At 39.3% G+C, this 235,582-nt stretch overlaps 9 protein-coding genes and 3 long non-coding RNA genes across 12 annotated transcripts; 9 read left to right on the top strand and 3 right to left on the bottom strand.

The window, feature by feature from the left end:
- The first annotated feature begins 19,820 nt into the window (after positions 1 to 19,820).
- LOC134667283 (WD repeat-containing protein 13-like) lies at positions 19,821 to 29,835 on the top strand. The gene is made up of 11 exons (XM_063524623.1): positions 19,821 to 20,013; positions 20,164 to 20,219; positions 22,647 to 22,766; positions 23,240 to 23,350; positions 23,789 to 23,942; positions 24,932 to 25,098; positions 25,694 to 25,754; positions 25,970 to 26,052; positions 26,499 to 26,662; positions 27,602 to 27,801; positions 28,718 to 29,835. Exons 1-11 carry the CDS (start codon positions 19,932 to 19,934, stop codon positions 28,816 to 28,818), a joined length of 1,299 nt encoding a protein of 432 aa, XP_063380693.1. The 5' UTR covers positions 19,821 to 19,931; the 3' UTR covers positions 28,819 to 29,835.
- Positions 29,832 to 122,464, bottom strand: LOC134667279 (uncharacterized). Its single transcript, XM_063524618.1, has 19 exons — positions 122,080 to 122,464; positions 93,213 to 93,346; positions 59,325 to 59,348; positions 56,190 to 56,469; positions 55,447 to 55,514; positions 54,696 to 54,902; positions 53,716 to 53,846; positions 53,149 to 53,260; positions 52,336 to 52,442; positions 48,261 to 52,236; positions 47,585 to 47,744; positions 46,610 to 46,760; positions 44,538 to 46,534; positions 43,819 to 43,976; positions 42,342 to 42,392; positions 40,160 to 40,327; positions 34,936 to 35,059; positions 33,879 to 33,989; positions 29,832 to 33,338 (listed from the first exon to the last, which is right to left on the bottom strand). Exons 1-19 carry the CDS (start codon positions 122,177 to 122,179, stop codon positions 32,548 to 32,550), a joined length of 8,850 nt encoding a protein of 2,949 aa, XP_063380688.1. The 5' UTR covers positions 122,180 to 122,464; the 3' UTR covers positions 29,832 to 32,547.
- On the top strand, positions 38,247 to 39,899 carry LOC134667623 (uncharacterized). The gene is made up of 2 exons (XR_010098667.1): positions 38,247 to 38,419; positions 39,184 to 39,899. It is a non-coding gene; the product is annotated as an uncharacterized LOC134667623 (long non-coding RNA).
- A 308-nt stretch (positions 122,465 to 122,772) lies between the features above and the next one.
- On the top strand, positions 122,773 to 139,754 carry LOC134667282 (ribonuclease Z, mitochondrial). Its single transcript, XM_063524621.1, has 18 exons — positions 122,773 to 123,213; positions 123,996 to 124,182; positions 124,729 to 124,850; positions 125,862 to 126,076; positions 126,718 to 126,786; positions 128,102 to 128,169; positions 128,440 to 128,605; positions 129,096 to 129,231; positions 129,782 to 129,926; positions 130,412 to 130,507; positions 131,689 to 131,843; positions 133,095 to 133,313; positions 135,932 to 136,074; positions 136,557 to 136,726; positions 137,486 to 137,663; positions 138,408 to 138,538; positions 139,036 to 139,134; positions 139,302 to 139,754. Exons 1-18 carry the CDS (start codon positions 122,954 to 122,956, stop codon positions 139,587 to 139,589), a joined length of 2,847 nt encoding a protein of 948 aa, XP_063380691.1. The 5' UTR covers positions 122,773 to 122,953; the 3' UTR covers positions 139,590 to 139,754.
- A 12,841-nt stretch (positions 139,755 to 152,595) lies between these two features.
- On the top strand, positions 152,596 to 157,332 carry LOC134667621 (uncharacterized). Its single transcript, XR_010098666.1, has 3 exons — positions 152,596 to 152,717; positions 156,896 to 156,991; positions 157,231 to 157,332. It is a non-coding gene; the product is annotated as an uncharacterized LOC134667621 (long non-coding RNA).
- A 2,125-nt stretch (positions 157,333 to 159,457) lies between these two features.
- On the top strand, positions 159,458 to 161,693 carry LOC134667620 (uncharacterized). The gene is made up of 3 exons (XR_010098665.1): positions 159,458 to 159,529; positions 160,598 to 160,690; positions 161,577 to 161,693. It is a non-coding gene; the product is annotated as an uncharacterized LOC134667620 (long non-coding RNA).
- Positions 161,694 to 164,405: 2,712 nt separating this feature from the next.
- Positions 164,406 to 165,697, bottom strand: LOC134667232 (26S proteasome non-ATPase regulatory subunit 4). The gene has a single exon (XM_063524558.1). It carries the CDS (start codon positions 165,603 to 165,605, stop codon positions 164,517 to 164,519), a length of 1,089 nt encoding a protein of 362 aa, XP_063380628.1. The 5' UTR covers positions 165,606 to 165,697; the 3' UTR covers positions 164,406 to 164,516.
- Positions 165,698 to 165,861: 164 nt separating this feature from the next.
- Positions 165,862 to 167,507, top strand: LOC134667277 (putative ATP synthase subunit f, mitochondrial). The gene is made up of 4 exons (XM_063524616.1): positions 165,862 to 166,020; positions 166,096 to 166,194; positions 166,347 to 166,463; positions 167,328 to 167,507. Exons 1-4 carry the CDS (start codon positions 165,942 to 165,944, stop codon positions 167,354 to 167,356), a joined length of 324 nt encoding a protein of 107 aa, XP_063380686.1. The 5' UTR covers positions 165,862 to 165,941; the 3' UTR covers positions 167,357 to 167,507.
- A 435-nt stretch (positions 167,508 to 167,942) lies between these two features.
- On the top strand, positions 167,943 to 170,044 carry LOC134667278 (putative ATP synthase subunit f, mitochondrial). The gene is made up of 4 exons (XM_063524617.1): positions 167,943 to 168,043; positions 168,736 to 168,834; positions 169,389 to 169,505; positions 169,981 to 170,044. The coding sequence occupies exons 1-4, from the start codon at positions 167,965 to 167,967 to the stop codon at positions 170,007 to 170,009; spliced, it is 324 nt and encodes a 107-aa protein (XP_063380687.1). The 5' UTR covers positions 167,943 to 167,964; the 3' UTR covers positions 170,010 to 170,044.
- An 885-nt stretch (positions 170,045 to 170,929) lies between these two features.
- Positions 170,930 to 172,973, bottom strand: LOC134667275 (mesencephalic astrocyte-derived neurotrophic factor homolog). Its single transcript, XM_063524613.1, has 2 exons — positions 172,324 to 172,973; positions 170,930 to 171,088 (listed from the first exon to the last, which is right to left on the bottom strand). Exon 1 carries the CDS (start codon positions 172,863 to 172,865, stop codon positions 172,338 to 172,340), a length of 528 nt encoding a protein of 175 aa, XP_063380683.1. The 5' UTR covers positions 172,866 to 172,973; the 3' UTR covers positions 170,930 to 171,088; positions 172,324 to 172,337.
- Positions 172,974 to 173,234: 261 nt separating this feature from the next.
- Positions 173,235 to 184,709, top strand: LOC134667248 (dynein axonemal assembly factor 5). The gene is made up of 12 exons (XM_063524577.1): positions 173,235 to 174,001; positions 175,093 to 175,276; positions 176,165 to 176,382; positions 177,347 to 177,504; positions 177,788 to 177,988; positions 178,883 to 179,033; positions 179,705 to 179,869; positions 180,598 to 180,789; positions 181,277 to 181,438; positions 181,919 to 182,107; positions 182,856 to 183,047; positions 184,220 to 184,709. Exons 1-12 carry the CDS (start codon positions 173,362 to 173,364, stop codon positions 184,351 to 184,353), a joined length of 2,586 nt encoding a protein of 861 aa, XP_063380647.1. The 5' UTR covers positions 173,235 to 173,361; the 3' UTR covers positions 184,354 to 184,709.
- A 441-nt stretch (positions 184,710 to 185,150) lies between these two features.
- LOC134667251 (poly(A)-specific ribonuclease PARN-like) lies at positions 185,151 to 234,600 on the top strand. The gene is made up of 14 exons (XM_063524583.1): positions 185,151 to 185,302; positions 185,375 to 185,725; positions 186,640 to 186,772; positions 188,083 to 188,238; positions 189,329 to 189,461; positions 190,171 to 190,292; positions 193,227 to 193,345; positions 194,514 to 194,750; positions 195,842 to 195,928; positions 196,357 to 196,496; positions 196,884 to 196,924; positions 230,678 to 230,706; positions 233,796 to 233,938; positions 234,362 to 234,600. Exons 1-14 carry the CDS (start codon positions 185,284 to 185,286, stop codon positions 234,575 to 234,577), a joined length of 1,926 nt encoding a protein of 641 aa, XP_063380653.1. The 5' UTR covers positions 185,151 to 185,283; the 3' UTR covers positions 234,578 to 234,600.
- The last annotated feature ends 982 nt before the right edge of the window (positions 234,601 to 235,582 follow it).

Raw genomic sequence — 235,582 nt, 5'->3', positions numbered from 1 at the left:
CCGTTGCATCTCTATCTGACAGCCAAGGGATTGATTATTATAAGAAGCGTGTAAGTCGATACCTATAACGATCGTTTCAAATTTCAATCTACAAGTGTGTTTCCATGAAAAATATAATAGTCCCTTAAGAAACAGAAATAAGCGTTTCCCGGTAGAATAAATACGGATTGTGTCGTAATTGGGGGTCACCGACTTCTCTTTACGCATTCTGATTATTTATAACGACTCGCTAGCGCGGGTTTACGTCCCAGAATAACGCCTCGGAACTTCTCGGTATCACAGCGCCGCCGATTCCGAATCGGAAATAAGGATTCCGGGAAACTGCCGGCCTCTCGTCTCTCGCGCACGCGAGTGACAAGGACGCAGCAAGCTTTTTGTGGCCCAATGATAAATGGCTTTTGCACGGGCCGTGTAAGGTGCTTCGGTTATCTGGAAATGTTTAATGCGACCTTTGACACTGACTTTTATTGGAAACTCGTTCTTGGGATTGTCTTCGGTTTTATTACTTTTCCGTGTGGATGATATGTATTGAAAGGTGTTCCGCGGGTTTACAAAACGGTTCACAGTATAAACCCACAGCAGAATTGTACCGACGTTGATACAAAATGCTAAGATAAATTGATTGCCTGAATTCAAGTTACTTAAGATTCTAAGACCTTATTAAATGAAATATGAGTCTACTATCAACTTGACATGTATACTTGCATCTTAAAGAACTCATTTCTGCTTCGCTTATATTATTGGGAGAGAGGTCAGTTAATCTGTGGATAATGTGGTTCATACCTTATTATAATGATGTGTATGGAGTATTTTTCCCCGTTCATGAGCTCCAAGCGTAGCTGTCAGCTCTAACCTGATCATATGCCACCACCTGTGTAGAAAACAGATTTATGACCATGGGTCACTAAATTATCCCTAGCCTATATAATATTATAACACATATATAATATCTCAAGGCAAATGCAGAACATTGTAACATGTAGGTATATGTAGGGATAGATAGCCAGAAATTCATATTCATAGCACGGATTTAGAATTAATAATCCGGATTGTGCACACTGGCCAAAAAGTGTGTCCACATGAGAGGTTAAACCTGAGCCCTGCATCTCTTTCTAATTAGGGTGACCATAAGTCACATGAATGTGGGATATTAGCATAAGATGGATTATATAGTTTGGCCAGGTTCTTTTCTCATTCGCACATAATCAGAGAGAATAATACTGTATTTTCCCTATGCTAGTATAATTGCCCCAGAAAAGAGATGGATAGTCATTTTCCCTTCTGTATTGATTGATTGATTGATTGAAAACGCTTCACACAACCTTACTTAATTTAGTCGTTATAAAATCTATTACAGATGGGATGAGCGTATTGGATCGCGATCAATGCGATCATGGTCGATTGTGAGGAAGGTGGTGCGCCGTACGTCCATCAAAGACACAGCTATAAGAGAGAGCGAGACAGATATCCAGGGTCGGGTAAAACGTTGTAGTTGCACTAGGTAACTAGGTAATTCGCAAATCGTATCGATCAAAAACACTGCCATCGGTCGTGTTTTAATTAATCACCACTCATTGCGAATTTAAATCCTACTTTTAACACTTGTTTCGCAAATAACTTTGTAGCTATTATTACTATGCCGACTGGTTATCGATACTAGTCATTTTGTCAAGCCCTAGCGTTGCGTAACAATTTATGTTTTTACACGAAATTATCTTGATTATTGACTAAAATGATAAAATATTAGCACACAACGAAATAAAAACTTACATTTAACCGTGTAAACCGGCATCTTACACTATTTATGCTCTTCATAATTTAACAAAATACCTATCACTATCAATATCATACTCATGGTGTGTTAAAATACGTGATGACTTCCCTTTTGCATACTTTAGCTATTCTTTAAGCGTAAGCGTCATCGTCGATCTGTAATTGCAACAAAATTTTCAAATTTGCCGCCGTTGTATACGGACGGAAATATGTGTTCAACCTATATAGAATCGATTACATATATATAAATAGTTAGAATTAACGTTTCAGTAATTAAATAATATGTATAAATATGAGTCTGTAATGTCTAAGGACTTTGGATTTAATTTTTGCAATTATTAGCTCTCATTACGTGAACCGAATAATTAATCATGCCGAAATAAGTATAGTTATCTTTATTTATTTATTAGTATACTATTTAGGTACCTAAACTTATTTTTACATTAAGTACGTAATAATAATTCTGTAAGACCGATCTAACTCGTACCGACATCATGGTCACCCTAATGAGTTTGACAATGTATTCTTGTATTTTTATCGTAAAATTGAATAATTGTGACCAACCTGTAAAAGATATTCCACAATCAGCGTAGCTTTCACTTCTAGAACCCCACACACAACATGTTTTAACCATGTTTTAAAATATTTTATGAATAAATGCTAAGCGGCGCCATTTACGTATTTTGTAAATACACGAAAAATACGTCATCCAGTTGGGGATACCAATTAATATTCAAATTACTACAATTTCTACCATATTCAATTTACTGTTTTTTTTTGTTGTACACATGCTTGGCTTGATCAGTTAATAATATTAACATCATAATAATTAACAAATTACTTAAAAGATATCAGAACTGTAATCGGAATATAGCACTAAAATATTATAAGAAGATAATGAATTTCAGTAGTATATTGATATAATTTCTACCACAATGGTATCTTTTTAACATTGGCAACATGTGCGAGTGAGACACAGGGCTCGGGTTTTCTATCTCATGTGGACCGTTTTCTCTAGTCTGGTACGAACAACTTTCTTTCTCGGTGATAAAGTTCAAATTAGTGTGGCAAAAAAAGTGACAAATCGCTCCAGTTTAAACAATATAACTTCATGATTCATAGTAAGATACCACATTGTCCCGCAGGACTCAAATATACATATATATAGGTATGCACGTCTGCATAAGATAGTCACAATTCTCTATGTCTCAGAAAGTCTCATAAGTTAAACCTTTGCACCAGATAAGGGGTGCTGTGACCTGATCGCAACCAGTCACATCTATATACGGATCTGACGGCACACAGTTCTATCTGTGTCGCAAACCTAGCCGCGCTTTTTTTTTTTTAATTTATTGAACAATAAGCTAAATAAAGTAAATTATTATTACAAGACCCATCGTGGGCAAAACCTTGAGGAGGTTTGTATGCCGATGGGGAGTTCGAGAAAATAACATGACAATATACATATTTATCTTATACTAATTAAAATTCTTAATATATGTAACTAAAGTCGTTAGATTGTAACAAGTGCGTCTTAATTACTTTTTTTCTATTTTTCCCGTTTACATATTTTAATCTAGTATCTTCTAGCAAATCATTTAATATTTTAGGCAATATATATGTATACAGTCTAGTGCCATAAATGTTCTTATATTTGGGTAAACAATATTTGTTTTGGCTCTGTAAACTTCTTAGTTTTGTACATCTTATAATATTCTTTTAGTTTAGTAACATGGTGATATTCTTCAGTTAGTATGGCTAGTTTACATTTATTTTGAACTGGGAGTATATTACAGTATTTGAAAAGTTGTGCGTAGTCTGTTTCGTGTTTCTTTTTTATATGCTTAGGTACAATTGTCTTCAGTAGTCTTATCTGTAGGTTATATATTTTTTCTATATATGTTTTAAAGGTTCTACCATATGTACTCAGAGCGTAACCGATCACAGAGTCAGCTAGGGCTAAGTACAGCATACGCAAGGTTTTGTACGGTAATTTGTACCTTAGGGTTGACATTTTACTTAGAATTGCTCTTAATTTATCGCACACATAATTAATATGAGGTCCCCAGTTGAATCTATGGTCGATTATGAGCCCAAGATACATGTGTTCTGTGACTACTTCGATTTTATCACAGTTACAGTTTGTGATATTATGTTGGTGCAAGCAGCTATGTTGGTATGCAAACACAGTAATGTCATGAGTGGTTTTATTGTGAGCCGAACGAATATGAATTATTTTCGTCTTTTGCGCGTTAATTACTAAACCGACGTCGTGCGCCCATTTGCAAAGGGTGTTGAAGTTAGATTGCATTGTGCGCTCGGCGGCCGCTATGTCACGGTCGGCTGTGATAATGCATGTGTCGTCCGCGAACTGATAGACAGAGCCCTCGGTTATTATGTTGCACATATCATTAACATACAGCAAGTACTCAGTTGGGCCGATTATGGATCCTTGTGCCGTGCCTTTTTCGGTTTTTATTTCGTCACTGTATGTGTTGTTTATCTTTACTCGTGTGTGTCTATTTTTGTGATAGTTTTTCAGCAAGTTAACTAAAGGGCCCTGTATACCGCTCTGCTCTAGTTTGCAATACAACGTTTCATAATCTAACATTTCAAAAGCTTTGCTAAAATCAATGAAGACAACGAGTACATGCCTTTTTTCATGCATGTGCTCGTTGATTTCATTGTTAAAGTCACAAAGTAGCTGAGAGGTACTCCGGTTTTTTTGAAAACCGTATTGTTTACTGTTTATTATATTGTTTTGATTCAAAAAGTTACTGATTTCGTTACCGAGGTATCTCTCAACTATCTTATCGATACACGACAATATAGTAATAGGTCTATAGTTGTTATAGTCTTTATGCGCTCCTTTTTTGTAAATAGGGCGTATTATACCAGTTTTGAGTTGTTCGGGGTATACAGATGTGGCAAGGCAGGTATTAATTAAGTGAGTAAGAATTGGTGTAATGTTAAGACAATTTTTAGTGTTCCGTACAAAACTTTGTTTACGGAACACTTATGGGATCACTTCGGTCTTGCAAATCAGTTAAATACGTTTTTCTCAGAGACCGTTTGACATAGATACCTAAAATTTGGAACAGTTATAGCAATTACCACCACTCATATTGTAAATAAGTCAAAACTGCTTATTTCTTATTAAAGGGGGAAATTTAGGGGGTTGAGAGGGGTAGGCTGAAACTTTATTCATTTGTAAGAATCGTGTGGGGTACCATTAGAAAGCTTGCAAAAAATTGAGTCGATGGACTGATTTTGACTTCATTTTAGACTGCAATAGTTTCGTCAAAAAATGCATTTAAAGTTGCAAGTTTTCATACAAAAAATTTCATCTCTGTCCTGGCGATTTTCGCGAAAACTATAGCTAACAGGCAGCTGACCAGTCAATACCCAACTTAAAGAAGCATGGAGACGGCGGGAAAATTATCAGCTTAACTTTATCTTTATTAGTTTTTCAACTGCAGCTTGACCTTTGGTTGCTTAGGGCTAGCTAACTGATGCTTACACTGGTCAATTCATATTAGGCGAGAAACATCCTTAGTTAAAACTTTGGCATTGAAATTTATGACTTATGTCTTTGACACAAAGTTTAATTCTGCTTGCTTATTTTTGTGGGATATTTAATTTTATCTCAATAGCCTACTATAAGTATGAGAGAGATCTACAAAATACGACCTTATTATATTGCAAATAAGTTTCAATTTCGAAAGGGCTTTCCAACCAATGGACTAGGCATCTCAAAAATCTGAAAAATTCAAATTTAGAATTCCGTTCTTGACTGTCGTTGTGTTTTTTTTTTCCACAATAGGACACATAGAATTAGTAAGGCGTATAGAGATAATAAAGTCATTTAATATTTAATGAACAGCTTTGGCCTCATGTATAGATTTTATTGAGAGTATCTGATTCGTCGAAACAATATACACAATATTCCTTTTCATTAAGTACCATTACATTTCTGTATTAATTGTATAATTATAATATCTATTAATTATATTCAGTTCTTATGTATATTTTTGAACGGATCGGTGAGCAACAAGATTCAGGGCTATAACCGCGAAAATAGAAGTTAGCAAATTGCGAGCATTTTTCTCTGTCACTCTAATTACGCCTTCATTGGAGTAAAAGAGAAAGATCCCCGCAAATTGCGAATTTCGGTTTTCGCGGTAGCCCCTCAGTCCTGTTACGAGAAAATTATTTTGGAAGACAATAGTATATGACAGTTAAATATCACAGTTTTTAGAAACAAAGGTAAAATTGACGAAATATTTAAAGTAAGCCGATCTTGTTTTTTAGCAGTTCTAAATAATATTAAAGTCTATATATATGGCATAGAACTAGAAACAAAATCAAATAAAAAATAATAATGAGTTCTAAATTCAAATTGAAGGCGTATACATTTAACCTTCGAGCAACACGGAAGGGAGGCGGCATTCGCACTATTTCCCCTCTGCCGAGGTACAAGATTAGCGCGTCAATATAATCTACCGCGGGTAATAAAACTAGTTGCACTTGGATTTTTCACTAGACCGAGTCCAGACGCGCGCGTGAACACTGCTGCACAAAAATGCCTGTTTGCTCGGTTTTTTGCTATAAAAAGAGGTCGGGGACATCAAATTTACAAAAAGAAAGTGTTACATTCCACATGTAATTTTTTTTTTACATATCATACGTTAAATTACATTTAAATACAATTATTATATTTTAGTCTCAAGTATTTATTGGATTTATCGATTTTGTTCGCTCAGTACAAATTGCGGATCTGTCGAGCGACAAATCCGACTTCTCATCTCTCAGAATACAATGACATACTTCAACGAAAATGTGTTAGTGTGCGTGTTGTGACACTAGTCACTCGTCCGTACACAAAAAGAGAACGACGTTTGCAAGATTTGTCTTTGACGTGTGTCATTTTCTATGTATTTGTGTCGTCATTACAGAGGGCCTACCGCGAACCACGTTTGACGTGTTGCCTCCCTGTCACACTTACGTATGAATTTACAAGTGCCATAGAGAGGCAACACGTCGAACGTGGTTCGCGGTAGGGCCTCTGATTGGATTTTGTATGTAAGTGTGTGAGAAGTGCGACTGTGTGCACCTTCCCCCCGCGAAAAATGGCAGAAATATTTGTACGGTGAGATATCGCTTGGGCCCCTCCCTTCCGACGTGTCGGAAGCCGGTGTTGCTCGAAGCATTTAACCCTTAATCAAATACAGTAGAGTCCGGTTACTACGACTTCGCATATAACAACCAACCGCTTATAGCGACGTAAGTATAGGCACTTGTTTGGTTTTAGTACAAGCTACTATGAAAGCTCAACCGTTTATTACGACTCCGCTTATAACGACCGATCGCTTTTAACGACGGAAATTGACTCAAAATCCGTCCGTCAAGTCCGGTTACAACGACGAGCGACGTAACTTTTACAAATACATTGTTGGTAAGAAGCTTACTCCGTCCCGCGCACCCAACTCCCCTCCCCCTTTTACCTACTCGGAGCAAGATATGAATAGTCATGTGACTTTTCGTAGTCTTGCAAACTAAATAAAACGATTCCCATTATTCAATTGAGCTTTAACTTCACATACAATGAGCTACACTATAATGAGCTTCATGAGCTACACGAGCTTATTCCACCGTCCCCATTCTACCATCGGACTTTTAGACGCACGGCCGGTTTCCATCCTTACTTGGTAGATATTCCACCAATTCGCACGAAGCGCTTTGCTTCTACTTTCCTTATGCGCACTGCCAAGGAATGGAATTCCTTGCCGGCGTCTATATTTCCGTGTTCTTATAACCCGGCAACCTTCAAATCAAGAGTGAACAGGCACCTTCTGGGCGAGCTCGCTCCATCGTAGGCCACGTCTACGCCTCGGCTAGTCTGTGGCCATGAGTAAGCCCATTCATAATAATAAAAAAAAAAAAAAAACATACATAATTATGTTAGTTGGGTGACAATGCAATATTTTGGTAGGTACCTTCGAGCTGATCTGATGATGGACACAGGAGGTGGCCATAGGAACTATGTGATAAAACAACGTCATATTGATTAGATCCCCAAGAATTAAGACTTTTTATTTTACGGGTTCGAGTAATTTGCGGATGACGAGTGGGTACGCGTACGTTGAAAAGTGGCTTCTTCTAATAAACACACAAGTCTCTCCATTTAAGACAAGGTGTTGTAAATTGTAATACTAACGTAAATAAATATTTTAAAACAAATGTTTTTTTTTCTTTGATTGTCGCATAAGTATTAATAAATACAAAATTATGTAATTATTTTGATTAATAAATATATTAATATTGACAGTTCGTTTTGTACAACGTGCGGTTAGTACGACGTAATATCAGCGGTCCCTTAAGCGTCGTTATAACCGGACTCTACTGTATCGGGAAATTATTTCCCACTTCATTCTAATTTACGAAATATTTTTTATCTTTTTAAAGGCAGCACTCAGCGATACCAACCATACAGATTTAAAATCTTAGTAACATTTTGAATTTGAAAAATGGCAACACTTTTCTAATGGCCGCCATTTGTGACCATACGTCAAAGTCAATGTCAGTTGTTGTGATTTTTTTTGCAATAACGACAATTTTTTTATTGTTTTGAGGTTAAGTGCGAAAAAAAATCTTGTAAGTGCATACACTGAATACTATCATAAACTAGACTTATTTTCCCTGCGTTTTTCTTGAAAAGAATTGTGATAACGATATGATTTAGCCAAGATTTTAAGGTTTTAGTAAGTGGGTAATTATTTCCCATTGTTTGTTCCTGAACGTACGATTCACAAAAAAATTGGCAGGTTTTATCAAGTGGGAAATTATTTCCCAGTGTTTGTACTCTACTTAAAATTTAATTGGTTTCCATAAATAAAAAGATATGCCCGTTTGCCTGTTACACAAAAAAATCTGTGCCTGTTTTTGTTTTCTTTTTTCTTTTATTTATTTCTTTGATTTTTGAAGATAACGTTAAAGGATCATACTTGAATTCCAAGCAAAGCCGGGGGGAGCTACTAACTAGTAAAAAGTTCGTAACCGTATCGGACAATGGGAAACTATTTCCCACTTCATTCAAAATTTTGCTATTCCGTAACGGATAACGGGAAATTATTTCCCACCGCAAAACCCCCCTTTCCCCCCACTAAAATTCTTTTTATATATTTTTTCGTAATCTACGCACCCAAATTATCTAAAAACCATTCTTAGTTTTCAAAAATCTCATAAAAAGTGTTCCGTTTGATTAAGGGTTAAGGTATTATAGGCCAAGCGCGCACCACGATATTAATTTTTGCGACACGATTTTAGAATCGCGCTGTAATATATCGTAGAAAATTCACTGCGCGCACTGCGATGAAAAAGTCGACGATTTGTTCATTCTCAACATGGATTTCGTACCAGTCGCTTGTCATGAAACGTGTCTTTAATATGCGATTGCTGTATGACTTTGAGCATTTATAACACAAAGGTGATCCCCGTCTATTTCCATAATTAAATGGTCAACATCTAGGGTGTCATTTTGAGACTCCATTGGAGATGCAGGTGCCGAGATGTTGGGGTTTGGAGAGCGAAATGCCGACTGAGGTCCGGCCGGGGTGCGATTTTATTATCATAGTGCGCGCGGGGCCATACAACTCCGCATGCTGCAATTCACTTTGCGACAATCGCGTCGCGAACAATCGCGGAAAAATGTGACAAATCACAATTTTAAAATCGCTGCGATTTTTTTGTCGCATATGCGCGCACTAACATATAAACACATACGTTGCATTTCTGCGACAAAATTAACGCAGGACAAAAAATCGTGGCGCGCGCTTGGCCTTACTCTAAATTATTATAATACATCAAGCATTCGCGCGATGCTCGACTTCGGTATTCAAACACAAAGCAATAGTACAAGAATCTAACTAAATGCAAAGGCCGAAGGAGCGATTCGAAGATCCGAAGCGTCCGACAGACGCGCGCCTCCCGTAACTTTTCCAAGTATTTTTAAGTACAAGTGTCTAAGTCGCAAGATCCAAAGGCTGAAGTCGCATTGGGCCGAAAGCCCGAAGCATCCAGGAGGTAAGTTCTAAACACAGGTAATTAATACAAGTGTCTAAATGCGAAGGCCGGAGACCGAGCCCCGCGTAGGGCCGAAGGCCCGAAGCCTGCAAGATGTCAGTGGTTAAACACAGAACTGACAGCCTGGACGCTTCGGGCCTTCGGCCCTATGCGGAGCTCGGCCTTCGGCCTTCGCATTTAGATACTTATACTATTGTTCTGTGTTTAAGTACTAACATCCTGGACGCTTCGGGCCTTCGGCCCTACGCGGAGCTCGGCCTTCGGCTTTCGCATTTAGACACTTGTACTATTGTTCTGCGTTACAGCACTGACATCCTGGACGCTTCAGGCCTTCGGGCTACGCGGAGGTCGGCCTTTGGCCTTCACATTTAGACACTTGTACTATTGCTCTGTGCTAAAGCGATGACATTTTGCTAAAGCTCGGCCTTCGGCCTTCGCACTTAGACACTTTGTACTATTGTTCTGTGTGTGTAGTTGAATACGGTATCCTATAAACAGGCAAACAACCTCTGTAAAATGTAACGATGCGAGCGGTACGGCTACCATCAGTTTGGCATTGACATAAACGCTACCGTGGGCGTGAACGTAATTTACTTTCTATGCATCTCGCTCGTACTGACATATTAGTGCGAAAGAGATATACCTATAGGAAGTAAATTACGTTCACGATATCGTTTATGTCAATGCCAAACTGATGGTAGCCGTACGGAACACTAAATGCCTCGAGCTATCTCGGACTTGGCCAAATTATTTTTAATGTCTATGACTCGAATTTTATCATACCCCGGGCTTTTTCTATCATTTAAACCTTTGATTATTTTAGAAGTATTGTCACATGTCGCTTTTTTAACCCTCATTGCCACATCTGCGGCCCCGGCAAACCCCGTATGGTCGAGCATTTGTATTTTACATGGGACTGATATTTTATTTACATTATTATGAAATTCTCGGGCAAAATTACTACATATTTCTCTTTCGTTCATTTTAAAATGTTTCATAATTACCTCATCAATAGAAGAATTTATTTTGCCACACAGTTCATTAATTATGCGCCATATTTTTTTCGAATTTTTAAAATTTTTAGCTAGCCGCAACCAGTCGGATCCACAGCCCTAAGGTATATATATGTATCCCAGTCGCAACCAGATACATCTATATCGATCCCTTGGCACACTTAAGGAGTGTTCGCATGCCTAGCCGCGCTAGTCGCTAACCATTCAGATCCACAACGTATATGTATCCTGGCCTCAACCAGATACATCTATATATTGGCATTAGTTGGGGGTGTACTTGTCCCTCGTGAAGGGATAGTGGTGCTTTAGTCGCAACTAAGCACCTCAAGCCTATTTGGTGCTTTTAGACCATTAAACAACTGTACCGCTATTCGGAACCTAATAATAATATTGAGAATGGCAACCCTGTTGTCGGTCGTATTGTCCTTTTCTAGCATATACGTCCCTCTCTCTCCCACACTCCCACCACACAGCAGTTTGCTTTTTGGCGGTTGTCGCAAAAACAAATTTCCAACTCATTGGCTTGCTGTTTTTCCATCTGGAAGGTCGTGAAGCTAAACTGCTGGTGAGTTTTTGAATTGTACCCCAGTTTAGCTGACTATATTGAAAAACAGTTTCTAACGGCTTTTGCCGTTCGAAATAAATAATTAAATTTAGTGTCCGTTAAACTATCTAGCAAATAAAAACGATCCGGAATAGTAATGTGTAAGTTTTCAAAGGCTGCCTGCGCGCACCGTGGCTATGCTAATGAAAATACTAAAACACATAATGGTAGAAAACACATCGAGCTGGTAAAGTGTGCACTTGTCACCATTAGAATTTAATTAATATTATACCTACATTAAGTCTCTTCAGAGTCTTATTACTTATTACTTTAAATCTTTGTGTGTCTATAATAACTGTTGAAATTAATATAACACTTAAATGGTGATGTGTGGAGGCATACCCTTCAGTTTTCAAGTGATTTGTGTTTTCGAATACGAAAGGATCGGATAGTTAATACGTGTTACGTAGAACCTACGTATTAAGGTAGAAGCTTATAGACTAGACGTGTAAGGTTTATCTGTCCAAGTATCTATCAGCAACTTGTCGGTTTATCCCGTTCCGGGTTAAATATAATATTGCATTTTTGGTAATAAACTTGCTGATAAATAACGTGTACCCGCTTAGGAGTCGACGAAGCCCCGCTTCGCGGGGCTTCTATTTCCGCTCTGAGGGACACAAGGTAACGAACAAACCTACATCGCAAGAATTGCATTTATTTTTGTGGAAAGTGAGTACTTCGGCAGTACGTAAACTTAAGTCTGACTAGATAAAGAGATATATTAGCATGGCTCTGCGCAAGAATGACATGGAAATCCTTAAGTATTTCACTCCTTATCAATTTACATCTCTCCAACTAGATCTTAGATTTTGAAAAAAAAAAAAAAAAAAATATGGTTAAAATGTAGGTAGATAGGTATCTCTTTAAATAAATAACAGGTACTAACAGCTTAAAAGAACTCTTGCATGTAGTTGCTATATGTGCTTGTATTATTTTGGATTTGAATAACTTGATTATTCATTCTATATGTAACTATAGGTACATACAAGACGGTTCTTTAAGCCTACCTACCTACCTACATAAATAGTACCTACACTTGTAAACGTTTTAAATAAAATCGGAAGCCTGTGACTTGAAAGGGCATTAACAATATGGGAATGTTTAGATTGATTCATTGACGAAGACGCATGGTTTGCTTCATAATTTCAAATTATATTCGCTAACTGTAGAGTTAAAGTTTAGTCATGGCAAATCTCGTCACCGTGAATGACACTTTCTAAAAGTGCCTATTAAAGTAAATCCTTTCCCCTTGTCGAGCGAAGAACTCGCAAATAAGGGAATATTACCCATAAACATAAACTTCATTTGAATGATATTCTTAAGCTATGTCTGTTATGGTTCCACCTGCGTAAGGTGTGCCTAAGAGAATCTTTTATTCAGTCACAAACTAACGTCAAGTTATTTGTGATGATACCAATATGTTGTGTACCTATTTAAGCCTGCGCAAGGCTGCCATGTTTCCACCTGCGTAAGGTGTGCCAAAGAATCTTTGATTCATTCACAAACTGATGTCAAGTTACTGATGATGATATTACAACCTATATAAGCCTGCGCAAGGCATGTCAGAAATTAAATGATATGGTCATAACACAGGCGAGCGAGTAGGCCACAATCATAAAAATATAACAAAGATGAATATGTAAATACCTCCTTTTGGACAAAGGACAAGTGAAAAGGGTGCTAACAAAATAATGTTCTGGGTAAAAATCAGTCGAAATAGGCTTCGTTATTCGAGGTTTCATTTTTGTTTACCAATCTATTTTAAGGGTCCCGGACACCCTATTGGCTAAACTCAAAATTGGAATAATTAACATTTCTAAAATTATAATATAATAGATATGAAATAACCTAAGATTCCAGGCCTATCTCGACTCATTTTTATTTTAAAGATGAAAAAATCTTTGCACCCTAATATAAAATTGTGGTCTAGAGACGCTTAGCCTCATAACGTTGGTGGCATAGATAATACTAAGAGATTTAGTCACCTAAATTCGACCATAAGCCCAGACAGAATATTGATATTTAGAATAAGGTGTGGTCAATCCTCCAAGGTCCAGATAATCTGTGGACTCTAATTAAATCAGGCTCACTTAAGCTCACGACACAACATAGCTTACGGTTCAATTCTGAAATAAGCTATGTTTAATATCACTGATGGTGTGAAAATAAAATTACAAGAGCACAAACAGCCTGCTCAAGGTGTACAAAGGGTTCCGTTTAGCGGCCCTATGAATATCTAAAAACCTTTGAAGTCTATGCCTGCTATGACAGACTAGAAATTAATATAAATTATATTTGCCTCGAGAGCACTAGTCTTTCAGTTAACATTTTTACGAGTACCTACTTATGTAGGTACACGACATAACCAAGGTTAGGTACCTATTTAATTATTATATCCCTGACTGGCATGGTATAGGAAAATTGTCATGTGCTGCACAAGCATGTTGGAAATAAAAATGTACAAAACTGACCTAACGGGGCGTTTATGAATGATTTATTTTACACCCTTATGTCTGCCTTGTGAACCTTGAGGATTCGAACCACCTTGATCGTAAGTGCTCCTATGCACAGATCTAGACACGCGGTAGCGTGTCAAGCCAAGTTCAAGCAAAGGAACTGGCTAGCCAGCGCCAAGTGTAATATTACACGAACCACTTGGTGCCACTTTTGACCCTTCTATAACTCAAAACATCTTTAACGTAAACACATAAAACTACGTGTGTTTAATTATATCCATAAGGACATCTAGAAGCCCAAATTTCATGAAGCTAGCTCAAACGGTTATAAAGATATGAAGGTCAAAAAGTCGTAAATTTTAAGACTGACTGACATACCTATAGTACCTAAACCTAACCTACTTCCAGATGACCTAGAAGGATGAAATTTGGAATCCAGCTCAGTTATTGTGTGAAAGCGTAGGAAAAAATCTAAAAATTAAAAAAAGTTATAAAATAGGGGGGGTCCCCATACAAAAAAACCATTTTTTATTGTGACTGACATATAAGTACCTAAACCTAACCTACTTCCAGATGACCTAGAAGGATGAAATTTGGAATCCAGCTCGGTTATTGTGTGTAAGCGTAGGAAAAAATCTAAAAACAAAAAAAAGTTAATAAATAGGGGGGGTTCCCATACAAATTTCTTTTTTATTGTGACTGGCATATAGTACCTAAACCTAACCTACTTCCAGATGACCTAGAAGGATGAAATTTGGAATCCAGCTCGGTAATTGTGTGTAAGCGTAGGAAAAAATCTAAAAATAAAATAAAGTTTAAAAATAGGGGGGGTCCCCATACAAAAAAACCATTTTTTATTGGGACTGACATATAAGTACCTAAACCTAACCTACTTCCAGATGACCTAGAAGGATGAAATTTGGCATCCAGCTCGGTTATTGTGTGTAAGCGTAGGAAAAAATCTAAAAACAAAAAAAAGTTAATAAATAGGGGGGGTTCCCATACAAATTTCTTTTTTATTGTGACTGGCATATAGTACCTAAACCTAACCTACTTCCAGATGACCTAGAAGGATGAAATTTGGAATCCAGCTCGGTAATTGTGTGTAAGCGTAGGAAAAAATCTAAAAATAAAATAAAGTTTAAAAATAGGGGGGGTCCCCATACAAAAAAACCATTTTTTATTGGGACTGACATATAAGTACCTAAACCTAACCTACTTCCAGATGACCTAGAAGGATGAAATTTGGCATCCAGCTCGGTAATTGTGTGTAAGCGTAGGAAAAAATCTAAAAATAAAAAAGTTAAAAAATAGGGGGGGTCCCCATACAAAAAACGTGTAATACGCGCTAAACAACCGGCCAACGGTGTGTCGTTGGCGGCGCGCGGCACCACATAATTAATACAAAGAACAGAAGTAAAAAACATGCAGCGGAAACACAAGAAAAAACATTAAATCTCAATACCTGCCTAGTTTTCTTTACAAAAAGTATTGATATCCGATCAAAAACATAAATGTAAAAAAGGAGAGCCAAGTTCAATACAAAAATTATGCTTGGCTGTGGGGTTCGCCGCAAAAAGAATGGAGATTTAAATGAGTGCCAAGTTCTATGCAAAATCCAAATATGTATTTATAGGATCAAAATAACATTATAAACAAGTATTAAACTCTATTTCTTTGCTTTATTGGATACCTATAACAATTGCTGTTATTTAAAAAAAATGTGAGATCTTAAAGTAGGTTAGATTTGGCTTGGCCAGTTTTTATCAGAATTACAAAATATATATGTTGAATTACTTTATAAAATGATTGATGTAATGAAAACTGGCCAAGTCAAATCTAACCTGCTTTAAGATCTCACATTTTTTTTAAATAACAGCAATTGTTATAGGTATCCAATAAAGCAAAGAAATAGAGTTTAATACTTGTTTATAATGTTATTTTGATCCTATAAATACATATTTGGATTTTGCATAGAACTTGGCACTCATTTAAATCTCCATTCTTTTTGCGGCGAACCCCACAGCCAAGCATAATTTTTGTATTGAACTTGGCTCTCCTTTTTTACATTTATGTTTTTGATCGGATTAAGTTTATTTTAAACTACCCATGCACTAATCTCAAAGGCACGTGCTTCTATGCACGGACCAAATATTGTTATCACTTAATTCACTTAACATTATTCGTCATAGTTTGATACTATACGTTTAACAAATGTACCCACCGTGGAATGTAATGTACCCAGTCATAAGGTTTTTAATAAACAGTGACTTAATAGTTTGCACGAACGATTCTAGTATAACTTCTGGGCGGTCACGTCTAGGGCATGACCCTCTAGTTCTCAATTTATACAAAATTATAGCATTGCGATACTGTTTGCTTTGCACAATGTGAAACAGCAGCAAGCCTTGCGAAAAGGCGAAGCTATTTTGAAAGGCGAGTACTTTTCAAAAATACATTGTAATATATATAAATATGTTTTTGTCGTGGAACAAGTACACCCAAACAAATGCAGTCATTTATTATAATATGTTGGCAAAACTCTGCAAAAGAGTTATATAGTCTGTCTGTACAGTGTAACTTGAAGGCATCAATGCACATGAATCTCTTGAAACATGGTGGATCAATTAATTTACACCCCGTCTGTGTCTTGCTCCTATTACCAAATCCACAAGTTAAGGACCTCAACCTATATATAGGTACCCTTCTTGCTCGAGACCTGTAAAAAATGTACACAATAATTTCATGCAGTCAAGTGTCGGAAAACTAGATCCACACACTTAGCGATATCGTGAATATATATCCAAGAACTCTGTATATTGCCTCCCAGGAGGCGGGATGTTATTAGACTAACCTATATAGTAGGTAGTAGGCCAGAGATATAGTATACAAAAGTACACTGGCCCAAATTAAGTAATATTATATTTCAGAATATAAAATAATTTACAATCTTGCTATTATTGAAATATAAACAAGTAACAATTATCCTTAGTTCATAAGGAGGATAAGTATACCTAAATATCTAATAGATTTGACAAAGTGTTGATTCTAGCATTGGATAAAATAGGTCCCTCTTAAAGGGCCTCTGCGCTGTGGCTTTGGGGCCACAGGCGCCCGGCAAATGGTCGGGAACCCCCTGGTTTCCCACAGCAAATAATGTAAAATCACGAAATAAGCACATAAATTTGTATTTCGGTTAAAAGCACCTATGCGATGAGCTAGGGTTTCGAATTAAGTATCTGATTCCTTATAATTTACACACTGAATAGAGAAAACTGAATATTCAGAATTAAGCAATGTCTATGAATAGTTTACAGAAATTAAGCCACTTTAGCGGTCAGAACCAATAAAGTTTTAAGGCTTATGTCTACCAGTAGGCACCAGATAAAGTAAACCACTAAGAAACTACTCTTACTACATATATACAAATTATTGAGTAAAATTAAGGTTATGATAGCTAAACATGAATTTAATTAGAATGACTCTGCAAATATTATTGATAGTTCTGTGGCAATTCTACACAAGAACACCACAAAGCGTCATAACTAGTGCCACAGCGCAGTGAACAATGAGTGTTGTGGCTTAAGCTCTCATAGTACCTAACCTTCACACTTAAGTAAGGTTTATTTATGTATGTACAGTGACTTGCGTTCTCGTTAGTAAAGCATATAAAAGGGTTAAATGCATTTTATAGCTATAACTATAACCTATAACCAAGTATATGGCTTACAGTCATTAAATAAATTTAGTGATTCCCTATGACATTTGAATAAGTACCTAATTTTATTAACTCTGTTTGTGGTGATAGTGATATAACGAATAATTAAAATATTCGTCTACCTAATCCCGAGGGATTCTGGAAATAAGAAAGGTCCTGTCCTTGTTATATTCCTGCAACTGCTTACTTTACTATTATAGATAATTATTATCAAATTTGATAAGAATTGCGACTTATAAATAAAAACTACTCTAGTACGTTATTATTTTTATCTTTTCATACTTGAATTACATTACTCCTTATAACAGATGTTGTATGCTCTTTGAAGAGTAAACTGACTTATCACATCTTCTTTTACCTAGTTTTCACATACCTACATTTAAGTAATTAAGTATAGCACCCTTGTGGTGACTCGCTTATTCTTTTTGAACATTTATAAGTACATTAAGTACGTATACAAAATGTTAAGTTAGTATCATAATCATAATATAATGGAATATCAAATTGTATGCTTTACTAAATACCTCTCTCCTCACAGGTGTTAAAATAAAGGGTGTACTGCATAATTAATTAAACACTCATAATATAATAATATTACATATACATAATAAGTACATGTATAATCACATTGGCTTGGCGTCTTCCCACCACCAGGCGATAACAAACACGTCTCAATATTATTATTAGGTTCCGAATAGCGGTACAGTTGTTTAATGACAGCGTTTTACACAAAAATAAAACGCTAATTAAATAACTTACCCTATTCGGAACCTAAAGTTTTAATCCTGCCTGGTGTAATTTTGAGACAATGAGTTGGAAATTTGTTTTTGCGACAACCGCCAAAAAGCAAACTGCTGTGTGGTGGGAGTGTGGGAGAGAGAGGGACGTATATGCTAGAAAAGGACAATACGACCGACAACAGGGTTGCCATTCTCAATATTATTATTAGGTTCCGAATAGGGCAAGTTATTTAATTAGCGTTTTATTTTTGTGTAAAACGCTGTCATTTTCTATATAAGGCAAGGCACAAGCCGGCAGACGCATCTCCGACCTGTCCTGAACATATGCAAGCACACCCTCTGCCAGTAACACAGCTATATAAATAAATATATGAAAATATGTGCATGGGACTAACCAGTCCTCTTATAAATACATATACTTAGCTTTGAAAGACGATGGTCTCGCTGTACGAAGCTGGCGTCCAGCACACGTACCACTTTATACAAACCACTTTATATTAAGGACTTTATTTAATGAATCAATCATAAGTTCACAAACTTACTCGCAACTTTCATACGAGCGAAAAAGGAAGTGTGGTTTGCTTACCATAGACAATATAGAAGCTGTTGCCAGGTGTAATATAAACTTGGTCAAGCAGATCTTGTCAGTAGAAAAAGGCGGCAAATTTGAAAAATGTAGGCGCGTAGGGATAGCGACTCATAGAAAATTTGAATTTCGCGCCTTTTTCTACTGACAAGATTTGCTTGACCATCTATATATAATACATCGCGGAAGTCCGCGACAAGAATGGCTCAAAACAATAAGTTACGTAGATAAGTGGTATTTCGTTTGGAAAAGTTAAGTTTGACTATCATTAGGTACATCTAACTTTGATAGATTCATCGGTCATCGGCGTTAGAGCGATGGGCCGGTATTCAAGTCGCTGGCCAATATAACTAAGGGGTCATCCATAATTACGTCACACGAATTTCTAGGGTTTTATCTTTTCTTGATCTTCTCCCACCCCTTAAACGTGATGTAATTAATGGATGACCCCTAATGAGAGAGGCGTTTTGATCTGAAATGCCCTCAAGTCCATACAAAAAAAAACGGTGAAATTATAACTAGGCACATTAGTAGCTTTGTAAAAAATGAAAAATATTTATTTGATGAACAAAACACAAGATAGACCTATAGAACTAGTAATAATTGAAAATAAATTTAATGTAAAGACCTTGACAGAGATTTGTGGAGAAATTGGGGGGAGGCCTTTGCCCAGCAGTAGGACACGACAGGCTCCAAATAGTCCAAATAATAAAGACCAGTGAAAAAAATCCCGTGTGGTAAGTGGGTGGACTGTTTCAGATACATTTAAAATCGCTACTAATTTGATTTGACAAAATTGACGTTGTCACTGGCGCTGTCAACAGAACACAAATGACATTGACATTATGTACTGTGTTTTGTGTCTCTGATTTCGATTTGTTTTTATTTGTTTTCACATCTTATTTAGAAATTAAATTATTGAAATCATTTTATTAACAATTTAACACTATGAATTAAAAATGGCAGCAGCCTTTCAACAACAAATATTTGCTTTAGACGCTCGCTTCAATGCTTACAGGGCTCCGAATAACCCCAACTTCAGTAAGATCCATATTAATTAATTTAATTATTAATACTGTACTAATAATTCTGTAAAATTACATATATGTAAAGACTTACTTGCATATGATAGATATTAGAGCAGTACAACAGGTAGCTTTGTTCCATACTTTGTTCTCATTATGTTTACAGAAACCTTGTACATACGAAGACGCAGTCAATTGCTGAGAGAGAATGCTAAATTCAAAGTAAGTTACTTACAAATAGTCTGGGGCCACTTGTTAACTTCATCCCTAGTATTGGTACAGGCCCAACATTTTACAAAATGGTTGACTCTTCAAAATAAGAAGAAACTAGGCCCAATAGGGTTTAATCAGAATTTCAAACAATGTATTTCTTCTTCATATCTATTCATATTAAATTATTCTTACTTAATATGTAAGTTCGGAGAAACATTATTAGTAGCCATTTTTGAATCAAATAATCTCCAGTTCTCAGGACTTTCTGAGAACCGGAGATGTTTTTAGGGTTCCGTAACCAAAGGGTAAAACGGGACCCTATTACTAAGACTTCGCTGTCCGTCCGTCCGTCTGTCACCAGGCTGTATCTCACGAACCGTGATAGCTAGACAGTTGAAATTTTCACAGATGATGTATTTCTGTTGCCGCTATAACAACAAATACTAATTTCAGAATAAAATAAAGATTTAAATGGGGCTCCCATACAACAAACGTGATTTTTGACCAAAGTTAAGCAACGTCGGGAGTGGTCAGTACTTGGATGGATGACCGTTTTTTTTTGCTTTTTTTTGTATTATGGTACGGAACCCTTCGTGCGCGAGTCCGACTCGCACTTGCCCGGTTTATTTATTTATTTATACTGAACGAGTTCATTCACATTGTAACAAAGTAATATGTACATACAAATAAAAACTCAAGGAAAACAGACTTAACAAAGCATTTTCCATACCAAAATTCTTGGAATTTATTTGAAAACAGACAATGCAGGCTGTTATCAAGACACAAACAACAGAACTTTTAGTTTGAAGTAATTCAAAACTAGATAAGCATTTACTGGGAAATCAAGATGGCATTTCAAGTTCATATTAATTGTTTTTTGTTCAAATACTATAATAAAAATTATCTTGCTAGAGTACTTACTGAATCCCGGAATGTGCTGGCATGATTAAGAATTTCATACAATTGAGTATTGTGTATGTGGATGAGTCAAATATGTTGCTTTACCTTTATGCATAACTATTTGGTTTTACTGTTTACTCCATTCAAAATTATATTTATTTATTTTTGATTTTATTTTGGCAAACTTTTGTACATAATCCATAAAAGACATCTAAAAACACATTTTCAAGTGCATTTTAGACATATGCTTGTGATTTTTTTTTTATATTGATCAAGCTAAAGTCAAAAAATAAGGGTTCGAATCGATGAAGTCATGAGAGAAAATCGTTAAGATTGCTAATTAAATTTTCGGCAACCATATTTTATATTAATGGAAAAAATTGAAAAAATTACGCTTCCGGCAGGACTTGAACCCGCAACCTCCGCAATCCGTGCGTTAGCTTAGCTCTGCCAATTGATATAAAATATCAAATTGATTGATATAAAATTTGGAATATCGCTCGCAGACGTATCTCCATGTTTAAAGATTAATTTGGCAACCATATTGTGATCTAAAAAAGCCGTATGATTTTGTAACAACTTCTGACGGAAGTACGATCATGTGTTTTACTACCGTCAAAAACTCAATTTGCTTCCAATCCGCCGCCGTAGAGATCTTCACACTCTTTCTCTTCTCTTTAATGTTCTTTTTACACCTTCTCCGCTATACCTCTCTCAAAAATTTCAATTTCTGGCTGAAGGCAGTGGCCACCGTCTGCGTTCGAGCGCGAATTTATCACTTGCCATCCCTCCTCACAAATCTCGAGGATACAACAAGTCCTTCGCAGTGCGTCCAGTGAAGCTGTGGAATGAGCTGCCTGTGTCGCTCAGGCAGGCACAATCGGTTGCGTCGTTCAAGGAGAGGTTAAAGAAGCTATGGTTATCTGATTTGACTGATTAATTTGTCTATATTTCTATTGTATAGTTGCTTTATATCGTTCTAATTCTTTCCAATTTTTAGTGTATTTTCCCCTTTCCTTTTTGTGTAATATATGTATAGTTCGTTTTTTTTAGCATTAGAAAGAACTCCACAGAAGCAAGCGTGCAGTTTTTATCAGACTCTTTAATTATGAATAATTATTGAATTATCTAATGTAGCATGGTCAATACATATAATTTACTTCAAATGATTACCGCTAAAAGTGCCGGATTTGAAACCACAAGCTTACTTCTGCGAAGTTCTTTCTAATGCTAAATAACACGGACTATATGTTTATCCTATAAATTTTGTATGTATTTATATCCTTTATCTTTCTGGTACCTTGTTGTACATTTTGCTGCATTTGTCACCCTCTTTTCACTCTCTCCTCTCATCTACTCAAAGGTTAACTGGAAGAGATCCCTCAAAGGGATAAGTTCGCCTTTGTACTTCTTGCTAATTGTATGTTATTTTTAATATGTCTTTTTGTACAATAAAGAGTTTACTACTACTACTACTACTACTTCTGAACCTACGGCACTTTAACTCTGTATATCTGTTTATGTGTTGTATTGTAGGACATAGAGACCATAAAGAAGTACCTCCACATCCGGAGCCAGCTGCTGCAGCGCCGGTATGGTGTCCAAGACAACATATCAATCAGCTCGGCTTCCTCACGCCAAAGATCTAGCAGCAAGGTACAGTGTGTCATAAACCATATATGTGTAAGAAAAATAGTATGTGAGCGGAGTATATAATCATAATTTTAACCCATTCACTGCTAAAACACGCTCGTGGAACACAAATGGGGCACTGAACGTGTTAACAGCTACAGCCTCCTAATGTGCATTATGATTTAGACTATGTTTCAATGGAAGTTCAATCTAACATAGCAGCATTTACTTTTTTATATATTTTTTATATTAGGGGACATCTCATAAAATTTTCTAACAAACATAGAACAATAATAGAAATGGATTGACTATGTATTACTTATGATTCTCGTAATAAATCTCGTGATTTTGAGTTATAACAGAAATGGATTCAAACCACCTAGTAGTTTTTTTTAAACAGTGAATATATGACTTTATAAATATGTATATTAAACTACATTGTGGTTGGCACATGTTCATATAACTTTTACCTTTAATTTTTTTGCGAATAATTCCAGGCAAGTCTGGCTCTTGATGACTTCCCTCAGAGCTCCAACAACAAGAAGAAAAATGAAATGTCAATATCAGAGAACTATGCATTCACTGGGGTACACCATATTTTTGACCAGGTCAGAAAAACACAGTTACTTTTTGATAATTATGATTGCTTAAACAGAAATATGTATTTATTGCAGCCTTTATAAACTCCCTGATTGTTACCTTGTTGAAATCTTTTGACTGCCATAATCACTCATGTTTAACCCTTTATAGAGCACACTTAGATTTTATATAGCAAAAATGACCACCATATAACATCACCTTTTTAAAGCTTATGCAGTATTTTTAGGACTTGAACGAGGCGATGTGGCTTGAATCGTGTATTTTTATTATCTTGACTGTTACCTTTAACAGTTGAGATTAATAAAAAGTGAACCTTCATGCATTTCAATAAGGTTTACAATTGCGTGCTATATAAAATAGTTGTCGCCATCACCGTCCACCTTTAGGTAAAATACCTTTTGAAACATAAAATCAATTTCAATAACCAATAATTTATTAAATTTCAGCACTCTGAGCAAGTGAGCGTAGTGAAGTTTGCCAACAACGACCGTTCTAAATTAGCTTGTGCGTCACACGACGGCTCCGTGTCCATCTGCGACGTGACGGCGACCCCGCCGCGCGTCAGCTTCGTGCTGGAGGGACACACGCAGCCCGTCACAGGTAGCCACATGTGACTAGATATACCCTGACACAGCTGGCGTATCACACGACGGCTCCGTGTCCATCTGCGACGTGGCGGCGACCCCGCCGCGCGTCAGCTTCATGCTGGAGGGACACACGCAGCCCGTCACAGGTAGCCACATGACTAGATATACCCTGACACAGCTGGCGTATCACACGACGGCTCCGTGTCCATCTGCGACGTGGCGGCGACCCCGCCGCGCGTCAGCTTCGTGCTGGAGGGACACACGCAGCCCGTCACAGGTAGCCACATGACTAGATATACCCTGACACAGCTGGCGTATCACACAACGGCTCCGTGTACATCTGCGACGTGGCGGCGACCCCGCCGCGCGTCAGCTTCGTGCTGGAGGGACACACGCAGCCCGTCACAGGTAGCCAAATGACTAGATATACCCTGACACAGCTGGCGTATCACACGACGGCTCCGTGTCCATCTGCGACGTGGCGGCGACCCCGCCGCGCATCAGTTTCGTGCTGGAGGGACACACGCAGCCCGTCACAGGTAGCCACATGTGACTAGATATACCCTGACACAGCTGGCGTGTCACGCGACGGCTCCGTGTCCATCTGCGACGTGACGGCGACCCCGCCGCGCGTCAGCTTCGTGCTGGAGGGACACACGCAGCCCGTCACAGGTAGCCACATGTGACTAGATATACCCTGACACAGCTGGCGTGTCACGCGACGGCTCCGTGTCCATCTGCGACGTGACGGTGACCCCGCCGCGCGTCAGCTTCGTGCTGGAGGGACACACGCAGCCCGTCACAGGTAGCCACATGTGACTAGATATACCCTGACACAGCTGGCGACGGCTCCGTATCTCGACGTGACGGCGACGTCACACAACGGCTCATCATCTGCGACGTGATGGCGACCATCGATCATCATTCGTTTCCCCCTTAGGCCGCCGCCGGCAAACTAAACAGTGTAAAGTGTGTCGTTCACATCCCGTATTTATGGTACAGGTTGCGACTGGTCGGCGTCGAACGAGCTGGTGGTGTCGGTGGGGCTGGACGGGCTGCTGGTGGTGTGGGACGTGGCGCGGCGCGCGCGGCTGCGCGCCGTGCAGGACCAGCTGCGCGCGCCGCTGCTGGCCGTCGCCTTCCAGCCCGCCAACAACAACATGGTCATTGTATCCTTTTGTGCACATATAACCTATATTTTCAACTTTGCCTTTTTGAAGTGAAAACTTCTTTAGCGGCGCTGTGCACTTTTTGTGATGGGGAAAAATGTTAAACTCGCGACAGGTCACGTGACCGTAAGATTCCTAAGACGTAAGATTTACACGTGACCTGATCGAAAAACTGTTATAATGTCGTTGAGTTTTCACTTCTGCCGGCACTCCCGGAGTGCAACCCATTATTTTTAAATTATCCTTATATACGATCCTAGAGTGTCCCACTGCTGAGCAAAGGCCTCCCTTCTTCCTTTCTACGTATTCCTCTCGTTACATGGCGAATCTGCCGCGCTGGGCGCGCTGTGTTGCGCTTATTTACAGTCTATTAAAAAGATATGTAATGTATGAAAGGTGCTTCCAATATCAAAACTGTTTCGGTATGACCTACCTACATAATTTGCCTTTGAGTGAGTATGTCTAAATGATGATATTAACATTCTTTATAAAGTTTGATTGATAATTACCAATTATGTAATGACTAATGAAGTAGTAATCGTACTTAATGTGAATGTGTGCATACCTTTTTAAATCCTTAACCCCATGTAACCAGGCAGGAAACGCAAAGGGGATGGTGGAAGTGTTGAACGTGTCCACAGGAATATACCCGAGAGGTGAGACAAGCTATATTATAAATATTATCATTGTATTTAGATGCAGCGTGGATAGCATGACAGTTTGAAGAAATTGAAAACTATGAGGGAGTTAAATTTATTCTGAGGAACTATATAGTCCATTTTGGCATTTAATATTGAGTTTTGATTTGGTTTGATGAAGTTTGAAATGATTTGATTGGGGCAGGTTATATGTTACGTCATAATGTTTACAGGCGGGAGCAGCATTCTGGGCGGACGAGTTCTTTCTATAGCCTGCGAATCGAGCGGACGAATGTTTTGGGCTGCTAACGACAAGGTACGTTCTAACAAGTCACACAGATCATATTGTATATTGATAAGTACCTACAATAAGCACTAAGCAGTACAATTATGTAAGTGGGAGAAGTTATTTCTTATGTACCAATACAATAGGGACTTACGCAGGACTCCGTAAAGTTCAATTTCGAGTTATAATGGCGATCGCCTGGCGATGGCGTCCGGGGCGGATACGATGCGAGAACTCGCATGCGCGTTTAATTACATTGCAGTTTTTGAACGGTCGATTGAATCGGACGTAACCAACAGTCCGCAATGTAAGTAAAACTAAATGTGACGTTCCACGGTAAAAGGTACCTTATGGCGGCTGGCGCTTACGTCGCACAGCGTCGCAATAATATTGGAGCGGCGTTAATAATAGCGTAAGCGCCAACCGCCAAAAGGTACCTTTACCCGTGGGACGTCACAAATGAGCTCTTATTCCAGGGCGTGATAGTGAGCTACCGGCTGGAGGGCCTTGGCGGCGCGCTGAGCAAGCTGCGGCGCTGCTGCGTGGACGGCGCCGTCACCTGCCTCAGCTGGAGCCCCTGGCTGGCGCGCCACCCCGCGCTGCTCGCCAGCGTCGCCACCGACACGCTCTACCTCTTCAGGTAGGTTTTTAAGGTAGTAAGGTAATTGATAGGGAGCCCTGAACAAATTTAATGGAGCAGTCTTTTAAAAGCCCTCGAACTGTTGTGCCTGTCAAGGTCACTTTTTCAATAAGAGGGGTTAATTCCGTACACGGCGGAAAGAAGTTGATAACTCGAGATATTCTACTGAAGGAATTTGAACTTAAAGTAAAAATACATAAGGTTCAAATTTCTTAAATTTTTTTTCCTCCAGATATCGACTTCTTCCCGCCGTGTACGGAATTGTTTGATCACTCGATTCACTGTCAAAATCTAAATACATACCCATAAGACTGGAATGGCACACATAAGCATACATAGGGGGCGCCATAAGAAGTGTATATACTTGGAAAAACTCTACCTATGCCGCTGTGACCCGGTGGCCGAATGGCACAGGCACCTGCCGCGGTAGCAGAGGACGCTGGTTCGATTTCAGCCTGGGGCTCTTTCTTAGTTATATGCCATTTATTTCAGTTTACATACCCTGCGTCCATCTACATAAATTATCTATTATCAGGCGTAGCTCACTCCGCAATTTCGTCGCTTTGCTAAATTGCTACAGGTAGCTAAAAGTACATCCGTTCCACACCAATTTTGGTGACTAGCCATAAGCCGCGCGTGGCGCTGTCGCCACCTAGCGGTCATGTCTGTCCTGATCGTAACATACGCGTTTTGTTAGAGAGTGAGTCTTCTGTATCTAGTACTATTAATTATTCTGTGCTTTTGTATTGCTTTAAGACAATGAGTCCCATACAGACATTTCATCCTCAAAACAAACCTGATCGATTGATAACATTTATAAAAAATTGTCAAATACCCTATTCAAAACACAACGAAAATATTAACTTGTGACTACTTACTATGCGTTCATCTACAATCTACATGAATTATCTATTATTATTAACAAGAAATAACTATTAGGATCGCGGATCGCGACGGCACCCTGGCCCTGAAGAAGCGGTTCTCCACCATGCACCGCGAGCACAGCGTCAAGTCCACGTTCTGCCCCATCATGTCGTTCCGGCGCGGCGTGTGCGTGGTGACGGGCGGCGAGGACGCCACCGTATACTTCCTGGACATCGAGGGCACTTCCAATCAGCCTGTAGTTAATAAGCTGCAAGGTTAGTACCGAGCCTGTGATGTTTACACGTACACACCCACACACACAACAGCAACACTCCTAACTGTACATCGGTGGACCTTATTAAGGTCAAAGAGTAACGGGAGTCACCATTTAATTGATAATACTTATTACTGCTATGTTCTGCCGCCAGAGTGCGGTACTACCGACTCTAGTATTTTCATAGACTTATACATATTGCCTTAAACTGTTTTTTGACAAGTTTTCACTGACAAAAAACATGACATTGATGCATCAAGGTGGTTTGTTAACAAGGGCCTACCGGTAAATGTGAAAATCGAAATTTAGTTATCTGCCTCTTTATCAGTCGAATATGCAAGAGTGATAGACAGGCAGAAACCGAACTTTCGATTGTCGTTTTTCACGGTAGGCCATGTGATTGACGTAGTGACGCATGATGTGTCATTGATGTTTGTTTACTTTATGTGCTAGTTGTGCCACCTACGCAGAGCATTGCCTAACATTCCCTATTAACCCCCTTATTCATAAACGTTTACAAGCCGATAATAATCGTTTGTCCCTTTCCGGCGTATTGGTATGATGGAAAGGGACAAATGATTATTATCGGCTTGTTAACTTTAGTAAACGTTTATGAATAAGGGGGCAAGTCTTTACTTCATCATCATCATCTCAGCCATAAGACGTCCACTGCTGGACATAGGCCTCCCCCTTGGACCTCCATTCGTACCGGTTGGAAGCGACCCGCATTCAGCGTCTTGCGGCGGCCTTAACAAGGTCGTCTGTCCATCTTGTGGGTGGAGTCTTTACTTATTTCTACTATTTCTAGGTTGGCCTTACGGTCACCTATACCACTAATAAAAAATAGGCAATGGAATCGTGACTCACGTGGCATTTCCGTGAAGTAACCGTTATAGTACCGGGTGGTGGTGTTGCAGGGCACGCGTCGCCGGTGCTTGGCGTGAGCTTCAGCTACGACGAGAGCCTGCTGGCCACCAGCGACGCCTCCGGCCTCGTCATCATCTGGCGGCGACCCTGACTTCACACCCACAGTGCCCATGGCAACAACACTGGACCACCACGTGCAACAACTGAGGGTCTAGCCTAGATGATTAAAGTTAGACCAAGAAGTCTGCAAAGGTTTTGATAGCATACGCAGTGCAAGTGTTATTTACACATTATATGGATAAAATTACTTCTATGCAGAAGTTTGACGTTTAGAATAACACTTGCACTGCGTGTGCTATCAAAATCTTTGCAGACTTTTCTTGGTCTTACTCTTTTTTATCGAAAAACGCCAATCGAAAGTTAAAACTGGATGACAGTTGCATTGAAAAGTAATGTGATCATTTCCATACAGTACTTAAGTTTGGTTTACTATTGTCACTTGGCCCCCTGACATTTGGAAACTCATTCAATTGTTCACTTTATTCTCGTGCAATAAAGTTCAAACTCGTACTTTTAAACATATTTTTCAATGTCACCTATGGTTGTTGTGAACTATTTAGTTCTTTGTAAATCGCGCAGCAGGGAAAAGAGGGGAATTGCTAGGTAAGCAGACAAAGCCTTTGCTTGACTAGTCAGCAATCTCTTGCCTTAAGACGGCCAACTGTAGGCATTATGTTTAACCTTTTCGACGCCGTGTCAAACACAAAAGCTTTCACGCGGACGCCACGTCAGCGGAGTGTTAAAACTGAAATTGAACTTTATGCATATGCACGTAGGTCTATGTTGCTCTGTGACCGATTAATCAGTCTTTGCCGTTGAACCTGCGGTGCGGATATATCGGCCATTGGCGTCAAAAAGATTAATGTTCTAAAAGACCGCAATGAATAATGTATAACAGAAGTCATTAATTGGAATACTAGCTAAATATTTTCTTAACACTTATGATTACTTAGAAGACTATATTTATTTAACATTCCTGAATTACTAGAAATTGAATCTCAAAAATGTATTAACTAGGTTGACATTATTTCATGTAGTTATGTAAGAGAAGTTATATTATATGTTTATATGTATTGTTTATTTTTTTTAAATAAAAGGCATATATTGAGTTACGAGTTTTATTCATTATTTTTTTTCTCCATAGAAATACTTTTAAAAGACAAGACAAAGTCACAATATGAAAACCTTCAACGTTCACATTCACGAAATACTGCGGACAGTTCATACAAATCAATAACAACTTACAAACAATAAATACCATAATTATTGGACAATTCATTCAATCAAATAATTCCTTGTTCTTTAGCGACGTAGTATAATGGAATCTGTCTAGAGATTTCGATTAAGCGTTCAGAACGAATTACTTTGACGCGAAACCTCCACTACATCATAACAAAATGGACTCCTACCGTATTTACAACTGTACATTAACGAAAACATTCTAAAACTGTAAAAATAATGTTCAGAACAATAAACGTGTCGTACAATACATATAAGCAATAAAATTTCATATTAAAAATTTTCCTTGGATCATTAAATTATATTTACATTGAGTAACTAAACAACTAAAACACCATGATATGGAAATGAGAAGAATTGCACATTAGGTTCACACTTGGACGTATTGCATATTATATTGATGGGTCGTGGGACCGGCGCGGGCGAGGCCTGTGCTCAGCGCGTACACAGCACAAGGTAGCTACGTAGACCATGCTCGATACCTTATTGCTTTAACAATAGAGACCATTTTAAAACCGCATAACTAAGCTACTGTTGTTGCTGCTTGCACTAACTAAAACACACTTATCTAACCTCTCGCAAATAGGTGTTAAGTTGGCCATTTATTTTTAACCTTATGTGTAAGGCCTGAGTGGACGCTCGAGTTGACCGTGCAGCGGGGCAGCGTGCATGTTAAACAAATGCAAACGTATAGGAGCGGCCTTAGTGCACGCTGCTGAAATCACTTGTAAGCCCGATGCCACGCTGCACGCCCCGCCGAACGCTCCGCTTCGAGCGTCCACTCAGGCCTTACACTAAGAAAAACAATAGGTTCTAAATACTCAGCACTAGCCGGTACCTGAGCATACGCAGGTGTCAGTGACTGGATCAATTACATGTTGTATTAGTACACTAGATACATACGACCAGTCCGCCGGCGCCGAATACGCAATAATCACCACAACTCTTTACATCTATTGCTACCTTATCTAATATAAATTTTCACTTAACTAAGAATTGGCTTTGTAACCTCAATTTTATACCGATATATTTAATTTAGATTTCATAATGTCGAGGTTCGATAGATGGAAGATGCGAATTCACTTGTGCGTATGTGAAATCACCGTAAATGAAATAATTTAGACATTGAATAACTTAAGTCGCGTTTGGGTCTCCGCCCTAGGTTCTAATGAGATTCTACCTCCATCCAAGGACAGAAATCGAGTAAAATATAGGTACTTTATATGTTCCAACTTTATTATTTGGTTGTTAAAAGAACGTCTTCAAATATACCTATATTTTACACTTCAGTAACACATTATATCTACAATTCTACACGAACGAAGCGCCTTCAAAGACACCATTATATAGTCATGAGATTAAGAGCCAGATATTTTTAAAATTTCGTCCGTGTAGATATAGTTTCCGATATTCCTATAGCGTTCTCTTTACGTACCAAACGCAACTCTACACTATGTTAAAAATTAGAGTAACACTTTACGTATGAAAAATCTAGCAAGTATAAGAATGGGATAAAACTTTACAAAAATGGATAGGCCATCGTACTACAGTATTAAAATTAGGCTGCTTCATCACGGGACTGTAAACGGATCAAAGCACTTACTTATATTAGATACTGCCGGTTATTTGTACCTTATGTCTGTAGTTTCCCTAAAATATTGTTGGTATTTAGCATTCATAGGAAATGCTTGTGGACGTAGCTTTAGATTGGCTAAATTACAGATATCGTTAAATTCTACACAGTGGTAATATCAGATGAGTTAAATTGACATTCTAAGTTCATTGTTTCAACGAATGTCAAGTAAAACTATTGCTAATGAAGTTTTATATCTCCATATTGCATAAATTGGCATGATTTCATGAAGATGTTATAAAGAAAACAACAATATGCCATTTCGACTAAACGCAATGCAAATGGCATAAAATAACGCGTTCTTCGATATGTATTCATAGAGAAACTAAACACTTGCGGACGTTGTGTTCGCTTGCCCGTAGAAAACATCTACTTCAATACAAACGGTTAAGGGAGAGATAATCTCATGTACCTATTATAAAAGACTTAACAGTCTTTTAGTGCCCTTACTATCTGAAACATTCAAATGAGTTGAACTTTCCTAATGGTCAATTAAATGTTTCTTCATTACGTTTGAGTAGGCAATGACGAGAGGGTAATGTTTTTCTACGAATTACCGTTGTATGCCTCGAGTTAACCTAGTGTTGGTAATACTATCAGCTAAAGTAACGATCGGACCATAGGCCTCGGAGCTATAACAATCTGCGCCAGTGGCGCGGCGTAATTAATGTATGGAACCCGAGGATTTTATAAAATCATTTTAGGTTTCTTATTTTACACGTTCATCCGAACTCAATCGTTCAGCTGTGAGTCTCAGCAATCGTATACATGGATACAAAAGAATTGGCCGGATATGTTAGAGCGAGGCAGACTGCTATACCGCTCCGCTCAGTTTCTCATTGAGTCTTTATGCTCGCGATAAGACCCGCAGGTTTTAAAGAAAGTGAGAGAAATTTCGTCACGATCTTGGAACAATTTTGACGCCACGCCACCACTACGATATTATATCTAAGAAACGTTGGGGGTTTTGCGCTCGAGCGTGGTTTTAGCGCTGCTCTCTATGCCGGAGTCCTCGTCGCCGCTGTCCAGCACGGTGCCCTCCCCGCGGACGGGCTCCTTCACGGGACTGGCCGCCTTTTCTCCGTCGTCGGTCAGTATGATCTTCTGCTCGGGGTCGGCTCGAGGGACGGTCTTGCCGAATGTGGAGAAGGTGGGCTCCGGGACGGGGACGTCCTCGCAGTCGGGCACGGGGAGGGGGGCGGTGACGAGCGGGGTGTCGTCGGTCATGACGAGGGGGGTGGTGCCGACGTCTGACCGGTCGTCGGCCGCGCGCCTCTTCGGCTTGTCGAGAACGAAGTTGAAGACCCTGTTGTGCCTGGGCGAGGGTATGTGCGGGCTGGGCGGGAGGTCGAGCTTGAGCTTGTCGCGCGTGTGGCGCAGGCCGCCGAGCGCCTCGCCGCCGGGGGAGCTCGGGCTGACGGACTCGCTGGAGCTGCCGCTGTCCATGCTCCGCCACTGAGTGACGTCCTCGAGCTTCTTGGTTTTGAAGTCTTCGTCGGTGGAGGTGGAGCCGGGGGTGATGTCCTCGACGCCGGAGTCCGGGGTGGTGAAGTCCAGCGAGGGCGTACGCGTCTGCGGGAGGGGCGCGAGCGGGGAGGGCGGCGGGGGGAAGTCGTCGTCGGCGGGGAGGTCGAGCGGCTTGAGCCGCATGCCGGGGAAGAACTGGCTGGTGGTGGACATCACGCCGAGACTCTCGAACGGACGGGCCGATGACGATATGAAGAAATCCTCATCGTAATCTGAAATAAGTTTTTGGCAAAAAATTCATTTTTGGTACAAACTTTTATCGCTGACTGTACTTTTCTTTTCACAGGCAACGAATACTCATCGAGTCAATTCTAAAAACTCCAAACACAATTAGGTTGCGTTGTTTCATCACAAAGTTCCTATGGCCACTTTCCAGCTCCATCATCAGATCAGCTCTATGTCATAACAATATTGCATTGTCATCCGATTTATACATGCATGCAAAAGCTCAATCGGAAACCGGGAAGTGGATCAAATTTAACTTGCAAGATTTGATTACAGACCGACAGACAGACAACGGGACAGGTGAAACCAAATAATAGCTTGTAAAAATAATCGTAATAAGAAATATTTCTTCGAGATACACGCGATGAATTCAGAATGAATCCGAAGAATCCTGCGCGCGAAGGATTTGATTATTATAATAGCGAAAGAGATAGAAACAGTTGTGATTAGACTTCCCTTTTAAAAACAGATCAGCTTACGGAACTAGGTTTGTAGGCTATAATATTCATAAATACTATGATAGTGACCTGCTCCGAAGGCGATGGTCCCGCGCAGCGGGTACAGGTCGAGCGGCGAGGCCGCGCCGAACAGCTGCCCGTAGCCCAGCTCCGCCTCCTCCGCGCTGCCGGGGTCCCATTCTGAAAAACCAATCATTTAGATAATTTCATTGACAGTGTTTGTAACAGAACAGAATAAATAATAGTACTAGGTACAGAAGATTCACTCTCTAGCAAAACGCGTCTGTTACAATCAGCACCGATATGGCCGCTAGGTGGCGACAGCGCCACGCGCGGCTTATGGCTTTCCCCAAAATTGGGGTGGAACGGATGTACTTTTAGCTACCTGTAGCAAAGCGACGAAATCGCGGAGTGAGCCACGCCTGGTAACAGTATCTTTTAGCACAATCAGGACGAAATATCCTAATCCCAAAAACTGATAATACAACGTATTCCGGTCAATCCGGTCTAGGGTAATATCGCGAATGTAGAGTCAATTCTTTTATAGATAAACGGCTGTGTACTCTTATATACGCTTTTATACCAGTTGCAGTTGCAGTTGTTTTTTTTCAAGAAAATTGCCCTTGCTTGTGAAGGTTCAACATTTTATCGATGTCGAATTGTCGATAACTAAGCTGTCGGCTGACCTGAGTATGTGGACAAGTCGGGCAGGTAGGCGGGCGAGTCGGCGTCCACGGCGGCCAGCTCGCGCGGGTACTCGTACACGCAGTGGTACTGTCTGAACATGTCGGTGTACCTGAGTATGTGGACAGGTCGGGCAGGTAGGCGGGCGAGTCGGCGTCCACGGCGGCCAGCTCGCGCGGGTACTCGTACACGCAGTGGTACTGTCTGAACATGTCGGTGTACCTGAGTATGTGGACAGGTCGGGCAGGTAGGCGGGCGAGTCGGCGTCCACGGCGGCCAGCTCGCGCGGGTACTCGTACACGCAGTGGTACTGTCTGAACATGTCGGTGTACCTGAGTATGTGGACAGGTCGGGCAGGTAGGCGGGCGAGTCGGCGTCCACGGCGGCCAGCTCGCGCGGGTACTCGTACACGCAGTGGTACTGTCTGAACATGTCGGTGTACCTGAGTATGTGGACAGGTCGGGCAGGTAGGCGGGCGAGTCGGCGTCCACGGCGGCCAGCTCGCGCGGGTACTCGTACACGCAGTGGTACTTCTGCCGCTTGAACACCACGCGCTTCTTGTTATCCTGCGTACAACACATATATACCGTTGCTTATCATGAAAAGTGGTATAAAACAAAATGCAATGCCGTTCGATTTTAAATTTTACCAGTAAAAGATAAAATATTAAATGCAATAGCATTTCATTTTGAGTTGTTCCACTATTCATGATAAGCAACGATACGTGTAATTGAATTGATCAATTGTCCTGAAACTGGTAATTTAATATAATTCTTTAAACACAAATATGACATGTATTTTTTGAAATTAGAATAGAACTTAATTCAACAAGAATCAGGTGTAGGTAGGTAGATATCTCTTAAATTTAGATATTATAATTTCAAAGGAATTTTCATTTTAAGTTGCAGTACGGTTGAATATTATGTCTCTGAATTTAACGATGAAACGTACTTATGCGTTTGGCGTTTCATGACACCTACAGTTATATGCATAATAAGCTCCTAGTGGACTCATAATGTGCCTGTAAGTACAGGGTGATTTCCGGGTCGTGATCCAGAACCACTTTTTCTGATTCTGTAAATGAACCACATTATCATATGTTAGTATTTGATTAAAACATAATTACTTTAATTATTCTTACTTTTCAAGTAAAATTAATGTTATAGGTACTAAGTAATTATTTTCCCCCTATGACTTTTGACATACGCTGTATGGAAAGCGACAAGACGTCACATTGAGTAGGGTCACCAAATTGTATGCAAAAAATTTTTTTCCTACTTGTCATCTGGAAAATAATCACCATTATTATAGTTCGTTTTTTTTAGCATTAGAAAGAACTCCGCAGAAGCAAGCGTGCAGTTTTTATCAGGCTCGTTAACTGTTAATAATTATTGAATTATCTAATGTAGCATGGTCAATACATATAATTTACTTCAAATTATTACCGCTAATAGTGCCAAATTTAGAACCACAAGCGAACTTCTGCGAAGTTCTTTCTAATGCTAAAAAAAACGGACTATAGTGATAAACAATAATTAACAACATCATTAGGCTCATCTTTGGATTCTGTATGATGTCTGGCTCTCTTGCTCCACGACCCCGAAATCACCCTGTATATAAATAGTCGTAGAAGTAAAAAAAATATAATTATTATTGTTTATTCATACTATAGGTTTTCCCAAGTGCCTGACATCGCGGTAAAATAGGTATGGGCCAGTCATCTTAAGCCTAAAAAGGGGTCAACCTCGGAATGAGAGATAATAAGCTGGAAACTCGTATACACCTTCGTTATGACGTGTGAAAGGTCCTCTTAAAAGTCGATGCATAGATCGTGTGCGCGTCAGAAGTTATTCAAGGTCAAACGTCATAAAAATCGGTTTTTCGCGAATATCACAATTTCTTTAGCTCCGATGTTTTTTACATGTAGGTAAGAATTGTAGAGCATAAAATTTGCGACAGGTTAGGTATCAAACACTTTTTCATACCATTAGCCGTTTTCAAGATATACGGCATAGAAGGCACAGCGGCCCGCCAAACTCACTATGATGAAGTCAATTGTGAATATCGGTGAATAATACCTTCTACAAAGTTATTTAATTACCCTTTATTGATCATATCCAGATTTTAAAAGTTGTTTGACCTGTAGAAAATATAAAATTAGGACTAATTGTTATTGTAAGTAGTAAGTACCTGCGAAGATATTGGTTTGCCTTTTAGTTCCAGAGAAAATCCAACATTATTCCCATACGCTCCGGATACAAATTTTTCGGATAAAATATAATAAAATATTTTTTTCGACCAAACACTTATATTCAAAGTTTAATAAACCTGTACAGCTGTCAAATCTTCCACCGATAACTGCAGCAGCCCATCAGCGTATATACCGTACATATTACCATGTACAAACATGGTAGGGAATGACTTAGAACCCCTAGAATGGGATTGGATGCATCAAAATTCTTGGAACCAATAACAACAAAATTAGCACCAGCTCCAGATGAGCTACTAAATACCATATTTTTCAATTGTAAAAAGGAGTGTGGTCCACGCTGTTGGTGCAGAAAATCGAAGTAGAAATGATCTTTAGCTTGTGGCCAGTGCAATGGCAAACAGGCTTGTATTTTAATGCGGCTTCATTGCAAAGCGACCCCGATGAAGAAAGTGTATTTGACACAGATTTAACAATAGATTAAATTGATAAAGATGACGTTGAAAATGAAAATAATTGAACCTCAAATGGTAGGGATTGTGATCTTTGTTTCACGGTCATCGACTACTCTTCTAGACGATTGTAACAAATAAACTCAATGAGATAGAGTAATTTTATCACAGAGTTCCTATGGCCATCTCTAAGGTCACCATGAACAGAGCAGCTTAATTGATTTGAGTTGAATTTTGTAGCCAAGTTTCATAGTTAGGTACATACGAACAGCGGGAGTTAAATAAAAGCTTGTGGAACCAATTTCGTGTATGACACACGCATTACTTAAAATCTACCTCTTTCCTGTAGAAATACCTAAAGGCTATAAAGCATAATTTTCTGATTAAACCCGTGTAAAGGGGTACCCTTTTTATATTAAACTATGTAATAAAATCATTATAATATGCACACAAGCTGTTAACTAATGTCCACAGGAGGGGCAACTTTTGTTTCAAAATATATTTATGACCAACAAGTATCATTTTAACGATTATAAAACTTTAAATTTATTATTCACAGCGTTTACCAGCTAACCTTGCGTCATAGTGCGTTTGGCGGGCCGCTGCGCCTTCTATGCCGTATATATTGAAAGCGGCTAATCGCATGAAAAAATGTTACATACCTAATTTGTCGCAAATTGTATGCTCTACAATACTTACCTACATGTAAAAAACATCGGAGCTATAGAAAATTTGATATCCGCGAAAAACCGATTTTTGTGACATTTGACCTTGAATAACTTCTGACGCGCACACGATCTATGCGTCGACTTTTAAGAGGACCTTTAACACGTCATAACGAAGCTGTATACGAGTTTCCAGCTTATTATCTCTCATTCCGAGGTGAAACCCTTAATTTAACTGGGCCAGTAGGAGACGTTATTATTAATTATGCTAGATACAACTATAGATGATATATGTGCAGGTTCTTTTAATAATGCATAGAACACAGAAAACCCGAGTATTTAATGATAATTTATAAACCTTATTACAATGAGATTAGGTCTAACATCTGAACTGTTTGTAATAATTGTAATAAACAGCAAAGTTGCCAGTAGAGTACGTTACTGCTTATCTATTTGTAATACTAATAAATAAAATAAATGCTGCAAGAATCCTAGTTCAAGGAAAATATTGCACCGACGTGTTTCTACAAATTGTAACACAAGGAAGCTTGGCTGCCACTGCCAGTGTGATAAATAAGGTGTTTCCGAGAGGACGTCGAGGTAAGTCTGTCAGTGATCAAGTCTTAATACAGACACCAAACCGTTCGTTTCACAAAAGCTTGTAACTACCAAAACAAGCGAATGTTCTTTTCTAAATATTTTTCTTTAGATACATAATGTATGTTAATTTGGGTGAATCGACGTAGCTATAGCTACATGACACACGATTATATAAAGATACCTAGCTATTGTATGAGCGCTACTTCAATTGAATCATTCCTTTTTAACCTAATTCCATATTCGAGGATATTAAATCAACAGTCAACACTGCGGTTAAGTATTAGATACTTATGTTTATAATATTGCTATGTTTTTTTGAAGCAGTAAGTTTTTTTGTGTACAGTCAGCCAAGAAAGTGGTCTACTAATTTTCGACTCTACCATCTGATTGATAGAGTCGAAAAGTGGTAGACCACTTTCTTGGCTGACCGTACGTGTACCTATCAGCTAACTTTATAATCATCCCAGTATTATTAAGCTATATGTAATCCAAATCACTTTGTAGGGCGTTCCAAAGTAAATATAACTAATAAATAGACTAAATAAATAGTAAGTTGTATTTTTTTTACAATAGCTAGGTCCCTATTGACCACGGTCACGGCCACGGTTGGGACCACGTCACGGCCACGGTTGGAGTCACGGTCCTACCTGTAACCATAGAGAAATAAGTACTTATTTCTCTATCTATGGTGTAATGGAAGTTACGATTGTTATAGCTGCTAAGCGATGTGGGGCAGTACTCTGATATTTTGTTTATATTTACAGTGAACAACAATGTCTTGGCTGCCAAAGATTCTGCTGACTGCGACCCTGGCCGCCGCACTTGCTTCCCCGGAAACACACAAATCTACCGGATCCCTAGTACCCAAAAGATCTTTTGACATACCACCCTCAAAACAAGGCCCAATCATCGCATGCGTTACGTGCGGAGTTAGTCACTGCCCGGCTGGTACTACACCTATTTGGGCTGGATTTTTACTATGCAAGAAGAAAAGAAGTGGAAAAAATGCAGAAGTGTTAAGTTAGGCGATATAAGATTTGGTAACGCTTTTGATTCGGGAACGCGCCCGCCGCTCGTGCTGCGTTAGTGGTTCGCTCCAAAGTGGCCAAGCCTTAAGGGTTGATTTAGACGGCGCGCGAACTCGTATGCGGTTTTAGTTACATTGCGGACTGTTGGTTACGTCCAATTCAACTGACCGATCAAAAACCGCAATGTAATGAAACTTGCCTGCGAATTCTCGCGTCTAAATAAGCCCTAAAGCTCAAATTACCTAGTTATTCGTATGAGTTGTAGGTATTATACTGATTCTAATAAAAAATTGTATTAAATTGAATTGTTTTATTTCTAACAAGGAAAAGATACTAAGATGTATTTGTTAATTCCGCATCAGAGTGCATTTCCGGAATTATATTAAATGCAGCAGAATATAATAACGGCGTAAACTTCTTTGTATAGAAACATTATTACACGATTTATATTAGATTTTTTTCTTCTTTTTTGCACTTCACCCTTAAGCTTATAAGATGACATACGACTGATCCTATAAGTAACCCTAAACTTGAAATTGTTATGATCTATGATGTATTTTTATTTATCGACTATGAATAAAACAATGAAATAATGAAAAATGATGACAAATGAAAATTACCGTTATGATGCGTAAAAAAACCAAAGTAGGAACCGCAACGTATAAATTCAGTTATAAAATAGTTCAATAATCAAATAAAACAGTAAACTAACCTGTGAAACGGGCAGGCTGCGAAGGGAGGACTTGGCAGGCTCGGCGCGGCAGTCCCACGACGACGGCACGAACTCCACCTCGTCGCCCTCCGAGCCCGAGCCGGAGCCCGAGCCCGAGGCGCTGCCCGAGCCCGGCGCCGCGCGGCCCGCGGACCCGTTCGAGCCGCGCTGTCGAAACGTCCACACAGTTGTAATGTTGAAATGAACCCTTAGCACCTGTACGATCCCACTAACCCGGGGTTAAACGGTTTAACCGTTAAACCAGGGTCAAATTGTACTGAGTGGTAACCATGGTAACTCCAGGTCTTACCGGTTAACCCCGGGATAGATAATGGTGCAAGTGCCCCTTAACCTTTTGAGTTCCATGAGCCGTTCCAAAGACGACCTTGAATTTTAAATTTGGAATTAAATTTTGACTGTCACTGCTAAGTTGCTAACCAGATAGAGTCTGTGCGGAAAGAGAAGAGTCGTGGCAGAAACGGGAACTAACATTTTAAATTTTATATGGCAATCAAACCTTTGACACCTGTCTTGTAAAAAGTAAACAAACTTCTGTCATTGTATATTTTTATTAACAAAAACCGCAAGTTTTATGTATATAATATTTTCAAAACACGATAAAACCGTACATAAAACCACAAGGAAAATTATATTTAACATTGTTTGGTTTTGTCAGCGGGAAGAAAACGGCTAAAAGCCGACTATCGACTTACAAAAAGTCGCGGAACGTGTTTTCGCTATTCGCGGGTATTGATGTTGTATTTAATATTAAATAATTACCTATTTAATAAGCCCCCTAAGTAACTTGTCTCCGGTACATAATCGGTAAGTATATTCATTCAAAATATATTAATTTTCATAAATATGCAGGTCATTCATGATCTTTAAAATAACTGACAAATAGTCTTGATACTTGCTATCTTATGCATATTTATATGTAATTTCTTTTTCAGGATTGTGTAAAAGTACCTACGGTATCTCGAATAAAAGACCGCTAAGTAGGTGATATGCAAGAATTCGTAATCTACGTGCCGGATTCAAGCACATCCAGTTCAGATGAAGATAGTTCTATGAGTATCCCTGGCTGGTTGTTGTTCTGAAGCTAACTCAAACATAAGTGACATTGAATATTTTAATTCAGACTTCGATTACAAAGAATAAAACTTTTTCTAATAAAATATATAAATTTTCTTTATTTGTAGGTTCTGTTAGTTAGGAAATTATATTTCATATTTAGCAGTGACTTTTCGGCGAAGTAAAATATCGTGAGATGAGAGAACCGGACATATCCCAATAAGGCCTACCTACTTATGCACTATTTTTATTCATATTTATTATTAATAATGTACACATACCTTACAAGTCAAGTTTACAATGGGTGAAATATATCCCAGATAAAATTACAGCTAGTTCTATTGCCCAATTTCTACCCGATCTACCCGGTTTTAATAACTGTTGGACTGCACAGATTAGGCATTACATAAATGAGACTCTATCTCGTTTGGTACTAAAATTACAGTTGTATTGGGTAGATTCTTAACTAGTTTTAGCAGTTTTGTCAATCGCACTGTCACTTTTTAGTATCTGAGACATAAAAACAAGTGTGGTTTAAAAATAAAACTAGTGCCTGCGGTAAATCAGAGGATTGAGTTGACGAGCCGACACCACCACCAGGCTCCGTTTAGTAAGCCGTGGTAAAAAACCGGAACAAAAGGGATTCAAGTATCATGACCTTTAGTGTCGTACTATAATCACGTGACCAGTGTTGTCAGCATAGCAAAAACCATAAAATAGCACTGGCGCGCCCTCAAATCCCACGACTCTTCTCTTTCCGCACAGACTCTATCTAACTCAATGGGGTTAATTCAAGATAAAGGCATTCGGGTACACGGCGACATTTTATGTTGTAAACGAAGAATTCTTCCAATCTAGACAACTAAGAAATGAAAACAGCTTTGGAAAATGCACCTCGATCGAAATCTCCCCAATGGATAACTTTTGCTAAGCAGGAGCATACGCTACACTTTAAATAAATAAATACACAACTCACAGCTTCACAAAGTTACGTTTGATATTTTATTAAGTATCTAATAGAGGAAGGAGAATTGCGTTAATAATAATACAACTATACAAATATATTAGTATATATTATAGGGTAGTATATACTTATATAAACACTTACATGGTCGAATTGCGTGGTTGGAACGACGGAGGTCTCTTGCCCGTCGCCGCCCTAGCACGCACACATACACAATATTATTCACACGCATGCAAACCACAACCCGTATATTATGGCGTTATTCTACGTGGACAGTTGTCAATATATTTAATAGATCTCGTGAATTACGAACTTACTAAATTGTAAAATAACAGGCATATTCATGGGGACACAAATCTTACAAGTTCTTGTTTATTTATATTTATGTATTCAGCGAATAGTTGTTATACATTCGATTTTAAATCTAAACACAAACAAAATAAAGATGATAGTAAAATACTCGCCGATTATGATTCATTCTTATAATATAGATTTTATCATAACCGTCATAAGATAGAAAATCGGATGATTTGCAGCGAAAAGTAAAATTGTGAAATCATTATATTGACTAACTGTCCATATATGTAAATATATAATCAATAATAATGGGTATAAGGACTATAAGGTAAACCAAAAAATTGTTGTGATGTTCCTTCTCTGTAGAAGTTGTGTTTTAACCCCCTTATTCATAAAACTTTACGGACCTAATTTAGTTTATTTATGTTTTGTCCCTTTTTTACAAATACTTAAGTCAAAATGACAGATAAAGACAAACGATTATTAGCCAATTGAGGTTTGTAGTGCATTTATAAATAAGGGGGTAAGTGATTACAAGCACACTGATAAAGTAAAACATTTTCACTTTAACCTCCTCAGACTAAAAATGTACATTACAATGTACATATTCGTGCAACCAAATTTGAACCTTTCATGAACCAAATAAAGTAGCATTTCTTTTGTTTCATTACATTTCAAAACAAGCGAAATTCGTTCTAATTTACTTATAAGTTAAGGTTGAAATTAAAAAAATTAAAACTTTATTTGGTGGGTCTTAGGAGGATAAACTAAATCTTAGTATAGTACTAGGGAAGTCATATAAAGCATGGGATTGTCAGTCGTTATTTATATATAGACTAGCTACCCGCCCCGGCTTCGCACGGGTTAACAAATTGTACACCTAAACCTTCCTCAAGAATCACTCTATTGATAGGTGAAAACCGCATGAAAATCCGTTCAGTAGTTTTTGAGTTTATCGCGAACATACAAACACACGAACATACAAACAACCAGACACGGCGGAGGACTGTGTTTTATAAAATGTAGTGATACTACATAATGTTGCTATGTAAATCTTATTACTAATATGTATATAGAAGAAATTGTTTATCACTTAGGTACTCGAATAGAGATAGTAATCATAAAAGTTAATTAAAGTTGTATCTTTAAATTATCAGTAGATGAGTAAAAATTACTCAAATATAAGTATGTTATTTTATGACACGTAAGTAGATTCGATTAAAGTTGTTTAGCCATAAAGGTATTATTTACGGATAAAATACGTAAAAAAAAAAAACTCACACACAAAAGACACCACACTACAAGTCCCAAAACACACACTCACCTTCCAAATAAATTCGCCACTCGACGAATTGCTGGAGTGCGAGTCGGTGTCGCTGTCCCACTCCTTCTCGTCGCCGGGCTTGTTGCCGTCTCCCTCTGGCGTGGGCTCCGTCGGTGAGTCTTCCGTGAACGATGTACTCATGATCTCGGAAGCTGGTCCTGTGATTTTTTTTTAATTTAGTGCTAATATGTGTCGAAGTTAGTCAAAGGTCCCACTTTGCCGCTTACTTGGCTTTGTTTTTTTATAACATCATCACCTACAAGAAATAATAAAAAAACCGAACAAGTGCGAGTCAGACTCGCCCACCGAGTGTTCCGTACTTTTTAGCGGCAACAGACATACATCATCTGAGTAAATTTCAACTGTCTAGCTAATACGGTTCATTACATACAGCCTGGTTACAGACAGACAGACAGTGGAGTCATAGTAATAGGGTCCTGTTTTTACCCTACCCCAGGCGTGGCTCACTCCGCGATTTCGTCGCTTTGCTACAGGTAGCTAAAACTCCATCCGTACGACCCCAATTTTGGGGTTTGCCATAAGTCGCGCGTGGCGCTGTCGCCACCTAGCGGCCATATATATGCTGATCGTGACAGACGCGTTTTGTTAGAGAGTGAGTCTTCTGTACCTAGTACTATTATTTATTCTGTGTACGGTGGGTACGGAAACTACTAAAAAGTGGAGTTACTAGGAATTGGTTTAAGTGAAAAAAATCTTACCTGTAAATCGAATATCACTCAGGATCGGCAGGTAAACGTCAAGCTGACAGAACTTCTTCTCGTTCTGTAAAAAATCCTCTGTCACAGCCACCATTTTCTCTTCCACTCCGTTCACTTGTTCAGGCACAAGTTTCACCGGGCTATCTTTTAAAGGGAGCGTTTTATCTTCTTCAGAATTTTCTAGGATTTCATCATCGGGCTTGGTCTCTTTGCAGTCCCCGTCATCGACATTGCTCTCGAGAAGTTCCTCAAAAGATTCGCTTATAAAGTTGACTGTTGCAAATTTCTCGCTATTGCCATTGCACTTTATCTCATAAGCGTTATTGACTTTTGAAACTGTGCCATTTGGGATGTCTCTAAGAGATGTTGACACATTATTTATAGTTTGTTCTATATGCTTTGTTTCTTCAGTTTTTGTTTCGGGTGATTTGACTTCAGTTTGATCCATATCATGACTTTCATCATTTGTTCCATTTATTGTTATTTCTTTGGAATTGTCACTGTTGCTCTCTTTTAGTGCGCCATCTATTTGTTTCCTGCTCGTGTGAGAGTCGTATGTATGATTCAATTCGACTATATGAGAATCAAACGTCCTATTAGGACTGTCCTTTTCTTTGGAAATTTCAGCGATAATAATCGAATGAGGTTGCTCCGTCTCATCCTCCTCTAAGTCTGTAATTATAACTGTATTCTTACCTACGTGAGATTCTTTAAAATTCGTAATACTAGGCGGACTTAAAACTAGAGTTCTCGGTTGACTAGGCCTGGTCAAGTCTTCTGTAGGAGCTTCTTTCTCGTGGGAAAGGTCCTGAGGGCGTGTTTTCAATGAGTTTTCGAATCGGTCGAAGTCGCCTGAACCGTTTTGACTAGAGTGCAAGCGCGAGGTTTCCTGGGGTTTAGAAGTAGCCGCGTGCATGAACTCGATGAAAGACGGCGTCGCCTCCGATCCAAGTCGGCTCTCCTCGGATACCTCGGACTCGTAAGGGAAGGTATGTACATCTGTCTCTTGTTGCCGCAGCTCCGCTGACAGCATAAAAGACTGGTAGTTGGGTACAATGTTGGGTAGATTTTCTGGCGTCCTCATATCTAGTGCCAAAGTCGAAGGCGTGCTCTCTTCCGAAGGAATCTCCGTAAGAGGAGTGCTCGTCACACCGGCCCCCATATCGTAGTTGCAGTGCGGGCTGTCGTGGGTTTCATCACGTTTCGGGCTCTCGTTGTTTAATAAATGATCTTCTAGGCAAGTTATTTCAACGCTGTCCATTTTTTTGACACAAGGTTCACTTTTTAATTTCGGGCTATCGATTACTTCCTCGCGTTCTTTGGGTGCCGGAGTGGAGATATCGACATTGACATCTATGGGGGAGCGTCGAACTAGCTCCGGTTGGGGTAACATCCAAGCATTATCGGCAGACAAGATTTCAGTTGTGCAGTTAGAGTACGGCCCTGTCATCGTCCCGTACGCTAAATCCTTCGTTTTTGAGCCCTCAGACTTGGTCGGCGAGGCTCTCGCTTTCGTATACGTATGGTTGTCATTATCGTTCGCTGTGATGGAGTCGGGTGAGAACCGATCGTCGTCCGACTTGCTGTCGTGGACGATGTAGGTGGATATGTGGCTGACCTCTTTATCATCGTCGAGGGTGAGCGTGTCGCTTTCGCTGTCGTCTTTTTCGGCATCAAAGTCTGGAGGGAGATCTTGATCGGAGGCTATGTCATCGAAAGCCTCTTCTACGTTATATAGCGTGTCGTTGGAACACCAGGAATCGATGCTGGTAGCTTTAGAGAGCGTTTCTGAAGGTTTGATGTCGGTCGGTTGCGTGGTCTTGGACAGTGTGGAGACGCCCGTGACGGCGGTGGCAGAGGAGTCGGTGGTGGGGCTGAGCACGAAAGGGGAGACCTGGGAGATGCGCTCGCAGGGGCCCTCGTCCACGGTGAACGTTCGGTCGTCTATTCCGGTTTTCGCGGGACTGGCGTTTAGACTATCGGCACTCATTGTTATCCTGGAAACAATATAAATAAATAAATATTTCAAAATTGTATTAAAACATGGATTGGTAGTTTTTAGGGATACTCACTCCCTGCTACTAGTCTGAGGTTGGGTGCAGGATTGCCGGCCGGGCAGCGTGTAGGTGTCTTGGCCTGTCGGCGGCTCCGTCGGTTCCTCCGTAGAATTGTTGCATGGAGAAGGATAGCTTTCTGAGGATTCCGTGCGGAGAGACGCGTTCCCTGTAACATTAAAGCAAGTTATATGTGCTGTCCTAATAACTTTTAGTACAAATCTTTTAAGATATAATAATCTTTATGAGCACTATTTTAACAAGCCTCAGCTCAGTGACTACCAACCGTATTTGAACAATGAGATACGTCAAATACTACATATTGAAACGATATAGATTGGATATGTCAACGTCAAAAAAGTGTCAAAAGTGACGTTTTTGTTTGAAGAAACGTGATTGTTCGAATACGGCTGTCCGTTGTTGTATAGAAAGTTCTTATGGTCACCTTCAGTCGTTAACATCAGAGCATCTTAATCGCACCATAACATGGCATTATCACCTAAGTTACTTAGGTATTTTAAATTTCAGTCGTGATAGATAAGTTGTTATTAAAATATAATTAAAACATTCGGAAACGCCGTATTTCATAGCTCTAGGCCAGTGGTCGGCAACCAGCGGCCCGCGGGCCGCATGCGCCTCCCTGGTTATTTTGTACGTAATATTGACAAATGACAATGTCTGATAAAGTCATAAATATTAACAAAGTGCGGCCCGCGTTCACTTCGTTAACTGCTATGTGGCCCTAGGCTGCTAAAAGGTTGTCGACCGCTGCTCTAGGCATTCGCTGTAGTGGCGCAGCCGGTAGGATGCCGGCGAATTACATAGCACATTCTTCTCTCTCACTAAGGGCCACCTGCACCATCCCACTAACCCGAGGTTAAGCGATTAAACCGTTAAACCACTGTCAAAATGTACTGGTAACCATGGTACTTCCAAGATTAACCGATGAATCCCGGTTGAATGGTGCAATTGGCTAAGTATTCATCAGCTTACACAGCACGTCGTTCTCGTAGGCGGAGAGCTGCGGGCCGGTCTCCTCGGCGATGGGGCTGAGCGCGCCCGGGTAGCTCACCACCAGCTCGGGCGGCGGCGGCAGCTCCGACCAAGACCCGCTGGAGCTCTCGCTCTCGCACGAGGGCTCTATCGCTGCCACCTGCGAGTAGACAAGGACGGCTATAGCAAATTCTCTTAAGCTCGGTTTTCCTAGAATAGCGGTGCCGTCATATAGCGGCCGTTTTCATACTAAATAATACGGCTAAATATGGATGTCATAGTATTTATATGGAGACGGCCGCTATATGACGGCACCACCGCTTTCCGAGGAAACCAGAGCTTTAATCAAAACATAGTTGTGTATCCAATGGTGAAGCCAGAGATCAATTAACATTTTCACATTCAGACCTACTTAAGCTGAAATCAGGTACGTTGCTAAAGATGTCCCGAATTAAGATCATCCACCACTTTGACCACTGAGATGTTAACCACTTTGGATACTTCTGTCTAATTTTCACATTATTCAGAATCGTACCGGGGTATGTCTGAGCTCGCGGTATGAATGAGGTAAATTGTGAATATTAATGTTAAAGTATAAAAACACATCGTAATAGAATCCGTACAAATTCAATTGGAGAAATAACCTCGGGTTAGCCATAAAAAGGTTAAAACGTACCTGTGCAAGAGGCAGCTTCAGTTCCAGCTCGTTCCTCAACGCGTTGACGCAGTCTTCATCCAGCGTGAACATCTCCCGTATATCATCAATGTTCCCCCCGTTCCCCGCTAGAAACGTCTCCGGCGCCGATTCCTCCTCCCTCACCAGATCATTCTGCACTAAACCTTCCACAGTCAACGGCCCGGAGTATTCAATATTTAAATTATTTTCGTTCTCGGCCATAGCCAATTTCGAAGTGATTTGAAGCTCTATTTGATTCAACTCGATTTCTTTATGCAGTGAACTTAAACCGGAATCTGACTCCACGGGAGCGGGCTCCGTTGCTGGGTTGAAATCTATATCTACTAGATATTTCTGCTGAGATGTAGATGCTAGAAAGTAACCAGGAGAGTTGGGAGGCGTTGACGGTGAAACTTTTTTCTCAGCAACAGACTGATCAGTGACGTCACTGGCGTCGGTCTTCGAGTCTGTATCATCCTTGGGATCACTGATAATATCCAGGAAATTATCATCGTTCACTATATCCGGCACTTCATTCAAAAAGTTACCATCGCGGAGTGGCGACGGAGTTTCGAGATTCATTTCGCTGAAATTTGAAGAGAAGAACATCTCTTCTTTCGGGATGTCGCCTAGATCTTCACCCGATTTAACGCCTTTAAAAAGTTCCATGGTGCAGTTCTCAAAAGGGCCTAGGACTACTGAGCTGTTTTCATCGTAGGTGTCAGTTGGGTGACTTTTGGTCGGAGAATCAAAAGGGCTTAGAAAATCTGGGACACATTGTTGTTCCAATTTTGTTAGCGTTACTCCGGGTCCATAGTTGGGGACTTTTGTTTCTGATAATACGTCAGACTTTTCTTCTGTTGAGTTTGGAGCATCATCCACTGAGCTTTTAGGTGTACTTGAACATAGAGGATCCTTCTCGTCCACTTGGCTGCTAAGTTGCCTTTCCGCGTGTAAAAACTCATCCACATCCCTCACAACAGTAGGCAGGTCTAAGTACTCTGTGGATTCCAACTTGACTAGTGAACAGCTATCATTTCCAGGAGTCTCTAAGCAAGAGTTAATGACATCTTTAACGTTATCATCCATAGGGTTTTGTTCTACAATTTCAGTTTTCGCACTATCTGTCAGATCCATATAAGCTGTGCTGTCATCTGATGGTACACGCTCATTTTCAACAGCAGTAGTATTAGACTCGGGAATAGCATTTTGTTCTACAATATTGTCTTTTGCAATTGTTTCTTCTGCAACCACTGCAATTAATTCAGCTTCATTCTGACTTGGTACCTTAGATGTTGGTTTCAAAGTGTCATCAGCGCATAAACTTTCTGTTACTCCTTTTTCAGAATCAAGAAATTTATTTATCACAGTTTCCATGTTAACTTTCGGTTCCACAATTTCTTGTACTGGCTCATCTAGTAAAATGTCTACAGGACTTTCGGATACAATTTTAGATTCTTCTTTCAGTGTGTCTTTAATGAGAAAAGTACTTTGTGAAGAATCTGCACTTGCTGTCGATTCAAGATCAAGTGATATCTGAGGGACCACTGATTGTGATTCAATTTGCGTATTAGTATTTTCCATATCACAATGCACCTGTTTATCAATCGGTTGATCTATGGAGTGCGTAACATCCCGTACAACATCCGGAAGAGATTCGATTTCAGGGGCTTTCGTTTCACATTCTCGTAAATAAGCGTCAGAAGTGGTTGTCACTTTTAAATTATTCTCGTGAAAAAAATCCAGTGATTCTACTTTTAGCATAACTTTAGGTACTTCTTGCATGGCATCTAGCAAGATTTCTTTTGTAATATTATCTAGATTGCTGGATGAAGGTATTTTTACCTCCTCTTTTAAAAAATTATGTTGACCATCTTCTTGTGAGGATGTTTGTTTTTGTAATATTTCTTGCCCAGCTCTAGTATCATGAGTAATATTATCTGCAGTAGAGTTATTTAAGGATTTTATTTCAGTGTTAAGAAATATTTCCACTGTTTCGCTTTTAGGAATATTCAATGGTTCAGGTACTAATGTTTTAGCTCGAGCAGTTTCAATACAATTCAAAGCAGCTGTCTCAGCTTCTTTAATTATTTTGTCAATAAATTCCTCAGGAAGTTTATCTATTGAGAGTTGTTTGTCTTCTTGTGCTTCCGAGAAAATCAAAGTAGGTGTAGTAACATTAATTGGAGCATTTGTCACCACAACTTCTTTTTCTACCAATGTCACAAGTTCTTCCTCTGTGTTTTTAGAAACATCTGTTTCAGTAATTGACTTAAGATCTACTTCTACATCGCCTTTATTATGACTTCCAGTTAAAAAGCTCTCAATAACTGGAACGGCGGATATAATTTGTACTGATTCAGGCACATCTGATTCCTCTTTTTCTTCATAAGTTGGTAAAGGCGAATCGCCTTGTTGACTTTCTTCTAACCTATGAGGAGATTCAAACGCTATTTGACTAACATTGTCTAAGTTTTCTACTTTTACAGACGAAGTTTCTTCCAGGGCTATCATATCAAATGGGGTTATTTTACTATCGGTTGTACTTTCTGCAGGTGAAATGAGATCATTATTTATTTCTTTTTGATTATTTATGCTAGTCGTTTCGAGTCGTAGGTCAGTCGCATGTTTTTCTTCTAGTGGGGCATTTGGTAACAGATCTGCAGCCTTATCATTTTTAACTACCTCAGGGAATACCGGCAAGATCTCTTTATCTTCTACATTCACTGGCACATTTTGTTCTAAAGTTGGAACAGTCTTAATTATTACTTCTTCCGCGTTATTACAAACTGGGTAATTATCGCTAACTTCACTTATTGACTTAGCTTGCACTGTTTCCTTATCATGCAATATATCAGTTAACTTATTATCACTCGGGGTTTGGCAGTCTTCACTCACATTCACATTCTTATCTTCATTAACACTATGCATTGGCGTTATACATAAATCAGTTTTTACACTATCACTATTATCTACTTCACTTTCTTTTGGCAATACTGCTTCAACTTGTACATCCTCAGATATTTCAATTGCATGCAGTTTATTTTGTAAATCAGCATTCGATTTTTCAAACGGTAACTCCATATCTTTTATAGGCGTATCAGGAGTTAAATTTTCTAAGGTGTGTTGGCTGATGGTATCACTATGCCGCTCGAAGGAGTGACTGAGCGTGCCTATTGTATCTCTATCTTCATCCTCATCCTGTTTCTTATCGGGCGATTTGTCTTCAAGTCCGACTTCCAAAAGATTCTGGAAGTTTGTAATGCCAGGCGATTTAACCATACTAGATTGCATCGGGTAATCTTTTTTACAGTCTAAGCTCAAATTGTCCCTCGATGGACTCGCCTGGTGGCTCGACTCCGAGCTGGACGTCTTTTCCGAATTGAGAATATTATCGAGATTCTTTATGACGTCGCTGACATCTTTGTAGTAGCTGACGTCGTCCTGGCTGCCGGCGATGATCTCCTTGAGCCACGGGTCGACGGAGGCGTCCGAGCGATCGTCGTCGCGGTCCTCGATAGTGTTGGCCTGGTGGCACTCGAGGACGGCCTGCTCGTTATGTGTGAGATAAATGTTGCGGACGTCCTCGAGCGAGCCGTGGAGGTTTGTGAGGCTCTCGGACTTGATCTGCACGGACAGCGGGTCTTTATCCGACATGATGCTGCTGGACCTGGAGACGGCGGTGTCCATGTCGACGCTGAGGCAGTGGGCGGATGACTCCTCGGAGCCGGTGAAGTGTGAGGTGACGGAGGTGGAGGGGGCGTGCACGAGGGCGCGGTGCTCGTCCAGCTTGGGGATGGTGTTGGGCTTGAGGCGCTGCCAGCGCTCCTCGAAGTCAGAGCTGCCGTAGCCGTCGTCACGGGTTTCGCTGCAGCGCATGTGCGTAGAGTGGAGGTGCTCGAGAAGCGCCTGCACCTGGGCGGCGCCGGGCCGAGAGTCAGGGTTCTCGTGCCAGCATAGCTGCATCACTTGGTGTCTGTGGGGAAATACGTGTCGTTGTTTTAAATCGGATCTTCTACTGCAATATGGCTATAATGTCTCGCTAAGCGGATATTTACGGCTAGGGGTAACTTACAGATGTTCCCGGTAGGGGCAGTCGGGCTGCGCGGGCGGCGGCGCGGCGGCCCAGGAGCAGATGTCGCGCAGCACGTAGCCCAGGGACGACACGTCGCCGGCCTGCGACTGCAATCACCATTTGTTCAGTTAACTATAAAACTAAGTATGAACGATTATTTAATAATACCAAAACTAGTGCTTTTTTGACACGGCCCTTTTTAAAAAAGCACTAGTCTGTCACTTGCACATACATCATCTCCTCGCAACCTTCCGTATGAATACAAACTGGAGACTAAGCAGAATACTAAATAAAGCAGTCTGTACTCTGTAACGGTCGTTGATGTATCTCCTGACATGGCGCAGTTTGTAGGATCGGGTCAGTGGCATCTTTCAACTGCATCATAACACCAAGTTTATTTTAGCAGTATATTATTGCACTTTCGTCGAAATTACCCGGAACCTATCAGCTCAGTTAGAAACAGGGGCCAGGTTTAATTTAAATACTAATCATCCATAGACAGAACAGATACAGATACTTTACAAATATTCGAAGTGAGGCTAATTACAAGAATTTAACCTTTTGGACGCCAATGACCGATATATCCGCACCACAGGTGCAACGCTAAAGACTGATTAATCGGTCACAGACCATAGAGCAACATAGACCTACATGCATATGCATAAAGTTCAATTTCAGTTTTGACACTTCGGTGACGTGGCGTCCAGGTGACTGCTTTTGTGTTTGACACGGCGTCGAAAAGGTTAAAAACTATAAGTCACTTAGTCTTTTGTCGATGTGATTTAGTTGTTTTATTTACTATGCATTATTTACCATGTGCTGATTATTGTCCACATGCGGCCGCGGGTCCAAGCCATAATGGCCCAGCACGGCGCGCGCCGCCTCCTCTGAACCACGAATCAGAACGTTCTGCGTGCACAGCTCACTGCAAAGCACATTTAGATGATACTGTAATAAAGCTAGAAATATACAAGAATGACAAGATTTTGTATTAGTATTCGTAAAGAAACTCAAAATCTCATTTCAACTTTATCAGCGCGCTACTTGAACGTCTTACAACAGAATCTGCATATGAAAGTTTAAGGAAAGGTAAGGAAAGTTTGCAAGCTTTTGGAAATTCAATACCTTCGCAAGAAATAAAATAAATCTATTTTGGAAAGAAAATCTGTGAAACGTATCCAAGATCTTCCCGCGTGGATAATTTCAGACAGCGCGATGTATATTGATCACAATTTCTTGAACGATTCTATTGAGTCACTATATATTCAACAGGGATTTGAGCAATTTTTGCCCGATTCTAGACGATTTACCGAATGTGATGACTGATTCATACAAGGATAAATTAATATACATGATAATATATTAAAAATTACAACTTACCCATACGTATATCCCCTAGAGTGAAGGTAGGAGAGAGCGGAAGTGACGTCACACATGAGACGCAACGGGACTCCGCTCTCGTTCAGTGCCGCCATCATTGGACGGTTCGCTGTCAGATAGTTCTGGAGATCCTGGAAAATAAGCACGGTCAAATATAATCAGAGACACCATTCCGTTTCCAGCTACACGGCCGTGTATTGAGATACTTGAACGAATTAGGTAAGTATATGTTCATCGCATACAGTCATGGGGTTATGCGGCAGACATACAAGATTGTGTATAACTTACCGTGGAGCACAGCTCAAATATAAGTATCCAGGGGTCTTCCTGCAGACAGCTGGCCACGAAGGCGAGCACGTTCTCGTGACTCGTGTCGCGGTAGAGGCGCGCTTCGTCAAGAAACCGAGCCTTGTCTTCTAGACTCGCGTTCTGGTTCAGATACAAGATGGGGTATTACTTACTGTGGAGCACAGCTCAAATATAAGTATCCAGGGGTCTTCCTGCAGACAGCTGGCCATGAAAGCGAGCACGTTCTCGTGACTCGCGTCGCGGTAGAGGCGCGCTTCGTCGAGGAACCGAGCCTTGTCTTCTAGACTCGCGTTCTGGTTCAGATACAAGATGGGGGATTACTTACTGTGGAGCACAGCTCAAATATAAGAATCCAGGGGTCTTCCTGCAGACAGCTGGCCACGAAAGCGAGCACGTTCTCGTGACTAACGTCGCGGTAGAGGCGCGCTTCGTCGAGGAACCGAGCCTTGTCTTCTAGACTCGCGTTCTGGTTCAGATACAAGATGGGGGATTACTTACTGTGGAGCACAGCTCAAATATAAGAATCCAGGGGTCTTCCTGAAGACAGCTGGCCACGAAGGCGAGTACGTTCTCGTGACTCGCGTCGCGGTAGAGGCGCGCTTCGTCCAGGAACCGAGCCTTGTCTTCTAGACTCGCGTTCTGGTTCAGATACAAGATGGGGGATTACTTACTGTGGAGCACAGCTCAAATATAAGAATCCAGGGGTCTTCCTGCAGACAGCTGGCCACGAAGGCGAGCACGTTCTCGTGACTCGCGTCGCGGTAGAGGCGCGCTTCGTCCAGGAACCGAGCCTTGTCTTCTAGACTCGCGTTCTGGTTCAGTATTTTGACTGTTACTGTCGTTGTTGTGCCTTCGTCTTCGATTTCGCCTTCCACTACCTGTGATATGTTGGAAATTAATATATTGAATGGACAATTAATTTTATACGCTCGGTTTAATACTTAATCAATGCCTGGTCTCTATGAAATTACCGAAGTGCGAAACTATTGTATACATTATACATATTGTATTAGGTTCTGCGTCGAGATCAATTGCATTTGGACGAAATGGTACGACATAACTGCGATTGCCATGCGTTTCCATTTCAGAGCAGAAAAAAAAAGCAAATTTTTTCAGTGACTACGAAATAAAACTATAATCAAACCGTTTCAAAAACTAACTGGGCAAATGATATAGACATAATTTCTATCTCAAAATCTTTATATTTAATTGCAATTGATTGACTTGAAGAGTGTATTAGACATTTGTATAAGAACGCAATACGAACATAGTTTAAGTGAACATATTTCAACAACATGTTTTGTTGGATTGAGCGGCTTTCCTTAACTGTGTCAAATTATTGGTTCACTTGTGCAAATAACTGTTACTTAATTCCCTCGTGTCAACAGAGGAAAATCGAAACGAATCTTGTTGTGGACTCACCCTGCCGAACCACCCCCGTCCGATCTCGCGTAGATATTGCAATCTATTCCTCGGGAAATCCTCGTCGCCTGAAAAGAAAATATAAACGAGTTTTATCACCACAATAGTGAACTCCTTTGATGACGAGGGTTCCATTAACGCGATCAGAATGGAAATGGACTGTCAATTCATAATACAAAATACGACGGAAACATGGAAAATGTCGATTTTATTCCATTCCTACTCTGACTGCGACAAGATAATTTGGGGTTTATAACGGATCTTTATATACGAATGTAATTTTAGCTCCCCGTTACTGGTATTAGAAATTGATTGCTCAATATGACACTATTGTTACACTACCTAAAAATGTTGTGAAGTTCTTGTCGATTGCATCGGTTACGTCAGATATGTTGCTAATTCTAGCTCATTGGTAGCGGCTCAAACTCCATAGCGGACTCAACCGCTCTTCGTTTTTCCTAACATTGTTGTTAGCGATACTGCCAACGTCACAGTGATATAAAGTTATCTCTATAGTATGGCGCCTTAAGCCAGTTGAGGGTAGATGAAAACATTACACGATCAAATAATGTAGGTTAAAGTCAGGACGTTTAATGATAGAATAGATCTAGGCGGTTTTGTATTTGGTTGGTTAATCAATAAATGTTATAACTACCCGAAAATGTACAAATTATTTGTTTATTTTACTTTAAATACCTACAGATACAGAGTATAGACTAATGTCTATATGGTAGTTAACTCACCGAACCAATCCACGCATCTCTCCAACGGATCAGCGACCCTGATGCCCGTGGGCAACGGCTCAAACTCGACAACAGACTCGCGGCTGACTCTGTTCCGCTCCTCGTTCTCGCTAACAATGTATGCTGTCGCATTGTTGTTGGCGATGTTCTGCATCTCCCGCAGCGATATGGGGCCATTGTTGTTGTCCTCGCTGATGTTGTTGTTGGCGGGCTCTGAGAAGCCGGAGTCGGGCGGGTGCGAGCGCCGCTCGTGCAGGTGTGTGGCGCTGGCAGTGAACAGCTGGTGGAAAATAAGTTATTAGTGAACGCTGTAGCATAAGGAGAAAGAACTGGCAACAACGCATGTTGTATTTCTGTAATTCAGAATCACTTTAATGTCTCAAGCATAAATACTCCATATGGCTTAAGTACTTTGAAACTAATTTAAGTAAATAGGCGAGCGACAAGGGCTCTTTTGTAACTTTTAAAAATTTTCATCCTTCAATAAAGACACTTGGGCAACTATTTAATAATCTTTGACTTGGAGGGAAATAAACTATCTATGTAAGGCATAAAAATAACAGTTAACTTTAAAGTTCGAGAAACCAATGGAAAACATGACAGTTGACATGCTAATTCGCACGCCTGTCTCCTAAGAGGCGAGTCACGTCGAAGTGCATTCCAGTAGTTTGTGGTATCGAAAACTTTCCGTACATACGTGTTAGTCAAAAGTATGAAAGTACAAACAAAAACGAGAGAAAAAAGTTACTCGGACACAAAACATAGGTCGATCCACATAAGTAGATTTAGTTTACATAGTACACAAAACCTCACGTGATTAGGACGAATGATTATTAAAACCACGAAACTAAAATTAACTTCAATACATAAGTAGATAACAGGCAAAGTATCTAAATTAAACAATGGATCGCGTGTTGAATTAAATAAGGTACGGGCTACTAGCAAGGTGGAGTCAGCAAAAACTAAACGGGCGCTTATGAAAGATTTACGAGTTCGTCGGCTCTAATGAATTAAGGATTTCGCTTGAAAAGAATCAATGGGATTAAGGTCAAGCGTTTACAGTAGAGATGCCCCGAATAGTAGTTTTGGTCGAACACCGAATATTCGGCCCCTCTCTCGGCCGAAGCGCCGAACATTTTTAAATAAATAAGTAAATTTATAAGAGCCAACAGGAGTGGTCATTTTGTGTACTATACAAACGTACTCGACTGTTTCCTCCGTGGGTTTTGATGCTAGAGCAATGATTTTTTCAACACAGATTAATATTGTCAATATCTGTGTCGGACCGTTTTGCTTTTATTGATATTTTTGTTTTTAAAGGCACTAGAGCCCTTCAAAAATGGCCAAAATGGCCTCATTAACTATGCCGCAATGAGAGGTGTAGTATTCAAAACTGATGTCAATTAGCCAAAAAAGCAAAACGGTTCGACACAGATAATTTCATAATCATTTAGATTTCCAAATTTGGTTACGATTGGTTAAGTTTTGGAGGAGGAAACAGTCGAGTAAGAAACCTTTTTGAGATTTTTACGCAGGATTTTTCGCATTGTCCTTATCGCACTAGTTTTAGAAGCCGCTTCTGTTAGCGATTAGCGAGACGGGTATATTTACCTAAAATATTTAAAACTCAGCTCCTGTTTCGTCTTAAATAAGTAATAAATATATACCTAGGTTTTGGTTATTTTTATTGTGTAATTTTTCTTTTTAGGTGGGTGCAACAGGTATTCGGCCGAATAGTAGGCAACACTCGGCCGAATAGCGAATATTCGGCAAAATGGCCGAATACCGAATAGTTGCCGAATATTCGTGGCATGTCTAGTTTTCAGACACTACGGCGACCGGCTCAAAGTCACAGGTCACATTAATTCTGACGGTGCCGATAGGTCCATCAATCAGGAAGGCTGAGGCTACCGCAAGTTATATTTTGATAGCCTTTTGAGAGACAAGCGGGAATTATATTTTGCCATACATTGTACTTTCACTAATTAAGAAGATGACAAACATAATTAGTACATAAATTCGCAGCTATAAAGGACCCAGCATGCAGTTGGGCGCTTTTCCATTAATACAAAACACAACTCTCTCAAGTTCATATCTTCTTAAAGCTATTCTGTGAAATGAGATGTAAAGATGTTATATGGCTTGTAACTAAGTTCCTTTTGCAATGAACAGCCAATTAGATATGAAGTTGATGCAGTAAACATATATTATAAATAAGTACGTTGTTTCACCGCAAACCTGCCGGTATGATTGACAAATAGACGAAACCACAGGAAATTTAATAATAAATAAAACGTATTACCCACTGATACCCAACAATACAGTCAGCGGCGGTTAGGAATATATATACATATCAAGAGCCCAATAGTTTGTTGGTTTTCAAAACAAGGCTCGGAAACCGGTTAAATTTCCAAACCGTTATCATGCACTTGGCACAAAAAACTTTTAATTTCGTTTTCGCTTTCACAATCCATAAAGTTCTTGTCATTTTAACCGGTTTAGAACAATAAAAACCGGTTTCTTTCTACGTCGGTGTCTATGTTTTCGTGGCACTGGCACACCACCAGGCCAGCTGGGCATCTCGTCGCTCGTCGAATAAACCGTTTTATTTAGGTTATAAAAAAGTTGGTAAAACGTTCGCGTTCTTATGAAAGTTCGGTGGAAAACAGAAATATACCGGTAAATACCGGTATTTTTATAAACCGGTTCCGAGCCTTGTTTCAAAGTTGTTGTTAACCCCTCGTTTAATATTGTTACCCGAGCAAGCGAAAGATTCCTAAATTTAACCATAGCGTAGCTAGTGGTTCGAAAAGTGGAATCAAGAGCGTTTCGAGGATTTCAAGGCACGAGTTTTAAACATACCATGAAGTTATTTATTAAATCGTCGGGTGACAAGCAAAAGTCACTAAGTACTATCAAAAAATTAAAGTAACAATGCACAATGCACTTTATTACACTTGTAACACGGTTTATTGTCCAATAATTTCAATGGTGTTAGTTAGTGACATTTGCTTGAATGCTTGTCACCCGACGAAATTACATATATAAAATGCCACTACCAACAAAACATAACGAATGAGACAACACAATGAGACGAACACAAAACAACACATGAATTATCTAAATTTAATCTACCTGGTTGTCCGCTCCTTCGTTTTGCTGGAGACAAGAGAAAACAATACATTAATTATGTGCAATTACCAGTGTGTATGTACATTACTTATCATTTACAAAGAAATAATGCGCAGCATTTATACGGTTATGACATACAATAGACACAATATTGCATTAATGAAGATGTATGTACTTTTTACGCGCAAATAACCACTTGGACTTGATTAAGGCTCGAGTGGATATGTTTGCGATGCTACTGGAGTGATTGAGATCCGAGCTTTATATACCTTATTAGATTTGAAGTAAGCCTACAAAAACAAATATTGGCCAGAGCCAGAGCCAATCTATTCTAGAAAATTCAAATTGTGTGCATTTATTGTCCAATTTATTTTACCTTAATAAAAATACATTATAAAGTAAATAAGGCTCCGTTTGTATCTCATGTATAATAAGTGTTCCGTGAACAAAGTTTTGTACGGAACACTAAAAACACAGAGAGAAGAACATCTTATATTGTCAAGCAATTTGAATTGTTTTAACCTTAAAATAACAATTTTAAACATTTCATAAAGGCAATTTTTCAGATTCAAACGAAATTTACCTTTATACTGTGTACGACAATAAAGAGTAAGGCGCGCCTTTTTTGATTGATACTACTATAAATACTACCTCAATCAATGCAACAGTCGATGGCAAAAAAATAATTGTATATTCAAATCAATCTACCGTACTAAACGGAAGCACAGTCAGTCAGCCGCAGTGAGGATGTACCCAGTCTATTTACAAAAAAAAATTCACTGCTAGCTTAGCTCCATCGTAACTTGACCCTCATTCTTAACAAGTTTGCGTAATCGGATATGAGAATTATACTGGTCTGTTTCTGAATATCAACCCCGTTGATTATGCCTCGACTGTGCTTTGACCTTCATTGGAATTCAATTCACGTTCAGACGTTGAATGGTGAAGGAATTCAATGGACGTGAACGGCTAATCTGACAGGCAGACATTTGAATGATCACATTTTGATGTGACTTTGAAGCAGTACATATCGTTTTGCATTACCCGTTCCCATGTATGATCAATTAGATAATTCATCATAAAGATGAGTGCCACATTCAGTGTGCCTAGTGTAAATTTCATTCGATAGCGTAGCGTTCGCATTATGACTATTTCGTATGGGATTTTGAACAGCGCAGCAACTGGGACGTTTTGGCAACTTAATATTCCATACAAAATGACACTAACTTGTTTAACGCAAACGCGTACGTCACGTCACGATATCGAATGAAATTTACACTAGCTGTACAGTCAGCAGCAGAAGTCGCTATACACTCCAGGTGCTCAAAGAGAGGTAAACGTTTAAACTGTCAAAAAGTTGTTGACTGTCATGGTAGTATTTACTTGTGAGCGCTCAACGTGTCACAAATATGTTAACAGTCGCTATTCATTAATTTCTACACTTACAACAAGTCATTGATACCTTAGCTGTCAAAAAACCAATGGTATCTAAGCGGTCAACGTGTCAAATATATCTGAACAATATGGAAAAATAGACTTTAAAGCATACAAGTATGGTCGAATATTGAATAAAAGATAGCCATGCTAATTTCAGGTAAAGCGTTTTGACAATCATCGAAAGCAGTACAGTCTTGTCATCACATACATCTATCTCACGTTTTGCCCTTCAACCATTTGACAGGAGCCTCTCGGTCAACTTACTGCAAACTATTTCTTTTAACAGAATCGTCAAGACGAATGACACATAGCAAAAGCTAACTGAAGCCGAATTTAGAGCCAATTGTCAAGGCACGTCGTGGTCTCAGTAACAGGCGTTTGCTTTTCAAAGCAGAGACCGCGGGTTCAAATCTCAGTCGTACGCACCTAGAGATTACAGCTTTTTGTTTTTTTTTTGATTTCATTTCTATTATTAATTTGTGTCTTCTGGTTTTATGTTAATTTCGCATTAGTTTATATAATTTTTGAAGATAATGTCACATGTAGCGTATGTACGACTTTCTATCAGGACGTTGTAGGTTTGAACCCGCAGTGGGCGTTACTTAGATTACTCCTGTGCGGAATGCCATTTGATATTTACTACTCAAAAATCACGTTTAATGTATGGGAGCCCCACTTAAATCTTTATTTTATTCTGTTTTTAGTATTTCTTGTTACTTATAATAGCGTCAACAGAAATACATCATTTGTGAAAATTTGAACTGTAAAGCTATCACGGTTCCTGAGATACAGCCTGGTGACAGACGGACGGACGGATGTCGATGGACAGACGGACGGACAGCAGAGTCTTAGTAATAGGGTCCCGTTTTACCCTTTGGGTACGGAACCCTAAAAATGCTGGTCTCTTCGAAAACTGACTAAATTAAAAAGGATATGAAAACAATGCATTTTATTAATTTCAGACATCATGTTTCATAGTAACATTTATTGCTTAAGACCTACACAATCAATATCTAAATAGAAATAGTCTTAGTTTTATTTTTCAAAACGTTCGGGGTTCGATTCCCGAGCTGAGTACACATTTTTTTAAATGTATGAATGCAGTTTTTCGTGTTACTAAAATCGATGACATGATTCCTAAGAAGATATCGGTGTATATCGTATAGTATCAGATTTTCCCATACTGGCCGATCTAAATGGGCCACCCTGTATAGTATATTTTACTACAATAAGTGGGCTAAATAAATATATTAACATAGGTATATAATATGATCAACGGTTTGGAAGAACAGCTGCATATGACAGTTAAAATAAAAAAACCGATCATTCTAGTAGAACCTACTTATTTATTGTATAAGTTTGACACTTAACGATAAAATACTTCTTTAAGAAAGGAGGTGTCAATTCGTAGTGCTACAGTATTTATTTTAAAGTTAAACAGATAAAATGTTGATGCTTAGTTACCATTGAAATAACAACTGCTTAGCAAATGGTGGCACCCTGGCTGCTGACGTACGTGATTGGCAGTGCGTGTAGGTATTAATGACAGCAGCTTGAATTTGATTGCTTAGTTACCACTGACTTTTTAACCGTTATTGTCATTGTGATTAAATAAGGGTGTATGTGTTAAAGAAAAACTCAGAAGTTAAGGTATTTGTGACGAACTGAAAGCCTACGTGAAAATGACATCTTAGATGTCCTTATTTTTGTGCCGATTGAAGTGCATATGTTTTCTTGGACACCTTGCCCGCTCAGGTATATCTGCTGCTGACTGTACAGAAAAGTTTAATCACAATTATAGTTCTTAATGTTAAGGTAATTTATTATTGTTTAAATCATGTTCCTCTAGCGCAATCTGCTTCTATCTGTGGTGAAATGAACTGTAACTACCAAAGTTTGCATAGGTGTCATGCGAGCTCGTATTATGTGCATTGCGACGTAGTTTCAGAATTCGGCGAAACTTGCTTGTTGGTTTGTATCACTTCTTTATATAACGAACCGAGCAGCAACCGTAAACTAATTAGTGGTGCAAGCTGTAAATACTAAAGTTTGCATGTGTTTGTCGCTCCGTCGTGTGCATGGCGCTGCAGTTACTGAGTTCGGAGAACTTTCGTTGTAGTACCCTTGTTATTTGTTTTATTACCCCTTTAGGTACTGTTGGTTTCATTGGCTTATTACTTTAGCTTCGTAGTATCATTGATATTTATTGTAGATGATACTATTTCTAGTAATGTTATAAATACGAATACCTCTACTTGGCTTGTTAAGATCTTAGAATAAGTAAAAGCCACTTAATTAAATTTGGAGGAACATCATCCCCTGAGTTGAAATAGCGGGTTATGGGTTCTCACTGTGGGGTTTAGCTGCGACTTGTAGAAGATTTTAAAGTATTAAATTTCTACAATTACAATTCAAGTCATTTAATCAGAATAACACTAGTAAATAATGCTACTTCGTGCACAAGACTAAGAAATTCGCTCGCAAATAGAAAATACTTTCTCCTACTATTTAGTACGCATGACATTACTAGTTCCTTTCCTAATAACTACACACCACATACCAATTTGTAAGATTGCATACATGTTGCCATTAAGACGCACGATAAGGGCCTGCACTACCTTATGTTAGATACATTTGACAATGAGCTTTATTATTTAGTGCCTAAGGTAAAATTTATGGTTTTGTAGCGGTTGTAGCAAGTGCGATAATTAGTGTAATTTGCAGATAGATGAAGCTAGGAAATCAGGTCAGCTAATTTTAAAGAGATAATTTGTGGAATTCACTGCACGCGGGCAAAGAGGAGCGATCCGTTGGTCGCTGGCATCACTGTCCCCCTTATTCATAAACGTTTACTAAAGTTGACAAGCCGATAATAATCGTTTGTCCCTTTCCGACGTATAGGTATGATGGAAAGGGACAAACGATTATTATCGGCTTGTCAACTTTAGTAATCGTTTATGAATAAGGGAGTATTTCTTTATGCTCGATAACTTCGATAAGTATATTTTGTTTAATTTATTTCCAAAAATTGAACGCACTCTAAAGTCCTTGACGATAGATGCGTGTTGAGTTATTTGTGAGCACCTTAGCCGCTCTGATGTATCTGATGGCGACTGTACATTAGTAATGGTGCCATATAACCTACACAATTTTATAGATATTATTTATTGTAATGTGTATACTTAGGAAAGTGACGAGTGATACTGATATTGTATATTTTTTGTAATGTAGTATTAAAATATCACAATCAGTTGAATTCAGTTGTCTAAGGACTTCAGTGGTCACAGCTAAAAACCAATCATGGTCCTTTTGTTTTTAAAATATTTAAGAGCGCCTTCGTAATTATTTTTAGTATAATACCATTTTACTCATACGTGTTTAACTGTCAGAATCAGAAAGGACAAATAATTCTAATATTTGGGTAATGTACATAAATGTACAGCCTGTCTGTGTTTCTAACTAAAGCATGTACCTAATGGAAAAGAATAGAGAATACAAAACACCTGGTAAATATAGATGACCGAAACGTCAGTAGAAAAAAATGGATTGACTAGTTTACTGGATGTTTACATTAATAATTTATGATTTACCGGGTTACTTGCGTACTGTAAGTGTAATCGATTACTTAAACAATTTGTTTCTTTTAATACCATGGTGTAACACAACAATACTATTGCTATGCAACTCCGTGTGAACGGGGACGAACTGAACATAATAGTAGGTAGTATTATGTACTTGTATGGATTTTGTACCAGTACTTGTAGTATAGGTACTCGGCAAGCAACAGAAAGTACAGTCCAGATATAATAATAACAACTCCACGGTCCACGGCCGACTTCGGCCACGGCGACTGCTGTCAACTTCGTTGCTGTCATTGGTGTGCTCGCAAGTGGCTGATGTAGCCGATTTTGTTGGTCAAAGTATAAAGGTAAAACATTGCAGGCCTGTGAGCACACGGTTAACATAGTTATTGCCGCAGGTGGTCTGGCTTTTATTCTATCACGCTTGGCATCAAGCTTTAAGCGCCGCCGAGATAACGCTCTATGAAACCCCTACTAGAAACGAGCTTGAAACGCTTTTAATGCCTTTTTCTACTCAAGAGATCAAACCCATAGTTAGGTGCAGCTACGATTATAAGTGATGACGTAATGATATGACATACGGATGCGAATCAGCCCATTGAAAAGCCGGTGGGTGTGCGTGAGAAACGCCATTATGTATTTGAGTATGCTAGATTGGAGTGGGCTAAATTGTAATCAATATTTAGCATGTGTACATTTAGAACTGTATTTATTGGATTATTCTAAGTAGCTCTGTGTGTGTGTAACGACGTCGAGGATAGGGCGAAGTGGAAGCGAAAGACACGGAAAGCTGACCCCATCACTATGTGGGATATATAGGTCGGAAGAGAATCTAAGTAGCTCTGTAGACAGAACATTACGTTCTTTAGAGACAAATGAAGTTCATACTAGGTTCGTAATTAACACATTCGGTATGAACACACACAAGTAGGAGGACAATGCGCAGCTGTAATTAATTTGCGAAGAAAACCGCCACATTACAAAAAGGTCTTTGTGAGTTCTTGCCTCGTATTCCAATTGCTTATCTTATACCAAAGCGCAACCGACTGAACGCACAAGCCGACCAGTGATACGGTGCCCCGAAATTCTTAACCATTATATATAGTAGAAGAGAGAGAAACTAATCAGCATGTGCTTGGTAAGAATGGTAAGCGATTGGAGTAACAACCCTTGTTCGACTTTAGGAGAAAATGCTCGCAAATTTTCCGGAAAAACTTTCTGGAGGAATAATAGCGTTCGGTAGTACTTCGCTTTTCGCTGACTATAAAAAGCTCTCTTAATGTTTTTTCCGTTACAAGTTGTTGTGGTTGTTAAAATATGGTTATGAGTGGCAAAATGATTCAGCGAAATGATACTTCAAGTTGGTTAAAAATTAACATAATATTTAAGATAACTAAAATACTATCTTGTTACCTATACCTCCTATGAACAGTAGAAAAGTTAATTAGTGATTCTGGTGGACACGAGGACAAGACTAGACTTTATAGCGGAGATATAGGACAAAGGCATAAAAAAGAAGAGCTTTATTGGAAAGAGCTCCGTTTGGAGACATTGTACACTTTTATATTCTTTCAGAATCAACTAATAAAAAGTGCGCTATTAAAAATTTAGGATATTATGTTTAGGTTCACACTGAAAATTATAGTGGAAAAGGATATGAACACTTTTGTTAAACATTTTTCGGTTTTTAGATAGGTAACCGTCTATTTCTCATTTGCGGATATACATGTCATGATTCCTGCAAAGTCTTCATAAAAAACAGGAAACGAGATCACGATTCTGCCATCGTGCAGCTTTTCATTGTAGATTCGATTTGAAGTTTAGACATGCAAGTATAGATTACGTATAGGTATCACCTACAGGAATTGATAAGCCTAGCCGTGTTTGAATCTTACTTTTTTGTGATACGGTTCATATAGGTAACTCAGCGTACTCGTATTCGTTCTTGTCTTAAATGTACAATCGAAGAGATACATGGTTATGAAAGCCGTTGGCGCATGTTACCTTTTAGGAATGTACAATAATACAATAGGCAACAGACGTGACAGAACACGACAACCCGAACAATGGCGTCGTAAAACATTTTACAACTTTACCTATAAATGCGACATTGGATTGGATTATCTGATGAGCTACTGAAGAAAAGTGAACGCTGTTAAGCTAGTTATATAATTAGTCATGTAATAAATTCTAACCAGGATGGGCCGATCGGACACTAAGCACCAATTGCACCATTCCACTAACCCGGTAAAACCTGGAGATACCATGGTTGCCAGTACAATTTGACAACGTTAACGATTTAACGGGTTAACCCCAGATTAGTGGGACGATGCAAGTGGCCTTAAGTAGGTTAGCTTATTCGTGGCTAAAAGCTGTCCCATAACTGGACACACTGAGAGAAAAATCATCACCAGGAATTAAAAAACAGTTCTGTACTGGGGGAAAAAATGAAGTTTTAGTAATAATTATGGACGTTTCACTATTTCTGTAAAGTTTATTTATTTCTACAAGCAGCTCAGTAATCCCAAATATAATTTCAACAAACAGATAATAGAAATTGCAAGAACTCATAGAAATTGCAAGTCAATTTGTTCCTATTAGTTAACTCTCCTTGTCCCCGGATTAAGTTTATTTTTGTAATTCTAAGTGTATTTTTGTTGTACTTTTCTCTCAGTGCACAACGCAAATCCGGACAATGTTGTTGTACAATCGGTGCCCTAAGAATTAAGTGTCCACTAGGTACTTATGTTAGGGCACCTAGTATGACATCGTGGATCGTAGATACTTAAATTTGGGTAGGTATTTACTGTACAATATAAGTATGAGTAGAAATTCAACATTCAAAACCTGCATTTGTAGCTGAAAGTTTCCCGAATTGTTCTTCTACATCTATCATAGTTGCACGCTATGTTTTTGTGCAACACTTCCACAAAATGAGTACCATAAAGGCTCGCGTGTGTTCGGCCTTAAGGCGATGGCGATGGATTGTTGCTGGAAAGCAAATTGGTTGCCGGAAGCGGTCGCGAGCTCGAAGGGAAGAATTGGAGGAAGTGCGCGAGGGACATCGACGTTTAACGGGAAAGGGCCGTCCGGCAAGTAAGAATAAAAAAGCAAATAATGACACCTTAACGTGAGAGTGTTGGCTCAGTAGAATTTGTTTAGTACGAAAGACTATTATTACAGAATGATCAATTGGTTATTGTTTCGAGATTATCAAATACCAACATAATATCAACGAGGAAGCAAGATAAATACTAAACAAAGGCTTTGATTCCAAGCTTTGACCTCAAAAATTCGATCAAGGACTTTGTAGAAGCGCTTCGATATTGAATCCACAGCTTTGCTTTAGTTAATAAAGTACCATTTCTCAATTTACTCTGTAATATACTTTGTGCGAATAGTATTCATAAATTATTCTATTCTACGTGTATACTTAGTCTTGGTTTTCCGGTATTTGTTCAGCTAGCTGATCCCTAATTTGGCGTGGAAATTAGTTAGTTTTCCTTATAAAGAAGCGTGTTTTGATAAGTTGATAAGGATAAACTGAATTTTAAATATCATAAAAATATCACATTTCGTGCCTGAGTCCAAGTACCTCGGCATGTTTGATAGACGTGAGCCTGAACCACTTTGCTACCACGAATGACTAAATGACCATTACCCATTCTCTTCGTTAAGGAGCCCACTGATTAACTGTCCGCCGGACAGTATCGGCCTGTCAGTTAGAATAAAATTTTGACAGTTACGGACAACTGACAGGCCGATACCGTCCGGCCGACTGTAAATCAGTGGGCTCCTTTAATCTACGTTCAATAGTCTCTCAGCAGCGCCGTCGTGCTCGATTAAATCAGTAGTAATTTGTTGATGATATCGGATGATATTCTATAGAAGACAATACATCATCGATCACTGCAAATTATCTGTGTTCATACAATGATTATCTTATTAAAGAGCCTAGCCACTTATGGATAAGTACCAAGCTCAAGTCCACGTGATTAGATTAGCGCAATAATATTATGACAACCAGTATCAGAACGTCATCCATATTTTAAACCGTTAAGCTTAAAAAACGCATGTTAAGGACACCGAAATTTGGTACGGAGTGTACGGACCATTAATGATATTCTGTATTTTGGTTGTTTTACGTTTATCGTAGTATTTGTAGTCAGCATACTGTTAATGACTTGTATTGTGTTATTTGTATTGCAACGTGTGAATTGATGATGTTATGCGAATCATTATAACGATGTTATCGTGTTGTTCACATAAGTCGTCAATGAATAGATTTTACAAGACAATAAAACGGAAATCTACTTGAGAAGTTTATAAGTACGGTAGTTGCGGGAATACAATTGTTAAATAAGTATAGGTACAGACAGATATAAAATTGTTTTTTATACCGTAATTTTATTTGTTCACCATCTAGAGAAGACATCCGACTAGAGGGAGATGTCTATTGCCCTTTATTAAAGAAGATACCAGTAAGGTTATCGCTTCCCTCATCTATTGTCTCCAATTAAAAACTATGCACAAACATTGTTGAGGCACTACTTTTTTTTTTCATATGTAGATAACTAAAGAATTAAAATACACCTTTTACGACTTGTACATGTTTGTGATTCATAGTGTTTATATTGTTACAGTATAGGGGATGAGGAAAACAGCATTTATCTCTCTCTAGTCACTGTGCAAAGATAAAGTTTCTTAGCAATTTTCGCGGTAAATATATTGAATCAGCAAACCATTTCCAGGGAATGTTTTTACCATGCAAAGGTCATAAGCCACTGAATGTGCAATAAGTTATAGGAAGGAAATGTTTCTGATGCCTACGAGATGGACATATTCGAACATCTTTGAAAAACGTGACACTTTCGCGTTTTGTACACTATATTTAATTACACAAACGAGTCTACCGCGATATAATTTAATTGTTTTTACCTTAAATTCCGACGTTTCAAATTATATCGCGGTAGACCCGTGTGTGCAATTAAATATGTAATCGTGACTCTGTTTTTATTCCATCAACGTAATCAAGCTAAGTAAACACAACTGTAAAAATGATTATGTAGTTTGTATGCTTTTATGACTCATCATTTAGACATTATGGCACGTTCTGGATTCATTTATTTTAATATCACGCAACAGAGCAGTATGGCGTCTTATATATACGTCATAACATAGGTAACATACAAATCACAATAATATTATTATAGTTATTGAGTCACCAGCTCAAAATTATCAACAGATTTAGAGCGAATAAGTGGTAGGTATTTAAACGATAACGATTGCTAATAGAAATGCGATGATTTGCAATAATTGTAATTTCACCAGACTTTCTTTCACATTTGACGTACGTTGGGAATTCCGAGCGAAAATAGATGGCAAATGTATGATGCGGTGGTGCTGCCAAATAATTGGAATATCGGTGTGGGCATTGACATTCTTTATTGAAACAAAAAACTACCAAGACGAATGATTTACAAGCGTCCTTCAATGTCGGTCATTGTTGCCTTACATTGTAATATATAAAAAAAAAGATTTTTAAACATATTCATTATCCTTGGATATTGGTTGTAGGTTTTAATGACACGCTAGCGTTATAGGCAGTTTTAACATAATTCATGCTTTACATAAAATATGACCCAGAAAGAAAAATTGCAAGGATTTTATGACCATACGTACGGTCATGACTTAGATTTTTGCCTGAAAAGTCGATTTTCTATACAATAAAACGGGATACCGTAACATACCAAATTCCACGACTGTTCTCGTTTCGACTTTTGCCCTACTTCGATTGCATTACAATATAATTTGTAAGATGGAATCACCAGAAGCATTAGGTATTTTAATCCAAACAACACTTGAATTTCCGCAAAAACTAGATGATCTTAAGCTTGCTTAAAAACTTTCCAAAAATACCAACTATATAACGGATAAAAATCTGTAAGAGACAGTATGTCTATCAGTCTGTCTGAAAATATTATAATGTTATCATTTCTTGATTAAATGCGCCCTACTTCTGTTTACTGTAGCTTAAAAGATGAAGGAATATCTTTATGATGCTTTTATCTACGAATACTACTGATAGTACTGATGCTCGGCAGGACATAGTGTGTTTTTGTATTAGAAGGCTGCGTTGATAAAGCTCTCTTCAAGGCAAACACGTGTCGTAAGTACATTGCAATTAGCGCATACGTGACTCATCAATGATTCGTGCACAATATGCTATCTGTGTTATCTTGGCAGCGGGAGCTCGCTATATAAAACGAAGATTAAGTGGTCATTAATCGACTTTATCACACTGTAATAAAGGTTATACTTTGTGCAAAGGGTTTGCGTAGTAGCAGGAAATCGTTCGTACGTTACGTCTTTTTGAAGTTGTTGAAATGTGTCGCAGAAAAATTTAAGACTGTTTTTATTAGTCTAATGGCGATCTCGAGCAGTTGCTTTTTGATTCATTTTCGCTGTCTTAGATGTGTGAAGTATAAGTATGATATGAGTAAATAGTTTTAAACGTAAATTAAATTACATTATCCATTTGGGTATGTGGTCACATTTAATCTTCAACTTTGTTTGTACGCCAATTTCAGGGGAAGTCGAGCAAAAGAGAGGGATTAAATTGGTTTACCTAAATTAAATTTAAATTTGGTTTCATTTCGAATTTTCGTCTCTACTTTTAGATTAAATCGTCCGAATCCTGAAGAATCAAGCATTTACAAAGTCTACCTAATACATAGGATAGAATAACCCGACTAACTCCGGATCCAATTCAATATACGAGGCTTGAAATTGTAGCTCGGAGATAAAGTATCAGCAATCATTAGCGGGATGATGATTAACGGGATGGAGCCCCCGCAGCGAGGATAAACGAACGGAAGGCTAATTGAAGCAATTACGCAGGTACGTTAAAGATAAAAATATGGCCGACAGACAACTTGATGAGTAGCTCGGGGTTACCTTATTTTGGGCCAGAAAACTTGAATTTGCAACCAGAATGTCTTTATTTGTATGTTGATCTTGCCGAATGAGAATTATTTGTCTTACTGCTATGCTGCCACAGACATGGCATGGGAGGCTAAATCTAGATTATGAATTTATACAGCACCAAAATCGTAAGCATTGGATTGCCCCGTGCCGTGTTCTTTGGAAACACGTGAGACAAGTTTACTAGGTCTAATAAGAAGATGATGTCGACAACCAACTCGACTATCTAAATTGCTCGCGGTCCTAAAATATTTGGGAGGCTATAAATTACTCGGTTACGCGAAGAGGCATCCAACAATAACAAAAGATGCGATAAAAGATATATGATAGGACGACATTCTTATTAATAGGTATTGCGGGGAAATAAACGTCGAAGTCATTAATGCAATTATTTATAGATAATTACAAAGTATCATAAGAGTAAGATTTCCAACGGGTAAAGTATATTGTGGGTTGTTTAAAATTTGGTAATTATTAATTATTCAATCAATAATCAAATCACAATGTATTGATAGCTTTCAGTCACTGTATATCCATGTTAAATCGTTTACATTATATGTAGTGTATTTGAATGTGTGTGGGTGCTTTTGCTGCATAAAGGGCCATATAAACAATAAATTATTGCAAGACATCAACAGTTTATTTCTTTACGTATTCTGCATGACATGTACGTGCGAGATGCGATGGAACAACAGAAGGGGCAGGAGCTCGAACTCGGGCTTTATGCCAAGTTGAAGCGCCACTGCATCTCACGTCGACTATTCCACATTTGCCGTCGGATAATCCTTATCGCGGCCAGATAAAGTACATTTTAACAGTTTCTAACGGTATGAGTAACATAGTTGTCGCGTAGTGTGAATGTCTCGCGCGTAGTCTAGGGTTTTTAATGTGAAGCATCTCAAAGTCCACCTCGCAGGAATTCGCGCGAAGTTGTAGTGCCGTATCGTGGGAAATAATGTATTTTTAGTTTGCTCCTATCCTGCGGGAGTTTGCGAGAATGTGACACAGTGTTGTGTTACAGATAATGGGTGTGAGGTGAATACCTCTTATGATTATGCTTTTGGCTTGCTTGGAATTGCATTTAAGAAATTTAGTCGGCATTATTTACGAACAAATCATTTGATCTGCTTCTGCTCTTACTGTATTAGAAACTGCATGGTAATATTAGTAGTATAATATAAAGCCGCGTTTTAATACATACATTAACATTAAGGCACGAGAGTCACCTGTGTTAATATTGAGCAAGTAACCGCGCAAAAACATCTGCCCCAAACTTATTTGAAGAGCCATAAAGAGCGTCATATGTTTTTGCGCGCTTCGTGCATCGATTGAAATTGTACTTATCAATCGTATCTTCAATCAAGATTATCAATATATCAGGCTATCAGCAGGCGTGTCTCACTCCGCGATTTCGTCGCTTTGCTACAGGTAGCTAAAAGTACATCCGTTCGACCCCAATTTTGGGGTTTGCCATAAGCCGCGTGTGGCGTTGTCGCCGCCTAGCGGTCATATCTGTGCTGATCGTAACAGACGCGTTTTGTTAGAGAGTGAGTCTTCTGTACCTAGTACTATTATTTATTCTGTGGTATCAGTGCGAAAAATCTGACTAAATGTTATTTGTTGACCCTTAAGAGCATTCAGCACAGGTATACTTTTTTGCATGTCATTGTGAGGATGTGAGTCAAGCACAGGTGGCTGTATACCTCTCATTGACAATCGCGATGTATCGTCTCGGCGACGTCTAAAGGCACAGTACCATCTTAGGATCGTATTGAAACGACTGATTCATCAGTGTTGACCTGTTGACTACTGCTTTACGTCTGGTATTCACGGCTACGTTGATGATTCAGTTTATACACGTTGACGGTGCCAAAAATGCAACTAGATTGTTCTCTGTGACGTCTTTAAGTAAGGAACTGGTGCTAATTTCCTTATTGCTGACAATTCTGACGGAAGGGTTGCAAAATGTTTCTCCTGTTACTGCGATCATTAGCCCAGTGGAAAGTGACATCTGTGGAACTTCGGACACCTCGGACGGTATCCTTTGTGTCGTCTATCCGCCGCCATATTGTCGATTATTATTGCTTGGTACCTACTTTTATGTTGCCATTTACTCATGATCTGTTATTGCGAAATAATCATGGAATCGTATTACAACGTAATCCTACTCCACTTTCAACGTAACTTTTGCCTAAACAGTATCTGTGTTGGAGTTAGAGCGATTTTGAACTCCGTAACTTCCGTAAATGTTGTAGTTCATAGTGACTAAAGTGTCATTTTATGGAACTTGCTAACTATGTAAACAAACACTAGTAAATACATCATTCAGAGACAATGTCAATATGGCGGTTTGTATATAATAGTTAGCAAGTTCCATAGAATACAATACAATACAATGGCATGACCCTCGGCAACCTTGACCTGAACTCATTCAATTATCGACTATAATATTAATTGGAATGGCTTTAAAAACGTTGTACCTACAGGATATTGAGCCCTAATTCACGTCATAGCTCAAATTTCGAATAAAATTATCAGGCTGTAAATTTCGCAAGTATGTGTTTTTAATTTCTAGTAAACATAAAAAATATGTGCGTATGATATGAGTCAGTCCCGCCCACCTGCACACGATGAGACAATGTACGCAAGCGCTAAATGCGTAGGCACGAAACTGCAAGCATATTGCAGTCCTGTCACGGTGAAAATACATAGTATTTGAAGTAATTTATATTTACCCCGCACATGTATCACTAATACTCCTGAGTCTGTCCGTAAGTCCGTCTCTTTCAAAATGGCAGCCATTTTTTACAATGTTTGACTACGAATTCATATTAAGGTACTATTCGGATTCTCAGATGTCAATTTTTATCATAGTTAGGGAGGCGAGGTAGCTAAATGGCGTAATTCAACGGCGCCGTCGAGACCTATCAAAATCGAAAGATAAAATAATTTCGAAAAGAAAAGCTCGTATGGCAAAAACCATTTTAGCGGTGGGTTTGGCGTGTACGGTTTTTCAAAAATGTTAAAAAAAGCAGTTACTTGGGCATTCTCGAGCGCGTCAGATATTCATACTACGTATGCCCCGAGTGCCTCTGATAACAACGGTATACTAATCTGCCGGTTTGCGTGGTGGGGGTAGGCATATAAAGTAGTCAAAAATGCAAAAAAAAAATTTACTCGAGCGCGTCAGATTTTCGGAAGGGGTGTTAAGTAGGCCCCAAGGAAGCTTCCTTTAAAAAAACTGACGATTTCGGCGTGACGATAAGTTACGATGAATTTTTGAAAATGCAAAAAAAAAAAGTTTTTTTGAAATACTCGAGCGCGTCAGATTTTCATAGGGGAGGTTTATCTCGGTATCCTGAAAGCATATTTTATTAATCTGACAAAAATGTTGGTGGGTTCTCTTAATCTGACCGATTTTATGATGCTTCAAGTCAAAAAGTTTTAACTTTGGACAAAAATGTAAAGAGACCTTTTTTGTGTAAAATAAAATTAACTTTTTTTGTTTATTTAAACTTTTTTTTTGTAAAATGTATCGTTCGCGACTTATATGCCGCAACGCGTTCTTAGGAAGACGAAATGGCTCCTCCACACTTCCGGTCATGCGGAAACCGGCAGATTTTGTATATTTAGTAAGTTTTAGATTATATTCTTCAAAATAAAAAATAAAAAAATCGCGCTCGAGAATGCCGGATTAACGTTTTTTTTTACAAGTTCGCGACCCTATAACTCGGCGGCGTCAAGGACTTATCGTCAGATTAGTTAAATTTAGTCTTTAAACACTAAAATCAACCCCCAATATCTTAATCTGACGCGCTCGAGTATTTCAGACTATCCATTTTTTTTTACTAATCTGATCGTCTATCCTAGGCGCGCGTCACTACATATAGAGCTAAATACTTTACAAGGTTGTTCTATTAGGTCTAAGGTATCTCTCATATCTTAAACTGCCACGCTCGAGTATTGCCAAAAATTCCCCTATTCGCCTCCCTAACTATCATGATTAGAGCAAATTTTCCGTCAGACGTACCGTTTTTGAACTACAAGCAAAAAACTGAATTAAAGCAAATTTTTTTCCACAACTCCTGGAATGGATTAAACTCGGATTACACTAATTTAGAACCAAATGAAAGTATTAAGAAGATTTCCAGCATGCTGGGAATTAATTTCTGGAAAAATCTAATTTGACTACCTATACTTGGTCAAGCAGATCTCGTCAGTAGAAAATGGCGGCAAATTTGAAAAATGTAGGCGCGCAGGGATATCGTCTCATAGAAAATATGAATTTCGCGCCTTTTTCTACTGACAAGATTTGCTTGACCATCTATAGTGGTTTGTCAACAAACTACAGTGATGAATGATGAATGAACATTGTCGACGGACCGACGCGATTACGAGGGATGACTCAGTACACACTGGGCCTTTATCAATGTAAACAAGAAATTTATTGTTATTAGCGATGCCATTACCGTGTATATCGTATAAACAACAGATGGGATGCCTGTGTTCATATAATTAGGGCCGCCGATGGCCTAGGCTGAAGCTTAGGTTTTGTTGCTCTTCAGATAAACAAAACAGTTTCACCAAATTAAAAGGTAGGCAGGGGTTAACATTATCTAATTACATATTTAAAAGGATATAGTTAATTCAGAATTACATTTTTAGGGTTCCGCACCCATAGGGTAAAAACGGAACCCCATTATTAAGACTCCGCTATCCGTCTGTCTGTCTGTCAGCAGGCTGTATCTCATGAACCGTGATAGCTAGGCAGATGAAATTTTCACAGGTGTGTGTTTCTGTTGCCGCTATAACAACAAATACTAAAAACAGAATATAATAATTATTTAAGTGGGGCTCCCATACAACAAACGTGATTTCTTTGCCGTTTTTTGCGTATTGGTACGGAACCCTTCGTGCGCGAGTGTGACTCGCACTTGGCCGGTTTTTATTAACATAAAAGCTAGCTACTCATATGGTTATTAACCTAAGCAACAGTCCATAGTTTAAACGACTGTGTGATTAATACTGATAAACATAAAGGTGTAGTTTCAATCACGCGATTAACGCAGTGATTATTCCAAGAACACACGCGTTGGCGCCGTCGCGTGTCCGATTCTATACTCACTATGGACACTTGATGTCTGTACGGTCAACTTCAAACCATTTACAATGAAATTGTAGCTGAGCGCTATCGTAAGAAACGCTTGTCAGTTATTTTAGCGAATTTTTTTGAGAACCAGTTATGAACAAGATAGGTAATAGAATTAAACACTGTAAATTACGATAATCATCAATAATTATTGTTGCGTTTTAAGCGATTAACGCACAAACGAACCGCCAGCCTATCACCTATACTTAAGAACAAAGGGGCAGTTAATTACTTAAGTGCTAAGATAATAATAGTAAGTGTCAAGCTGCCAAGATAGAGGCGCTTTGACCTCACAATAACAATAATACCGTTCTGTTTCAGTCTGTGAGTTTATTTTTAGTATAATTTGACCCCTAGATCATACATTTTGAAATAGGTAACAACAATAGTAATGTTTAATGCTTACAAGCAGAGGGAAATTATATGTTTCACTCTGACGTGTAGCGGCTTTACCTACTAAAGATCCCAGTCATAATATTGTTCCTACAAACGTATACATTGTGCCGCAGAATCTTTCATAGCAAATATATTAAGGGTACACAGAGTGGGCAAAAAATAAGTGCATTCCCTTTGCCAGGGAGGTTTTGAGATTATACTGAGCAATTTTTACTATGAGGCCAACACCGAAATCGTGTAAAAAAAATTTGGCAGTTTCATACATTTTGGCTGGCCTAATATTTTCTATGGGAGGGTAAATTTATTTTTTCGCGATTCGGGGATTAAAATCTGTATTACAAAAACTTTCAAACGTGTCCGCCTAAAGTGAAGTCCGACTAATAGTGGTCGGCTCAAGAGAAGTGGTCTGTAAGTCTTGTGAATTGGCTCCCCCATTCATTCGATTTATAAGGCAGAAAACAAAGTAAGAGGCAGTTAGCCTTTGAGTTGCGATTGTTATGTTTAGTGACGTCACTGTAGTGGGTTCCTGACTTCGCGACGCGACGAAAACAATTAAATGTTTTATAAAGAACTAGCGGTTAACAAATTATACACCTAAACCTTCCTCAAGAATCACTCTATTGATAAGTGAAAACCGCATGAAAACCCGTTCAGTAGTTTTTGAGTTTATCGCGAACATACAAACACACATACAGACAGACGCGGCGGGGGCCTTTGTTTTATAGGTGTGAAGAATGGCGACGGGATAACTGGTCGGATCTGAGCGAAAAAGTGCTCACATATTTCTTCTAAACACGGCTGATTGATTTAATCGCGTTCAAAATGATTGAGTGCCGCCGGTTAAGGCTGCAAGCAAATGTAAAAAAAATCGAGATTAGCTTCGGATCGGGAAAAGTGGCTACAAGAGGCTAAAATGATGCTGAATTGATGATAATAACATTACGGAATGAGCACCACATAGCTCTTTCCATTACCATCCTTACATGGATCTTAATTTCTTAAACCAACTCGATTGAGTTCTCTCTATATTAATCCGCATTTCCTTGTTTTAATTTATCATAGCTATTTTCGCGTCGACTTGATATTTAGTTTGTCCTTGATAGTGACGTAAGCAAGGGGTCGCTACGTCGCTGCTCGCTACGATACGACCCTATTCGAACTCGGTAATGGGAGATGGCTTGTGTAAGTGGTTTGGATGGATATAACAAATGCGTGTAATGGGCTTGAAAATGGATGTTGCGCAACATATAGTATCTATTTTGGCAACTGACAGCGTGTATCATAGTGGAAATGATCAATTATGACATTTATGACCCTAGTGCACAGTATGTTATGTCGGTGAACATTAATTAATAAATCACGTAATACCTAAAATATAAAAGTAAATGATGGTTGCCATCAAAACAATATTAATTTTAATTTCAGATTCGATCAATTTTATTACTGCTGTACTGTGAACAATGAGCAGATTTCTAAATCAACTGCGTAAAACTAACTTTCAGAGCAATTTTCCTAACTATCCCTAGTTCAATCGTGATTAAGAAGATAGCGAAAGGCCTATTGCAATGTAATAACCGTGTTAGATTAATCAGATTTTACTTTTCTATATCCAAAACAAAACTAAATGAAGCTTAGTTGCCTTCTTTCCAAAGTCTCTTAGAGAACAGCATTTCTTACAGAAACTTTCCTCGTTGCCATTAAGTATTCGTAAAAGGACTGCAACATGTAAGCAGGTCATGTCACTTGATTCCAACACAGCGTACACGTGGCCATAGAGAAATATAGTGAGATGCTCACTCCATACATCAGTTTTGGTACCAAAACAACTATTATTTTCGCAGTCGACATCTAGCATCGAGTAGCGGAATTATCGCTACTCGATACTAGAATTCACTAGTGTCGCGACTCACGAAAATTGTATTGAACAACAATTTACAACTAGTATTAATAGCAGAAGTCGTTGAAAATAGCGTTCCGGTTAATCTGGTTATAATATTATCTGAAAATTGCTGAGCATTAGACTTTTCGGTCGGTGCTACATCTATTGTCAAGTAGCAGTACTGATAATTCCGCTACTCGATGCTAGATGTCGACTACGAAAATAATAGTCTTTTTGGTACTAAAACCGAAGTATGGAATGATCACTGCACTTCCTACCTTTTGTAATGAAACACTTTCTTGACAACTGAATACTCATTTATTCCGAGACCAAATTGACTGTATACGGGGCTGTGGAAAAATCTTAATAGCGCGAAGTAGCCGACAGAACAGCGACATCTACCGTGAAATTGGGCAACTATAAAAACAGAACATTATCACATTCAACAAGCACTCTATGTACTATTCTCTATGACGGGGCTCTCGGAGAACAGCGGCACAATGGGCCCGCGAAGCATGCTCAGTTCGACGTGTAGTGCACTCGGCCTATTTATCCGAGCAAGGAGCTTTTGTAGCACGGGTTAAATACACGTTCGTTTTTTTTTGGTCCGGACATATTCGCACTCGTAGATCTCTTTAATCTACCTGCATCTGTGATATGTATTGGATACATCAGTAGGTATACTTAGGCCATACTGAAAATTCCTGGAACTGGCCACTAGATATGAGCGCCGATAGGCATTTAGCCGGCGGCGGCGCGCCGGTCAAAATCGGACGGCGGCGGCGGCGAATCGGCGGCGTGGCCTTGAAACACCTTTGATTAATGAAAAACTAATTTAAACCAAAATTTTACCGAAAAAACATATTTTTGCTATAACAAAGTTATAAAATAAGTGCATTTTTCAATTTCAAGCAAAATTTATTGAATTAAGGTACGAAAAAAGTTTTATATAGTATGAACAGTATCGCGCGGCATCAGAGGCGGTCTTAATCTTGGCGAGGCCCTGGCCGGAAGATTTTTGTGAGGCCCTTATCTTTTGTGCTAAGTAAGAAGTAGCGGATTGACTGTATCAGGGAAACGTCTGGTTGACAGGCCAAAGAGCTGAAGTGAGGAAAATTAACCTCCGTCATTAACCAATATCGACCCAACAAACCGATTTATGTCAAAAAGTGAGGTCCAAAGCCGAGCTCCACCTAACACCGAAGACCTGATTCCGACGCCTTCCCATGCGAGGCCAGAGGCTGAGCTGCAGATAAGCATACAGCTTAGAATAGAATGCCAAGTGTGAGCTTGGCTAATGGCCGAATGCCCGGAGCGCCGATTATGGCGCGCTTCTGTGCGAGGCCGAAGGCCAAGCTGCATGAGAGCAGAGCTAGGAATTGAACTATTGGTCCAGTGTAAGCAAGTCCGAAGGCCGATAAAGACCGAGGCCATAGTGTTAAAGACATGGAGCTTTCCTGCAGGTGCATTCGTGCGAGGTTAAAGGCCATGCTGCAGTGAAGCTAAGATCGGAAAAGATCCAATGACCAAGCATTTATTTTAAAAGCGAGGCCGAAAGTTAGGCTCCAAACAGGGCCGAAAACTTGGAGGCTTCTGTTTCCGACGCCCTTCCGTGATTCCGTGCGAAGCCAACGGTCGGACCTTTGGGCGTGAAAACGCTTAATATCTGAAATTAACCCCTTTTAAAGACATTCAACCATGGTTGCAATGATTAAATTCGCGGTGAATGACGAATGGGCTAGCAAGCTGGCAAAATTAGTCATTTCGTTGCCCTAACAGTACTAGCGCGGTTACCAAACAGAAAAGTTTGAATTTACCATCAATATTTTTTAATTATATGGACCTATAATACCTTTTGAATGTCTATAAGCTATTCAGACTGGCGCCGTTAAAGATCTGAACTAGATAAAATATATATTATCTGATTCTGAAAGTAGTAGTATCTAACAAGGTCACGCCGATGCCGCGCCGATAGCGCAGCGTCGGCGGCGGCGGCGCGAAAATTTTGTCGGCGGCGGCGGCGCGCCGGCGCGGCGCTCATATCTACTGGCCACTTAGAAAAAATAAGTCGACTCATATATCAAAATCCAGAAATTTTCAGTATGGCCCACGTATTACACGAAATCAGGAAGATTCTGCGTCATTGATATAGTATGAAACTTGGCCTTCCGAGCGATATACTTCATCGGACAGCGGTACATCTTTGTATAATCACGAGGTATTTGCAAGTGCTTATTAACGCATTCACTGCCAGGGGGCGTGGCCTAGTAGCTCTACTATCAGTTTCGTGAATGACAGTGAGAAGTGAAGACAGTGAGAAAGTTAAGGAAAATGTATGGAGTAATTGTACAGAGCCTCTACCGGTCACGTAAAGAACTAAAAAAATCAATTGGTACCATGAGTTATAGACGTTTTTACGCGAGTTTTCCATACTTGCCTAACTTCACACCTAAAACGCTCTCTTTCTAATTATATAATGAAAACTGAGCCAGAATTATTCTGCGTAAATACTTTACGCGAGTAAACGTGACAGATGTTATGGAAAAATACGTGCGTTTCCAACGTGACATTTCTGTCAACTTGTAAACACAACAAATACGCAGATTTTTCACGAATATCAATGCAATTTTCAACGTAATATGTATAAATTTATAACAGTATGTGAACTTCAAGCAAAACTTTAAGGGATAAATCAATTAATAGTTCGATAAAAGGCTGATTTAGTACAAAGGTAATGAGTTATACTTGACATCATATTTTCCTATTTCTACTGCTACATTTGCGAAAATCACATTGCTTACGAGCAGTTTTTGGTTTTAGGCAAGAAGCTGATTGAAAACAACATTTCCATGAAAACCCGGATTGCATCATGTATGCATGTAGAAGTTACATATGTATTAAGAATTAAGGCTCAATACAAGGAGCGGTACATAGACATGTTGCTGTTTTTGTTGCTGGGTGCACGTAACACATAGTAAGAATAAGACATACCATACCGCAAGACCTATTATAATATTTACACAAGAATTGCTACGTATTTTATTAAGCATTATAATCTTATATAAAATAAAACATACAAATGTTCTGTGGGTTTATTTATTTTTCTTTACTAAGTAAGTATTATTTTATTTTCCGTTGTTCAAATTATTGTGTTTGGTACCTAGGTAATCGTTTTTGATGTCAACTTGGTAACAGGAAATATAAAACTTTCTTCAAAAACTTTTGCAGGTGGTTCTGAATCTGAAAATTTAAATAAGATTTAAACACATTTATTGCCAAAAACCCGCTGCGTGGGTTCATTTTGTATTGGAAATGGGGCGCTTGGCACTGAAATATACTCGAGATCATATAGGTACTATAAAATTAAAATCGCTATTAAGGTCATACGTAGGGTCTGTGCGGAAAGAGAAGAGTCGTAGGTATAATGTATGGGCTCCCCTAAATTTCACGACTTTTCTCTTTCCGGACACTCTATTAGATAATGTTACTTAGCAGTAGGAGACGGCCGCTGTCATGATGCGGACTGAAGCGGACCATTATAATACATACCTATTTTAATATTTTAAGATTTCTTCTCATGTGTGTATTATTTTCATCATAGGTAATAAATATGTAGCCAAAAGTAGCCTGTATAATCGCGCCGTATACTTTGCTTCCTATTTTTTAACACGCAATGTCATAATTTTAACTCGATTATTGATGATGTTTACGTAATTATCATATTTTGCAATTTTTGTCTTGAATACAATTATATTTTAATTTATACACTGTTTACTAACATTGATGTGTTTATTATTTTCGTAACTATGGCAACGTCAAATCTTTAAAAAATTGTAGAATGAAGGTTGAGTCAGTAACAAAGTGACAAAACTGGTCTTAGAGCATTTAATAACTGGAGTGGCCATTGAGTGCTTACTGTTAGGATTTAGGATTAGGGTTCCAAGCAGGAAAGAAAAGCTTGTTTTAACACCATATAGGTAATGTTTATTAATCTCAAGCAAGACTACATAGTAATGGCGTCTCATACGAGAAGAAAGAACACCTACGTTTGTTTTATATTGACAACCGAATAAATCAAATATCATAGTCGTAGTAGTCTCGAAGGTATACTCTTTATTTTTTTGTTGACATTATTACTTACCCCTCTGCCGAAAAACTTGCACAATTGTGCAAACTTTTGTATGGACCGACATGGCTTTTTGTACGATACGTACAAATCATGTAGAAATAGCAATACATTTGACGTCCCCTCCCCCGCAAAAATCGGCGGACTGTTTTGTAAAGAAAATGACAGCGATGACATCTCCCTTCTAAATGCTCTTAGTGGATGGTAGAGGTAAGGAATACAATCTCCGTGTAATTAATAATGAAAAAGTGTCCGTCAAAAACCTTAAGAGGGAAGTATACTACGTAATCGTCCATACAAAAAGAGAAAACGTTTTTCCACTTGTATATAAATACGAGTATCTTCCATTCTCCATGATTTTTAGTACGGTATTGATACAATGAAAAACTAGGTTTATGGGTTTTCTTTTTTTCGCTACTCTGGAGAGATTTAGAAAAATTATAATAGCTGACAGCGTGCCCAGTTTTTGCAAATATTCTCCCTTAAAGGAGTTTTCTCATAAAGTCATAAAGGATTCTCCTTACCTCTAACCTCTATATTCACGGCTACCATCAGTATATGTAACATTACTTTCTGTGCATCTCACTTGCACTAATATGCGAGAGCGAGATGCATAGATAGTAAATTACGTAGACGTGAGAAAATTTGACAATTTTGTTATTTAGTTCATTAGGTGACTCCTAGAGGCGCTGTATAAAACTCCGATATACTCGTAACTCTTGCTCTGTTTTTTAGTATAGTTAGAAAGGGACAGTATCGTTTGGAGTGGAGTGAAGTTAGGTACATAAGACCGTAAAGAAACGTAAAACGTGACTCACGGCACGTTTATTCACCGAGTGTAAGTGAAAAATACTCTGCCAACTGATGGTAGAGGCTTAGGAACAAACTGTACGGCGGTGAACGCACATGTGCGTCGGGGGCAGTGAATGTATTAAATATCAAGTATGTATCTAGACAGTATGTGTAAAACTTACTGTACACGATAAAACAAGTGTATAACTTCATAAACATCATAATTATGCGATTGCGACCTCGTCCACGGTACAATGTACGTATTTATTAGGTTTAATACGCTACATCAATAACAGAGTAATTTAGGAGCGGTCAGTGCCACAGTTATTAATATTCCTGATGCATACTGCCGTTCTATTCTTAAATGATTACTCCTCAAGTCTCAATGGCCAAGGAAATATAAAATATTCCAACCGTTTTTAAGTTGTTATAAAATTATTATCTTATTGACAAAAGGGCTTATTGGACATATCCCGCACCACAAAACGCTTTAAAGCATTTCGAGGAGTAATAGGCCACACCATTGGCAAGCGTAAAGCGAATGCCGTGGCTCCTATCATAGCGATAGCGATAGGCAGTCGAAGGCGATCGACGTGCTGTTGGACTAGGCTGGAGCGAGGGTAATAAAAGTGTTGCCTTAAGATAGGGAGGTGTGGCGAGACGAGAGCTTATGAAGGCCCTTGCACCTCTGGAGGCCTCATTAGGACTTTAGGACAAATTATATTTTTGCGAATTACCGAGTATATTCGTTTATCGCATCACATATTCAGTACAACACTAATCGATAGATACACTGGTGTGGGGGGCTGGCTGGTGGGGGTACACGTACAATTATGGAATTTGATTTCTGTACCACATCGTACCTTACCAAAGCCATTAGAGTGATTAGAGATCTCATATTATATTATTGTCACTGTGACAAGGGACGCAATGGTACATAAATCCAATTCCTTGACCGTACTCAGTTGCAACTACATATCAACTACCTACTACATACGTGTTATGAACATTGCTTGGAAGATTAGTTCACACACTATAAATAAAATGAGCTGTGTTGTTATTGTTACTAATAGTATTGATGCATATCACTATACAGAGTCACGGACAAGCATTTGTATGCATTGTATATTTTCCTTGGTTACTATGAGCTGGAATGCTATCGATTTTACGTACCTACCTTAATATCAATTTATAATAGGAAAAGTTTATATAAACCTCAAATATGTTTGTTCCATTCATATTTCTTTGGTTTTTTGAAACAAAAAGTTATACTTAACATGAAAACGACCGATACCATTACTTAAATCACATACTTAAACTAAGTATAAACAACTCTTCTTAAATCATTTGAGTCCCATTTGACTTTGACACTGAAAGAAAAGAACATTAAGATGCAGAATTGCAGATCTTCAGAGCGAACCAGTCTCATGCTACTTTTATCTAACCTCCTACCTCGTTGAACAACCACAATAGGATCAAGCATAGAAAAGAATAGACGATTTGCGAATAGACATGTCATCAATAAATCAACCGTATAATCTCAAACAGTTATAACCGTTACATTCAACTTGCTAGAAACAATGGAAAGTGACAATATAATCGATGTATGATTTCCCATGCCCGCCGCTTAGAGACAGGCTGTCAATATTATCCAATGGCCTTACATAGAAGTGCGTAGGTACAACTGTAGGTATGTGAAAAACAGTCCCGTTATATAGGTAGATTCTGACGACAGACAATTAGGTTTATACTGATGGATATAGGACCGTGAAATTGAATCATATACACTACTAATGTTTTAGAGTTTCTCTATTAAGAAAGTATTTTAAGAATATAAAGGATAAAAACAGGTACCTAACTACCTAAACATGCTATTTTTTCTACGAAGTTTGTTCCTTCACAATAGTGATGCAAAAGACTCGAGTCCTGTTAGCTCTTTTTTAAGGGCTCGCCTCATCTCTTGACGCCTAAAAGGCTAAAAAACTTTTCTATTTAATTAGTAAAATAGGCTTTTAGCCTTTTAGGCGTCAAGAGATATGGCGAGTCCTAAAAAAGAGCTAACAGGGCTCGAGTCTTTTGGATCGCTACTTCACAATCTACAAAGTAAACAATTAGAACGAGAAGACAAGGGGCAGTGTTGCGTCTTTGTATATAGCACTACCTATCTATACCATAAACGGACCTGTCATGAACTTTATTACAATGGGCTAAGGTCTACGAAACTTCCGTGTCTTCATTTGTATGTGCATGGCATATCCCCTTAACTCCCAATGATCCACAACGCACTAATGACTCATTAACGGCAGATGGGACAGCCCGCAACGGATTACTCATCAGCATCATATACTTGGCAGCAATTGACGTTCTATTCTTTACAGTGATCTGTCGGTCGACGTCAGCGGATGTCGATTCTAAATGATTGGAGGTTTATTTTTGAGTTGGTCCTGGTATGATGTATAAAAACTTACTTTAGAGCAATTTGTCGTAGTCGTGATGATTTGGCAGATTGGGATTTGGGATTGGGATTTCGACGGCCAAAACATTCTCTCCATTATTTTATTATTGATAAAACCAAAAAAGAATAACTCCCTAAAAACACGCGTGGTGAAAAATCATGAACCATTAAACAAATGTTAGGATGTCAGGTCCTACCCAGACTAGAAATCGAGGACTATAGAAGCTACATACACGAAAAAACTATGGGCAACCATATATGAAAATTTGAAAAACATGATGATTCTCTCACGGATTCCGTTGTGTAGGAACATAACATAACACTAATAAGCTGTTGTTGGACCCATAACAGGGCGTTTTCGGAAAAAAATATTTGGGTAAAATATCACTGTCCTACGACTTTGGTATACTTTTTTACCGTCAAATACTGTTTTAAAGTGTACTACACGTATACAAAAATTGTAAAGTGATTTATTATCTGAGTATTTATGGTAAAAAAACTGATTAAATGGTACTTTAAAGTAAAGAAAATGTACAAAAACTGAAGAAAGGGAGATGATTTTTGAGTGTCCCATGCACACTTTGCATACTTTGGATCCAAATATTATATATCTGCCTCCTTCTAGGCCCGAACCTGGTTGTTGTGTGATAAGATCGTACCAGCCAAAATCTATTTAAAACCTTATTTTTTAGCACCTAAAGTAAAAATATGCATTAAAGTTTAATTTATTGTTGTCCTTCAATATCGACGTAGTGGAAATTTCCACCAACGTCACGGAGTTTTTACCAACTTAGTAGCAAAAATCTACTAATATCATACGGATTTTTACATGATCGTAACATTATGTTCCTATAATTACCCGGTGTTTAGGTTTTACAAGGCAATTGGGCTCGAAAAAAGCTAGTGTAGGTTGAGCGTCACGATGTGCAGAAATTTGTTTTCCACAACGAACTGAATTAAACTGAAGATAAGGAGTCAATTATTGACTAAATATTTATGAATTACGTTAGATTATTATGTGTTGTATGATATCAAATAATTATAATTAAGAAAATTCAAACGATCAGACCGCTATTTCGCTTTATTAACCAACCGGCATGCCTACGTCACATCCAAAACGTTACGTGATGTATTAGTGGAACAAAAAAACGTGACGTATGGAATGAAAATGCACGGTTTACATGCCGTCAGTTTAAGTTGCCAAAATATAGTAGGTAGAGTGATATTAAAAACACACAAATAATTTTATTCTAGCTATATTCTTCTAACTACTCGACCTACTAGTAATTACTTAGCACCAGTGGCGGCTCGACCTAAGAAACGCTGGCAGGCGCAGGTTATGCTTTCGACTGCAGCAGTATTGCAGTACGACAATACTGCTAACTGCAAATGTCAAAAAACTGGGCACCAACATCTATTTTGATTTTGTAGCAGTAATGCAGTCGGCAGTATTATCGTGCTGCAATACTGCTGCAGTCGAAAGCATAATTACTGCAGGAAATTTCAAAATCTGTTAAGTTAAACTATAATAATAGGTATTAATTACTAAATTATTTAATTTAGTACAACATTAAGTAGGTATTAAATTAAGTAGCTATTTTCCGCACATGTAAACCCTTCGTGTAGTTCCTAAACGCGATATTATGGTCCATAACGTCACTTTGTCCTACTGTGGCTGTGATTGATTTTATTAGAATTTATATTAATTTTTAGGATAATTGATACTGATTTCGATCTCATTTGCAAGAATAATATATGATAATTATTAAAAACAACTTTTTATAATACCTTTACCTTACGTTTTTTAGAACAAAATGATTGCAAAGCAACTATTAAAACGAAAAATGTGACGTATTGGAAAGACTTCTTTAAATAACTTTATTGTAATACTTAGTATTGCAGGTGTTATTCGTTTTTAGAAAATTAATATTGTTTTGTATTTCAATAAATAAAAACTGGTTCACTTAAAACACTCCGATCTTCACTTAAAACCTGCCTAAAACTTGTAACGTAATGGATCGTCACATTCGCTGTCATTCAGTTTAAAGTGATTTATTAGGAATATAAATAATTTATATAGAAAGAAAGTAACATTTTCATAAAATATATAAATAGTAGATTTAATTCAACCCATTTTTAGTCAAAAAAAAATTTTTTTTGGTGTGTGGAATTCCATTACGTGACGGACTCTAATTCTAAAAACGCCCAACAGTACTCTACGGACCGCGAAATGAATAGATACATTAGACCCAACCTTTCCAAGAAAAAAATACAGTTTCTTATATTTCAGCCATTTAGAACTCGAAGTTTGTGTTTATTTTCTAAGCCCCGTCTAATCTTAAAACTAAAGGGGCCCACTGATTAACAGTCCGCAGGACGGTATCGGCCTGTTAGTTAGAACAAAATTTGGACAGTTCCGAACAACTGACAGGCCGATACCGTCCGTGACGTGAATATTCATTCATCGTCTGGTTTATTAACGTTATGCACTGAGTGACAAGCGGCGGGATAGTAAATGGGTCATACGCGTGATAAGTCAGGGCGCGTCGGTCCGTCGACCCCGTCGGTTGATTACCAGTACTTGGAGAAGAGGGAGGTCCGTTGGGCGTTTAAAGGGCTTAGTAAAAATGACTAAAAACATTCTTTTCTAACCAAACAAAGTCATGAAATAAGAATGAAGGTGCCTGTAGAAGTATGTCAGCTTATTTTATTAGCTTTTAGTACAAGTTACATTTCGGTACTCCAATCGGTTTCAATGAGGAAATTTGAATTAATTCCAGCACGGATATGATGGTCGTTTTTGTCTACGTGACAGCGTGATAAAATGGTGTCCGTCACTTTCTATCGCACATTTGTCCCGGCGACTATTAGAACTATTAGAGAATAACAATCGCTAGGATGCTGCAAGTATCTTATAAGCCCAATGTTCCCATATCGTTCAAGCTTCCGCTTCATGTGTTTGCATAAAATTTATCACGTTCCTGCGGCTCTGATATCAGCGAATAACCGCGCCGTGCACTTGACTTACTTGGCATCCAATTTTGTAAAGCTTGCTTATTGGTTGGGGGCGTTGAGGCGAAATGCCATTGATCACATTTGTAGTGTGTGTGCTATGCCTCACCCACACACAAGCATAGCCAGGGTATATAAGTAAAAAAAGAAAGCGCGTGTAAAGTTCGTTTTAAATAATATGTATCTAGTCCTGGCAATTACTGTCCAATTATGCACGATTTTAATATCACTTATCCCATTTTCACTTTGCTCAGAAATGTCCGACACAATTTTGTATAACATAGTCCTTCAACTTAAAATTTTGATTTTTCTCCACGTCCTTGACTGGTAAGCGCAGCGAGCTGCCAGTGCAGCGCAAGGCCGCACTGGCAGGGTCGCCATGTGAGGTTGGGCGTTAAAGGAAAACAACTAGCTTTGAGTATAGACGTATATTAACTTAAATAACACGTACATGCACTTATATACCCTGGCTATGCTTGTGTGTGGGTGAGGCATAGCACACACACTACACATTTCTTTGGCCAATATTATCCGAAATCCGATCAGCTTTTTCTCTCCTATGGTGCGGTTGCCAGCACTTTGTAACCTATTCGTCTTATTAGAAGGTCGTGCAAATATTGTCGCGAAAGCTCAAATTTCAAAGCTGATATATCATATTCACATTTCATGATAATTGTCACAATTAAATGACAAGTGGCAACCAATACTGATAAATTCAACCCAGTCTATACTCTGTATATTTAAGTATTTAAATAAAAGTAAACAAAATTTAAAAATGAGTTTTTCGGAACTTAGTACAAAATATCATTTGATATTTGCCAGTCGCTTTTCGGTGAGGAAAACATCGTGAGGAAACCGGACTAATCCCAATAAGGCCTAGTTTCCCCTCTGGGTTGGAAGGTCAGATGGCAGTCGCTTTCGTAAAACTAGTGCCTACGTCAAATCATGGGATTAGTTGTCATGCGGACCCCAGGCTCCCATGAGCCGTGGCAAAATGCCGGGATAACGCCAGGAAGAAGAGAAATAAAAGTAAACAAAATTTACCCTCAAATGGCTCCTTAAGCCAGTTGAGGATAGATGAAAATATTACATGATCGAATAATGTAGGTTAAAGTCAGGCCGTTCAGTGACAGATCCAGGGGGTTTTGTATTTGGTTGCTTAGCCAATAAATGTTAGAACTACCCGAAAATGTACAAATTGTTTGTTTACTTTTATTTAAATACCTAGAGATACAGAGTATAAATTTAATGTTGTTTTCATCTCACCATATTTTAAAATATGTCACCTAATTGAGAAAAGTGTAACCGCAAGATGTAATTCTGCACGATTGCAGTTCCATATCACGTCACATTAGGAAAATAACTGTATCTCGTTGCTGCAGTAATTTGATACGAAATGCAGTAGAAAGTGCTGTCATGTAACAGCATTATGAAATTAATTCACACGTCTGAGATAGACATGTTTATGTCACGTTTGTAGGTCTTAATTAAAATTTAATGAATTCACCAGTTTTGTACGTTTAACTATCTCTGTTCTGTAATTTTAACTCAGCACATTTCTTTGTAAGCATACTCTGCTAACACAAAGTAAATTGTCATGTCGCCCTCATTTAGGGCACGCCTGTACTCGGTGAAAAGGGGAAAGCCTTTGAGATGCTGGCTGGATGTTGCGAAGAATGACATCCATGCCTGTGGTCTTATAAAAAAGAACACCGAAAACCGTGCAAAGTCGAGGAGAAAAAGTAGAAAAGGCGCATAGAGTTAGACCAAGGCAACTCTGCAACGATTTTGATAGCACACGCAATGCAATCATTTTAAACGTCAAATTTCTATGAAATTATGACGTATAAATAACACTTGCACTGCGTGTGCTATCAAAATCGTTGCAGACTTGTCTTGGTCTAACCCTATCGGGTTCCAAAGTAGCATCTAAGATTCAACCGAGATAAACGCTACGACGAGCGAGAGAGAAAGATACAGCATTATTATTTTAAAGACCGCACCTTCGTGAATGCATCTAAGTTGCTTCTAGCATTCTAGCACTTCTTTAGCTGCTCAATTGATTTGTCAAGGACAAACCAACACTTCGCATTTGTAATATTAGGAATGGCTTGCGTATGACGTACGAAATGATGTAATCAAAAACATACGGACTTTTTATCAAAATAAAGCTACTTCCGTTTGTACGCTGCAGTCATCGCGGAAATGAATACAGTTTCGTTTCAAATGTTTAATGCAGTAAATGTATTTTACTAAAGTTTATGTACAAAACTTTTTCTTTTTTTGAAGTTGAAGTTGTTATAAAATGTAGCCTGTCTGACCCGCCACCCGCAGCCTAACATGAGCGATTGATTTGATATATTATTAATGAGAATCTGCTCGCTATTAGCACCATAAGAATAAGTATGCAAGAACATGCAAATGTTGTTAAAAACATAACCCTTCATTTTGGCTTTGCCGTAGTTGAGTTAAAAATACGGCGCTTTGACTTTGAAATGCTCGGAACTATTCAAGCAGGACATGCTACCATAGAGAAAAAAATACATAGAGTATTGACTTCATGTACATCCGTTTCGGTAACAAAACTTTTATTATTTTCGTAGTCGACGTCTAGCATCGAGTAGCGGAATTAACAGAAAGATACTTTAAACGCATAGAAAATTGCAACTATTTACAATGAACAATAAACATAATAGTAACTAAACTAAAAGCTTTCCTATAAATTGCAATGAACAAACGCAAACTTTGAAAGTTACAGCATCGCCGTGCACAATACGCATAGTCCATTACTATTTACAATAGATTCAATTTATTAGTTGGATTGTGTCAGTTGTTTATAACGACCTTTAGACCAGGATATAAAGCGTAGACAATTAATTAGAATCCTGCAATACTGGAATGGAAGGTAATCCATTAGCACTGCAGCGGTTACGATAATTTTCCCGTTTAAATGCGACTGTCTCGTAGCAAAACTAGAGCCTAATTTTCAGTGTGAATTTTAATAAGTACTCCAAAAGTCCAAAGTTATAATAGTTTATAGCAGTGGAGTTAAATGCATAGTTTAAAATAACAACCGTGTAGTAAACAAAGCAGACCAGTTGACAAACAGACATTCCGCAATTAGTACCTGCCTACATTCAACCACAAAAAACTTTCAGTAAGTAGGTATACCTACCTACTTACTGAAGGTAGGTACCTATACGTGATAGATAACATGTTTCCCATACGTGATTTCGATTCTTTTGGGTATTGGGTATACAGGGTGGAAAGATAAGTCGGGCCTTGGAGGGAAACTACTTTAAATCCTTAAGCTGGCTTATTTTACTTAAATGAGACATTCCTTTATTTTTTAAAAGAAACAAAACTGCATTCAAATTATTTTTCTTTTTTTCCTCAATTTGGCTTGTTTAAAAAAAATCGTAAGTACTAAATATTAGATTTTATGGATATTTTGTACGACAGACGAGTGTAAGACCTAATGTTTCTTGGAGAAATGTTATCACATTAACTGTATCCACTAGTAGAATAAAATTGCGAGTTTTTATTTTTTGGAATTTTAAGTCGGTTCGAGTCCCGGGCGAGGCAAGCGAGTTTTAGAAAAAATTTGAATGCAGTTTTGTTTCTTTTTAAAAATAAAGGAATGTCTCCTTTAAGTAAAATGAGCCAGCTTAAGGATTTAAGGTAGTTTCCCTCCAGGGCCCGACTTATCTTTCCACCCTGTATACAACAGCTTTCTTAAACCCACTCTAATTGTAAAAAGATCGTTATTAGCAGATCGTTGTGATAGCACTAATAGCAGTCAAAGCCCTATCCTCTCGACACAAGTTTGTAAGTAGGCGACTAACGACGAAACGTACGCTTCGAGCATCCACGTTCGACGCTGAGGCCGACCACCATACATTGGTTAGAACATGTATGGCGCTCGACGCTATCGCCGAGCGTGCACGTTTGGAGCGTGCGTTCCATGGTCCTCAGGTAAGACAAGATTGATCTGACAGTCATTCCTTGAATACAGGCACAATGTATGATGAACCCTATATCCGTTAGCAACAGAGTTCAATATCAAGTGTACACCCTTACCTTACAGTCCTTGTGCCTGTAGCACCAGGTGCACCCGAACAGGAGCCCTACGGCCGTGACTATGAGCGCCAGCGCCGGCACAGCCGCGTACAGGCTGCCCTCCTTCCATCCTGCCGGGATTGGCCCGTTTGTGTCTGAAACAAATAATACATTCTAGTGTTCCATAGCATACCAGTCGGTATACAGTCACCATCAGATATATCGGAGCAGCCGAGGTGCTCAAAAATATTGCAACACGGATTCAAATGCCTTGACAATAGAGGCGTGTTCAGATATTTGTGAGCATGTTAGCCTCTTTGATATATCTGATGGTGACTGTACCCCGAACCATTTCGTTCGTTCGTCTATTTGTCTCGTCGCTCGAATATGCAAGATTGCCAGACAATGAAATTACGATTTTCGCGGTAGGCACTCAGAATTTACAATAAAAGCCAAACAAATTCACACCAAAAAAGTGACGTGTAAGAGATGACGTATAAATAATGACATCAAAAAAATAAGTACATAATCAGAAGAGAGTAAAAAATCTTCATCAAATCTGCAATTAAGGACTTAAAGAATTTGAAGTATCTTCCTTCATGTGTTGGTAAGCTTCCAACAAATACCACTCTCAGTACGCAGCAACTGAATGGCATGCTGTAAACATACCACTCATAATTTTTTCAGGAAATCTACAGACTGTGATATGGGGTTGGCTGGTCGAAGTATTAGCAGATGACGCCAGCATAGCTTGCCCTGTCAATCCCTAGAATTGTGTAAAATTTTTTTGTTTTGTTGTTTTTGTAGCCCTTTAAGCCAAATCTCATAGAAAAACCGGTCTTGTGCGAGTCGGACTCACGTTCCAAGGGTTCCGTACACTACCCAATTTTTAACAATGTATTTTTTATATGTGAAACTCGAGTGAATTGCCTTTAAAAAGCCTGTAGAAGTCGAATAAAACATAAGTAATTACTCCAACTCACCCTTGACTGCATATTGCTAAAAAGTTTTCGTGTCATTTATAGGTAAAGAACTATTTTCAAATTCAACATTTAGACCCAGTAGTTTCATAAATAAGGGGGTGCGAATGGTCAACTATTCATTTTAAAATTACAAAAAATATGTATATTTGTGATTCTCAAAATGAGCTCTATCATTTGATATGTAACATGATATAGTTTAAAAAACATTATCTTTTCATTTTAGTTGTGTCAACCCTAATTATCTCTATAGCGACAACTTTTTTCAGAGATTTATACACAAAGAAAGATAACAACCACCCGACAGACATAACAGGTGGAAGCGTGGTGCCAGACATATTACCTGCAGAAGTGGAAAAAGCAATAAAAACACAAAGAAGAGATAAGGCCCCCCGGAGCGGATGGTATTAGCAACGAATTTCTGACTGCTAACATAGATATCCTTGTACCACCTCTCACCAACATATTCAATGATGTGCTACAAAATGAGACAATCCCCAATCAATGGACTACTTCGACAATCATACTATTACACAAAAAAGGTGACAAAAACAACATTAACAACTACCGCCCCATTAGCCTGATGTCAAATATATACAAAATCTTCGCCAAAATTATCCTCAATAGAATGACCAAGATCCTCGACGAAAGTCAACCGAGGGAACAAGCAGGATTTAGGAGCGGATATTCAACCCTGGACCATATATATGTAGTTAAACAACTCTTTGAAAAAGCAAAGGAATTCAATATCACCCTTTACTGCTGTTTTGTGGATTATAGCAAAGCCTTCGACTCACTTGAACATGACAAAATCTGGCAAGCCCTAATAAACCAAGGAGTTGAAATCAAATACACCAGAATCCTAAAAAACGTTTATGAAAACAGCAAGGCCAAAATTAAGTTGGACAGAGAGGGTGAAGAAATTAAAATAGGAAGAGGAGTCCGTCAAGGCGACCCAGTGTCACCAAAACTCTTCACGGCTGTCTTAGAAGAGGTATTTCGTAAATTAAATTGGGATGAATGCGGATTATCAATCAATGGCGAAAACCTCTCGCATTTAAGATTTGCGGACGATCTGATAATAATCTCACCATCCAAAGACAGACTGAACGAAATGATATGCGACCTAGATACAGAAAGCCAAAAAGTAGGGTTGTGTATGAACACTCTGAAAACCAAAGCCATGACCAATGGAGAACAGGAACCCATTTACGTCAACAACAACAAGATCGAATATGTAAACGAATACTTATAGCTAGGTCAAATTATATCCCCACACGACTTGACTACGAAAGAACTAGACAGACGTATTGGAAACGGGTGGAAACAATATTGGAACCTAAAAGAAGTTATGAAAAATAAGGAAATGAGTATGACCATAAAAAGGAAATTGTTCGATACCTGTATACTTCCTGTTCTAACTTATGGTTGCCAAACATGGGCACTAAACAAATCCCACTACAAAAAGCTAGAAATTTGTCAAAACGCTATGGAGAGAAGTATGATGGGAAAGCGACTATCGGATAAAGTTAGAAATATAGATATAAAGAAATGTACTAAAACAAAAGATATTACTACAACAATTAAGAAGTTAAAATGGAAATGGGCAGGTCACACAATTAGAGGGAGAGAAAAGTGGTCTAAAGCAATAATGTACTGGTTTACTGGAGACAAAAAAAGGAAGCGTGGCCGGCCAACAAGAAGATGGGATGATGAGATTAAGAGATGTTCGTGAAGTTGACCGCCCCATATCGAGTGCCCGCAAATGGCATATCTATATCGTTAGTTCATCGTTAGTTCACGTTAGTTCAGTATATTAAATCGTTAGGATCCGACTACAACATCGATTTTTTTAAAAAACAAAAGTGGGGAGGTCAACTTCACGCTACCGCCCCAAAATCGATTTTATGGTTTTTATCAATTAGAATCGATAGATAATCGTTAGTTCACGTTAGTTCAGTATATTAAATCGTTAGGATCCGATTCTAAGTATTTTTTTTTTTCAATTTTGTGGGGCGGTCAACTTCACGTGAAGTTGACCGCCCCACATCGAGTGCCCGCAAATGGCATATCTATATCGTTAGTTCGTCGTTAGTTCACGTTAGTTCAGTATATCAAATCGTTAGGATCCGACGCATAACTTGTGTACGAATTTTTTTTTAAAGTAGGGGAGCGCCAACACCGTCTTCCGCTCCAAAACTGTATTTATGGTTCCATATCAATATTTATGGTTCCTATCAATTGGAATCGATATGTAGTCGTTAGTTCATCGTTAGTTCATGTTAGTTCAGTATGTGAAATCGTTAGGATCCGACTACATTACGTATTTAAAAAAAATAACATAAGTGGGGCGGTCAACTTCACGCTACCGCCCCATAACCGATTTTATGGTTTCTTTCAATTAGAATCGATAGATAATCGTTAGTTCACGTTAGTTCAGTATATCAAATCGTTAGGATCCGACGCATAACTTGAGTGCGAATTTTTTTAAAGTAGGGGATAGCGCCAACACCGTCTTCCACTCCAAAACTGTATTTATGGTTCCTATCAATTGGAATCGATATGTATAATGTTAGTTCATCGTTAGTTCATGTTAGTTCAGCATGTGAAATCGTTAGGATCCGATTACATTACGTATTTTTTAAAAATAACATAAGTGGGGCGGTCAACTTCACGCTACCGCCCCAAAACCGATTTTATGGTTTCTTTCAATTAGAATCGTTAGTTCATCGTTAGTTCACGTTAGTTCAGTATATCAAATCGTTAGGATCCGACTACAAGATGGTTTTTTTTTTTAAAACGAAAGTGGGGAGGTCAACTTCACGTGAAGTTGACCGCCCCATATCGAGTGCCCGCAAATGGCATATCTATATCGTTAGTTCATCGTTAGTTCACGTTAGTTCAGTATATCAAATCGTTAGGATCCGACGCATAACTTGTGTACGATTTTTTTTTAAAGTAGGGGAGCGCCAACACCGTCTTCCGCTCCAAAACTGTATTTATGGTTCCATATCAATATATATGGTTCCTATCAATTGGAATCGATATGTAGTCGTTAGTTCATCGTTAGTTCATGTTAGTTCAGTATGTGAAATCGTTAGGATCCGACTACAAGATGGTTTTTTTTAAAAACGAAAGTGGGGAGGTCAACTTCTCGTGAAGTTGACCGCCCCATATCGAGTGCCCGCAAATGGCATATCTATATCGTTAGTTCATCGTTAGTTCACGTTAGTTCAGTATATCAAATCGTTAGGATCCGACGCATAACTTGTGTACGAATTTTTTTTAAAGTAGGGGAGCGCCAACACCGTCTTCCGCTCCTAAACTGTATTTATGGTTCCATATCAATATTTATGGTTCCTATCAATTGAAATCGATATGTAGTCGTTAGTTCATCGTTAGTTCATGTTAGTTCAGTATGTGAAATCGTTAGGATCCGACTACATTACGTATTTAAAAAAAATAACATGAGTGGGGCGGTCAACTTCACGCTACCGCCCCATAACCGATTTTATGGTTTCTTTCAATTAGAATCGATAGATAATCGTTAGTTCACGTTAGTTCAGTATATCAAATCGTTAGGATCCGACGCATAACTTGAGTGCGAATTTTTTTAAAGTAGGGGATAGCGCCAACACCGTCTTCCACTCCAAAACTGTATTTATGGTTCCTATCAATTGGAATCGATATGTATAATGTTAGTTCATCGTTAGTTCATGTTAGTTCAGCATGTGAAATATTTATGGTTCCATATCAATATTTATGGTTCCTATCAATTGGAATCGATATGTAGTCGTTAGTTCATCGTTAGTTCACGTTAGTTCAGTATATCAAATCGTTAGGATCCGACTACAAGGTGGATTTTTTTTAAAAACGAAAGTGGGGAGGTCAACTTCACGTGAAGTTGACCGCCCCATATCGAGTGCCCGCAAATGGCATATCTATATCGTTAGTTCATCGTTAGTTCACGTTAGTTCAGTATATCAAATCGTTAGGATCCGACGCATAACTTGTGTACGAATTTTTTTTAAAGTAGGGGAGCGCCAACACCGTCTTTCGCTCCAAAACTGTATTTATGGTTCCATATCAATATTTATGGTTCCTATCAATTGGAATCGATATGTAGTCGTTAGTTCATCGTTAGTTCATGTTAGTTCAGTATGTGAAATCGTTAGGATCCGACTACATTACGTATTTGAAAAAAAATAACATAAGTGGGGCGGTCAACTTCACGCTACCGCCCCATAACCGATTTTATGGTTTCTTTCAATTAGAATCGTTAGTTCATCGTTAGTTCACGTTAGTTCAGTATATTAAATCGTTAGGATCCGACTACAAGATGGTTTTTTTTTTAAAACGAAAGTGGGGAGGTCAACTTCACGTGAAGTTGACCGCCCCATATCGAGTGCCCGCAAATGGCATATCTATATCGTTAGTTCATCGTTAGTTCACGTTAGTTCAGTATATCAAATCGTTAGGATCCGACGCATAACTTGTGTACGAATTTTTTTTAAAGTAGGGGAGCGCCAACACCGTCTTTCGCTCCAAAACTGTATTTATGGTTCCATATCAATATTTATGGTTCCTATCAATTGGAATCGATATGTAGTCGTTAGTTCATGTTAGTTCAGTATGTGAAATCGTTAGGATCCGACTACATTACGTATTTGAAAAAAAATAACATAAGTGGGGCGGTCAACTTCACGCTACCGCCCCATAACCGATTTTATGGTTTCTTTCAATTAGAATCGTTAGTTCATCGTTAGTTCACGTTAGTTCAGTATATTAAATCGTTAGGATCCGACTACAAGATGGTTTTTTTTTTTAAAACGAAAGTGGGGAGGTCAACTTCACGTGAAGTTGACCGCCCCATATCGAGTGCCCGCAAATGGCATATCTATATCGTTAGTTCATCGTTAGTTCACGTTAGTTCAGTATATCAAATCGTTAGGATCCGACGCATAACTTGTGTACGATTTTTTTTTAAAGTAGGGGAGCGCCAACACCGTCTGCCGCTCCAAAACTGTATTTATGGTTCCATATCAATATTTATGGTTCCTATCAATTGGAATCGATATGTAGTCGTTAGTTCATCGTTAGTTCATGTTAGTTCAGTATGTGAAATCGTTAGGATCCGACTACATTACGTATTTAAAAAAAATAACATAAGTGGGGCGGTTAACTTCACGCTAGCGCCCCAAAACCGATTTTATGGTTTCTTTCAATTAGAATCGTTAGTTCATCGTTAGTTCACGTTAGTTCAGTATATCAAATCGTTAGGATCCGACTACAAGGTGGATGTTTTTTAAAAACGAAAGTGGGGAGGTCAACTTCACGTGAAGTTGACCGCCCCATATCGAGTGCCCGCAAATGGCATATCTATATCGTTAGTTCATCGGTAGTTCACGTTAGTTCAGTATATCAAATCGTTAGGATCCGACGCATAACTTGTGTACGAATTTTTTTTAAAGTAGGGGAGCGCCAACACCGTCTTTCGCTCCAAAACTGTATTTATGGTTCCATATCAATATTTATGGTTCCTATCAATTAGAATCGATATGTAGTCGTTAGTTCATCGTTAGTTCATGTTAGTTCAGTATGTGAAATCGTAAGGATCCGACTACATTACGTATTTGAAAAAAAATAACATAAGTGGGGCGGTCAACTTCACGCTACCGCCCCATAACCGATTTTATGATTTCTTTCAATTAGAATCGTTAGTTCATCGTTAGTTCACGTTAGTTCAGTATATTAAATCGTTAGGATCCGACTACAACATCGATTTTTTTAAAAAACAAAAGTGGGGAGGTCAACTTCACGCTACCGCCCCAAAATCGATTTTATGGTTTTTATCAATTAGAATCGATAGATAATCGTTAGTTCACGTTAGTTCAGTATATTAAATCGTTAGGATCCGATTCTAAGTATTTTCTTTTTTCAATTTTGTGGGGCGGTCAACTTCACGTGAAGTTGACCGCCCAACATCGAGTGCCCGCAAATGGCATATCTATATCGTTAGTTCGTCGTTAGTTCACGTTAGTTCAGTATATCAAATCGTTAGGATCCGACGCATAACTTGTGTACGAATTTTTTTTTAAAGTAGGGGAGCGCCAACACCGTCTTCCGCTCCAAAACTGTATTTATGGTTCCATATCAATATTTATGGTTCCTATCAATTGGAATCGATATGTAGTCGTTAGTTCATCGTTAGTTCATGTTAGTTCAGTATGTGAAATCGTTAGGATCCGACTACATTACGTATTTAAAAAAAATAACATAAGTGGGGCGGTCAACTTCACGCTACCGCCCCATAACCGATTTTATGGTTTCTTTCAATTAGAATCGATAGATAATCGTTAGTTCACGTTAGTTCAGTATATCAAATCGTTAGGATCCGACGCATAACTTGAGTGCGAATTTTTTTAAAGTAGGGGATAGCGCCAACACCGTCTTCCACTCCAAAACTGTATTTATGGTTCCTATCAATTGGAATCGATATGTATAATGTTAGTTCATCGTTAGTTCATGTTAGTTCAGCATGTGAAATCGTTAGGATCCGATTACATTACGTATTTTTTTTAAATAACATAAGTGGGGCGGTCAACTTCACGCTACCGCCCCAAAACCGATTTTATGGTTTCTTTCAATTAGAATCGTTAGTTCATCGTTAGTTCACGTTAGTTCAGTATATCAAATCGTTAGGATCCGACTACAAGATGGTTTTTTTTTTAAAACGAAAGTGGGGAGGTCAACTTCACGTGAAGTTGACCGCCCCATATCGAGTGCCCGCAAATGGCATATCTATATCGTTAGTTCATCGTTAGTTCACGTTAGTTCAGTATATCAAATCGTTAGGATCCGACGCATAACTTGTGTACGATTTTTTTTTAAAGTAGGGGAGCGCCAACACCGTCTTCCGCTCCAAAACTGTATTTATGGTTCCATATCAATATATATGGTTCCTATCAATTGGAATTGATATGTAGTCGTTAGTTCATCGTTAGTTCATGTTAGTTCAGTATGTGAAATCGTTAGGATCCGACTACAAGATGGTTTTTTTTAAAAACGAAAGTGGGGAGGTCAACTTCTCGTGAAGTTGACCGCCCCATATCGAGTGCCCGCAAATGGCATATCTATATCGTTAGTTCATCGTTAGTTCACGTTAGTTCAGTATATCAAATCGTTAGGATCCGACGCATAACTTGTGTACGAATTTTTTTTTAAAGTAGGGGAGCGCCAACATTGTCTTCCGCTCCAAAACTGTATTTATGGTTCCATATCAATATTTATGGTTCCTATCAATTGGAATCGATATGTAGTCGTTGGTTCATCGTTAGTTCATGTTAGTTCAGTATGTGAAATCGTTAGGATCCGACTACATTACGTATTTAAAAAAAATAACATGAGTGGGGCGGTCAACTTCACGCTACCGCCCCATAACCGATTTTATGGTTTCTTTCAATTAGAATCGATAGATAATCGTTAGTTCAGTATATCAAATCGTTAGGATCCGACGCATAACTTGAGTGCGAATTTTTTTAAAGTAGGGGATAGCGCCAACACCGTCTTCCACTCCAAAACTGTATTTATGGTTCCTATCAATTGGAATCGATATGTATAATGTTAGTTCATCGTTAGTTCATGTTAGTTCAGCATGTGAAATATTTATGGTTCCATATCAATATTTATGGTTCCTATCAATTGGAATCGATATGTAGTCGTTAGTTCATCGTTAGTTCACGTTAGTTCAGTATATCAAATCGTTAGGATCCGACTACAAGGTGGATTTTTTTTTAAAACGAAAGTGGGGAGGTCAACTTCACGTGAAGTTGACCGCCCCATATCGAGTGCCCGCAAATGGCATATCTATATCGTTAGTTCATCGTTAGTTCACGTTAGTTCAGTATATCAAATCGTTAGGATCCGACGCATAACTTGTGTGCGAATTTTTTTAAAGTAGGGGATAGCGCCAACACCGTCTTCCACTCCAAAACTGTATTTATGGTTCCTATCAATTGGAATTGATATGTAGTCGTTAGTTCATCGTTAGTTCATGTTAGTAGCATGTGAAATCGTTAGGATCCGACTACATTACGTATTAAAAAAAAACTTAAGTGGCCCCACTTAAGGGTCAACTTCACGCTACCGCCCCATAACCGATTTTATGGTTTCTATCAATGAGATTCGATAGATAATCGTTAGTTCAGTATATCAAACCGTTAGGATCCGACGCGGAACTTGTGTGCGGATTTTTTTTTAAGTGTACGCCAGCGTACCTACAAAAAAAACGGTCACCCATCCAAGTACTGACCCCGCCCGACGTTGCTTAACTTCGGTCAAAAATCACGTTTGTTGTATGGGAGCCCCACTTAAATCTTTATTTTATTCTGTTTATAGTATTTGTTGTTATAGCGGCAACAGAAATACATCATCTGTGAAAATTTCAGCTGTCTAGCTATCACAGATCACGAGATACAGCCTGGACAGACAGACGGACGGATGGACGGACGGACAGCGGAGTCTTAGTAATAAGCATGCCCTCCCATCCCGAAGGCGTTATAATTATTTTCAAATCGATATCATAGTGTGTGTATCATAATCGGCCATTACGACATTTTTATCCTACAGATTAAGATGGACTAAGAGATATTTAAAGTGTCATAAATTAAAAACATTATAAATGAAATACAAACATTAATAACAACACGAATTCAATGCATTAATTTACGAAATTTGAAACCACAATTATATTGCAACTGACTACGTTATGAGCAACAGCGCACGACAATTATTTCAAGCTGTCGAAGTAATATTGAATATTGTCACTAGATGGAGCCACCACGATTCTAGTATGTTTTACGTCATTCGAAAACGGAACCAGTGTGGGTTTCTTTTCCTGAGTTTTGTTTTTCGTTTTAAGACATGATGTGAAGTTTGATTTAGAATAATTATTAATTACAATCGAGTTATAAATTACGGAATTTAGGTACATACCTAGTACAAAATGTAAAAAATATATCGGTGAATGAACATACCTAATCTAAATGAGTAATCTATTTTAAAGTAGGCCTGACGTTAAAATACAAATTAAAGAACTCATGGGGCGATGTCTTTCAAAACACATGAATGCTTTGTTTCTAAACAAAATACATGTTTTGATTTCGCTTGGTGTCCATGTCCAAGTCAAACACGCATTTTACTCCTTTATTGACCGAAGCGTTTGCGAAGGTCTCCGTTTTATCTCGGGCCAAAATCGTATGTCCGGACGTTCTCCTCGGTTCAATTCTCAACCGATTCTTATCAAATTTTATGACCAGATTCTAGAAATAAAATAGTTTTTTTTTCGATCCGAATATTAGATTTTTTTTTCAAAATGGCGGAAAGAAATAGTCGTATTAATATCATAGGAGTTTTTTTTTCTTTTTGAGATATATTTACAGTGCTTGCCAAAAATGTACTAATTTAGTAACGCTGGTACATAAGCCGTCTAGGTGGTATTTAGATATATCATTGTATGTAGATTTTTACTTGAGATTAAGTAGCCAAATTTCGTCACTTTAAGTATAGTTGAATTATCGAGAAGATGGAATTGCATTTGTAGTGGTTGCAACAAGAAAATAGAAAATTCAAATATAGAATGCCTGTAAACAAACAATACTACTACATATGCAATTCCACGCTCTCGATGATTCAACTATAAGTGCTATGATGGCGCAGTTTGCAAACACTTGCTTTGATGCATGGAGGTGCCTAGTTCGATCCCCAGTAAAGTGTAACTTTTTGTAAATTTTTACACTTAAATTTTGTATTGTTGATTGATCAAGCGAGTGCAATCTTTTATTTAACTTTTCGTTAATTTAGTTTTTCCAAATTATTCTAAAAGGCGTAGCCTTACATTTTTTATTCAGTTTTAAGCTATGCTCGCGAGGTCTACAACAGAGGGTCTACCGCGAACGACGTTGCCACAACTGTTGCCACAGCGCCACTGGTTTATTAATTTCCTTAAATTGTAAACGACGATCTGCTTTAACCGCGAAAATCGAAGTTTGTAAGACTTCGAGAGTTAGACCAAGCTAAATTGACAGGGATTTTGATGGCACAGACAGACTGTGCAAGTGATTTTTTTTTTTCATAATTTAATAGAAGTTTGACGTTTAAAATAACACTAATGAAATAGCTTGGTATTACTCATGCAACTATCTCTGTCACTCTAATTACGACTTAATTTGACTAAAAGAGAAAGATGCCCACACTTTGCAATAGGTATTCGATCGCGGGGCATGCCATGGGCATTCAGGCGAACTTTTTTGTTGACGGACGGACTCCGACAATTACTGCACTCATTGCTGCGACGGGGAGTACGGGCCGATTTATTAATTTTGAGCAATCTAGCAACTATATCAAGTTTGGTGTCTTTTTCGTGTAATTCGAGGATGAAGAATTCATTTCTGTGACTAAATTTTCACTCTTCCATACAAAAAAATCGAGAAATTAAAAATTCCAAAAAAATCTTATCACTTTTTTTTTCGAAAATCCTCTACAAAATTAAAACTATGAGGAAAACTACAAAAAAAAAAACCTGTGAATAGCCCAGTTATCCTACTATATAGAATAGTAAACTTGTTAAACATTTTTAGTGTTCCGTACAAAACTTTGTTTACGGAACACTTATGGGATCACTTCGGTCTTGCAAATCAGTTAAATACGTTTTTCTCAGAGACCGTTTGACATAGATACCTAAAATTTGGAAACGTTATAGCAATTACCACCACTCATATTGTAAATAAGTCAAAACTGCTTATTTCTTATTAAACGGGGAAATTTAGGGGGTTGAGAGGGGTAGGCTGAAACTTTTTTCATTTGTAATAATCGTGTGGGGTACCATTAGAAAGCTTGCAAAAAATTTAGTCGATGGACTGATTTTGACTTCATTTTAGACTGCAAAAGTTTCGTCAAAAAATGCATTTAAAGTTGCAAGTTTTCATACAAAAATTTTCACCTCTGTCCTGGCGATTTTCGCGAAAACTATAGCTATCAGGCAGCTGACCAGTCAGTACCCAACTTAAAGAAGCATGGAGACGGCGGGATCAGCTTAACTTTATCTTTATTAGTTTTTCAACTGCAGCTTGACCTTTGGTTGCTTAGGGCTAGCTAACTGATGCTTACACTGGTCAATTCATATTAGGCATTAGCGAGAAACATCCTTAGTTAAAACTTTGGCATTGAAATTTATGACTTATGTCTTTGACACAAAGTTTAATTCTGCTTGCTTATTTTTGTGGGATATTTAATTTTATCTCAATAGCCTACTATAAGTATGAGAGAGATCTACAAAATACGACCTTATTTTATTGCAAATAAGTTTCAATTTCGAACGGGCTTTCCAACCAATGGACTAGGCATCTCAAAAATCTGAAAAATTCAAATTAAGAATTTTGTTCTTGACTGTCGTTGTGTTTTTTTTTTCCACAATAGGACACATAGAGTTAGTAAGGCGTATAGAGATAATAAAGTCATTTAATATTTATGAACAGCTTTGGCCTCATGTATAGATTTTATTGAGAGTATCTGATTCGTCGAAACAATATACACAATATTCCTTTTCATTAAGTACCATTACATTTCTGTATTAATTGTATAATTATAATATCTATTAATTATATTCAGTACTTATGTATATTTTTGAACGGATCGGTGAGCAACAAGATTCAGGGCTATAACCGCGAAAATAGAAGTTCGCAAATTGCGAGCATTTTTCTCTGTCACTCTAATTACGCCTTCATTGGAGTAAAAGAGAAAGATCCCCGCAAATTGCGAATTTCGGTTTTCGCGGTAGCCCCTCAGTCCTGTTACGAGAAAATAATTTTGGAAGACATTAATAGTATATGACAGTTAAATATCACAGTTTTTAGAAACAAAGGTAAAATTGACGAAATATTTAAAGTAAGCCGATCTTGTTTTTTAGCAATTCTAAATAATATTAAAGTCTATATATATGGCATAGAACTAGAAACAAAATCAAATAAAAAATAATAATGAGTTCTAAATTGAAATTGAAGGAGTATACATTTAAGGTATTATAGGCCAAGCGCGCACCACGATTTTAATTTTTACGACACGATTTTAGAATCGCGCTGTAATATATCGCAGAAAATTCACTGCGCGCACTGCGATGAAAAAGTCGACGATTTGTTCATTCTCAACATGGATTTCGTACCAGTCGCTTGTCATGAAACGTGTCTTTAATATGCGATTGCTGTATGACTTTGAGCATTTATAACACAAAGGTGATCCCCGTCTATTTCCATAATTAAATGGTCAACATTTGGTTTGGAGAGCGAAATGCCGACTGAGGTCCGGCCGGGGTGCGATTTTATTATCATAGTGCGCGCGGGGCCATACAACTCCGCATGCTGCAATTCACTTTGCGACAATCGCGTCGCGAACAATCGCGGAAAAATGTGACAAATCACAATTTTAAAATCGCTGCGATTTTTTTGTCGCATATGCGCGCACTAACATATAAACACATACGTTGCATTTCTGCGACATAATTATCGCAGGACAAAAAATCGTGGTGCGCGCTTGGCCTTACTCTAAATTATTATAATACATCAAGCATTCGCAAGATGCTCGACTTCGGTATTCAAACACAAAGCAATAGTACAAGAATCTAACTAAATGCAAAGGCCGAAGGAGCGATTCGAAGATCCGAAGCGTCCGACAGACGTGCGCCTCCCGTAACTTTTCCAAGTATTTTTAAGGCTGAAGTCGCATTGGGCCGAAAGCCCGAAGCATCCAGGAGGTCAGTTCTAAACACAGGTAATTAATACAAGTGTCTAAATGCGAAGGCCGGAGGCCGAGCTCCGCGTAGGGCTGAAGGCCCGAAGCCTGCAAGATGTCAGTGGTTAAACACAGAACTGACAGCCTGGACGCTTCGGGCCTTCGGCCCTACGCGGAGCTCGGCCTTCGGCCTTCGCATTTAGATACTTATACTATTGTTCTGTGTTTAAATACTAACATCCTGGACGCTTCGGGCCTTCGGCCCTACGCGGAGCTCGGTCTTCGGCTTTCGCATTTAGACACTTGTACTATTGTTCTGTGTTAAAGCACTGACATGGGTCAGTAATATAAAATATACACATTTTTAATATAGTATTCACAATGTATATGCACACTTTGTATAATTTTGTTTAGTATAAGATTGGCATGGTATAATTGCTGTATTGTATAATGATAAAATGTCTAATTCCTGTTTGAATAACATTCAATGTACATAATTTCATATTTTATAAATGTTAATTTCCATAACAATTATATAGTCGAACGATCATAAACTATATTAGTTAGTTGATCTAAGAACATAAATAATAATGTTCAAAACGCCTAGCAGAATTGCAGAATTTATTTCTTACAACCACTCTAAAAATCCCTTAAATAGTTAACCATTGAAGAATTTTGTTCTGGTGCTTCGCCGGCCGCTACCGCGGCACGCTCGCTTCGCTCGCTCGGCTCGCGCGCTGTTTGTACGCAGTTCAACCTAACACTCCTCCTCGCTTCGCTCGTCGTGTTACCTAACGGAGACCTGCGTTATTATAGAACAACCGGCAGAACGTATTCATTTAGTTTCATATCTATTTGATCATATGTATAATTCAGTAGGTAATTATGTCATGTAATTATTATGTTATATATAAGATATTTCAAATATTTTTAATTGTAATAATTACTGTAAGTTATGTATGTTATACAAAAAATAATTAGCCAATACAATTTTTATATGACATACTAATATATGCGAAGTACATTAGATAATTTCTACAATATATATTAAAAACATATATTTTTTGTTGATATTCCTAACGTGTGTTATATATTGTGAATAATATTAAAATTAGATTATATCAAAATGTTGGTATAAATTATAAGACGCACCCCACTGACATCCTGGACGCTTCGGGCCTTCGGGCTACGCGGAGGTCGGCCTTTGGCCTTCACATTTAGACACTTGTACTATTGCTCTGTGCTAAAGCGATGACATTTTGCTAAAGCTCGGCCTTCGGCCTTCGCACTTAGACACTTTGTACTATTGTTCTGTGTGTGTAGTTGAATACGGTATCCTAAAAACAGGCAAACAACCTCTGTAAAATGTAACGATGCGAGCGGTACGGCTACCATCAGTTTGGCATTGACATAAACGCTACCGTGGGCGTGAACGTAATTTACTTTCTATGCATCTCGCTCGTACTGACATATTAGTGCGAAAGAGATATACCTATAGGAAGTAAATTACGTTCACGATATCGTTTATGTCAATGCCAAACTGATGGTAGCCGTACGCAACACTAAATGCCTCGAGCTATCTCGGACTTGGCCAAATTATTTTTCATAACTCTGATTAAAAAAATGTTTTGTGTCGCCCGGCGTACCTGCATTGTAAGAGCGGTATGCAGCGTTTAGGATTTTTAAGTATGTTTCGATGGTTTCTGATAAGTTGTTATTCTTCTGGTTGTAGAAAATTACTTCTGGACGTGATATATATACAAATATAAATCAAATGTATAAATATAGATGTTGGGAAAACTTTCGCCAATAGAGTTATTATAAACGTGATAAAATTAACAAAGCAGATGTTTGATTAAAATGCGGGTTAAAATACGAGTAAGATATATGTTGTTCGCAATTGCCACTACATGCCCATGGGTCCGTGCATTTTAGTTTTTTCTTAACGCAGCTGCACCTCCCTGCGCATTTTGTTTTGCAGCGGCAACGAATAAGCTCTAAACAAGCAGCAGCCGCCGCAGGTAGGCTTGTACATATGGGCTCCCAATAACCATTTTGTTTGGACCAGCTCCAGTCAGCAGGACATGGTAGCTGTTGCTGAGGGGCTATAATCTGTCCCCAAACATAGCCTCCTTGGTAAACTGCACGGAGAATATGTTTACGTAGGTAGCGCATCTTCCATTGGAGGCAGATTCTCTAACTGAAGATTTATTTTTGTAAAAAGTACTTTTCGGCACTCTTTTACACTTGTACTTGTACCTGATCCGAACACTGTAACACAATGCATAGTATCAAAATAATGTCTAAGGACCAATTCACATCTCGTAATTCAAATCTGTTCAGATTTAATATTGTAAGACTCTTACTTGTCATACAAGACAATAACAATTTTTTCCAAAATTGGCTGCTCAATGTTGTTTTGTTTACCATATTTAAATCCCTCCGGAACATTACAAGGACCACTAAAACCAGGATTGTCAGATCCCTCATATTTCCCACTTTTCTGTATGCTGTATGTCTCACATGGACACTAAGGGCATCCGAAAAACAGAAAGTGAATGCACTAGAGATGTGGTGCTGGAGACGAATGCTGGGCATATCATGGACTGAGCATCAATTATTGAGGAGCTTGGCATTAAAGAGCGGTTGCTTTCTACGGGAAAAACTCGGTACTCAACTTCTTTCGACACGTGTCTCGTCGAGACGGAACATCTACAGAACGTCTAGTTGTGCAAGAAAGAGTAGGAGGTGACAGGGCTAGAGGAAGATCTCTAATGAGATGGACTGACCAAACCAAATCAGTGTGTCGGTCACAGTAAGCGAATGCTTACGGAAAGCAGCTCTACGGGAGGAATGGCGACGTGTCGTTAAATGAGTCGCTCAAAAGTTTTCATAATGGCCACGACCACTCTATGAAGAGTGTAACGAAGAAGAAGGCCCTCCGTTACAGCAGGATATGCGCTTTAAGCTTGAAATACGCTTTTTTCCCTTTCCACACACAAAAGAAACTGTGTTGTAACCTGAAAAGGCGTGGAATAATGGCAAGACTACTATCCTTTCTGGTCCTGTAAAATAAATCATATATCTATGAGTTACAAATAAAATCATATATTTAAAGAAAGTTTGCAGCGCGTGACCATTAGCCCAGTTGACCTGTCTCTTATTGCGGTGACATATTTATTTATTTTATTTACAATTAATGGAAGAACTACAAACGTTACCTTAAGAAAATGCAATAGCATGGCACGAGAGGAACAGGTGATTCTTTCCTGTGCCAATTCTCCATTAATTGTAAATAAAATAAATATGTCACCGCAGTATACGAGACAGCTCACCAGGGCAATTGGTCAAGTGCTGCAAACTTTCTTTAAATATATGATTTTATTTGTAACGCATAGATATATCATTTATTTTACAGGACCAGAAAGGTCAGAAGTCTTGTCATTCTTCCACACCTTTTCAGGTTGCGACACTGTTTCTTTTTTGTATGGACAGGGAAAAAAGCGTATTTCAAGCTTGGAGCGCATATCCTGCCGTAACGGAGGGGTTTAAATACGGCAAACAAGGCAATATTGAGCAGGCATTGCCAATATTGATAAAAATTGTTATTGTCTTGTATGGCAAGAGAGTCTTACAATAGTAAGTATGGACAGATTTGAATTACGAGGTGTGAATTGGCCCCTAGACGTAATTTTAACAAAATGCATAGTATTTTGTTACTGATTTTATGAGTAGATCAGGTACAAGTACGAGTGCAAAAGAGTGCCGAAAAGTACTTTTTACAAAAAAAAATCTTCAGTTAGAGAATCTGCCTCCAATGGAAGATGCCCTACCCACGTAAACATATTTCTCCGTGCAGTTTGCCAAGGAGGCTATGTTTGGGGACAGATTATAGCCCCTCAGCAACAGCTTCCATGTCCTGCTGACTGGAGCTGGTCCAAACAAAATGGTTATTGGGAGCCCATATGTACAAGCCTACCTGCGGCGGCTGCTGCTTGTTTAGAGCTTATTCGTTGCCGCTGCAAAACAAAATGCGCAGGGAGGTGCAACTGCGTTAAGAAAAAACTAAAATGCACGGACCCATGGGCATGTAGTGGCAATTGCGAACAATATATATCTTACTCGTATTTTAACCCGCATTTTAATCAAACATCTGCTTTGTTAATTTTATCACATTTATAATAACTCTATTGGCGAAAGTTTTCCCAACATCTATATTTATACATTTAATTTATATTTGTATATATATCACGTCCAGAAGTAATTTTCTACAACCAGAAGAATAACAACTTATCAGAAACCATCGAAACATACTTAAAAATCCTAAACGCTGCATACCGCTCTTACAATGCAGGTACGACGTACGCCGCGCGACACAAAACATTTTTTTTTATCAGACTTATGAAAAAAAAATGTTTAACAAGTTTACTATTCTATATAGTAGGATAACTGGGCTATTCACAGGTATTTTTTTTCTAGAGCAAATCCTCATAGTTTTAATTTTGTAGAAGATTTTCGAAAAAAAAAGTGGAAAGTATTTTTTGGAATTTTTAATTTCTCGATTTTTTTGTATGGAAGAGTGAAAATTTAGTCACAGGCGGTTTGCTTTGTCTCCAAAATGCAAGGTCCCCTTAGAAAACGGGACCTTAGACCTTCTGCTACTAGAACAAGCTAGGTGGACAAAATTCATTATCAAATTTCCACTAATGAGTAATTAGATTAGATAAATAACATTCTTAAACCCCCAAACCCATGAATAGATCATGCCTAACTTTCTAATTTTATAAGTTATAGGGCGCCGAAGTCAGCTAACTAGGTAAGTGCAATCGGACAATTAAATCAGTTGCAATTCTGTGATGCGTACCAATATACGGAAAAGAGAATAAAGGACGGCACGCATGACTGTAGCGTTCACGCCTATGTACCTACCTAGTTGTATAGTAGTTTGCTTACGCACACAGACGCACCTTAAGGCCTGCCGGGCCTGCACAAACCGGCGGAGCGCAGCGCAGATCACTTAAAAATTATCAATGTATTTTCTTCCCTATTTCAATTATCTTCAGGTATAAATTTAAATGCTTTGACTCCGACCTCGGAGCATCATGGAAGATTGTTACTCCGCGGCATCGAGGAGCACGCTAGAGGATACCGTGGCGGTAGGCGCCAGCATGCCGCGGCATCCCCCGGCATGCGCCGAGGCCTCCCGAGTGCGCCGGAGTAGCGCCGGAACGACGGGGGAGAACTCGTGCACACTAGTCACTAATCCCTTGTGATAGAGTACACGCGGCGGCATGCCGCGGCATCCCCCGGCCTGCGCCGAAGTGCTCCCTGGTGCGCCGGCCGCCAGCGCCGGGCTGGCAGGCGCTCGCGGTATCGCGGGGGATTTTACCTCGCTGGTGTGCGCTGCGCGGCGTAAATCCTCCTCGGTGATCTGCGCTGCGCTCCGCCGCTTTGCGCTGGCCTTTAGAAATCTGAGTGTGCAGTTTTGGTCGCTGTGCAGTCGCCGCCTTGAGAGGCTGCGCAAGGTTACGCCAGCGCCGATCGATACGAACAATTGTAAAAATCGAAAATGAGCACATGTTAAATTAAAAGTAAATACAAACCTATAGATGTAATACGTCGTATTGTCAATACAAGTTTCCAAATCGCACTGTTTTTTGGAAGCGGAACATCGACGTTTGACCGGTCATGACCTTGCATTGGAAATACGAACACCTAGGTACCACTAAATCACTAAAAGGACTAAGTAGGTAATAATTATAATTGAATACGAGTATTACCAGTGATGTGATCAATATCACTCGATTATTAATTTCGCTCGTAGGTACCTATTCCAAAAATAGCATGTCATCGTTTTGACAACCGGTCGGGCCTTAGTAGGTATCCCTGCCTATGAAGCCGATGGTCCCGGGTTCAAATCCTGTAAGGGCATCTATTTGTGTGACGAGCACAAATATTTGTTCCTAAGTTAAGTTATGGATGTTTTGTATACATAGGTATATGTATTACAGTATTTATAAAAACATATTTATATATTGAAAAAGATAGATAGATAGAAGCCTTATTGAGCTTACTGTGGGAGTTGACTTGGTCAATTTGTAAAATGGTGTCCTATCTATATATCGTTTTCAACAGACTTTTGTGCTCAAAATTAATAAATCGGCCCGTACTCCCCGTCGCAGCAATGAGTGCAGTAATTGTCGGAGTCCGTCCGTCAACAAAAAAGTTCGCCTGAATGCCAGAGGCAGGCATGCCCCGCGATCGAATATTGCAAAGTGTGGGCATCTTTCTCTTTTAGTCAAATTAAGTCGTAATTAGAGTGACAGAGATAGTTGCATGAGTAATACCAAGCTATTTCATTAGTGTTATTTTAAACGTCAAACTTCTATTAAATTATGAAATTAAAAAAAAAAAACACTTGCACAGTCTGTCTGTACCATCAAAATCCCTGTCAATTTAGCTTGGTCTAACTCTCGAAGTCTTACAAACTTCGATTTTCGCGGTTAAAGCAGATCGTCGTTTACAATTTAAGGAAATTAATAAACCAGTGGCGCTGTGGCAACAGTTGTGGCAACGTTGTTCGCGGTAGACCCTCTGTTGTAGACCTCGCGAGCATAGCTTAAAACTGAATAAAAAATGTAAGGCTACGCCTTTTAGAATAATTTGGAAAAACTAAATTAACGAAAAGTTAAATAAAAGATTGCACTCGCTTGATCAATCAACAATACAAAATTTAAGTGTAAAAATTTACAAAAAGTTACACTTTACTGGGGATCGAACTAGGCACCTCCATGCATCAAAGCAAGTGTTTGCAAACTGCGCCATCATAGCACTTACTTAAAGTGACGAAATTTGGCTACTTAATCTCAAGTAAAAATCTACATACAATGATATATCTAAATACCACCTAGACGGCTTATGTACCAGCGTTACTAAATTAGTAAATTTTTGGCAAGCACTGTAAATATATCTCAAAAAGAAAAAAAAAACTCCTATGATATTAATACGACTATTTCTTTCCGCCATTTTGGAAAAAAAATCTAATATTCGGATCGAAAAAAAACTATTTTATTTCTAGAATCTGGTCATAAAATTTGATAAGAATCGGTTGAGAATTGAACCGAGGAGAACGTCCGGACATACGATTTTGGCCCGAGATAAAACAGAGACCTTCGCAAACGCTTCGGTCAATAAAGGAGTAAAATGCGTGTTTGACTTGGACATGGACACCAAGCGAAATCAAAACATGCATTTTGTTTAGAAACAAAGCATTCATGTGTTTTGAAAGACATCGCCCTATGAGTTCTTTAATTTGTATTTTAACGTCAGGCCTACTTTAAAATAGATTACTCATTTAGATTGGGTATGTTCATTCACCGATATATTTTTTACATTTTGTACTAGGTATGTACCTAAATTCCGTAATTTATAACTCGATTGTAATTAATAATTATTCTAAATCAAACTTCACATCATGTCTTAAAACGAAAAACAAAACTCAGGAAAAGAAACCCACACTGGTTCCGTTTTCGAATGACGTAAAACATACTAGAATCGTGGTGGCTCCATCTAGTGACAATATTCAATATTACTTCGACAGCTTGAAATAATTGTCGTGCGCTGTTGCTCATAACGTAGTCAGTTGCAATATAATTGTGGTTTCAAATTTCGTAAATTAATGCATTGAATTCGTGTTGTTATTAATGTTTGTATTTCATTTATAATGTTTTTAATTTATGACACTTTAAATATCTCTTAGTCCATCTTAATCTGTAGGATAAAAATTTCGTAATGGCCGATTATGATACACACAATATGATATCGATTTGAAAATAATTATAACGCCTTCGGGATGGGAGGGCATGCTTATTACTAAGACTCCGCTGTCCGTCCGTCCATCCGTCCGTCTGTCTGTCCAGGCTGTATCTCGTGATCTGTGATAGCTAGACAGCTGAAATTTTCACAGATGATGTATTTCTGTTGCCGCTATAACAACAAATACTATAAACAGAATAAAATAAAGATTTAAGTGGGGCTCCCATACAACAAACGTGATTTTTGACCGAAGTTAAGCAACGTCGGGCGGGGTCAGTACTTGGATGGGTGACCGTTTTTTTTGTAGGTACGCTGGCGTACACTTAAAAAAAAATCCGCACACAAGTTACGCGTCGGATCCTAACGGTTTGATATACTGAACTAACGATTATCTATCGAATCTCATTGATAGAAATCATAAAATCGGTTATGGGGCGGTAGCGTGAAGTTGACCCTTAAGTGGGGCCACTTAAGTTTTTTTTTAATACGTAATGTAGTCGGATCCTAACGATTTCACATGCTACTAACATGAACTAACGATGAACTAACGACTACATATCAATTCCAATTGATAGGAACCATAAATACAGTTTTGGAGTGGAAGACGGTGTTGGCGCTATCCCCTACTTTAAAAAAATTCGCACACAAGTTATGCGTCGGATCCTAACGATTTGATATACTGAACTAACGTGAACTAACGATGAACTAACGATATAGATATTCCATTTGCGGGCACTCGATATGGGGCGGTCAACTTCACGTGAAGTTGACCTCCCCACTTTCGTTTTTAAAAAAAATCCATCTTGTAGTCGGATCCTAACGATTTAATATACTGAACTAACGTGAACTAACGATGAACTAACGATTCTAATTGAAAGAAACCATAAAATCGGTTATGTGGCGGTAGCGTGAAGTTGACCGCCCCACTTATGTTATTTTTTTTCAAATACGTAATGTAGTCGGATCCTAACGATTTCACATACTGAACTAACATGAACTAACGATGAACTAACGACTACATATCGATTCCAATTGATAGGAACCATAAATACAGTTTTGGAGCGAAAGACGGTGTCGGCGCTCCCCTACTTTAAAAAAAATTCGTACACAAGTTATGCGTCGGATCCTAACGATTTGATATACTGAACTAACGTGAACTAACGATGAACTAACGATATAGATATGCCATTTGCGGGCACTCGACATGGGGCGGTCAACTTCACGTGAAGTTGACCTCCCCACTTTCGTTTTTAAAAAAAATCCACCTTGTAGTCGGATCCTAACGATTTGATATACTGAACTAACGTGAACTAACGATGAACTAACGATTCTAATTGAAAGAAACCATAAAATCGGTTTTGGGGCGGTAGCGTGAAGTTGACCGCCCCACTTATGTTATTTTTTTTCAAATACGTAATGTAGTCGGATCCTAACGATTTCACATACTGAACTAACATGAACTAACGATGAACTAACGACTACATATCGATTCCAATTGATAGGAACCATAAATATTGATATGGAACCATAAATACAGTTTTGGAGCGGAAGACGGTGTTGGCGCTCCCCTACTTTAAAAAAAATTCGTACACAAGTTATGCGTCGGATCCTAACGATTTGATATACTGAACTAACGTGAACTAACGATGAACTAACGATATAGATATGCCATTTGCGGGCACTCGATATGGGGCGGTCAACTTCACGTGAAGTTGACCTCCCCACTTTCGTTTTTTAAAAAAATCCACCTTGTAGTCGGATCCTAACGATTTGATATACTGAACTAACGTGAACTAACGATGAACTAACGATTCTAATTGAAAGAAACCTTAAAATCGGTTTTGGGGCGGTAGCGTGAAGTTGACCGCCCCACTTATGTTATTTTTTTTAAATACGTAATGTAGTCGGATCCTAACGATTTCACATACTGAACTAACATGAACTAACGATGAACTAACGACTACATATCGATTCCAATTGATAGGAACCATAAATATTGATATGGAACCATAAATACAGTTTTGGAGCGGCAGACGGTGTTGGCGCTCCCCTACTTTAAAAAAAAATTCGTACACAAGTTATGCGTCGGATCCTAACGATTTGATATACTGAACTAACGTGAACTAACGATGAACTAACGATATAGATATGCCATTTGCGGGCACTCGATATGGGGCGGTCAACTTCACGTGAAGTTGACCTCCCCCCTTTCGTTTTTAAAAAAAATCCACCTTGTAGTCGGATCCTAACGATTTGATATACTGAACTAACGTGAACTAACGATGAACTAACGATTCTAATTGAAAAAAACCATAAAATCGGTTTTGGGGCGGTAGCGTGAAGTTGACCGCCCCACTTATGTTATTTTTTTTAAATACGTAATGTAGTCGGATCCTAACGATTTCACATACTGAACTAACATGAACTAACGATGAACTAACGACTACATATCGATTCCAATTGATAGGAACCATAAATATTGATATGGAACCATAAATACAGTTTTGGAGCGGCAGACAGTGTTGGCGCTCCACTACTTTAAAAAAAAATTCGTACACAAGTTATGCGTCGGATCCTAACGATTTGATATACTGAACTAACGTGAACTAACGATGAACTAACGATATAGATATGCCATTTGCGGGCACTCGATATGGGACGGTCAACTTCACGTGAAGTTGACCTCCCCACTTTCGTTTTTAAAAAAAATCCACCTTGTAGTCGGATCCTAACGATTTGATATACTGAACTAACGTGAACTAACGATGAACTAACGATTCTAATTGAAAGAAACCATAAAATCGGTTTTGGGGCGGTAGCGTGAAGTTGACCGCCCCACTTATGTTATTTTTTTTAAATACGTAATGTAGTCGGATCCTTACGATTTCACATACTGAACTAACATGAACTAACGATGAACTAACGACTACATATCGATTCCAATTGATAGGAACCATAAATATTGATATGGAACCATAAATACAGTTTTGGAGCGGAAGACAGTGTTGGCGCTCCCCTACTTTAAAAAAAATTCGTACACAAGTTATGCGTCGGATCCTAACGATTTGATATACTGAACTAACGTGAACTAACGATGAACTAACGATATAGATATGCCATTTGCGGGCACTCGATATGGGGCGGTCAACTTCACGTGAAGTTGACCTCCCCACTTTCGTTTTTAAAAAAAATCCACCTTGTAGTCGGATCCTAACGATTTGATATACTGAACTAACGTGAACTAACGATGAACTAACGATTCTAATTGAAAGAAACCATAAAATCGGTTTTGGGGCGGTAGCGTGAAGTTGACCGCCCCACTTATGTTATTTTTTTTAAATACGTAATGTAGTCGGATCCTAACGATTTCACATACTGAACTAACATGAACTAACGATGAACTAACGACTACATATCGATTCCAATTGATAGGAACCATAAATATTGATATGGAACCATAAATACAGTTTTGGAGCGGCAGACGGTGTTGGCTCTCCCCTACTTTAAAAAAAAATTCGTACACAAGTTATGCGTCGGATCCTAACGATTTGATATACTGAACTAACGTGAACTAACGATGAACTAACGATATAGATATGCCATTTGCGGGCACTCGATATGGGGCGGTCAACTTCACGTGAAGTTGACCTCCCCACTTTCGTTTTAAAAAAAAAACCATCTTGTAGTCGGATCCTAACGATTTAATATACTGAACTAACGTGAACTAACGATGAACTAACGATTCTAATTGAAAGAAACCATAAAATCGGTTTTGGGGCGGTAGCGTGAAGTTGACCGCCCCACTTATGTTATTTTTTAAAAATACGTAATGTAATCGGATCCTTACGATTTCACATGCTGAACTAACATGAACTAACGATGAACTAACATTATACATATCGATTCCAATTGATAGGAACCATAAATACAGTTTTGGAGTGGAAGACGGTGTTGGCGCTATCCCCTACTTTAAAAAAATTCGCACTCAAGTTATGCGTCGGATCCTAACGATTTGATATACTGAACTAACGTGAACTAACGATTATCTATCGATTCTAATTGAAAGAAACCATAAAATCGGTTATGGGGCGGTAGCGTGAAGTTGACCGCGCACTTATGTTATTTTTTTTAAATACGTAATGTAATCGGATCCTAACGATTTCACATACTGAACTAACATGAACTAACGATGAACTAACGACTACATATCGATTCCAATTGATAGGAACCATAAATAAAAAATTCGTACACAAGTTATGCGTCGGATCCTAACGATTTGATATACTGAACTAACGTGAACTAACGATGAACTAACGATATAGATATGCCATTTGCGGGCACTCGATATGGGACGGTCAACTTCACGTGAAGTTGACCTCCCCACTTTCGTTTTTAAAAAAAATCCACCTTGTAGTCGGATCCTAACGATTTGATATACTGAACTAACGTGAACTAACGATGAACTAACGATTCTAATTGAAAGAAACCATAAAATCGGTTTTGGGGCGGTAGCGTGAAGTTGACCGCCCCACTTATGTTATTTTTTTTAAATACGTAATGTAGTCGGATCCTTACGATTTCACATACTGAACTAACATGAACTAACGATGAACTAACGACTACATATCGATTCCAATTGATAGGAACCATAAATATTGATATGGAACCATAAATACAGTTTTGGAGCGGAAGACAGTGTTGGCGCTCCCCTACTTTAAAAAAAATTCGTACACAAGTTATGCGTCGGATCCTAACGATTTGATATACTGAACTAACGTGAACTAACGATGAACTAACGATATAGATATGCCATTTGCGGGCACTCGATATGGGGCGGTCAACTTCACGTGAAGTTGACCTCCCCACTTTCGTTTTTAAAAAAAATCCACCTTGTAGTCGGATCCTAACGATTTGATATACTGAACTAACGTGAACTAACGATGAACTAACGATTCTAATTGAAAGAAACCATAAAATCGGTTTTGGGGCGGTAGCGTGAAGTTGACCGCCCCACTTATGTTATTTTTTTTAAATACGTAATGTAGTCGGATCCTAACGATTTCACATACTGAACTAACATGAACTAACGATGAACTAACGACTACATATCGATTCCAATTGATAGGAACCATAAATATTGATATGGAACCATAAATACAGTTTTGGAGCGGCAGACGGTGTTGGCTCTCCCCTACTTTAAAAAAAAATTCGTACACAAGTTATGCGTCGGATCCTAACGATTTGATATACTGAACTAACGTGAACTAACGATGAACTAACGATATAGATATGCCATTTGCGGGCACTCGATATGGGGCGGTCAACTTCACGTGAAGTTGACCTCCCCACTTTCGTTTTAAAAAAAAAACCATCTTGTAGTCGGATCCTAACGATTTAATATACTGAACTAACGTGAACTAACGATGAACTAACGATTCTAATTGAAAGAAACCATAAAATCGGTTTTGGGGCGGTAGCGTGAAGTTGACCGCCCCACTTATGTTATTTTTTAAAAATACGTAATGTAATCGGATCCTTACGATTTCACATGCTGAACTAACATGAACTAACGATGAACTAACATTATACATATCGATTCCAATTGATAGGAACCATAAATACAGTTTTGGAGTGGAAGACGGTGTTGGCGCTATCCCCTACTTTAAAAAAATTCGCACTCAAGTTATGCGTCGGATCCTAACGATTTGATATACTGAACTAACGTGAACTAACGATTATCTATCGATTCTAATTGAAAGAAACCATAAAATCGGTTATGGGGCGGTAGCGTGAAGTTGACCGCGCACTTATGTTATTTTTTTTAAATACGTAATGTAATCGGATCCTAACGATTTCACATACTGAACTAACATGAACTAACGATGAACTAACGACTACATATCGATTCCAATTGATAGGAACCATAAATATTGATATGGAACCATAAATACAGTTTTGGAGCGGAAGACGGTGTTGGCGCTCCCCTACTTTAAAAAAAAATTCGTACACAAGTTATGCGTCGGATCCTAACGATTTGATATACTGAACTAACGTGAACTAACGATGAACTAACGATATAGATATGCCATTTGCGGGCACTCGATATGGGGCGGTCAACTTCACGTGAAGTTGACCGCCCCACAAAATTGAAAAAAAAAAATACTTAGAATCGGATCCTAACGATTTGATATACTGAACTAACGTGAACTAACGATTATCTATCGATTCTAATTGATAAAAACCATAAAATCGATTTTGGGGCGGTAGCGTGAAGTTGACCTCCCCACTTTTGTTTTTTAAAAAAATCGATGTTGTAGTCGGATCCTAACGATTTAATATACTGAACTAACGTGAACTAACGATGAACTAACGATATAGATATGCCATTTGCGGGCACTCGATATGGGGCGGTCAACTTCACGAACATGATTAAGAGCGCAGCAGGAGGTTGCTGGACTACAATAGCAAAGGATAGGGATAAATGGAAAGAGTTAGGGGAGGCCTTTGCCTACAAAAGGCATACAGATATAAATTTAGATTAGATATATATATAAGTTAACAACAAAATGAAATGTACTACAAAATACTTATCTGAAATAAAGGCTATTTCATTCATTCAACCCTAATAATTGCTTGGAGCAATGCTGAGCCGAACAGAGCCGAGAATGCCTGACAGGAAGAGTTTCACACCTTTGGTTAAAGTACAAAAATTACATCTTTTCTTCCAGATGGGACTACACTTTTCTGGACAATTTAGGATTTTCTAACACAGAGGACTAACTAGACTTTATTATATCTCTATGTCATTGAATAATAGTCTGTCCTAGAATTAAGTATAATGTTGTTATTTAAAATATAGGTTAGCTTTTAAAGTTAAGTTTAGTGTAGTTTAGTTTAACAATACAAAGTTTCAGAAGTTAGATTTTAATTAATTCCAATAAGGATAGGAATAGATCATTTTCCAAAATGAGGGTATTTCTGATTTTCGAATAATTGTGCCTTAATGTATTGTTCAAAAATAGAATTTTCAAATTACTACAAAATTTAATAATGTAAATTTTTAACAGCGATGTAGAAATGTAGAGTACAATCAGTTTAGTGGTGGTGTTATCATTTATATACTGCCTACGGTCAGGAATAAATGTTGGTATTCTTGGTGTCCAATTTACAATAGATTTATCTTATATGTTAATAGTACAATAGTTTGCAATGGCTTGTCATCTATCTGCGACTGGATTTAGCATATGAATACGTAGTTTTTACTAGTAAATTAGCAAAAACATGATAATATGAAGTGTAAATTGACTTACTGTGCGGGTAGCTGTGCGGCGTCGAACGCAGCGGCAATCCCTGCCCAAAGTGTGCGCCGGTCAAGGCCACTAACAACACCACCCATAACTTATCCATCATTGTAACATTATTTGCACAGCCGCATGATTTTTCGTTTCATTATTTATTACCTTCCGAACATCACCACAACACAAAAAATACACAGTCCATCACAGCTTTGTGAAACGAAAAAACACTAATTTATCCTACAATTCACAGTGTAAATTTTACAAAACATTCACTTATTGTCTCGCGATAATTTGTTGCACTTCAAACTTCGAATTTATTATAAATTTCATGCACATTTACATAAAAATTGCGCAACCCACAGCTGTACCAAACGCCATTTTTCTAATTCGATGTTGCCACACTAATCATTAAATTTCAATAAATTCCAACTCCATTGACGACTAATAATTTACGTATGGCAATGTCAATAAAAGTTCATAAATATTCCCATCAACCAGTGTCACATTTAATTTTTTCATTCTTTGATTACATATAAAACAATATAAATTAATATCAATAAATGTGTGCCTAATAAGGACCAAGTAAATTATGATCAAAGAATATAATACTCAATGATTATGATATAAAATTGGTACATACGTGAGTAAATGCCTTAAGTAAACAACAGCTGTCATTGTCAATTTCGTGACTGTCTGACTCTGACTGTCAAAAAAGACAGCAAAATAAAAGAAGAATTCGGAGATTTCTTAAAATGTCTAAAAATCTAAAAATACTCTAAAAACTAATAAAAACTTAACATGGTCATATGGCGAAACAATAATTAAACTTCAGTAAATCTCAAATGCTTGTAAACATTGGTTCACAATAAATATAACCTTAAAACACATGTACGGTTCAAGTGTATTTAGATTAGCTAGAACTAGTAGCGTTCGTTATTTCAAGAACGGTAGTAATAAAAAACTGTTGGAATTTCTAGCCAACATGCCGAAGGCTAACACTGCGCGGATAGCGGAGGCGCAGCAGCAGCGGCAGACCATCTCGAAGAAGGGGGAGAAGTACGGCCCTAGCACCGTTTATTTACAAGTGCTGGGATCTGGCGCTCGTGGCGTACCTAACACGCTCTATCTCTTCACTGATCAGAAACGGTAAGTGCAACATTCAATATGCTACAAGCAGTAACACATATACTGCATAGCTTGTAGAATTGCTTTTCTTTTTTTGTAATGGCATATTTAGCTTATTTTTTAATAAGAAAAAATAAATTTATTCAATTTTACATATTATGTATGTATAAAACTTAAGAAACTAAAACCCGTTCTAAGCCATACCGGTTTGGACCCGGCATGGCTCAGAACGGGTCCCATCACACTAGCAGCGTTACCCCGCTGTATGGCGCTGTATGGCTGTTGGACTAGCCATGACTCAGAACGGGGATCATTCCCCTTTTCTCTGAGGTGCTTTCCAAGCACCCTGAAAAGCTCTCGTGCCTCCCGTCCCCAGGACCCAGCTGTCTCGACAGCGCCGGGCACAAAGTCGTCAAAATTAATTAATCTTTTCGATGGTCATTTCTTTAAACAATTAGTTAACATATTTTTAATGCACAATATTAAAGGACTTTCTTCTTATTAAGAGTGTTATTACCTTAGTATTGCATCATAAATCAGGATGGTTTTGCAATCGTTTTACTATGTTATAGTTTGATATTTTATAGCTACCTGAGAACTAGTATTATTCCTCTGTATTCCATACCTATATTAAATTTATCAAATATGTTTGTTAAAAAATAAATTAAGTGGTCTTCTTTCAACCAATGTCCCACATTTTCATTGCATAAATTTATGTATTTCAAAAGTTATTTGTACACAAATTAATGCAATCGAATAACCAACCAGTTTTGATGATGTAAAAATCTACATGTTCAATACAGGTACCTTTTCAACTGCGGAGAGTGCACCCAAAGGTTGGCACATGAGCATAAAGTAAAACTGTCAAGATTGGAGCATGTATTCATCACAAGTAAAACTTGGAAGAATATTGGAGGTCTGCCGGGACTGTCGTTGACGCTGCAGGATGTTGGGGTCCCAAAGATCACACTCCATGGACCTGAGGGTTTGGTAAGAATATTGATTTATTATCAAATTATGTAAGACCGTATAGATAAGGCATAGTTTAGCGTTTCTTTTATTTTTTGCCATTTTTATATATTGTGACCTTTTTTGCCACTTATGTGTTATTTCTGCTCAGAATCACCAGCTATTTCAATCCTGATTGGATAAAAAAATGTCCCAGAGTTTTTTTCTATTGTGTTACCATTTGCCCATATACTTTGTATGGCGGTAACAAAAAGGAAAGTTTGAAAAATGTATGGAAATTTTAGGGTACTTTTTTTCTCTTATAAGGATGAAAAGGGCTCGCGATCCTGACTACAAATAATTAAAAAGGTCACAATAATAAAAATGCCAAAAAATAAAAGAAACTCTCAGTTACTCATAGTTCTTGTCATTAAATTGTCTACTAGGAGCTTTCGTATTTTTATGCTACTTCAGTCTTTGTACCGAGACTGACTGAAATAGCAACACACATTCTTACGTTCCCGTGAAAAAACGATGGAAAATAATTATGCACTACATCTGTACATGAATATTTACATACCTTTTCAGGATGACCTTTACAATGCGACAAAAAGATTCGTCATAATGAAAGAGATGCAGGTGTCCATGGCGCCATGCAGCCCTACAGAAGACTTCGAGGACAGTGTTATGACCATCAAATATGTGCACCTGTAAGTCTTTTTTTTTAAATCCATAAAAAAATACAGTGTAACAAAACGCAGTTATCTGCCAAACTGCAGAACAGTTTGTTGGCAGAAAAACTAAGTCTACCCTCCACCATACTCGTATACTAGTATTATAAATATTAATACAGCAGTACGGACAGCATGCACAGTAGCAGTACGGACAGCTTGTTTGACACCCTGTAAGTTTGACAGTTGTAAACCTACTCCTGACCTTTCAAATTGCTACTTTTGGTCAAATAGTTTCCTTATGTATCTAGTATTCAGCAACGGGCACTCGTCAACATTGAATTTACATACAATAACTTTATAACGATATTTTAACCCTCCACCAACCTCCCGAAATTTAAAAAAAATGTAGACGCTTTCCGGCTTCCTGGAAAAAAAACTTTATATAACTTTTTTCTTCTTATCATCTAATATTTCGATTCCAGTAGGTCTATACGACGCTTGAGTAACTACACATTTAGCATCGTCGGCTCCCCAACTATAAAAAAAATGAACTACTTATATAGCGAATGTCCATATCAGGAACCAGGTTTTTTTTTCTGCCAATTATATTTTAATGTCATGGTACAGTATGTACATGTACTAATATGGTTTTTAAAATCACATTCAATAAGTAATGCTGTAATTCCAATTAGAAAATTCTAAATATTATGTGTGCTGAACATTATTTTATGATTATTGCGTATGACAGTGGATCAGGTCAAACTTCATATAGGTATACACAACTTTTGGCTCCTCTACACGATGGGCCAACGCCGGACACTCCAAGGGTCGCAGCCATGCGGTAGAATGAGATAGCAATATCACTTGCTCCCTCTAACGCATAAATGCGTCCCTTGGAGTGGCCGGCGTTGGCCCATCGTGTAGAGGAGCCATTTGACAAACGAACAAACTATATCGTAGGCTACGTCTACGTCTCGGCTAGTCTGTGGCCATGAGTAAGCCCATTTGTAATAAAAAAAATGAACTATAAAGCCTATTTATCCCTAGATTGCCGCAACTGACTCTGCTCCCAGAGATACCCCCGCAGCCGCCCAAGCGCCCCAGGCTCGGCGACGTCCCCTCGCTCACATACGAGCAGTTCATACACGACAAAACGGATTACTATAAACGCGGGGCGGAGGGCGAGGGCGAGAGGAAATCTAAACGCGGGACGGTGGGGGAGGGCGAGGGGAAAACGACGCCAAGGTCTTCGAGGAGTCCAGGTATAGTACACCGATATCGACAAAAAATGTTGTTACTTTACGACCGTTTCTTTTATTTTTTGCAATTTTTATACAGGATGGCCCAAAAATACGTTGACAACGTTTTTTCTAATTATTTTATTAAGTACTTACATAACTAGTATAAAGTAAGTTAAAAATTAAAACTACACTCTTTTTATGCATAAAAATTAATTGTCTTCAAAATAGCCTCCTTTCACGTTGATACACAAACGCAAACGTTTGTTAAAATTTTCACCGAAATGCCGCGTGAACGAAAATTTTATATAAACCTGCGTTCTGCGTTTGCTAATTTCACTTATTAGAAAAGGAGTTCCGCTTGTAATATTAGTTGTAGTTTATTATGCAACATGGCCTATAGTCGTATGTTTTTAAAGTGTCGGAATCCAATTGAGAGATTACCTATAACACTTTAAACTCTCGCGTTTTGTACACATATTCAATTACACAAACGGGCAACTCAGCTGAAACGTCGGAATTAAAGGTAAAAACAATGAAATTATATCGCGGTAGACCCGTTTGTGTAATTGAATATGAGAGATTACCTGCCAATGAATTGCATGTGGATCCCTACATTTTAAAACCATATGACTATAAACAGATTTGAAATTCGAATGTAACAGATAAACGACAACGTAAACCACGCTCACCGCTACAAAAAGGCGAGGCGTCCCTTCGCTATCGGAGTCGTGGTATATTATTTATTATAAAAACAAGTAACAATCGACTCTCGTCACTAGTAGAGAGAGATTAAGATTATAAAGCAAAGGGTTCATTAGAAGCTCCTAAATTATTTGTCTAGTTATTTTGTTTTTGATCATAGTATGTAAAGGCGTAAAGGTACCTATAACATTAAATTTAGTTGTAGATTCGTCACAGGTTCAAATAATTCGTTGCATCAGTTCATTCACAACAGTAAAAGTAACAATTAAATATAGAATATAGTTAGTATTGCTACTGAAATGGCTCATTGTGCCTCTTTGAGTTGGCCCTTCCGGCTGTCAACGTCAATAGTATAGCAGGCGTTTGTCATTATTGGGATACTTTAGTTGTAGATTTTTTTTTCCGCAAAGATTCTTTCATATTATAGGGTGTCTGTCTAATGGCTCCTCTACACGATGGGCCAACGCCGGCCACTCCAAGGGACGCATTTATGCGTTAGACGGTAGATATTGCTATCTCATTCTACCGCATGACTGCGTTCCTTGGAGTGGCCGGCGCTGGCCCATCGTGTAGAGGAGCCATAAGACAATTTTTGCTTCGAATATGACAGCTGCGTTGCTCAGAAGGTCTAAGGCATAATGACTCATTCGCAGAAAAGCGAAACGAAACGCTATCTGTCTCTATCCCACTAATATGGAAGAGTCTTCTTCTTCCTCGCGTTATCCCAGCATTCTGCCACAGCTCATGGGAGCCTGGGGTCCACTTGACAACTAATCCCATGATTTGACGTAGGCATCAATTTTACGAAAGCGACTGCCATCTGACCTTCCAACCCAGAGGGTAAACTAGGCCTTATTGGGATTAGTCCGGTTTCCTCACGATGTTTTCATTCACCGAAAAGCGACTGGTAAATATCAAATGATATTTCGTACATAAGTTCCGAAAAACTCATTGGTACGAACCGGGGTTTGAACCCGCTACCTCCAGATTGCAAGTCGCACGCTCTTACCGCTAGGCCACCAGCGCTTCATATGGAAGAGTGACAAAGAAAATAGCATGTCATTTTGTTTTCTGCATACGACTGTTATCTTAGGCCCTAGATCCCCTAGTTATCAAACAAAAGTTGACGTTTGACAATCCACATGACCACAAAACATATGGCATAGTACCAAGTACAGCAGGAGGCACGATATTTTCTTAGACTTTTCAACTATTTTGGAATTCAAAATGCAATCAATAACTCTTTGAATTTTAGTAACTATGAGGTTTAGTAAATGTAAAACAGCGTTTAGCTCGCGTTTCGCATAAAGGCATAATTATAATTTCGTAATATTTCTCTTTTAGATCCCCGTGACAAGAAAAAGGACGAATTTATGAAACTTCAAACAGTTGCGTACATTTGTACATTAAAGGTGAGTACTCTCTTCATAATTCAGGCCATTATAGTCTGTATCTATAGGTATTTAAGTAAAAGTAAACAAACAATTTGTACATTTTCGGGTAGTTATAACATTTATTGGTTAACCAACCAAATACAATACCGCCTGGATCTGTTACTGGACGACCTGACTTTAACCACATAGCGGCCATGTTATTGTGACGTAGGCTTGTGTCACTCTGGGAAGAGAAGACCTTGTTTTATTAGACTATGGTACACAGACAAAAATGACCGTCTTTTCCAGAAACGTCTAGGCACGCTAGACTTAGCCAAGTGCGTCGAGAAGGGAGTGCGACCAGGACCGCTGCTGGGACAGCTGAAGAGCGGGATAGATGTAGTACTAGCCGATGGTACTTTAGTGTTGTCCAAAGACGTGAAGACGCCGGACGACCCTGGGCCTGTCTTTATAGGTGAGTGCAAACGAAAAACAACCTTAACTTATAGAACTAGGATTCACATTAGAACATAACAAACATCTAGACCTTTGCTGGGACAGCTGAAGAGCGGGATAGATGTAGTACTAGCCGATGTTACTTTAGTGTTGTCCAAAGACGTGAAGACGCCGGACGACCCTGGGCCTGTCTTTATAGGTGAGTGCAAACAAAAAACAATCTTAACTTATAGAATTACGATTCACTTTTGAACATAACAAACGCCTAGACATTTTCTGGGACAGCTAAAGAGCAATAGATGTAGTAGGTACTAGCCGATGGTACATAAGTGTTGTCCAAAGACGTCAAGACGCCGGACGACCCTGGGCCTGTCTTTATAGAAATAGGGTTCGCTTTTGAACATAGCAGGCTCTTAGACATTTCCTGGGACAGCTGAAGAGTGGGATACCCTGGTAAATGACCTGATAAATGGTCTACTTACATATTTATAAGACTTCATTTTTTTCAGTTCTGGAAGTGCCAGAAATCGGCTACCTCTGCGAGGAGCAGTTCGCGGCGCACTTCGACAACGGCACCAACTTACCAGAAAGCATACCTTCACTCATCGTCCACTTGTCGCCTCCTGAGGTGTTCCACCATAAAACGTAAGTTTCCAATCTTACTTCAGAAAAATAAAAATAAAACGGCCAAGTGCGAGTCGGACTCGCGTTTCTAGGGTTCCGTTTGACTGCACATTTCTAATAGTTTACCAGTCATCTATAGCTGTCTATAGGTAAACAACTATTTTGTGTATTTTTTTTTTAATTTTAGACCCAGTAGTTTCGGAGATAAAGGGGGAATGGTCATTTTTTGGCTACTTTCTTAAATAACTTCAAACCTATGTATTTTAAAATTATAAAAAAACATGTCCATCTTTGGGTCACTAATTTACATATGTGTACCAAATTTCAACTTAATTGGTAAAGTAGTTTCCAAGAAAATAGGCTGTGACAGATGGACAGACAGACAGACGCACGAGTGATCCTATAAGGGTTCCGTTTTTTCCTTTTGAGGTACGGAACCCTAATAAAATTATAATAGTTCTACTAACTACCTACAAATCTTATGAAGCTAAAACCCCCTCTGAGCCATGCTAGGCGTTTTTGTTAGAGAGTGAACCTTATGTACCTAGTACTATTATTTATTTCTCCACAGCTACCAAGCTTTCATGACGAAATTCGGCCCAAGAACACGTCACCTCATACTCAACTCGCAGAACTCGTGTCTTGGTTCCGAAGCCGTCCACCGAACTCAGCACAAGCTACATCTGTTAGACCCTGAGGTTTTCCCACTACTCAAGGTAAATGCTCTATAACACGAAACTTTTAAGTCCTACAGAAATTGCAAAACAAAAGTAATTTTGTCCTATGGACAAATTCGGCCCAACAACTCGCCACTCGTGGGTCCGAAGCTGTCCATCGCACTTGTTACCACCATCGGAACTTATGTACGTTATGTACGTAATATCATTTGATATTTACCAGGTGCTTTTCGGTGAAGGAAAACGTCGTGAGGAAACCGGACTAATCCCAATAAGACCTAGTTTCCCCTCTGCGTTGGAAGGTCAGATGGCAGTCGCTTTCGTAAAAACTAGTGCCTGCGTTAATTCTTGGTATTAGTTGTCAAGTGAACCCCGGTTCCCATGCTAACGCGAGGAAGAAGAAGAAGACTTGAATGCCCCAGACCTTGTGCCAAGCTCATAATGTTAGAGTGAGACAGTCTATGTTAAAGGGGTGTACCTGTTCCTTACCAGCTTTATTGTTATGCTCTTGAATTTGATTTAAGGACCCGAGCATCCCAGCCGACTGGGGTACCCATCCTCCCATGTGCAGGACCAACAGTCCCAACAAAATAAAGGGCATCGATGATCTGAAAAATAGGGTGAGTTGATCTTGTTTTTTTGCTGGGTCTGTATAACACTTTAAACTCTCGCGTTTCGTACACATATTTAATTACACAAACGGGTCTACCGCCTCGTAACGGGTCTAATTTCATGGTTTTTACCTTAAATTCCGACGTTTCAGCTGAGTTGCACCATCTCACATCATCTCTGTTTCAGTTGTGAAATTATATCGCGGTAGACTCGTTTGTGTAATTAATATAGATGCTGGGTCAATAAAGTTTTACCTTTCGGCTTGTTGTCGCTGCATATTTGAGTAAACTAATTTAAACCTTAAAGTGTTCCAAGAATTATTTCAATCATAAAAGCCAAAATCTTTACAGGCAATAGCAAAAACTTCAAGTTTATTGACTCTGTAAGCTAAGCTACTATCCGGTCACAATATCTGTGCACCTTGCCTCGTGACGTCATCTCGGCGCTCTGGGTATAGTCGTTCGATTTGTAGCTGGCTTCGAGCGGCTAATCCTTTGATTACTACTAAGTAAAACCGCAAGTACTACTTACCTGCGGCGTCACATTACGATACTTTGACTGGATAGTAAATTAGTAGAAGCAGAAGCAGACCACATTTATTTAATGGTGTAAGCGCTTTGGCTTAGCATGCATGGCTTTGTGGATTTCAATCATTTACAAAATAAAATAAACAGCCAAATCACAAGAAAAAAATGATATTTTTTTAATATATTGCATTTGCATTTTGACGTCCGGTTTGGCCTAGTGGCTAGTGGCCCTGCCTGTGAAGCCGATGGTGCCGGGTTCGAATTCCGGTAAGGGCATTTATTTGCGTGATGACACAGATATTTGTCCCTGAGGCATGGTTGTTTTTCTATGTATTTAAGTATTTATATACATATTATAATCAATCAATCAATATTTTATTCGTCAAAATACGGTTTACATGGGATCTTAATCTAAAAAACTATATATACAGTTGTCTGAGTACCCACAAGCCTTCTTGAGCTTACCGTGGAGCTTAGTCAATTTGTGTAAAAATGTCGCATAGTATTTATTTATTTATTTATCTTTAATACCACTGTCCACTATACTGACTATTCCTTATTGTAAAGACGTCACACAAAACGTCACAAAAAACGTCAACATTTGTGTTTTTCTAAACGCTCGCTTATCGCTTCTTGCTATGACGTCACTAAACCGCTTCTAGATCGCCATGGCCCAGTTCCAGAATATTATCAACACGGAGAATAAGCTCAGCCCGCCGAAAGAAACGACTGAAGAGGAAGAGGGACAAAAATTGAAAACTTACTCTGCGAGGACGCTTACCATGTTCCATCTACGGCCCAAGAGGGAGATTGACAGGTGAGTTATAGAAACGCAACTATTCTTTAGAATGAGACAGCAACAACAATGTAATATACTACGAAAGCCGGGAGGCGGTATACAGGGTGTTTGGTACATCGTTTGCCAAATTAAAACGGCAGATAGCTTGAGTCATTTGCTATCTTCTCATGCCTAGAAAAACAAAATTGGCCATGTTTTTTTTTTACTACTACGCAAGTAAAAATTTGAAATTTACGAAAAACTGTCATAGAAGTGAAAACATTTTTTTGCACCAAATTAAAAATTTCTAGGCCTGAGAAGATAGCAAATGACTTATACTGTATGCAATATTATTTGCGTTATTTGACACATTGTGACTGACGTATATAGAGATGTAACTAACCCAAATCGATTGTCACAGCAAGCGATTACGATTGAATGGCACGTAGACTGAGGTATCGAATTGTGACGTATAATGAATTTTTATTTGAGATTTAAATAAAGCTAGAATTATATGGTTTTCCCGCAAGGTAAATGCATTTAATACACCGACCGAGTAGGTCGCACCCATCGTCAAAATGTAAACTAACTGGGGATCTATTTTAAAGTTTATTTATGTTATTTCTGTGTCAAATTTGTTGTCTGTTAGGTGACGATAAATATATCCATATTTACAGTTAATTATCCACCTTTTCCTTACTTTTATTAAAAGAAAAATGAAAAATTCATATTGATTTACTTAGACGACTACCGATTCATAACGATGGTGACCGGCCAACCCTAAAATTAAAAAAAAAAAGACGTAGAACGTAAACGTTTGCAGTGCAGTTGTTTTCCTTTGTGATTTCGATGTGCAAGACATTTTACGTAGTATTGCTGTTGTGAGTGACAGACGTCAAATACCGCAAATAATGTTGTATACACTATAACCTATCTGCCGTTTCAATTTGGAAAACGATGTACCAAACAGCCCTGTATATTTTTTTACTGATAAAGTTAAAGTGACGTCACAAAGTTTGTAACTCCCCCTCCCCCTTATCATAAGATTTCACATTTTCTTGACCCCCCCCCCTAAACATGTGATGTAATTAATGGATGACCCCTTAGGTTTTAGTAGTAGTAACTTACTCTTGTAATAGGACGCTCAAAGCAAAGGACAAAAAACAGATTGACATGTGAATCTGATAGAGACGCAGCTATTGGTTGAAGTGAAACAGTCGAATACATGATTACTGTATTTTAGTTCTTATATTGTGATTATTAAGGTCTAATTCTTTAATCCCTTTCCAGATCGGCCGAGCCAAAGCTCCACGTCCAAGACTACTACCAGGAGACCATGGACGTCGAGGGCTTCGGCGCTTGCCTCGATAAGTTCCGGGAGGAGGTCCAAAACTTGCGCTACTCGAATAACCAGTCCAGCAACGAGTATCCAAAGATCGTGTTCCTGGGTACCGGCAGCTGTATACCGAGCAAGACTAGAAACACGAGCGCTATTATTGTTCATGTTGAGTGAGTTGTATTTGATATTAACTCCTTACAGGTTTTGAATTCTATGTACAGTAATCTGCAGAGATAACTGACCCCCCCCCAATCAAGTTTCTATGCAGGGGGGGTATGTTATCTCTGCAGCTTACCACCCCAGTAACGAGTATCCGAAGATCGTGTTCCTGGGTACCGGCAGCTGTATACCGAGCAAGACTAGAAACACGAGCGCTATTATTGTTCATGTTGAGTGAGTTGTATTTGATATTAACTCCTTACAGGTTTTGAATTCTATGTACAGTAATCTGCAGAGATAACTGACCCCCCCCCCCAATCAAGTTTCTATGCAGGGGGGGTATGTTATCTCTGCAGCTTACCACTCCAGTAACGAGTATCCAAAGATCGTGTTCCTGGGTACCGGCAGCTGTATACCGAGCAAGACTAGGAACACGAGCGCTATTATTGTTCATGTTGAGTGAGTTGGATTTGATATTAACTCCTTACAGGTTTTGAATTCTATGTACAGTAATATGCAGAGATAACTGACCCCCCAATCAAGTTTCTATGCAGGGGGGGTATGTTATCTCTGCAGCTTACCACTCCAGTAACGAGTATCCAAAGATCGTCTTCCTGAGTACCGGCAGCTGTATACCGAGCAAGACTAGGAACACGAGCGCTATCATTGTTCATGTTGAGTGAGTTGGATTTGATATTAACTCCTTACAGGTTTTGAATTCTATGTACAGTAATATGCAGAGATAACTGACCCCCCAATCAAGTTTCTATGCAGGGGGGGTATGTTATCTCTGCAGCTTACCACTCCAGTAACGAGTATCCAAAGATCGTCTTCCTGGGTACCGGCAGCTGTATACCGAGCAAGACTAGGAACACGAGCGCTATCATTGTTCATGTTGAGTGAGTTGGATTTGATATTAACTTCTTACAGGTTTTGAATTCTATGTACAGTAATCTGCAGAGATAACTGACCCCCCCAATCAAGTTTCTATGCAGGGGGAGTCTGTCATCTCTGCAGCTTACCACTCCAGCAACGAGTATCCAAAGATCGTTTTCCTGGGTACCGGCAGCTGTATACCGAGCAAGACTAGGAACACGAGCGCTATCATTGTTCATGTTGAGTAAGTTGGATTTGATATTAACTTCTTACAGGTTTTGAATTATATGTACAGTAATCTGCAGAGATAACTGACCCCCCCAATCAAGTTTCTATGCAGGGGGAGTCTGTCATCTCTGCAGCTTACCACTCCAGCAACGAGTATCCAAAGATCGTCTTCCTGGGTACCGGCAGCTGTATACCGAGCAAGACTAGGAACACGAGCGCTATCATTGTTCATGTTGAGTGAGTTGGATTTGATATCAAAATCTTACAGGATTTTGAATTCTATGTACCTGAAATTAGTGTTCAAAATGTAAAAGGGCTTTGCGTTTTATTAGAAATTTAAATCGAGTGGCACGGGACGTCTTGCGCTAAAGGCTTGGCCACACACAGAGCGCGACGCAGCGCCGCGTGATGCCGACGCGAAGCCTGGTCAAACAGGGCGCGCGCCGATCGCGCCGGCCTCACGCTCTCAACACGCCCTCAAGGCGCGCGTGAACGCGGCGCGGCCGCGCGGGAACGCGGCGCACCGCTCGCTGCCTAACGTCCGATCCTACTGACGTGACCTTGCGAGACGCGGCGGGCCGCCGCGTCCGCGCGGCGCAGCGCTGCGCACGCGCCGCGTGGACGCTAGGGGCCGCGCGGCGCGGGGCGCGACAGAAGCGGGGCGTGATACCGGCGGGACGCAGTCTGTTTGACGTCGGTAACCTGTTAGCATGTGCCGCGGTCGCGCGGCGTGGACGCGGCGCGGACGCGGCGCTGCGTCGCGCTCTGTGTGTGGCCAAGCCTTAAGAGAAAAAAGCCCGCAGCGCCATTTGCACCATCCCACTAACCCGGGGCTAACCGTTGACCCAGTGTCAGATTGTACTGGTAACCATGGTAACTCCAGGTTTACCCTGGATTAGTGGGATGGTGCAAAATGCCCTTAGCAAATAGTGCCTAAACATCGTTACTACGACATTCATACTTACCCGTATTATTTTGTATGGAGACGACCGCTATATGACGGCACCGCTATCCTAGGGAAACCGAGCTTAACTATTCAATAATGTGACTAATTCTGAACGAATTAATTAATGACATCACTAAATGGTTATAGTTACACAATGACATCCATTTCACGTGGTAAAGAATCGAGTAGAATAAGTTTTTGGCAAAAATTTCATTTTTGGTACAAGCTTTTATCGGTGACTGTACTTTTCTTACGACGGACAACTAATATTCATCGAGACAATTCTAAAAACCCCTAACACAATTAGGTTGCGTTGTTTCATCACAGAGTTCCTATGGCCACCTTCTGTCTCCATCATTAGACCAGCTCGATGGTACCATAATATTGCATTGTCATCTGATTTATACATACATGCAAAATTTCAGCTCAATCGGAAACCGGGAAGTGGATCAAATTTAACTTGCAAGATTTGATTACACACAGACAGACAGACAACGGTCAGATGAAACTAAATAAAAGCTTGTAAAATGCCACTTATCGACCTGAGCATATTTCACATTAGTATGTTTTTATTGCCAGCGATCAAAGCACCATACTTCTGGACTGCGGGGAAGGCACCTTCGGACAGCTGGTCCGGTTCTACGGGCCGAGGAGAGTGGACGAACTGCTTAGGACACTGAAATCTATTTACATATCACATCTACACGCCGATCATCACATAGGTATGTGAAAAAAATAAGTTATGCAATATAGGCCAAAATAGGACAATTCTAGACAAACCTTTTCCAAAAATAAATAATGTTTTGTTAAAATAGAACCAATCTGCCTGTTTTAACTAAGTATATTTAAATATATCTGTCGTGGCTTCCAACCTCCGTGGCGACCAGGGGCCCGTTTCTCAAAAGCTTGTAACTTGTAATACAAGCGGATGTCACTTTTTGATAGCTTTTGTTAGAAAGGGACTTCCACTTGTATTACAAGTTACAAGCTTTTGAGAAACAGGCCCCTGACGTAGACCGACTGACTGACTAGTTAGCTCTAACTCGCACCGCCCTTCATATTTCGGCCGCGTTCGATATCTTTGTATTTTTTTCCGCTGGTAAATTAGTGACTACAAGATTTTGCTTATTGACAGTATTGTATTAGTTACTAAGCTAAATTTTAATTTTGTTGTATACCCATTTTAAAATGTGATATAATCCAGGTTTAATAGGAGTATTGCAAGCCCGCGCGGCCGCGTTCGCCAACGCGCCAGAGAAGAACGCTCCCCTACTGCTGCTAGCGCCTGGTCAAATTGTAACCTGGCTCTCCATGTACGATGAACAGTTCGAGAAAATTGCCGCCGAGTATACGCTCATACCTAATCAGAATCTGGTAAGTGTTAGATTTATCGCATATAGATATCCACATACACGCCACTAGAATTTCAACTTTAGCATACCGATTTAAGATTCAAATTAGATTGCACTTTTGGGAAATTTGAGTTGTCTTCAAATGAATTAAAGCTGGATTCATCATCATCATCATCATTTCAGCCTATATACGTCCCACTGCTGAGCACAGGCCTCCTCTCATGCGCGAGAGGGCTTGGGCTATAGTCCCCACGCTAGCCCAATGCGGATTAAAGCTGGATTAATTGGAATATATTTGGATTTTTCGGGTAAACCTTGTAGATTGGTGCGGAAAAGGGTTAACTAGTATCTCTCAGTGCTGTATGTAGACCTTACGAACCCCCATGGCTCCGCCAATTTGAAAAATAATAATTAAAAACATAATTGTGTCGTTTTCAAGCAAAAAGTCCCACTTTATCGCTGGCCATAAGGACGCTTTGACAGGTTATTCGTATAAAGATACAAGCAAATTTCGTCCTTATGGTAAGCGACAAAGTGGGACCTTTGACTAGACTTCGACACAATTGTAACCTACTCACAAAATTTCTCAAAATCTGTTGGTATACGCGACCTGTATAGGAGAACAGCCGGACAGCCATTCAAAAGTATTTTTGCCAAGCAGGAACGGAGACCTTCGCTTTGCTTGGTTAATTAACATAGACTACCGATCCCGTAATTGTTTCGATATAGTTATTTTATTTATATGTTTCATCTAATATGTATAATTTTTTGATACTTTTAGATGGACCCAGAAGAGCCAGGCTTAACACCCGCAGCGCTCGCCAGTATCGGGCTAGACTCGGTACTGACTTGCCTCGTGCCGCACTGCCCTAACGCGTTCGGAGTCGCCATCACCACCGCCGGGCACAAGATCACGTACAGTGGCGATACGCTGCCTACTGAGCAACTGGTCAAGATTGGTGAGTACTACAGGCTAATAGAGCCAGCTCTGACGTCAGCAGCTCTCATCAGTATCGGGCTAAACTCGGTACTGACTTGCCTCGTGCCGCACTGCCCTAACGCGTTCGGAGTCGCCATCACCACCGCCGGGCACAAGATCACGTACAGTGGCGATACGCTGCCTACTGAGCAACTGGTCAAGATTGGTGAGTACTACAGGCCAATAGCGCCAACTCTGACGTCACCAGCTCTCATCAGTATCGGACTAGACTCGGTACTGACTTGCCTCGTGCCGCACTGCCCTAACGCGTTCGGGGTCGCCATTACCGCCGCCGGGCACAAGATCACGTACAGTGGCGATACGCTGCCTACTGAGCAACTGGTCAAGATTGGTGAGTACTACAGGCTAATAGAGCCAGCTCTGACGTCAGCAGCTCTCATCAGTATCGGGCTAAACTCGGTACTGACTTGCCTCGTGCCGCACTGCCCTAATGCGTTCGGAGTCGCCATCACCACCGCCGGGCACAAGATCACGTACAGTGGCGATACGCTGCCTACTGAGCAACTGGTCAAGTTTGGTGAGTACTACAGGCTAATAGAGCCAGCTCTGACGTCAGCAGCTCTCATCAGTATCGGGCTAAACTCGGTAGTACAATACTACGCGTATAGTCGGGCGCGTTGTAGTAGTGTTGTATTGTGACTAAGAAGTCACAATACAACAATACTTGACATATTTCTGTAATAACTTCCCTGATTGTCTCCAGGTCAAGACTCAACCATCCTCATACACGAGGCGACGATGGAGGACGAGCTAGCAGACGAGGCGAGGGTCAAAATGCACTCGACGACATCGCAAGCGATAGATATTGGACACAAAATGAACGCCAAGTACACGGTATGTGCAATGCATCTTACAAGATACATACAGTTTTATTCGAACCGAACAATGAAATACGTCAAATACTAGATACTGAAACGATATGGATCGGATATGTCAGTGTCAAACTAGTGTCAAAAGTGACGTTTCATTAAACAAAAAAGTTCATATCGTTTCAATATCTAGTATTTGTAATTTGTATAGGTTTCTGACTTGCCTTGCATACAAGGCAAGAGAAAACAATATCACCTCTTTATCACGAAATTATATATTTACTGAAAAAAACCTCTGTAACTCAAAAAATATGGTTGTCTGTAAAGTCGGTTTACGGACGATAATTTTGCGTGACAACGTCATAAGAAAACATTATCATAACATTCCGTAACGTAACCATGGAGATCTGTCCACAACGTTGCCATGGAGATCTGTCCATAACGTGACACTTTTTCGTGCATGCTACCGGCGTTCATCGATTTATAAGACGTTATCACGTCAATGAAATAATATGTTTCCAGCTGCTGACGCATTTCAGCCAGAGATACGCGCGACTGCCGCGCCTCAACGCGCAAATACTCAACGAAAACAACGTCGGCATCGCGTTTGACAATATGCAGGTTAGTGACAAAACATTTGTAAAATCAAGATTTTTACCGCGCATGTTTGAAATATTGAGTATCCATTTACCCTTTGTTTGTGTATTCGCGAACCTCCGATGGTTTTGGTATCCCAGATTCAGAAAGACTTAGAACTATTTTACTTACAATAAAACATTTTTTCACAGGTAACACTCAGCGACCTGCCCCTTCTCCCGCACATGTACGCGCCCCTCCAACACATGTTCGCCGAGCACTGCGTGGACATGGAACTGAAGGCCGCCTCCCGCGTGAAGAGGAAGGAAAGACCCTCCAGCACCACCCTCTCGGGTATTAGACAATTTTCCACTAGCAACACCGCTCACACCACAGATAATGCTAACGAACAGAGTAATGTAAAAGAGACTGTAGACTCGATAGCACAGATAGAGGACAACATTGAAGATGTTGCCATAGAGTCGAAAAAACAAACGTAATATAGTGTTGCTAGTTGTTGAATCTGGTTGGCTGTGTATTGTTGAATTGTTTGAGGCAAAGTTTTTATTTATAATAGTAATGTTTAGCCTTTATGGAATTGTGCCTCATATGATTATAATGTAAAATTTAGATTTAATGTCACTTTAATTGCTTCATTTTAGTCTTATTGTATGTATCTATTAGATAACTACTAGTTTGTAGTAAAAGAAATGTCTAAGTATATTGTATGTATGTGTACAATAAAGTATATTGTTGAATATTTCTTAGTTTATTTTTAATAATCCAGTTTTAGGATATAAAAAAAACAACATCTCGAGTGTTGCTTATTAGGGTGGTATCCCATCCGTTCAATATCTTGATCCAATATGTGGAGTGATGATCTGATGGTACATTTGTATTAATTAGCTCCGTTAAAAACTGAATTATACAATATAGACTGTAACTGGAGACGCCTTGGCTGTCATTTTCTACAGAAAACAGTCTGCCGATTTTTGCGGTTGAGGGGCACGTCAAATGTTTGGCTTTTTGTACCTACATGATTTGTACGTAACGTACAAAATGAATAGCCATGTTAGATAAACGTCAGTCCATACAAAAGTTTCCACAACTGTGCAACGTTTTCGGGTAAGCTCTCCTTATCTACCTACTGCCAAAAGGTATCTAAAATCGGACCAAGAAAAGTCTGCAGCGGATTTGATAGGCCACGTAGTGCAAATGTTATTTATATGTCATAATTTCATAGAAGTTTGACGTTTAAAATAACACTTACACTGCCTGAACTCCCAAATCTGGTGCAGACTTTTCTTGGTCTGACTACACGAAACAATACAATGTTTTATGTTGAATAATTAGTGATATTCGTAGGAACCGATCCAAGGAAAAAACGACACCTTTCGCGTAGCAGTAACTCTTCGGCCACCCGCTCTCTCACGCGGCAAGAATCTGACAGTGAGTAAAGTACTTTTTAGTCATTGGGGGTCATCCATTAATTACACATCACACGTTTAGGGGGAGGGAGGGGGTCAAGAAAATGTGACATATTGTGACATGGGGGAGGGGGGAGATACAAACTTTGTGACGTCACTTTAACTTCATCACCATCAGTAACCGAAAATTTATTTAAATCATTTTATTCGCTGTACATTTAAATAACAAGTTATTAAATCGATAATCGTTTTTATTCGATTAATTTTCTTTCCTAAGCAGTTTTGGGTTAAAAAATTACTAATATTTACATCGTCAAAAATATTTTGATAAAATATTAATAATACTTAGGTACTTAATTCAATTTGGCGATTTCGTAGAAAAAATGTGACGTCACACTGGGGGGGAGGGGTTTGCCAAATGTGACCAAGTGTGACAAGGAGGGGGGGAGGGGTCAAAAAACCAAGAAATTCGTGTGACGTAATTAATGGATGACCCCTTGACATAGATATCTAGGGACTGGCTTTACGGGCAAAAATAATGAAGCATGACCGGGGCCAGTACAGTGGTGTGAATCCGCTACAACGCGATTGGTTGATGAGTTCGCATCACACGCACGATTGGTTGACGAGTTTGCATTACGCGCGCTATTGGTCGCAACTAATTACTAAAACTAAAAATGGTACCAGTTCAGCGGTGTCACTCAAGAATTCGAGCCTAACGCAGTTGCGTTAGTTAGTTAGTTGCGACCAATCGCGCGCGTGATACTAACTCATCAACCAATCGCGTGCGTTATGCGGACTCATCAACCAATCGCGCTGTAGCGATGTCACGACACCGCTGTACTGGCCCCATTCAAGGCCCATTTTTATTGCCCGTAAGCCACGTCAAAGCCGCCAAATATTTCAAAAGTGCGAGTATGCGCGAAAAGAGAAGAGTCGTAGAATGTCCAAATCCGTTATATATAAAAAAGGGTCCTTATTGTCGATGGCGCTTACGCCATTATTAACGATGGTCCCATATTAAATACAATGCCGCGGGACACCGTGGCGTATTTAAGCGCCATCGACAATAAGGTCCCTTTTCATAGATAATGCACCAAATGTGATGTCCCACGGGGAAAGGTACCTTATGGCGGTTGGCGCTATTATTAGTGCCGCTCCAATATTATTGTGGCGCTATGCGACGTAAGCGCCAGCCGCCATAAGGTACCTTTTGCCGTGGTACGTCACAAATATTTAGCTAAGCTACTCCTTGACCTGAAAATAAGTACGCATGCTGTAGCTGTGTTTTTACTTCAGCAGTAAATTCGAGAAATCGTGAGAGCAAATACGACAATTCCAAAAGCACCGGAAAGTTATGTACAAAACGCTGTACTTCTAATGCTCAGAAGAAGAGTGACTATTCTAAGTCTAACCGTAAGTCCTAAATAATTACCCCTAATTCATCCCTAATAATCAAAGTAGGTAAAGTAGGTCAAAAGCAAATCTTGTCAGTAGAAAAAGTCGGCAAATTAAAAAATGGAGGCGCGAAGGGTTATCGTACCATAGAAAATTTTAATTTCGCGCCTTTTGTCTACTGACAAGATTTGCTTGACCAGCTATAAATAAGCAGGGCCGGATTTGAACGCCCCAGTTTCGGCAAAATTATAGAATAGGTTTAGTGTAGGTATATAGGTAGGTATGTTAAATGACGTATAAAATGTAAATTTTACGAATAAATAATTGAAATACTACCCATACCAACATTATAAATACAAAAGTAACTGTATGTCTTCACGCTTAACCCGTCGAACCGACTCAAATGATGATATTGAGATAGGTAGCCTGAAGCCAATTCAATTCTACCAGCAAACATAAGAAAACAACTCAAAATTTGCATTTGATTACTTTGCCCCACATGCTATCAGTTTTTTAAGTATTAAGTAACGTGTTTACTTAATTAGATATGTGCTTACTCACTTAAAACATCTTCAAATCCTCACTATCCTCTCCTCTTGTTGGTCTAGTACAGCAGGTTTATTTTAAATTAATATTAAAATTAATTATTATCTCCAAATCTGCGTCTAGGAAATTTGTTAGAGAACAAGCAACTACGCCCGCCTTCGCACTACAGAGAAAACATTACCGCCAGTAAGTGTGATTATTTAATACTAGCTGTTGCCCGCGACTTCGTCCGCGTGGAATCTTATCTTCAACATTTTACATCTTTAGTACCTATAATTTTCATATCACAAAATATCTGATCTTCATACAAACTTTCAACCCCTTTCTCACCACCTTGGGGAATGATTTTCAAAAATGCTTGAATTAGTTAGATTTTCAAAAAGTTAAAGTTCCTAGCTTAAAATTAAATTTACACCCCAAGACGAATTTTCATCCCCTTTTTAGCCCCCTTAGGGATTGAATTTCCAAAAACGTTGCTATTACCTACTTTTTTTGTAATCAGCTATTATGTCTTTCTAAGAAGTATCAAAGCATTTGTAATGGATTCAAACTTTGAACCCCATTTTAACCCCGTTAGGGGATGAATTTTACAAATCACTGAAATCACTTTTATTGTCTTCTAATAATATCCCAAAATACAAAGATTCAAATCCCGCGCTCGAAAAAATGCATGATATCCATACAAACTTTCAACCCCGTTTTCACCACCATAGGGATGAATTTTCAAAAACGCTGAAATTAGTTTTCTTATGTTTTAATATAATACCTTTTTACAAAGTTTCAAGTTCCTAGCTTCAAATAAAATTTGCACCTGAAGACGAACTTTCATCCCCTTTTTAACCCCCTTAGGGGTTGAATTTCCAAGAACGTTGCAATTACTTTTTTTCTGTAATCGGCTATTATGCCTTTCTAAAGATTTTAAAGCATTTGTAATGGATTTAAACTTTCAAACCCATTTTAACCCTGTTAGGGGATGAATTTTACAAAACGCTGAAATTACTTTTATTGTCTTCTAATAGTATCCCCAAATACAAAGATTCAAGTCCCGCGCTCGAAAAAACCAACAAACTTTCAACCCCTTTTTCACCACCTTAGGAGATGAGTTTTCAAAAACGCTGAAATGAGTTTTCTTGTATTTTAATTTAAAAAGTTTTTACAAAGTATCAAGTTCCTTGCTTAACTTGCCCTTTTTAACCCCCTTAGGGGTTGAATTTCCAAGAACGTTGCAATTACTTTTTTTCTGTAATCGGCTATTATGCCTTTCTAAAGATTTTAAAGCATTTGTAATGGATTTAAACTTTCAAACCCATTTTAACCCTGTTAGGGGATGAATTTTACAAAACGCTGAAATTACTTTTTTCTGTCTTCTAATAATATCCCTAAATACAAAGATTCAAGTCCACCACTCGAAAAAATGTTTGATATCCATACAAACTTTCAACCCCTTTTTCACCAACTTGGGGGATGAATTTTTTAAAACGCTGAAATTAGTTTTCTTGTATTTGAATTTGATACTTTTTTACAAAGTTTCAAGTTCCTAGCTTAAAATAAAATTTGCACCCGAAGACGAACTTTCATCCCCTTTTTAACCCTCTTAGGGGTTGAATTTTCAAAAACGTTGCAATCACTTTTTTTGTAATCGGCTATTATGCCTTTCTACGAAGTTTCAAAGCATTTGTAATAGATTAAAATTTTCAACCCCTTTTTAACCCTGTTAGGGGATGAATTTTACAAAACGCTGAAATCACTTTTCCTGTCTTCTAATAATATCCCTAAATACAAAGATTCAAGTCCACCACTTGAAATTTTTTTTGATATCCATACAAACTTTCAACCCCTTTTCACCACCTTAGGGGATGAATTTTCAAAAACGCTGAAATTAATTTTCTTGTATTTTAATAATATATCTTTTTACGAAGTTTCAAATTCCTAGCCTAAAAGAAAACTTTAACCCCATACAAACTTTCATCCCCTTTTTAACCCCCTTAGGGGTTGAATTTCTCAAAATCGCTTCTTATCTCTTGTACACTTTATAAATGCAATCAGGTGTGCAAATTTCAACTTTCTGGCTTTTGTAGTTTCGGCTCTGCGTTGATGAATCAGTCAGTCAGTCAGTCAGGACACTTGCATTTATATATATAGATAGATAGATATCATAGAGGAACATATTTATTTAAGTATATAAATGGATGTTTGAATCACGTTTCTTTTGACACAGGGTTGCGTCGGTTATCGTCGGTGAACAACAGTGATACCAGCCTAATAGGCCCCCGAAGACCCTCTCCTGTTGTTAGCAGGAGGACCCCCTTGCCTTCGCGTCAGTGTTGTCCAATTGTCCATTACCTACATCTAAAGTATAAGCAAAATAATTGACGTATCTCAGGACTGGCCTTACGGACACTAAAAATTTAATGGTACTAGTTCAGCGGTGTCACTCACGAATTCGAGCCAATCATGCAGCCTAACGCAACTATTTGCGACCAATCGCGCGCGTGATGTGAACTCATCAACCATTCGCGTGCGTGATGCGAACTCATCAACCAATCGCGTTGTAGCGATGTCACACCGCGGTACTGGCCCTATTTATGCCCCATTCTTATTGCCCGTAAGGCCGCCGAATTGTAGGAACTGCCGAATGATTGGATATCTATGTGAAATATCTATGGGAAAATATAAGCTTTATATATATAGAAAATAAATACTGTTGGATTCATTATAGAGAGGCTCATATGCATGCACCATAGATTCCAGTTAATTACCTACTCTCATATATTGTCAAATACCCCTCCGTACTCATAGAAATTCCCACAATCCTGTAACAAACACCCATGCCCATCTCCCCATCTCATGCTATACAAATGTTCCCCATCGGGACTCGAACCCGGGAGCTCCACGTACGCCTAACTAATTGTTTGATTAATTTATTTAATTTTATCTGGACTTATGTCAATCTCATTTTACTATTTTCCTTTTTACAATCATCATCATCAATCATCTAAGTCAAGAATTGCCGGATTAGCAAGACCCGGAAAACTGAGTGCCTCGTCTAACTGAATGTATTTAACACAATCTTTACAAAAAAATGTAAGGCCGTCTATGTCCTACGTACGCAAGAGTTATGCATATATATAGATATATATCTATGAACAGAATTTGCTATCCAATAAAAAATATTTCGAGTGATAAAATTAATGTCCCGTCTATGCCTACTTGAGCTGAAATTACTAGAAGTAGAAGCTGAAAAGTGTTTTTTACTTTAGGAGAATCCTCGAGATCTCGTGAGACCAAAGACTTTACTAAAATCGTCGGAAATATATGGCCAAAACGCTTGTCGTCCAATACTCACAAGATGGATAGTCATAACGGTAAGTATTTGTGGTAAGTCTCAAAGAATAAGCCAAATCAGTGGGGTAACACTGATTCTTTCGGGCATTCTCGACTCTATTAAGCCTCCTCCACACTCGTGCGCGAATCGCGGCGCGAAGCCGCGAACGCGAGTGTGGCGTCGATTTTCGCAGACAGCGAAATCGACTCCACACTCACGTTCGCGGCTTCGCCCGCGATTCACGCGCATAGTCTGGAGGGGGCTTTAGGCTCAGAGCGGCTACCGCGAAAACCGAAATTCGCAAATTGCGGGGATCTATCTCGGATCTTTTACTCCAATGAAGGCGTAATTAGAGTGACAGAGAAAAATCCCCGCAATTTGCGAACTTCGATTTTCTCGGCTATAGCCCAGCATTGCTAAGAGATTATTATAGCCGTAACAGACCACCGCATCAAGGTCAAGGTGCGCCGCTGCGGTGCGGTGCGGTAGTCTGTTACGGCTTTTAGGGTTGGCACAACTTAACGTCCCTTTGCGTGCAATAATGACTTGAAGTTTGACAACCCTAAACAGCCGAAAGGGATAGCGCCATACATTACAAAAGAGACTACATAATTCGACCTTGAATCGCTGCCAAACTTCGGTTTTGTAGGAAGTGTCATTTCTAGCCTGCACGGTCTAGAGTTGGACCAAGCTAACTTGGCAGCGATTTTTATAGCCCAGATTGTGCAAGTGCAAGTGTTAGTTTAAACGTCAAACTTCTATGAACTTATGACGTTTGAATAACACTTGCACAGTTTAGGCTATCAATATCGCTGCCACCTTAGCTATGCTTACATATTTGTGACGTTATCTATGAAAAGGGTCCTTGTTGCCGATGGCGCTATCACGACACTAGCCAACGCGCCCGAAGTCGGGCAACAGTCGTTTTCCGATTCACCAAGTACATCGTGAAAATAGTTCTGGTATTTTGTGAAACGGAAAACGTCCCTTGCAAGAGGAAATTAGTAGGCTCCCGATGGAGAAGATGGATCTAATTGGCCCTATAGATATTTTCATTCACTCATTCATTCCATTCGTGCCAGTGTTCGTGAACCGACCTGTACATACCTTACAATATTTTGCACATAGGGCCTCACGTGGTTAAACCGCCAAAACCACATAAACCTGATTATTCCGTCTTCGTTTGTACCCCAGCATCCTCTAAGAGTAGATGTGTAACGCCAAGGGGCCCGTCTCCGGAGGCAGCAGTGCATACCGGCATGGAGAATCAAAAATGTGAGTCGATGAAATAAAACGGAATTCTTTAGCTAATTAACCTTTAAAAAAATTGGTGTAAATATGTATGTACGGTCAGCCAAGAAATTCAGCCAAGAAAGTGGTCTACCACTTTTATACTCTATCAATCAGATGTCGAAAAGTGGTAGACCACTTTCTTGGCTGACTGTACCTATGGCTTTTGTTTATTAGATATAATTTCATGATCAATGTTGGTCCTAGTTACGTAGGTAGGTATCGGTTAACACGTTCATAACCGGGTGCCCCCAATCCCAAGTAGCACAGATAGCTCTATAACTAATCACTTTTAGTTCTATCTAACGCTCTGCGCGTATTAAGACACTTATAACAGCACTATCGTGGTCCTACAGCTGTATAATAGATCACAGTGATATTTATATAGCTTAGGGCTGATTAAAAGCTGCATTACCGCTCTGAAAACTACCATTAATACGCAAAGAGTGATATAAAGGTATATTTGCTACGACCCTATACAGCTTTAAGGGTTATCAAATGCTTTAACCGTTATAAGGTCTGTTTAGTGGATAAAATTACGCCATGTGCTGTATAAGGAGGTAATTGTGGACTTTTATTAAGTTGACTTATTAAGGGAGCACAAGTGAACTATTATGAAGCTAATAGACGTATAATGGAACACATGTGGCACATAATACAGCTTGTCGCTGAACATGTTTACCGCTAAGCAGCTTTTATTATTCTGACTTTTTAAGGAAGCACGAATGAACTATTATAAAGCCAATAGACGTATAATGGAACACGTGGGGCGCATAATACAGCTTATCGCTGAACATGTTTACCGCTAAGCAGCTTTTATTACGCTGACTTGTAAGGAAGCACGAGTGAACTAATATGAAGCCAATAGACGTATAAATGGAACACATGTGGCGCATAATACAGCTTATAGCTGAACATGTTTACCGCTAAGCAGCTTTTATTATTGTGACTTTTTAAGGAAGCACAAATGAACTATTATGAAGCCAATAGACGTATAATGGAACATATGGGGCGCATAATACAGCTTACCACTGAACATGTTTACCGCTAAAGCAGCTTTTATTTCGCTGACTTATTATAAAGGAGAACGAGTGAACTATTTATGAAACCAATAGACGTATAATCGAACACATGTGGCGCATAATACGGCTTAGCGCTGAACATGTTTACCGTTAAGCAGCCTATATACTACCATTGAGACTGTCTGCATAGCGGCTGTTTAAACGTTCACAAGATGCCTTATAACTGTTTAAAGGTTCACTAGTGTATTGAAATAACGACTTGGACTTTATAGTGGTTCACTTAAGTATATTTATCAGTCGTATGCTGCATATTAGAATTTTAATGGTTCACGTTGCTTTTTAACATTGACCGCCATTTTATCGTAGATAACCTACAAAATTGGTATTACTTTTTCAACTTTTAAGGGTAACAATATTTTTTTGTGCATGAGTTCTTAACCTAAATCATTAGTTTAGTACTTTTTATAACTTATTATTAACTTTTTATCTCATAATTCTGTCCAAACCACTGAGATAGTTTTTATACATAGCTTATTTATATGATTAATTTAAATAAATACTGATTATTTTCGTGGCGCACTGAAATTTTCTTAGATAATGTATATATATATAATGTCAATAAACTTGCATTCCCAAACATCTTTCTCGCATTAATATATAAAAGATCATGTATAACTAAACACTTTAACAAAATGACTTATGGTGTCGTTGCGCTTGACGTTTCGCTTCAGTATAAATATGTTCACCTCTGCGTTCGTCGTCAATGTCACTATACTAAATAATAGCTGTTTTTTAAGGCAGAGGTGTAAAAGTATGTTATTCATTATCTTTTATTCAGCCCAACGTCAATCTTTCCCGGTATTAGGGCGCACATGTGACATATTAGCTGAATAAAGGGTAACTGGTGGTCTCTTACCCAGTCAATATACACCTCTTATAACTCCTGTTACCCCTTATAATTCCGTTAAATTGCTGCTACAACGCTCTTAAGTAGCTATGTGAACTTAAGGCTGCTTAATTTGTGCCCATTTAAGAGTAATAAAAGCTGAAAAGACGCTTATACAGCTCATATGCAGCTTTTATATTCCAGCTTCAAGCGTATTCGTATTTCATTATGCGGCTGCTATACAGCTAATCTGTGCTACTTGGGATGTCATCATGAAGCTTTTTTCAGCAGTGCTTCTTCAAACTTCAAAGTGTTACGTGGACGTGTGACTTTGTCATATCATTTTGTATGGTGACAGTGAACGTGTTAAGCCTTATCCGTGTTGACATTAAAAAAAATTAAAACACAATGTCTGAAGTGCCGTTGCAAGTGGTCACTATCAACCCTAGCTCTGTCCATTATAAAAAAAATCACGAATATCGCCAGATGACAAACAAAACTCACTAATTGCAAAAAAAAGTCAAATCAATCTTATTTTGATACTGCCTAGTACTGTTTAATGGCAGTAATGGCTCTGAATTTGTGATAGAAATACGTATATTAGTTCGTTTTGGTTGTATAAGCTGTAACCTGGCGATATTACCAATATTGGCTAAAATATTTATTGATTAAATTACAGCAGTCGGAATCAAAATGAAGAAAAAAGGGACAAGCGAGCTGAACGAACATGGAGAAGATCTTACGCTGGATGTATCCACCTCCAGCCATCAGTCTTCTGATGGCATTATTCTCATGGGCAAGTCGAGTAATATAATAATCAAACATATTATATACTACATCTCTTTACGAACGAACTATGAGTATGTCCAAAAAAGGTAACGAAGAAGTCTTTTTTGGACATACTCGTAGTTCGTTCGTTCAGCGAGAAAAGTCCTAGAACTGCTGTCTCCAAACTACTGCCCGTGAATGACCCGCAAAAATTCTCAATCTCCATACAATCAGGCACGCGAAAAGAAAGCAAAAATGAAATGAATGAATGAAATGTGAATACCTCTGTCATAGAGTGGTTGATTCTTCTCATCTCCTCGAATCTCTTCTCCGCCTCAGTGAAAAGGCAACATAAACGAGCGAGTAAGCTAAGCGAGCGTGTGGTAGACCTGAGGGCCTACCGCGAAAACTGAAATATTCAAATTGCACGGATCTTTCTCTTTTACTCTAAAGAATTAGGCATATTTAGTGACAGAGAAAGATGCCCGCAATTTGTGAACTTCAATTTTCACGGTTATAGCCCATGCAGTTGCTATCGGATGTGTCCAATTCTAATCGACTCTCTGTCACTGTCACACTAGGTACCTACATATAGTTTCTCATGTGCAATCAACTCTCTCATTTTAAAATCATGTGTACCTACATTACGGTCGCCGGGCCGGTGTCATGGATGTCCGATGGCCGCAGTGGCGGATTTCCCATAAGGCACAGTAGGCCCGGGCCTAGGGCGGCGAAATATTAGGGGCGGCAAATTCTGACAAAAAATTCGCTGATGATAACAAGAAATACCTAATTCAAAATTAGGCCAGACAACGAATTCTCAAAAAAAGGCATAGAGAGAAATGCTTGGAATACAATTTTTGACTTCGTAACTTTGATTGAACTAGTTAGGAGGTGAACATATCAAAAGGCCGGGGCTTCCCCTTTCCTCCCTTTCCTCCCTTCGGAGGAGTTTGAGATTCCGTTTTTCGATTTTTTTCACTTATATTGCGGAAACTATGCGTTCTAACGGCATGATCATTATACAAAATCGAAGCTGATTAAATTTGCTCCAAGTTTTACTCAGTCAAGTTTTTCGATATCTTGGTGATTTCGCAGTTTAGTTCGCGCCAAGATGGCTGAAAAGCATCAGCTGATCGAGTTTAACTGTCATTTATCTACAGCGGGCTCTCCACACTTGTGCGCGAATCGTGGCGCGAAGATTGTTCACGCCTTTGCGCCTTGTTGCCCGTTTTTAGTCGGTTTTTCGGCCCTCGTCAGCGGAGCTAGCCAGAATGTGGAGTCTTGCTAGTTCGCGAGAACGCGCGAAGGCGCGAACAATCTGCAAAATCGACGCAACACTCGCGTTCGTGGTTTCGCGCCGCGATTGGCGCACGAGTGTTGAAGGGCCCTGTAGATAAATGACAGTTAAACTCGATCAGCTGATGCTTTTCAGCCATCTTGGCGCGAACTAAACTGCGAAATCACCGTGAAGTTTGCGAGTGCGAAGTTAACGTCAAAGTTGAAAGGACATTTTAGTCTTTAAATATGATTAGTAATAACTAAAACTACCCAATAAACAGTTAAAATCTTTCGGGTTCCTTTCCTCGTAAGCACCGTGAATATTATTGTAGGAAATGTAATGCAAAATTACAGACGTTCAAGACCGAATATCTCAAAAACTACACAAGCTAGGTACTTATTTACCGGTCTAAAAACTCGACTATATCAAACTTGTAGCAAATTTAATCAGCTTTCATTTTGTATAATGATCATGTGACAAGGACGCATAGTTTCTGAGATATTATAAGCGAAAAACCGAAAAATGGGACCATCAAACCCCCAACCCCCGCCCGCTCAAGGGCCTACGAGTCCAAACAAAGTTACGAAGTTAAAAATCTGTCCCAAGCATTTCCCTCTATACCTATTTGCTGCCTGACCTAAATGTAGTCAATATGCTGGGAAATTTCAGGACATCGTTTTATGTAACAATATTTTAAATGTAAAAAAATCCTTTATGATGATGCTGCTCCTGGCAATCTGCCACAGCGACTGTGTGCTCTGAGTGAAGATTGTAGCTGATCGACTCTCTGGCGCGCCCTTAAGCCCCTTGTATGGGGGTTGCGGACTACGAGCCGTCCTACCGTTTAGCCGTTTGTAGGACGGCTCGTAGTCCGCAACCCCCATACACAATCCTACCCAACGAGGCGGACTACGAGGCGGCCTACAAGGTAGGAGTGTGAATGTGGGGCATTAGGTGGCTCACGTACCTACCCTATCTAGAAGTCTATTTTCTTGCTACTCGGGCTCATTTTGGGCACGTCAGCGCACCACCTACATATTTTATATTTATTTCTACACTTAAACTCAACTAGAAATTGTGGAAGTACTTATCTAAATTTATTTTTATTTTTAAGGGTAGGTATACATGGAACCGGAAAATTGCTGTTAGGATGCTAATTTAGAGTGGTAGCGCCCGTTGACCAGCCTTTCGAAAGGCCAAAGCAAAGAGGAGGAGGAGGTCCAAAGGGCCAACTGCGAACATCGAAAAATACTCTCTCGTTCTTGCATATTCGAGCGATTCCATTAGCTTTTGATGTTGGCGGTTACCTAAGTACCATGAGCTGTAGAATTGCATTGCGAATTAATCATGAATTCATGGGGTTGGCAACTGTCAAAGGTTTGCATAGATGGCGCCATCATAGGCTGGCATCCAGGGATTAAAAAAAAACAAAAAATTGACACAGTTCTAGTGATTGACAGGGCAAGCTATGATGGCGTCATCTGCTAAAAACTTCAACCGGCCAACCCCATTATTGATCCATGCAATTTCGCAGCTCATCACTGTACATTGTTCATAATTACAGCACAAGAACAGAGTAAAAGAGCGACCGAGTTGAGCCAGCGTGCCCAGGACCTCCTGTCGGATGTCTCTAACCGGTCCTCGGCCACTACTGGGTTCATGCGAGTCTCGTGGAAGCCATCAAGTATACGTAAATCTCTCATAAATTAAAAACTTTTTCACCACACCAGCTCGGAAAAAATTACTTTGCACTTCAAAAACGAATAGCAAAGTTGCATTTTATCCACATGTGAGGCAAAGTAATAAAATGCAAATTTTGAGTTGTTTTCTTATGTTTGCTGGTAGAATTGACTTTTAAATGATGATTTTGGATGATAAATATTTAATAACATTCATTTGGATTTGATTTGGTTTGATTTTGTTTGATATTTTACATTTAATATTTGCTTCGGGTTGGTGTGGTGAAAAATTTTGTGTTTCACTCGGGGGCAAATTTTGTTTAACCCTCGTGCTTTGAAACCCTCGCAACGCTCAAGATTCCATTTTTCGAACCACTCGCGACGCTCGTGGTTCAATTTTGGAATCTTTCGCTTGCTCGGGTATCCATATTAGCACGAGCGTTAAACAACAACTTTGCCCCCTTGTAAAACAAATAACTATAGTAGCTATTCGTTACTAATTTTAATTTTTAACATGCAGAAACGTCTGCGAACGAAGCTTAGAATAAATTTAAAAGTGGAAAAATTACTGTTTTGTGTGAGACGTGAACTCACGGCCCCTGGATCCAGTAGATACTCCAATGCGCTGCCATCTGAGCCACCAAGAACTCATCCATAGCCAGCAAATCTTTCCACCATATTATGGGTCAAGAGGACCCTAGCGACATGTACCTTAAGAGTTGAAGAGAACGATGCTATTAAGCTTAGAATAAATTTAAAAGTGGAAAAATTACTGTCTTGGGTGAGAGCCGAACTCACGGCCTCTGGATACTGATGGATACACTTCGTTACTTTCAAACACCTTAAAACTACCCTAATATACTTTACTTTCCTATATAGTAGGCCAATTCAGTCTGAAGTATAGTTTGAATAATCTCAGGTGAATTTTTCGAGTTCGGGTGCTAATCCGTTAAACAAAAGCCTTTGTTTCTTTTAAGAGCGGTCTACAGCCACGTGCCAAAGCAACCATGTGGTTTAAAAAGCAACTATCGTGATAGTATTAAGGTTCAAATTCATATGACAGCTTGTTCAGAGAACAATTAGGGTGGTCTTGTTTTTAGAGATAGCAAAAACGTGTTATCTCCGAATGAGCGGATTCAAGAATTTGAACCATATAATTAGAATGGTAAATTTGCTTTTTAAATGGGTTTGTTCCCGTTACTTACGTCGGGGCCATTAGCAGTAAGCATTGTAACCACTGCATAAAGGAAACAATATCTTTTGTCATCTTTTGTTTAACAAATTAGGGTCCGAGCCCGAAAAATTCACCTGAGATTATTCAAACTATAGGTACATTTTGATATGATTACTAGCGATCCGTCCCGCCTTCGCACGGGTTACCTGCCCTTAACAAATTATACACCTAAACGCCTCCTAGTGGAGTGTGCTCAGGCCATAAAAAGGTCAACTACGGCTTTCACTGAACAAGAGATTTCCTTTGGCAAAATCAATCTTTATGTTCCTAAGATGTATTTAAGAAGTGGAGCCACCCAGATTTTTGATGCAGGTTTTAAGGGTCGGTGACGTCTGAGGTTAATATTTTTTTAAGTATAGGTTCTTTGTCAAGTTTTGTATCATTTTCAACTAAATCAAAGATGTAGACATAGATTTCATCTCAATCGGTTCAGCCGTTATTGATTCCCCGTGCAATCTTACACTTTCCTTTTCACTTTTGACAGTTTTTTTTAAATCTATAATACCTATTTAAATACAAAGCGAATGTTAAATATATATGTTTAAGTTAAAATAATGATAAAGGGATTGCTTGTTGCTATTATCTAAATCGCGGACACTGCTCGGCAATATTCACAATTCATATTTTAATAAACATTAATTTCACTTAAAAACTACGAAATCTAAAACTATAAATTACATCTAAACCTAAACTTAAACTAACCTAAAAAACTATTCAAACAACCCACCCCGCATCGCCCCCGGCGCAAAGGTGCCCATCACACTTGCCGCGTTACCGCGTTGAACCGCGATGGACAACCTCTGCGCCAGGAACAACCCGGAGCGGGGGTCGAGACCCCTCTGCCGCAGGCGACGCCCCAGCTCCCAGAGAAAGGTTTTCGCCTCCGCGCACCAACACCCCGATGTCTCCACAGCCAAGGGAACGAACAAGTAGTTCGTTAACCCCGAGTACTTGTCCCTCTTAAGGGACGCCGCCTGCTCAGCGGCTGCACCTGCCGACCTCACAGTGCGGCCAAGGTGCGTGGCGGCAAATGTGCTGACGCAGGTGGCGTCCCACAAAAGGCACTTTCCTTTCTCCCACGGCACCAGAGTCAAACCGTCCGGTCTTTTGCCATCTGACCGACTGAGGCCCGGCGGCTCCAGCACACACGGGACATTGGCTGACACCAGCGCCCTTCGAACAATGTCGTTCAACGCGTGGTGGCGTGGGAACCTTCCCGCGCATCGGCAACAGCTCAAAGCGTGGTGCCCGTTACTCTCCACCATGGACCCGCAGATGCATAGATGTGGTTGACAAACATCGCAGCCCAGACGAAGAGCAACGGCCACCCGCAACGAGTCGTCGTCGAGCAGGGTGCCTAAATTCGGGGAGGGAAGGGCGTGCAGCCAAGCCCCAGATTCTGGCGCCGAAGCCGCGTTCAGTCTGGCTCTTTCTGCACCAGAAGCTTTGCCTAAAAGGCAGTCGAACAAACGCTTAATCCCGACCTCGTCCCACAAGCGCTGACGGAACGGTTGTTCAGGCACTGACGCACCCGGGTTGAGAGCCTCCCAGGCCGACAACGCAGCGGAAGCGAAAGGTATTTCTGCCTTGCCACCATCTAACGATAAAATCTTAGTGACAAGGTCCATGGCCCCCGCCGCCGACGCCAGGAAAGCCGGAAGACACACATCCCGCACGCGCCGTATGCCAATTCCGCCACTCCGTATAGGCAACGAAGCCAAGTCCCACTGGTCTGGATTTAGAGAGACATTCAGCACACCCTCAGCACACTCCTTCACCACCAGGTCGAACGAGTCCACATGGCCGGGGTGCAGCCAGGCAGGTACAGTACGCAGAAAGTACATCACCTTGGGAACGGCAAAGCAGGACCTTAGCAAAGTAAGTGCCACATGAGCCGAGAGCTTTTTCAGCCTCTCACCAGCGGACTTAAGAAGCTGCTCTCTCACCTTGAAGGCTTCAGGTATAGCTGCGGGGAACATCGGGGAACCCAAAAGGTTAAAATTCTGGGTAGATAACTCCTTGAGGCCAGGGAGTAGGGCAGAGAACAAAGAGAAGGAAGGCTGTGAGTTGGCACTGCAAGGAAAAAACTCACATTTACCGGAGTTCACTTCAAGCCCCAGCTCCCGAAAAAGTGGAAGAAGCACAAGCAGGGCAGGGTTTTTTTAATTAAAACTATCCTACGGGTTCAGCGGATCCCCATACAAATTTCCACCTCCCTTTTCACACTTTTAGGGGTTGATTTTTGAGATTAAAAGTATGCTATGTTATTCCCTGGGACTCAAACTATCTCTGTACCAAATTTTAACTAAATTGGTTTAGCGGTTTAGGCGTGAAGAGGAATAATAAAAATATTTTTTTCATATTTTATGTGTTTTTACTTCGGAATGGTGTCATTATGATATTATAAATGAATTCGGCATCCACGGTTTATACGAAAACGATACCAAACTTGGCCTAGTAGCTTAAAATGACATAGATATCAAGATCAAGTAGAGAGCCCCCTCCCCCCCCCCCCTGAAAATTTACACTAAAAATCTCGGTGGCTCCACTTCTTAAATTCGTCCTTGGGTCCTAAGGACCAATCCTGCCAAAGGAAATCTCTTGTTCACGCAACGCCGTATGTTAAACCCAGCACCTTCCACTATCCCCGTTATTATCTTACTTAAATCTACAACGCAGGTTTCGTCAAAATGTACCCAGGCCGCGTAGCCAAGATGCCGAACACTTACGCTCCGTAGCGATCGAAAGGCAACTGTCACTGTCGCACTAATATGGAAAAGTGATAGAGAGACAAAATGCTTTTCGCTGTCGAAGCGATAGCGATTGTAATCTTGGCTAGGCCGGCAGATTACCTATTACCAAAGAGCAAAGTTCTTTTAATAAAACCAATATAACTGTATAGATATAGGTACTATTACGAAGATATAGGTTTTTTTTTATTATTTCCAGCAAATGTCTCCAACGAAGCCAGGAAGATGGAAAACAGACAGGACAATTTTAAAACAAATTCATGTAAAGCTTACGTTGTGGATAATTGCAAATTAAGTATGTAACTTTTTTAAATAATTATTGCGTATTTTGCTGTTTCGGTTCTTTAACCTCTAGCCGCCCAGAGACCTATAAAAAGCTCTCCTGTTCCATTCTAATTTGAACTTTGTGTTGACAAAATAAAATTTAATTTTTTCTTGGCAAGGTTTGACGTATGGGCGGCTAGAGGTTAATATCGATAGAAGGCATGAGGACATGACAGAGCTCAAATGATGCATTCAATTTCTACTTTTCAGACAAGTCTAATGAGGGTTACGGTCAGCCATTACTCAAAACAACAAACAAGAGACTGATGATCAACCCGTACCCTACTCCCTCTTATACCCGTACCCGTAGCAGTAAGTTTAGTGTTCTTTTTAGGGTTCCGTACCCAAAGATTTAAGTGGGGCTCCCATACACTAAACGTGATTTTTGACCAAAGTTAAGCAACGTCGGGCGTGGTCAGTACTTGGATGGGTGATTTGCTTTATAGTACGGAACCCTTCGTGCGCGAGTCCGACTCGCACTTGCCCGGTTTTTTACCCCAACATAACAAAAATAATATTTAATAAAATGTAAAAAAATAGAGAAGCTATGATATTCTGCAACTATTCGGTCACTTCGCCGAATAGGTATAGTTTGAATAATCTCAGGTGAATTTTTCGAGTTCGGGTATTAATCCGTTAAACAAAAACCTTTTCATATCTCATGCTCTGAAAGTGGGTCGTTGTTGTTCTAAAGCCCCCTCCAGACTATGCGCGTGAATCGCGGGCGAAGCCGCGAACGCGAGTGTGGAGTCGATTTCGCTGTCTGCGAAAATCGACGCCACACTCACGTTGGCGGCTTCGCGCCGCGATTCGCGCACGAGTGTGGAGGAGGCTTAAAAGGTGCGCAGAAAGTGATACGTTTATGCTCTAGTGCAGAAAAGTGGTATACTCCTCTGCGTTCCCGTCTCACGAACAACTGGGTGGAAACAAAATGGAAAAATAGTGTCTTTATTTCCTCGCCTGGAACAATTGGTAATTGTTTAATTTTACTAATCCCACGTTGATCCTTTTTTTTATAAAAAAATATGTAAGTGAATTGTTAAAAACGTATTATTCTTGATTTCCATCCAACCATGTCGTTTAAAAAGCAACTATCGTGATAGTATTAAGGTTCAAATTCATATGACAGCTTGTTCAGATAACAATTAGGGTGGTCTTGTTTTTAGAGATAGCAAAAATTTGATATCTCCGAATGAGCGGATTCAAGAATTTGAACCATATAATTAGAATGGTAAATTTGCTTTTTAAATGGGTTTGTTCCCGTTACTTACGTCGGGGCTATTAGCAGTAAGCATTGTAACCACTGCATAAAGGAAACAATATCTTTTGTTTAACAAATTAGGGTCCGAGCCCGAAAAATTCACCTGAAATTATTGAAACTATACTCGGCCGAATTTCGAATGCATTTTACACCTAATGTCAGAGAATATATCACAGGACTGGCCTTACAAGCACTAACATAAAAATAGTACTACACTTGCCGCAAAACTAAGTGGCGAGTCAGGTCATAATGCCATCTCTTTCACTCTTGGTTGATCTTAACGATCTTAACAAGGGTAAAGGAGATAGCATTATGATCTCAGGGGCCAGTTAGTTTTGCGGCAAGTATAGTTCAGCGGTGTCACTTACGAATTCGAGTCAATCGTGCAGTCTAACGCAACTAGTTGCGCCAATCGCGCGCGTGATGCGAACTCATCAACCAATCGCGCGCGTGATGCGAACTCATCAACCAATCGCGCGCGTGATGCGAACTCGTTAACTAATCGCGTGTCACATCGCTGTACAGAACGGCTACCGCGAAAACCGAAATTCGCAAATTGCGGGGATCTTTCTCTTTTACTCCAACGAAGACGTAATTAGAGTGACAGAGAAAAATGCCCGCAATTTGCGAATTTCGATTTTCGCGGTTATAGCCCTGGGCTATAACCGCTTTCATGTACTTAGCAAACAATGTCCGTGTACCGTGTACGCGACGAGTTCAATAAGGTAGCTAACACACTATCGCACCGCACCAAGGTCATTGAGGGACCCACCCATAAGTAAGAGGGAGAGCTTTCTTCCTCTTACTTATGGGTGCGTCCCTCAATGACCTTGGTGCGGTGCGATAGTGTGTTAGCTACTTAACGAATGTGACTCGAAACACATGTTTTACCGAATACTTTATTCATATTCGGCGCTTCGGCCGAGATATGGCCGAATATTCGGTTTACTGCTAATACACCAATATTCGCGGCATCTAACAATATCCAGTATTAATGACAAGATTTGCTAATGCAATGGAAAACTAAACAATGGTGCAAAATATTGTAGCCGCAAATTTGACAGCGAAATTAAATGGCGCTCTGCCGTGCAATGCGTTGCAAACTTGCAATTAACCTAGTTACCGCGAGATAAGCGATATTTTGCACTACTTTCTGAATTATAAAATCTTTTAATTTATTTATGTATTTACGAGCTAATAATTATTTTGCAGTCGGAGGAGTATCTTCAATTAGCTCTACACGCTCAGGTAAAAGTAGTCCGGATTCTACGCTCACCGGCCGGGCACAGATGGGAATAGGTGCCTACATATGAATTATTCCCATTTATCCCCGCCTCGTATACCTTCGGCGGTGGTCGTGTGGCCGAGGATGGTATCGTCTTGGGTCGTCCCATTCGTTTTTCGTCAAGTTCTTAAATTAGTCCTATTCTGCTTTCGTCACTCATTCTACATTCATCACAATCGTCGCTGGCTTTCAATGTAGAATGAGTGACGAAAGCAGAAGAAGACTAATTTAAGAACTTGACGAAAAACGAATGGGACGACCCAAGACGATACCCCGAGGATAAACGGGGATATTATTCTTGATTATCACTACACCCCGTTATCTAATGCTCAGTTTGGGGGCAAGTGATGGGGCAGTTGCGATAATCAATATCTAGAATGAATGTCTAGAGCATTCACAAAATAAGAATTTTATTTTGACAAACAACCCTTTATAGATAAATATGAATCGACTAATAATGTGAAGCAACATTACTATTTGCCCCCAAACTGAGCATTAGATAACGGGGTGTAATTATCACCTTGGCTAATACCTAGGCCGCCAGAGGCATCCGCCAGGTCACAGAAGGTCAAATTAGGTTCAAATTGTAGATTTAAAATGATCTGGGTCTTCCTATGGCTCCTCTACACGATGGGCCAACGCCGGCCACTCCAAGGGACATTTATGCGTTAGGTTCAATTCATACATTCGCCAAACATCATTTCAAATTAGGGGGGGGGGGTCTGGATAATGGTAGCATGACGTAGGAGGAAACGGGGTCATACGAAGCATGATTTTAGGATGATTTGGGGGGGGGGGGGGGGGGGGTCAAAATCGATGAATTCTACCGCATGGGTGCGTCCCTTGGAGTGGCCGGCGCTAGCCTATCGTGTAGAGGAGCCCTTAAGCCTCCTCCACACTCGTGCGCGAATCGCGCGCATAGTCTGGAGGGGGCTTTAGATGTAGATGACGGGTTACGCTACGAGTATATATATCAGGGACCATAGCCATACTACGTGACCCATCTTTAACCACGATTATTTATTTTTTAGGTTCACCAAAAAAAAGTTTCACACCTTTATCGGACATCGAAAGCTCCTATTACATATTGAAAAAAAAACTTGAGCACGAACTCCAAGTTCATGGTAATTCAATTATTATTAGGTTATTAGTTATTAACAAAGAGTTATTTAAGTAAATTTGACCTATTGTATAGAACGATGCAATATTTGTACACCTGCATGCAAGTTGAATACGCGTGTACTATTATTAATTAGATTAAGGCCCACTTGCACCATTCCACTAACCCGAGGTTAACCATAAACCTGGAGTTACCATGGTTACCAGTACAATTTGACACTGGGTTGACGGTTAAACCGTTTAGGCTCACTTGCACCATTCCACTAACCTGGGATTAAGCTGTTAAACCGTTAACCTAGTGTCAAATTGTACTGGTAACCATTGTAACGCCAAGTTTAACCGGTTAAACCCGGATTAGTGGAATGGTGCAAGTGGGCCTTAGTGGGTTAGTGGGATGGTGCAAATGGGCCTAAGAGTATTAAGACCCCATGTAAACCGTATTATGACAAATAAAATATTGATTGATTGATAAAGAAAGAGTGGTAACTCCATACATCAGTTTTTTGACCAAAAAGCGAGTCATTTCGTAGTCGCCACCTTAGCTTTAGTGACTTTCCACGGAAAAAGGTACCTTATGGCGGCCGGCGCTTACGTCGCATAGCGCCGCAATAATATTGGAGCGGCGTTAATAATAGCGTAAGCGCCAACCGCCTAAGGTACCATTACCCGTGGGACGTCACTTATTATCATTTAATTTAGTTTTTAATATTTTTAAGTGTCTCTAACTGTTTATTGTCCCTACAAGTGTCCAACTTCCCCCATAGTTCCTCTTATCCCACCTGTCAGTATCTCACAAATAACTTAGGTTGGAAAACCCTTAATTTTTAGTGTTCCGTTCAAAACTTTGTTTACGGATCACTTATGGGATCACTTCGGTCTTGTTTTTTGTAGACATCGACAGTATTTCTCAGAAATCTGAACGAAGAAACAGAACAAGGGAGGAGATAAACCAAGCCCGCAGCCGTTTCTTACGTCGAAATCAAGGGTTTGAAGAAGGATGTAAGATAAGTATGTATGTACTTAGATGAACTTTAAACCCTAGGACAGGCGTCGAGTAACTTGAGTTCCACAGAACTTACAACCAATCGCATGAGATTTCGATTTTTTAAGGTCTATATATATTATCGTTTTAAGACTTCATTAAGTGTCGCCATCTACATCAAAGTTGAGGAACGAAAATACGGTATTTAATTCCAACTTGCTTGTTTTTTATAACATGCGTGTTTGGAGTTGGAGGGTCTGCCATCTCATGAGTCGTGACGTAAAAACCAAAACAATTCACGCTTCTAAACAGATGCTGCTCCTACACTTCACGCTGGCTCTATTTCGCATAAGGGGTCATCCATTAATTACGTCACACGAATTTCTAGGTTTTTTGACCCCCCCCCCCTCCTTGTCACACTTGGTCACATTTGGCAAACCCCTCCCCCCCCAGTGTGACGTCACATTTTTTCTACGAAATCGCCAAATTGAATTAAGTAAGTACCTAAGTATTACTAATATTTTATCAAAATATTTTTGACGATATAAATGTTAGTAATTTTATAACCTAAAACTGCTTAGGAAAGAAAATTAACCGAAAAAAAAACGATTATCGTTTTAAAAACTTGTTATTTAAATGTACAGCGAATAAAATAATTGAAATAAATTTTCGGTTACTGATGAAGTTAAAGTGACGTCACAAAGTTTGTGTCTCCCCCCTCCCCCATGTCACAATATGTCACATTTTCTTGACTCCCTCCCTCCCCCTAAACGTGTGATGTAATTAATGGATGACCCCTAATAGGATCTGCCATCTAGTGGCTTAAATCCAAAAATGGAAACTTGACATAATGGGGCTTCTGTGCTGCCGTCTACAGTTCATGCACGCTCCCGATAGGCAATTTAAAGTGCAACTAATTATGAAATTCTTAGGTACCTTGCCAACTGATGATGTCCTCTATTTCAGACGTTATTCCCAGGAAACCGGAACCGTTGCGTGAGGAGATGAGAAAAATGATGATACGTCAATCGAAAATGAAGTTCCAGACCAAGCAGTACCAGAGCCAGTCAAGTAATCAATCAATTTATATTGTGGACCATTTGTGACGTTCCATGAAAAGGTACCTTATGACGGCTGGCACTTACATCGCAATAATATTGGAGCGGCGTTAATAAGAGCGTAAGCGCCAACAGCCATAACTTTACCCGTACCGTAAAGGACCGCTTCGCGACCGCAATGTACACACAGCTGCATAAGTAAAAGGGCATACTTTAGGAATGAATTCCATTAAAATAATGGATATGCACTTTTGCAGCTGTGTGTACATTGTGATGATGTGCTTTGACTCAGGCAAACGCACGTACGGCCATGACGCTTGGCACATCTTTACACAGCGCGCGTAATTTCCTCGCAAGGCAACTCGTTTTTTGTGGACCTGCTTATTCATGAACTGTTGGCACATTACACATGGGCCGCACTTCATAGTACAGTCAGCAGCAGAAGTTGCTAAGCGTGCGAGGTGTTTAAAATCACCTTGAGTCTTGAGACGCTCATTAGAGAATGAAGATAATTATCTTTTAACAATAAAGTCGCGTCAAGATCATATTAAACACCCGGCCCGCTTAACAACTTCTGCTGCTGACTGTACAAAGTGCACACAAGGACTTAGTAATCCTTTAAAACTAAACCTAAAACATGTCAATGAAGAGTATGTTAGATATACTATCAGTATTATTTTGTTCCAATTTGTATTTTAACTCAATAAAATGTCAACCAATTCATTAGTAAAGACAAAAATACTGTATGTGTTTCAATATAGTTACAACCTTACAGACTAATTAACTTGCTTATATGTATAGTAGCAATGCAACTTACAATAGGCATAGTTGAATCTCTTTAACCCTTTTCCAGGCATAGTACGATTTATCGACCACATACGTGCCACTAGAATTGCAACTATAACATTCCGATTTAAGATTCAAATTAGATTACACTATCGGGAAAATTGACTTGTCTTCGAATGAATCATCAAAGCTGGATTGGAATATTGGGTTTTTCGGGAAAACCTTGTAGATTGGTGCAGTCTGGAAAAGGGTTAATTGAATCAACTGCCAGACTTATTTTGTATGCAGTAAAACCCTCTTTAAGATTCTGAAGGGACCACACCAAACACACCCCTTAACCGTTTCAGTGCGGATGTGTCATCATTGTTTTTAACGTGTGGTACGATAATTTCATGACACGACAGGCGTGCCTTATGTCATAAAATATGATGGCACGCCTTTCGCGTCATGAAATTATTGTTCGCCGCCACAGCCAAAAGTTTTCGAAAATGGAAGACGCAACGAACCGGTTACTACATTCACTGCGGCAATTAGTATAACTTGTAACTAACTTTACTCTGTATCAGGTCTTTTGGCCCAGTGCCGCAGTGAGTGTGTTAACACATTCACTGCCAAGAACAACTGTGTTCATTTTGTACTGAAAACAGGGCGCCCAGCACCATAAGTGTTAAGTGAGGAAGCATATTAAGCATGTAATGAGGAAGAAAAAGTTGCAGAGACCAGTGTGAAATGGTTTATTATATGGGAAATTGTACCAAATACATAGTATTAAGCGGATTTCACTGTATTTTGGCTTAGCTTTTGCTTCAATATGTTTACCTAAAAAAACTTTTTGTTTCAGAATTTGACAAAATTGAGGGTCTAAATTGGATCTCCTGGCCACAATAAACAATATTTTTAATAGTACTTCTGTATTCCATAAATTTATGTTGTAGTTACACAGTGGTGTCTAAGGTTAAAGTTTACAAGCATAATGTATCATTAAAACATTGTAAAAAAAATATTTTATTTAGAACCTGAACCTGAGCCTTTTGAATCTTTATCCTTGTCATCTTTCTCATCCTTGTCTTTCTTGATGGTAGACATGGCATTCCGGATAGCCTCGCTCTGTGGATCTACACCAGGTAGGTTCTCAAGAACACTCTGGAGGAAGGCAGGGTCATTCATGACTTCAGCATATTCCTCAGAGACATCCATGCTCTCCTCAGCTGCAGGGGCATCTTGTTGCATGCTCATCTGCATGGCCAAGGCTATTTGCTCCTCTTCTGACAATTCCATGGCCTCCCGGCCCAAAGACATGGCCAGAGCCCGCTCCATGCCACTATCTTGTGTTTCCCCAGCCTTAGGAGCCTCACCTTCAGTGTTAGCCTGCTGGCGCCGGGACTCCTCCTCCTGGCGCTGTCTCTGTTCCTCCATAGACACACGCAAAGCTAGAGCCAATTCTGGATCTTCATTAGGATCAACTCCAAATTCGAATGGAGACAGTCCAGAACCTGATGGGCCAGCACCATCTCCACCAATCAGTGGGCTCGAGATTAGGGCTTCAGAGAGAACCACACAATTACCAGCAGGAATGGAAACAAGGTGGCTGCCCCCTGTAGTATTGTCTTTGCCATTAAGGGTGTTGACAAAAGTTGTTAGCAATGGATTATTCTCAGCATCCTCTCCAAAAGACACAACGTCACAGTTTACTTTCTCTTTCTTCAGCCTCTTTGCTAGTTTGACGAGCTCCTTCTCGTCGGTGTGGACCGGCGAGCCGACGAACACGACGATGCGCATTTTGTGGTTCTTGCCCTGACGGTGCTTCAGTGCCAAGTGGGCAATTCTGATTCCAGTCAGCAGGTTGATATCACCATTCGGTTGCACACGGTGAAGCTTGGAAAGGATGCGGCCAACATCGCTGGTCAGCGTGGCCAGCACTTCGACGTTAGCGAGTGTCAATAATCCTACATTATTCTCTGGATTCGATCTTGTTTTGGAATGACATACCAAATTTACGGCATCTTGTTGAGCCTGGAGGCGTGTTGGTAGGAAGTCTCCATTTCGCATGTAGTCACTGTTATCAACACATATCATAGTACTTTCGAGGACCATTTTTTCAACTTTATTCGGTTTATATTTACGAGAGATAGAAAAAGTCGGACACTCAACAATGAAGTCAATGAAATTTGCTGTATAATCATAGACAACGATATTGTTTTTTAATAATGTAATGACACTTGAGTGACGTTTAAGATATAGTTTAAAACGCGGAAGTATGGCATTCTAAACGTTTTTTAGTTACATGTGTAATCACCTTAATAAAGCATAGACAATCAGAAATTCTGAATAATCAATTAAAAAAAAAATATATCGTTGTCTATAGTCTGCGATTGTCATTTTCGTCGACCAAATTTCTTTAGGAATAATTTGGTCGATTACAAAATAATAATGGGTTTCGGCGACTATCCTAAAGAATATAACCCGGCTGTGCACGGGCCTTACGACCCTGCTCGTTACTACGGAAAGCGTAAGTGAATTTACACAAAATTTTCGTCATTCAATTTACAACGCTCGATTACATAATTATTTTTCCACTTTTCAGCTGACACTCCGTTCGGCCAGCTGAAACTGAGCGAAATCGGAGCATGGCTGGGTCGCAGGAACAAGACTCCCTCGGCCTTCATGGGCGCTTGCAGCCGAGGTAGCGTATGATATTATAGTTGTAGTTTTGTATAGGTTATGGCGCAATGTCATTGAAACCTAACTATACAACCCCTAAAACTACCTTCAGGGTTGATAAAGTTGGTTTTGTAAAAGGAAATGTATACGTTAACGTGATTTATGTTGGTTTAGCCTGGTGGAGCTGGCAGCACAAGTACATGCAGCCTAAGAGGATGACTGCCGCACCCTTCTTCCAGCTTGTGGTGGCCAACATGATCTTCTTCTACACTATCAACTACGGAAAGATGAGTAAGTTCTTTCATAAACATGTAGTAAAAATGGAAAACTACAGACATACTATAAAAATGTGTTTTTGATATAAAAAAAAGAAAAAAAAAGATGGAGATGAAGGGATTAATGCAATTTCTGTTACTGTAATCCAAAATAAGACCTTTGACTTATCCCGTTTTTTAAAGATCCTATAGAAGCAATAAATTATTTTCTACTTAGAGTTTACTAGAAGTATTCTGTGACTAATTTTTTTTTCTTAGCTACAAATAGTTTAGAACTAAATTTATTTTGGTATTGCTCCAGCCCAAATAGCTTTTAACCCTTTGAACGCCACATCTATTGCGCGACGCGTAATTGTAAACCTTGTTGGAAAGCACCAAGGTTGATATTGGGCTGTAGCTGCACTAGTCAGTTGTAGTTGATGTTTTTAGCTTTTTAAGGGTTAAGAATCTCTTCTACAATATTTATATTATTATATCACACAAATTCGGATATTTTCATTCATATTATGATCATTAGTTGGGAAATACTGTATCACTTTTATGGACATATTTTTGTAGTAGACCATACATAACTAAAAATGCTAAGTTAATAGAAAACTTGTCAAAAATATATTCATATCACCACACACAGTTGGAACTAAAGGATAAAATATCACTAAACACCTTGAAACCTCCAGGAAAAGAGTGTACTGCCATCTTAAATGCCGGCAACGCACTTACAACCCCTCTGGTGTTGCGGGTGTCCATGGTGGCGGTAATCGCTTACCATCAGGAGATCCGTTTGCTTGTTTGCCTCCTATATCATAAAAAAATAAGTCTCTTCTTTTTAGTTAGTTTAAAGTTATTTTTCTGATCTAATATTTTTATTTATCCATTTCAGAGCACCACAGGAACTACAAGTACCACTAAAGATTGTCATCGGAACAAGCCATCAGCAGATAGTAATACTGTATTTATGTTTATGTATGGGTATTGGATAACATCTGCTAAAATCACGATTGTATTGTAAGGGAAAGTGAATTCTACAGTTACTGCAATAAAGTTATTAGAGTGAACACAATTTTTATTATCATTTTATACTACCTTGGGCTACCCTGTTTTTATTGCAGAGTACATAAGGTATCTACAATGGTAGAGTGCTATAAATGTCCAACTATAGTTAATATTATATTGAACCTAATTCCTCTTGAACACTGCTACATTACAACCTTTTCAATATTTCTATATAATCGCAAAAAAAGCATAAATAATAAAATATTTGTAGCAACACGGCGGGACTCGTCATTATCCCTGAAAAAAAAAATTGTTTTTACGGCACTCGGCGAATTGCCGCATGTTTGGTCGCACCCTTATGTTAGTCTAACTTTTTGGAATTTAATAAATAGAGAAAAAATTATACGGTCTATAGTCTTATTGTTTGTCATTTACGACATTTTAAGTAAAACTTGAGTAAAACGATAAAAGTAGTGATTATATTCTCATTGAGTTTAAGAAATTTTGGCATAATCAAAATTATAATGGGTTTAGGAGACTATCCGATAGAGTATGATCGTAAGACGCATGGGCCTTACGACCCTGCAAAATATTATGGGAAACGTAAGTATCTACCCTCTTTCGATCTGTTTAGCCACAAGAAAATAATTTACTGCAATGGCGTAGCTAGACGTGGTCGAAGTGAGCCATCGCCCACGGCCTCGCGCGAGGCCTCTTTGGGCACAGTGAAAGAAAAGGGCCTCACAGATGCGATTTCGCCCACGGCAGGCGTGGCTCACTCCGCGATTTCGCCCACGGCAGGCGTGGCTCACTCCGCGATTTCGCCCACGGCAGGCGTGGCTCACTCGGCGATTTCGCCCACGGCAGGCGTGGCTCACTCGGCGATTTCGCCCACGGCAGGCGTGGCTCACTCCGCGATTTCGCCCACGGCAGACGTGGCTCATTCCGCGATTTCGTCGCTTTGCTACAGGTAGCTAAAACTCCATCCGTTCGACCACAATTTTGGGGTTTGCCATAAGCCGCGCGTGGCGCTGTCGCCACCTAGCGGCCATATCTGTGCTGATCGTGACAGACGCGTTTTGTTAGAGAGTGAGTCTTCTGTACCTAGTACTATTATTTATTCTGTGCCCACGGCTAGATTAGGTCACGCTACGCCACTTTAGGTATTTTATGAATTTACGACTACCATGCATAAATTAATGAAATATTAGCCAAACTGGTAGGTACCAATTGTAAAATATGGGGCTTAAATTACAAAACTCTTCTATGTCGTCATGTGCATGTGTATTTTTCAGCTGATACTCCATTCGGCGACGTGAAACTGATGGAACTCCCAGCGTGGTTTGCTCGAAGGACCAAATCTCCTTCCGCCTTTATGGGCCTTTGCAGCAGGGGTACCTATTTATCCAAGTATAATTTATAAGTTTCGAACAGGCCTCGGCCTCGGTAAAATTTTAGGAAGGCCAACCGCAGTAGATTTCGATACTTTAGAATTTTCAAAGAGCCATTCATATATCCTCACTACACAACATGACAAAAAGACACAAATATGTAGGTACAAATAACACTAGTATTTTTAGTAGATATTGATAGAAATGATTATATTACTTCACCTGACTAAGCCATAGTTTTTCTTCAACAATATTTTATGGCAGTTTCCCTTAGCTTTTTGCTTTATCCAATTCTGAATACTAAGGGCCCCCCCACATCTGGCGTCTTTCGAGCGTCGGCGTCTACAATTCTATGGCCGACGTCGACGCAGCGTCGACGCAACTGCGCAGCGACGTCATTTTCCATAGCGCTGGACGCCGACAGACGCCGACGCTCGAAAGACGCCAGATGTGGGGGGGGCCCTAAGGTGTTTATAGTTCAACAATTTGTGGTGGCCTATTCTCGGCAGTAGCGCCTCTAGCGGCAAAATATTTCAATGTTGTATCCTCACCCGCAGCCTGGTGGAGATGGCAGCACAAGTACATGCAGCCTCGGAAAGTGGGCGCCGCCCCTTTCTTCCAGATACTCGTCGCTAACATGGTCTTCTTCTACGCGATTAATTATGGAAGGATCAGTAAGTGTCCTTAATTGTTCTTGTAGTCGCCCTGCCTTTGTCTGCCGTCCAAAACTCTCTACCGCTCTTGGATATGCGAACGATAGAAGCAGATACCTACCGAAATTTCGTTTTTGGATACTCGCGATGGGACCATCATCAGTCAGAGACTAATCCTTGGCCATCCTAAGATTGCAGGCCCAGGCCATTTATTAACTTACCCAGGCGTGGCTCACTCCGCGATTTCGTCACTTTGCTACAGGTAGCTAAAACAGTACATCCGTTCCACACCAATTTTGGGGAAAGCCATAAGCCGCGCGTGGCGCTGTCGCCACCTAGCGGCCATATCTTTGCTGATCGTAACAGACGCGCTTTGTTAGAGAGTGAGTATTCTGTAGTTCTGTACCTAGTACTATTATTTATTCTGTGACTTACCTAAAAATGTTACCATTGCAACTTGGAGGTTTTAAAATTTTGCATTGTTTTTCCATTTCAGGTCACCACAAAAATTACAAGTACCATTAGATAAAACTTTAGGTATGCAATAACACCATTTCAACGTGTGATTCTACTAAACAATGGTGAAATCAATGTTATGATTGTTATTTCAACCAGATTAAAAAAAAAGTTATGTTATACCTATGAAATTGTTGAGTGGTCCAATAAATATTTATTTTTCTATTAGATAGTGTTTAGTCACTTTGCCTATTTCCCATAACGAAATTTCCTTTCCCAATCCATTATGCATCAGGTGCCAATATGGAGGTAAACTTTAAAATCTGACCTAGTTTGTTACATAACTGAAAGTATGGATTGCACTTTGGCCTGAAGCCAACAGCCTGGGCAGCTACTTAGGGGGTTATTGTGTAATCCATATCATTCCATATGTACCCTGGTATTGAAAAGTGTGTGGACATGTCTCAACCGTAATATTAAGGCACTTTTGAACGCCACTGTACAGTTAGCAATATCACATAATTATTAAGAACATCACATTAGCTGAAAATTGTTAATACTGTCCATTAATGTTTTTATGCTATGCTGATAGTGTCTCTATTGAGGATAAGTATTAAACAATACACATGTTTGAGATTACCTTACTGATTGTACAAGTCTGGAGCCAGCTTCAGAGATATATAAATATATTTATATCATAAGTATATGTAATAATTACCTAGACTTAATATTTTACCATTAGCCATATGACTAGACCCTGTCTAGTTGTTTATAAGCAAAGTGTTACGTCCAGTAGCATGGTGCGGCAATAAATTGGCAATTTACTGCCAAGCATGTGCAAACTTAGCCTAGTCCGACTTTTTACATTAGACAAATTTGCAGTTCCATAAATTGCAATAAGCACCTTATGCCATTGAAATAGAGTTAAAAATGTTACAGTCAGTTCAACCAAAGCTTCAATATTGTTGCTCAATAATAAAACCACAGAGTTCATAAAAATATTTACTTAATAATTACAATAATTTACTTCAATGTGTGCACAAACATTCCCACAACACTCACAGAGTCCTTAAATGCAATTGATGTTCTATTCAGGCTAGACCAAGGAGCCTAGTTGTTGATGTTGATATCACATTTCATTTATTATTCTGGAACAAAAGAAAATACATTAATCTATGGAATTCAATGAAGATATGTATTAACCCCTCCTATGCCATCTGCCAAATTTAATCATTGAAAAAGTGACCTTGACATTTAAAGAATAGATTTAAATTCCCACCCATGTCTAAGTATATGTCTTATGTGTAATAAGTTTATGGCAAAAAAAATATTTTTGGTACAAGCTTTTATCGCTGACTGTACTCTTATTTCCACAGGCAACCAATGCTCATCGAGACAATTCTAAAAACCCCAAACACAATTAGGTTTCGTTGTTTTATCACATAGTTCCTGTGGCCACCTTCGTCTCCATCATCAGATCAGCTCGATGATACCATAATATTGTAAGATTTGATTACAAATAAAAGCTTGTAATAGAGAAACTAAATAAAAGCTTGTAATAGACTAATGGACTGGTTATATATATAAGTAAGACAGCTTGTGACCATATTTAGACGCATTGGTGTCATTGTCCTCAATGATGAGTGGGTGTAAAATGAGTCACTTTCTCTATCCTTTCAGCTGGCAGCCTGGCATATATCATTTTTGTATTATATACAACTATTTGTATGTTCCGTATTTGTATTGGTTATAATCATCTCGATTTGGGTTGCAATTGACTTGAATTTAAATAATTGATGCATTTGTGAAGCCTTGGCACTGAATAAAAAAATTGTAACTAAGATCATGAAAAACAATTGTTGGTTTCAAATAGATATAAGAGCAACACCATTTAAGATGTATCCAATTGATGTTAATAGTTTTTGTCAGATATTGTGGCTGGCTAGTATCCAAATTTGGAGGAGGCCTACGCCAAGAGGCACACCGAACTGCGGGACATTTTGTAGAAAACATGATAACATAAAAAAAAAAAACTTTTAAACCCAAGGATCGGAAACAAAAGGCTATATAGATAGATAGTATCCAAATAATGGGATTAAAAGCTTGTTTCAAATTATATGATGATGCAATATGGGGATTTCTATGATGAAAACCTATTGAACAATGTGCAGTCAATTTTAAATTGTATGTATGTATACATGATTAAAATCATCTTGTTCAGATGTATCTTTTGAGACACTTTCAATAAATGTTTTTGTGTCATTTATAAAGCCTAACGGGAAGATAAAATTACTAAACTAATTACGTTTCATTGTAAGAACTTTAAGTCACAATGCATTGAACTAGAAAGTACTTATTTAGGTTAGTGAAAGCAAATGCTTACCTATTATTGAACTATTACAAGTCAGATCGACCACTATTCATATATTTAGGCTTGAGCTCTTCTATTCTCTTAATGAAGTCCGTCTTCTCGATGCAGCCTTCGCACACCTCGTCCCAGTCGTTCAGGATCTTCTTCAAGTCTCTCACCTTCAATTTCTTGAGATCAACATTGTTTAAGTCAATCTGCTTGTCGAACCGCAGATCGCAGATCTGGGCGTCCTTTTTCCTTAACTTTTCACAGATTTTATCAGCAGGCATTGACCAACTGAGTGGCTTCGAGAGCTCACCCAAGATACCAGTTGCAGACTCTTCTAGACCACCTAAATAGTAGCAAAACCTGTTCTCCTTGCTCTTAGAGTTTTTGCAGAACTTCTTGAACTCGGCCTCTATCAATTTGGCGTCTTTCTTTACGTTGTCTGATAACGTGGCTGCGAATTTCTCGACTGTTTTCACGCACACCTCACATTCGCCTTCTCTTAGAGCGAACGCCCCCTGCAGCACCGCCGCAAGTAATAATAAATTAAACACACTGAATTTCAACATTGTAAATACGTTTCCGTAACAAGATAATATTTTATACTACTTTTAACTTCAGCAGCTAGAGAGATCGAAACGAAATAAAATGAAGAGAAGAATCTCGTTCATTCATGGAAATGAAGACGTTGACAGCTTTACTTGGCGAGCTGTGATTGGCGCACGTTTCACAGTCCAGTTACGAAACGTTCTGGTAAACGCATATATTTTTATTTTCAATTGATAGCAATAAATATATTTGAAACAAGTAAATTTTACAAAAATTAAATGCTTTTATATTTTTATCTAGTATTTTGCATATATTTGATTCAATGGGTGCTTTAGCTGCAAAAAACACTAACTTTTTAGTTCGTTTGCCTCTATTTAAGCTAGAACTTTAAAAAAACTAAATGTCAAATTCGTGTCGTCATGGAAACCACATTTTGTTTATCAATATTCGAAAAAGTGTGGTTTAGTCGATAAAACGAGATTATTTCCAAGCATACAGAAATAGCTAACTACAATAATGACTGAATCTCAGAAAACACAATTTGAGGCGAACCCTCGTGCGTTCCTTGAGCAGCACATCACCGCTTTGCAAAGCGAGTCGAAGATGACTCGAAAACAGGCCCTGCTAAAGATCAACGAAGAGATATTCGAGAACCCGGAGCACAAAGATTGCGACTTAACTGTCGTTTTCCCAGAGGTCTACGCTTACGTCTTGAAGAGTTTCGCCGATTCTTCCGAGGCTTGTCGAGAGACTGCAGCTGAAATAATCTCTAACTTCATTGGCCGGTTACCGTTAAACGATTATTATTTAACCTACATTTTACCAGTTCTAGTCCGTCGGATTGGTTGTCCGGAGATTGTGGAAGAATCTGAAGAAATTCGTTTAATTTTAATAGAGCTAGTACACCAGATAATTATAAAATACAATGTGACACATCTTCTTAGTCCGTTCATCAATGATTTCACGAGTATTCTCACGAAGACCAGCACGGACCCGTTTCCGAAGGTGAAGTTGGAGGCCTGCGAGTGCATCATCCTGCTGTCGAAGACCGTAGCTCGGGACTTTCATTTCCAGAGTGAGAGCTATGTCAAACCAGTGCTGTCTAACTTTGCTCATCAACATTATAAGGTTCGCGTGGCGTCTATTAGGGCTATTGGTAAGTTTATGTAATTAAATTAATTAAACGAGCAATTCTTGTTTAAATATTATATTTTGGGGATCTCGGGAATAGCTCTAACAATGTTGATGAAATTTGCTATATGGGGGTTTTCAGGGGCGATAAATCGATCTAGCTAAGTCGATTTTGAGTTTTTGTATGTTTTCAGAGCAAAGCTCGGTCTCCCAGCTATTACTACATTAGTAAAGTAGTAGGTTACTGAGAAGCAGGGGTCGGACAAAAAGTGCGGATGACGTAAAAATGACGTAATCTTGCACACAGGATGATGTTTGAGTTTGTATTTAAACTTCCGGGTCACGTACCTACAAAAACGGAAAATTGCCACAATATTCGAGTAAAGATGACATTTAGAGCGTTTTCTTATACATTAGTAAATATAAATTTTAGCTAAATATAATCGTGAAGATACAATAGCTAAACAATAACGAAGTCAATTTATTGTTCATCTGATTGACAATGTGTCAGTCAAAAACGTACTTACTCATTTCAAGTGGCGATATCGTTTAATAAAGAGGTTGATAAATGATAAGTGATAATTGTTTATGAAAATCAAAAATACTATTTGAAATCATCCTATAAGTGGTTTGACGTCATCCGCACTTTTTGTACGACCCCTGCTGAGAAGTAAATAAATGTGTACAAGTTATAAGCACTCAACGCAAAAATTTGCTTTTTAAGGTTTGCACTAGTTCTGGAATGGATAAATGTCTTATGTGCCATTGCCTAAGAGTGGTATTCCACCTGTCCAATTTCTTTGTCCAATGTCATTGCGTCTCACTCTCTCATTGAGCATAATGTGAGATGCAAAAAACATTGGACAAAGATATTGTACAGTACCACCTTAAGCTATAGCACAGAATAAGTAATAGTATTATCATAGCCATAGCTTATCTGGAGTCATTAGAGTGCTAAACTACTATTAGTTGTCCCATATTGTTGTTATGCTCTATACCAAACTAATTATGTAATTAATTAATTATTAAGACTGGCTATAACTGTGGACACTGTGCCATTGATATACATACTACTCTTATTTGATTTCTGCCACACCAATCCAATTTTTATTCTAGGAGCAACAGTAATAGCCGGAAACGCCAAGTGCTTTGAACTGTCCATCACTCCAATGGCCGAGAAGCTGTTTGACGAGAACAACCAAGTCCGGCTGGCGGTTACGGAGGAGGTTGGCAACTGGATGCTGAATTACAGAGACCGGTACTCGTTCTGGCATCGCATGATTCCTCTGCTGTTGACCAGGCAAGTTTACATTACAACTTACAACTTTAAAGAAACAAACTTTAGAACTTTAATAAAATGGGAATATCTATTTTTTTATTAACGTTAAGTTCAATTTCTACCAATCCTAAAAACCGGGCAAGTGCGAGTCGGACTCGCGCACGAAGGGTTCCGTACCATAAAGCAAAAAAAATGGAAAAAAAATGCAAAAAGAAAACGGTCACCCATCCAAGTACTGACCACGCCCGACGTTGCTTAACTTTGGTCAAAAATCACGTTTGCTGTATGGGAGCCCCACTTAAATCTTTATTTTATTCTGTTTTTAGTATTTGTTGTTATAGCGGCAACAGAAATACATCATCTGTGAAAATTTCAACTGTCTAGCTATCACGGTTCGTGAGATACAGCCTGGTGACAGACAGACGGACGGACGGACGGACAGCGAAGTCCGTCCGTCCGTCCGTAGAAGAAGTAATAGGGTCCCGTTTTACCCTTTGGGTACGGAACCCTAAAAATGATACATGCCAGATAAAGGATTAATATATTGCTGCTGATGTTACTCATTATACTGTATTATTTTTGCTGAATAAAAGTTTATGGAATATATTGCTATCGATTCCATTGGTTGTAAAAAAACTTCAGTATATGCTAGAGTCTTCATAGACAAAGATGGCTTGTTATGTAGTTTTATTTTAATTGAGAATAAGTTTTAGTAAACAAATAAATAAATAAATAATTATTGGACATTCTTATACAAATTGACTAAGCCCCACAGTAAGCTCAAGAAAGCTTGCGTTGTGGTTACTCAGACAAATGCAAAGTTATTTTAGAAATATGTAAGCCATTTGCACCCTCTCACTTATTACAAGTCCCAATTAAAATTGTATGAACTTTGTAAATCATTTTCAGCATGAGTGATGTGATAGAAAATATCAGAGAAGTAGCTGCAAAACTCTGGACGGACATTGGCCTTCAGTACATGGAAGAAAATGAGGAGGATCTCAAGAAAAGAACGGATTTCCTCAAGGACGTGCCGTCACACTACCCTGACGTGAAGAGACCCAATCTGGGCTGCAGGCAGCTGGTGCAAAGCAACATCGGCAAGATTGTGCCGGCTATTGGAAGAGGTACTATTAGAACATATTAAATTATTTTCAGAAAATACTGGAGGCCTTAGTCACTTTTTCTTACTACTTATATGACATTTATTTCAGTTTATAATTGGAAGAGGTGATAAGACAGAATTATCATCTTCCTCGCGTTATCCCGGCATTCTGCCACGGCTCATGGGAGCCTGGGGTCCGCTTGGCAACTAATCCCGAGAATTGGCGTAGGCACTAGTTTTTACGGAAGCGATTGCCAGTGTTGGCCGAAACGTTAATGCAATTGAAAATGTTGGCCATTAACCATTATAAATTGAATCGTAAACTGTAATCGTCCGTTACGGTTTAAGGTTCAATTTATAATGGTTAATCGCCAACATTTTCAGTTAACATTAACGCTTTGGCCAACACTGGCGATTGCCGTCTGACCCTCCAAACTAGAGGGTTTCATTACGATGTTCTCCTTCACCGAAAAGCGACTGGTAAATATCAAATGATATTTCGTACATAAGTTCCGAAAAACTCAATGGTTGGAGCCGGAGTTTGAACCCTGATAAGACAGAATGATACTTAAAAATATTATCTTATTACATTAAGGTTTACAAAGAAAATCAGTTAACTGTGTCACAGACACCGCTGTGGCACCGCTGTGTGGCAGAGACAGGCTGTGTTGTGTGTGTGTGTGTGGCCGAGGTGCCAGGTACAACATACCTTTAAAAAATATTTTTGGGGATCTTGATTCCCTTGAACTAGATAGCCAAAAGATATTTCCTACAATTCTTCTTTAGCTAGTATTGTAGTGAGCCAGAATTTTCCCGTTTCTGAAGCGATTCCGTTATCATAATATGTATTTGAGAGCATTGAAAATGGATCACTCAGTATTGATATTTCCATAAGAAGTCACCCGTATTATTGAATTGAGTGTGTGTATGTGTACAATAAATGTAACTTGCACAGCACATCACCTGTGGCTTTACGATTGTTCTAGAAATGGAGGGCTGGCAGGCAGACGCGCGTCTCCGCGTAGCCCAGTTACTGTGCTGGCTAGTGCTATGCGCGGAAGAAGGTTCCACACAACACGCCAACACTATTGTGCGGACGCTACACCGCGGGGCTAGTGACGATGATGGCCGAGTTATTCTAGAGGTGATCTTATTTTGTAATAGAAATAGAGTTGATATTGGCACGGCGAGAAGGTTCCACTGAACACAACACCATCGTGAGGACGCTATATCGTGGGGCTAGAGACGGTGAAGACAGAGTTGTTCTAAATGTGATCTTATTGCTATAGAAATAGAGTTGCTATTGGCTTGTCGAGGCCTACACACTACGCCGTGGTGCACTTGACGTCTGGTAGCGGAATTATACCTTAACAATTTTTTATAGAAATTGACTTTACTAGTTAAAACCTGTCTTATTCCCTGTCCAGATAAAACGCGCTGCGGAGCTATTCGGCTACTTCATCAGTCCCAACACTTGGTGGCCTCTGCTGGAGGCCGAGATGGACTCGTGGGGGGCTCTCATCGTCCTGGCGAATATCATCAAAGGCTCCCAAGCGGACCTGGTGCTGCCAAAGTTAAAGGACATATTCAAGGAGCTGGCTGATCCTGACAGGTGTAGGGTTAGAAAGGTAAGGTGCCCCAAGATTAAACAACAAGGATTTCTACCCATACACAATTTATTAGCAGGGATACCAGATACCAGATATATGTAGGGTGTGTACTACTACTTCTAACTGCTTTATCGGTATGGACACGTGGAGGCCGAGATGGACTCGAAGGGGGTCCTCACCGTGCAGGCGAATTTCATCAAGGCTTCTAACCGGATCTAGTGTTGCCGAAGTGGAAGGAGATATTGGATTTGACTGATCCAGACAAGAGTAGTGTCAAATATGTTTAGTTAGACCTTTATATGATTATACTCTCCATTTAAAGTAAATTATTATTTAACAAAATATACAACTAAACCTATTACAAATTAAAACTTATACCTAAACACACTCGATCAATTAATAAATTAACTCTAAATTAAACTAAATTAAAACTAAGCTAAGTAAAGCCACAACCGAGAACTCAATCAAACAACCCGTCCCGCGCCCTTCCAGATGCAAAGGTGCCCATCACGCTCGCTGCGTTGCCACGCTGGACCGCGATAGACAGCCTCTGCATCAGGAATGACCCGGAACGAGGGTCATGACCTCCCTCCCTCAAACGTTGAACGGAAACGGTTAGACCTTCGGTATAGCGACACCGACCGACTCGTACTATAAGTAGGTAGCTTAAAAATAATAACCTCTAGCCGCCCGTACGACAAACCTTGCCAAGTAAAATAAAATTTTATTTTGTCAACACAAAGTTCAAATTAGAATGGAACAGGACAGGAGACCTTTTTATAGGTCTCTGGGCGGCTAGAGGATAAAGATGTCATCTGAGGTTCTCAATCTCACAGACTAACCATTGTGCTTCATTTTTCCTACCAGCGCCGTTCATTAATTATAACTATAACGTGTGCAACAAATTTGCAGGAAAAATACCAAAGAGGCCTCCTGTACGTGTCGGAAGCGGTGCTGGATCTTTGCGGCGAGGGCTGCCAACGAGTGGCAGAGGAGCTGTTTACCATCAATGTCACCGTCTACGCCATGCCAGTGGACGATAAGGCGCAGTTTATGGCCTTATGTAAGAGACTTTGATAGTATTATACTCTGTAGATTACGACAATTTTTGACTTTATCTTTGGCCACAGAATAAATAATAGTACTAGGTACAGAAAACTCACTGTCTAACAAAACGTGTCTGTCACGATCAGCACAGATATGGCCGCTAGGTGGCGACAGCGCCACGCGCGGCTTATGGCTTTCCCCAAAATTGGTGGTGAACGGATGTACTTTTAGCTACCTGTAGCAAAGCGACGAAATCGCGGAGTGAGCCACGCCTGCCTTGGCACTACAGGTGCAGGTGCAGGCCACCGGCCAAAAACTGGCCACACTAAACTAAAACTGAATTCTATTCACCTATAAACAGAATTTATTTTAGTATAAGGTTTCAATAACTGGTCAGCCATCACTTCAATAACTACTCTAGTCACCTTATACTTAAATGTTTATAGGTGAATAAAATGCATTTTTAGTTTAGAGTGGCCAGTTATTGGCAAATTACCCTACACTATTTTTGCACTGTATCTTTCGCAACAAGTCCCTTCTCTAAATTATGTATGACGTTCCGTCTAAAATGGCTTTTTTGCAAAACGTCTCTCTTAAAAAGGAGCTACTTGAAATTTGATTTGCCTAATGTCCTATTGCCAGTTTTGCTCAATGCTAAAATGTCCTGTCGCACGTTTTTCGTTACAGCGAACCTGGACAAGCTCCGTTCTGTAGAGAATTGCGGGCGTACCCTCACCACGCTGTACGAGAAGCATATTCGCCACATCCTGGCCGCTATCACATCGGACGCCCTGACTTGGACGCTGCTAACGCCAGACCGGTGTCTCTTGGAATGCGTGCTGATGAATACTGGTACGTATTAAAGCGAACCTGGAGAAGCTTCGTTTTGTAGAGAATTGCGGGCGTACCCTCACCACGCTGTACGAGAAGCATATTCGCCACATCCTGGCCGCTATCACCTCCGATGCCCTGACTTGGACTCTGCTGACGCCAGACCGGTGTCTCTTGGAATGCGTGCTGATGAATACTGGTACGTATTACAGCGAACCTGGACAAGCTCCGGTTTGTAGAGAATTGCGGGCGTACCCTCACCACGCTGTATACGCGTAGAAGTATACGCGTTACATATATCGCCTCAGATGCCTTGAATAGGGAATGGCAAAGCTCTGCGTAGGTGGCACTACTAGCACATACAGTAGACAAACCTCATTGAAATCATCAATGACACACCATGCGTCACTAGATCAATCACATGGCCTACCGTGAAACACGACAATCGAAATTTCGCCACCTGTAAACAAACCGCCTTGATGCATCAATGTCATAGTAAAAACTTATCAAAATACTGTTACTTATACATACGCCTTACAGCCGTATTCGAACAATGAGATACGTCTATATCTATTCCATATCGTTTCAATATCTAGTATTTGACGTATCTCATTGTTCGAATACGGCTGTAAGGCGTATGTATAAGTTACTCTATGGTTTATTGAACAAATTAGTGCTGCGCTCTGGCGGCAGACCATTGCAGTAATACTCCCTATTCAAAAACATGATCTCATCGACTCTCCTCCCAGGTTTAGCCATGTCATCCAACCTGCACCTCATAGCCCCCCTCCTGAAGGAATGCCTGGCGACCCCCAAAGTGGACCCCGAGGTGAAGCTGAAGATGTTCACCGCCCTCTCCACCGCGCTGCTGCGGCGACAGGACAACTTCAGCAAATGCAGCGGCGACATACTTGAGGCTTTCTTGAAAATTATCATTGAAGGTACATTGAAATATCCCAGCCATACAAATGAAAAACCCATAATTTGCCACAGAAATTTTAACCTTTAGAGCAGGGATTAGAGTTGATTTTGGTTTTGTTTGAAAATTAACTTTTTGGACGCCAATGACCGATATATCCGCAACGCAGGTCCAACGCCAAATACCGATTAATCGGTCACAGACCACAGAGCAACATCGACCTACGTGCATAAAGTTCAATTTCAGTTATGACACTTCGGTGACGTGGCGTCCGAGTGACAGCTTTTGTGTTTGACACGGCGTCGAAGAGGTTAAACGAAACAAAACAAATGCGACTCTGTTCCAATTGAATATGATTTAAATTTCATCGAACTGAATAAGTACTTTAGGTAGGATCTTGGGCCTTAGGAGGATATAGAAAAAATGTGGAATTTCGTTGTGCAAAGCTATATACATACGTATAAAATATTATTTCTAAAACAAATTGATCCTTATTCCATCCTTCACAGAGGTGATTTTGGTGAATTTGGTATGGGAACCAGGCCGCACTGCAGAAGCAATTCGCACGGCCGCCATAGCGTGTCTGTGTTCAGCATTACAAGAGAATCCTCGCAACGAGCTAGAGACAGAGAGCGGGGCCGACGGAGACAAGCAGGACAAGGACAAGGCAAGTTGAACTCTATTGTAACGGGAATAAAACTCAATTTGATATGACAGACACCACCTGCACGGCCGCCATCGCCGGTCCATGTTCAGCATTACAAGAGAACCTCGCAACGAGTTGGAGACAGACGGAGATAAGCAGGACAAGGACAAAGTAATTTGAACTTTATATCAATAGGAATAAATGTCAACTTGGTGTAGCATCACAAAAGATCTCTCGTGATATGAATAGAACGCCGAAAGAAAGCATGGTTCGTGAGTTCGAGACTCAGTCATAGGTACAGTGGCGTTCAAAAGTGCATGGATAGATGTCGACCGTAATGCCTTAATATTACGATTGAAACATCTCCATGCACTTTTGAACGCCAGTATACCTACCTAATTTTGATTTTTGGCACTGGTGCTTCTGCGCGAAGTACCTACCTATTATAATTATAATCTAAGACTGACAGTGACTTTAATAAACTACTTATTAACTTTGCAGGAAGTAAATCTGTTTCCAACAAAAGAGTCCCTGGAGCCATTCTTAGAGCAAATAGTTCCGCTGATCAACGGCTTACTGGATGACAACTCGGCACTGACCAGACAACACACGCTACGGGCCGCCTGCTGTCTAGCCACGTTGGCAACCCGACGAGGTTGCTTCACTGCTGCAATATTACACAAGTTGTACTTTGGTAAGTACAAATAGTACAATCGTGGTTACTAATCGGTTTAGAGCTGAGGGCCTACCGCGAACCACGTTCGACGTGTTGCCTCTTTGCTTTGTCGCACTTGTGAATTCGCACGTAAGTGTGACAGGGAGGCAACACGTCGAACGTGGTTCGCGGTAGGCCCTCTGGCGTTGACAGACGCCAAACAATTTTTTACAGATTATTACAATAGTACAATTAGTACATTATGCAACGAGAGGGGGTGGGGCTGGGCAAAAACAATTTCGCAAGCGAGGGTCTTAATTCACGACAGCCACAAGTTGGAGTGAATTAAAGACTCGAGTTGGCACTATTCTTACCCACAGAGATACACACAATGTATTTCCTAACAGTTGCGATAAAAAACCTACATTTTAAGTGAAATAATTCATAAATACGGTGACATTTCAAACATTCGTTCGCCATATTGTAAATTTTTGACAGATTAGGCATCGAAGACGAAGGCACAGACCAATCCTGACCGAAAATAGAAATGAAAATGAGGTTGAAAGTTGTTAAAGTTAGACCTAGAAAAGTCCGCAGCGCAATAGCCCAATAGCGATTTTGATAGCCCACGCAGTGCAAGTCTTATTTATAGGTACGTCATAATTTTATTGAATATTGGCGTTTAACGCTTGCAATGCGTGGGCTATCAAAATCGCTGCAGACTTTTCTTGGCCCAACTCTAAGCGGGCGTCGCTAGTTTATTTAATCTTATATTTCATGTTCACAGGAGTGTTGAAACGTCTCGACGACAGCAACGACAAAGTCCGTTCCTTCGCCGTCCAGACCCTGACCACGTTGTTCAAAAACCGGCCCGTCCCGTACGACACCATACTCTACAACGCACACATCGATGCTACGTACACCGCCATGCTCATACACCTTGACGACACCTCCGAGGAGTTCCGCAAGGAGATGCTAGGTAAGACTTTACTGCTTGATTATAAGGTTCATTTTAGAACGTACAAAAACCGCCCCGTTCCGTACGACACCATACTCTACAACGCACACATCCATGCTACGTACAGCGCCATGCTCATACACCTTGACGACACCTCCGAGGAGTTCCGCAAGGAAATGCTAGGTAAGACTTTAGTGCTTGATTATAAGGTTCATTTTAGAACGTACAAAACCGCCCCGTCCCGTACGACACCATACTCTACAACGCACACATCGATGCTACGTACAGCGCCATGCTCATACACCTTGACGACACCTCCGAGGAGTTCCGCAAGGAAATGCTAGGTAAGACTTTAGTGCTTGATTATAAGGTTCATTTTAGAACGTACAAAACCGCCCCGTCCCGTACGACACCATACTCTACATACTCTACAACGCACACATCGATGCTACGTACAGCGCCATGCTCATACACCTTGACTACACCTCCGAGGAGTTCCGCAAGGAGATGCTAGGTAAGACTTTAGTGCTTGATTATAAGGTTCATTTTAGAACGTACAACACAATACTGTACAACGCAAATGTAACTTTGCTGTTTTTGTACACTTTACAACGCTATGTCAGTGTCATGGGTGCGAAACTCCTGACTTCGGACAAATTCGGCTCCGCTCGGCTCAGCATTGCTCCGAGCAATTATTAGGGTTGGCACCACTTGACTTCCTTTTGCGTGCACGACCACAGATAAAGTAATCACTTGAATTTTGACAACCCTTAATAGCCGAAAGGGATAATAGTTCCATATATTAGGAAGGGACAGCATGATACGACCCTGAACCGCTGTCAAACTTCGTTTTTGTAGGAAGTTTCCTTTCTGTACGGTAGTACTATTAATTATTCTGTATGCCAGTGTGGAGACACTCCTTTTGGGCAAACTCTGCTCAATACAGCAATTGCACCGAGCAATTATTAGGGTTGGCACCACTTGACGTCCTTTTGCGTGCACGACCACAGATAAGATAAGAAGTTAGACAATTTAGGCGTTTATGGTTTTTATTTAATTGTGCCATCACTCTCCGCGATTGAGGCGCCATTTAAGGTCCTAGCTAAATTGGTTATTCAATACTTACGCTGAATTTCCAATTTAACAATCCAGTGTGGTGACTGTACTTGTATATTAATCTTCTTTTTTTTCAGATGCCCTGATCACGCTAAGTACCGTTGACCCGCCGCTTCTAATGAAAAAAGTGAAAGCAAATATTCAGCTGTACAGAAATAAAGCGGCCTATGAACGGCTATCTAGCCATATTGAGAAGATATTGAAGTCTTAGCTTAATTTATATTTTTAGTTTTATCGTAAAAGTCAATTTCCATGTAGGCTTGATCTTACAAGAATTTGGGATCTTGGTCCAATATATAGGTGAATGCAGAGTTAGGAGGTGACATGTACATTAAAAAGGTGTTGCAATAAGCCACATGTAGAGGCAGCATGAATGACTTAGGTACTTTATGAATGGAATCGTTCATAAAAGGGATATGCACTTTTACAGCTGGGTGTACTTGTACTTTTCATGCAGCTAGCTAAATTTAGACTTGTCTAGAGGCAACTTAATTGGTTTCATTGCAGGATCCTTTCTTGATTTTAGTTTATAATTTAGAAGTGCAATAAATTGGTTTTATCTTGAAAGCAGTTTTATTTGTTCTGAATTAGATGAGCTGAAAATGGGCTTGAGTGTTCTTATCAATAAAATTAATACAGTCAGTATCAAATAGATATAATAGTGACGGACAAAGTAGCCAAATTACCTTGGTCCTATAATAAAATTAATGGACTGTAATCACTAATCAGTTTTCAGAAATGGGTAAGTACTAGAAATATTCTTTGCTTAGAACCAGCTTAGAATTAAATACTTTACCACAAAAAAAAAGTAATTTTCGAAATCAGACTGAATGATAGAGTTCTCGCTCTCACTTATGGGTGCGGCGCACCAAGGTCGCGGTGCGGTGCGGTAGTCTGTTACGGCTTCTAAGTCGGTCATAAACCGGGACGATCGAAAGTGGGGTGATACCCGAACGCAGCTGACTGCAAAAAAAAGTAAGCAATGACAGCTGGCTCAGCTGTCAATCGTCGAGAGCGGCGCGTTGTATCGCGAGATCGGATATTCTTTGTTATTTTTAATCAATTATAGGCATAAATCACGACATATCTCCTATTAAATGATTCTGCATGAAAAAAACTATTAGTTTTAATAACTTGTATCATGGAAGTCACTCGTAAAAGTACGTAAAAAAATAATAAAGTAGTGTTGCTTTGTGCACAAGGTGTTTACAAGATTCGTGTTCTTTTTTCAGATTTCAAGGAGTCCTTGCCTCTTGTGAGTGAGTCTATAAAGAGAGCGGACTTTCTAGTGATAGACGCGGAGTTTACGGGGTTAATACATGGGCCGGACGTCAGTATGTTTGATTCTCCGGGGGAGTATTACTTACGGACTATGTCGGGTTGTAAGGATTTTTTGTTGATCCAGTACGGGCTGTGTGCATTCTATTGGGACGAGGATGCGAAGCAGTACATGAACGACGCGTATAATTTCTATCTGTTCCCGCGCGGACGGCCTGGGCCGGAGCGGATGTTTCTCTGCCAAAGCTCGAGTTTGGATTTTCTGTCAGCCCAGGGGTTCGATTTCAACAAACTAATACGAGACGGTAAGTTGAATCGTTTACTGACGTTTCTTATGGAATTTAAGTTATAATTTTTAAGTAAATTAAAAAAAAAGTATTTAATGTTAGAGATAATATAACCTCTCAAATCCGCATAACTATTGATAGGTGAAATTTTTTGTAATATACTTCTTTAATTGACCATAGTATCCAATTCTTGTCATAGAGTTATATAATGTCTTACGAGTTTTTTATTATGTTAGAACCAGCTTAGAATTAAATACTTTACAACAAAAAAAAAGTTTTTTATTATGTTGAAATATTTTTCTTAATACCGACTCATGCTCGACTGAACAAATAATGCCAAGCTGTATATTTTTAAACTCTCCAAGTTCGAGCTTTATTACAATTTATGTTGTATGGCATTGTGTTCTATTGTATGGCATATTTGTTTAATTTGTTTACTCAAACCCCATAAATATCGTATGGGCTATGAAAATCTTAAATTAGTGGATAAAAGTGTTAATGTTATAAATAATAATGTTTTTATTCAATGGACCAACTAATTATCCTGCTATATTGTAAAAATATTTTACTGGTGGTGAAGGATTTAAAAACCAATGAGTTTTTCAGAATTTATGTAGTTATGTCATGTTTAAGAGCATACTCCCATCTTACCACATTCATTGCCACTAAAAACTGAGGGTGACGCTCGTAGCGCGTAGACACGTCTTCGCCATATGGAGCGCGTAGTTGGTACGAACAGTGTACCCGACAGTCGGGTTCTTAGCGCTGAATGTGTTAAAAGCCGTCAACCCACTTGCAGGTGTCCATGGGCAACAGTAATTCCTTAATAGCACAACTCTTTTTTTATCAGACTAGAATTATTAAAATTTCCTAACTCCTTACAATAATAACTTATGAATGATATATTTTGTAGATTTGAAAGCTTGTTCCAGGCATCCCTTATATGACGGAGCCAACTGAGTCCCGTCTAAGAGAAATGCTCACAGAGCGGCAGAAGTTGTACGCCAGTGAGAATAATATCATCCCAGTGCCAGATGAGAATAAACAGCAGATTGAGGATATTTGGTAAATAACCCTACTTTTTAGTTTTGGTTCTTAATCTGTGCACTTGAGAAGTCATATGCGCATATCACGCCAACGCAGTATGCTTTAAATCACATTCCAACGTGTTGTGAGGATGAAATTACGAAGTACTATGTAATGTTAAAAGAGTTGTTTTGTCGCAAACACTGTCTCTCTATCACTCTTCCATATGAGTGTGATAGAGAGACATGGCGTTTCCTTGTCGTTGCGCAAACAATTGTCATCTTCGCTATGCCCCCAAAAGTATGTACTATTATTTACTCTCTACTCTATCCCTAAACGTCGTCAGACGTGGCTCAACCCGCGATTTCGTCTCGTCACTGCAAGTACATGCGGCCCACACCAATTTTGGTGTCTAGACATAGTAGTTGCCGCGCACCGCTATGGAATGGACGCCTGCTCGTGCTTGCGCCACCTAGCGGTCATACCTTCTGTATCTAGTCTAGTACATACTATTATTTATTTTGTGCCCTCGTAAATATATACTTACTTACCATATTGTCTTAATAATAGCAGATATATATATAACTCCGTATAAGATAAATAAAGTCTAAGAAAAAAACGTGCCTCGGATGTCAAGCAAAAGTCACTCTCGAATAGATGGCGCCATATACCTTTGGCCTATTGTCGGTTAGATGGCGTTGGCGACACCGTTTGATATTTAACAATTTTAACACGTATCAGTGAAAGAACATGGGTCATTGTGGAACAATAAAAATTAATAATCATATATCCGTAAACATATTTTAATTCATTTATACATTTTCAATTTTATTTTAAGTTTTAATCGTGTGTCGATAGATGGCAGTAAATGTACCGTGACTACAAAATTTACTTTGACAGGACCCCTCTATACTATCTATTCTTTTTGATAATAGGGAATATTAGGCAAAGCTCTGTGTAGGTGGCACATACAGTAAACAAACCACATTGACACATTACACGTCACGTCAATCACACGGCCTACCGCGAAACAAGAAAATCGAAATGTCGTTATCTAATCTCTCTATCACTCTTGTATATTCGAGCGATGAAGAGGCAGATAACTAAATTTCGATTTTCGCGTTTACCGGTAGGCCCTTGTTAACAAACCGCCTTGATGCATCAATGTCATATTTTATTGTCTGTGAAAACTGGTCAAAAAACAGTTTAAAGCACAGTATGTATAAGTTAGTCTATGAATTTACTGTGTCGGTAGTGCTGCACTCTGGCGGCAGAACATTGCAGTAATATCCCCCCCCTATAGATAAGATAACAGATCTCGCTTCTCCAACATTAAATTTATTTTTCAGTAAAAAAGTGCGTCAGTTCCTCGACGAGCAGAAATCGGAAGAGATGGAGATCGACCGCTGCAACGCGTTCATCAGGCGGCTGTGCTTCCAGGAACTCGGCTCGCGGTTCAAGGGGGAGGCGTACGTGGAAACCAAAGTGCTGGAGAACAAAAACAGGTACCATATGCTCTCTTGAATGATTCACGGTTATAGACCGACCACTTAGACGTGTCCTCGCCTGCGAGGTACGGGGGGACGGGGTAGGATGACTAAGGGTGGCGGGGAAGGTGCGGGCGGCAGGCGTACGGCGCCCGGAGATAGACCTGCAACGCGTTCATCAGGCGGCTGTGTTTCCAGGAACTCTGCTCGCGGTTCAAGGGGGAGGCGTACGTGGAAACCAAAGTACTGGAAAACAAAAACAGGTACCGCACTCTTGAATGATTCACGGTTATAGACCGACCGCTTAAATGAGTCCTCGCCTGCGCGGTACGGGGGCGACGGGCTAGGACGACTAAGGGGGCGGGGAAGGTGCGGGCGGCAGTGCTTCCAGGAACTCGGCTCGCGGTTTAAGGGGGAGGCGTACGTGGAAACCAAAGTACTGGAGAACGAAAACAGGTACCATCGCCCAAACTGTTAACTGTACATCGGTGGACCTTACGCCTTTTGTAATAAGGTCCACCGATGTGCAGTTAGGAGTGTTGCTGTTTGTACGACTACTGATGTGCCGTCGGAAACTTTTCAAATATGCGAAACGATATGTTAATATTCCGGAAACTTCTCAAATTGCTGTGTGGGATTCGAAAAGGTCCTTTTCTGAAATGAGTGAATTTGTTTTTTGTAAAATTTCCGAGAACTTTTAGAACTTTTTGCAACCTTTCCTCAATTTGCACATCTGTAAGTAGGTACAACAAGCGGCTAGGGTTCATCCACATATTACGTCACAGCAACAGGGGGAGGGGGTTCATGCCAAGTGTGAGAGTACGTATTATCGACCTATCTTTTTCCCATGTAAAAGTTTGACAAAGAGGGGTGAAGGGGGAGGGTTAAAAATCGACATTTTGTATGATGTAATTAATGGACGACCCCCTATAGGCTATGCAGTGAACTTTAGGCAGACCGAAGTTTAATATTAACACTATTGGATGAATTATTTAACAATGAAGTAGTTGTAGGTATTTATCAATTATTGTTTTTTTTGCAATTGTATGAAATAAAGAACCACCGATACATAGACAAGTAAACTTAACCTATTTTGTTGTATCCCTAGAGTTCTGAAAGTGACACGGGTAACGCCAGAGAACGCGGCACAGGATCGAGAAGCCATGAAGAAGGACAAAGAATGGGAGGAGTTTGAGGAGGCAGTCGGGTTCTCTAAGGTGGCTCGGATGATCAGTCAGTCGGTGAGTCCAATTTTACCTGGGGTTTTAACGACAAATATCCTCTACCCGCTCAGAGGCCCATAAGCGCCACTTGCACCATTCCGTTAACCCAGGGTTACCCGGTTAAAACTGAAGACACTGGGTTAACGGTTTAACCGGTTAACCCCAGGTTAGAGGAATGATGCAAGTGGCGCTAAGAAGGCTGTTCATTCCATTGTATGTTGAATCTTTATATTAAGATATATAACTATCAGAATTGCTTTTCTCTGGGCAAGTTTTGATATGTGGGCGGCTAGCGGATATAGTAACCAGAGAATGTAGTGCAAAAGGAGAAGGAACGAAGTTTCCTCCTCTCACTCTTCGTTCAGAAAACAATTAGATTTTCTAAGTTGCAACAATTATCCACATTTAAGTTTCAGACTTACAAAACTGACACAGCATAGCTGGTTTCATTGCTATTTCAGTGACATCGAGCCTTCTTTTTCGGACCAATTTTAAGCGTCGCAGGGTGCCTAGCCAACAAACCACTCGAACTAGCCAGCGAACGAAAAGCAACTGTCTCTGTCACATTAATATGAAAGAATGATAGAGACAGATGACTACGGTACGCTACGGCGCGTAAACGTTTAACACGTTGACTAGGGACCCAGTGCCGTATGTGATTACTTACTAGACCTTATTTTCTTATTACTGTAAATACAAACATAATTTTTATTATATCGAATTTTAGGAGAAGCTGGTAGTCGGACATAACATGCTGCTAGATGTGCTCCACACGCTTAACCATTTCTTCCAACCGTTGCCACCAGACTACGCGACCTTCAAAGAATTTGCACACTGCATGTTTCCTAGGTGAGTATTATCATTACATATACCAGGCTACTAAACCTTTGTGTGACTGCGATTATTACTGATTTATTGTAATTGGGTACTTTCCTTTACTTAAAATAAATTATTTCACACTGAGCCCGAAATAAAGCATCAGATCATTATTAAAAAACATAGATAACAGTCATTTTTAGTGTTCCGTACAAAACTTTGTTCATAATGGAAGTATAAAAAGTAGGTGAGTTGACTGTGACGTCACTACACACGTTTTCATATAAATTCCATATTAGCAAATCGTTTTAACAGTTCTAAAAAAGAAGCTGATTCGACTAGTAGGAAAGTAGCCAATTGCCACCTACTACAATGCTCGGTTAGTCAGTCAAAAACTCATTGACACCGAGCCGAGGTACAATAAGCCGGGTACTCACTAGCGAGCTGTAACTGTAACCGTTGCATGTACTGTAACCAAAAAACATAGTGTGTACGTGGTTCGCAAACCTGCTGCGAGCGGTACGCGAGCGGCTCGCAGCGAGCCGACATCTACAACGTACTCATTTCTGAACCCGTAACGTTGCACGTAACTGTAACAGTTACTGTTGCCAAAAACATGGTGTGTACGTAGCTCGCGAGCCTGCAACGAACGCTACACGAGCGGCTCGCAGCGAACCGACGTTTACAACGTACTCATTTCTGAACCCGTAACGTTGCACGTAACTGTAACTGTTACTGTTGCCAAAAACATAGTGTGTACGTGGCTCGCGAGCCTGCAACGAACGCTACACGAGCGGCTCGCAGCGAGCCGACGTTTACAACGTACTCATTTCTGAACCCGTAACGTTGCACGTAACTGTAACTGTTACTGTTGCCAAAAACATAGTGTGTACGTGCTCGCGAGCCTGCAACGAACGCTACACGAGCGGCTCGCAGCGATCCGACGGTTGTCGGTTTTTGTCGCGAACCAAAGGACGCTTGCACTGCGCTCGTGGACGTCAAGATTAGTTGTTGCTAGCCGCTGCGAACCAGCTATATATCGAGTATTTATTCGTCATGAGTGAATGGTCAGAGGATAAATGTATTTTTCACATCACCTATTCGGAAAAAGGCTTTTACTTCCCTGCAAATAGGAGGGATCAAAGTGGCACTTTTCTTCCCTGCTAGGAGGGATCAAAGTGGCACTTTTCTGTTCAAGCACACTATTTTTAATTTTTTTTGCACATTATTTTTTTAGCTTAAATAATCTGTTTAAGCATCAGATTGTGTCAACACTAAGATTTTTTTATTTTCCTCATAGTTGATGTGAAAAGCAGTATGTGTCACACGGTATCAAAATTATTACGTCTTGTGCGTTAACACTTGAATCCCTCATTACGCTCAGGATTCTACTTTAGAATCCCTCACTACGTTCGGGATTCTATTGTAGAATCCATCGCTTCATTCAGGATTCAATATACGCCCTTGACGGAAATATATCATTTTGATCCCTTGTAACACAAACTACTATTGCTGATAGACGCCTACAGGGAAAATAGTGTACTATGTAGTGTATTCTATGGAACTACTTTCCCGATAAATTCTATGAATCCCACATCTTCGTGGCCGTTTATGATCATCGAGTAGGCATCTAGTATGTATTCTGCACATGCGCAAAATACTTGTCCGACATCGTGGAGTTACAAACCAAAACTCAGGATAGATCCGGCTTCCAGCGGCTTGGCCTTCTCGTACACACTAGAACCTCGTTACTGTACCTGTTCGGTTACAGTTACAGCTCGCAAAATGAGTACGCTCGGTGAAAGCGTTCCGCCGACGTCGCGAGCCGAAACTGTAACATGCGTACACACTAGAACCTCGTACTGTATCTATTCGGTTACAGTTACAGCTCGCAAAATCAGTACGCTCGGTGAAAGCGTTCCGGCGACGTCGCGAGCCGAAACTGTAACATGCGTACACACTAGAACCTCGTAATGTATCTGTTCGGTTACAGTTACAGCTCGCAAAATGAGTACGCTCGGTGAAAGCGTTCCGGCGACGTCGCGAGCCGAAACAGTAACACGCGTACACACTAGAACCTCGTTACTGTATCACGCATGTTCGGTTACAGCTCGCTAGTGAGTACCCGGCTATACACGACTCCCGCTTTGGAAGCCGCGCGTCCTAACAGAGGGCCATGGAACGAACGCTCGGCGCTGACGCCGACCCTCTCAAAGCGTGAGTTCCATGATCGGGCCGTTCGAGCTACAGTGACAAGGGAGAACTCAGTAGATCTACCGCCAATACCGAGAATCGTCAATTGCGGGGATTTTTCTCTGTCACTCTAATTACGCCTTCATTGGAGTAAAAGAGAAAGATCCCCGCAATTTGCGAATTTCGGTTTTCGCGGTACCCGCTCAGTTTGTACCCTCACCGCTTAGCCACCAGAAGCTATAAAACAGGGCACACAGTGGACCCCTTTCAGCACTCTCTCTCTAGTACTGGTGCTTTCATATAAGGTGCATCAATATGGGGATAGTTTCAAATAATCGAAATATCTTCCATGTTTTACATTATTAATTCAATTCTTCAATTCAATTCAATTCAATATCTATAATGTCAAAAAACACATGTCAAAATATACAATAGGTATACAATAAAATAAAAAAAAAACATAATCCACACAAATTAAAAAATAATATATACAAATGTCAGAGTACATAATATATACAATGTCAAAAATAGTGGTATAATTATAGTGTAAGTGTGAGATATATGTCCAGATAGTGAAAAAGATATGTTGTGTGTGACACTAGTTAATAATGTTAAAACATGGAAGATATATCGATTAGTTGAAATTTAATTATCCCGCTGTAGAAATTGTCATCCTACACTTTATAGGTATTTTCTCATTAACACTGATTACCGGCGATGCTACACATTTAGCCTTGGCTTAATGTTTTATATATAAGATATGATTGTCCACAGCCTACTAGACACCAAATACATGTCCAGTTTGCCACCCTTCAAGGACAAGGTGAATTCCAGCGTACTGCAGCATTTATTGGCCACCCTATCAGAACCGCCTTTCGGCCTGCCCACAGTCGGTGAGTTGAAACATTTATAACTTCAAATTTTTTTCAGATTGTATGAGACCAGTTGTGTATAAAGGAATGTCTCCTTTAAGTAAAATGAGCCAGCTTAAGGATTTAAGGTAGTTTCCCTCCAGGGCCCGACTTATCTTTCCACCCTGTATATACGATTCTAATTTCTTTTAATAAAAAATGTCAATCAAATCAACTAATTTCAAAAACATCTAATCATTCCACATTTGATGACCAGTCTGGCATAGTGGCTAGTGACTCTGCCTATGAAGCTGATGGTCCCGGGTTCGAATCCTGGTAAGGGCATTTATTTGTATGACGATACAGATATTTGTTCCCGAGTCATGGTTGTTTTCCATGTACTTAAGTATATTATATATTTCGTTGTCTAAGTACCCATAACACAAGCCTTCTTGAGCTTACCGTGGAAATTTGTGTAAAAATTTCCTATAATATTTATTTATTATTATTTGTATATTCTTACATTTCACGGGCCTATAAATCCCGGTCTTTTGATAGGCTTGCGTGAGGATATAAATCCAACACCTAGAGTCCCTTTGGAGAGCTTTAATGTATTATGTGTATTAAGTATATTATATTAATTCTTTATTTTTATTATTCATTTTATACAATCATAATATTACACATCATTAATGCAATTATTGTAAAAAAAACCCCAAAAATAATTCAAATAAAACTTAACCTACACAAATCTTAAAATAACCCACCCTGCATCGTACCTGGCTCAAAGGTCCCCATAATGCCTGCAGCGTTCCCCCGCTGAACTGCTATGGAGACCTGTTGAACCAAGTACGACCCAGAGCGAGGATCACCACCTCTCTCCCGCAAACGCCGGCCTATTTCCCCAAAAAGTCGGCGAGCTTCCACTCCCCACGGCCCCGCTGTCTCCATTATATTATTTGTATGTAGTATATGTATATATGTAGGTGTTAGATTTTAGATTAGCTTTAGTGATTAGTAGCACCGCCCACAATCTCTCCGCTTTGCCCTAAGGTTGACTGGTAGAGAATGCTTTTGGCATTAAGTCCGCCTTTTGTACGATAAGTTTTCTTTTGTGCAATAAAGTTTAAATAAATAAATAAATGTATATAGAGTTTGTATAGAGCTTTAATGTAATTTAGTATCATTATATATATTATTACAATTCCAGGATCATCATCAGGCCGCGGCTACACCCTCTCCGACGACAAATCACACGAGGCCGGCTACGACGCCTTCGTGACCGGCCTCTGCTTCCTCGCGATGCGGTCGCACGTGTCTCGCATGCGCGGGGAGAGCGAGAGGTCCGAGCCCAGCGCGGCCGTGCTCAGGCCGTTCCTCAATAAGCTGTTCCTTACGAAGACTGCGTACCAGGATTCGCCGTATATGAATATTGATGGGCCTGATCGTAAGTTCCTACTTAAGCTCTGGTTTCCTAGGATAGTGGTGTCGGCATATAGCGGCCGTCTCCATGCAAAATACTACTCATCCTTATTTAACCGTATTATTTTGTATGGAGACTGGCAGTTTTCTACTGACTGAATTGATTTATGACGACACTGTGTCGTGAACGGTGCGTAATAAAAGTTCTGCTGGTCACAGTAAAAAAAATTGATGAAAAGAAGACATCTGAGACAAAATTGTGCCAGGCAAAAAAGCAGACTGCCGATACAATGTAATTTATAAGCGCTTATAGAAAGTTAAAAACATTGCACTGACGACACTGTGTTGTGAACGGCGAGTGGGACGAGTTCTGGTTAGGTTAGTAACAATGAGATGAATTGAGATGGTAGTTTGGAGAAAGGTTAGACGTAATGAAACTGCAAAGTCACTCACTCAGTTATACGACATGATATTGAAAGTTGAATTATAATGAAATGAAAATATATTAAATAGATTAGGGATGTAACGATACATGATTTTGCCGATACGATACCGATACCGATTTTTGAAGTAAATAATCGGCGATACCTATACAGATACCGATATCAATGGCACAGTAGTTAGCTAATAGATATAACAAATAAGGAATTATAATTTTACTTATTATGCATAAAACATACAATCATATGTATTAATATACACTCGATTTTGTGAAGTGTGAAAAACTGTAAAACTAATAAAGAAAAATGCCAAATCAAAATCAAAGAAAACATTTATTTAGGTAACCACCAAGCAATCAATGCAAAAGTATATCCTAATCAGTAATTATAGTTCACTTTAGGTAGTTTTTACCCGACTACGGCAACGCAAAAAGAGGGTTATTTGTTAGGGAAACAAATGTATTCAAATTATTAGCAGCGTCATTCGTTTTGCGCGCTTTTCAAACTGTAATATCGGCTGAATTTAAATCTGCGATGCCGATATATCGGTCTGCCGATTATATCGGCCGATATATCGTATCGGTATCGGAATCGTTACATCCCTAAAATAGATAATTAATCCCAGCAGATTGCTCGTTTATTCAATAACAAATTGAATGAAATATTCTCTTCGCAGCTACACCGTCCAGAGACCACGTGTTCCACCTCACGTTCCCCGGGGAGTGGCAGAGAAATGACATCAATCAGTTGTTCAGTCCTTTCGGTAAGATCCATAATCATCAGTGCTAAAGGATCTGGGATCGCTTTGGCAAGAATGCGCGAAGACACTGGTTTTACGAAAGTGAATGTCTCTCAGAGTATGTTTTAGTGCCATTATACCGATACTCTCACGAGTTTCCCTTCATTGAAGAGCAACTAGTAAATATTAAATGATATTTCTGACAGAAAAAAAAATGCTCTAGTTTCCTAGGATAGCGGTGCCGTCATGTAGCGGCCGTCTCCATACAAATACTACGACATCCATATTTAGCCGTTTTATTTAGTATGGAGACGGCCGCTATATGACGGCACCGCTAGCCTAGGAAAACCGATCTTTATCGCTACGCCACTAGCGTACCTTTCAGTAAGATTATTAGATTATAATATCTTCACACAATGAATAATTGATTACAAAGTGACACCTCTTCACAGGTCCCATAGTGGTTCAGTTCATCGACGACACGTCTGCGTTCGTGGCGCTCTCGCGACGCGAGCAAGCGAGGGACGTGATGCGAACGTTAGCGAAACATTCCCGGACCACACTCGTGCCCTACGCCAAGTTCAAACACATGGTAATTATTATAGTGGTACAGTTCATTGACGACACGTCTGAGTTCATGGCGCTCTAGCGCGATTTTCCACTGAGGCGGAGATGAGTGGAGATAAGAGTCCATCCAACAGTCCATCAGTGTTGTCGAACAGAGCGGAGAAGAGATGAGGAGTGTCTTTTCAAAAGGGCTTTTTGTATGGTGTTCATAGAGAAAGTTCACTTTTCACTTCGCTTCAACTCACTTCAACAATATTCAACATATTATTGCTGCTAAACAAGTTACACTATTGCGAAGCCAAGTGTTTACGCCGCAATGAATAGGGTACAAAACGATAAACAAATTATCTCATAGTACAGAGGACCAACCGCCAAACACTTCGTCAAACCTAACGATTTGTTTTTCCGACAGGCTTCTCAAGACAGCAGACACTGGCGCAAGGAGGAGTACACGTGCGTATATCATTTATTTATCGTTGTAATAGCCGTCGGCTTTGTATTCCTTCTCTTCTTGGTATCCAAGGTAGCGGAGCCAATGGTTATTAAATAGTTAGTTTAATCTTTAGATAACCAGGGTATTTGGTAACTCTCCTCTAGCTATCCAGAGACCTATAAAAAGGACTACCATACCATTCTATAGTTCGTTTTTTTAGCATTAGAAAGAACTTGCAAGAAGGTAAGCGATCTTGACATGTCTTTTAATTAAAAAAACGCTTTTTAAAATTCAAAAACTATTACTTATGAAAGCAGAAGAATATAAATGATCGTATTAGATTCATAATTGTTACATATTTGCCGTAACTTATTTTTAAAATGTGTTTTTCAATTAAAAGACACATCAAGATTGTTTACCTAATTTCTAATGCTAAAAAAAACGAACTATAGTTTGAATCTTTATTTTGATAAATTAAAATTGCATTTGTGTTGGCAAGTTTTGACGAGTGGGCTAGAGGTTAAGATTGGTAGAAACAGATAAATTGAAAATTTAAATATGTAATCCATATACTTATTTCTGAAAAAATACGAAAGACCAATAGAAAATCGAATTTTTGCTTATGAAAATAAAAACACTTTCTTGGTTAATAACTTAAGTAGGAATTACATTTTACACTTACTAAGTGAAGAAGCATTCCGATTTATTTTTATTATGAAATAATATTTTTAACAATTTTAGGAGGTTTTTGTCGATATTTCGTATTCTTAGATTTTTCTTGTGCATATTGGCTACTTATGAAACATATGATCTGAGAATATAAAATTATGTTAGATAAGATACTGTTTACAGGTGTATTGTATTGTACATGTACTTAGTAGATTATATGAATAAGGTTTTTAGGGTTCATGTCGGCCCACACATTTATAAAATGTCGTATAATTACTGCTTAGTTAAGTATTTTTCTACTGCTATATTTCGCATAAAGTTGTTTTATTGTTTACTTTATTGTGGTTTACGAAAGATCCTCAGAAAAATTACGGTTTTAAATAGCTAAAAAATAACTTTTGGGCGAAAATATGTGCCCTCTCTATTATTTAAGTTACCAAATCCAGTATTCTTACTACGTTTATGTCACCAATTAAACTAGCGATGTTGGTGCTGCATATTGGTTGGTTCGGAATTTCTAGGTTTTTGTCGAATTAGATCGAAAATTGCTGTTATGAACACGACATATTAACAAAATAGACTAAGGAATTCAGGACCGACATTTCATCATTTAATAGCCATTGAAGATATTAATTAGGAACTTATATCAAGCACCCTCTGTATTGAGACATTTGATTGGCAATTTTTAACCTCAAGCCGCCCAGAGGCCTATAAGAAGGCCGTCCGTTCCATTGTATGTTGAATCTTTATATTGTCATATTAGAATTGCATTTGTCTGGGCAAGCTTTGACATGTGGGCGGCTACAGGTAAGCCCATTCTGTAATACGACGAACATATGTAAACGTGACAACACTCGAAATAACAATGTGACTCTAACGTTATAATTACATTTAAGACTGACACTCATTTGCACAATGTTCATTAGGGCAAGCCCTACTACGTTCAGAATATTTATTAGCGAGTGGAATTTGTAGATAAGTACTTTTTTTGGTATCGTCTTGGGTCGTCCCGTTCGTTTTTCGTCAAATTCTTAAATTAGTCCTATTCTGCTTTCGTCACTCATTCTACATTCGTCACAATCGTCGGTGGCATTCAATGTAGAATGAGTGATGAAAGCAGAATAGGACTAATTTAAGAACTTGACGAAAACCGAATGGGACGATCCAAGACGATACCCTTTTTTTGCGACTTCAAATTTAAGTTGAATGTTGTATCCCATAGTATGACTTATTTAGAACCAAGGCTCGGAACCGGTTTTTTCTTCATACAAAAAAGTACCGGTATTATTACCTTCTTTTTCGTTCTTTGCTTTATTATTTCATCAATTATACGAAGTTGGTACATATACACGGTGTAACATGAGGAAACCGAATAATTTTAACCACGCATTTCTGAGGTCAAAAGAAGGAAAAAATGTAATATGAGTTTAGGTAAATGTCGCAAAAAAAAATTTTTTTTTGTTTTGTTTTTAAAATTTTCTGAATGTATTTGTACATAAAAAATAAATGTTATTGGTAAACATGTCACTTAAAATTGATTTTTACATTTTTTTTTCGTAAAATCGACTTTTTGCAAAGTGTTACTCGTCACTTTTTGACATCTATCAATGTGGATATTTAGACTACGTCCCATAGCAGCAACATCACCATCAAAAAGGCCTATAACACTATGTAACAGTAAAAACTTGTTTTTTTTTTACTTAATATTATCTCTGAAACTAGGCGAATTTCAAAAAAGTTTATAGGACATTTTTGTCTCTAATTATGATCAGGAATACGCTCTTAAAATTATTCGGTTTCCTTATGTTACACCGTGTATACCTGATTCAGTGTCACGTAAAGAGCATAAAATACATAATTAAAAATATTGGGCTATTTTGGGATTAAATAAAAACCGGTTTCGACCTCTGTTCAGAACTCACTGAATTTTGCCAGTTATAGAAAACTTCGTTTTTAGTAAATGTAATGAAATAACAACCACTCGCTTCTTACGCATTAGAAAAGGATACACACCCACATGCCACCTCTTTTTATTTCCAATAAGCGACATTGTATTAAGCGACACTTGTGCAAGTGAGTAATAATTAAGATCTCATAGATTTATAAGTGTATTTTGAAAATAAATATTACTTTTCTACAAATTTGTTTTATTTGTTAGAGTCATATTGTTATATAGGGTGATTTTGAAATTGACGCATCCATTTAAGGAGCTAATACTAGAGTGTATTTACAACAAATAAGTCCGTATCAACTGGGGGTAAAATTAAGATATTAAATTCTTAAGATTTTTATTTGAACAGTGCCGTCAAAAAAATAACTTTAACTGCTAACCACAAAATATTTGGTATAGTAATAGTTTCCTAGAAACTTAGTAAATTGGAATGAATCTGAATCGCTTCACGAAGATTTTTTAAACCATTTTTGAAACTTAACTCTATTTTTGGCTTCGTAAGGGAACGCGTCGATTTTAAAATCCCCTTATATAGTCCTCATAATGACCCACCGCTTAAAATACCGTAGGTACCTATACTTCGTTTTTTTTAGCATTAGAAATTAGGTAAACAATCTTGATGTGTCTTTTAATTAAAAAACACGTTTTAAAAATAAGTTACGGCAAATATGTAACAATTATGAATCTAATACGATCATTTAGATTCTTCTGCTTTCATAAGTAATAGTTATAGATTTTTAAAAAGCGTTTTTCAATTAAAAGACGTGCCAAGATCGCTTACCTTCTTTCAAGTTCTTTCTAATGCTAAAAAAAAACGAACTATAGGCCTATATCTAATTTGCGGAATACGTTTCAAAAGTAACCTAAAATAACCGTCAATACCAGAGACTAGTAAATATTCAAGACCTCTATACAAAACCGTGTTACTATTTTTCCATTTTAGCTTGCTCGATACAAAATTTGTCGTAAATATAAAATCCGAATTTCCTGGCCGCTGTCATATCAAGTCATATGCATAAAGGCTTTTTAAGCATATTTATATTTAATGGCGCCATCTAGTTAAAAACATTTTTAAACTTTTTTAAGGGCTCTATTTGTGCTTTACTTAAATCTTTTTTAGTGACTCTGACTGCGGTCACTCAAGTCCAATTTTACGTTTTGAAATGATGTACCTATAGCAGTAGCGTGGCAGTTTTCAGTCGCAACTAACTAAAATTTGAAAATTATATTTTATGTCATCTATACCTAAACGGCGTTGTATGGAGGCTGGGTCCTACACAATACACATTATATAGTATGCTTAACTTGTTCGTGTCTTTCCTGTAGACATATTAGAATAGTAGTAGTAGACCTTTTTCTAAAATTTGTTAAAATGTGTCAGTCTTCTTTATTCACTAGAAACTGGTTTAAACATAGGTTCGTTAAACAAAGTCGCGTATTCTGTAACGGCACAGCGTATTTCAGTGCGCATTCTAGTTTTATAGGAGCTATTGTACGGCGCGGAATCGTGAGAGGATATCGGTAAGGTGACCAAGCTGCAAAAAGTATCTAAAATTCGGTTTTTAGTTTCGCATTTGGGACGTGTCTGGAGAACAATTGATAGTAGATAGCAAGTTTATTAGAAACATTTGAATCCCGCTGAAAGTAAAATCCATTGATATCTTTAAAAAAATGCCGGCCCAATCAGAACTTTAAGCCTTTATAAGGCAGAGGGAATATATTTCCCACCTGATTTTGAACTTTATTTCAAAGTGACAGAGTTCAATTTTGCATAATTCCTGACACCCTTATGCCTTTTAAAGGGTTAAGATACGTCAAATATTACGTTTAGATACGATATGGGCCGATACATGTTGCTATGCGGTTTGCTATGTAATTGGCACTCTTTGACTATACAGGGTACAGTGGTTAATCCAAATTGACTGCTCCTTTTGAGGAAAAATCTGAAACTTTACGGCGGCCAGTTTATTCTATATGATAGGTGCTGAGAAAGGGGCGGTTACTACAGGGCCTATGGCGGCCAACACCGCAAATCCTCCACTGATTGAAAGAGCAAAACGATGTTTGATTTAGTTTTTCTGTAAGTACCTATATTTTCGTAAAATCACAACTGCCACAAAGTAACTTGTGTATAGGTACTGAATTAGCCTATAATAGTATTTTTAGGATTCCGTACCCAAAGGGTAAAACGGGACCCTATTACTAAGACTCCGCTGTCTGTCTGTCTGTCACCAGGCTGTATCTCAGGAACCGTGATAGCTAGACAGTTTAAATTTTTACAGATGATTTATTTCTGTTGCCGCTATAACAACAAATACTAAAAAGTACGGAACCCTCGGTGGGCGAGTTCGACTCGCACTTGTCCGGTTTTTTTTTCTACGGGCAGCCTATGGTCACCCCACGGCTGGACAATGGCGCGTGGCGATACGGCGACCCCGCGACCTGCGCGCCGCTTCCGCCATCTCGCATTCGAATGCGCGCGCATTTGCATGTCGCCGACACGTGCGCGCGCAGCCTCATTTACGTGCCGTGCCGGCTTTTAATATTGTTGGCGGAGCGATCAAAACCGGACAATAAGTAGATCAGAAATGCATCGACAAACGTATTCTATTCAGTTTTTGCTGACTATTATCAAAAATATGTAGAACGACTGATCTATTATATCTTAATTTATCTTAGCTCAAAATTAGTACAAAAGCAGGATATATCTAAAATAAAAACAGTGATCTACGCATGTCATGAGAATTTATTTAGTAACCATAAGGGATTTAGGTTCCTAATTCATAATCGTGTAAAGGCACTACATATTAACAGCCTCCTATAGTCTAGTAATCCTGCTTATGAAATAGGAATCGGGTTCAAATTCTGGTAAGAACATTTAATGTGTTCTTCACATAATTCTTTTTCTGAGTTATGAATGTTTTGTTTGTATTTAATAGGTATACCTATCGTCTAGTACCCACACCACAAAGCTTATTGAGCTTTCTGTATAGGCTAGGTCAATTTGTGTAAAGCCCGCTCCAGACTATGCGCGTGAATCGCGGGCGAAGCCGCGAACGCGAGTGTGGAGTCGATTTCGCTGTCTGCGAACATCGACGCCACACTTGCGTTCGCGGCTTCGCGCCGCGATTCGCGCACGAGTGTGGAGGGGGCTTAAGATAGATCTAACCATTACAGCTACACATTTTGTACATTCTTCTTATTCTTATTCTTTTATTCTATGACGACTTATATTAGCCGGTAGAATGTAGTTTTATACAGATACATTATAATATTGAAGCGCTGGTGGCCTAGCGGTGAGAGCGTGCGACTTGCAATCCGGAGGTCGCGGGTTCAAACCCCGGCTCGTACCCATGAGTTTTTCGGAACTTAAATATGTACGAAATATCATTTGATATTTACCAGTCGCTTTTCGGTAAAGGAAAACATCGTGAGGAAACCGGACTAATCGCAATAAGGCCTAGTTTACCCTCTGGGTTGGAAGGTCAGATGGCAGTCGCTTTCGTAAAAACTAGTGCCTACGTCAAATCATGGGATTAGTTGTCAAGCGGACCCCAGGCTCTCATGAGCCGTGGCGAAATGCCGGGATAACGCGAGGAAGAAGGAAAGGACATTATAATATTAAACAAGAAAACGAGTAATATTAAGGCCACCCCACACTAGCGTCTCCCGAGCGTCGGCGTCTAGTCATCTCTATGGCTGTTGCTCGACGCAACGTTAGCGCAACTGCGCAGCGACGCCGTTTTCCATATCGCAGACGTCGACGCTCAAAAGACGCTAAAATAGTTATTTGTTTTACAAGGGGGCAATTTTGTTGCTTAACCGCTCGTGCTAATATTGATACCCGAGCGAGCGAAAGATTCCAAAATTGAACCACGAGCGTAGCGAGTGGTTCGAAAAATGGAATCTTGAGCGTTGAGAGGGTTTGAAAGCACGAGGGTTAAACAAAATTTGCCCCCGAGTGAAACACAAGATTTTTCACCACACCAACCCGAAGCAAATTTTAAATGTAAAATATCAAACAAAATCAACCCAAATTCTATCCAAATGAATGTTATTATATATGTATCATCCAAAATCATGATTTAAAAGTCAATTCTACCAGCAAACATAAGAAAACAATTCAAAATTTGCATTTGATTACTTTGCCTCCCATGTGAATAAAATGCAACTTTGCTATCAGTTTTTGAAGTGCAAAGTAAGCTTTTCCGAGCTGGGGTGGTGAAAAAACTAGTACCGTCCCCGAAGTGTCTGGCGACCCTAGGTTAGGTTAAGCCCACGTGATCATTTGCATGTCAGCTGCCGCGCGCGGATGACGTGTCGATCCGACGATTCCCGCCCACCCACTATTTTACATTCGATGACGATGTCAGCAGTGCGAGCTAGGAATATGGTTTTATGTGAATTGATTTCCATTGTGGCGTTACTTCCAGTAGCGGGCTGCATTAATATATTGAATATTGTTGAAACTATGTAGTTGGGTTCTAAGATCCAAGTATGTCCTGGAAAGAAAGTAATTTTATAAGTAGTCAGTTTTGTATACCGGGTGTGGCCTGTAATATGAGCAAAAATAAACTGTAGGCTGTACTCATACTGACCAACATTTGTTCAGCGACTTTTAAAAATAACTTGTGGTTCGATTTTAAATACACTTTGAAGTTTATTCTAAGCCGCAATGTATTGCGAATTTTGTTATGTTTAAGGCGTGACAAGCAACGTCAATCACAATGAAATGGCGTGGCGATGGCGTCCATTGAAGATAATATTTATTTTGTATGAAAAATAGGGAGTCTAAATACTCGTACTTCAGAATTTTTAAAAGTTGTTGAACAAAACTGTCACCGTTTGAGGAGTGCAATCTATGTTTTAATTATTTGCTCATGTTACAGGCCACACCCGGTATAAGACGCTAATAGAGCTCGCACTAGTACGGTTATGTTTCTCAAATCTTTAAATACCCATACAAAATATCTACGTTACATTGTAAAGCTTATAGGTAGGTACTTCGGACCTTCTTAGGACTTGATCTCGGAGTGGCCATGAATTACGAGCGGAGCAGCTTAATTACTCCATAAATTCCTAATGAAGACACCTTATTATGAACATTAGATACCAAAATAATCAAAATGCCGTTAATATCGAAGATAAATTAATTTTTGCTTACATAGTAGTGTTTAATGTAGGTACCTAGGAGTAATCGTAAGTACCTAGATGATCATTTTTATTGCTCTCGAGTAGTTTTTTACAGACTTTTTGTATTATAATTTATAACATGCTTTAAGTAGCGCTCCCTAATGATAACTACGTCAGTTAATTTTTATATCGGCTGGTATCTAATGCAAATTAGTCGATGGCATTTGAGCTTATCTTTATGTCTTGATACAAGAATGTTACATCGGCAATTTTAAAGAGTTGGTAAATTGTGTAATTTTGCAAGTTACTTCGCAATAATGCATGTAGATGTACGTAGATAACGAATAATTGTCGCCGCCTTTGACAAACCTTTTACGCTATCTAGAGATTAAATTCATTAAGCTATTGTTGATTATGCCAGACTTTTTTCTACTCAAGTACTCAATGCATTTTTCATTTATACTCGAGTAGGGTGACCAGCTGACCGTACAATGTGAACGAAATTCGAAATTGTTCTTTTTTCGTTTCTCAAAAAACTTATCGTTTTAATGAGTACGGTCTAAATGATTGCCTGTGAGTTAATGCCGCTCTTTGAATAACTCAAAAAAGAATTAAAGTCAGACCGTAAAAAGTCTGCAGCGATTTTGATAGCCCACGTAGTGCAAGTGTCATTTTAAACGTCGAACTTCTATGAAATTATGACATATACATAACACTTACACTGCGTGGGCTATCAATGACTAGGCTCGGAGCCTAGTCAGCCCACCTAATAAAAACTGCCAAATTTAGAACACACCTCTTGGGCGTCTTAAAAGGGGGCCATAAAATATTATCTGTAACACTCAGATTCCGTAGTACTTTCGGGGCCCACTCAATATTCGCTCGCGACCCATAGTTTGGGAAATGCTGCTTTAGAAATATGTATACCTTTTACCTAATGAGTGCATCGATGCGTGTTAGCACAAAGAATTTGCTCTTTCTTTTAGGGGATCATCTATGTATAACCCCAACTGTGGAATAATCGTGACACTATCCAACGTCAATTTCACTTGACATAGTTGACATGTCACGAAGTCCGCCGACTGTCGTTTCTTACCGGCATTCCAGAATGTCAAGCCTGTCATCTTGACAGCGTTTAACTCGGATGTCATGATCGGGTGATAATCTTTTGACCTTCGCCGTGACAAAAATAAGTTGACAAAAAATATTCCTGACACCTGACACCTGAGTGTCACTGTGAATTTTAATTATGAGTTAAGTTAACGGATATCCGCCAGAAAGTATTTATAAAGAAATGAACTCTGTCAGATTAGCAGTCAGCACTAGATTTTTTCTCTTCCTACTTATAAAAGAAACGTAAGGTTAGGCCAAGAAAAGTCTGCAGCGGTTTTGATAGCCCATGCAGTGCATGTGTTATTTGTACGTCATAATTACATGGAAGTTTGACGGTTGAAGTAACACTTGCACTGTGTGGGCTATCGAAATGACTGCTGACTTTTCTTGATCTAACTCTAGTCAGGTTTTTACTTGGGTAAGTACCTCTCATTCAAAAACGGCAATTACGCCCACGAACACACAGATCCTGCTCTGATTTGTTTGTACAAGCTTTAATCGAAAGCTCAGCTCATAACATTCGTCCCCGATGTACCGATAAGCGAACAAATGATACATACAAAACTAAAATAACATACAACCAAAACAGAGTTCCATTTAAAATTGAACTTTATTCCGTTTTAATACGGTCGGATTTTAAATGGCTGACTGCTTGCAGTTGTTGCCTTCGGTGTTGCAACGAACAAAAGTCAAAAACAATTGCAAGCGCAATCCGCGCATCGTAAAGAGTCATCGCGCGTGCGCGGGATGTGTGTTCTCATTGGTTGCACGATTGCGTATGTATTAAGTTCACGGGTGAACCATCGAAACGTGAGCTAGATGCCTGGACCTACTTAGTGCAAAATAGACTATGTGCGAGTTAAGTCTACTGTCATTTATTTAACGCTTGTTTGCATCTTGCATCGCAAAGGAACGAAGCTGTGTTCACGATAGGCACGGAAACGCGCAACGTGGCGCTTAGTAATAGTAATTTTGGAATTTAGGTCTTATCATATTATGATATGGTTCTTCGAACCATAAATTGGCTCTTACTCGGCAAGAATCAGTAATAACACGACAGATGCTATCTCCACTGAGTTACGTGTCCATACAACAGAACAGCTGTTCTCTAGATATCTTGAGATGATTTAGGCTACTGACAGTGGTCACTAACACGTGGACATCAGTAAAAGGTATCGAGGAATCTAGATGTTGTACCTACTTAATTGTTTTCCATCGTATTTTTTCGGAAACGTTCGTATTTGTCATGCTACTTCAGTCAACCTCAGTACTTTTTGTACCGAGAAAAAAATTATGCACTACATCTGTACGGATATTCCAATGTTACGTTTGCAGAAGAATTCCAAAATTAAATCCCTGTTTACAGGTCACTTTTGTGGACAAAATATCAAATGTTAACGACCCGGGTATACTTGAGTCTCCAGTACTTACCTACTGAGAAAATGTGTCCCGTCTGTAAGGGTGCAGTCCATAGACTATCTTTTGGTTCTCTTAACTTTACGATGTCTACAGGAAAGACGCGAACTAGTTAAGCATACAATTAAATTTGTATACAGTACGAAATAAACTTGATAGCTTTTCATTTATGTGATGATGAGTTTCATACGTGGCATCGTGACTTTTGTGCTTGAATTCTTGAATTACATTGGAAAGCTTTTTAGGGTTTATCGTTTGTTATATATGTCATTTATAATGGATCTTGAATAAAAATTATAAGCCAGTGAACAACTAATACGCAGAAATAGTGTTTTTAGTAATCACGAAATACAAAAAGAATTTCATAGGAAGCTTAGTCAATTTTTGGTGGATAGTAGATGGAAACTACAAAATAGTGTTTAAAAATAAGCGATCTCGCCAAAACACAAGAACACACACATAATATTGGGGCAATTATGACGTGGTATTGGTAGCATTACTCACTTTTTTGTTTTTTCTAGTGATAAAATTACTAACCGATTTTAAAGACATACTAGATACTTTAAATTCCTACTAAGTCTGATTCTTATTTCTTTCCCGCAATCCACACATCTTTTACGGTCATTTATGTTTCACAGGCCATAAGTGGCAGTGTGAAAACACCCTAATTACACGGGCTTCATTGCCTTGTACAGGACGGCAAAAAATAGATACCACGAGATAACAGCTCGGTGACATTGGGGTGAAATAAGCCGTAATTGATCGCGTGTAAGGAGGCATCCGTACGGTTAGTAGACTTAGTAGAAATAGAATAAAATTTATTCGGGACGCTTATAGAACAAAAAAAATACAAAAACATGTCACACAAACGGTTTAAAACGTCGCTGAACAGGTTTCCACTCAGCTTGGTGTCAAGGTACCTTATGCAAGGAAATAGTGTTTTGTTATTTTTGAACACTTGATTGGAACAGCTAAATTGTTGATTGTCACACTCACAACCCCCTCTTTTCTGTCCCTGGGACAGTGACAACTGACCGCCATTTAAATAGCCCACTGTGTCACAACCCCTAGAACTTTTATTGACATGGCAACTTGTCGTGATTGAAATTCATAGTCATAGAATTTACGTAGGTAGATCTGAGTAAATTTTATTGATATGACACCTAGGACACAAAATGTTGAATTTCACTTCTTACCGGTCACATCTCCAGTTTTATTTAGGTACCGGGCACAAGCTGCCATTAAAATGTGGACTAGAGCTAGCATGTGCCGACCTTTTACTCGCGCTTCCATGTTAGTCCGCTGCCTGAGCCACACACGACTATAATTGACACACGGTCGCGTGTCAAGTGTCCAAATACGTGCGCGAAACGCTGCCGGCGCAATTTGCCCCGGACGCGTCACTCACCTGTAATTGGCTGCCATTAACTAATGAGATCCGACGATAGCATCGCCGGTACGCGCAAAGCGGGTATCACCGCGATCGCTCCGTTAGTTTTTGGTCGAGGGATGCGCTGAGATTTGGAAGCCGGCGAATTTCTCCGGTACGCGAGTGAAACGCTTTTTTGCCGAAACTAATTGGTCCTGGTGTCTGTGACAACTTACCGTCAGTCGAATCGAGTTAAAAGTCGGTAAGATAGAGGTGCAGCCGTACTCTGATTGGCATATCTACGAGTACATACTATATAATAGCGTAAAGCCATTGATTGTTACTCATATGAAGAAATGCCCTTATGAGTCCCCATAAAATGGTTTTTCTCCGAAGTTTACCGAAGTCAGTATAAGCAAAGAGCATATGATCACTACAGTATAAGTTCACCGACACTCAAACGATTTTCGACGGCATGTCAAAGTCTCCGATATTGATGTGCGATGCAATGACAGCAGACATAGACCTTTCTAATTATGCTTTCCTTATTAATACTCCTACTATCTTATTCTTAGCTACGACCAGGAATAAGGTTTGCCATAAAATGCTCTTTTGCGGGTAACAATTTCCCTTACTATCCGGTGTCTATGTCATTGTCACCTCACTGACAGTCGAAGGGTAGCCAACGGCGTGTCGAGAATGTCGAAATCTTCGATACCTACTGATGTGCGAACCGATCGGATATATTTTTCGGCGGTTGTTGAACCAGCCCAATAAATTGCCGAAAAATATATCGGCGAGTCCAATTCCCCTCACTACCAGTGTCCGTGTCACCTCACCGACAGCCGAAGGATACCCGACGGCGTGTCGAGATCTCCGATACCGATGTGCGAACCGATTGCAGCAGATACCTGCTTGTAGCGATGCTCTCGATCGATTTCGTCACCGGTAAAAGGGACGCCGCGCGTTACGATAATTATAAAAGGTATTTTGTAGTGGCAATTAACGGGTCCGTTTCGTTGTAATCAAATATATAACTTCATAACTTTCATTCATACATAACTTTGTACGGTAGCTACAAGAAAATAATTTAAGTCATGTATAGAATTAGCATAGATTTATAAGGCATAGATTCCTAGTTCGTACACCCCCAGTGAAGCCATTTCAAGTGCGACGTCACGTCACACTCGTGTATCATCGTATTCGAACGGCCCTCGCAGTACTCAAAGTCAAATCGGTTTGTGTACACCTCCCGTTTAAAAATCAAAAACTACAGGAAAGATGGTTGTTTGTACAGTGAATGGGTGTCATAACACATCATATAATAAAAACAAACCGCCTGATATTACATTTCACGCGTAAGTATCGAGATTAATGTGATATTTTTACATAATCGTAAATACATAAATCCAAGTTTTCGTCAGCCGCCATTTCTTCTAAATGTTGCCAGTGTAGTGAATATTTTTTCCTCCAAATGGGACATGACGTCTACATTCTAAAATAAATACGCTCAATTAAATTTCATTGTATAATTATAGAAAATTATAATTAAGTTAATTATTTAGGTAAGTATTTATTTTTTCTTATTTTTATTTTGTGTCATGTTCGTTTCAGTTTTCTGACTGATCGGAATGACGCAATATAAACATATAAACACAGTCGAATATGCTCTGTCCTATTTAAATTAATTCTTATTATTTTATGCACATTTGTTAAATAAATAAAAATAGTAAAAACTTATCAGCTATTTATTTAATCCTTATTTCACAAAGTACAGAAATGCAACAAATCTCAAAATAAACAAAAAGCTTTTGCTACAAAATCGAATCTACACACTTCCAAGTGTGGATGTTGTTAAAATTCCTCTACTTTGAGAGAAGTAAATGAATACTGGCAACATGTTTTGTATATATGTGTGTGTTTGCTGAGCGTAAAACACAAGCGTTCCACGCACACATCGATCGTGTTTCGGCTTCACTTTTGGCAGGTTAGCCGTATGGGGACTATCTGTCTATGCGTTATTAGTTTAAGAGAATTAGTATGAAAAGTGAAATTATACTTTTGTACGATTTATGTATCTTTACCTGCCCCGGTGTCGGTCGATAATAAATGTATGTAATTGTAAAAGTGTTTGACCGTGGACTTCCCGGTTACCCATTAACCTTTGAGTTCAGGCTCGTTTGTTGACGTGATAATATCTAATATAAATCGATGAACACAGACAACATCCACGAAAAAGTGCCACGTTGCGGACAGATCTCAATGGCCACTTAACTCCTTTGTATTTACAAAATAATGAAAATTCAGTGATAATAATTCAATTCAATTCATAAATAAAAGTATGCAATTTTTCATCAAAATGTTTTATGACGTTATCACGCAAAATTATCGTCCGTAAACCAACTTTACAGACAACCATTTTTTTTGTCCACGACTAGTTGAAGTTAAGCCAGCAATATGTTTTATACATAATGCTTTTAATATCGATGATAAACAGCATGACCGGAACTCTTTAACAAACGTTTCCGGATTAATCCCCGTAAATGTATTACGTTCAAGTGAAAAGTTTTATATTTTTAGTTCTTATACTTTATTGAACTCGAATGCCAGCTGACAAATTATTGATGGCTAAGCTAAGTTGATGAAATAGAGTCCCTCTTAGCATAATAAAAGCCAGTCTTAAATCCACATAAACTTATCTAATCCCATTATCTCCAAGGACTTTAGAAATTCGCTTCAACTTTCAAGACTTATTACACGAAATTAATCAGCTTAAATCATTTACGCTCACAAACACGGTATCTGCGATCATTTCATTACCTCCATCACAAACAAATCAAGACAACCTTCAAGAGACATTTATCACGCGTCATGTTCCTGAATAAAACAGTTTATAAGGCGGCGTATAAACCAAGCTGTCCTTAATGCAATATTCAAATTCAAATTCAAAATGTTTATTGCAAATCACATTACACATTATTAGGTGGAGCTTATAAGTAGGTGGGTTTACATGTGACACCCTGCAAGGGCACAGCAATACTTAAAACTAACATGCATAGATTAACATTATTAATCGTGTTTATCGTTAAAAAAATCATTCACATTGTAATAACATTTGTCGACTAAGAATGTTTTTAAGCGTTTATTAAATATCGGCTGTTTTTCAATATTTTTAAGGGAGTTCGGTAGGTGGTTGTATATTTTTATTAGCATGTAGTGGGGGCTGGATGCGACTATTTTTAGTGTTGAGAGGGGTAATTGAAGTTTATTTAAATTTCGATTGTTCCTTTTGATTTTTGATGCTGTCGGAGTAAACAACTCTGTATGTTTTCTAACAAATTTACATGACTCGAGGATGTACATTGACGGTAAAGTAAGTATTTGGTGTTTCTTAAAGAGAGGTATGACTTTTTGTAAATTGTTACCCGTTTGGTTGTTTACGGTCTCTGTCGCGCACGAGACTCGTTAGGCAGGTGAGAAAGGGAAGCGTGCTCTTAACACGTCAGGTTGCAGCCGTGACAAACGGACGCTATTCTGCCAGTCGCCTTGGATTAGCACTAGAGCGCACGGTGGTTTAAGGCATGAGCGTACTCAGAGTGAGATGCACAATTCTGTAGATTCTAGCGAGTCGCCGTTTTCTTCACTTCAAAATAAATGTAAGCATACAATGATGAGACGCAGGTTATACACAATTTTGTGTATAATGAAAAAAGTGGACACGAGGTCCCAAGTGTCACAACACGTCACTCTTACGTTTGGGTAGACCTCTTCAACTCGTTTTACCAGCAAATATAAAAAATATAATAGAACGCCTTGCTGTAATGGACACTTAAGGAGTAAGAATAATGGAAGTGCAAAAGAGTAATAATTAACTCAAACTCCAGCTACTCATCAAGTCGACAATATAAACTTAGCAAAAAAGGAGGTACAGGTTTATAAAGAATCAGCAATCTTTATATAAAGCCTTGAAGTTGCTAACATCCAAAGCTTATTTTAACATTTTACCATCAAACCGTCCTTTGGCTAACTACCATCATGACACACGTGAATAAATAGCTGAAAAGACAAGAGCAAGATCGTGTGTAACATGCATTGTGGACCAATCAGGCTCCCGTTCCGGATTCTAAATAGAATCGCACCCGCGTACACGCAGTTTGTCTTCAAGGAAGAGACAAAACATGTGAATCGAGGCAAGGGCAAGTAGGACGGCAAATCAAGATAACGTTGACGTCGGAGTAATAGCGCCACCCGTCGACTTGCGATTTATCGCACGAGAGGCTTCTGTTAACGACGGTATAAGTCCTCTTTTCAAGTGTGTGGAATGTAATTCTGGAATAACAAGAGTCGGGTTACGGACACGGAAGCTGTTTGTATAAGCTTTAGAATAAAAGACGGCAGCCTTGTTGGCTGAGACCCGGTCTCATACGAAGCCGGCGGTCTTGGGTTCGAAAGTAGGGCATATATATTAGTGTGATGAGCATATAGAGTTTTCATGCTTGAGTCACGTTTTAAATGTATTCTTAAATATGACTGGATCGGATCGGGCTTTCTGCGCATAAATTGGCAAAGGTATCAAAATACATCCTCTGAATATCCTAAGAAACTCAATTATACATATATTAACGGACAAGCAAACGACACCGAGGTATTAGAGAAATTATATGTGTGGACCCCCAAAAAGATAGATTCTGGGTGTAGGTATTACAGCCTCAGGTACTGCTGTAAACTATATTAAAATCTTAAATCATTCTTCATGTAATTAATCATATATCGTACTAACTTCGTTGAAGGATTAACGCAATAATCGCGGCCGACATCGGCGCATGCGATCTGCATAAATAAATTAGATTAATGCGTTGAAGCTCATGCCCCAGGACTGAGAGCGTGATAAGAATTATTCGTCGTGATTAACGTTGTATCTTATTATATCACCAATCGATTATATTAGGTGTATAACTTAATTTTTACAGATTCTTAAGTAGTTTTTTTTTATTATAAAAAAATAGTGGACAATGAACTTAATCTTGAAAATATTGTCCCTCGTGCTCTATGACCTTGCGCCATCTATCAGGCAGCATACGGATGCCGTCGCGTAAGAAACTTGCAGGCTTCGAGGCGATAAAATCATCGACGAATTTACGCACATCATCCCGCGTTTTGAACTGTTTACCCTCTAAGCCATGCTGCATTATTATAGGAACAAATGAAAATCAGATGGGGCCAAGTCTGGCGAATATGCCGCGTGCGGTAGAACTTCCCATCCCAAATCCAAGAGGGTCTTTTGAGTCACGCGAGCAACGTGAGGTCGAGCGTTGTCATGCAGCAGTATGACTTGCCGGCTTCCTTGCCCAGTAAATGGCCTTTTCTGATCCAGCTCTTCACTCAATTTGTTCAACTGTCGACTGTAGCGTTCCGCTGTCACCGTCTGACCAGTTTCCAGAAGTTCATAATAAAGCACACCCTTCATGTCCCACCAGATACACAGAAGAACTTTCTTAAAGTTTCTGTTCGGTTTCGGCGTCGATGTAGAGGGTTTCCCGGGATCTACCCACGACTTTTTACGTTTGGGATTCTCGTAAAAAATGTACTTCTCATCACCCGTCACAATTTTCCACAAGAAGTCCTTTTTTTGTTGCCGGGCAAGCAGTGAAAGACACGTGTTCATACGTTGACCTAGGTTGTGTTCGGTCAACACACGTGGGACCCATCTTCCAAGTTTATGAATTTTTCCCATTTGGTGCAAACGCTTGGAAATAGCTGTTTGGGTGACTCCTAACTGAGCTGCAAGCTCTTTTTGCGTTTGCGTTGAGTCCTCATCTAGTAAAGCTTGTAATTCTGCATCTTCAAACTTTCGAGGCTGCCCAGGGCGCGGCTGGTCACTAAGATCGAAATTACCACTTCTAAAACGTTTGTACCAATAATTACATGTTTCATAAGATACAACGACGTCACGAAGAACACTACAAATTGATTCCCGTGCTTGAGAAGCATTTTTTCCTTGTTGGAATTCGTATAAGATGCAGTGCCGAATGTGCTGTTTATCAGTTGCCATCGTAAACTTTACTATTCTGAGAGGTTATGTAACTTGTATAGACTTGTCGTTTTGGTGTTCTAAACTCTTGTGTACGATCCTTACAAAATCACAAAAGACCGCGAAATATTTCTGTTTTAAATATAGTTTTAAGCTCTAAGAAAAAATCTGTAAAAATTAAGTTATACACCTAATACATAAAACACGTTTAAACCAGAAGAGAAATTGAACTTATCAGTCCAAATGTGTTTTACAATTTGATGGTTTTATTGTAAATTGGAATTCAATTGTAAAAGTATAGATGAGTAAATTATATTACAATCCTGGTCACGGCACCAATTGTAAATTAGTGATGATAATAACCGTTTCACAAAGAATGAAATGTCAAAAATATTAATGTAGTTTATAAATTTATCAATAAACTGATGTTTTTCCTTCGTAATTTTGATACTGTCAGTCACACAGAGTCAAAGTGAACATATCGTATACGACCAAGACATACGACTCGTGATTCCATCAGCTGTCAAGAGACAATATCGTATTGCACCTCTGTTGACTGTGCACTCGCGTACTCGTGCGGTAACCATTATTTATTTACAAATAAGACAGCGTACAAGACCTATCACCGTTAAACCCCGCGCATCTAAGCTTTGTTAACAAAAGCTCTCATGTTTTATCCTTTCTGGTCCTGTAATTATTAGTAGCGCGAGCGCAAGCGAGTGAAATTCTTGGTCTAACTGGTGTACCATGAACTCGAGATACTTAAAAACTATTCGTAATCAGTGGGCTCTGTTATACTGGTATCAAAAAATACCAAATTCGGCCACACTTAGTATGCGTTTTGAACAACACCCCTGGAATCCAGCCCGTTTTGCCAAGCTAACAACCCACCTTCAAACCTACAACGACCAATGTTTGTCCTCCTCGAAGTCACTTAAGCTGTTCTTCCTTTATTTTTAAATCCGTTTAGTAGACTAACAACGCACGTTTAGAAGAATAATGTAGCTTTTCACTACACGCTCTAAACCCACTTTGGACACTTTAGGGACCTGATCAGTTTAAGTTTACATGGTCAAAAGAACAACATCCCAACTCACTGTAGACATTATATGCACATGGGACGTTTTTCTTTTAAATTCCTATCCGTTTAGTCGAAGCTAACAACATGGTATCAGAAGAAGAAGAGCATATGTCGCTGGATGTGTCGTTGTGACACGGACATTGTTGTGTCGAGGGTGGGTTGAGATATAGAGCCGTTTGGCGATCCGACGCACGCGACGCGCGATTAGTGGACGACAGTTTGGTTTCCATGGGCGAGGAGGCTCATCTTACCAGTGTGAGTGTGAGATGGGATGTCGAGATCTGGGAGGCTGCCGTAAACTTCAGAATTTGAAGATCGATGATATCCCATCTCTGTCGATAAGTACCCACACAAAATTCGATTTTCGAAAGTTCGCGGAAGGCGCCTGAGCACAGACAACAGACAACTAAGCAGTCGGAAAATGCACTTTTGGATTACGCGTTGGATTGGCCTTAGCTTGGATAGCTTTTATTCAAAATGAGGAAAATCAACGAAAAGAAAAAACTTCTGAGCGCCAATCAAAGAAAGGCTTATTTCGAAACAGCTAGAATCTATGAGGAGTTGAGTATTATAGTTTTACTAGGTACTGATTTAAACATCCTCCCATGTGCCGAAGTGTTTGGTTACTTTATTTAACGGTCCGGTTTACTATGTTTTATCAACTTTATGGTACACTTAAATTCCAAATTCGGCACAAACACGACCGTCGCATGTAAGCCCCGCAAATGTCGTTAAAGGTGATATACCAGCGCGCGCCGTGTCGTCGCCGGTTTAACAAACAATAAATACGGGTAGCGATAGACGCGTCCTCAGACACCTCGGTTTATACGTACAGTGTTTTCGGACGGGTTTACATGGGGCTACAAGCCAAAGTATACATACCTTTTGTAAATATATACAAAAGTCTTCACTGCACTACACACACCTGCAATGCGTTTTATATTTTAATTTCATTGTACTATTTATTTAAAGAATAAATAGGTAGTTAATAAGTACAATCGGTTGCAGCGATAAGTAGCAGTAGTTTACGAAGTTTTTTTATCTCAACTGACAACTAGGAGTTAGCTAAGGGCTCTTTCCCACTGTGGTCCAGTTCTGCGGGAACGGTTTTTACCGAAACCCGCAAAAATCATAGTTGTGTTCACACACATTAGTTTACATCACGTTTTTTGAAGAACAGCAATGAGAATGAGCAGACCCGGCATCCTTCAAAAGACTGTATGCAGTAAGGCTAGGGTCCGTTGCTTAATTTTTTTGGCGAAATGAATGTCTAGGAAATGTCAGGATTTTTAGACTTTTCTCAGGATGTCCCATTTGTTCATATGACAATTCTGGTCAGGATGGAGCGTGACCGTTCTGTATGAAATACTATTATTTATTCTCTGACACGAGCCCCGCAATCTCCGCATGCCAAAACGTGTGCCATTAGCGAGCCGCGAAAATTTGCGACACGCGACCTGTCGCATGCAACATTTCCGACGAGTTGATTGATTTGCTAAACCGGGAGTAATGCGCGTTTGGTACGTGTGGAGTTTTAATTACACTCGCGTTTGCTGCCAATCAAAATTGCTGGCGCGCATTAATAATTAATGCAATATTCCATAAACATAACTTGTTCTGGTAACTTGGGTGTTGGTTTCTCTCACTTGATGATTCACAACTTAATTCTAAGTCTGGCTCGACCCAACTCCGTGGCGCTGACGTAAAATGTTAGTTCTTTTTTAAATAATATTACGAGTATGAAGGTTTAGTAATACATTCCACAGCGTATTTTCTGAGCTATTTCGACTAAGACTGACAGAAGTCCACAGCCATTATAATACTACCGGTACTTACCTTTTGCCTGAAACGTCACAAATAGCAGGTTTTCTTTAAAGGCAAGCGAAATTCATTTATCCATAAGAAGAGCGGTGGATTTTCATAATGCCGTCAGCGAGACGCTCGCGGGTCAATCAAATACAATTACTATGTGGCTTACAACGAGAGGTAGCCCAGTCAACAAGGGTTCCTTATAAAGGCCTTAGTCCGTGATAATTATTTTGTAGTTTGGATAATTTGAGTAGCAGGAACAGAATAGAAATGTAGAAGGGTGTACATATATTTTTTTTTTATAAGGCACACTATACAGACAGACGACATTCAGCACATGATTTTGATTATACTCGTACAATAAAAGTGGTAGGCTTTATATGAAAGTACCATCCAAAATAAGTGAGCACAGCAAGAACAATAAGTAACAACGAGCAAAAACTATCCTAAAATTATAAAAAAAGCACAAAATATGTTAAAAACATACTAAATTTTAAAATTACATAAATGATCGTAACATGTTAAATTGCTTACTATTGTTGTTGTGTAGTATGGTGGCCAAGCACTCTAACGACTTGCCTCTTGAAAACCGTTAGCCGTGAGTTGAAAATATCGAGGTCTCTATATTTAGTCGTATTCTTATTCCAGTGCCATCTCCTACTGGAGGTCGGCTATCATGAGGGCTATACGAACTTTAGACACAGCTGCGCGGAATAATGAGCGTGTGCTCTGTTTGAACAATGTTCGCTGATTTTTAAGCCATGAGTTACGTCTTCGTCCGGATGATCTTTTTCCTCGGATCTTTCCTTGTATAATGAATTGAAGGAGTTAGTCGTATTGCGATACTTTAAAGTTACATTACTTACTATAATTTTTATCCCCTGTATCTGGAAACGCATTTTGATTGAAAGCTAATCACTTTATTTGACAGTCGATAATAGCTATTATATCTTCTTATGACACTTGTACTCATCCCAAAAATAAATTTGTTCGTTCGTTGCATTCGGTCAATCCCATAGAAAATATGGAACAATGTGTTATGGCAGATTATCAGCATATTTTACTCGTAGTTTTGAATACGGGTATTAGGCCACTCAAATGTTGCTAGAGTCTGTACGGAAAGAGAAGATTCTTTGAATATCCCATATTTTTCACGACTTCTCTTTCCGCACAGGCTATACTCGTATATATTAAGCTAGGAACATTTATGAAGGCTCCTCCTTCTCCAGTGAATTAAACGACTTAACACCACGTAGGTATAGGTACCGTGTGATCTAACACGTTGACTAGACTAACAACCATTTATTCAGCGTATGTCTCGCGCTGTGACGCTGACGCTAACTGCCGCCATTTTGGCGCGGATGGCCATCCAAGATGGCGGCGGCGTGTGCGCAATATTAGCATTGCTGTTAGGGAATATTGTTAGCATGATCTACTGCTCATCAGAAAACAAAAGTGCGCCGACGTAATTATTCTAACTTCTATACGAGCCGTGTAAATCGATTGACAATCGATTTAGAACTGTGTACGTAGAACATTAAAGTCATAATTTAAGTACATACATAGGGTTCTTTGATAGTGGAAATGCTTTGGTAGATATTGAATATCTTGATGTATTGTGGTCGCTTTTAGATGAAAGATGTATAGAAATAGTGAACCGGTTAACAGTATTTTTTTGATCGAACTGATGGTTTTGGGTAGGTAGGTACTCCAATGATTTTTGTAGCGTGTGTATTTACTCCTTTATTTACTGAACCTGGCTAAAGATTACCCCTATTAATTGTCAATTTACGACAAATTGGCTTTTGCTTTTCGCTTACAACCTCTAGAGTTAAACTGATATAAATACATAAGACTCGTCTGTAAAAATTAAGCATGGCATGACGGCAAAGTCATGTACATATGTTCATTCGAAAACCCATCGAATTATATGTATACCTTATACCTGAACCATAAGGTACAGAATTGAACGATACATATCCTAAGCTCAGTGGAACTGCTGTCTTAATTCGAATAAGTCGTATTATCCTATAACACAAGTCTAAAGTTACGACGTTGTGTCGGTTCAAGTGTTAAAGTTCAGTGTTGAGAAGATTAACAGTCATTGTGTGGCGATAACCTGCAGTTAGTGTTTAGACTTTAGAGACCAGTAGACGCTTCGGGCTATCATGCTCTCATTAGCAGTGGCCTACTGGGGTGAGTGAATACCTCGTAGGTACAAGTAGTAGACAACAAATACAGGGTGGCCCAAAAATACTTTGACAAAAAATTTACTGCGGCATATTGTTGATAAGTTAAGGAGTAAATTGTTTTTCAACACCGTTTTTTAACAATTCATACGATATTGCGGGTTTACCATGCAATCCATACAGTTATTCATACAAACATTTCTAGTAGGAAACTAGATTCCGCGACCCGCGACGTATAACCGATCACTGCAAAAGAACATTGTCCAGTCACTTTAGTAACATGTTGAGTAATCGCGTTTTAAAAGTTTGGAATAATGTCAAAATGTATGTCAATTTAAGGTTTACTCGGGTAATTCCGAATGTCAAAAACTGTCGGATAATTCCGAAATGAGACTTTTATTATGATGGAATTTAGGGTTATTTTCATCTGAATTTCGGAATTATCCGACAATCGGTATTACCCGAATACACCTTATAGGCTTTTTAAAGTAAAAAAAAGTTGTGTTAAATATATTATACGGTGGTAACAAAACATATGATGAATGATGTCCTCCCAGACGTATCCGTCGACGGCGACACCCGGACAAATCAGTATCAGGTATTCAGTAAAGCCTGACGTGCATGGGCTCGAACGTGACTTGCGAAACCGAGTTTTGTTTTAAACTTCCGACCGCAAGACATGCAGTAAAGCTCGCCATTAGAGTCGTAAGTGTATGTGTAGGTGGGCTTGGGCCGAGATTTTCGAAGCTGGCGTTTAGCGTCAAGATCTTCGAGGCGTGCACTTTCGAAATCGTTGAGACCAGTGTTGACCGCAGTTCGCCAGTCCGATCTCCGAGTTGCAAGCTCCTCCCACGATTCACACGATATGCCGGTGGCCGACAGATGGCGTTTCAGGACGTCCTTGTACCGTAGATATTGTCCACCGGCCTTGCGTTTACCCGAAGCTAGTTCGGAGTAAAACACAACTTTAGGCAATCTTGATGGTGGCATGCGTACAAGGTGTCCACACCAACGCAGTTGACCTTTCATGAGTAGGCATTCCATACCCGTCATGCCAGTGCGACGCAGAACCTCTGAGTTTGGAACACGATCCTGCCATCTCAGCCGAAGAATTGCCCGGAGACACTTTAGATGAAAAGAGTCTAGACGTTTGACGTCTCCCTTGTACAGGCACCAGGTCTCCGAAGCATAAAGCAACAAAGGTAAAATTATTGCTTTGTAAACGGCGAGCTTAGTGAGGAGGCTAAGGTTAAAAAAAAGTTGTGTTAAATATATTATACGGTGGTAACAAAACATATAAGTAATAGTTCATTAAATGCTCTACTTTTTGAGATGAAAACCTCTTTTTCCGATAAATATGACTAGTCTGTTTTTTCCGTGTACCCTTCAAATAACTTAACACTTCTGTTAATTACTCCTTTAACCCTAAATTCTCGTTATTTCCAAACGCGCGTGCTTCAACACATCCCAATAACGAGTCTTATTAGTGGCCATACAAAACCTAGGATACAAGTCAATCATCGGACGGTAGCGCCAGGCGCGCCGAACACCATATACGGCATGAGTTTGATTTGCGACGCGTCTGTTACTGTAATAACATAATACTACATTTATTTCATATGATAAGTATAGTTAGGTCGGTGAAAAGAGCAAATGTGAAAAAAAAATCTCGAATACATCGTACAAACAGCAACAATCTTATCTGTCCATCGGTGGATATGTGCCTTTTGTAATAAGGTTTACGTAGGTACAGTCGACGTCAAAAATATGTTTACACTTTTGCACCTTATTCCTTGGTGATAAGGCAAAAAGTGTAAACATATCTTTGACGTCGACTGTACTATCAGTTAACAGTGTGGGCGATGGTACGAAGAGTATTAGAGTCACATTCCATTTCCAACTGCAGCTGCAATACTGTTCATTTTACTATGGAAACGCGTCGCTGTCATTGTCAATTTCCATAGTAAAATGAACAGTATTGCAGCTGCAGTTGGAAATGGAATGTCACTCTTAGGAAATGACAGACACAATAGTATTAAAACATCTTAAAAGAGCACATTTTCGAAAGTTTATATTCAAGTTGAAAGTTAATGCAAATGTACTTATCTGTGGAGGCATTAAGCATTCTGATTGATTGACTAATCGGCGACAACTACCGTCAATTTACAGGAGTTTCAATATTCCATACAAACAATCTTAAAATCCCGATCACATTGAAGACAGTTTGGTGCAATAGGTCTTAAGAGAAAATATAAATTAAATACGTCCTGCCTGCGTAACGGTCTCGACATTAGACTGGAGGAGTATACTCGAACTCAATTACTCATAAATGCTACTTGGTTTTTTCCTTTTGTATTCTTAGGTTGACCCTTTTGCTCTGCTGCTGCCAAGTTTGCGCGACCTGACTGTAGTATCTAATCTCATGGATACGGAAAGCCAGTCATTGATGCCGTGTGTCGCGACAGGCAGGCGTTTTTTTTTCGTCTAAACTTGTGACATCTCTTGGTGTCAGTTCGATTTCTGATGACTTTTATTTCTGTTTTTAACGTCGGGGCTTTGTAGGTACTTACCAAGTAGGTACTTAGTCGGTAAACAGGATACAACTAATAAGAGCCTCCACAAGACGACGCATAAGCAAATTATTTGATTTAATATTTTAAACTTTCGCGTTTTGAATACATACCTGTGTCGAAACGTCGGTAAATCAAGGTAATTGAATATAATTCGCGTTAGACCCGTCTATAATGTGAGTTAATATGTAAATTATTTGATATAAATCAAAATATAAGGAGATAAATAACTTCCTAGGGTCAACTGATTTTTATTTTAAGAGCCCATCAACGTGCACACTAGCGCCACTGCTAATAATCGTGGATATTTAAATTTAACCATAGGTATTTAAAAAAAGGGGGCCGCTACGTACTGTATTTTGTATTTAAGTACCTTTTGAATACATCAAACTAGTTTTTGTGATGCTGGATACGTATTTATCTCTTTGAATAAAGCTATTAGATAATAGTAGATATTTTGACGCGTAGTCTCATCCTGACTATTGATGCTGACTGTAAATCTGAATTATGTATGAAATATTGATCAGACGATTCCCACGTCTTTACACAAGTGTATATGTCTAAGAGTGACATACGCCGAATATGGCCGGGACGTATCATTCAAGATTATGATATATTGCCGTCGCGGCCGTCATGTTTACGTATTTATAAGTATAAATCGTATAAGTGAGATGTTACGCTATTACCATGGGTGTCATGTTATGTGGGTCTACCCAGGGTAAATTGATCTAGAGGTTCTTAACAACTGTGTCGGACATACAAGGAGCTTTTATCTGGTATGCCTAAGCCTATCCAATCGCGTGTTGGGTGAGCATTTGGGATTCCATGGTCCCAGGTTCTAAAGCTAAATGTATACATGGTGTGTCTGACCATGGGTCTTTAAATCCAGGGCTCGATTCTACTCGCTAAACTGAGCTACTTTTATTATGGCACCAACCCCGAAATTTCAAAAAAAAACATTTACTTTTTCATTTATTTTGGCTGATCAAATGTCGACGTTTTCTATGGAAAAGCCAAAAAAATTTCCCCGAGCTCAGTTTAGCGAGTAAAATCATGCCCTGGATTTAAAGCCCCATGGTCAGACACACCATGTATATAATGCTTTGATTTTTCTATTGGCATTTTCTAAATAATTAAAACTAAGTATAGGGAAATAGTAAGCTTATAGAGTGCTCACTGTGTGTTTGATCTTTTTAGCATGATCCTTATACGTATGAGTAGGTTGTAAGATTAAATTCAGTAATATAAAAAAGAGATTTTCCAATAATACATGCAGTTATTGCAAAATTGAGCAACAAAGCAAGCTTGATAATTAAGAACACAGTTCAACGCAAGACTAATACGATACGACTTCGTGTAATGTCATAATTAGGGGAATGGCATTGAGTGAAATATGCTCACAATTATTCATGCCGTCAGTCTATGGACCAAAGTAAGTGTTAGTATTTAGTTAAGATATAAATCACAGCGCGGTTTTATCTTCTACAGTCTAGATCTAGGCTTTAACGGTATTGTCACGTGCTGAAATAGCCAATTAGCGTTTTATGTATCCGACTAGGACTAGGAATAGACTAGGAATCCTCTAGACCGAGTTTAGAGCAATTATTTCATGCAACCGATGATGCCAAAAATGCGGGGGTGCGCGGGATGAGGTGAGCGAAGTCCTGTGCCGTGATTGGTCCGTTCAAAGACACGGACGTCACACAAAGACACTTTCGACTCGAACATGGAGTCAAATTACCGTATGCGTGGCAGAGGGGGTAGCGCAACTATGCTCAGTCTTGGGGATGTTCTGTCTGTGTGTATAGTTGACTTCGTATATATACGACTTCATAGAAACATGAGGACAAAAAGGATTAAAACACCAGCTATTTAAAGAGAATAATCTAAATTTGAAACAGAAATACCCACAAATTGGGCGGACGATAATTTACTGTAATTGAACCAAAAATTGTTTAATAATTAAAAGCACTGGCAGGTGTGTAAAATCTACGTGTACCCTAACCCAACTTGTAACCCAAGGAACATTTTAGTCCTGTAATTTCGCTAAAACGTCGCATTAAGGTTTCAAACGTGACAGCCTGTCGTATAAAAGCGTTCTGCAATACTTTTTGCTCTACAACTAATATACATATAAACATATGTATGAAGTACTTAACTTTACTATTAACAACTACTAACAATTACTATTAACAACAACAATTACTATTTACTATTAACAATTGATGTAAAGGTTTACTTCACTATTTTATAGAGCCGTTATAGGCGTGTACAGGTCCTTAATCAAAAGAAAATTGTTTATAGAAGGCGCCAATTGAAACTTATTATTCTTATCAATGGTTACATATCAGAATACCGAAAACTGATTTACCTAATGTTGAATCACCTATGCTTGATTCACCTATTTTTAAATTACCTATCGAACATTTTACCTAAACATTGACTGACCTAAGTTTATAATACCTAAGCTCAAATAACCTAATGGACGAAACACCTAATGCACGATGTACCTAATGCACGTTTTACCTATTGCACATTTCACCTAAAGCTATTACACCTAATGCACGAATCACCTATAGCTGATATACCTAATGGACGATACACCTAAAGCTGATATACCTAATGAACGATGTACCTAAACTTGATTTACCTAATGAACGAAATACCTAAAACTGTTAAATCTATCGCACGAAATACCTAAAGTTGATATACTTCCTGCACGAATTACCTAATGTCGATATGCCTAATGCACGGAATACCTAAGGTCTATATACCTAGAACTAAATTCATATCATTTTGCTGAATTATCAAGTGGCAATTCCACCCAATAATTCGTATGAATTCCCAGTCTTACAGTAGAAACTGTTTGTTCGGATAGCAACTTAAAAATACACTTTTTGAAACGCTACTTTTTAGGTAGTAGAATGTTTTTGTAAGTGTGATACAAAATTAGTAATCGTATCCTATCTTATCAAAAACTTAATTTTTGTAAGTTAACATCATGAATGACGATGAAATAAAACTCGGTTTTGGCACTGTTTGGTCGCAGTTAACCTAACACGCTCTTCCTCGCTTTACTCGTCGTCGCACTTATCTCGACTCTGGCAAATGACTAGACCTTATATTATAATAAAAAATAGTTAGCCAATTAAATGATTTGGCTAAAAAATGTATACTAAATGTTGCATGTCCTAGTAATATTCTACTAAACAATAATTATATTTTTTATTTTAGGTACATATTTCGTTCATTAAGTGCATCGACTTCAGGTATTTCGTGCATTAGGTGTATCGAATTTAGGTATTTCGTTCATTAGGTATGTTAACTTTAGGTAATTCGATCATTAGGTATATCGACTTTAGGTAAATCGTTCAGTAGGTATGTTAACTTTAGGTAATTCGATCATTAGGTATACCGAGTTTAGGTATTTCGTGCATTAGGTATATCAACATTAGGTGTTTCGTGTATTAGGTATATTAGCTTTAGGTATTTCGAGTATTAGGTGTTTCAACTTTAGGTGAATCGAGCATAGGTATTCTGAGCTTAGGTAAACCAATTGTAGGTGGAACGTGCAATAGGTAATTCGTTCATTAGGTGTTATGAGCTTAGGTTAATTGATCATTAGGTATTTAAAAAAATAGGTGAAACGAGCATAGGTGATTCAACATTAGGTAAATCGATTTTCGGTATTCTGATATGTAACCCTTATTAATCTATGGAAATTAATTCACATCTGCCATCTCGATACATTTGAAGTTTTCGAATGGATTTTCGATAAACGATTGCCACCTGATTGATTAAGAATAAGAATAAGTATACGAAATGTTTATTAGCACAAATAATAAATAACAAAACTAAAATTAATTTAGTTCATAAATATTTGTGCCAAAACGTCCTCGCTCAGCTTCTTGTCACGTTGGGTATGCCTCAGAGCAAATATCTTTGTAAACTTTCGTGGCTCCAAATTCTTATAGTATTCAACGTAAACGTCAATTGGCAAGCCAGCCAGCCAGGTTGGCCAGGTGGGCGCTATATTATACAGGGTGATTCAGGAGACGTGAGCAGGACTAACACTGCGCATTTCGTAAATTATAAGCAACTGTTTCTTGTCAGTATTAGTGAGTTTAACGTTAATTTTGTAGTCGTGTTGAAAAAAAAGTTATTAATTTATTTACGACATGCATGGTCATTGGTCACCCTAAAACTAGAATACCAAACTACCGATATTCTGTGTCAAATTGAATGTCATCACTGTCATCACGGTCTGGTTACTTTTGAAAACTCGTATCTCACCAAGTTTGACAGTTCATTTTCTTCGTATTCAAAATGCTGTCATTACGGTAAAAGAGGTTTTTATGTTTATTAATTAGGTTTTGTAGGATGACCAAGATTGTAGATAATTAAATTTTCCCTCACCAAAAAGTTAAAAAATAGGAAAAAGTGTGGTTGTTTCACCTAAATACTACGGTGATCGATCAATTATCAGTTACTGAGTGTGTAGGATTAGTCCTGCTCACGTCTCATGAATCACCCTGTATAGTCTCGCATTTCAACAATAAAATTCAAAGGTGCGAGATTAATTTAATATTTTCTCGTAGAGCCCTGATTATAACTGACACTGGCTGTCAAACGCTCTCGCACACTTTATGTCGTCGTATTCAGTGCAAATTAATGGGTTACGGCCATAGCGAACTGATTTGCTTCGTGAGCTTCGTGGGCAGGATGGCCACTTGGGCAAGGTATTCTTATCGCTTACCCAGCCAGCGCGAGTCGACAACTCGGACAATCAAGGGGGATCTTTCTCTTTTACTCCAATGAAAGCTTAATTAGAGTGACAGAGGAAGATGCACGCAATTTGCGAACTTCGATATTCGCGGTTATTGCATAAGAAAATAACGTTACGCTCATGAGATCACATTAAAGTCGAATTCATTAGTACCTTGTCAAAAAACTATAACCAGCAGCGATATTATTTTAGAATTGTTGTCACCTGTCATGTCATGCGTCACTTTCGCACTTACGTATTTGTTAGAACGTGACAGGCATGGTGACGGGTGCGCCAAAGTTCATATAAAATTGCAAATTCGATTATTGAAACTCCGAAATTGTATCTCATATAATTTTACATCCTAATGATCATTGTACATTTTCATTTTAAACAATACTCATTGGAACTTCGAATTTATTATATTCATAATGTCATTCTACATAAATATCTCTATTACTAAAATTTATGCATATATTATTACTCGACATGTCGATTTTGACATATTTGATTTTATTTATAACAGCATGCACCTGTAGGTCAAGTCAGGTTAAAATCCTGCCAGAAAGGTGGGTTAGGTTAGAACTGCGCGACCCTCACAGAACCGAAATGCTCCCAGAAAGGTGGGTTAGGTTAGGTTAGAACTGCGACCCTCACAGAATCGAAATGCTGCCAGAAAGGTGGGTTAGGTTAGGTTAGAACTGCGACCCTCACAGAACCGAAATGCTGCCAGAAAGGTGGGTTAGGTTAGGTTAGAACTGTAACCCTCACAGAACCGAAATGCTGCCAGACAGGTGGGTTAGGTTAGGTTAGAACTGCGACCCTCACAGAACCGAAATGCTGCCAGAAAGGTGGGTTAGGTTAGGTTAGAACTGTGACCCCCACAGAACCGAAATGCTGCCAGACAGGTGGGTTAGGTTAGAACTGCGACCCTCACAGAACCGAAATGCTGCCAGAATGGTGGGTTAGGTTAGGTTAGAACTGCGACCCCCACAGAACCGAAATGCTGCCAGAAAGGTGGGTTAGGTTAGGTTAGAACTGCGACCCTCACAGAACCGAAATGCTGCCAGAATGGTGGGTTAGATTAGGTTAGAACTGCGACCCTCACAGAACCGAAATGCTGCCGGAAAGGTGGGTTAGGTTAGGTTAGAACTGCGACCCTCACAGAACCGAAATGCTGTCAGAATGGTGGGTTAGGTTAGGTAAGAACCTCACCCCCCCGCGGGTTGCTCACCTTGTCGTGGTGGAGGGGCTTAGTAATCGTGGCTTGGTCACCCACGGTGAAGCGAAGAGGCAACCAGGGCCGGCCTGTTTGACGGTCGGGCTGGCCCGAGGAGGACGCTCCAAGTGGGCTTGTTAAGCCCGCTTGTGACGCGTTGGAGGTAGACCGTCGAGGAAGAGGAGTGTCGGTATTGCGGTGAGCCGTTCTCCCTATCCTCGGCGGCCGAGGTGGGATCGCAGGGGAAGAGGCGTGATGGTATTACGATCGCCACTCGCCCTATCCCCTGCGAACTTGGCGGTGCCGTTCCGCTGTAGCGGCGTTGGTGGGGCTGCAGAGGAAGAGGAATGTCGGTGTTACGATGTGCCGTTCTCCCTGTCCTCTGCAGCCGAATTGTGGTTTTGCGACAGAACCATAGACCTGATCTGTCGCCGGGCGCCGGAGAACTTTCTGGCGCCCGTAGCTTCCTTGTGGCGGGCTCGGGGGGGTCCGCTACAGTGCAGAACGGAGGCGGAGGAGGAAGGCGCGTCGAACCATCTGGCGTGCCTAGCGTGAAGGGCCTTCGGGCATTTGCGAAGGAGCCGCTCGTGGGCGGCTGCCGCCGGTGGGGTCGCGGATGAGTACGCAAGCGTCCCCGTAACCCCACCAATAGGGCGGCGAGGCGGTATATGGGGGGTTTTTAGTGGGTATACCGTGGGCCTCATTAGCCTAGACGGGAGTCCCACATAACCACTAGGGTTACCCCCCGCACCCGGGTGGTATGCGGAATGCATTTTCCCCCCTAAAAAAAAAAAAAAAGGTAAGAACCTCACAGAACCGAAATCCTGTGACCCTCACAGTGAGCGAGCGTAGCGAGAGCAAATGCTCGCCTTAGTCTTCGAGAAATTCTTACAAATAACATTATGGGCACAGATACATTCTCAGTGACAATATTATGAGTAAAAAAAAAACGGATTATGTATCGTTATGAATAATGTAGGTAGTAGCACAAAAAACTATTAAAAAAATATATGAGTAACAATTTTCGGAGAAACGATGATTATGACTACAAAGCGGTATTATTAGAAATATTCGAATAATGAATTGTATATGAGCCAATATGGACCCCATGGTGACAAATGATAAAGAGCCGACCATCTTAGCCCTACAGGTCGTATATAAAAACATGGGAAAAAAAGATAGAACCTATTGGACGTGAGGCGAATTATATATAGAGAATATACGGTATCGGTATATCGGTTTGCTTCCAAACTCGCCTCACGATAACGACGGGAATACACGGGCAGGTTGCGCAGGCGGTGACAATTAGCGCGGCTCGTGACCGCGGCGACGCGCGCGCATGTCGCCGCGACAGGTGGATCCGAGGGGACTACGTACGAGCAGGTCCAAACTGTAGGTGTTCGTACGTTCACTAAAATATTGGAAGCTTTGTATTTCTCAAGTGAGTTACGTCATTGATTGTGACCGCCGGTGACAATTAGCGCGGCTCGTGACAGCCGCGCCGCGCGCGCATGTTGACGCGACAGGTGGATCCGAGGCGACAACGAGCAGGTCCGAACCGAACAGTCGATCGTACGTACACAAAAAAAAATTATGGTTAATTTCATATTTCTCAAGTATCTGAACAGGTTCTCAACGTTAATAAGTTCTTTGATTGTAACCGCGCCGGTGACAATTAGCGCGGCACGTGACCGCAGCACCGCGCGCGCATGTCCGTAGAATTAAAACTTAACAAAATACAGATAAATGTAAGTTCTATACAGCTTTTGCTAATATTTCTCCTTGAAAAAAAAAACTTCTTTTTACGAAAAGCAAACCCTTCATCACATAAAATGATTTCCGGGTATTCAGTTTCCTATTTTCAATTCAATTCAAAATGTGCTCAATGAAATTCGACACACTCATAGCAAGCCATCTAGACTAAACGATTTTAGTGCGTCTACGCCATTTAGTCTATGGCCTAAAACTATTAGCTAGATCGTCCCCAATTAAATACACCTCATGTTCAAATAAACGACCCTCTTAAGTGCTCGAGCCGCTTGAAGACTTAAAAATAGCGAGGACGACTCTGAGGTATTTTTCTGGACGAGACTGCGTGGATTTAAATTAATTAGGATGCTGTTAACCACGGACTTGGTCACGTATTTCCACTGAGAATATTGTAACAGTGCCGAAAAAAAAACATATGAGTAAAAAAACTATATATTTAAGATAATACCTATTTATGCAAGCAGGTAATACGTGTGACTATATACGATCAAATGTAACATACGATACGGTACGATATTACCTACGTGAACTTTTTAGTAAAAGGCACTTTATTGAATTAATCTTTATGCATGTTCTATCACTTTTATATGTGTAAAATTTTATTTTATGTAATGTTTAATTTTTTTTGATAAGTACTCGTAATTATTTTCTGGAACGTGCCTAATATAAAACTATTCTTTTGTTACAGAACTCCTGACACCCCCAGACCACGGCAAGGTACAATTTTAATAGTTATTACGGGTAATAGTTAACGCTTAAATAATTTAGTAAATTCTACCTATGAAGATGAAATGACGACCATCATTATCTTGAGCAGTTAAAATTAACAGTTATTTTAGGGTTATCGACAAGGATCTGAATAGGTAGTGGATTGTTATTAGACAGTGATATTGAATAGATAGTATGGACATAGCCGGACATTGCAGGACGTTGTGTAATCTATGAAAATTAAACAATTTATTGCATTGTACCTATGGCCCGATTCTAACTTTAAGATACGTCAACTAATAGATCTAGAAACGATATGGATTAGAAAAGTCAGTGTCAAATGTGACGTTTCTTCAAACAAATACGTCACTTTTGACACTGACACATCTAATCCATATCGTTTTCAGATCTATTAATTGACGTATCTTAAAGTACGAATCCGGCAGCTAATCGCGTGACATGTGTTACTAATTCGATTTTTCGTGATTGGGAGAAATGTTAAAGTGTTTTTCCAGCTTACAATGTTCGGAATTGCATATTCTTGTATCTAATGTTAATCGAAAAATTGTCACCATTATCTTTTGGCCATGTACGGTCGAAAGTATTAATTTATGACCCATTTCGTACTTTGTCACAGTGACAATCAATATGAAAGTCGCTGGAGACCTCATACTATTGTAGTAGTAGTAAACACTTTATTGCACAAAACAAGTACATAACACAGAGAGAATACAATAAATGTGTACAAAGGCGAACTTATCCCGTTAAGGGTGTATTGTCACTGTGACAAGGTACAAAATGGGTCACTAAATTAATACTTTAAACTGTTTGTTTTCTAAAGCAGGCCACTGACGAGCCTTCCAAATGGATGCCATTACAATGGATTCATCCAAATGGACGGCATCCTATTAATAAACATTGTACGTTTTTGACATTCAGGAACCGATTTTGAATTGCAGCCACGCTATTTGGACCATTGGAAGGCTCGTCAGTGGCCACCTTAATGGGCACGAACACAACGAACCATAGTTTCGCAAAATGTCATTTTCTCAAGATTTGATTGCATTAATTTTGGGTAGTTGGGTATCTACTTTAAACTACAAAATGGTTACACGATCAACTCCATGAATTCAACAGGAAATTGAGTCTAAACCGTCACGAAAATACCTCGCCGCAGATTGTCATAGTTAATTCCTAAAACAAGATATTGGAATTTAATTCTTTGTCATATCCATGTTCAGACTACGCACCTCAAACTCGTGAAACTTAATCGTATTCAGATCATTGGTTAGCCAGACAGTACGACTATTACTTAAGATTTACAGTAGTGTAGAATTGTGATGATTAGAGAGAACATTTATTGTGCTTTTTAGTGGTGATAAAGTTGCGTTATAAAGACGATTTTCTTGGCGTGGGAGCTCTAGCGCCTGATCACTTACCTCTTGTCGCTTAGAGTATCTCGTTTAACCCTATGATGATGATGAGATCCTGCTAAAGTCTTGGAACTACGAGGAATCAGAAGAAATTCTGAATCCTTCCCAAGTGACTCCTAACTCCACGTACTCATAGGCAGAGCTCGGCAGGGGTGAGCCATTTTGACGTCACATATGTCAAGTGTCGATATTAATATAGATACACCTTAGAAAGAAATATTTAAAAAACACTTTATTAATTATAAATAAACTAAAATGACAATGCCTTATGTACAAATAAACTTTAATAATAGCATATGGATGGATATACATATTATTTGAAGAGGTTTACTAAAAAAGCTTGCTATAAAATTCATTTGATTTAATGGCGACGTAAAGATCGTAGCGGAAAGGCAGCCTAAATAAAATAATTTATTTAGTTATTAAATTACATTACATATACCCTCGAATGACAAGGCATGTCCAAGTTGTGCAAACACTGAAAACGGCTCACCCCCGACGAGCTCTGCTCATAGGTTTACTTCCTCATTCCTCCTCTAGTTCAGTCTCAGTTTTTCACAACGCTCGGACACACTTAAATCTAACAAACTTCTACAGGCATTACATTCTTAGATTTCATTCACACACTTTTCACTACAAGCTTACAAACACACAAGTTCACACTCCTCTTTCTTTCCTAATTCGTATTCTTATGTTTAATATAATTCCTATTCTTATGTTTATTATATTGGTATCTCGCGATGATCATGACCCCCGCGATACAGGCCATGCCTAGTGCGGGGCTCATTGTAACGTGCCTGTTAAACTTTTATTGTGAATAAAAATATTGTTATTGTTATCCCTCATCAGGGACATAGGGCTCTCAGAAGGGGTTTCCATTTTTCGCGGTTCAGCGCGGCCTCCGCCAGCTCCGCCCGGCCAATAAACCCACCCTATATTCATTAGGTTATAAATACATACAGGGTTATAATTTAGGCAACTATGGTTTAACATGACCTGAGAACAGATTGATCGATTATGATCACATAATAATGACGATCACGAACACATTCGCTAAAATTGTATTCTATAGCTTCTGCCCGCGTCTTCGCCGCGTGGGATGATAATGATGACCGATAAAAACTATCCTATGTCCTTCCTCTGGCCTCAAACTAACTCCATACCAAATGGCATGTCTATCGGTCATCGGTGAAGAGACAACAGACAGATAAAGTTACTTTTGCTATAGAGTAGGGATTCGACAGTTTGCTATGGATAACCGCGTTACGTTAATCGATACGTTGATACTAGGAATAATATATCTAAACAAACTCGAGTGGCTAAATAAAAGCGTGTTAACCTCCTGCAGTTTTCCTTATTGCAATTTTTAATTTGGAACCTTCTTATCATCGGGTGACAAGCAAAATTCACTAAGTACTATCAAAAAATTAAAGTAACAATGCACTTTATTACGCTTGTAACACGGTTTATTGTCCAATAATTTCAATGGTGTTAGTTAGTGACGTTTGCTTGTTACCAGACGTTATATTCCATTTTAATTCAAAATTCCATTTGTATTGGATTAAATCCTTATAAAGGCATCAGGGACTCAGGAGGTTAAAACTCCATAAATGTGTTTTGAATTTGAAAAGTTATAACAATAATGTTTTTGTAATGTTTCTCTAGCCGTTAGCACAACAAGCGTCTCTCCTGCTCCTCCAAAGTCTCCCGTCAAGGACCTCAAAGAACCAATCAAAGAGCGCCAGCGCAGTAACAGCCTGACGTCACCACTGCCCAACAGGAAGAGAACCAGCTCTGGTGTGTTCCAGGTGAGATAGATACACGGCAAAATGTGTTTTGTGACGTTGATATAAAGATCAAAGTTCGCTGCCCAGGAGCTTTAAGAGCCATCATCACCGTCACAAAAGCTAAAAGGTAATACCAGGTGCGTCGCAAGTCAATATATGTCTTAAGGTCTGTCAATTAACTTAAAAGAGCCATCCACAAGAGAACCCAACACCACGAGACTTTGAAATAGAGGTCAATGTCTCCCTTCCCGTCTCTGGTCAAGTCTCGGTCAAGGACCGTAGAGACAGATTGGTAGCAACATTTTTAAAACATTATTAATGAGAGGGTGAAGTAGAAAAGTCCTCAAGTCAAATTCCTAATCTTGTTTTTCAATAACTCCCTTTAGGAAGCAAAATTTTGCTATGAGCTATATAAATACATAGTTAATACGGTTATTTTCACAGGTTGACGAAACGGAGCCGCCGCCGAAGAAGCCCGAGCCCTCCCGAAAGAGGCCCGAAGTCAACGGCAAGAAGGATTCCAGTGAACCTAAGAAGGGAAAGCAAGAAAAGGACAACGAAAAGGCGAAGAAGCAAGAAAAGAAAGTGATAGAACGATTCGATGAAGAGGCTAAGACGGAATGCGTGTCTGCGTTCAAAGAGAGCGATAGTTGGGATTAAGAATAAATGTTTAAATGTCTATATTTCTTGGATTTATTATACTTTCCTGCCTTTACCAATTGGACAAAAATACAGTATTCTACAAAAAAAACCTATACATATACTACCTGGTACTACCTCGTTGATTAAAGTGGTCGTCTTTCATTTGACGGGAGAGAAAATATAGTTAGAAGCATTATAATGATAATGTATGTGATGTGAGCGAAAGCTTAAGTCCATTGAGTGAGAAAGCTTTAAATGTATTTTACAAGCTTTTATTTAACTTGCAATGTACTTATGTATGAAAATATGTCACTATGTTTGCACGGGTCAAATCTTGCAAGCTGAACAGTCAGGGATAACAGCTTGTATCAAAAATGGAATTTTTGCCAAAAACTTATTAATGTCTAAAACATCTCATGACTGTCATTAACGACGGGCCGCACATCTTCTAGCTTCATTAAACGGGAGTGGTGTGAATCCTTAAGCCTGCTTTGGGAAGTACAATAAACAGGAAATACAAGAAACACAATATACAGGAAATAATACATTCAGGAGCACAATACGATGTTTTCCATTCCTGCAGCGAAGTTCGGCGTCGCCAGCACGTTTGGGATTTCCAAGGGCATTGCATTGGGGAGGCACATGCCACTTTGAAACCCCAGCTATGCGGCGACCCTTAACGTAGGCACCTACATAACACCATACACAATTTGCATAACGTTTCACGTTTTTAAAATGACATCGCCGTTAAAGGCCGAATCTTACAATTTGACTGCGACATATACGTACCTATAAGTCTACCGTTTAGCTGAGGTGGTTGATAAGAAGTTATTATGCGCTAAAGTAAGGACGCTAAGAACGAAGAATTTCGTACATTGACCCACCCGTTCCCGTGGTAGACCTATAGTAACATAGTAACACATCCTTTTACAATGTAGGGGTATAAGTATGCATATGTCGTGGTCAGATCATATTTTGGTTATTTCATGAAATGCCATTTTAGAATTGATCACTTCATGATAT

Source organism: Cydia fagiglandana, chromosome 9 (genome assembly GCF_963556715.1).
Source record: "Cydia fagiglandana chromosome 9, ilCydFagi1.1, whole genome shotgun sequence".
NCBI classification, from domain to species: domain Eukaryota; kingdom Metazoa; phylum Arthropoda; class Insecta; order Lepidoptera; family Tortricidae; genus Cydia; species Cydia fagiglandana.
This window is presented reverse-complemented; position numbering and strand designations above follow the sequence as displayed.

What these genes read in the sequence shown, in the direction of transcription:
- LOC134667232 (XM_063524558.1), bottom strand. Translation starts at nt 165,605, where the DNA reads ATGGTCCTCGAAAGTACTATGATATGTGTTGATAACAGTGACTACATG.
- LOC134667248 (XM_063524577.1), top strand. Translation starts at nt 173,362, where the DNA reads ATGACTGAATCTCAGAAAACACAATTTGAGGCGAACCCTCGTGCGTTC. An exon ending in GGCGTCTATTAGGGCTATTG is followed by an intron (nt 174,002 to 175,092) that starts GTAAGTTTATGT and finishes TTTTTATTCTAG; the next exon opens with GAGCAACAGTAATAGCCGGA. An exon ending in ACAGGTGTAGGGTTAGAAAG is followed by an intron (nt 177,989 to 178,882) that starts GTAAGGTGCCCC and finishes ACAAATTTGCAG; the next exon opens with GAAAAATACCAAAGAGGCCT.
- LOC134667277 (XM_063524616.1), top strand. Translation starts at nt 165,942, where the DNA reads ATGGGTTTCGGCGACTATCCTAAAGAATATAACCCGGCTGTGCACGGG. An exon ending in TGCTCGTTACTACGGAAAGC is followed by an intron (nt 166,021 to 166,095) that starts GTAAGTGAATTT and finishes TCCACTTTTCAG; the next exon opens with CTGACACTCCGTTCGGCCAG. An exon ending in CATGGGCGCTTGCAGCCGAG is followed by an intron (nt 166,195 to 166,346) that starts GTAGCGTATGAT and finishes ATGTTGGTTTAG; the next exon opens with CCTGGTGGAGCTGGCAGCAC.
- LOC134667283 (XM_063524623.1), top strand. Translation starts at nt 19,932, where the DNA reads ATGGCAGCAGCCTTTCAACAACAAATATTTGCTTTAGACGCTCGCTTC. An exon ending in CACAGGAATATACCCGAGAG is followed by an intron (nt 25,755 to 25,969) that starts GTGAGACAAGCT and finishes TAATGTTTACAG; the next exon opens with GCGGGAGCAGCATTCTGGGC. An exon ending in TTTGGGCTGCTAACGACAAG is followed by an intron (nt 26,053 to 26,498) that starts GTACGTTCTAAC and finishes CTCTTATTCCAG; the next exon opens with GGCGTGATAGTGAGCTACCG.
- LOC134667279 (XM_063524618.1), bottom strand. Translation starts at nt 122,179, where the DNA reads ATGATGGATAAGTTATGGGTGGTGTTGTTAGTGGCCTTGACCGGCGCA. An exon ending in TGAAGCTGCCTCTTGCACAG is followed by an intron (nt 47,745 to 48,260) that starts GTACGTTTTAAC and finishes GTCTACTCGCAG; the next exon opens with GTGGCAGCGATAGAGCCCTC. An exon ending in CGACCTGTCCACATACTCAG is followed by an intron (nt 33,990 to 34,935) that starts GTACACCGACAT and finishes TTGGTTTTTCAG; the next exon opens with AATGGGACCCCGGCAGCGCG.
- LOC134667282 (XM_063524621.1), top strand. Translation starts at nt 122,954, where the DNA reads ATGTACGGTTCAAGTGTATTTAGATTAGCTAGAACTAGTAGCGTTCGT. An exon ending in TCCATGGACCTGAGGGTTTG is followed by an intron (nt 124,183 to 124,728) that starts GTAAGAATATTG and finishes ATACCTTTTCAG; the next exon opens with GATGACCTTTACAATGCGAC. An exon ending in AAATGAACGCCAAGTACACG is followed by an intron (nt 138,539 to 139,035) that starts GTATGTGCAATG and finishes ATATGTTTCCAG; the next exon opens with CTGCTGACGCATTTCAGCCA.
- LOC134667251 (XM_063524583.1), top strand. An exon ending in TCAGTTGTTCAGTCCTTTCG is followed by an intron (nt 195,929 to 196,356) that starts GTAAGATCCATA and finishes ACCTCTTCACAG; the next exon opens with GTCCCATAGTGGTTCAGTTC. An exon ending in CCAGCTCTGGTGTGTTCCAG is followed by an intron (nt 233,939 to 234,361) that starts GTGAGATAGATA and finishes TTATTTTCACAG; the next exon opens with GTTGACGAAACGGAGCCGCC.
- LOC134667278 (XM_063524617.1), top strand. Translation starts at nt 167,965, where the DNA reads ATGGGTTTAGGAGACTATCCGATAGAGTATGATCGTAAGACGCATGGG. An exon ending in TATGGGCCTTTGCAGCAGGG is followed by an intron (nt 168,835 to 169,388) that starts GTACCTATTTAT and finishes CCTCACCCGCAG; the next exon opens with CCTGGTGGAGATGGCAGCAC. An exon ending in GATTAATTATGGAAGGATCA is followed by an intron (nt 169,506 to 169,980) that starts GTAAGTGTCCTT and finishes TTTCCATTTCAG; the next exon opens with GTCACCACAAAAATTACAAG.
- LOC134667275 (XM_063524613.1), bottom strand. Translation starts at nt 172,865, where the DNA reads ATGTTGAAATTCAGTGTGTTTAATTTATTATTACTTGCGGCGGTGCTG.